This window comes from Balaenoptera acutorostrata, chromosome 3, assembly GCF_949987535.1.
Source record: "Balaenoptera acutorostrata chromosome 3, mBalAcu1.1, whole genome shotgun sequence".
Lineage (NCBI taxonomy): Eukaryota > Metazoa > Chordata > Mammalia > Artiodactyla > Balaenopteridae > Balaenoptera > Balaenoptera acutorostrata.
Window position 1 is genome coordinate 2,766,706 of NC_080066.1, and position 288,358 is coordinate 3,055,063.

A 288,358-nucleotide genomic window follows, 5' to 3' on the forward strand; every position below is an offset into this window, starting at 1 on the left:
CCCCAGGGATACAGAAGTGGAGCAGAAGAGACGTGCTGCTTTCTTGGCGCGAACTTTCTAGCAAGAGGAGAGAGATGAGAAGCAAGTAAATGACTTGACTAGGGCAGTGAAGTTCTTCCACCAAAGGCCTGAAGAAAATTTCCTCGATTCTTTGGGGGACTAGGGATTTACTATGTTTCTAGAATTCTTGAGAAAGTTTGCCTGTAGAACTTCTTTTGAGAGCTAGGGGTGGTATTGGGTCTGGTGAAGAGGTGGGAGCTGCAGCTACGGGTTGGACGGCGCTGGGGAGAAATCTGGAGGGAATCTAGTCCAAGGACGTGGTCACATGGAGGTGAGGACGCAGGCTGCAGTCAAGGTGGGAGTAGGAGGTGCTGCCACCACCAGCTTTGGTCCAAACGTCTCTAAAGAAGACGGAAGGAGAGAAGATGGGCACAGTGACACGGGAAAGGGGGAAGGGGAACGCAGAGAGGTGGGGAAGGGGGAGGGGCAGGTGGGGACCAACTTGGAGGGGCCTCGGGCTGTGGAATCAAGTCCTCCCGGAAGGATGGAGCTGGCTCCACCCTTCAGGCTCCGTCAGTGGGACCGAGCCTGACTCCCCCGCGGTGAGTTCCGAGGTGACGTGGGCTCTTTCCGTTTGCTCCCCGTCTAAGCTCTTCCCTTTGTCCCCGCCCTGTTATGGGGCAAGTTGCCACCTGAAAAGAGTCCAAAGGAGCATAAACCGTGCAGGGGTTGCCACGGTGCATGTTTCAGTGGCATATTATCCAACGGAATAAAGTAAAAGACCTACAGAGCCCAGGCAAAACGAGGCAGCACGTCGATTGCTCCAGTGCCCTGCCTTCTGAAAAGAACGCGGCAGCGTCCCTGGAACGATTTACCTCTTCGGTTGAGCACGTATTCGACGCGGCCGAGTCGGCGTCTGGCACCCCTGTGCCGCCCTGGTGGCTCGTGGGCTGGGGGCGCGCGTGCCGCCGGGGCTCTCCCTGCTCGGCAGGATGGCCCTCGCCAGCCACCTGCCCTGTTCACCTCTCAGGGGTTCAGGCGTGGCTTCGCTGGGCCGGGGCTGGTCCAGCCGCGGCGGCCCCAGCATCCTCGCGCGCGCAGCCCCCAGGCTGGAGCGCAGACGCCCGCCAGGCTTCCCGAGCTCCTCCGGGGGCGGACACAGAGCGCGGAGCGGGGCACAGGCAGGAAAGGGAAGGCGCAGGGAGGAGGACGTGGCCACGCGGGCGGTCCTCGGGCACCTCGGCCTCATCCTGTCGGAGTCCAGCTCGTCGGCCCCTGGGGCCGCCCCCGCGTGGCTGGCGTCCCCACCCATTCGGCTCCCCGAAGCAGGACCCTGGGAAGTGGCCTCCAGGCCGCCCCCGCCCCTCCCCGCACCCCGCCTGCCTGCGGCCCCCCGACCCACCGTCCGCCCTCCAGCCTGGGCCGCCCAGTCTGGAGCCGCAAAGGGCTGCGCGCGGACACTTCAGTTAGTTCATTGGTCTCCGCAGGAAGTCGGGTCCGGCGGCTCCGGGGCGGGGCGGGGCGCCTCTGAGGGCGGGAAGCCCACCTGTCTCGTCCGGGCTCAGCCCCCAGCACAGGTGCGCGCCTGGGCACGTTGGCCTTGATGGAAGAAGGGAGTGGCCCTACTTCCCTCCCTCGGTCCAGGCCCCCGAGTTCGCGGCCTCCCAGGGGCTCTCCCCGCCCTTGACTGTCCATCCTCAACACAGCCGAGGCTCCAGAAGATGAAAAGCCCAGAGACTCTGCGTCTGAAACCCCCGGGGGTGCCCACTGCCACCGAGACGAGGGTGCGCAGTCCGGCCCGCCGGCCCCAGCGCCCCCCGCCAGTGCCCCCCACACCTGCCGGCACCCACGGGTCAGCGTCACGTCCTCCCTGCGCGCCTTCCCTCCTCCAGGCTCCCGGTCTACGTCGCCTCCCCCAGGAAGCCCTCCTCTGCTGTCCCGCGGCACGCACCCGGTTCCTGAGAGCCCCCTGCGCCCCGCTTCCCTTTGCTCCCGGTGTGGGCGGCTGGCCCTCCACGGCATGATTCAGCTGCCAGCTGCGGGCAGAGCACGAGGGAGGGTGAGGCTGGAGGGGCAGACGGAGACCGCACGCTGCCCTTGAACTTGGGACCTCATTCCTCTGGGCCGGTCAGTGGCCTGGCCGCCCTTCAGAGGCAGCACCCAGCCCCACTGCAGCCCCGCCAGCACGAGGCTCCATGGTGACAGCTTCCGGCCCCGTGGAAGGGTGCTGGGAAAGGTTTCCAGAGCCGCGGGGGCCTTTGAAAACGCCCGAGAAATATTTCAGTCAGAGAGATAAAGGATCTGACTGATGAGCCTGGTTCAGGCTGGAGCCGGGCCCGGGGAGCAGAGGCGTCTCCGGCTCACGCCCTGCTCCCCGGTCCCCGCAGCCCAGCCTTGTCTCCAGGCAGAGGCTGTCAGTCCCACCCCGGGGGCCCCCGGAGAGCCAGAGATGCCGCAGCCGTGGCCACGCTTATAAAAAGAGATTCATGGAATCAGGGCCTCCTCCCCCCGCCCTCCGAACCCCACCCAGGGCCTTCCAGCTGGAGCCTCCCGCTTTCTCTCTGGTTGGGAGGGATGAAGCAACCCTCTCTGCAAGAGACGTGGACACACGAGGGGGCCTGGGCGACGTGCTTACCGGAACGGACGGCTGCCTCTGTGTGTCCGGCACGCCCTCCCTGGGGGAGCCTCTCTCCACAGAGCGGGTGTGCCTGTGTGCTCTGGGGGGCTCTCTACTCACTGCGCCCTGTCCCAGACCCAGAGCGGGCAGGTGACCGGGGCTTGAGGAGGGACAGCACACAGCCCAGACCCATGGCCAGGCCCCAGGGCCTGCCCGGACATTCTGCTGGCCGAGCGGGGAGGCTGATCGGTGCGGCCGTGAGCTCGCAGGCCCGGCCCATGCCAGCCCCACGTGCAGGCCTGTTTGGAGGATAAACCCAGCAAGCCGGAGGGGACCAGCGATGGAGCCTTGGTGACATCACCACTTGGGCATCTGGCGGCAGCTGCATGAACTTCCTGGCTGGGTTAACCAACCCTGCCCCCCACCTTCCCCGCTTCGAGTTGCATTTCTGTCGCTGGCGTCCTGTCTGGTGAAAAGGCTGACCATCAGGAAGCTCGCTGCAGAGGGACACCGTGGCTTCTGGCCACGGGCAAAGGATGCCAGTCCCTTACATGATGCCCCAGCAGGCAGTTTGGAAGAGGTGTGATGAGGAGTCACCCCTCCTTGCTTTGAGGAACTCATCGTCGGTGGCACCAATAAGTCACCCAAGGCAGCCTGAGGGGAAGAAAACCCAAGTCTCCAGAGTATTTGCCCCAGGGCTGGGCTTCCCCTTACTGCCCACAAGCCTCTGACTGAAGCGGAATCAGCCCATTCTTCGGAGGGGGAAGTGAAGGCGTGGGATGGAGAGTCACCCGCTGGTTCATGCTGCCAGTGAGGGGCAGAGCCAGCATCCAAACCCACGTCTGTCTGGCGCCTGGGCCCGCGGTTCTCTGACGGGCCATTCAGCTTCCCAAAGGCAGCGGGGCCCAGGGCAAGGGGAGATGGACCCTCTCTCTAGAGAGGCTGGGGAAGGCCTCCACAGAGGGTGGCCTCCGACCTCCGCATCATCATGCATCTCCCGGAACTGCAGGGTCACCCTCCGTGGAGACTGGGGCGCCAGGAGGGCCCTGCTCCCAGCCAGCGCTGGAACGTGCCGACGGACATTGCTACACAGGCAAGGTGCAAAGCGGCTTCTGGAACCATCCTTCCCTCAGCCCAGGAAGAAGGGAAGGCACAGGCTGGGGGCCCCAAGCCCTGGAGGAGGGGGTGGAGGCTGGGCTGCCAGATGGGGGGATGGGATGGGTGTCCCGAGCTGCTGTAACGCACCTCTGAGCCCCCGCACAGGTGAATTCAGGTGATCCCTAAAATGATGCAGGAGTGGAGCGAGGGGAGAGGGCTTGTTTGCAGCTTTGACAAATGGCTCTTGAGGGATATGGATCTTCCCACAATAAATTCCACACACACACACACTCGGATTCGTACCTCCGACGGCCATTGTCCTGGCCGACTGCAGCTCCAGTCTGGGTGCTCACATCTGCCGGGTGCCTTCAATGGGCTCTCAGCCATGTTTCTCGGGCACAGGCTGTGGAGCAGGAGCACTCAGCTGATTGGCTGCCTGCCCCCCAACCCCCCTCCCCCAGCCCCCCGGTTAGAAACGGCATTTTTTCCCCTGAGGAGCCACGAGCACCAGGGAGAAACTGGAACCCCAGGTAGAGCACAGGGACGCCCGCAGCATCCCCCAGCAGGGACAATGTGGGCTGCTCCCCTGGCGGACAGGTGCCACCCCGGGTGGGGAGCTGCAGCCCCAGGAAGGCGGCACGGGGCTTCACTGCCCGGTTTTTGGTCAGTCTCTCCTAAATGCCAACCAAAAATAAAAAATAAAGAAGCAAAAATCCACCGGCACCTATAGCCACTAAACATCACTCACCTTTAGAATGCAATTAAGAAAATTCTGGAGCTTTTCTCTTGGGGTCCATTTAAATACTGCAGTGATAGTTATCTGTGACGTCAGTAAAACATCTGGCCTGAGGTTCCATATGGGGAGCCTGAAAGAAGAGAAAAAGCCCATGCTGGAAAAGATGTTCAATCTGTGCTCATCATTTTCTAAGGGATACCCTCCCCTCGAAGGTCCTTCTTTGGTGGTATTTCTGAAACGACCCGGTGGGGTATTTCTACCAGCTCTCACCTTTGGTATTAATACCAGTACCAGCCATTCCTATCTGAAATGTCTGTTATAATTATGTAATTACATACCTCATTGATCCAATTGTTAAGCCCACAGACTGATTAAATATTAACAACCGCTTGGTTCTCGTGGCATCATTAGTTGGAACACAACCCCGTAATCTCAGGTAACATGCGATGGTAATTATCCTTCACATCCACACACAGCTGAAAACCCAGAGCAGTTAAGCCAGATAAGGTTGCCCGGTAAAATGCACTGCCTTTAAATCCTGTTTTATCTCCATCGTCTCCAGCAAGGCGCATTTCAGCCCAGCTCAGGGTTTTTCAGCAGCGGCTGGCTGGCGGCTGGCTGGGGAGGGAGGAGGGGCAGGTGTACCAAACAGATCGATCCCCATGGATCCAGCCCTCTCCAGCCATAAATCCGAATGGGCTTCAGAAGTTCTAATGGGATTTTTCCCTGAAGCACTAAGATGGAGATCTGGTTTAGCTCAAGCATCCCTCATTTCAGAAAACAGTGTTGAGTCCGGCAGAGCTCGCCTTGCTTATTCCCTGCGGGCCGAGGAGCTGCAGGAGACTGGGTCCTGGGACCTGGCCTGGACCAGCCCCTCGGGCTTTGAAGGGTCCTTCTGTGCTGGCCTCCTTCCAAACTGGCCTTTTCCTTCAGGCCTTCCTAACCCTTTCCGCTGCAGACCCTCAGCTTCTCCACCCCCTTTTCTTCCTCTTCCACACCCTCTGACCCCTTCCATCCAACTCTCCCCCGCCCATGGCGCCCCGCAGAGCCTCTGCCCCGTGGCTGGCAGGTCAGGAGCTGACTGGGGCGGGCTTAACAAGAGCCTCAGGTGTTGGGTCCACCTGGCTCTCCAGGCTGTGGGGTGGCCTGAGCCGCTTCCCGTTTGGAGATGCTGCAAGCATCCAGTCCGGGAACAAAATCTGCAAAAGCAAAGCCTCCGCACGTGCCTTGGGCAGCCCGGCTGGCCCTCGGGGCCTCTCCCGACTTCCTTTCCTGCATGCCCCAGCCGTGCCCTCCTGGTGGATGGGTAATGGTCTGTGTCCTGCCCCGGGCTGTTGGGTGCTACTGCAGTCTCTGTTCAGACCCCAGTGCGCGGCTGGTGGACACTCCGGAATGTTCCTACACCACAGCTCAGACATGCGGGAGGACAGCACGGCCTGTCCAGCTCCAGACCTGTCCAGGCTGGCTCTGCTCAGCGCGGGACGCCTGTGGCCACCTCCCTTCTGACCCCAGGGTGGTGGTGCTGGAGCCTACCTGGAAAGCGAGCTCCTTGAGAAGGGTCGTGACATCAAATGTAACAGCCCTCTAAACACAAAGGATGGGCTACCATGCTCCGCCTGGCTAATAATGAACCAGCACGAATGAGAAAGAATTAGCTAATTATTGCTCAAATCACATTTAAAAAACCACCACTCTTTGCTGAACTTTGGGGAAATGTATAGAAGGATTTGGGCTCATCTTAAAGATGTACTAACGCATGGGCAGCAGGAGAAAAAAGGGGCAGGTTAAGCAGAGTTGATACTGATGAAGCAACTCCACGGGGTGCAGGTGCTGGGTGTCAGAACTGGTGAGGGGCTCAGGGTCCCGCCGGCCTCATCACGATGGCCTGGCCCCCTGGTCCTCGCCTCTGACGCTGTGAACCTCATGTCCCATGGCTTTATAAATTAAGAGTGATAAAAGAGGTTGGCATCTATATCACATGCCAGAGACCTCCTGCTTTAGGTCAGAGAGGAAAATGCAAAAAACATCTTTTTTTTTTTTTCCGGCCGCCTGCAGCTGGTGGAATCTTATTTCCCCGACCAGGGATTGAACCTGCAACCTCGGCAGTGAAAGTGCGGAGTCCTAACCACTGGACTGCCAGAGAATTCCCCAATCTCCTTCTTAAAAACAACATTCTTTGCAGCAAATCTGAGGTTTGTATTTAATGCCCAGCAGGGCAGAGCTGTCTAAATCCTCCAAAGCAAACAGACTGGCAACCATCCTCCCAGGAAGAGAAGGTAGTTTCCTTTTGACAACTCATTTGCTTGATCTTAATTAGCCCGGAGGTTTTCATTGTTGGTGGTGGTTGTTTATTTAATACCAAAGTCAGAGGAAAAGTCATACGGAGCAACATTACCCAACATTCAACTCTCTGGAGGAGAAACTCAAGGCATGAACGTGGTTTCTGTACATCATCTGGGGAATCATTAAAACTAATTTTAAAAATAAGGAGACACGATCAATGGCTCCTGCTTGCTAATTTCCTATTTGACATCTTATCTAAGGATTTGCTCCTGTAATTAGTCAGCCCCAAGGCAAATTGGGTTGTAAGCCTTTCTCCTCTTCTGACGTTTCAATACAGAAGTTTCATTTTTCTGTTCTACGATGTCCCAGCTACCTACGTGTTTGTGCCCAGCAAAGTAGCAAACTCTTGTGCCAGCAGCCGGGCTCCTAACCAGGTCCAGCTGCCCCGATGTTTAGTCAGCGCTGCGCCCAGCACCAGGCACTGTGGCCCCTGCCCTTGTGGGTTTATCATTTTTCTTCCCTATTATGAGACTGTTCCCAGGGAATGCTTTCTCATGGCTGGCAGTAGGCATGCAGAGCCCTAGAAACCCGACAGGCCTGTTTGAGCCATGATTGAAAAAGTGGTTCGTCTTACGGCCGCAGTGGGGAAGATGCAAGAGTTTAATTGGGTCCGACTTCAGGATTCAGATCATAGTTTTCCCTGGAGGTGTGCACGGCAGGAAGCAACATTACCAAATCCAGGACCTTTCTAAACGCTGAAATTAATCAAGTTCCAGGATCATTTGTAATGGGAAAACCTACGAGAGCGTTTGAACGTTTAATTACAATATTCTGTAACTGTTAAATCAGCAGTGACATTACAGAATGCTCTTGGCGACCAGATTACACGATGTATTTCTGTGTGAGAAGGCAACGATGCAAAATGATGTCATCGCAGGCACCTTTCCTGCTCCTTCATCTTCCCCCAAAGGGACCAATTCAAACAGATCATTTGACTTGATTGTTTTTAATTACATTGTAAACATTTCAGAAAAAAATCGAGGATGAAGGTGAACACGAGTCAGTTGGTAATAAAAATGCAGGCTCCAATTCTTCTTGGATGACAGATGAAATGAGTTTAATACATTCTTGCTCTGTGGAAAATACGGAACATTTAAAACTGCAAACAACTGAATTCAATTAGCAGACCTCGTTCAAAACAGCTTGGAGAACCGGAGGACCGGGAACTCCTATTATCCACTCATTGCAGACGCAGGAAAGCATCACAGTTCATGGCTGATGGGAATTGGTGGGGAAACAATGTAAAATTGGCCCCTGTGTTTTTCCATCCAGCCTGAACTGGCAAGTAGATCCACTCAGAGCTTCAGCTGCTCATGTTTCAACCCCTCACCTTTCATAAGCCCTTAATTCATCAGAAGGATAGAAAAGTGGACAAAATACTTTCAGTGTTGAAAGATGGACTGCTAACTGCATTGCCTTCAAATGCAAGTAAATCCCAATGGTGAAGTTCAATTCCGAATTTCCCTCCACTAATAAATCACAATCGGCCATTGTCGGTGGGCTGTGCCCTGCTCCCCACCTCAGAAGAAACCGGTTCTGGGCTTACTTTTTGAGTTGGCGATGCTCCCTGCTTCGGAGAAGGGAACACATGTTTTATAGAAGAGTGGGCCTTGGCCGTGGTGTTCAAGGGTTGTGGTTTTTGTTGCTTAGCCAGGCCATCACTTTTACAGCCCCGGAAACACACAAACAGCGTGGTTCACACATTTAATTGCTTCGACCTGTCTGCAGCAGGAACCCTGTTGGTCACCTGTGCTGTGGACTGTCCTTCCTCCGTTTAATTAGTTGCTAATCAAGTTCCATGAAAGAAACAGCACCTTGAACTTGAGAAGCACAGCTTACTTAGGAAACCAGAATCTTCCGTGGGTTTCCTTGACCTCCACAGCAGGACGATTCCAATGAAGACATTCATCAGAGTCTCCACATGCCTGCTTTTCATTTACCAGAAGTGGCCCTCCGATGCCCCTAGAGCCAGGGCAGGTGATCCAGTGAGAGGACACCGCTCAAATGCCCACCTGGGCATCTATTCTGGAAACCACCCGTCCCCACTTCACTCTGGGAAGGTGCAGGTTGAATGCTTCCTTTGAAGTCTCATTCTTCAGCCCCCTCTCTCTTAATTAAATGTCCTGAAAACGTGCATTTTGCGTGTATGTTCTGTGCCTGTGGTACCTTGTCTCTTGCACTTTGTATATATCACTTGATAGCATCGTGTTCACAAAACCCAGCGAACTGTGCTTCTTGGGCTATAGAGGTAGGTTTGACAGTTGAGGATTTTAGCCTTCCTTGGGGAGGTGAGAACTTGCGGACAAAGAATGTTGCCTGCCCTTCCGGTAAACAGTGAATGCTGCCCACCGTCAAGCCATCAGCTACTGCAGCTGCCCCCTGGTGGGGGGACTCAGGAGGGAGAAAGCCAGATGCTGGCCCTGGGAAGATGCTACGAAAGGGATCATTTCAATGAGCCCAGACTCTTGCCTCTTCCCATACACAGAAGAGCACTAAAATCACTAACCTCAGATGTCTGTTCTTGTGATTAACAGTCATCTTTTGATGTTGGACTGCATTTTTTTTTTTTCCAGCAAAACCTCCTATATATCCTCCCTTACCTCTTTGGAACAGTCCCTCAGAGCGATCTCAGAGGCTGATCCCCAGGCTAGAGTCCTCAGTAAGACTCCTGAACTGGCAACTTTCAGGCTGTGCTTTTTTTTTTTCAGTCAACAAACTCACCCACGAAGACGGGACTCCACTCCACGCCCATTTGCGTGAATCACAAGCCGAGGCAGTAGAAGCGGGCTTTGGAACGGGATGGGAGCAGCTGCTGCCGGTCTCTCGGGGTGTCCGGGCCCCACTCCCCAGACTGGGGAGGGGCTGGGGAGGCGGGGTGAGGGCGAGCCCGCGAGGGGGCTGACACCGCTGTTGGCGACCCCCCAGGCCGCAGCTGCGGGTGCAGAGGGCCCAACCAGAAGTGCTGAAGGTGGGAGCAGAGCTCACAGGCCACTGGGGGGCTGAGGCTGGGTTGGCTCCCAGCGCCTTCCCCTAGGCTTGACCCAAGGGCGGGCAGACAGGGAGACTAAACAAAGAATAAGCGCTCACTGGGAGAAATCGAGGGCTGCCTCCCAGTTCGGGGTCCCGTAAAAAAGCGTGTCCCCGTTTGAGGAGGAGGAGGAAGCCTCCCGCGGCTGGCGTGGAAGCTCGGCGGCCTCCGTGGGAACGGTCCCACCGCGAGTGACCACGTGCGAGTGGCCACGTGGACCATGGGTGCACAGATGGAGAGGCGAGGCCAGCAGAGCAGAGTCGGGGGGCGGGGGGAGGCAGCCCCTCCCTGCAGGGGAGAGAGCAGGGCTGGGGGCGGGAGAGGCTCAGCTCCAAGGCGGGGGTCTCAGAGCCGGGGGTGGTCATTTCCACCCGTGTTCCCTGGACGGGACATGTTCAGGATGGCTTGGCTGTAAAACCACGGTTATATGATAAATATTGGTTTAAAAGGGGGAAATAATACAGCCGATGGGGTACAGGGGGTGATTTTCTACATGCTTCAGATTCCACAGACTTTTCAGTGGTTGTTGATCTTATTTTTATGGTCTTCTAAAAGAATTGTCCATTTAAGACATTTTCTCAAAGATGTTGTTGAATGTGACAAAATATTGGGATAAGCTTGCTGCTGGCTGTACAGGCACCCGTGTCAGGCTGCACTTAGTAGGAAACTGGCAGCTCTCAGCTAGATTGGCTGCAATTTGGACTGTAGGGCTGCCCGCTGTGAAAGGTTTATTTTTTATTTTTTTGGCCGTGCCACACGGCATGCAGGATCCTAGCTCCCCGACCAGGGATTGAACCCGCGCCCCCTGCAGTGGGAGCGCGGCGTCTTAACCACTGGACTGCCGGGGAAGGCCCAGGCGTGAAAGGTTTAATGCCAACCTCACAGCGCAGCGGAGCCAATTCACTCTACCTGAGACCTGATGTGGTCCGTGCAAATCACACCTCCAGCCACAAGGCGTAGAAAGAGAGCCATTAGCCTGTTTTCCTGAAATTTGTCAAACACGCTCACTTCAGAAGTAGCTCTTTCATCTTCCCCCTCCATCAGCTTCGCCACCAACTAAGACGCAGTGGTTTTTTCCCCGCTAAGTTAAAAGACTGTTAATGCCCAAGTATACTTAAGTCCGGCTGAAACTATTTTAAATTCCTTGTTATAGTAGAAGGCCTTTTGCTACTTCTGAATGGATTACTTGTGACACTGATGGCCCTGCAGCCCCAAACTCTCTGTTATCCTCAGCAGAGAGCAAACCTTGGGTCGAGACAGCATGATTTCCTGCTACTGTCTCAACTCTTGAGCAAATCTCTTAGTTTTGGAGCCCAGAGCTTTCCCTTCTGGGATTGTCAACCAGGAGGCCAATTGGTGTCCATTTTGGCAATGGATTTTGTGATGGGGAAATTTTCCCAGTTGTAAGTGGACTGAAGTCCCCAGTGAATCCCACCGGACCCAGAAAAGCACGAGTCCTTTGTGAAACTGGCATAAGATTGCCCTCTTCAATAATAAGGGCCCTCAGAGTTAACAAATATTACTGAGGTTATTATTTTCCGTACGAGATGATGAAGACGTTTGAAATAGTGTTTTCAGGGCACTGATGAAAATCAAAGCAAAATGAAAAGATCCGATCATTGCCAATTTCCTTCTCTCCTAGTGCCTTCTACGATCAATGAAAGAGTCAGAGCCTATGCTCCCATCTATGTGCAAACGGAAAAGTACAGCTGGGCACCAGCATCTCCCGGGTAACCCCACGTGACCGGAAGTACAGAGGATCGTCTCAGACCAGTGCTGCTCTGTGCTGGGCTGGCTTTCCAGGGGGCCCCAAGTGGGCTAGGGTGTGGGTCTCCACATGAGCTGGGCGCTCACGCGTGAGTGTTGATTTGGAAATCTCCCTGGAGGACCCGTGAGTAGTTCCATAAACACTTGTTTGGGCAACTTGGGACAGATTTAAGCTGCTATGAAAAGGGGAACCAGACCGATTTTATTTAAGCCAACACATTAAAATTGAGAAAGAGGGCCCTGCGAGGAATACACACAGGAGAATGTGATTAACTAGGTGTTAACTTTGAGTGGTTTGGGCCAAGTGACAGCTGCGTGACAAGCAGACTTTGTTTTCACGGCGGCACCGGGTATTGGACATGGGAGGGGGTGGGAGTTTGTTTGCATCAGTGAGAGACATGGTCTAATTTCAGCATCACTCCCTGGAGATGATGGAAGGATACAGATCATTTTGAAGTCTAAGTGGCTCTTTCTTCGGCCACGTTCTACCCTTGTGACCCAGTTATACCGCAGGCCTGGCAAAACGGCAGAACATTTGACAGGACAGTGAGGCCAGGAGGACGAGAAGGAGGGGGTCATACCCACATCCTCAGAAAACCTGGCCCGACGTGGGCTTCTTAGCACAGGCGAGGAGAGCGGGAGAGGGCGGAGGGGAGAGGAAGGCTGTTGGTTCCAGTAGGTTCCAATGCCGTCAGAATCTGCATCTTCTTCAGAGGACTAGATTTCTGCTGCACCATTTTATTTGAATTAGGATGAGAAATGAGAGACAATTTCAAACCCAGCCCAAACCCAGAGTCAGCAACTCTGGTCAAGTGAAACTTTGGAAGAGCTTTTCAGGGTGAGCCCGGGCCAGGTGGCAATGCCTCTGGGTTCCTAAGTGACAGCTTCACTCTTTTCCAAAGGGCACTCAGGAGCCCCCCAGGGCGTTACTGAGGCACCAAAAGGCCTTCTTAGCGGCCACAGGGCTTCAGAACTTCCCAGCATTAGTCATCCCTTTGGCTTGAGGCCACCCTTCAGAAGGCCTATAAAATGCAAATCTGGGGAGAGATGCAGGTGTTCCATCAGGCCCCTGATAGCAGGGACCGGAGGGCCTGGGTGACAGACAGCCCAGGAAGGCCACAAAGGGGCAGGGAGGGTGGCAAGTCTGACGCCTGTAGCAGTCTAGTTCAGACTGGGGCCTCACTGGTGGGTCAGACTGGGGCCTCACTGGTGGGTCATGAGATCAATTTAGTGCGAGGGAGCCAGAATTAAAGGAAGAAATTAGAACATTCAAGATGCAAAGTGCATGATTATGTAGGCTGTATTATTTTTACAAAATCAAACTTTTGTACCTGTGGGCCGTGGTGCGGTACCGTCAGGCAGCAGGTGCTCAAGCTCAAGGGGTCAGACGACTTTTCCTTCCTTCACAGTGTTGCCGAGGCCTTCCCGAACGATGGCAGCCCAGCTACTGCTTAATCCGGTGAAGAGATTTTGCAACCCAAAAACAATAAATAAAATGCAGCCAAACTTTCCAATAATGCAAAAGTAAGTGTCCCGCTTTGCCATCTCCTGGTACCCCTTTCCTGAAGCCCCCTTCCAGAAAATTCCTATGCATATTACAAGCACACATCGACCCCTTCTCGCCCACCCTTACTTCCTCCTTTTTCACATGACAGCACACCATACGTGTTCTGCATCTTGCTTCCTGCGCACAATACAGATTTCAGCACATGAGGTGCAACTTCCATCTTTTCTTCTGCAGCATAGTATTCCATCCCCTGGAGCACTGAAGCTTCTTTAAACTGGCTCTGACGGACATTTAAATTTGTGTTCAGTCTTATAAACAATGTTGCACTGAACATCCTCACATATGTGTCGACTGAAAAAAACCCACAACCTTGAAGTTGAGAATTACGTTTTATTTGGTGGACATACTAAGCACTTAGGCCCGGGAAAGAGGCTCTCAGATCGCTTGGACGGACTGTAAGGGAGAAGCGAGGATATATAGGAGTTTATGCAAAAAAAAAAAAAAAAAACCCAGATCGTCGGAACATCGAATGATGACTGTTAATTAAAGAAAACCAGACATCTCAAATTAATGAATTTAGCAATTTTCTGTGTATGGGAAGACGCAAGGGTCTGGGCTCACTGAAATGATTCCTTTGATATGCACCTTAGCTCTCTGGGGCCGGCATCCTGGGCTTCTCCATCCTGAATCCGCTCCGGGCGCACAGTCTGCGGCCGCTGCAGTGGCTGACAGCTTGATGGCTGCAACATCCTCTGTTTACTGACACGGCAAGCGACTTTCTTTGTCCACATCTGTCTGTGAACTCGTGCAGTAATATCTATAGGCCAGATTCCTGGAAGTGGAGTTCCTGGGTCAAAAAGTCTGTGCATTTTAAAAAGATTTGGATAGAAATTGTCAAATTTGGTTTGTTCCATGGAGGTGGTACCAAACTATTAATGCCATTTTGCTGCCTGGACCCTAGATCCAGGCTCCCCACTACCCTACAGCACCCCACTGGGCCTTTCCTTTTATCATCAAGAAGTTCCTTGTGCCGTGTCTTGACATGGCACTGCTGCCCTCCTGCCCCCCCTACCCACCCTTTACTTCAAGAAAGAATCAACGCCATTCAAAAGACTTAAGTCTTCTTGGATATTGCAACTTTCTTTAGTTGTAACCATTGTCAAAAAGGCTTGCTTCAATGAATGCCTTAGGAAAAATTTAACTGTGCTTTAATTTGGATGAGACTGGGAAAAGGCAGTGTATTAGCTTCATAAGAGCACACACTTAGCAATGACTTCCGGAAACAGCCAGAGCTTAGGGAGGGTCCTGCAGCTCGTATGTTTGAGCATCTGGATCTCCTCCGTGGCCAAATTTTTGTGGCAAGTTCTGCATGACAACTCAGGCAATAATCAGATTAAGTTCATTGCTGTTTCTGCAAATGCCCTTAGAACACCTGGTGGGCGGTCTCTTTGCAACACCTGACTGGAGATTAAATTCCTACTTAATGACAGAAGGTAAAATCTTTCATTTTTTTGAGTAGCACTTAGTGGCTGATTTATCAAAACATGATCTATCATGATGCTAATTGCTTGCAATTTTGTTTTTGGAACGTACTGAAAGAGGCAAGTACTGCCATCCTATTACAGGTGAATTCTTTATGGCTAAGCTAACCAAGGCGTGGTGGGCAATTTTGAACATGTGAGCAAGTTTCACTGAAAAAAAAAAATCCCAAACCTCTTTAGCTCCACATCAAAACCAGAACAAGTGTCACATTTGGTCTCCTTCAGTAGACCCCGGATTTTCTCCTAGGGTTAAGGCAACACGTTGAAACATTCTCACACTCCAAAGCGTGGAAGATGTGATGTACTACTTAGCTAACATCCTAAACACAAGTTTAAAATATGCTTGCAAAACCACGGTTATAGTTTTATTATGGGGATAACCATGACCATGACCAAATATGAGATACAATAAACATTTCACCTCCAAAAGGAGCATTCCTGGAGAGGTGAATATGGTTCAAATATGTACTGGATTGCACCCCAAGTCCAGATAAGCTGCCGACTGCCTGATGTTAGGGAAGTCCATATAAAGTTGAAGCTAAAAATCTGTTAAATCCCAGTTCATCCTTACCAGCGCCCTTTTTCTCAGAGCTCAGCACAAAGGGGAGATTCTACAAAATGTGTACCTAACAAAACACGTCAGCAGCTTGAATGGAGCAAACTGGTCCAGATCTGAGAATTCCAGTAAATAAATGAAGCTGAGCATTTATTGCCAACGATCATGTCACTGGGGCCACAGAAAACTGGAGCGGGGCAGCTGGGGGGGCGGGAGGGAGCGTGGAGCCAGGGAAGACAGTGGAATGCACGCAGGTTGGATTATTTATGGCGTGCTGATGAACAGACAACTTTCCATATGAGAGGAACGGTCAAGCTCGAGCAGGAAGAGGTCCAGAGAAAGAGAGAGAAACAAAAGAGGTCATGAATAAAAGCGACAGCTAATGAAACAATACAAATCTAAAATGCTGTAACTTTCAGAAATAATTTAGGGCCAAAAGAAAAAGAAAAAACAAAAACAAAAAAACCCCCTCATTTTTCTGGCTCTGGGACAACTTGCCAAGAAGCAAAAGACATGAAGTGAAATGGATGTGCTGCATTTAAGACCAAATTTGCCTCTGTGCCTTCCTAGCTCTAAGGTGGGGAGCTCCTGAAGCTGGATTTATTCATAGAAAGGGAAAGGGACAATTTTATTCGTTTTTTGCTCACGTATCTATTTTTTCAACAAATACTGTACACTGTTCCTTGTCAGGGGCTGGATCCTCTGGGGCTACGTGCTGAGCAGACACAGTCCCTGCCCTCAAGAGGCTTATGGTCCAGTGTGGGAAACAGACAAGCCCACTGTGAGGATTAGGACACTGGGGTGGGAGCTGTGACCAGGGCCAGCAGAGGCTGCGGAGGGCAGCCATGGGGAGGAATTCGTGGCCCAAAGTGGAACTTAGAACAGAAATCATCTAGTGAATTTTACCTCCTGTATTGATTAAATAGACACCAAACCTCCATGTGATCCCAATCCCAGTTTGATTATTTAAAAATTAAAATACACTTTTTATGCAAAGATGCAAATGTCTGTGGTTCTCCGTAGAGGTTTTATCCTTGAATTCTGGACGTGGGGCTGACCTGAGCTGTTTTAAATTACCCTTCTACGGCATTACATACCTCTTCTTGCAAGTCTGCCCAAAGGTATAATAAATAACTGCCACCAGTTACTCCGTGGCCCGCGTGTGCCCGACGCTCTATTTGTGTGGCATCGACTGTTCACAACAGATGCCTTGAGGGGGGTGCGGTCACGGCTCCCATCTTACCGGTGGGAGAATGGAGCCTCGAAAGGTAACTCACGGGCAGTAAGCCTCACAGCACCTCCTTGTACACGTCACTGCCTGTGGGTCACCTACGTAGGCTGGGAGTGTGCCAGGACCACGTCTGCACCCACGGAAGGCTTGTCAATCAAGACCCCCCCGGGGAATCAACTTGAGCTGGTCCCGAAGTTCTTTAGCTGAACGATCCCCTTTTATGCTCCCTCCCCCGTCGGAGTCCCTCTTCGCAGCATTCCCACTGAAGAAGCGCAGTTGTTGAGGACCAGAAACTCCCCGACCTAGGTGGCACCGGGCTGCTCCTGGCGAAACGCAGGGAGCGTCCTGAGGAGAAGGGGACCCAGGCAGAGCGCTTCGTGAAGAGCCAACTGCATCTCCCCAGCTTTGCTCTTGGCCCATCCTAACCCTCTATTTCTTTCCAGAGGCTACCTGAGCCCTCGCTGTCTTGCTCTCACTGCAAGAATATGGGATTAAACACGGGCCACAGGGGAGAGTCCTCACAACCTTGGGGACTTTGGACTCTCCTTTACGTGCGGGGTGGATGCACTCTGCCCCCCGCACCTTTGTCTCCAACCAGACCCGCTCCTCTGCCCGAGGCTTTCTTGGCCAGTATTTCGGAAATACTGCTTAGCATCTGAAGACAGAGGGGTCTAAGAACCACTTCAGAGTTTAAGTCAAATTTCATGGTTTGAACTCAAGTAGTATTCGTGGTAGATCTCATTTGTTGGTGTCTTCGAGACCACTCTTCCAAAAACAAACTAGATGCTGCACTGAATGGTAAAGCTGTCCCGTGACTAGCCGAGTTCTAAAAATATTCACACAGTGGAGGTCTGATAGTATCTCTCTGAGATTGGGTGCAGCGTGATCGATTGATGAACCACAGCAGAATCTTTCCGAGATTTCTATCCCTACCTTCTTATTCTCAAATTTATAAAACTATTTGCAAAAAAGCCAAGGGTTGAGTTTTCCCTTTTTTGCGCTATTTGAACCCAAACTGTGCTTATGAACACTTGGTTTTAAAACGAGACATTCAAAAAGATGATTTAAGGCCCGCTAGCTCATCAGTTAGAATTTAGGTCTTCCTCCGTTTAGGTAACTTCCTTTAGCACAGAAAAATGTTATGACGGTGCCCGGGCCCAGCTTCAGGGAACAGGGCTGGCCACGTGCGCGGCGCTTTCAACCGAAGCCCAGGATTCAAGTGTTCAGACTCCCCCATTCCGAGAAAACGATTTTGCAGCCAGGATGGCCAGAAACTTCAAATGGCAACATTTCTGATTCGAGGTAATTTCCCAAGAATTTAACAGGCAATCATTTACTCCTGACTTTCAAAGAGGACCCGGGCTTGAAAGGCACAGTTGCATCTAAAATTGATCAGCCAGTGACAGCCCTCTGAAGTTACTGGGGAAGAGGAAAGGCCGCTGAGACACCTGACATCTGGGCTGAACTACCCAGTTCACTCTCCAGGTTGTAAATTTTCTGGTTCAAAAGACTTTTTGAAAATAACTTTTTAACAAAAAAGTGGTTTTTCTATTAGCTGAAGTACTAAGAAATGGTTGATTACTTTGACAGGGAGCAGTACAGGTATAAGACTTAGCATCTAAGCTTCAACAGAACATACATTTAAGAAAATGAATTAAAAAAAATCAAAGTCCTGAAAACACGGACTTTCAATTATGACAGACGAGAACCTTATTTAACACGCTGCTCTATGGCATATTCAAATAAACTAGAGAACCTGATACAGATCAACAATATGCCAGGGTTGAGCCTGAAATGATTTTGTCACCTGGACATTTATCACATTTGTCGACCTACTTAAACAGAAAACATGTGAACAAAAGGACACATACACGCACACAGACAGGAAATAACTCAAACACACGTGTTTTTACTAAAAACTGTACTTGAAGAATAGCCTATAATACTCTACATTTCAATCTGCAAATTTATCTTTTTATTGAATCTGAAATAAAGTCTCAGATACTAACAGGACATAGAATTTTAAAATAAAACTGCATTATGTTAGAAAAATATGCATCAAGGGCATATGTACATATATATTTCATAAAAGAATAAAAGTATGTACAGAAATCACTTCTGCTCACTAATGCTGACCCTAACTTGCTTGATTTCTGTCGTAAAGCACCTCCACAGAACAGAGGAAGCGGAGAGAGCGCCTCCCCTTCCCCCTCGGCTCGCCGTCTCATTTTCCGGTCTCTCTCACTTTCCGCTTTCGCCGGAACGCTGGACGGCGCCCTGGCTGGAGAGCGCGCCGAGAAGCGTCCAGAGAGTCGGCGGGTCCTCGCACTTGTGCTGCTCTTCCCAGTGCAGGAGCAGTTCTTCCCTCCTCCCCAGCGTCTGTGCACAAAGGACGCAGTTAAAGCCAGGCCGGGGCGGGGAGAGGGCAGCGTCGGGGCCGGGGCCCTCGGGGACCTGGGGGTGTCCTCCGGGCTCACTGGATCCTGGCTGGGCGCCTTCATGTTTCGCAAGTATCTCCACATCATTCTGATGACGGAGGTAGAGCTGCTTTTTCAATCTGGGGACTGCACAGAGTTCCCCGTCCAAGGGACGGTGCTTAAGCTGCTTTCTTCTCTCAGGATGTTTCCAGAAAGGAGCAGCCTGTGGAACCAGTTCTCCCTGAGCGCCCCTGCTTCCCAGGGAGGGTGAGATCTCCTCTTGCAACTGGCCCTGGATCTCCTCTCCATGAACGTAAAGCAGGTGGAACTTGATTTCAGCAAAAGACTGGGCAGTGATCTGGCAGCGGCCACATCTGATCTGGAATTTGACCTCGTCAGCCTGGTTCAGTAGGAGGTCTTCTTCCAGGCTGGACTTGGTCTCCCTGGAAAGGGGGGAAAGAGTCTGTATCAGCTCTCATGGAAGAACACAACCGTAACTTCTCCTTACAGTTCCTGGCCTTCCGGGATCTAAGACACACGCACCGAGGAGGGGCCGAAGGAGGGGCAAGCAGAGAGCGCGTGGGGGGGGGCAGAGGCCACGGTGAAGGCCAAGGTCAGTCCTGCCTGGGGCCTCACGCTTCCCACGCCGGCAGGGTCCACTTCGGAAAGAGGCTCCCCCGGGAGCCACCTGTTCTTTGGCTACCATGGCAACAGGTGTGCGCACCAGGAGAGCGGGAGGTCCCAAACGAAGCGCGGCAGGAGCCCGCTGGGTCCAGCTGAGGCGACTGTCCCCCCCGCCCCCCCCCCAGGGCCCTCCCTTTCCCTGAGCACGCAGTGCAGTCTGGACAACTTCGCTAAAACTCAGCATGGGCTCCGTTCAACAATTAAGAAGTGAGGTTTCTTTGGGGAGGCTGCTACGTACCTTTATCGGAAAAGGGTCAGAAATGCCTAAAGAGATGCAGAGAAACCCCAGAAAAGCCGGGAGGAAACAGGACAGGCGTAACTTAGTTTTAATGAATATGACAGACCAAGCTGAAATTGAACAGAAAGGATTTAGAACCATTAGGACAGCTGGGAATGGTGAGGGGCCGAGGATCTAAAGTGCTGGAAAATGTTTAACTTTCACGGCGCTGACAAGTATTCACTTCAATGCAACCTCCCCCCCATCACCTAGAGCAAGGTGGACAGACCGAGGGCGCTTCCCTGGCTTACTCACAACTCTCAGGCCTGCCTGGCAGGCTTTCAAATGACTCAGCTGGTTCGTTTACGGTGCTGGGAAGCAGCGCTGCACAGACAAGGACACAGGAGACTGTTAACCCGGCCTGACGGGGAAGCAGGGCAAGCGCTGAGCGTCAGGCCTGCAGCTGGGGGCGGGTCCGTGCAGCAGAGCTGCGCTGAGTCCCCGCCGCCTGTCACGCCGTATTCTGGGCCCAATGGTGCTCTTTGGGTATACATCCTGTGGCCAAGAGTTTGGAGAGTACTTGTCCAAAGCACCAGAACTACAGACACTAAGTTACTTTCATATTTCAGATGCAAAATTCATCTCTTGCCCAACTGTCCCCAGCATCCCTCAAAGGGACCTCTGTGTCCTGGCTCGTAGAAGGCGGAGTCATCAAAAATCACTAACGATCAGAGACCAGAGAGGAATGCGGCCACTCTTCACAGAACGGGGAAGAGGTGGCAGCTACCTTGTGAGATCTTGACCTGGGGAGGCTCTTCCAAACCCACCTTGCTGCATGTGGAGCCTGGCCCTGACCTCAAATCCGAAGCACCCCCCACTCACCTGTCCACCGGTCCCTCCATCCCTCGGGCAGTCTGCTTCCTGGTCCTCAGCAGGTCCCCCGGCTGCGGCTGCGGCTGCGGCTCGGTGCTGACGGCCACCCCGTGCGCCTCTTTCAGGTGGCCGAAGTAGACTCTGACGTGGCCGAACACCTTCGCGCAGAATTCGCAGCACACGAGCCTCCTGGGCCGGGAGTCGCCGTGATGCAGCCGCACGTGTGCGCTCAGGCTGCCCAGCCGCATGTAGGCTTTGCGGCAGAGGCGGCAGCTGTAGGGCCGGCTGTCGGCGTGCGTGCTGGCGTGCTCGCGGAGGTGCTGCTTGGGCTGCAAGGTGTGCTCGCACACGTGGCATCCGTGCCAAGGCTTCTTGAGGCCGGAGAACCCATTTCTGAAGGCCGAGCTGGGCTTCGGGGAGGGGCCTTCGCCCGGCCTGCCGCCCGGATGCTTGGGGGCGAGGGAGTGATTGAACGACGCGTGCCCCCGGCTGCCGGGCGCGGGGGGCTGTAACGTGGCCGCGGGCGAGGCCAGGGGAGCCAGGGCCGGGAGGACCAGGACAGGTTTGGGCATGATGCTACGGTACTTTTTCACAGCCCCAGGTTTTTGGTCCTTGGATTCTTGGGGATCGGCTTTGGCTCTTTCTTTGCCATCTTTACACTTATTAATGACACATTTCCTCCTTTTACCCTGAAATGTCAGAAGTTCATCCGGGACTTTCCGTTTTCTTCCTCTTCTCTTGGCTGCCCCGCCGTTCGGTTTTGTTTTGTGGTTGAGGTCGGCTTTGGTGGCCGGACAGTAGGCCCTGTCGCAGGGGCTCTGCCTCGACGCCTGTGGGGCAGGTCCCCTGTCGGCCACCTGGGGGGCCGAACAGAAGCCTTCCGGGACGGAGGAGGTCTTATCACCGGCTGCCCCGAGCCCAGGGAGAGAAACATCCGCAAGGTTCACAGCTGCTCCGCCTTTGTAAACTTGCGATGCCCTCGTTCTTGAGTAGGGCAGGATGGGCACCTTACCTCCGGGGATGGAAGAGACCACCTGAAGCGCGTTTCCAGTAACGCCTGGCGACAAATGGCTCGCGGCTCTGGCAAGGTCGACCTGTTCTCTAAGTTCTCCCCTGGAAACAGCAGGCTTCCTGGAGGGCTTCTTGCCTGCAACGCCTGCTCTCCCTGAACTCTTCGGGAGGCCCCGCTCGGCAGAGGGCTCCTCCGGTGTGGACAGCGCTGGGGCGGCGGGAGGGTCCCGACCTCCGTGGTCGCTGGTCCCTGGAGGCCCAGGGTCTCCATGGCCACCCCCATTGGTCAGCGAGGCCTGGGCCTGGCCGGGTGCCAGCGCCGGCTTGGGTGGGCTGGGCTTGTGCGGGGCCTCGGGATGCTCAGGCAGGGCAGGGGCCGCTTGGGTTTGGGCGGGAGCTTGGCTACAGCCCCTGTCGGAGGAGCTGAACCCCGGTTTCTTTCTGGCTCCTTTGCTATGTCCTGGGCGTTGGTACCGGGGGATGGGCACCTTCAGGTTCTTGGGCAGAGGCAGTCTGGGTTTCTGGAGTGGCTGAGCCGAGGCGACGTGTGGCAGAGCGACGAGAGAGAAGGTCCCTTCCTGGCCGGCCACCTGCATCAGCGCATAATTCTGGGGGGGCATCCCCAGGGCCTTCGAGCCGAGGGACGGGCCTGGATGCGCGTGGTCAGAGAGGGAGGGCGCCGGGCCCGGGAGCATTCTGGGCGCCAGGACTTGGGGCGCAAGTTTTGGAGCGATGGTTCTAAACTGACTCTTACCCTGCAGACCCTTCCCACCCTGAATCGTTCCAGGAGGGCTGTTTGATTCACCTGCAAGGACAATGCAGTATAAAAGGTCACGCTGGTGTCACATAAGCATCTTACCATTCCCTCTGCCTGGAAGCATCCCTAGAGCCAGCCCTGCCCTTGGGGGCAAACCCCGTGTTCCTCAAGACCCAGCCTGAAGGTCAGCTCCTGCCCACCTTCCCAGGGACCGATGACTGTCCTCCATGGTTCCACGGCCCCAGTGATAACATTCACCACATTCCACGGTAATTTATCTGTTTATGCATCTCTACGACTAAACACAGAGCTTCCTGAGAGCTGGGGCTGCCCCCTCCTTGTATTCCACAAGTCCTTCCTCTCCACTGGCCTAATTCCGCCAGGGCGACCCCACCCCTCCCCCGAGCTCCCGGGCTGCACGCCCTCTGGCATGTTCTGCCGTGTACTCTATTTCTTTCATATAAATGTCTTGCATTCCCTATTAAGCTCTGTGAGCATGAAGCCCGTATTGGATCTGCCTTGCTATTTCCCACTGTATCTTTGGTACGAAACAAATGTTTCTTGTATCAAACTTCTTTTTCACTCAATTTCAGGATACACAGTTTGACCCACTGGCAGCACAATTGGTTCTGCACAGTGGATGAATTCCAGCCTGAATACTGGCTTGGTGGCTGTTTTCCCGTGTGACTTGTGGATTTCTTCTCACACCTTCCAAACTGTTTGTGTGCTTTTGCAATTACATCACCAGTATTAAAAAAGCTGACGTGACACCTTACAAACATGTTGGAAGGAAAACAAAAAGATACACAGTGATAAGATACAGAGACAACATAAAAAATACATGAATCACACAAAAAGCCCCTTCCAGGGCACCAAGAGGAACAATTTTAAGTGACAGACTAACACTTCATATTCCTGAGATTTATTAGGCTGACAGAAGAGCAGTGATTACTGCTCTGAGGAACAATTAAGGAAACATTTCGATGCTTCTAAGGGCTGATTCATTGATTTTTATCCCCTGAGGCCTCAAGCTCCGTACGGCCTGGCTGCAGAAGAGCTTCCCATTTCTAAGTACCTCATATTAGTCAAGCTTCACTTCAACTCGTGTTTACCAGGTACCTACACTGTTCTAGACATTGGATATGGCAGACCCATGATTCCTCTTCTGAAACCACTGTGGCCAGATGTATTTTGGAATTTACCCTTTCAAATTTTAGAAAAGTAGTAAGATGCTCACACCAGATGTTACATAACACCCAGCAGAGTCTGCAGAATACCCCTAGTTAAACCTAGTACCACTTCTGTAGTAAAACATGAGTATTCACAAGGGGGAAAAAAAATGAAGAGTTTTGAAGTATCCTATTTCAGTTCAGGCTTTGCCTCTGAATGAGTTTTGGTACCCAACATTTGATAACATTTGCTGTTTTCAGAGCCTGTTAGATTTTGGAGTCATAGGAAGAGGACTGAAGAACTATTTCTTTAGGGGCCACCAAGGATATAAAGATGAATGGATACAATTTCTGCCTTAGGTAGCTGGCAATCTGGTAAAGCAGACAAATAAACATTAAAAAAAAAATCAACCTTGATTTTCATGTCTACAGTTAGTGAACTGGCAATTTTAGCAGAAAATTGATTTTTTTCAGCAAAAATGACACTCTGCAAGTAAAATAGCACAGTAGGAATAAGGTTGAAATATATACTGACTGACCAACTTATTTTGGTAGCTTACATTAGAGGAAGAAGGAAAAAGACTCATGTTACAGTCTGGGGAAATCAGACAAGGATAATTATGTAATCTGTTGTTTTCCTTTTTGGCTTTGCTACCATGAAGTTCATGGGTAAACTGACTGGTCGGTCACCTCACAACAGTCACCCAAGTTGATATGCTACATTTGCTTCATCTTCCTGCATAATTTAATTCATTTTTTACTTCTATTTTCACAGCCTTCAAATTTAAACATCTTTCATGTTAAGCCTCATCTCATCTTTTTGGAAGAAGTACTGACGTAAGTTGTAAATATTGATAAATATACTAAATCAGAACTGGTAAAAGTTTGCAGAGAGCTTAAAATTATTGAAAGCTTTTGGTTGCCTAGGGACAAGGCTTATTAAATAATTCCACTAACAATCACAATGGTCTTTGCATCTACACAACCTATCAGGGGTGAGGGAGGGAAAAAAGAAGAAACTGGGTGATTTCTGTCTAGGCCATACTCCTAAGTGATCGAGCACACAATATTTATAGCGAGAAGAGCTGGAAGAAAGGCTATGCTGGCCTTAATTAGTCGCAAGTCCTCTTGAAATAGTATGTGACAAAAATGCATCGCAGCACAAGACACGTCACTTGTCTGCTCAAGTCTGTGCAGTCGGCTCGCAGGGGCCTCCAGGGCCTGGTGCCCTCGGCTCCTGGGAGCGCTCTGACCCGCACTGCCTCCAGGCACGCCCCCCGCCCCCCACCCCCACCCCGTGGCTGGTCCTCGCCTGCGCTCTCACCGCCCTGACTGCTTCCCTAGGTGACCCCGGTACTTGCTGCAGCATTCCCTTCAAGTTTTGTTCAAACGGCCCCTTCGTGATGAACTCTTCCCCGAGCGCCTCAGTAACCTGTACCCCATTCTGAGCTCCCTGCCCCCCCTTCCTGTTTTAATTTTCTCCCGCACACATGCTCATGGACTTCATTATGGTCCGCAGCCCCCCGCAACTGGAGTGAATTCCTCGAGGGAGGGGAGTTTATCTGCCTCTTCAGGGCCTGGAACAGGGTTAGGCATCAGCTCAGAAATCTGATAATTATTTGCTGAATTTGTAAGTGGTATTTGTGATAAAGTGACCAGTGGCTGAAAGCAAAAAAAAAAAAAAAAGATCATAACTTAAAAGCAAACTTGAACAATGCCAAATTACTTTTGGAAATTTGCCCACTGCCAGCATGAGGAAATGGGTTTGCACCATGATTTAAAAACAAACAAACAAATGAAAAACCAAACCAAACAACAACAAAACCTTTTAAGATAAAGGGGAGAGGTGAGGCCAATGGACGAGCCACCTGAGAAACTAACAAGAGAGACAGTAAGCAATGCTGTTGGGATGCGAACCCCACAAACAGTGACAGAAACGAGCAAGCTCTGGAGAAGACATCGCTTTAAAGAAAACAGACATGCGAGGAGGGAAAAAGAAGGGGATTAGAGTGAAGAGAGGAGGAACAGCTAGAAACAGAAAACCAACCCTCCGAGGCAGAGAATGGCAAGGTCAGCACGAAGGGGAGCAGAAATAACACAGAATAGAAGATGCAGCTGAAGCAACAGCCGGTTGTCAAGGCCACGTCAAAGTCCCTGAAGACCTCAGCTGGGAAGGGGCTTCCTAGGTTTTATGACCAAGTGTAAGAAAGCAACCTTCTGACAGTTAAGGTTTCCAGCAATGAAACCAACTATCTTTATTGAGCCATTGCAAAGGGGAGGGAGGGAGCTGATTATGACACGTGTAAAGTGGATGTGCTTCAGCGGATCTTCAAGAGTTCCTCCACCACAGTGGAAATGAAATCGCACAGGAAGAGCAATGGCAGGCAGAAGAAAAGGAGGCCGGCCGTGGTCCAGCAGCGCAGGAAGCTCTTTAGGGTAACCAGCTGTCCCGGCAACAGAGGACGCTGATCGGTGAGCAGCCTGGCGGCCTGAGACCACAGAGCCCTGGCGAGAGGTACGGGGCCTGCCACACAGAATCACCCTCCTCAAGTTCCCTGCGATTCAGAGAAGTGGGTGCTGGCGTAGAAAAGTGTATCAACTGGCTTCATGATCACTAATCACAAGCTAATCGCGAGAAATCTGGGGGGTGAAAAGATGAGGCCTTGCACAGTGAACTAACTTACTCATGCCTGCCCGGATCTGTTGGGAATTACATACAAGGGTGGGGTCTTCACGAAGGTGGTGCTGAGTCCCACCTCCCAGAATCATTAATGGTGCAGTGATAGGGAATGAAACGACGCATCAGAAGAAAAGCAAGGCAGGAGAAAGATGGCGAGGCCACAAAAACAGAAGGAAAAAAACCCCTAGGAATTACTAAGACGTCCAGCAACAGGGTACTAATACAATACTCATCCAACCACACAATGGAATACCATGCCGCAGTGGAAAAGAAGAATGAGTTAGACTGATACGGAATACTCTCCAAGATGTGAGGTTTACCGTATGCTATCACTTGGATTTAAAAAAAAAGCAGTGAGAAACACACACAAATCTATTCCTGTATATACACAGAATATCTCTCAAAGGAAACCAAAGAAACTGGTCTTAGTGTGGCCTTCGGGGTGGAGCCACTGGGGGAAGTACAGGTCGGGATGAGATGAATGCGTATCTCCCACTGAATGCTCTCTGGGCCTGGCACACAAGAGGTACTTACAAATATTTTCTGAACGAATAAAAGGAAAATGAAAGTTTCCCTTTTGGATCCGTTTTGCAAAGGGGTATCCGTGAGGATATTTGTGATGGGTAAGTTGTGCGTCCGTACGTAAATGACTGTGTCCAGATGACACCTTGAGAGCCTCTCGGGTTTTTACTTTCCTTGCCTACTTAATGATAAGAATTGCTAATGATAAGGGAAGTAATCGAATCGTCTGACAGGCAGTGCATCACTACCCACCAAGGTTCAGCCCTGGGAAGCATGAGAGCTCATTACCTCCGAAGGACAACCGAAGTCCTGAGAACTGTTCCTCCCAACATTTGGCTCTTTAAAATGGAACAAGGCACTTTGCAATAAAGGTCAGTTATGCTATAATAACTACAGGGTTTTTCTTTTTTTTTCTTTTTAAAGAGGTTTGAACAATAGGAGTGTTTAGAGAAACTGCAAATGCCGTTAAGTTTTTTAAAACACTGCGATGTCTGATCGTGGGAAGTGTTTCTTGGCCATGTAGCTTCAACAGTGGTTTATTCCACGACACATTTACAAGGCCTCTCCCAGATGGTGTGATCTAAACCACGTCACCTACTAAATCACAGATTTCATAGAACTGTGCACTAAATGGTAAGTCGAAATTTCCACTGACATTCATCATTTCTGGAAATCCTGCGGAATTACCCATAACACAGTTAGAGAGACCCACAGGACTCTCAGGCACTAAACATGGACTTTTATTAACTGAAAACATAAAAGGCTCACTCAGTAAAATTAATTTTTGCACAGTTCTACAATGCAAATACTTAGTATTAGGATTTTAAATGTGGACTGTTTTTAACATGTTAAGCATATTAAACAATTATTTTGAAGAGTGACATTTACAGTTGGTGAGAATTTGATCTAACTGTGGATTAAAGGAAAACAAGGAGGTAATGAGTCCTTATTATGGTCTAGAATCTGTGCTGGTCTCTTAATTGAATCCTTATGCAAACTCTGCAAATAAACATTATTGTCCCCTTTTACAGATGAGGCAAAAAGAGGCTTGAGGAAGTTAATTACATGCCAAAATCCACACAACCCAGGTCCGTCCCGTTCCAATGTGAAGCAATGACCTCCCTTCCTCTCCTTCATCCTCCCCTCAAAAGGGGGAAAATTCTTTACAAAATTGCCCTAATTAGCTCCAAAATATAATATTATCTCTGAATTTTAAGGAGAAGAAAAAAGAAAGTTTGAAATAGCAATGGCTTGTCATATCTCCAAACTTCAATTACCATTAAATGATTCTTTCCAACAGCCCACTTATTAGAGGAGTGATGAAAAGGTAATAGTCACCTGAAGGTAAAAGCGGATATTCAAAGCTGAGTTTCCCACTTCCCATGCACAGGGTTCTGACAAATCCAGAAAGGCGGCCAGGTATCTGCCTGGAGAAAGCACCGTGTGCGTCCTCCTCCATCTCCTCCAGAGCACGGGGCTGGTGCGTGTCGGCTGCCCTGACGGGCAGCGGAGGGAAGCCGAGGGCCCAGTGGAACCACGCGCCCTCATCTGAGCCAGCCCCATCAGACTGCTCCACAACGTGGCCCCGCACACAGTGTTAAGAGACAGGAACACGGGGCAGGCGACTGTCCAAGAGCTGCAAGCAGCTCACTTCCTGATTTCCACCGGCAGAACCGAGGCCCGCGGTGCTGCTTCTGAACAAAGTTCTTCCCACCCGACCCTTGGCTGGTTCGGGCACGGTTCCCCCTCATTCCATCTGTGGGGACCCGAGGGCCCGCGGCTAAGCCGGAGCGGAGAGCAGGTGGAGAGAGAGGGCCCCTGCTCTTGACGCAGCCCCTGGCTCCAGGCTCAGAGCGAAAGTGTTGCCAAGTCTTGGCCACAAAAGAGCCAAAACTTTTAGGGCTTGTTTAGGTTTTAATTTTATTAAACTGAAAAACCCGATCTTCAGTTTCATTGGTTGGCATCCCTGTTCTCCCTCCCACTTGGCTTTCCAATAATAAGTTCCAGTTGGGGTTCAAACTGTTTCCCAGGATGGTCTCTGGTTAAAACAAGCATGGTAAAACCCCGGAGAAATCTGAGATGAAAGAAGTGCCTCAGAACACAAGGGAGCTCAACTTAATTTTGCTGAAAAACCTACAAACACGTGGAGCCGTCGCCCACCCGTTCCCCCGCGTGTCCCGGCTCCGCGGCGCCGTCTACAGGGCGGTACTGAGCGCTGGCGGGAGAGGTGGCACTGCAGGGCGTGCTGGCAACGCAGGCACATGGGTGCTTTGTTTCCAAGGACTCGGGATGCCAAGCATCACTCTAGTCCACACGTCTACAGCGCTCAGCCCACCTGGAGTCATTCTACTAGGAGCCCAAGTTCAGGAAATCTGACACTGTACAAAGGAAGCAAGCATATTCCCAATTTATGTGTCAGGTACTGTGCAAAATACTTCGCATGCATTATCTCCTTTAATCCCCACAATGCGCCGAGTTAGGAATTACTGTTACGTGCATTTTACAGACAAAGATTTTGCAGCCAGTGGGTAACAGGCTGGAACTCAAGCCTTGGCCCACGTGACTCCAAAGGCTCTCTTCCCAGCTCTACCTGCTGCCTGGAAGCTATTACGCGTGGTGACAGTCACCATCACAGTCTCTAGTGATAAGATCATGGGTTTGGGGGTTCAGACAGATGTGGGTTCAACTCCTGTCTCTGTCCCGTGGTTTGGGAGAGTTACTCTCTCAGTCTGAATGTTCCCATTTATGAAATGGGCATAATAGTGTCTGGTCACTGTCAGGATTAAATGAAGAAAGTACCCATTAAACGTGCCAGGGTAGTGCTTACCACATGTCAGATTCTCAGCAGTTTCCTACCTTCTCTTGCCAAGAAGTATGAAGCTCCTGACATTTATTTTTGGTGGGAGGAAAAAACGCACAAATCTTGACCGTGAATCATATGGCAGCAGCCCTGAACCCTTAAACGGGTATTTCTTTTTTGAGAGGTAAATCAAGGAAAGCGGGAAGAAATAACTATTACTTGTGAATGATGCACCCCATAAACCTGTAAAGCACTTCTCTCTGGCCTCTCTCTGGCAGCTCACCTATTACATCTGATCCAGCCTATCAGGCTCTCTTTTCCCTGCCCCGCCCCCCAATTTTTGCATCCAGTTGACAAAGTGCTAATCAGATGAACAGTTCTAGTGAATAGGAGTGAACATATGTGCATTGTAAAGAGCTGTTTTCTGGGGACACCCTCCTCTGCTCTTGTTTATATTGAGTACTGATGCTAACTGCTGTTGTTCTCCAGCTTAGCAGGGGACAAAACTCCCTTAGTGGCCCTTCAGGGGATGGGGGTAAGCCCAGGTCTCAGGGGTCCTGGGAGGGACGGGGTCTAGAGTGGGACTAGCGACTCTGGCCACATCTCAGGAGGACGGTGAGAGCAGTGGCCACGGGGTTTCTCAATTCGGAAGAGAAAATACGGGGACTCTCAGAGGGTGGGGCAGGGCAACCAGAACTTTGACAGCACTTGTAGATTTCAGTATGCTGCCCGGGGGTGGGGGGGTGGTGTGGGGAATCATTAAGAAGTAAGTTTAAGATAGCTTGTTTATAGAAAGAAAAGTCTGGCATCCAAAGAGGGTCTGTAGCCCATAAAATTGAACAAATTAGATACGTGAATATGTCATGAAGCACGGGGAAACAAGCATTCTTTACGAACAAATTTAAAAGCTGGTTACCTAAAACATTAATGGCAATAAAAGAAAAAAAAATTACACAATGTGGTTTTTGTTAAATTCAAGTAGCTAATTATTCTTTTTGGGTCATATAATTAATGTCCCAAATGAAAATTTAAAAAGCACTACATTTAAAATACATTTTAATAATGCTCAATTTCAGTGAATTTCTCCTTCACTTTAATTAAGCCCCCTGTATCAGTCCTCATTTCTGGGAGGAACTATTTTTAATTTCAAGTGCTTCTGATGAAAAACAGTTGAAAACTATGAAATATTCTTATTTTTAATGCATTGAGAAAGATGAAGTTACTTATCTTTTTGGCAAAAAAAAAAAAAAAAAAAAAAAAAAAAACCCAAAAAAACCCTGTAATATGAGCAAGACTTTATTCACTATTACAAAGCAGTCAACTTGGTATCTTTACCCAAATCTAAGAATGACTGAGTAGCACCAGAATTTAACTAAGAGCTAATGATCTATGAGGAACGCAAAGCAAGACAGAGGGATGCTTTATTAAGCCCATCCTCTTGTTATTCTTTTTGCTGTTAATATTGCTAGGATTGTGAATGTTCAGTTGAGTCACACAACTGAAACTGAGAAGGCCTTGCTAACTGAACCGCATCAAGGTGAAAGCAGCAAATCACTTCGTTTGACGCTCTAACTCCCATATAAAAAATACCTGTGCATGCTGTCTTTCCAGGAGATTCTGACTTCTTCTGAGTCAGCTGTTTCTCAACAGGACTGGTGAGCAGGGAAACACCTCCTGCAAAAGGGCTTTAGTGAGCTACATAAACGTCTCAGGGCAAGAAATCTTCCACCACCGAGTTAAAAATGGACCCCTTCTGTTTACACCTTATATTTCAGTATCAGTTGGAACAGTTACATATCTGGGATGACAGTTGGTGAAGAAAACCTTTTCCTTAGTGGGATGAACAGAAAGACAAGGTTTCAACATCAGAACATGCAGTCAGTTGGAACAACTAAACTAGGACAGTGCAGAAAGTTCTTGCTTTTGGTCAAAATACCATGATTATGAAACTAAAGTGGTAAAGATCACAATGTTTCAACAGCAGGATAGTTAAAAGCAAGGGACTGGAATCACAAAGGTACTCTTATTTTTATACCATAATTTCAAAAGTAGATTTGCTGTATATATATATATAGAACAGACATTTTTAAAGAATGTGCAAACTGCATTTTAAAAAATGAAATAACGGTTCCACTGCTTTATGGTAGAGTTTTACAGATGTTTTATCTTCACTTCTGATTTATCTTCAACTCACACTGATTTAGGACATTTTTTTTTTTTTTGCTGCAAGTCTTTCTATACCTCAGCTTTTATGTCAAATAGTTCATGATTTGTAAGTACAAATGTACAGCACCACGTATTTCTTTGTTATGTGGATAATTATTCCCTAAAACTCCTGCTTGCTAAATCTTTACTGTTCCTCATTTCTTCAATCAAGGTACATCTTACCTTAACACAGAGAGACCATCTATGATACTGACACTTGGAAGAAAACAAAGAGAAAGAAAAGGAAGCACCAGGCACTGCTGGCACCGAGGTCCTGGGTTTATGGTAGTTATTCCCATGGAGCTGACCAGTCTGGCCCTCCGTGAGCTAACCCTCATATACTGTACAGATTCTGAGGTACAAAACCACGAAGGCCTCGGAGTGTGAAAGCTGTGGGACCAATCTGGACTCCTTTCCTTTTGAATTCTGCCCGGCTTCTCCTCCATCAATATCTTGATTGTTCTTTGGATGACAACTACAGACCTGGCTGAAGGAAACATTTACTCTCGTCCGCAGGTTAGGAACGTGTAAGAGTTAACTCCCCATTTTCTCTGGGGGGATGGAGTGATGACACAGTCCACCTGAGTTCTCTTTTCCCCGAGGCGCTGCACGTTCATAGGTGTGTGTGCTTAGGTAAATACTCCTGGTCCTGGAGTTGGCTTCCTGCCTGATCATCCCTGGATACTCCCAGCATGCTGTGTGTCTTTCCACAGTGCTTACCCCGCCTGGTTCCCCTACTTCCCCCGTGCTTTCCACTCCCACTGCCTGCTGCCTGGTGCTGGAGAAATCCAACCACTGTGAACACAGGACAACATCATAAATGTCAGGTTTCCAGTCTGAGACTGCAGACTGATTCCACAGCCAGTTTCTTGTCCTAGCAGACTCCCTTCAGTCCCTCCCTGGGACCAGCCCAGGTTACGCCCACTGCTCGTCTGAGGCCCCGCCCCTCTGCCCCACCCTACCCTTCCCCCATGGCTCTTGCTCTTGTCAGTGATTTTTGGCACTGACCTTGCAATGAACTGAGTATTTGTGCCTTCCCTCCCCACCCCCAAATTCACATATTGAAATGATAACCTCCAGTGTAATGGTATTAGGAGTTAATTAGGTCACGAGGGTGGAGCCCTCATGAGTGGGATTGGTGCCCTTATAAGAGGGACCCCAGAGACTTCTCTTCCTCTCTCTCTGCTACAGGAGGGTACACTGAGAAGATGGCAGCCTGCCACCCAGAAGAGGGCTCTCACCAGAACCTGACCACGCTGGCACCTGATCTTGGGCTTTCAGCCTCTAGAACTTGAGACATAAATTTCTATTGTTTGGAAGCCACTCGGTCCATGGTACTTTGTTATAGCAGCTTCAAGTGACTGACACCTCGTGCAGAAGAGAGAGGTCACTGCCCCTGCTTCCTACTTCTAAACTCTCCTCTTTAATTATACAACACAAATATGGTTACTTTTTCCTGGGGTGGGGGTCAGGAGGGCGAGGCCCTATTGCTCTAAATATACACCATATGCCCCGAGTCCTGAAACACTAAAGGTGAGAAGATGTGTATCTCAGAATCAGGAAATGGGGTTTCCCAATGCTGTGCTGCACCCACTCTTGTCTCCAGGCCCCTCTGCTGCCTCCAGGCTCCTACACCATCAGCGAGCCCCGGCATTCAGGTGGCCTTCCCGACCATCCCACCTGAATGCAGTGCTCCGCCCAAGGCGCTCAACTCTTTTCTTTAATTGTCCTTCACAGCACTTATGTTTATAATGAGATTATATCACCTGTCTCCTCCCACTAGAATGTAAGCTCCAAGAAAGCAGGGGCTGGCTTTGTTCACTGCCAGGACCTCAGTCCCTAGTCCCTGTCTGGTACGTGGCCATCACACAATATGTTATTCACTAAATGAGTGACCTGATAGCTCTCAGCTGTATTGTCTTGCTTCTGTGCTTTTGCTGGACAAGAAACTATACGAACAAAACCAACAACCATAAGTAATCCTTGGGCTTTCTCTCCTCTTCAAGCTACTGCCCTATCTCCTTTCTTTTCTTTGTGAGAAAATTTACCATAGGTAGAGTATATGCTCCCCGTTTCTAATTATTAACTCTATCCTTCCTCACCCTAAACCCTTAAACCCCCTTGTGAAGGACTGAAATGTCCCTCCGTCAAGAGTCAGATTCGGTGCTTAAGCTCTGGTCTCACTTCATCGTCCACCCGCTCTCGAGAGTAACGTCTCTGGGCCGCAGATGCAGGACCTGAATGTTCCTGGCGAGGTCACAAGCTGGTAGGTGAGAGAGGGGTTTGAACCCACTCTGGCCCCAAAGCTGCTCTCCTTCCGTTCCAACACACTGAACTTAAGGAAGGGGTTTGGCGATGACTCTGTTTATATTGTCGGTCTCCTCCAGCAGCTGTGAGTGCCACACCATCCATCTCTATGCTGGGAAAATAAAGATCCTTTTGACTAACCTTTTCCAATCAGAGTGTGACCATCAGGAGAGAGAGCGTGCGCTTCCTTTTTCTAACAGGAGTCTACAGCATGGGTTACTGGAGGCTTACAGGAAATTTAAGATTTTAAGGAAATTAACACAGAGGGAGTCCCTTCACAATGCCCTAGTGCTTAAAAGCCAGTCTTCTTCCATGGTGGCCTTCTTCTTCTTCTTCTTTTTTTAAATTTTTATTGAAATACAGTTTATTTACAATGTTATGTTAGTTTCAGGTGTACAGCAAAGTGATTCAGTTATATGTATACATGTATATCTATTCTCTTTTAGATTCTTTTCCATTATAGGTTATTACAAGATATTGAGTAGAGTTCCCTGTGCTATACAGTAGGTCCTTGTTGGTTATCTGTTTTATATATAGTAGTGTGTGTATTTTAATCCCAAACTCCATGGTGGCCTTTTACAGAGCTTCTGATGAACAAACCCTCCAGGCTTATGTCAAAATGTAACTTTTTTAAAGCATCAATTACACAATCAATTTAATAACACTTTTAGGTACCGACTTAAAGAGGTTTTTTATGATGAGCAAAAATGACAGGACAAAAATCATTACTAAGGTCTTTTATAATTTCAGTTATAATATAAATTTCCCAGATTTTTTTCAAATCCTATTGCACTTGCTTCCAAAACTGAGGTCAATGAAGAACATTAGGACTGAATGAAAAAGTCTGAAAATGCTGAAAGAATTTCTAAATTCCTCATGTGGTAAGTCCCGCCCCTTTAGTCAACTGGACAGAGCATCTGAGAAATTTCCTTTTTTGGGTGGTGAGGGGGAAGCTCCTCGGGGGAAACAAGACGAGCTGCATTCCATGCAAGAAGGAGAACAGAGGCCTGGCTTTGGTCCTTTCACTTACTGCTGGAGTGAGCCTGCGCGAGTTCATCGTCTTTCCTGGCCTTAATTTTCTCTTTTTACCAAGGGAGGATTAGACTAGAACATGGTTTCTCAAAGTATGGTCTGCCAACCTGGGGAGGGTCCCCGCACTCTCTTTTCATACTTGTAATAAGATGTCACTTGCCTTTTCTACCCTGTTGGCCTCTGCACCTGTTGCATTGATGGAGCAAAGGAGGTAACTGGGTAAAAGTGAACTCAGGCAGTGACAGCAAACTGTCCAAGCAGCCCTATCCTTTGCCACCATACTCCCTCAGTAGAACAAAAAAGCAGGATGAACTTTCAGTTTTCTTAAACCTTGATCCTTACAGGCCTTTTAAAAATTCTGTACGATGACACAGTTCATCCCCCCCAGAGCACTTCCGCTGCTCACTGAGGCATGACGGTGGCCACGAGGAACAGTGCTCACGTGATGGTCTGAAGCTGAACTAGCTGCTCTTCATGGAATAACCATCTCGACTTGAAAGAACATCTGATAGACATATGTTGAGAGAACATATTCAGACCTGGGTACCTCGCGGACATTTTCTCAGAACTGAATGAACGAAGCTTGTCATTACAAGAAAAACCATGTGGCAGTATCCATGGCCAATGATAAAAATCATTCTTTCGAGCAGCATTAGAATTTTGGAAAACTTGAATCCATCACCAGGAGACTGAAGCTTCCCTATACTTAGTGATTTTTCAGGTGAGACTGCGGGTTATTTTAACAAATATGATTTTTAAAATATTGTATAAAATGACATATATAGAAGATCTGCATAACTCAGTGAACTGTTTTCTAATACACATTGCACGATGGACCAAAATGTAACAGAATACAAGAAGTACACTGACATGGTTTCAAATTTCACATTACAACTAAACTTTAAGCTGTTACCTGACTCCTTTAAACTCAGGTATAGTTATCTGACACATTTTGGTGTAGTAGCAAAGAAAATTATCCACAATTATCTGAAAAGGCTATTAAAATACTCCCTCCCTTTCCAGTTACTGTAAAGCTGGATTTTCTTCAAATACTTCAACATAAACAATATATCACAACATACTGAATGCAGGACCAGATAGGAGACTCCTACCATTTTCAGTGAAGCCAGACTTTATAAAGATTTGCAAAAAACATAAATCAATGCTAGTCTTCTCACTAATATTTTTGCTTTGGAAAATATAGCCAATTACACAAAATATGTTATTTATGTTAAGCTGTAGTGAGATTACTGTTATTTTGAAATGAATTCACAAATACATAGCTTTTCAGTTTATAATCTCAAATATGGTAAATCCCATTTGACACTATTGACATAAACAAATATTCTTTGAGTCCTCAATAGTTTTTAAGAGTGTAAAGGCGCCTGAAACTAAAATGTTTGAGAACTGCTGACTATATGAAATCTAGTTCAAGTTCTTTCAAGATTCTGATTTTTTTTGTTGTATATGTGAATGAGAATAGAAAATAAAATCTGGAAATGTCTTGCTTTTAGTTGGTAAGTTTTTGTTTCCTTCACGCTTTTCCCTTGTGAGAATATAATATGGCAGATTCATGAGACAGAGTTGTGAAAATAAAGTGTTTAAAGGTAATTTATCCTAATAAAAATATAAATTATAATTAAATATCACTAGTTGGAAATGTTAGAATACAGCTTAAATAAAAAAATTTTTTGACAAAAATATTATAAATATTAATGCTTTGAAATTTATTTTACTCAATTTATATTCATGGAACATCTTATATTTAAACTAATGACATTTGTAATTTTTCTCCAATTTTAAGAAATATCATCACAAGATTCTCTTAGTAGTATTATAATCTTTGAAAAAAACAGAGCACTGTTTTTCTTTCAGAACTTTTAGCAAAATGCATTCAAAATCATTTAAAGTTACTTTATCAAAACCAAAATAATAAGTTGCTATTTCTAATATAAGTTGGATGTCGGAATTTCTGTAAATGTTTTTAGGGTTTTGGTGCCAATTAATTTAAAGACAAGAACAACATGTTCATTCAAAGCATGACTAGACTTACAAATTTCTATTCCTATTAGTAGTAGACTTTTACAAACATAAAATGCCTAGCCTATACTTCTGGTTTGCATAACATCTAAATACCGCTGTCGAAATTCTTTCCTTTATCCCCACTCAGCTTATCACACCAACTATCTGCATAAATAAAGATGTAAGCACCTGCTATATGGCAAATGGTCTCGGGGGCAGATGTTCCCCATCCTTGTGTTCATGTCGCTGGGGCCGCATACATTATCTGAACAGATGTATACAATCTGAAAATGTTGGGTCCCACGGTGAGATGTCTCCAACTGCTTCCTATCAAAGTACATAAATGCTGTTTGCACCTGCATTTATGTTAATGATAGAAAGGCAGCAGGGGTTCTGACAAAGTGAGATGTGATGCTATGAAATACATTTACATGGTTAATTGGAATTTCTGAGAGACTCTGCTGCCGAGTGGCTACAGTGACACTGATACAGGCCAGAGGAGATGATCTGGTGGGTAGCCTGCTTTTTAAGCAGTGGAAATTGGCTATTTCAAACGACAGAGATACTCATAAACCGAATTTACTAAAAAGAATATTCCAGACTCTAGTATTTTATCTCAAATAGGAGAATAACTCCCAATATGAGGTCTACCTGATAAGGTTTAGGCCACCCAAGTCATTTCCATTTTATTCTACAAGGAAATTTCTATAGGTATGTGTGTGTTTTCCATTTGTACTTCTGTCGACAGCATAACATACTAATACAGCAGTATTTTGCAGAGGTTATTACACTGGAAAGTTCCAATTTCCAACATTAAGGAGTTAACCAAAACCAGCTTGAAAATGTCAATTTGTACTTGGTCTGCAATATAAAATGGTACCAAAAGGCCAAGAACAGCACTTACACCAATAGTTAAGATCAAAATGTTTCCATATGAATGTCACATATTTAGAAACATAATATTTTGGTAAAACATAGGGAATGCCACCCCCCCCCCTTTAATGAGGTCACAAAGCCACCTTAACCACTAAGTGCAAAGCATCAAAGTACAGTGCTTCTCCTTGCTACTGTGTATTAAATGTGAGCCCTGAAGAGCCAGAGTTCACAGCAAGAGTTGTCTTTGTAGCTTTACTGAGCTAAGAACTTGTGGTCACTTTCAAATAATATACTTATTACTTGATTAACTTGACACTGATCATATCAACTTTACACAAAGTTATTACATCTGCCTTCCAAAAGAACTTTTATTCTGTAACTGACTCTGAGATTTATATTGTGCTCTAAGAGTTTACAAAGTCATTCATACATGGTTGAGCCTCACTTGCAGATTCTATATTTGTGCATTCACCTGCTTGCTAAAGTTTATTTGCAACCCCCAAATCCATACTGGTGGCACTGTCGTGGTCATGTGTAGACATGCACAGGCAAAAAGTGTGCGTCACGTTCCTAGCAGTAGTTGATGCTCTGCCTTGTTTCTGCTTCCATACTGTAAACAAGTGTCCTTTTTGCAGTCTATTTAGCACCACATTAAACATTTTTTTTTCCATTTTGTTAGTGATTTCACTGTTTAAAACAGCCCTCGAGCATAGTGCTGATATGCTGTGCAGTGTTCCTAAGCATTAGAAGAGTCTGATGTACCTCATGGAAAAAAATACGTGTGTTCAATAAGCTTTGTTCAGGCATGAGTTATAATGCTGCGTCTGTGAGGCCAATTCATGTCAAGGAATCGACGAGATACATTCAGTGAGGTGTCTTTAAACGGAAACGCACATAAAGCCAGGGTTTGTGTTCACAGCTGATGAAAATGACCAGAGGCGCACAGGAAACCTAACCCTGCATTTCCCGTAGGAGCCACGGTGCAGTATTAGCTAATTCAGTGTTTGTGGTGACTTTACAGAATGCGATGGCTGCAAATGACGAGAACCAACAGTACCTTATCTCATTGGACTGTGTCAGGCCAAAATTAACATCCCCATTTGAAAGATGAAAGGACTGAGGCTCACAGATTTAGCCAAGATCACAGAGCCTAGAAAGAAGGGCAGAAGAATAACCAGAGCTCAGCTGTCCAGCTCTTAGCTTGGTGTTCTTTCCCCAGACTGAGAGGGGAGCGGAGGACAAAAGACAGGAAAGGAGCTTAGGAAACATCTCCAATACCATGTTCGAAGGGTGAAACTTTAGTTAGATAACAAGACAATAAGCCATTCTTAGGCTGAATCCTCATAAAAGGTCAACTCCTGCTTGGATAGACAGCCCAGTTTTATTCATTGAAACTGAGCTATAAGAGAGTAGAGCTTAGTTTGGTTTTCCTTTTTCCCCCTTTGCTCCTTGCTCATTGCCCCTCCAAAGGCAATAAATATTTGTTAAGTGAACACATAGACTTGACAACTTCAGCTTGGTGTTTCATAAAAAACAAAGATTAAAATCTTTTCATAGCATCTGAGCAATATGATTTTTTAAAAAAATGTTTGAGAGTTTAAAGCACTTTTAACAAAATTTAATATGTATTTGAGAAACCACTACATGCCAGGATGCTTTGAAGCCCGCCAAAGACAGAAAATTCATTAAGAAGTTTACATAAAGAACCCAACTGATACTAAGAGTCTAAAATAAGTAAGATCATTTTCCTAAACTTAAAAAAAAGAACATTATTTTATTTATTTATTTATTTATTTATTTATTTATTTATTTATTTATTTATGGCTGTGTTGGGTCTTCATTTCTGCGCGAGGGCTTTCTCTAGTTGCGGCAAGTGGGGGCCACTCTTCATCGCGGTGTGTGGGCCTCTCACTATCACAGCCTCTCTTGTTGCGGAGCACAGGCTCCAGACGCACAGGCTCAGTAGTTGTGGCTCACGGGCCTAGTTGCTCCGCGGCATGTGGGATCTTCCCAGACCAGGGCTCGAAGCCATGTCCCCTGCATTGGCAGGTGGATTCTCAACCACTGCGCCACCAGGGAAGCCCCAATTAGAACATTATTAACTACCTAGCCCAAGTGTTCCTTTAGTTCAAAAATTCTGTATTCACTAATACCGAAAATGTTTATTTCTGCAAGACGTTAAGTACAGCTTTTTACGTCTATAAGACATAAGAATATATTTTTAGGCTGTGCCATGATTATTTTTAAAGTATTTCACTGAATCAGAAAATCTAGGTTTTTTTTTGTTTTTTGTTTTTCCACAGCTCCAAATCTGAATTCACATGAAAGACAGTAATGGCTATTGGCTTCACAGTTAAATAATGCACAGGTTTTGAAAATTAGTAGGCATGGTACAGAGCGTGTTTAGCTAACTGCAGTGTTTCTGAAGGGGGTCATTAAGACCCACTACTTCTTACCCAAAAGAAGTAAGATGCCTCAAAGCATCTGCCATTTTCTCAGCGCCATTTATTCTTACTCTCACTGAATAAAAATAGCACTCACAATTTGATAACTATGTTTTAACTATACAAATGTTATGACAGAGCCGAGAAAAGTGTTAGAAGACCTCTAAGACCTTTCTACTCACAGCAGACTTGCCTAGGAAATGGCAAAACTGAATTGCGAAGCTGGCGAGTATCTAAGGGTTTTGAATGGCTCCAGCAAAACAGACCCTCCCTGGACCTAAGACTCTTTTCTGACCAATGAACAGTGGGACTTGTATTAATTAACTGTGTGGGGACTTGACACTCACCCTGCCCTCTCCAAGGTGCTCACTTCAATCCTTAACTGGCACAACTACAGTCAACTTCTTCCTGGCACATAACAAACGTAAACTGTCCCTCTAACAGAACCATTTGGCAAGGCTGCTCACTTGTGTGTTTCCTCATCTGGCAAGTAAATCAATGCTTTTGCATTTTCAATCACTGTGGTGGTTTTCTTTCCTTCAACAAATTTAAAGTGGAAGTTATGACTGTAGTTGGCCTTATCATGTTGTTTTCATGCCTTTTTTTTTTTTTCCAAAACATGGTTTATCACTTGCTACAATTTGCTGTTTTTCAACACAAAATACATGTCCTTAAATTTTTATTAGCTTATCATTTGAAAATACCAAACAAAAAAAGAAAGTATGGGAAAACCATAAATCCTATCTCCAAATCCTGAATGCACGAGAAGATAGAAAATTGTAACAAAATAAGTCTGATGAACTTCTGGAGATTCTATAAGTAATACTTTTACACAGAAAGGGATAATAACGACCCTATTATAATGGAAAGCTTTTAATATAGTACAAATTATCTGAGTGATGTTACAATGTTAACTTCTTTATCCAAAATTAGGAAACATTTAAATAGAAGGCACTGGAATTTCTAATTAGTTTCCTCTAGTTCTTTCCTAGCTTTAATCCACATCCTGTGACCCCTAAACCCCACCTGACTGACTTCTACACTTGTGCTCACATCCTGAGCAAACGCTACCTCCTGTCGTGTTTCCTGACCGGCCTCAAACTTCTGGCTCAACCAACTGTTCTCCAAGTACGTCACACTCAGGTCTAATACAGCATTTGTCATGCTCTATTCTGGTTAATTACACACATGTCTGCTGTTCTACTAGGATTTTGTGTTTTGTAAGAGCGCAGGCTTCTGTCTGATTTATCTCTGGATCCCTCATAGCATCTGGCATAGCTCCTGGTAAGTACTGTCTTGGTGATCATTAAATCTGCTTGCACCGTATGAAATTTTGTTAGAAGATAGTGTCATACATGATGCCATGGATTTTTTTAAGCTCCACAACTCTGCTGTGATGTCCTACCTGAATTTCATACATTAACATGTATAATGTGCATGTGTGCGCCTGTGTGTGCGCGCGTGTCCTTACAAGTCTGAAATCTGAAAGTACTGTAATTTATAGACAGCCATCAATAGTTCATTACATAAATCACTCAGCATTTAATTAATGAATGACATGTGATCAGCAAACTTCTCATGTCCCATTAGTGATTATATTTGATGAAAGAAATGAAAACAAAATCATAATTTAAAAATCTGGCATTTTTCTTTGTTAAAAAATATTAATAGTAATCCAGGACACACAGAAAGCATTTGATAAATGAGTAAATTAATGAATAACTGGGCAATTCTTAGGCCTCATAATTTTCCTTACCAATATAATTTCCCATGATACAAATTCTAATTTCTGCTTACTTTGGATTGAAATAGCTTTAAGCATTCATAGATTTAATTAAGCACAATGTTTCATCAGAGAAAAAAAAGGGGGATGATCTAAAAATAGATTAGAGATCTTCTTTATAAATTTACAGTATGACACAGGGGACAAACAGTCTTGGATTTTGATGGATCTAGGTTCAAATCTTAGCTCAGTCACTGAACTGGTTGGTGACCTTGGTAAGAAAAAATCTTATCTCCCTGAATCACAGAAATAAAGATTATATTGAACATCGTGAGCATTAAATAAAACAACGGATGTCAAGTTGTAGGTAGAGTGACTATTACACTGAGGCCCTCGATTAACTGAGATCTTTTAGTTATTGTATCTCTTTCTCTGTCAGATTCTGGGTTTGGGGCTCACACACCTTTGGTCCCAGGAAAGACTGATGCATAATCTGCGAGAGCTGCTGAATCCTCCTCGCTAGGCCTGAGGGCATCTTATACTTTGGTCAAGTCAATGGGGGTAATAACTAAGCTTACACAGCAGCTCAGAGAGGTAGACACAAAACCAAAACAAAGTAAACCTTGAGGAGAGCAAAGTAGGCAAGAGGTGTGAGTGGAGACAAGCTTTACTTCCCTGTGTCAGCCAGAAACCCAGCAGCTCGTTGCTCAGTTACTCACCCTGACTCATAACCTGCTAGAGCTGGGAAAGAACGGCAAGGACTCCTGGCTTCGCTAGTAAGAAACCCAGGCTTAGGGGCAAACTAACCCGCGTGGCGGCCCACAGCCGGTGGGAGCTATGCCCGGGACAGGACCCAGCTTTCCTGACGCTCAGTCCAACACTCTCTCTTCTAAGCGGCCACACCTCTCCTCGCCTGCTCGGAGGAAGGAGGTCATGCCAGCTCGGACGCTGAGCTGCCAAACCCCTGATCAGCTACAAGCGCAGAAATCTTCCAAGGGACACAGACCGAAACGCTCACGGGCATGCACACTTCTAATTTCCAGCGAGGGCCTGCTCTCCCCACCCCCCGTCACCCCCGTCCGCTCTCTTGCCCTAGTGTCTGAGGCTAGGACGTGTGCGATTCTCAAGGGCTCTTACTCTCCCTCTGGCCACGGGCCTGGATGAGAAGCCAGCCGGGGCTCTGCTCTGCGTTCACTTCCCATGAGGGCCCCTGGATCACGCGTGGCCTTTGAAGGCTGCGAGCCATCCCCAGCAGGAGGCAGCCGTGCCCATCTCCCAGCATGGGCCTCCGCAGGCGGACAGGGCCCACAAGTTAAGAAGCACCCCTGAGAGCAAGAGCCGCTGTCACCTCGTAAGGGCCTGCTCCGCGGGGAGCAGTGTGCAGAGTGATTTACATGTATTACCTCCTTTAATCCCCACATCACCTAGAGCGTAGGGCTTACTTTCTTCATTTTACAGATTTATAGATGCGAACGTTAAGGTCAAGTGATGTACCCAAGGTTATGCACTTCAGGGGCAGAAATGACTTTCAGACAGACTCCACGCTCTTCACAGTTACGCCACCACCTTTCATTTTGGCAGAGCGAACAAAGAGTGTTTTCTCCAGTTCAGGGGTCTTTAAAGCAAATGCCCTCCTTTCACTAACAGTTACACCTTCCACTAAGGAAGCCCAGTTTTGAATCATTTAAAGGCATTATTTTTCTCACACACATATCAAACCTTCTGCAGGGAAGAGAATCAGTAGAGGCTGGGGAAAGACTTGAATTCCTCTTAAAGGTCAGACTTTGCCGTTTATACTGAGGAAAATTTAGCTATTCTTTATTCAGAAATGACTCTATCTCCACCTGTAAACTGCTTTCCTGAAAGGTCCAGGAGCTCTTGCTAAAAAAGAAAACCATGATTTTCTTTTTAAAAATTCATATGGAGGGAAAACGGTTTCTTTTATGTTTCTTTTTGTTAAACGGGTATGTGGGAAGAAATAGGTCAAAAATGTATAAGCGAACATCTTCCCTCTCTCTACATGTGTGTTGTGTGTGCATACGTGTGCATGAATATATATACTGTATACATCCTTCTCACTAGAACACGTGTCATTCTGCTTCATTAAAGCCAATACTCTGTCACTTCATTTGACATCTGTTAGCGCCAGCTAAATTGCCAGCTGAGGTGCTGGGGTCTGTGAGTTTTATGTGGAATGAGATGGCCTGCTCTCAGTAAAGGGGACGTTGTCTGATAAACCAGGAATCCATAGACACTCATTCAAACTCTTTACGACACACACCATTACCGGTTTCCCTGGCATGGCTTATCTTACCTTGATCTTTTGGTGGTACTGAGAAAGCACTCTGCATTATGATGTCTTTGACTTGAATAACAATTTGCCTAAAAATAACCAAGCACAAATAATAATTAGAAAATAACTGAGATGCCATGTTAACACATACGAAAAATATAAATTACAAGCTTTTTATTTATAACTATATGAGTAATAAGGAATGGAGTGAACTATTGGGAAACTGAAGTTTTTATTTTCCTTCTAGTTTTTATACAGACAGGATTTTACTGAATGCACTGGTGTGGGCTTGGAGAGGGAGCAATGACACACTGAGAGGGCCCTGTATCTGCCTCTCTGCCCTCGTAGGGTCAGGGAAATGTGCAAGCAGGCAGTTAAGGTTCCCTAAAAATGCCCTGCCTGATAATTATGTTTTATAGATTCTGCCTAAGAAATAACTAAAATGTTTAACAATATAAGTAAAGGCAGTATAACTGCAATATAATCATTTGATGAAACATAATTCAGTCATTAAAATGCAATTTTGAAGATTACGTAGCAACATGGAAAATGGTGATGATATAATGTACTGGATGCACGCACCAAATGACATACACACGAGGACAACAACTATACAAAAAACGAAGGCACAGAAAAATGCAGGACAGGAAATATGTTAATATGTACATTAGCCTTGTTCTCGGTGATATAATTACAGGTGTTTTCCCTTCCATTTTAGCTACTTTCCAAATTGTCTAGAATACGGGGTTCCATATTAATACACTATTTGAATGTATAAGACAATTAAAGTCCTTGAAAAAATATAGGTGAATATTTTTGTAAGCCTTCAAACACGGAAGTGTTTCTAAGCACGATGCCAAAGACAGAAGCCATTAAGGTAAAGACTGATGAATTTTTCCATTGAAAATTTTAAATGTTTTTAAAATAGAAAACTAGGTACAATAAAAGGGCATGACTTCTGCTTCCAGCCAAGACTGAAAAACAGAACCAGGTTTGCCCTCCTTCCTGAAACAACCAAGACACAGACAAAATACACGAAACAATATTTCGAAACACTGGACCTTAGGTCACAAAGACTGATCTTTGAGAAACAGGAAACAAATGAGGTGAACCCTATCATCCACAGTGCAGGAAGGGAGAAAGCTGGTGGAAATTCCCAGAGTAATGAAGAAAAGAGCTGGAGAGAGAGAGAGAGCAATGAATAGGGTTCCCACCAAGTATTCACAGGAATACTGTCTGTTCTTACAAGTCAGACTGAAAAAACTCCTAATTCACAGAACGCTGGGTAGAGTACAAAGAATAATCTTGCTTTAATAAAGGGGAAGAATTGGTCCTACACCAAACATTTCTTTGGTTTCACAAAACAAATCTTAAAGCAAGACCTAAAAGGATCAAACTGTTTCCAAGTGTCTTACCTGTGTATTTAGAACAAAGCTCAAGAATATTTATAGAAAGGCAAAAATATCCATCACCCAAGAAAGTAAAAGTCAGAATGTCTGACATCTAATAAAGAAGTATCAAGCAATACAAAGAGGCAGGAAAATATGAGCCATCGTGTAGAAAATAATAAAAGCTGACACAGTTGAACTGTGTTGAACACAGCTGAACGTCTTGAACTGACACAGATGTTAGGATTAGCAGACAAGATCATTAAATGCATAACTGTATTTCATATGTTCAAAAAGTTTAGACAGGAAAGATATAAAAAAGGACCCAAATAAAATTTCCAGAGATGTAAACTACAATATATAAGGTAAAAAAATACACTGGATAGGATTATCAGCATATTAGGCATGTCAGAAGAAAATACTAGTGAACTTGAAGGCATAGTAATAGAGACTATCCAAAATGAAACTCAGGAAGAAGAGAGTAAAAAAAAAAAAAAAGAATAGATCATCAGTGGGCTCTAGGACAACTTTAAGCAGTCTAGTATATCAGTAACTGGAGAAGAGAGAGATGGAAAGACAGAAAAATTATTTTAAGAAATAGTGGCAGAAACTTCCAAATTTGAGTAAAGCTATGAACAGATCCAAAAAGCTCAAAAAACCTAAAGCATAAGAAACATGAAAACTACACCAAAGCATATCATGACCAAATGGCTCAAAACTAGTGAAAAAAGGAAAGATTTAAAGTGAGGCAATGCAAGTAAGAAGACAGTAGAGCAGCATCTTTAAAGTACTTGAAGAAAAAAAGATCTGTAATCTAGAATTCTATGTTCACAGAAAGTATCTTTCAAAAATAAGGAGAAATAAAGGCATTTTTGTATACACAAAAGCCAAAGGAATTCATCACAAGCCCACCTGCACTACAGGAATGTTAAATGATGCCCTTTGAGTAGAAGGAACATGATAACAGATTAAAATATGGATCTATATACAGAAAGGAAGATTTCAGTACTAGAAATCAGAACTACATGATAAGCATGTAAGGCTTTTTTCTTAATAAAATCTCTTTAAAATATAATGGTGTAAATAAAAATAATTAACACTGCATTGTGGGGTTTATAACATATGTAAAAATAAAATGTATGAGAATTTCAGGACAAATGTAGAGAGGGGAGAAATGTAAGTATACTATTGTAAGGTTCTTTAGACTACAGGTGAAGTGGTATAGTATCACTGGAAGCTAGATTATAAGTTAAACATATATATTATACACCCCAAAGCAACAACTAAAATCACGAAACAAAGAATTTTATCTAATACACCAACAACAAAAAGATGGAATCATAAATATACTCAGTTTTCAAGGGAAAACAGGAAAAGAGAACAAAGAATAGGTAGAACAAATGGAAAACAAAAAGCAAGATGATAGATTAAAACCTAAACATAACAATAATCATATTAAACATAAATGATCTAAATATCCCAATTAAAAGATAGATTGGATAAAAAAGCAAGACCCAACTACATGCTGCCTATAAGAAAGGCACTTTAAATATAAAGACACAAACAGGTTACAAGTAAAAGAATGGAAAAAGATATATCATGTTAGCACTAGTCAGAAGAAAGGTGGTGTGGCTATATTAGTATCAGAAAAAGTAGATTATAGAGCAAAGAATATTACCAGGCATAAAGAAGGACATTTCATAATTATAAAAGGACAACTCATCAAAAGGCTATAAAAATCCTAAATGTTTATGTCCCTAATAACTGAGCTTCAAAATACATAAAGCAAGAACTGATAGAACTGCAAGGAGAAATAGAGAATAGTTAATAACCAATAATCGATAAAAGAAGCAGACAGAAAATCATTAAGGACTCTGGAGATTTGAATGACACTATAAACCAATTTTACCTAATTGACATTTATAGAACATTCCACCCAATACAACAGAATACACATTGTTTTCAAGTGCACACGAAATATTTATTAAGGCACCATATTCTGGGTCATAAAAACAAGGCTCAATACACTTAAGAGGATTCAAGTCATAATGTATGTTCTCTGAGCACAATGGAATAAAAATGGAAGCCAAAGTAACAGAAATGTATCTGGAAAATCTCCAAATATTTGTTAACTAAATCACACACCTATAAATAACCTATGGATCAAAGAAGATTAGAGTGTGTTTTGAACTGAATGAAATGCAAACATAACATACCAAAATTTGTATGATTCCATTAAAGCAGTACACAGGGGGTAATTTAGAGCACTAAGCATCTATATTAGAAAAGAAGGTAGGTCTCAAGTCTCAGTTTGTGCCTTAAAAACTAAAAAAAAAAGTACAATTAACCCAAAGTTAGTAGAAGAAAGGAAATAAGAGATCAGAGAAAAAATAAGTGAAATGGACAACAGAAAAATGGATAAAATCAATTAGATCAAAAGCAGATTCTTTGAGAATATATAAAATTGATAAACTTTTAGCTCAACTGATCAGGAGAAAGAAGACACAAATGACCAATATCAGGAATGAGAGAGGTGTCATCACTACAGACTACCACTATTAAAAACACATAAGAGCTTCCCTGGTGGCGCAGTGGTTGAGAATCTGCCTGCCAATGCAGGGGACACGGGTTCGAGCCCTGGTCTGGGAGGATCCCACATGCCACGGAGCAACTAGGCCCGTGAGCCACAACTACTGAGCCTGTGCATCTGGAGCCTGTGCTCCGCAACAAGAGAGGCCACAATAGTGAGAGGCCCATGCACCGCGATGAACAGTGGCCCCGCTTGCCGCAACTGAAGAAAGCCCTCGCACAGAAACGAAGACCCAACACAGCCATAAATAAATAAATAAATAAATAATTATTAAAAAAAAAAAAAAAGACATAAGGGTCCATTACAAACAACATTTTGACAATAAATTTGGTAATTTAAATAAAATGAACAGTTACCCTGAAAGACACAAACTACCAAAGCTCACTCAAAAAGTGAGCCCTATGTTTTCAAAGAAATTGAATCTTTAGTTAAAAATCTTCCCTCAAGGAACTCTAGGCCCAAATGGTTTCTTTGGTGAATTCTACTGAATATTTAAGGAAGAAATAATACCAATTAATTAATACCAATTATACACAAAAATAATATTTAAGGAAGAAATAATATCAATTATACACAAATTCTTCCAGAAAACTGAAAAGGAGGGAATTCTACGTATCTAATTCTATGAGGCCAGCATTATCCAGAAACCAAAATCACTCAAAAAGCCACTAGAAGGAAAGAAATCTCTGGACAATATCCCTCATTAACACAAATGCAAAAATTATAAACAAGATGTTAGTAAATCAAATCCAACAATATGAACACACCCTGACCATGTAGGGTAATCCCAGGAATGTACACTTATTTAATATTCAAAATCAATGTAATTCACCATATTAACAAAGTAAAAAAAGAAAAACTATGTGATCATCTCAATAGATGTAGAAAATGCATGTGACAAAATCCAACATTCATTCCTTTAAAAAAAATCTTTTAGAAAAGTAAGAATAGAAGGAAACTTCCCCAACTTGGTAAAGGACATCTATGAAAAAACCTACGGCTAACATCATGCCAATAGAGAAGAAGTGAATGCTTTCCCTCTAAGTTTACAATTAAGAGAAGGATATCTACTCTCACCACGTCTATTCAATATTGTATTGGAAGCGCTAGCCAATGCAGTAAAGCAGAAAATGAATAAAATGCATCTTCACTGGAAAACAAGACATAAACTGTATTTGCAGGTGGCATGATTATCTACGTAGAAAATTCAATGGAATCTATAAAAATAACTAAGTGAGTTTAACAAGGTTAAAGAATACAAGATCAATATATAAAAATCAATTACATTTCATACACTAGTAACAATCAGAAATGAAACAATAAATCAGAAATTAAAATTTAAAATGCTATTTGCAACAACATCAAAAATATGAAATAAGGGTAAATCTGAAAAAAAGATGTGAAACACTGAAAACTACAAAACAATGATGAGAGAAATTTTTAAAGACGTAAATAAATGGAGAGATATACCATGTTCACAGGTCAGAAGACTCAATATTGTTAAAATGGTAATTCTCTGCAAATAGTTATAGATTCAATGGAATCTTAATCAAAATCCCAATAGACATTTTGTGGAAATTAACCAACTTATTCTTAAATTCACATGGAAATGCAAAGAACCCAGAATAGCCAAAATCATTTTTAAAAATAAGACAAACAGATAATACTATTTTAATTTCAAGACTTATTATTAGAGAGTCCAGAAATAAACCCACACATATGTGGCCAACTGATTTTTCATGAAGGTACAGAGGGAAATCAGTAGAGAAAAGATAGTCACTTCAACAAATGGTGCTTGGACTATTGGATATCCATACACAAACAACAACAAAACTTTGAGATATACCTCATACCACATACAAATCCAAAAGGCAACATACACCTGAATGTAAAACCTAAAACTACAAAACTTCTAAAACACTATGGCTTTTCATCATGTAAATACATCTTAGATAGGACATCTAAAGCATAATCCACAAAATAATAAGTTGGACTCCAAAATTAAAAACTTCTGCTCTTTAAAAAACTATTAAGCGAAGGAAAAGACAAGCTGCAGAGTGAAAGAAAATAATTGCAAATAATAAATATGTAAAGACATTATATCCAGAATAAAGTACTCTCAAAACTCAATAAGAAAACAAACATGCAATTTAAAAAAACAGGCAAAAGATCTGAAGAGATACTTCACCAAAAAAGATATGGCTTGCAAACAAGAACATAAAAAGATGCTCAACATCATCAGTTATTACAGAAATGTTAAGTTAAAACCACAAATGTAAATGAAAGTCACACACTTATTAGAATGGCTAAAAAAAAAAAAAAAAAAAAAAACCCACTATACCAAGCGTTGGCAAGGATGTAGAGGAAGTGGAAGTCTTTTACACTGCTGGTGGTAATGTGAAATGGTACAATTACTTTGAAAAATAGTTTGGCGTTTTCTTCATAAGTTAAAGATACACCTATCATATGATCCAGGCAATTCCTTCCCACTTATCCGAGAAAAGAAAGCATATGTACAAAGAATGTTCACAGCAGCTGTATTGATAGTAGCCCCAAACCAGAAACAACCCAAATGTTCATCAGCGGGTGAGCAGTTAAACAAACTGTGGTATATCCATTCAACATAACACTCCTCGGCAATGTAAAGGAGTAAATTATTGATCCACACTACAATATGAATGAATCTGCGAAAACATCGTGCTGTACGAAAGAAGCCAGATGAAGAAAGGGTACATATTTCATGACTTCATTTTTATAAATGTTTAGAAAATGCAAATTGTAGGAACGAAAAGCTGATTAATAGTTGCCTGAGCACAGGAAGACAGAGAGTTGGGAGGAAGGGCCTACAGCTGGGCACGACGAACATATATCCACCTATTAGCGTGAAGAATACATTCACTACTTTGATTGTGGTGACAGCTTCATGGGTGTTACATACATATAGCAAAACATACCGCATCGCACTTTAAATACGTGTAATTTATTGTATGCCAATTACACTTTAATACAGCTGTCAAAAATTAAGGCAAATATTGGGAAAAAATGGAAATTTACAATTATAGTGACCCACTTACTCATTTAACAAACAGTCTTTGAGGTGCAACTATGCAAGGATATGGTAGAAATGGTTCTTGCACTCTCAGGTCTGTTATAAACAAATTAATAAGAATGAGAAAGCACTCCATAAAACCAGCAGACTTATATAAGTCAAACTAGTAAATCATTAGAATGTCCAGCCTTACTAATAACCAAAGAAACGTAAATTTCAAAAAAAAAAAAAAAAAAAAATTAAATTTCTTTCCCTAAAAAATGGCAAAAATAAAAACAGACAAAGCAATGCATGCTTGGAAAAAGTCTACAGAGAGGTGCATGCAAAGCGTTTGGGGGGTATTTTTGCAGTATGCACCCTGAGGCTTAAAGTTCTGCATTCCTTTTAATCTAGAGCTTCCTTCCACTTCAGAAAATCATGATAATGTGCAAAGCTATATACTACCCTCTTCACTATCATCATCCTCATTATCTTTTTAAAATTCTTCAGGGTACCATTTAAGATATACACCAAGTCAATTAGGACATATTTTTATAATGAAACTATTATAAACACTGTTTCTTAAAATAATTAAAAATTTGAAAAATGTTTACCACACATTTTTATATGAGAGGAGTTGGTTACAGAGTGGTACAGTTCAATTTTTTCCCCCCATATACACATAGGAGAAACTACCAAATGTAAAAAGTGGCTATCTCTGAGTGAGGAATTAAATTGTTATTTAACTTTCCTTTTTATGCTTATGGACATATTGCTATGTTTCCCCAATGAACAAGTACTATCTCTGCGATAGAAAAAAAAGCAAAACAAAAATCAAGTTTTTATTTTAATTGTTTTGGAATGTTATATTAGATAAGGATTGCCAGTAAAATAATCTCAACTGTACACCCCCAATATCTTGGTATTTAAAGTAGAAAATTCACTCAAATGGAGTCTATCTTCTGCCACGTAAAGCATGATTGTATTTAATTCCACTGTAATTACGAAAAACAAAAAAAAGTGCAATAAATACACCTAATGCTTATGAAAGAAAACACCTGAATAATCACAATATCTCACCTTCTGATTGGGCTGGAAATAAAAGGCCATTAAATAAATGTTCTACAGGAAAGATGCATTAAAAAGTCATGTAAGATGTATCAGTAGTTTTCAAATATCACACAAGCAAAGTCAAGGGGCATCTTGACTCAAGGTACTATGAAACAGTACTAGCAGCCACTGTGTCCTTCACAGTCTAGAGAATCTCTGATGATTATAACCTGGCTTTTCCTACTTAAATGCTGAAAAGTACATTAAGTAGAAAAACCTATTGGAAAGGAACAAAAATTAAAGAACACAATGAGTGAATACTATCGATTATAGCAAGACTCAATATGCTTTGTAAATCACTCACATGGTTACTTTTAATTTTAGTTTATATGTCACATTTAAACAGAGTTGATTAAAAATGAAAATTAGGTGAATTGCTTACTTGAGAAGTGACAACTTGATGGTGCTGGAAATGGAAATCTTCCATTTATTCCTGGTTGAGGAAACTTAAGGTACACCTTGCCTTGTCTTTGCTATGCTGCCTTGACAAGTTTCCTAAAAACACATCTAGAGAAAGAATCTGACAGAATAAATGAAAATTGTTTGCTCTATGCTCAATAAGCTTCTTACCATTAACCCAGAGTGTGAGTATGTGTGTAAGTGCACGCTCTTGTGTGTGTACATGGGCACCATCCAGAGAGCTACAATGTGGATGTTACTCTAGATTATTAAGGGAACTTAATATTAACTGATTAGTATTAGGGAATTATTCCTAGGGAACTATTTCCTAAAGAATAAACACTGTCATTCAGATAAGCGCCATCATATAATGAAATTGGTCAGAAGAACGTGAAACATGAAAACATTTAAAAAGGTAATAAAGTCTTTGGGTGTGTAACTATGGGTCATTTGTAACAGGTTCTTCTTTATATATGAAGATAACGCTACTAACCTATCTTCTCCCAGGCCTTCCTTCAGTTTTGATTCTATGGTGATCTCGTGGCTCTGGACTTTAAAGCATTGCACAGGGACTGTCCCACAGATTTTAGGTTTGAGGCTAGAGCCAGAGTTGGTGAATCTACAGAAGACACCTTCCCCTCCACTGTATTCCACACTATAGCTCTTCACCAGGTAATCAGCACTGTCCTCATCTTTACGGTCAAGAAACTGAGGCTCAAAGAAATTAAGTAACCTGCTCAAGGTCACTTGGATGAGCCAGAACCAATTCTCCAAGTGTGTCTGGTCCCTAAATTCATATACATGCTCCTGCGCCACTGCATTCAGTCTCCCTTCCCCTCCATCTTTCCTCCATTTTTCTGTCTCATGAACACCTGTACAAGTGTGTACCAAGTCAATGGAAATATAGAGAGAAGGTTTGTTGCTGGAAACTAGAATTAAAGGAAAATCAGTGAAACAAAGAATGGGAATGAAGTAACAGGGAAAGTGATTTAGAGAAGCTGGGAAAGGAGTGAACCTGCGAAATGAGAGAATTCAGGGGAAAGCCATAGTCATCTTGAAATATTTGAAGGGAAGTTACATGGAGGAAGGATTCGAGGGACACTAGGTAACTCCAGTGGGCAGTACTCAGACCAGGAAGGGAGACAAGTTACAAGGAAGCAAACCTCAACCGGATGTGAGGAAGCAGTTTCCCATGACTAACGACATTCAACTCTGGAGCCTACTCCATAACATGCTATTTGAAATACTGAACTCTGTCACCGAAAACGCTGAAGGAGAAGCTGACTGAAGCCTTTTTTGTCCAGCCCTCATATAAGTGACATCATATAAGTGAAAAAGCCACCTTTCTTTTACTGTAATAAGGAAATAGTCATAAGACAGAGGGGGAAAGAAAGGAACTGCCTGAATGAACTTGTACCTATGAAGTATTCAATGCTGCTCTTGTTCTTTTATAAACCTGGGTATTGTCTGAAAATGTTTAATGCACTTGAGGATGAATTCTCCTACCTTGTTTAATTTCATGCGCCCATTATATTTCACTATTTTTTAAAAAAAACTTTTCAAATCAGCTTTATTGAGGTATAATTTACATACAGCAAACACACACACACACACACAGACGTATATATACCTATGTAGTAATTACATTCTTTTCTTTCTACATTTGATGATGTTTTGACATACCAGGGGCCTGGCTGGCTGGACAGAGTACCCCTTCCAGGGCTAGATCATCCTAGAGATAGCCAACCACCTCCGGAGAGCACACCTTTCAACGCAAAGTCCAAACCCCCAACCACTTCCTTTATGGAACTCTTACACAGCAAGCCAGTATTTCTCCTGGCTTCAATCACCCCAGGGCCAGGCACTGAACAGCTAGGACTACCTTAGAGCCTGGAACCGCTGACATCATTCAAACTAGCCAATCCTAAACTGTTTTGCCCTGCTTCGCCTTTCCCAGGGAGACCACAATAAAGGCTCTAGGCCATGCTTTCCCATCCCTCCTTTCCTGGAACTTCCAACCCTGGGAACTTCCCCATGTGGCCCTGAATGCCTGGCACACCCCCTTTCTTGGGAACTGTAAGTAATAAATTCTTCTTTCAAAGGCAGCTGTCTCTGTGTCTGTAACCCTACCATACCCGATTAAAACAAATCCCAGATACATTACAAGAAAATACAGAACATTAACGTCAAAAAGTTCCCTCGTTACCTCAGAGCCCCCCTGTGTTTTTTTTTTAATTTTATTTATTTATTTATTTATGGCTGCGTTGGATCCCCGTTTCTGTGCGAGGGCTTTCTCTAGTTGTGGCAAGCGGGGGCCACTCTTCATCGCGGTGCGCGGGCCTCTCACTATCGCGGCCTCTCTTGTTGCGGAGCACAGCCTCTAGATGCGCAGGCTCAGTAATTGTGACTCACGGGCCCATTTGCTCCGCGGCATGTGGGATCTTCCCGGACCAGGGCTCGAACCCGTGTCCCCTGCGTTGGCAGGCAGATTCTCAACCACTGCACCACCAGGGAAGCCCCCCCCACCGTGTTCTTTTATGATCCATCCCCACCCCCTTTCCCTGGCCCCAGGCAATCACTGATGCTTACTGTCACCGTAAATTAGTTTTGCCTGTTCTAGAATTCCGTATCATTTCATATAAATCAAGCAGTATACATTCTTTTACTGTACGTATCAGTAAATCATTTCTTTTTATTGCTGAATGGTATTCCATCCTATGACTCTAGTGCAATTTGCTCATCCGTTCACCCACGGTTGGGCATTTGAGTTGTTGCCAGTTTTTGGCTCTCATGAATAAAATTGCTATAAATATTTGTGTCCAAGTCTTTGTGTAGATAAACATGTTCATATCTCTTGGGTGAAACTGCCTAGCGTGAAACTGCCAAGTGGTTTAACTTTATAGGCAACTGCCTGTTTTTAAAGTAGTTGTACTATATTTCACTGATTTAAAAAAATAACTTTTTTAAGCATGGATGGAATTCAAGTTTCTCGAGATCTTTATATAAATGAGAGGATCCCAATACCTTAAAGCTCAATTTTCCGAAAATAATGTAATCTTACGGTACCCAGATTCTGACTAATAGCAGTAGCAGTCATTTGCTCAGTTGTAATAAATGCTTATTCCCATCTCAATCTGTCCTATTTAAGAAACAAATAATAAAATTCTGAAATTGGCACAAAAGGATTAGAAAAGGTGAAAGATAATCTACAGAATGAGTTTTGATCCACTTAGAAAATTCTTAACTGCCTATATTAATATTTGCATTAATATAATGTATTTGACAATCTTCTTCCTCTCCTGAGTGCTTGAACACTGCTAATGAGTTCAATAAAAAAGTGCCTCTCTGGGCTTCCCTGGTGGCACAGTGGTCGAGAATCCGCCTGCCAATGCAGGGGACATGGGTTCGAGCCCTGGTCCAGGAAGATCCTACATGCCACGAAGCAACTAAGCCCGTGTGCCACAACTACTGAGCCTGCACTCTAGAGCCCACAAGCCACAACTACTGAGCCCACGTGCCAGAACTACTGAGGCCCGCACGCCACAACTACTGAAGCCCGCGCGCCTAGAGCCCGTGCTCTGCAACGAGAAGCCACCGCAGTTGAGTAGCCCCTGCTCGCCGCAACTAGAGAAAGCCCACGCGCAGCAATGAAGACCCAACACAGCCAAAAATAAATAAGTTTTTTAAAAAAAGGGCCTCTTTAAATTCAGATATTTCTGAATGTCAGCCACTGACACAGTAAAATGCTTTACAGAGTTGTCCTGGGGGACTAGTTTGTTCAAGTCCCTCCAAGGAAACTTCTTTTCTACTGAGCGTTGGGGAAAGTCTGGGTTGTCCCACTTCCCCTAATTTTAGACCTATTGCTAAGGTGGTCTCACCAGATATTCACTGCTGTTTCCCAAACCAAAACCCGAAAAGACTAGACTGACTCTTCATTTTCAGGACCGTAGTCCAGCCCCACCTCAACTGTGCAATGTGTTAAGTGTTAAGAAGTTGTGGAAGGATCAGTGAACCAAGTGGGGAGATGTATGTTTTTAATTGAAACTTCTGTGTGAGCTTGAACAAGTCATTCAATCTTTTTGTCTTTTAGTTTCCCTGAATTAGAAAGGGAGAGATAATACTATTTAACCCATCTGGCTGAAGAAAGGATTAAACTTAGAAGACAATGTGTTGAAAATACTTTGTAAAAAAAAAAAACTATTCAAAAAACAGGGTATTATATATGGTAGTAAAGTTCTGCAGGATTCTTCCAAAAGGAAAAAAAAAAAAAGGTTACTGTTGAGTTGGCAAAAAAGTTCATTTGGTTTTTTCCAAGGAAAAAAAGGAATATACTAGAATATACTTAGAAATAGAAACAACGTCATTTTCAACTGTAAGATCTAATCATTTACCCTCATAAAATGCAAGCACATATAGATATTTGTGTTCTTTCACATGTGTTCCACATATGACTGAACTAGGCAGGGTATAGTGTTTAGGAGGGCATTCTTCTAACTTAATAAAAATCTACCCAGGAAAATATATTCTAGCCTTAGACCCTAGTTTTTTTTTTTCCCTCCACAGATTTTCTGTAAGACTACTTCAACTTCTAAGGCTCTAACCACAGCTCTAAATTTGTATTTCTGGTTCCCAGGTTCCAGGGTGAAATATTCTTTGCTTACTACACAGCTCCGCTTGGCTACCTGCAAACTAAATGCAGCTCTTGCCTCCTAAAATTAAAAAAATTTTTTTTCAGATTTATTGAGGTATAATTAATTGACAAATAAAATTGTATACACCGAATGTGTACAATGTGATGACGTGACATATGCATATTTTGTAAAATGATCACCACAGTCAGGTTAATTAACATATCTGTCACCTCACATAGTTACTTTTTTTTTTTTCCCCCCCTGTGGTAAGAACACTTAAATTGTGGCGAGAACACTTAAGGTCTACTTTCTTGGCAGATTTTAAGAACACAACATAGTATTACTAACTATAATCACCATGCTGTACATTAGACCCCCAGAGCTTATTCATCTATCTTCCCCAGAAACAAGCACTTTGAATTCTTAGAGCTGACTCTTCTTATATTTATACCTCCATTCTGTCAATAACATGCTTATAATCTGACTTCTTGATTGTTCAGTGTTAGGCAGTACCTCCTGGTGACCCACTGTGAAGGTTGAAGATTTATCTCTATTCCTATCTCTCAATCAACAAAAATCTTGCTTAATAATTTTTCTGAGCACAGAAATCCAGGTTGAAATTTCCACTGTCTTCTGGTTTCTAGTGTTGCTGTTAAGAAATCCAAAGCCATCTGTGATCCTTCGTATGCAATCTGTTTTTATTTTTTTCCTCTATGGAAACAAGGTTTAGAAATTTCACAATGAAGTCTCTCAGCCTATTTTCAACCATTTGCCAAGTGTTTGGTGGGCCTTTTCAATCTGGAAACTCTAGGTCCTGGGACATTTTCTTCAATTATTTTTCTAAGATTTCCTAATTTATTTTTCTCTGTTCTTTTCCCCTTGAACTCTTCTTATTCCGATGTTTACCCTCCCTGGACTGTCAACACTTTTTTTCCCCTTTTCACATGTTTCACCTCTTTTTTTTTAAAGTTCTTTTTTTTTTTTTTTTTGATGTGGACCATTTTTTTTTAAAGTCTTTACTGAATTTGTTACAATATTGCTTCTGTTTCATGTTTTGGTTTTTTGGCTGCCAGGCCTGTGGGATCTTCACTCCCCAACCAGGGACTGAACCTGCACCCCCTGCTCTGGAAGGCGAAGTCTTCACCACTGGACGGCCAGGGAAGTCCCGTGTTTCACCTCTTTTGATTTTGCTCTTTCTGGAAAAATTCCTTTACTTTATCTTTGAGTTCCACTATCACCTTTACCCAGTAGTCCAGTAGTGAAGGGTCTTTTTCATGCAAATCTAAGCATTAAAATGTTTTCCTCGTGCGTGCTTCAAGTCCATCAGTGGCCCCCTGTTGCCCACGGATGAAGCCCGACCTCCTCAGCCCAGCACACGGGGCCTTTAGCGCACTGGCCTGTGTGGCTATCACCACTCCATTTGTTAGCAGCTGCATCTCAAAAGGCCGCTCTCATTTGCCTCCACAGTTCTTCATGAACAGCCTTCTCGCCCCTGCCCTGCTAGACAATTCCTACTCAACTCCTCTGCAACGTCTACAATTTCTTGGCCCATTCAAGAAATTTCTACTGATCTGTCCATTACCTTTCCACACACTTTGACTGGCTCTCTTAGGACGCAGCATCTGCTTAAATCTGTCCCATTTTTCCCCTTAAATTTGTGAGTTTCCTGATGGCAGGGACAATGCCATATTTATCTTTATACTTCCAGAACCTAGAAGTGCCTGGTTTATAATAAGGTTTAATAAACGCTTATTGAATGAATAAATGTCAATAATCCTGTAAAAATAAGAGTGCTAGAAATTATTTAACAATACTTGCACGGTTCCATCTAGTACTTTTCATACCATTTAAATCTTTTATTTTCAATAGATGAGTTTCTAAAATTCTGAGTCATTTTTTAAATGAATAGTGATTTTTGAAATCTGAAGCAATATCTTATTAATTCTGCCATTACTATACTTTTCTATAACTTAAAGTGACAGATAAGTGACTAAGTTAATTTTTTCAGTAATAAATTTCCTTTGATCTCTGCAGATTGCCTGGGTGTGTTTTTAGAAGGACTGAACCACTCCTAAAATGACTGAAAAATTATCCTACGTAAATGTAAAAAATGTCCTCGTTTCTTCAGTTTCTCTAGTAGCAGGTGTGGGACTTTTCAGATATATCAACATTGTTTTAAGTGTCATTAACTATCAATAACAAGTCGTAGGAAACAATGATTCCCAAAATTATCTATATATGAAGTAATTTGGCAATGCTGCTTTCCTGTTAAAAGGCCTGAGTGCATTTTAGTTAAGTCTAAAAAGACCCAAAATTTAGGTAAGTTTTAACAAACGGGCATTCTTCCATCCCTTACTTATTCAAATGTAAAAGATAAAGATGTAAGAAAAACATTTGGTTCTTTCTATATCAAACAGAGCATCTTTGGAATTTCCAGCCTGGCTTCTCAATGCTAAAAGGATGGATCCTTCTGGGCTGTGAGGTTACCATCATCAGGAAGACGAAAGCATTTCAAAAGAGAATTGCACCATTTGGTAAGAAATGACACTCAGTAAAATAAATACTATCAAATACAGAGGCTGTCACTTACACGTCCACGATATAGAGACACGCTGTGAAATCGGTCAGCATTTTGTTTCCCTCGAGCAGTCTGGTGGCAGTGTTTCTAACCGTTTGGATTTAATTCATTATTTCGAAATGATCGTTTCCCCCACTCTTGTCTACCTTCAGTGACAAAATCATCTCCAAACTAAGCAGGTTTACAGGAAATTGATATACTTTGCAGATCATTTTGGATCCCTCACATCCGTTTTCGGCTGCTGAGCACCAGGGAGTTTTGGTCGCCTCACCTCAGACCACTTGGTGTCCTTTCAACAACTATTTCTACCGCCTGCCTGTCTTTGGGAATTCCACCCTCCCACAGCACTGCCAGGGCGCCCACTCCTCTCAGCTCTGCTCCCATCTCTAGCTCTTTTCTTCTCTACCATTTCTGCCCTGAATTAAAATCCCATCAATTAACTTTACAATGACTGTTCAATTAAAAACAAACAAACAAACAAAAACCCCCTGCTCTGCTCTGTTTCCTGCTAACTTCATCTATGCGCCATAGTTTTTCATGTTCCTGTGAGTGTGTGAACTGCTTCACAAATGATTCTGGTGACCTGTCTTCCTCTTCTAAAGTAAACTTTCACCTTTTCCCTGGAACACCCCAGTCACACGTCTACCTTTGCAGCATCACCTAAACTGTTCTTTTATTTGCCGCCACTGATGGCGTTGGTCTGTCGCTCAGGTTACCATACGATGCTTATCTCCGACATGGAAAAAGCGAAGGAAAAATGAACAAGCCTGACTCTCGACCTACACCCCCCCCCAGCTCCCCTCTTTAGAGGCAGCGACTCTTAGCACCTTTGTGGAAATCCTTTCAGCAACAGTCTGTGTGTACACAAGCTAACGTGTAGAAGTGTGCTCTATCACCCGTTCTCCCCTCCCCGAATTAGAGCAGATTATACCTGCTGCTCTGTTTTCGCTTAATGTCTTTTCAGGAGCCCTCCACATCAGCACTTACGGGTCCTCTTCATTCTCTGCAAAGGCTGCACAGTATCTCGTTGCGCAGAACCACAGTTTATTAACCAGCCACCTACCGACTGACAGTGAGGCTGTGCCCAGCCTTCTGCCTTACCCACGAAGCTGCAGCCTGCATCCTTCTATTCACAGCCTAGCTGGCACGTGCAAGTCCATCCGAAGGGTGAAGTCAGGGTAAGAAATTTCTGGGTCAATTTAAAGTTTTTAACGGACACTGCCGTACTGTCATTCAAGGAAGCTGTACTGACTTACCCAACGACGTATGAGACTCCTTCCCAAACACTATTTGCCGAATTTGCCACAGAATTAGCTCAATCAACTAATCCAACAGCTTCAGAGAGTCCAGCTTGCCTAGATATTTTTTCTCAACTCTAGTTGAATAGACAAACCTTGCTCTCTGTTGAAATACACAAACCCTGACAATAAAATGAAAACAAGTTTCACCTCTCAAGGGTCTGGAAGAGTGATTGTTTATGGGAAGTCCCTGATGGACTAGAAAAGGGAAAAACAGTCAGTGCTGCTGCCCGAGTCGCCCAAAGGAAGTGGGTATGCGGGTCAGGCAGTGCGGCCTGCGAGTTGGTGTCAGCGCATTTTTGCTATGAAAATGGAAAGACAAAGTGATTTCCTAATTGAAGCAGACAAGCCAGATAAAGTTATAGGAGGAAAAAAATCCTACGTATCTGAAACACTGTCCTTTTAAAAATGTTTTTCTTTTCAAGACATCGCAGAATGTAACAGGTGTAGTTTAAGAGATAACTTTATAGTGTATAAAGGTGCTCCTCTGTCTAATACGAAATGGGGTCCTGACTGAGGTGCTACCAGCTGAGGGTCAGGTGAACCCAATTAACCCAGTTTTTCCTTGTCCGTACTAAGTGGTTTATTTTAGATGCACACTACTCCCCCAATCCTTTAGGGTACGACAGGGAAAAACCATAAACAGGCTCTAAAGGTCGTGACATTAATTTTCCTGTCATTCTCATGCTTTAAATAGGCATCAAAAAACTAAAAAATCTTGTCCTCTGGGAAGGAAGGCAAATCTGAAACTAATTATGGTAGTTATTATTGTAATACTATTAAATTAAACGCTGTGACCCCGGCTAAATTTATTTTGGTACCTTTTGTTAATGAATAAAACTTCTCAAATATGATTACTGCATCCTCTCATACTGCAAAATGATTCACCAGAGGACTACTAGAACTCAGTAACCACTCAGTAACCTGAATTCTCATTCACCTAAAGCTTAACTGAAAAGTTTAATAAGCACACATGGAATTTTATTGCAGAAAATTCTGTATCTGTTACAAAGTTTTATTTAAGGAGTAAAATCCTCACATGGGTAGAAGACTGAGCTAAGAGTCTTATCTGTCATGGGCAGTTTCCACTTGTCTTCTGTTGTCTATTTTGTCAACTTAAGCCTTGCTCAAAAAGATTCCTATTTATTTATACCTAAAAGAAAATAAAGGCGGGGGGTGGGGTGGGGTAGATGACTCAGTAGCTTCTTTTTTCTGCTTAAGTTTCCAAGACTCAAACTGCTTTCTTTAGGTGTTTGCAGGACACGATGGTCCAGAGGCAACGTTGAAGCTTAAGGATTTCCCGGTAGCTGCCTGACCAACACCTGGGCACCAGGTAGAAGACGAAGCCACCTGACCTGGTACTTAGGAAGTATTTGCTGTGTGTGTCCACTAGTGACCTGAAATCCGAAATGATATCCACAGAGACTCCGTTGGGCTCATTTTAATCCTACAGAGGCTGGAAGAGAGAGGAGGGCTGAAGACACTGAATGATGAGTTTGGGTGGGTGGGAAGGAAAATCCGGCAAGAAGAAGGGCGGGCAACATCCGCGTGGGATAACGAGCAGGGGAAAGATGAATGAGCAGCAATCACAAAAGAAAGAAAAAGCAAGTGGGAGGAAAACAGGAACAATGGCAGCATGATTTTAGAAGGAGAAATGGCCTGTGATAAAAAAAAAAAGCACTTCAATTCCAGTTTCCTTAAATATCTTAGAAGATACAGAAAACCAGTTAAGAACCAGCTCTTCCTCTCTCTGCTGCAGCCAGAAAGGCACCTACAGACTCTGTGCATTGTTGGTGGTCTAAGTAGTCAATAACCATTGGCTGGTTGTTAAACGGTCTTGTTGCTGATCAACTGCAACGGTTTATTAAAATTTAAGGTGAGCCAAGTGAAGTTAAGTATTTTAAGAGCATCTTCTACTGCTCTAAATTTGAAAGTCAGTCTTCAAATAAAACTTTCAAATTATCTCTATTTGCTTGGAAGTGTTAACGGACCATGAGGCTTCACCGCATAGGAAAGACGAGAAAAAGAAGAATGCGGAAGGAAACAGAGGGACATTTTGTCTTGCAAGCCGTTCTACAATGGTTCATCGTGCGTACACAGGGATTCCAATTAAAGGATATGATTACCAGTGCTTCCTGATCCTTTGTTTTCATGTGCTTTACCGTGGCCCCCAAATCTATTTCTTTACACTTTATAGATCCACATCTCAAACTGCCGTTTGGGCTTCACATACATTGTCACATTAAGCTGATGAAGCAATTTTTTAAGCTAGTGCATGATGGTGCAGCCCAGCAGCCAAGAGTTCACTCTGAAGCCGTGTCCAACTATGTCTGTGCAACGGTTTTATGATTATTTAAATATTTCCTTACATTTCACTCTTATTCTTTTAGAAAAATCAGTGGAGCTCAAAAGATTAAAGGTAAATGTGATTAATATGACACCAAAAGCATAGGTAACAAAAGTAAAAATAGACAAACTGTACCATATCAAAATTAAAAGTTTCTGTGCATCAAAGAAAACATTCAACAGAGTGAAAGAGCAGCCTATGGCAAGGGAGAAAGTATTTGCAATCATTTGTCTAAATAAGGGGTTAATATCCAGAATATATAAAGAACTCTACCACTCAACAACAGCAGCAAACCAAATAACCCAATTAAAAAGTGGGTGAAGGAGCTGAATAGACATTTGTCCAAAGGAGATACATACAAACGGTCACAAAGCATATGAGAAGATGTTCAATATTACGTATCATTAGAGAAATGCAAATCAAAACCATCATTAGATATCACCCCACATCCATTAGGATGGCTACTACCAAAAAAAAAAAAGGAAAATTTCAAGTGTCAGCAAAGTTATGGAGAAATTGGAACCTTCCTGTAACTGTTGGTGGGAACGAAAAATGGTACAGTTGCTATAGAAAACAGTATGGCGGTTCCTTAAAAAATTAAAACTAGAAATTACCGTACGATTCAGCAATTTCACTTCTGGGTATACATCCAAAAGAAAAGAAAGCAAGATATCGAAGAGATATATGCACACCTATGTTCATAGCAGCACTATTCACAGTCGCCCAGAAGTAATCCAAGTTATCTATCAATGGATGAATGGATAAACAAAATGTAGTATATGCATACAATGGAATACTGTTCAGCCTTAAAAAGGAAGGAAATTCTGACACCTGCTACAACATGATGAACCTGAGGACATGCTAAGTGAAATAAGTCAGACAAGAAAAGACAAAAACTCTGTGATTCTACTTATATGAGGCACCTAGAGTAGTCAAATTCATAGAAACCAAAAGTAGAATGGTGATTGCCAGGGGCTGTGGGGAGGGAAAATGGGGATTTGTTGTTTAATGGGTATAGGGCTGCAGTTTTGCAAGATGAAAAAGTTCTAGAGATTGGTTGTACAACTATGTGAATATACTTAACACTACTGAACTGTACACTTAAAGATGGGAAAGATGATAAATTTTGTTATGCTTTTTTTTTTACAGTTTTAAAAAAGTAAATGTGATTATACTAGTGATAAGAAGCATAGGTCTTATGACCTACATAAATTTAGGCAAAAAAGGCAATCATTTAGGATATTTTAAGTGGGCAAATCTTTAACCTATATTGGAAGCACAGTGGACTTTAGCCAGGTATATATGTCTTCAATTGTGAAGAAAAATAATAAAATTAAAGAATATTTACAAAGATACAATATTTATACTACACATATATCTATGTGAAAAAAAATGATGTATTAAGGAATTGTATAATGTTTTACTAGTTCTCTGGTGATAGAATCTTCTTATACGGCATTACACACTTAACTTCTGTGTATGTTTTTTTTTTCTTTTCTTTTTTTTTTCTGAATTTTTATTGGAGTCTAGTTGCTTTACAATGTTGTGTTAGCGTCTACTGTACAGCAAAATGAATCAGCCGTACATATACATATATCCCTTCCCTTTTGGATTTCCCTCCCATTTAGGACACCCCAGTGCATTCGGTAGAGTTCCCTGTGCTCTACAGGATGTTCCCATCAGTTGTCTATTTTATACGTAGTATCAACAGTGTATATGTGTCAATCCCAGTCTCCCAATTCATCCCACCCGCCCTTTCCCCCCTTGGTATCCATACATTTGCTCTCTACCTCTGTGTTTCTATTTCTGCTTGGAAAATAAGGTCATCTATACCATTTTTCTGAATTCCACATATATGCATTAATTTATGATATTTGTTTTTCTCTTGCTTACTTCACTCTGTATGACACTCTCTAGGTCCATCCACATCTGTACAAATGACCCAATTTCGTTCCTTTTTATGGTTGAGTAGTATTCCATTGTATATATGTACCACTCTTTATCCATTCATCTGTTGATGGACATTTAGGTTGCTTCCATGTCCTGGCTATTGTAAATAGTGCTGCTATGACCATTGGGGTACTATACATAGAAAATCCTAAAGATGCCACCAGAAAACTACTAGAGCTAATCAATGAATTTAGTAAAGCTGCAGGATACAAAATTAATACATAGAAATCTCTTGCATTCCTATACACTAACAACAAAAAATCAGAAGGAAATTAAGGTAACAATCCCATTTACCATTGCAACAAAAAGAATACAATACCTAGGAATAAACCTACCTAAGGAGGCAAAAGACCTGTATACAGAAAACTATGACACTGATGAAAGAAATCAAAGATGACACGAACAGATGGAGAGATATATCATGTTCTTGGATTGGAAGAATCAATATTATGAAAATGACTATACTACCCAAAGCAATCTACAGAGTCAACGCAATCCCTATCAAACTACCAATGGCCATTTTTCACAGATCTGTGTATATTTTGAGGAACGTATTTTACACAGAAGTAAATACTGCCTATAAACAGGAAGTCCCAGCCTAGGGCTCCTCAGGCCATATGCATGTCAACACAGCCACTCTGAAGACTGGATCTAGTTTACTTCTTTTTATTTCTCCAAAACATGTATCACCCCATGTTCTCTGGTGAGTTTATGAGACAGGCAGGGGTTTCTAGACCATCTCTGTTCATGACGTACTTTAGTATCAGCAGTTGACAAAAGACCCAGTGTTACAGGGCAAGTGCTTCCCTAACTACCATCTTCTCAGGTCCAGGTTGGCTCAGGCAGAGGTGAGTGCCCCCCGCTTCAATCCACTGCCCGCTCCCCCAGCCACGCCCCTCCCCTCCCCAGGCTCTGGCACTACCCAAATTAAGCTGCGGGTATGAAGTGAACCCAAGTGGTTCCAGATTAGAATAACCGTAGGCATCTCAGAGACTAGCCATAAGTCCCTCAATTAGCTTTGAGATGAAAGCAGCAAGGCCGCCCAAGACCTGGGTCTGTGTTCACAACGTTGACAGAGAGACAGCAGACGTGGGTGGGCGAGGGCAGGTGGGAGGAGGTGCTCTGGGGCATGTAGGCCTTGTGGGCCTTCTGCTGGGAACATTCAGTTACATTTCAAGGATCTAAAATATTGGCAAAGATTGTACACCTACAGATTATAGCCTCTAAACAATCACATGGCATGAAATCCAAAACTGAAATACAACTAGTGGGAAATCTTTTCTCATTTTGGTATGCAATCTTAAACGCTGACATTACAAGATCAATTGGTTGCTGCTGGAAATTCACTAAGCATTCAGTTTCCCTATAAATGACTGGGCAGGGGGTTAATTTTAGTCTCACCAAGGAAAGGCATATAAAAATAAAGGAACGATTTCAAAGGATAAGAAACTGCCAAGGATGGCTGCCCCTGGAGAGAACTGGGGTGCACAGTTGGGCGGGAGGCTGACTTCCACTGCATACTCTTCTGTAAACAAACCTTCTGAATATTTTACCTTATGGATGGACTACTTAAAATAACATTATCAGTGATAAGAACAACAAGAATGAAGTAGATCTGGAGAGGCAGGTGGTCCTCAGTAAACACTGGCAGGAAAAGACATCCAGGAAACACTCTTAAGTGAAGCAAACTGTGGAACAGTGAGTATACTCTGATGCTATCTGTCTTAAAAAAGAAAAAAAAAAAAAGTTGTATTTCCAAGAGAAACATCAAATTGTCAACAGTGGTTACCTCTGGGACTTGGGTTGGTGAAAATTCCCTTTTTTCTTTGTACATTTTTTGGTGTGTGTGTGTGTGTGTGTGTGTGTGTTTATATATACACCCATACACATAAACACAGTGTATGTGTGTATAAAATATATAACCATCTATTTTTATATTATAAACAAAAACTGTTCCAAAAGAGAGAAAAAAAAAACTAGCTAGAATCCACTTTTAAAACATTCCTGTTCAAGAAGGATAAATGGATATTTTGATTTTCAAGTGATAATTAACAAACTAAATGGTAGTCTTTTTTCACTTTGTATTTTCCTCATCCCAAATTTACTGTGATCATTATTACACTTGGTAATTTTCTGCCAAAACCAAATGCACGAGGTTCATCACTCAACCATCTAATGTCTACCAATAAATAGCAATTAGGAAATTGTGCGTAGATCAATAAGAGGGCCATTAGATGTAATTTCTTAAAATTCTTATTTCAATACTTTTGCTAAACTCAAAATAATTTCAGCTTAGTAACAGGCATTTAGCCGAGAACAGATTTTCAAATACAGAAAACTAAAAACTAAAAAAATCCAAAGGAACAATATTCTCTGACTTCCCCTGATGAGTTTAGGTTTTCTTAGTTTATGAATCCAGTACACAATTTGATTCTTCTTTCCCAACACTGATGATACTTATGTTAATTTAACATCTATCATCCTGACAAACTCAAAACTCTCCAAGGGCAGGGCCCAGCTCTGTCTTGTTCCCATTAGCCCTGGGGCCTTGCAGGGGAGAAGTCTTTCAAAAGCATTTGATGAATATACTTTGAAAGATGTAAACCTAAACAAAAGGAGTTGCAAGATTTACAGATATTCAAGAGCAAAACAGATCCTAAATAAAGATTATGTAACCAACCAAAACAAAAAAGATCCACATCATAGTTAAAAATAGCATAAGGAGAGAAGAAAAGGTTATTTGCCTAAATGATCTGTGGGACAAAATCAAAGCATATGTTCTCTAGGCTCAATTGCCAAAAGCCTCCGCAGTTTTGGCTGTCTTAGAAATACTAGGCTCTGAGTCACAAAGCCAAAGCCTTGAGAAAACTAACTACAAATAACTCCTGAAATGGGATTATAACACTGTACTCTTAAGGTATGTTATCACTGTAAAGTTCATCTTATTAGCAGACTGTTTCAGAATTCTTTCTATTTCAAGAATCTTTAAAAAAGAATTATGGGATGGCAAATATCCTTAAACACACACGCGCGCGCGTGCACACACACACACACACACACACACAATTGAACTTTTGTTCTGACAGTTCTTGAAAGGAATCCAAACCTTAATACTCTTTACTGAAGAAGTATGTTTTTTGGCATGTCTGCACTTACGCAATCTACTACAGTTGAATTAAGCCTACTCGTGAACTTGTATGTCAGGTTCAACAGAATTTTAACCAAGGTGGAAAATTACACTTTTTCTAAATCAAAACAAAACAAAAGTGTTCTGGCCACAAGGATAACTAAAGTCATTTGCTTTCTTACGCAAGCTTACATCTTTTGTCAAAGCAGGACAGTTCATTCATTCAGTCAATATAACTAATAGAACACATTTTGTGTAAAGGGCCATTTAGTATATATTTTCAGTTTTATGGGCCCTGTGGTCTCTGTACAGCTACTCCTTTCTGCTGGTGTAGCATGAAAGCAGCCAGAGACAATATACATGAATAAACATGGCTATGTACCAATAAACTTTTTTTAATTTATGGACATAGACACTTGAATTTTATGAAATTTTCATGTGTCACAAAATATTATCTTCTTTGGATGTTCCCCCAATGGTTTAGAAATGTAAAAACATTCTTAGCTTGCAAGCTGTATAAAAACAGGCCCAATTTGGCCTGTGAGCCATAGTTTGCTAACTCCTGACCTAAACCAACTCTCCAGGAAACCTGGTTTACACCACTTACTAGCCGTGTAACCTTGTCCTTGTTCCACCAAAAAAGCCCAAACAACAAACAAAATCAACAAAAACGACCACCATAACTGAGCTATAACATCTTGGTTTTCAGGTGAGAGTTAATATTTTATCTTTATTTATTTATTTAATTTATATTTTATTTACTATTTTATTTATTTTATATTTTATCAGTATAACAGCGGCAGCAACTAACATTTATTTTGAGCTTACTATCTTCCAAACAGTGTTCTAGGCATTTTAAATGTGTGCTAATTTATTTAATCCTCACCACAGCCTTGGGCTGGGTGTTTTATGATCACCCTTTCACATATAAGGAATTAGGCACAGAGAGGTTATGTACCTTATCTAAGCTCTCACAGCTAGGAAGATGGTGGAACTGAGGTCTGAAGACAGGTACTAGGTTCTGCTTTTAACCACAACTGCCTCTAACCTCCAAATTTCCCTGTTCTTTTCTTTCTTTTTTTTATTTTTAAAATTTTATTTATTTAATTTTTTGCTGTGTTGGGTCTTCGTTGCTGCACACAGGCTCTCTCTAGTTGCGGTGAGCGGGGGCTACTCTTCGTCGTGGTGCGCGGGCTTCTCACTGCGGTGGCTTCTCTTGTTGGGGAGCAAGGGCTCTAGGCGCGTGGGCTTCAGTAGTCGTGGCACACGGGCTCAGCAGTTGTGGCGCACAGACTCCAGAGCACAGGCTCAATAGTTGTGATGCACGGGCTTAGTCGCTCCGCGGCATGTGGGATCTTCCCGGACCAGGGCTCGAACCCGTGTCCCCTGCATTGGCAGGCGGATTCTCAACCACTGCGCCACCAAGGAAGCCCTCCCTGTTCTTTTCTTAAAGTCCCCATTTCTTTTTTTTTTTTTTTAACATCTTTATTGGTGTATAATTGCTTTACAATGGTGTGTTAGTTTCTGCTTTATAACAAATTGAGTCAGTTATACATATACATATATCCCCATATCTCTTCCCTCTTGCATCTCCCTCCCTCCCACCCTCCCTATCCCACCCCTCTAGGTGGTCACAAAGCACCGAGCTGATCGCCCTGTGCTATGCGGTTGCTTCCCACTAGCTATCTATTTTACATTTGGTAGTGTGTATATGTCCGTGCCACTCTCTCACTTCGTCTCAGCTTACCCTTCCCCCTCCCCGTATCCTCAAGTCCATTCTCTAGTAGGTCTGCATTTAAAGTCCCCATTTCAAAGGACAATTCTCAGAAATTAAAATGTACAATAGAATAAGCATGTACAGTTAATGCTTACCAGTAAAGAGCTAATCCTTAGATTGAGCCTATATTGCTAGTTACAAAAAAGGAAACTTGATTCAAATGGATGCAAGCTTCAGTGTTCTCGTGCAAAAATTATGAACAACAGTCTGACTCCCTCCTGTGTGTGTTGGCCCATGAGAACAAACATCAGTGAAAATGCCCCAGAAGAGTGCTGCAAAAGGCAGGTCACTAAGACTTTCTCTAAATGACTCTTCATTCTCCTAATTTAAATGTGCCTCCTGCTTTGCTGTCCACAGTGGCATTCATAGATTTACAAGGTTTGTCTATTACTGGTAGATTAGCAATAAACACTGCAAGCAGAGACGCCTTCCTTGTAACAGTTACGGTAAAACTTAACTTAAATCACAACCTACTGGCACGATCTGTTTTCCTCGTCAGGTCTTTACCCATCTGTTGGCTCTGTATGTTGATGTTCCAAATGCAAGTGGATACCCAAATAACTAACTCTTTAAAGGTCATTTGAAAAAAATTTTAGGGTACAGATTAAAGTTTATTTCCGTGTAGTCTTAAATTGCCAAAGTGGCTTTTAGAAATTATAATAAACTGTTATTGCTCCATACAACTGCAGAATAAAAACATCTCTGAAGAACTTGACATTTTAAGACTTTGGCTGGCCAAGGAAATAAGAATTGCTAAAACTGGATTCATTTCAGTTATTCCTCATTGGAAGGTAGTTACTTGCCAGAAAATTATTTCAGAGTCTATTTTCAATACTTACATCAAAATGAGGAAATTTAAATGACAGATGACCTCTACAGCATTGGGGACCATCAGCAAGGCCAAGTACATTATAAGACCCTGAAGATGCAGGCTAGGCCAAAAGAGACTCCAAGACCAAAAGAGGCTCCAAGACCGAAATTCATCTGGCAAATACTAAAAAATGTATCTAGTTTTCTCAAAAATTTTTCTAACTTTCCCCAAATATTTGCTATCAGCAAATTGCATAGTTCTACATAATGTGTGACTGCCTTGGTAAGAAAGAGCTAGTTCTCAAAAGAAAAAAAAAAAAAAAACCATTCATGTAACTTGAAGTTGTCCATACAAAGTGGGACTGAGGAAAATCTTTGGCTCAGAAATGACCCTCTGACCCACTCACTTTCAAAAGCCAGCGTCCAGGAGCCATGCCTTACACGCCCTCCCTCACTTCCCATCTCTAGGCCTTCACCAGATCGTGTCAATTTTATCTCTTAAAAAGCCCTCAGGGCTTCCCTGGTGGCGCAGTGGTTGAGAATCTGCCTGCCAATGCAGGGGACACGGGTTCGAGCCCTGGTCTGGGAGGATCCCACATGCCGCGGAGCGGCTGGGCCCGTGAGCCACAATTACTGAGCCTGCGCGTCTGGAGCCTGTGCTCCGCAACAAGAGAGGCCGCGATGGTGAGAGGTCCGTGCACCGCGATGAAGAGCGGCCCCCATTTGCCGCAACTAGAGAAAGCCCTTGCACAGAAACGAAGACCCAACGCAGCCATAAATAAATAAATAAATAAAATTAAAAAAAAAAAAAAAAAAAGCCCTCAGATACGTCCATTTCTTCTCAGCTCCACTGCCAATTACCTGGCGCCAGGTGCTCTACCATCCCCTGAGAGACCACTGAATACCCTTCTACCTGCTTCCACTCCTGCTCCTGCAACCCACACGGCCACAGTGATGCTCTCGTAGCACAGAGCGTGCCGTGCCGTCCAGAAGGAAAGCCGCTACGAGCCATAACGCGCCCACGAGGCTCCGCACAGTCCGGCCTTGGTCCGCTTCTGCGTCTCCTCCTGCACTCCTCACCCCCACTCTCTGTGTCCAGCCACACTGGCCTTCCTCCAACCCCCAGAACATACCGTGGCTCTGTCGCCCCCAGACTGCCTACATGCTGGTCCCCCTCCCTGTGACGCCTCTTTTCTTCGCGATAACCTGAATCCATCCTTCAGATCTCAAGGCAGTATCACCTCCTTAGGAGAACCGTCTTTTGACCTCGTCTGGCTGAGATACCCCTGTTAATAATGAACAGGTTCTCTTTTTCCCTCAGACCACTGACCACAATTGTAATTATACTTAGATCATGTCTAGTACCCCGGACCAGGGGTACTACCCCCAACAGACAAGCAGCTCTAGAAGGCAGGGTTCACAACCCTTGGTGTTCATATGGTACCAAAGCATCTGGGGCACAATAACAGAACACCCAGGAGGGGCTCAGTTAAGATTTATTTATTTATATTTGTGATACAATTCACATACCATAAAATTCACCCTTTTAAAGTGTACATTTCAGTGGTTTTTGGTATATTCACAAAGTTGTACAACTCTCACCACCATCTAATACCAAAATATCCCATCACTCTACCTCACTGCCTGTCCCCGGAAATCACTGATTTACTTTCTATCTCTATGGATTTCCTTAGTCTGGAAATTTCATATAAATAAAATCATTTAACATGTGGCCTTTAAAAAAAAGAAGCAGGCATTTATAGTTATAAACTTCCCTCTAATTTCTTTAGTTGCATCCTGTAAATTTTGGCATGTTGTATTTTAAGTTACTTTAAAGTATCAAGGTATTTTCTAATTTCTCTTGTGATTTCTTCTTTAATCCACTGGCTATTTAGGAGTACGCTGTTTAATTTGCACAGAATTGTGAATTTCCCAAATTCCCTTCTGCCACTTATTTCTAATTGCACTCTACTGTGGTCAGAGAACATAATTTGTATGTTTTCGACCCTTTTCACGTTTATGGAGGCTTGTTTCATGGCCTCACGGGTAGTCTATCAAGGAGATGGAACCACGTGCACTGGAAAGAGCGTGCACTCTGCCTGTGTTGGGCGGAGCGCTCTACACACGGCGCTTAGGCCTAGTTGGTCGACCTTTCTAAGTGCTCACCACTCCACTTAGCATCACCCTAACGGTAAGAGGTGCACACAGTGAAGTCTTCGCTTCGCATGTGCCCTTAAACACATTTATTTTGAAGAACTCTAAGGAGAGCAAAGTACGAAATAAGTGTAGCTGTTCTACCTTTCCTGATGAATATCATCTATCTCATGGCCATGGTGTCAAAAAAATGATTTCAAAAACCCTGCAAATCAAAAAAATTAGTACAAGTGCAGTGAAATGTGAAACGCTATTTTAAACAACTAATACTGAAATTTAGTTTGCCCAAGCACTTTCTGAAAGAAAGGTCATATTTTGCCTGATACAGCAAACATAGATTCCACAATATAGAGACTGCGTTTATGAAAGAGACTCTGGAAGTAGCATCCATTGCAGACTTTTCAAGAGTAGGCCTTATGAGGCAAATATGGAGATTACGATACATCCGTGTGCAAAAACTTTCTAATAAAATCTTTGTATTATTCTTGTATAAGGTTTGCAGTTATTTCTCTCACAATGTGTAGAAGATAAAATTTGCTGATTTTCTTCAACATACTTAGGAAACATAATTGGATTTTCAAACTTGAGAAGAAAATGCAAAACAATATCACTTGTATAGCATGAAGGTCACATCTACATTTACTGAAAAAAAAAGACACAGTATTTAGGATCTTAAGTAAAATCCATAAAAATATTTACCTTATTCTACTGTATAATATAAAACCTTACCACTTTAGTAAAGTACTAAGATTTCTCAATGTACATGTATGTGAATATGACCTAAATAATGACTACTGAATTATATGAAGTTACAAATCCAAAGACATGGTTAAGTTTTGGTTCTGGTTATCACATAATCAACACTCAGTAACTCACACATAATATCCATGAGCTGCTTCTAAATCACTGACATCTTTACTTGGGCAACAGGAAAATTCGACTCCAAAAATACATCACAAGTTTCTAACTGACTAAACTGCAGAGTTCCTGGTTCTGGGCTGAGATTTTATATTTCAAAAAAAGCAGAACTCAAAGTCCAAACCTAACACCTGAAATGATAAATCTCAGAAAATTACCTTTTACTCTAATTTGCTTTTCCTCGTCCTAGTCTTACTCACTCTTCTTCATTTTCACCCTGAACACCTACCTTTATATCCTATGTCCTCTTACTGAAAGTAATAAAAGCATTTTACTTCTTAATACTGTGTGGTGAATCATTTTCAGACTTATAAGTTTCAAGGTAGTGTTAGTAATAGAAGGGTGCTTTCCATCCCCAAGTAATGACATTAACTATATGACCTAACCGCGTGTGAGAAAGTTAAGTATCGTAAAGGCATGTTAGAAGGAGCTGTGGCTTATGCAGTCACGGTAACCACCATGAAACACTGGCCTGAATCTAAAAATACATTTGTCATGCTGGTACATCATGCCTTCTTCCAATTTTGATAACCACACCAGAATATATCCACACAACTATGGTACACATAGACGGCAGCGATAATAACAGGGATACAAAGAGATTTCTGAAACTGTCTTCATGACCAAAATGAAGGTAATAGCAGGTACATTTATTCTTATTCACAGTGTGCCTGGCTAGATCTTCTTTCACATTGGTTCCTGCGGCTCCCAAGCTCAACTGAGCACTTCTGGAGAAGAGAGGTCCTGGAGGTCTCTGCATCCTACCCATGCCTGGATGCAGAAAGACTTAAGAGCACAGTGACCACATGTGAAAGTGGGGAAGAAGATTCAGCTGAGGCTATTCCTTCTTCATACCCTCTTTTCTCTTAGCTGTCATGAACCAGAAGCCCCTGGTTTTTTCCTGCTGCCTTTCCGGCCATCCTTGGCCATTAAGTCTTGGAGCTCCTCAAGGTAAACATCGGGTCTCACTTTATAGTCTCTCCCTAGGAGATCTCATCCACATCTACAGCTTTATTTATCACATTAAGAGACACAGGCACAAGGGTAAGGAGAGTTACTTGTATAATAATAGGCTGTATGAAAAGAGCTAGTTGGGTAATCATAGGCTATATGAAAGAAAAAAAAAAACTCAACAGTAAATCTGCTGCAATCAAAACAAGGACCTGTCTTGCATGGTATCAGCTACTGTCTTTTCTCCAATCTTGCCAATTTTTATTCGAATGAGTTATTGTTAGAAAATAGCATTCTTTTTTTTTTCTACTGGAAATGTGTTTTCAATGTACAGCTGGCAAATCATCTGCTCTTAGTACGTTAAGACGCAGACAAGTCCAATCGAAATGACAGAAAGGATACTAAAAACTTACCTGGAATTTTAATTGATAGGTTAATAGTAACATATCTTAAACCACTTTTAAACTGATATTTTAATTACCTCATATTTTACGTGTGTGTACATGTGAAGACTAAATATCAAAATAGATTTTGATGGAATGCCACTCAATGATGAAAAGGAACAAACTACTGATACACACAACAATACGGATGAATCTGAAGGGAATAGCGCTAAATGAAAAAGTCAACACTAAAGATTATATACGCTAAGATTCCATTTATATAACATTATTGAAATGACAAAATTATAGAAACAGAGGACAGATTAGTGGTTGCCAGGGGTTAGAGCTGGCAAGTGGGGGAGGTAGGTGAGTACAGTTATAAAATGGCAACTTGAGAAATCCTTGTGATGGAACTGCTCTGTATCTTGACTACAGTAGACACAAGAAGCTATACATGTGATAACAAGTGCACAGGAACTAAATATATACATCCACAAATGAGTTCAAGTAAAACTAGGAAAATCTGAATAGGATCTGCATTGTATCAATGTTAATATCCTGGAAGTTACATTTGGGGGAAACTATGTAAAGGGTACATGGGTTATTTCTTCTAACTGCATGTGAACTTACAATTATCCCCAATCTACAATTTAATAACAACAAAAAAAATAGCTTTAAGGTGCTTACAGCACACTCGCAAAGATAGTTTAGATTATCCATCCCCGACTACAGAATTCTAATTTTTTAAAGTAGTTTTCCTCCAGTTCATCCACATTCCATGCTGTTGATGTCAGCCCATGAAGAAAGGCAGATTTAGGTCGACAAAAGGAGAAATGTCTTGAGGTTATAAAGAACACAATAAAAACGTATTAATATTTTAAAAAGTAGATCTTGAAATGCACTTGAAAGTTTGAGATCATAATGACATAAATAAGCATTTATGACCTAAGAAAAACTGCCTCCTTTGGTACTTTGAAGTATTATAAAAAATCACACGGAATTAAATTACAAAGCTAACACACTTGTTTACGCAGCTGGTCTTTTTTAAAATTGAGGAACTTTAAACCTACAATTCTAATAGGCTTATTGGTGACACCCCAATCCTTTGAAAAATAAATGAAATATCATAAATCATCTGACAGTTCTTAAGCTGAGATTTTTATCATCACTCAGACACTTTAACAATAAAAAGCAATATGAAAGGACAGGATCTTGTTTATGTGACCTATAAAGTTTAAGACAGAAAATAAATCATACTATTAAATGTCATTTAGAGCTCTAACTTCAATACTTAGGATTGAATTGGCATAATATTCTTGGTAATTCCTATGAGGATTCATACAAGTAGGGTAGCTTTCCTTACAAAATATTTCAGAACTCTGGCATTTCCTGTGATAAATGAAGCAATAAAGCTTTGGAATTGCAATTGGGTATATTTAAGTACTTCATATAGGCAACCGGACTGCCATCTTGCTGGATATCTAGTACTATGAATTTATTATTTGGCATCCAAAGGAATGTTTGAATACTTATAAAAAGTAAAGGATTGGGGTAAGCCCTTTTCATTTTAAGCTACGAATTTAGGACCACATTATAGCTACAGAGTTCAATCTTTATTTTCTGGCGAGTTCATTTGATGAAAATTATTCACAAATTTTGCAGGAAATGTTGAAATGAAAAATCCATAAATACCTTGAAACTGCTTAAGATTCAGCAGAAGAGCAGTAAGATCGAAGTGTTAGCCACAGCATCCTGAGAATTTTTATCATAGTGAAGTTTCAAGAAGATAAATGATGGGAGACATTCTCCATGACCCGGCTGTAAGGTAAATTTAATGACTAGTCAATGATCAGTCCAAGTGACATTGCAATTCTTAAAAGTGTGCCTTCAGACGTCCCCTGCACTAGCACTAGGGGACTGAGGTCAAAGCTGGGCCTATGTTAGACTGTAATCATCTTCCATTTCAGTCGTTTTTCAAATTCATTTTAGGATACAGCTACGGAAACCTTAGTCTCCAAATAAAGGCTTAACCAATGTCACATCCCTGTCAGGCTGTGTACAGGCATTTAATAAACATTTGAATAAATGACTGAATTAATGATATCAGAAAGCCAACTTCTTATATCTTGCATATCATATTGTTGCTAATAAAGAATTCTTAAAGATTAATTTTAAAATGCACATTTTCTTTCATGAAATTATTATTAAATATTGAATATATACCAAACAATATTTTCACATATGTGTAAGTTATAATGAAAAATAATAACATGAACACCTGTCTTCCTACTGCCGAGATTAGGGAATAGAACATTACCAGTCACTCGAAAGTCATCTTTGTGGTCTTTCCCATTCCAATTCCACTCCTTCTTGCCATGCCTTCTCCCCAAACACCTTGAATTTTTTCCCTCACTTTCCTTTATAGTGTTAAGCATATGTATCCCTAATCAAATCAAGAATCAAATCTTAAATTCTGGAAGATCTGGGATGGAATTATATTGGTTGGAATCATACTGGAAGCATTCTTATACATTCCTAGGGTTCACCTGTGGTGGTATGTTTCAACACGGCACAATTATGCCTTCTCTTATTGATGCCTATCTGAGTTCTTTCTGGTTTTCTGGAACATTGTCATATGCGTTTCTCCATGTATGTTTGCAAGAGCTTCTATCTCTCGGAGTGGAACTGCTGGGTTGGTATATGCACAAGTTGTTAGATAATGACAAAGTTTTTCAAGGTCGATCCAATTGACACCACTACTAGTGAGGGTCAGAGGGGTCAGGGTGCCCCACTGCATTGCCAGTCTGCTGGATATAAAATAGTACCTCCTTGAGATATGTTTTTAAGTTTTTTTCTGTCTTTTGGAGTAAAATTTACATACAATGACACGCACAAATCTTAAGTGGACCATCCATGGGTTCTTACAAATGCACATACCTTGTAACCCACACCGTTAACACACCTCAAAAAAAGTGCCTTCATGATCCTTCCCAGTCATTCGTTGCTCCGTCCCCTAGAGGCGACCACGCTTCGGATTCTTTTCTCCCACAGACAAATTCTGCTTGTTCTAAAACTTCACAGAAATGGAGAAACGCTATGTGTTCTTTTGGATGAGGCTCCTCTCGGTTAGTACGACGAGATTCAGCCATGTTGTTGCTGGGATCAGTGCTGTTTCTTTCTCTCAGAGTAGTACTCTATCTTATGAATACACCAGTCTGTTTATCCATTCTCTTACTGAGACACCTGGGCTGCTTCTAGTTTTTGGCTATTATGAATGAAATCACATATCCATATGCTATGTACTTCTTGTGAACATCTTATTTTGTGGACTTATATTTTCATTTTTCTTGGGTAGATACCTAGGAGTAGAATTGCTGGGTCACCAGGTAAGTACATGTTTAGCTTTATAAGGAAACTTCCAAATCTTTTTCCTAAGAGGTTGTACCATTTAACCCTCCCACACAATATGTAAGAGTTCCAGTTGCTCTACATCCTTATTAACATTTGGTGTTACCAACCTATTTAATTTTAGCCATTCTGGTGGGTATCTCACTATCGTTTTAACTTGCATTTCCCTAGTGACTAATGATGCTGAACACAGGCTTACTGGCCATTCAAATACCTTCTGTTGTGGAGTGTTGTTATAAAGTGTCTTTTCAAATCATTTGTCCCCTATCCCCACTTTTTCATTTCTGATTATCTGTGTTTTTGTTATGGAGTTGTATAAATTCATTATCTATGTAGCCCTTTGACAAATACAGGTTTTGTGAGTATTTTTTCCCAGTCTGTGGCTCATCTTTTTGTTTTCTTAACGGTGTCTTTTGATGACCACAGTTTGGTTTTTTTTAATTCTGATAAAATCTAAGTTATATATATTTTTCTTATGGTTATTGCTTTCTACATTTAAATCTTTGCCTACCTCCAAATCATGAAGATATTCTCTGATTTTTTTTCTAAAAGCCTTATGGTTCTAGCTTTTACATTTAAGTAATATGATCCATCTCAAATTATTCTTTGTGCATGGTGCAAGGTAGGAATTGAGATTTCTTTTTTTCCATATGGATATGCAGTTATTCCAGCACCACTTACTGAAAACCTTTCCTTTCCCCACTTGGTCGCTTTAGGTCTTTGTTGGAAATCCAACGACCATATAACTGTGGGTCTCTTCTGGCCTCTCTATTCGGTTGCATCAATCTGCTTATTGATCTTTATGGCAGCACTACACTATCTTGGTTACTGTAGCTTTATGGTTAGGTTATGAAGTCAACTCCTCCAGCTATGATTTTGAGATTGTTTTGGATAGTCTCAGTCTTTTACATTTCCATATAACTTTTAGAATCAGCTTGCCAATTAAAAAAAAAAAAAGCCTGTGGGATTATGATAGGGATTAAGTTGAATCTATACGTCAATTCGGGGAGAACTGTCATCTAATTGAGTCTTCCAATGCATGAACGTGCCATCCTTCTTCATTTATTCAAGTCTGCTTTAATTTTTCTCAGTAACGTTTTATTATTTCCAACGTAGAAATTTTTGCATGACTTTTGTTAATTTTATTCTTAGATGTTGTACTTTTATTAAAAATGGGAAATAGGCATATTATTGATAATCTCAATGCAAAATAGGGCTGCTCCATCCTACACACTCTTTTTGGAAATACTAAATACATCAAAATTCTGAGCAATTTTGTTTAATAAACAAACGAATAAACATAGTATGTTCTGAATAGTAAGCAAGACAAAAATTTCTAAAAAATGGGACAAGGACTCCACAACTTGACAGTAAAATAAAGGAATGGATATAATCCAAGAGCATACATGCTGGAAATGGGATCAGGAAGTTTCTTTAATCCACTCACTTTAAGTACATTCTGTGATGGGGCAAGAAGGGGGTTAAATATACGACCACTTCTATCTGGAGCTGCACTGATCTTTTAAGGATGGGACTCTTGGTACCTCACTGTTCCAAAACCAACTCTTTTTTGACTTCTGGCCCACATAATCATAACCAAAGGTTTCAAGAAGAGTAGAGCAAGAAGTACTTAGCTTTGACTTCTGAGCAGATATAACACAAGCCCTTTGTCCTCTGCTAAAGACAGGCCTGTATCCCAAGGCTCGTAGGTTTCCCATGTGGCCTCCTTTCTACTGCAACCTGTTTCACTCCTTTCACCTCACTGTTGTCCTCTTCCTCATTCTCTGCTTCTTCCTGTTATCACTAATTTCATTTTCCATCTTCACTGTCTGATTTTTCAGACGTCTGTATTTACCAGGATCTGGGAGTGAATGGATCAAATCCTTCCTCACACATCACATCCAGCCCTAAAAGGCACCATCCCTCCCTTCATCTTTGGCCTCTGCTTGCCTCTTGCTGGCTTCTCTTTTGGTTTCACTTTTTAGAAGTCTTTTCTCCATATGCTTTGCCTTAACTTTCTTCCCATACTCTTCTTGATCAAATGTGCCCTCTTCCTGAAGCCTATCTTTTGCTTTATCAAGGTTGATACTACCATGATCCTCTTCCTTAGTATCCTTCACAATGGATTTCTACATTGGCGGCCACTGGTGAACCAACTTCCCTTCATCAATAGTGTTATTATCTTATTCACTTAAAGTGTTTCATTACTTTTTTTGTTTCTGCAATTTCCTTGATTTTTTGTGCCTCATCAGTACTAGGAGCAGACTGAGTCTGAGGCCCTTTTGGTTTGACCATCTTCACTTCCATGTTTCCCCTCATCTGCCTCCCTTCCTGTTCCTCCTCTTCTTTATTAATACCATTGGCCAGCTTGTACTCTTCCTCTCCTGCTTCTAGCTTTTTTCTACCTTACTTAATGATGGACATTTTCTCACTGAAATAAGCTCTAAATTCTTCCACTTAATCATTGGTGAGGGATACAGCCTTAAGCTCACTAACAATTCTTTGGTCAGCTGTTTCTACACTTTCTGAAGGAATCTTATCCAAGGATTTGCTTATAGTAAGACCAAGAAATATAGCCTATTTGGGTAAATGTAACTTGTTCAAATCAAATACTCTTTCATCCTTCATCAGGTATACTTACATATGTAAGAAACAAAATACCTTTGACCTCTTTCTTTTCATTGTTGATCTTGGGCTAAAGATGACTTCAGTTTTTGTTTTTGTTTTCTAGATGTCCATACATTTTTCTGGAGTGATTTTTATTTCTTTCATAAGCACTTTCTACTCAGGAAGTTGCTGTACTATCCTTTTTTTCTTCTGAGGGAAGCAAAATTAATAAAGCAGGTGTATATGCTCTGTGAATATGAGTTGGTATCCTCTGGGCAATCAAACTGAAGAACTCAATTCGTGGCCTGAATATCCAACACCCTGGCTATAGTATCAGTAGCAAAGAGCACAGTTCACTCTCTTGCAGATAAACTTATTACAGACTTGCACTTTTGTCATCTGCTGTTGTCAACCACAGAAGTCAAGAATAGAAATACCAGAGTATAGGCAGTAGGAGACTTGGTTTAGGGACCAAACCTCTCGACAACTGGAAAAAAATATAATACTTCTCAAAAAGGAATATAGGATACTTATTTCTTACTTCAGCTCACAACCTATGTAGTTTTGTTCCAAAGGGACAGGGATGTTATATTTTACTTTTCTCACCAACTCAAACATATTCAGAGATTTTCAAGCTCAAGCACACAAGGTACAAGGTCTTTTACAGATCTGACTTGTTTTGCCTAGAAGAAAGCAAAGTCAATGTTTTTTTTTTTTTTTTTAAAGATTTTATTATTGATTGATTGACTGATTGCTATGTTGGGTCTTTGTTTCTCTGCTAGGGCTTTCTCTAGTTGCGGCAAGCGGGGGCCACTCTTCATCGCGGTGCGCGGGCCTCTCACTATCGTGGCCTCTCTTGTTGCAGAGCACAGGCTCCAGACGCGCAGGCTCAGTAGTTGTGGCTCACGGGCCTAGTTGCTCCGCAGCATGTGGGATCTTCCCAGGCCAGGGCTCGAACCCGTGTCCCCTGCATTAGCAGGCAGATTCTCAACCACTGCGCCACCAGGGAAGCCCAAAGTCAATGTCTTTTAGAAAGATTTTTTTCTTTTTTCTTTTTGATAACAGCATTCATAGTGTCAGCAAAGGTCCATGCCCAAGATTCTATTCTACTTCATCATGAACTAACCTTTGGAGACTGGTATCATGAACACTTATTGTTTCATCCTTGTGTTCAACAGTCAAACCTGTATGCAAACAAGTATAATATATTTATGTGGTTGATCGTCTCAAACACCTTGTCTCAGGTCTTTCCATCAATGATGAGATTGCTGAAAAGCCATGATTCTTTCCTAATTCTCAGAAAAGGCCTCAGAAATAGATAAGTTCTCTCATAGAAAGTATTATCAGGACCCAGAGTCTGTCTGTCAAAGTCTATTAAGAACGATAAAAAGCTTCCAGTACTGGGATAAGGAAAATCAAAGTCTTGCCAGATCTTGTTCTGGCAGCTCCAAGTACATCTTTACCCTGCAAAGCCAGGATTAAAAAAAATCTGTTCTCTATTATTGCCTCCATAAAGGCCCAAAGGAATCATTTTTGAAAATTCTTTAAGTTCAAAACTATTTGCTGGTTGACTTATACTTGAAAGATTGTTTAAACAGATATAAAAATCTCTAAGTTACCTATTCTTTTCTTCAAAATCTTTTAAGTATATTCCATTTTCTTGCATTGACTGAAATCTGAGGCCAACATAATTTCCCCCCTTATAAAAAAAACTCAACCTATTTGCCTGGTTCCCCAAAGGAATCGTTCTTTACCTCTGAGGTCCAGCACTTTTACTAGGCACAGACACACAGTATGTCCCTTTAATATGCAGATTCTAGTTGTCTTTTATTTCAGAAAAGCTTAATCTCTAAATATCGGATTTACTTCATTAGTTTGGGTGTCTTGTTGTATCTACAATTATATATATGATGGACCTGTTCTGCCTGTCTTCTGTATCAGCGGTCTACAAATTGAGGTACATTTAGAGCTATATGAAGACTAAGAGATACGTCGGCACAGATCGTTTAAAGGCAATCAAACTCCAGATCCTCACCCTCCATCCTTCCTATGACTGATCTCTTCCGGAATGTACTCGAAGCTAAGGTACCATGCCAGCCTCTTCTCATTCCCTCTTCCCCTCCTTCACAATCACTCTTTTCCCACTTTACAAAAGAAATGCATACCACTCACAAATCCTGGCTAGTGCATTGCCTTGGAATATAAAAACCCTCCAGGAAGCCAAACCTGTAAATCCTCCTTTAATCAAAGCACTACAATAAGGATTTGTTCACTCCCCATCATACATATAACTTACGTATTTTATTAAGAAATGGAGTATGTGGGCCCATGTTAGTAAATTACAAAATCAGATACATAGTAGAATGAAGCAGTAATGAGAGTGTTTTTACTTAAGGACCTTACCTTCCAAAACCCTTATTATTGTAAAAGATACAACCCAACTCTGGGAGACTTTAGGGAGTGCAAAGCAAAGAAATCTTGAAGGCAGCAGCATCACGGTATCCAGGCAACACGTGGCAAGGCTCTGTGCCTTATCTATTTGTCTGTGTTAGAATTAGAATTCAGCTGTGTGATGGTTGTCATGGAAACGTACATTAACATATTTATTTGAGCTGAAAAATCAAGTCGGATTTTTACTGACAGAAGGAAGTCTGACTTGGAAGATAAGTTTAAAGTTGATGACTAAGCTTTGTCAATTAGATTAAATGGCAACCATTTTCCCTAAATTGAGTGATGTACATTATAGCTGCAAGGTTTTGATAAAAATACGTTTCCAACGTATGTTAAGACAAAATATTCCTCTAAAAACTCATTGTATGTTGGTAAGTATATATTAAAATTAATAATGTTTCTAAATAACACTTTCTAAGCATATTGGGTTAAACAAGGTGCCTCTAAGTAAAAGAGTAATAAATATAACAGTTATTTGATAAATCTTAGTTAAGCCTTTTTAATAAACTTTCCCAAACTGAGAAAGTGATAATAAATCCCTTTCAAAGTCAGATGGTTTCCAATTCTTTGCTTTCCACAAATGATTGAGTAATTGAGTTGTTGGTAGATAGATCATTAAACTAATTTATAGATCGCTTTTTGATTTCTGGCACATAACTCAGAAGGATGAGAAAAGTTAATAACTGATGCAGTTCTGGCATACTGTAAACACTGATATTTTAAACCCAAAGGCGTTACATCATCTTTCAAATGTCTGTCAGATTTGGCTCCCTTCTCACATCTCTAATCCCTATGACCTCACTCTTTTTCTGTATCATCTCTTTTCCCTTCCACGCCTTCCAATTTTGCTTTCACTCCTTTGGTAGTTCTGTTTTTTTCCTTCAACTGTTTTTTCCTGGGTTCTGCTTCTAATTTTATAATTAAACCTAATTATAATTACTAATTTATAACTGATAATTTCACCATTTCCCATTTTGCGTGTGATATGACATAGGAATCCAACAGTATGCTCTTTCATATGAGCAATCTCTTGCCCCAACTTGATACATTGAAAAACCTACCCGTCCTTTCCCCCAGTGGTTTACAATACCAGTTTTGTTATAAATCTAGGTTCCATATATAGATGGATCTGTTTCTGAATTCTCTATTCTTTCCCTTGGCCGATTTGTATATCTTTATACCATACACTGGCTTAATTATTATAATTTTACATTAAGTCACAATATAGGTAGGAAAGACACTTTGTCTTCACTTTGTCTTTGTAATTCTTGGACCACTCCTCTACCATGTTAAGTTCAAAATTATAATGTTAAGCATCACCAAAATAACAACGATAAAGATGAATAATAATACTACTAGTAGTAGTAATGTTAAAAACCCCCAAATTTGTTAGGAATTTGATTCTAGGTGCATTGAGAGAATTAATACCTTTGCAACATTAAGTTTTCCAATCCATTAATACTGTGTTTCTCTCCATTTAATTGGACTGTAGCTAATGTCTTTTGATAAAAGTTTATAACTTTCTCAATAAAGGCTGTAGACATTATTTGTTAGATTTATTCAAATGCTTCTTACATTGTGCCTCTACTGTAAATTGTATATTTTTTAAATTGCATTTTCTACAGTAACTCCACTGTGGAGAAACCTGGCGACACCAAGTGATGAAGGTTAACATCGCCAGTGATGTCATGTTGATTGGATGTGACATAATCATGCGAAAACATCAGACAAACCCAAATTGAGGTCCATTCCACAAAGGATCTGACCATTACTCTTCAAAGCGTCAGGTCCCAGAAAGAAAAGAACAAGAAATTGCTGCAAATTGGAGCAGACTAAAGAGATAACAGCTACCTGGGTTTGACCCTGAAACAGAAAAAGGACAGCAGTAGAAAAACTGGGAAAATCTGAATAAAGCCACAGTTCAGTTAATATTATTGTATCAATGTTAATTTCTTAGTTTGAGAAGATATACCATGGCTATGTAGGATGTTAATTATTTCAAAATAAAATGTTTTTTAAAAATTACATCCTCTGTTTTGTTTCTGTTTTTGCTGGTCCATAGAAATGCAATTGGCTTTTCCACACAGACTTTGTATCCAAAAACCTTGCTCAACTCTCTAGTTAATGCTAAGAATTTAGCTGCAGAGTTCTGGAAAATTTCTACATAGACATTTATATCATTTGCCAATAGTCACAGTTTTTTTCTTCCTTTCCATTCCTACACTTTTTTATTTTTATTTTTTTTAGGTTTTTCTCCCCTATTTTACTCTGCCGGCTAGGATCTCTGGTACAATATTGATTAGAAATGGTGATATCATGGATCCTTATCTTTTAAGAGTTAAATTATATCTGCTAATAGCCAGAGATAATTTTAATTTCATCAGAATAATCTAAGGAAACTAAATTGCTTTTGCCTTGAACATTTCTATCACAGAGATAGCAATACCCTTTTAAAAAATTTTCCAATGCTAAAATGTTTATTTGAAAAGCATAAAAGAATACACAACACAGAGAAAAAGGAGTAACGTGAAGACAAAAAAGAAAAGCAATATGGTATTATGTTATTAAAAGAAAATAAAAGCTGTGACATTAACCTTGTAGACAACTAACATCTTCCAAACTTTGCTTTCCCGCCTCATGGTGTGGAGCTGTCACTGAGAAGTAGTGTCAAGCCAGAGTCCACATTTCCAAACCCTCCTCCCTTGCACCAGATGTGGTCTTGTGCATAGCCATCCCCAAAAGAATGGGGCTGAGTGTCAGCTCTCAGGTTGAGGCTTTCCAGAAGCGGGTGAGGTAGCTTCCTGCTCCTTCCCCAGCTACTGGAGGACTCAAAGGCCCAGGTTAACGAAAGTTACCGATTGATGGAAGACGCCTTCAGTGTACTGCTCATTAATTAGGTTGAAGCTGTTACGTTTTTTGTGGTCCACTTACTATAGCACTTAGCTTTCCCCAACTAACATAAAAAATGGTATCTTTAAGTGGGGTGCAGACCAAACAAAAAAAATCTAAAATATATGACAACTGCTTAGCAGCCCGGCAGCAGGAAAGGGAGAGACCGAGTAAAGGATAGAAGGACAGTCACGTCACACAGTCACAAAACTTTTAATACAAGTACTGCTTGTGAAAAGGGATCCATGGTGATAGAAGCCGAAAAGTGGCTGTCTCCAGGGAGCTAACCGGAAAGCGGCCTCCCTCTGGAGCAATGCAGATGCTCTACATCTTAGTCTTGGTGGCGGCCTACATGGTGAGTACGACTGTCAAGCTCACTGAACCGAAAGCTGTGTGTTTGCTCTATGTAAATTATACCTCAATGCTTGAAAACGAATGAGATAGCTTCAGAGCTATCTAGCTCTAACTAAGTGTTAACTAAGTGTCTAACTAAGCCTATAGGGAAAAAGAGATGGAAAACAATATCAGAATAACATTATTACTTGCCGCATTTATTGAGAATTTACAAGAAAGAAATCTGCACAGGCAAGAACTGACAGGTTTGAGAGCAGAACTGAAAGGGAGTAGAGAATCCAAAAATCTGGAGGCTCCCAGGGTTAGAAAATCTGACCGCTTCCGGATTTTACACAGTGAGAGGAGACTGAAAAAGGCTTTGAGCAAAAATGGCCTGTTAGGTTTTCTAAGGTGAACAGAGGGAAGTCAGCCTTGCTGCCGATCAGGCTGAGTAGGTGAACTTCCCAGGAAGCCTATTTCAAATGGCCATCCAAGGGCCCCCATAAATTGAGAGAGGGAGGAATAGGAGAAAGGAAGCAAAGGAATAAATTAGGCGTGGGACTTCCTGGCATGCTTTTTTGGCTACAGCGACCATACACAATTTACTGTCCAACCCGGGACAGTTTTGAGAGTGAAAGAGGGCATTATCACTTCACCTGCACGAGGGATATAAACTGAGACTGTCCCTGACAGATGGGACACGTAGTCCCTCCGTCTGGCATATGGAGTCAACTACAAGGAGGTAGAGCAGAAGCCAGCTAAGTTTCTGAGGGAATAACAATGCCAGCCCCCCAACCCCCAAGCCTTGCCTCTAAGCCTCCAGCTGACTCCTAAAACAATGCTCCAACCACCAAAACTGCATGATCATAAAGTAGGAAACAAAGGCTACACAGCCTCCAAGGCGGGAATATTCCCCCAATGTCCGTATAAGTGTGACCTTGGAGGAAGATGGGCAAAGAAGAACCTTCCAGAAGACATTCAGGTCCTAGGGAATAATGAACAATGGAGCTCCTTCTAGAGAGCAGGGCCAGAGTCTAAGCAAGGGACAGCTTCTACCCCAGGCAACAGTTCTTCCAAATGCTTCTTGCCATTCCATTTTTTTGGGTCACTGTCAGTATTCCTAATTCTAAATGTTCCCTCAGCTTCAGAAAATTAAACACAAACTTGTAAGTTGCAACCTGGGCCTAATGCAATAAAGTATGGACACTGCACGTAACGTGATGGTGGTGAGAATAAACCCAAAGAGTCTTTTACAAAGATCACTCACTGAACTGCCTGACAGGAGGCCATGTTTCTCCTCCAACCCTCGCTGTTAACTGTATGACCCTGGATAAATCATGATTTCTCCGGACTTCAGTTCCTTCATTTGTAAAATGAATAAGAGGATGCCTTCCAGTTCTAATTCAAAATTCTCGACCTTGCTGAGCCAAAAGAACTACAAAAATCCTCCACAAAATGTCATTACCTGGAGAATCCATAAGTGACTGGGTCTGGTTTTACAGCAAAAGCAACTCAGCACAATTCTAAAAAGTTATATTGGCAAGAAGAATCCTGGCACTTTTTCATTTCTTGACTTTTCTATGTTATTTTGTTCTCATTACAGTACATTAAGGAATAAAATATAACCATTTTTAAGTGGAAAAAGACACTTGCCTTCCATTTCATTAGGCTTTCGAAACTAGTCCAAAAAGAGGAGGGAGCTGCACTGTACTTAAAATTTCAATTCTTTTGTAATGTTCACAACCTAAAATTTTGAATGTTTTAGAAACCAAAATGCTATTTGGAGAAGATTTTTAATCCAAAAATACCATAATAATACATTTTATTAGTTATATAGTCAAAAATAATATTCATCAAATCCTAAAAATATTATTTTTTCAAATAATTAAAATTTGAAAAAAGTGTTTGCTAAATTTCAACTTTTGATGCCTCTAATTTCTGGAAGAAATTAGCACTCAGGACTCTGTCTTCTACACTGATAAAAGATAAGACAAAAACTAATATTCTACACTGATACTTTGTTACTCATAATTAATATAGTTTTATACATGTATAAAAATAAGAGCCAAACATATTTGAAAAGTAGGACCCAAACTTTGTCACTTCAAATCACAATATGTTGTTGGGAATTCCCTGGCGGTCCAGTGGTTAGGACTCAGAGCTTTCACTGACAGCCAGGTTCGGTCCCTGGTCGGGGAACTAAGATCCCACAAGCCATGTGGCATGGCCAAAAAAAAAAAAAAAAAAAAAAAAAGATATCACAGTATGTTGGGACAAAAAAAAAAAAATGACAACTATTTTGCAGGTCCTGCTACCACATACCCTAGTATCATCAGTGAGTTTCTAAATCAGTCATATTTATTATCACTGACTATAAAACTATGGACCAGATGTTGGGCTATCACACAAAACCAAGAAATATCAACTCCACAGTACCTTGAAAAAAGATCACTCAATTACCTGTTGAGTGAATTAGTGAATCAAAAAATACATAAAATATTTATGTATTTATGGTGCAAAAAAGCACCATAAAATATCCTAAATCTCTGAAACACAAATTTGCAGGTGTACCTCAGATTATATAAAAAATTTAAATAAGTTTAAATAATGGAAAATTTGTAAGTGGAATATTTTATATGTGCTAAGGAAACTAGAGATATTTGACAGTAACTAACTCTCAGGTAAAAGAAGAAATGCTTTTTAATGACAAAAATTATCCCTTAAGAGAATATTTCACAATTTATGTTTCTATATCAGTACTGATGTTGAGAAGTCCCTTGTTTGTTCTTATCCAAAACACTTTGTATATGACAATTTTTCTTCTCTGGAAACTTTACCATTTATCTTTTCTTTCTGTTCTAGGAAAGTGCCTTGTATTATTTCTTCGATAATTCTCTCCAAATTTTCTCTTGTATTAGTGAGTGACAGAATCTTCTGGACTGTGTCTCTAATTATTTCTTCTTCAAATTTATTTTTCAATCCCTCTAAGGAATTGATTTCAGCCATCACATTTCTAATTTTTGTGAGTTACTTCTTGTTCTTTAATTTTCCTCTCCTTTAATTCCCCTTCTTAAAAAGGATTCTGCTATGCAAAATTTTCTCACATTTTCAGAGATAGTAATTATAGTTTGTTTCTTAAGTTCCCTGCTGTTTTGTCTCCTCAGAGTTCTTTATTTCTGTTTGCTTTAGCTCTGCTTTCATATGGGAGGCATTCCCAAATATCTGTTGATCCTAGGCTGACTCTCCCTATTTAAGTGTAAATTATTAGTAAAGCAAGACGGCAGCTCTGCCTGTGGGCTGAGCTTGTTGAAGGTCAGTTTCACTGAATAGCAAGTGGGCTTTCCCTGTGGGGCACCCCTATAGGAAGTTCCCCTGGGACCGGTCAGGGTCTCTGCAGAATCCTCCAGCACCTGACTGGGGACTTAGAAGTTTGGCTCCTGACGCTCTAAGAGCAGGGTGGATGTTTACTTAACCCCGCCCTCTACTGCTTCCGTGTCCCTGAGCCTCGATTCTCTGAAGTTTCAACATCTCCAGAGAATAAATCTTCCACTGCCTGGGCTGTTGGGAAGGTAGTTATCTGGCTGGGGTGAGACAAGGGTCCGAGTGTCCAACTGGCCCTTTCATAGACTTTCAACTGGTGGTCTGTTTCTAACCCGATGCTTTAGCTCCTCCTCCAGCCTAACCTGAGACCTCCTAAGGTTCTACAAGGCAAAACCGCTTCCTGTCATGTCACTCTCCCCTGTGGGAGCTTAGGTGTTCACTGTCCTCGGCTAAGTCACAGGGTCATATAACTTCTGTGTTCATATTTGTGGATTAGAGTTACTAATGTCACCTACGTTTTATCACAGATAGAGCTGGAATTTTTTTTTTCTTAGTTCCTTTGTTTTGGATGGATTTTGTAATAGGAGAAGGCAGAAAGTTCTCTATTTGCCACCTTAAGATCAGAACTTACAGTCTCTACCTGATTTCACACACCATTTGTAACGCTTTGAGGCCACTACAGCTCTGGTCTGCTGAGCACACACTCCCACCGCCCTTCTCTGAATTCCTTGGGAGAAAGCCTCTCTCGCTCCTCGAGACCCCAGGGGGGCTTCCGGTCCCTGGGCCACACCTCTTCACTGCAGCACGGGGAACTCATGCCCTCCGCTGGGCCTCAGGGATGACTCATCACACACGGGGTCAAGGAGGGTTGATTCGCTTCTTCTCTAAGGCAGGCAGCAAGGTGTTTAGCCCCACAAGTTCTCTTTCTGTTGGGACTGCTCAGCTGGGAAGATGACAGTCTCAAGCTGCTGCCGGTCATCTCACTGATCACATGCTGTCTGGAGAATGACGAATAAAGAAACCAGCAGAGCTGAAAAAGAGTCCAGATGAGATCATCCGAGTTCCTGGCTGCAGCCATGCCTGACGCCAGATGTACCTCTGGAAACCATAGTTATATAAACAATTAAGTTCCTTTGATTTTCATAAGCTGGCTTGAACTGGCTTTCTTGCATTTGCAACTGAAGGAGTCCTGATGAATTCATCATTTAATTGAAATGTTCCAAATTACTAATAATTGAATGATACAACACCACTTCTTTGCCAAAAGTTAAACAGCCTAACTTCTTTTATTAAAATAAAATCACAAATAGTAAATATCATACCCATATGCCCCTTTCACCATTTAGGTAAGATACTTTGATTTTATCTGAATATTCTCATGTTTTCAGGACAGTACTACCTTGGAGAATGAGCCACATACACATTCTGTAGTACTGCATACCCAATAGCCCTAACCTGTAGAACAATTTTCTTCCAGGGACTTCCAAAAGTCTTGTCATTTCTTTAAACCTTCTCTACTGGAGTTCTCAGTTTTTAATGAAACTCAAGTTGTACGGCTGTCTTACATAAATGCTATGTGGAAAAATGAAATAATATATCTCAAAATATTTGGTCCCTTTGGAAGAAAAGCAGGGTTTAAATGTAAAGAATTATTCGGCCTCAATCTCTGACCCAGAGACTGGAAACCAGGATAATTTCAACGCAAGGGTTTATGGGAAGGAGGCAGACAGTAATAACATGCTTCCAAGGAGGCAGGCGGGGATACTTGGAAGTCACGTGTTCCTTGGATGTACCCCCTGGACTAACCTCCCCAGCGTTATCTCCAGGCCACTGTGCTCACCAGCCCAACAGTCAACATCTAAGCCTCCAGGTCTGAAGTTCCTACCTGGCTCTTCATCACTTTCAAGCGCATCCAGAGGCTGGGCAGGTAATCCAACACAGTGAGGAGGCTAAACATTTTTAATGTATTACGGTTATTTTATCTGCAGGAAAAAGTAAATCTTATTAACATTCCAGCCTCTCTCACTCTCTTTTTTATTGGTTTAAGTTTTTTTTTTTTTCCACGCAGCATTTCTATCTACTATTTCTACTTTGTCCATGGCTTGTTTCATAATGCTATCTTAAATAACAGCTTTGGGCACGGAAACTCCTTGCATGCACAGAACGTGTGTATACGAGTAAGCGTGAGTAACGATGAAGATAAGAATGGCTCCGTTTACTGAGACTCAGCATGTGCCGTACACTGTTGCAAGCACTTTCCATGTATTACCTCACTCTGTCTCCACTTCAGCCCTGTGAGGCGGGTACCATCATCCTCATTTGACAGATGAGGGCGTGGAGTCACTGAGAGGGGTAAGCGGCTGGTCCAATATTACAGAGCAAACAAGTTGTAAGTACGAATCCAGGCACCCTGTTCCAGGGATCTCTGCCCTGAAACTATTACTCTGCACTCCACCAAGAAATATGCCATCAGTTATGGGTTGAACTGTGCCCCTGCGAAATGTTACATTTAAGTCCTAAGTCCGGGTACCTGTGAATGTAACCTTATTTGGAAATAGGGTCTTTGTAGACGTAACTCAGTTAAAATGAGGTTGTCCTGGATTAGGGTAGGCCCTAATACAATATGACTGCTGTCCTCATAAGAAGAAAATCTGGACACAGGGAAGACAGCCAAGAGAAGATGGGGGCAGAGGCTGGAGTGATGCTGCCACAAACCAAGGAGCACGTGGGGCTACCAGAAGCTAGAGGAGGAAACACGGATCCTCCCCTGAGGCCTCTGAGGGAGCAGGAGCCTGCCAACACCTTGAGTTCAGATTTCTAGCCTCCAGAACAATGAGAGAACAAACTTCGGTTGTTTGATGCCACCCAGTTTATGGTACATTGTTACAATAGCCCTAGGAGAATAACACAGTCTTTCACTTATACTGAAATATGCTATCCTATCAACCTGTTATTTCCAATTTTAACACAAATGGCAGTATAAGCAACATTTAACTTTCCTCTTCATTCTATTTAAAGGAAATCAACAGCCAGGGGTGGGGCTGTGAGAACTGGAAAGCATAGGCTCCCATCTCACTGAGGCAACTTCCCGTCAGCTCTAATGGACGACGGCCACCTGCAAAGGTAGGACTAAAGCTGCCACATCTGACAGTTTTCAAGAGAACCCAGAAATCTGGATTCTCACATTAAATTAATTAACAGCAAACTCAATTAGGAACTAGTTAGAATAATACTAGTTAATAACGAATTCATGTTTAAAACGAACATTGTGCAAGCCAAACATGGTCCACAATTACGGACAGCCTCTGCTTTGTATGTTTACTTTGCTTCCTGTGTCTCCTTTCCCTTCCTGAAGGCATCCATCCACCAGATGTAGGAAGCAGGCGCAGTGCTGGTACTAGAAGTCAGGTGGGAGTCAGCACCTCAGGACTAGGGACCCCTCCTGGGATGTCCGGCCGATGCGGAAGAGCCCTACACACTTCTGGGTCCAAGACTGAACAGGTGCAGTCTTCCGGATCCATATCTGAATACTACTCCAATACTATTCTTCCATGGTCTCGGCTAGTCTTCCTAAGGCATGTGCCTTTTAGGAGAGACTTAGGGCTTTAAAGGGGTCAAGGTTTGGGGTAAACCTAGGACATGACCTTGGTACTTCTCAGGCTCATGGCCACTTCATTCGTAACCTTGTCCTTGTAACTTAACGAGTTCCCTACATTTCTTATCTCTTCTCTGCATACGTGAAAGAAGTTTAAGTGGATGACAATAGCTCAGAGCTCTCTTTCAGTATTCACCATCCTGTAACCTATGAACGTTGCCCAGAAACCTGGGAACACTTTTGAATAGCAGTTTTGTGAAAGTACTTTTACAAAATGTGACTTTATTACTCAGGCTTATTAAAAACTTCAAAAATATAAAGAATTATCCTGAGAATGTTAACAGTAACTTTAGTCCGATAAGTCAATGACTATTGAGCAGCCTTAGAATTTTCTGAGTCCTCACTGGCTACGAACATTTCAGTATCTACCAGAGTTCAGACCTGTTGGATATGGTATAGAAACTAATGATTGCTTCTGGTAAGTGAAACGAGGTACCTGGTATGTAGCCAGGACTCTCTCTGCTGCACTGAGATGTTTAATTCAGTGACGCAGTTTGGCAAACCATGGTGGTGGGGACTTACAAAACTGACAAATATTATTTGGGAAGTTTGTAGAGCAATGTTAAGAAGTGAAATACCACAAAATCTATCCAAATCATCTCATTTAATGCTTTGTGGGTTTTTGCTTGTTTTTTGCTTAAATTAAAAATCTCTCAATCTTTCAAGGATTTTTATACCTGTAAAATCATACTGAAATTCACTAGCTTATTATTCTCACAACCAACCCAAATGGTCAGTAAAGCAGGTTTTATTCCCATAGGATAGATGAGGAAACTGAAGCTGAGAGCATTAAATATTTTAAATTAAAATTTCATTATTCTCCAAAGAAGATATACAGATTGCCAACAAACACATGAAAGAATGCTCAACATCATTAATCATTAGAGAAATGCAAATCAAAACTATAATGAGATATCACCTCACACCGGTCAGAATGGCCATCATCAAAAAATCTAGAAACAATAAATGCTGGAGAGGGTGTGGAGAAAAGGGAGCCCTCTTGCACTGTTGGTGGGAATGTAAAGTGATACAGCCACTATGGAGAACAGTATGGAGGTTCCTTAAAAAACTAAAAATAGAACTACCATACGACCCAGCAATCCCACTACTGGGCATATACCCTGAGAAAACCATAATTCAAAAAGAGTCATGTACCACAATGTTCATTGCAGCTCTTTTACAATGGCCAGGACATGGAAGCAACCTAAATGCCCATCGACAGATGAATGGATAAAGAAGATGTGGTACATATATACAATGGAATATTACTCAGCCATAAAAAGAAACGAAATTGAGTTATCTGTAGTGAGATGGATGGACCTAGAGTCTGTCATACATAGTGAAGTAAGTAAGAAAGAGAAAAACAAATACCGTATGCTAACACATATATATGGAATCTAAGGGAAAAAAAAAATGGTCATGAAGAACCTAGGGGCAAGACGGGAGTAAAGATGCAGACCTACTAGAGAATGGACTTGAGGATACGAGGAGGAGGAAGGGTAAGCTGTGACAAAGTGAGAGAGTGGCATGGACATATATACACTACCAAATGTAAAATAGATAGCTAGTGGGAAGCAGCCACGTAGCACAGGGAGATCAGCTCGGTGCTTTGTGACCGCCTAGAGGGGTGGGATAGGGAGGGTAGGAGGGAGGGAGGCGCAAGAGGGAAGAGATATGGGGATATATGTATATGTATAGCTGATCCACTTTGTTACAAAGCAGAAACTAACACATCATTGTAAAGCAATTATACTCCAATAAAGATGTTAAAAAAATTCATTAAAATGGTCACGGTTATTAGTGAGGGAGGTAAAGCTTACACCCAACCCACCCCACCACCAATTCCAAGTTCACTGATGTTTCCCAACAAATAAAAGTCACGCAGACCTGTAGCATCAGGCTGCTTAAACAGTTAGATAGTCAGACCTGGGATCAAAACCCAGTTCTATCGCTGATTAGACTTTTGACATCAGATACTTTTTTTAAACCTCTCTAAATCCCAAGTTCCTCCGTTGTAAAATGGAGTTAAGATCATAAAAGACATGTAAAGGACATGGCACGGAGTGGGTGCTCAACAAATTTTAGTTCTCCGCGCTTCCCTTTCTCCTACAGGCTCCCTGAGATCTGAGCAGACCATCCATTGTCTGGTTAAACATTTGGATAGTTAGTGAAAGCCTAAGTTGTTATAAAAAAGCTAAGTCAAGAGATCTGGAGATATTGATAACACAAGAGTAAATTAACTGCCACAGGCAAAGAAGACCAGAGCAGAAACTGCTGTCACAGTATGTACTGTTAAAAAATAGCCAAAAGAGTGGTTCTTTTTAAAAAATCCATGATGTTGAATCCTTTTTCAAAGTGGACAGGTCACATCAAAACATCACACCTTGAATTTATTCTCTGCCATCTAATAAACATGGCCCATTGTTGCCAAACATAAATTATTTAAAATACGTCAAAGAGATGGGAAACGTGTCCGACTAAGGCGTGGTTTGAGCCTTCTGAGTGTGGATACGCTGGCAGCCTTCACGTCCCACATTGGCCAGGAGTGTGAGCCCCCAGGGTCAGCCGGCGTGTCAGTGGCAAAGGAGAAGTGAAATTCTGACTGCTTTAATCTCCTCTCTGCTGCCCCCGGGTGAGGATGGGGTGGGGTGTGGTGCACTGACATCAGCAGGGGGTGGGCCCGGAGGGGAGGGGAGGGGCTGCAGACGTGGCCAGGAGAGAAGCAGAAACTCAGAGGAAGGACAGCTGCTGTTGGCAGGAAGCAGGCGTGGGTCTGCTACCAGAGAAGTGAAGCGCTTATCAAATCTGCTGCTAAAAATATTAAAGCGCATAGCAGAATTTAGACTATTTCTTCAAATTTCAACTAGATGCTAGAGAATTACGTGCCAGTAAGTATCGTACATGTGACTCCAGCTGTTGGCACAATCCTGCCCAGTAAGAACTGAGGTGGTCTTACTGCACATGCGGGTGCTTAGTATACGCTTTACGGGTACGCTACGGGTCGCATTCCTCATACACACAACTTCACTTATGATTATGAGTTAGACGTGGACATGAGTAGACAATGGTCTCCTTCCACTAAATGCAAACTGGCGGAAATTACTGTTTAAGTTGCCAGGTTGTAAGAGAAAAGAGATCAAACTAATGGTGAAGTCATATAATCGGTTTATAAAAGAGATCACGCCTGACATCACTGACTCCCATACATCCAAGCACACGTACACATGTGACCTTCTCTGCTTTCCCACCACCACTGCTCAAACTCAAGCTGGTTCTTATTTCTCTGCCATGCACATGCAATTGACGAATCCTTTATCTTGGCAAACGCCCACTGCTCATATGTCACCCGTCTCAGAAGCCCCTGAGGGCTTCCCACTGCTTGAGGGACAGAGGCCTGACTCCTACGTGCGGCCCCTCCTTCTCATTCAGTGGTTCTCAACCACTGGGGGAGCTTTAAAAGATAAACAGGCTTATGTCTCATGCCCCAGAAATTCTATTTATTAGTTCTGGGGTAAGATCCAGGGACTTGTATTTTTGAAAAGATCTACGGATGAACTCTTATTCACTGCCAGGGTGGAACCGCTAGTGCCATCTTCCCACCTATTATTTCACTGACATAAACTAACCTTCTGTTCCAGCCAGTAATGCTGTTTCGTTTGTTTGTTTGTAACTCTGGTCCTCTGTTCATTCTGTTAATCCAACCTGGAATATCATTTCCTCCCCTAGCTCTTTATTTAGACCTTCACCATTGCTCTAAGACTAAATGAAATCCCACCACTATCTTTATAACCATGGTGAATCATGCCATTCTGATCATCCTAAGAACATTTGTTACCTTCCTGAAGTACTTTATGGCAATTAACAACACATTGTTTGCACTGTGAATGTTTCTTTCATACTCTACTCCCTGATTCAGGCTCCTGGAGGGGAAGGCACACTTTTCATATTATCTTTGGTTCCCGTTCCCCAGTCCCCAGCATCTCGGACAGTACTAAACATAAAATAGACACTCACTCCTGTGCTCCAAGCTCATAAGATGACTGAACATATTAAATTCTCTAAATTTTATGGAGTGCTTTTCTTACAGCCTGACAACAGAAACCGTCAGCCTCCAGGGCTGTTTACATACACGGGTGCTTTTCATGGCAAAGCATCACTACGCCCACGTAGGAATGATAATCACTTGTCCACAAAACCGATGTCATGTCAAATATAGAGCTGATGCCTAGAAATGTGTTTTTCCTATAGAGAGAAGTATTCTCCATGTTTGTATATTTAATTCCCATAAGTCCATAGGACAACTGAAAGTGAGGAGTAGTAAAACAGCTCCTAATCTGTCAATACCTGACTTAACCCACCCATGTGATAGGACAGCTGAAGCCCTATTTACCATCCTAATCTACTGTGGGGAGGATGAGAAGAGCAAGTGTCCCCTTGCCCTCAGTTCAGAAGACATGAGAGTATCAGTGACCTATAGGTAAATGTCCCTTATGCAAATACTGAAAACCAAAAAGCTACTGGTATGAGGGTATCCAATATGGCGGGGGGGGGCATGCCAGAGCCCCAGCTCAGACCCTCCTACTGCTCAGGCTGCCCAGAAAGTTACTGTTCTGCTTCTAGGGAATGAGAGATGTGTTTCCATATCCATAGTTAGAGGTTCTCTACAAAACAATGTGATACACGGAGGCTGCCCTGGTACTTCTGGGTTAACTAGTCCTGGGAGGGCTGGCTGAGAAACCTAACCACTATTTATAACATTGTTTTTGTGGAAAAATGCTTTCTGCATTCCAAACAACAGAATTAGACATGAACTTTGGGACTACAGTTTATTTCTGAGGCTGGGAACTGACTGTATCTTGTTAATTACACCACGGTCAGTGTTTTCCTAGGATAAGATGGCAGTGTGGAGGTCTACCAGGAGAGCACAACGAGAGAGAACAGTTGCCATGAATACGGACCATATGTGTCTGTAAGGATGAAAGACGGAGGGAATGATGGGAGAAAAGTCCAGGCACATTCTCAATTTGTTATACAAATATTTACCAAGCACTACCAAAGGTTATTGCCGAATGCTGTGTAAGACAAAAATAAGTTAGACAAGAGGTTTGATTTTCTGGCCCTCACAACCTCGGATGGGAGATAAGACAGACATCAACACACACACTAAAGCTGCAGGGTAAAACGTGCTGAAACAGTGGTAAAAACAAAATCCTGGGTGAAGCCAGCAGAGAGGGGAAGAGCTCGTGCTTCTAGCTGGAGTGATCAGGGAAAGCTTCGTGGAGGGGTCCACACCTGAGCTGAGCCTTGAGGGGCCAGCTTGCGCCAAGATTTCAACCGGCAGAGAAACCAGAAAGGGAGGAGCAAAGGACGTCACAGAGAAACACCAAGAAAACAGTCCAAGTCGAGACGCAGAGGCAGGGACAAGAATGAGAAGTCAGAGAACAGGAGGGAGCTCAGCTGGCTAAGGCGGGGGTATTTTAGGAGCTTGGGAGAGGGCTTTGAATGCCAGGCAAAGGCGTGGATTCTATCCAGCAGTGAGTGGGGAGCCAGTAAAGGGTTTTAAAATTATTGGAGTGCTTCTACGTGCAGATCTGTCTGGCAACAAAAACAGGACAGAAGACAGCATGAAGACAGAAGACCATTAGGAGATAATTATAATAGTTGGGATTGGTTAAGATGACTTTTCAAAGCTACAGTTTTTGAATAAATAGTTAACCATTTAAGGTTCCAGTTACTAAGTATCACCCTTTAATGATCAAGAACTATTTAAAAAAGCCATTCAAAGACTTAAGAAACTGAAAAACAAAACATTTGTTACAATGGAAAACCGTTTTAGAACCATTAAGTTTGGCACACAGCTGGGACTTGTTGCCTAGACTTGATACAAAAGAAAGGATGATTTTGAAGTGCTATTCTCAGTTTTAAAATAATGCCTTGATTTTAAACATTATATTTTTAATAAGCACATGAAATTTAGTAAGTAATCATCTTTCCACTATTTTCCAAGACCAGTGATTCAATATACAAGGGGACTCTAAGATATTCTGAGCAATTCGAGGGTTGAGAAAGCCTCGAAGGTGGTGAACTTAATTCTTTACATTTTAAAATCAGTGTTAAGCTGATGCTGAGGGATGTGAGCAGACTCACACGAGGTGACTTGACGTAGCAAATGTCTCCTAAACGTCACACTTTCAGTGTTGGTTGAGACAAGACATTCATCTTTATCTGAAAACAAATGTAACGGAAGTAATAAAATTGTAAGAATTGATAGGTAGCTTACAGAAGCCAATTAGATGATTAAACATCAAGAAAGAGTTATATTTAGTTCTATAAAACTGACATGACTTATATTATGTATAATTTAAGAACCTAAGATAAAAATCTCAAGCTATGCTCAAAGACTTCTGAAATAGGAAGTGTAACATATTCCCTTCCTATATTTTTTATGTCAATCTCCTAAAACTTCTGTAAAATATATTATTAGATATTTAAGCCTGATTTACACTGAATCATTTAAAATTTAGCTATCAAGCCCTACTCAGTACTAGAGAGCAGGGAGAGATGAAGTTGAATAAGAGAGAGTTCCCATCCTCAGGAAACCCACAAACCACCAGAGACAGACAGACAAACTTGAAAAACTCCACATCAAGGCAAATACTATAAATGCTACAAGTGGTACAAAGTGCTTCGGATTTGGGGGAGGGTTACTTACTACAGGGAAAACGTGCAGAGGCTCTGTGTTATGGGCTAAACTGTGTCTTCTAACCCCCCCAAAATCATGTGTTGAAGCCCTAATCCCCCAGTACATCAGGATGTGACTGTATTTGGAGATAAGGCCCTTTAAGATATGATTAAATTAAAATAAGGCCTTTAGGGTGGGCCCTAATCCAATCTGACTGGTGCCCCTATAGGAAGAGGAAGTTAGGACACAAGGAGACACACCAGGGGAAAGACCACGTGAGGACAAGGCAAGAAGGCTGAAACCTGCAAGCTAAGGAGAGAATCCTCAGAGGAAATCAAGCCTGCGACAACTTGATCTCAGATGACTAGCTTCCAAGACTGAGCAAACAAATTTCTGTTGTTGAAGTCACCCAGTCTGTAGTATTTTCCTACATAGTCCCAGCAAAGTAACATGCTCTGTAAAGGTGACATTTAAATACAGTTTGAAAAGAGATAGGACTTTGAACAATCGGATAAAGGTAAGGTTTAGAAACAAATAACGTTCCAAGAAGAAACAACAATTATTTTGTTTTAGGCACAGAGGCCACAATACAGAGTATGAGCTCAGAAAAGTCAGTATACTTCTATAATAAAAGCATAGTCTGGGGGTGAGGAAGAGAAAAGGGGGGAGGGTAGGGAGTGAGGGAGGAAAAGCAGGAGGGAGGGAGGGAGCAGGAGACCCACAGACCAATAGACAGACAAGGACTGGAAAAGGGGTTGAATACTACATTGAGTATATGCAGTTTTATTTTATACATAAAAAGAGCCACCAAGGGTTTTTGGTAGAAAACTCATTTGAATTTGTATTCTAGAAAGATGGCTCTGGCTTTAGAGTTACTATGAGAAGATTCGAAAGATGAGACCTGTTTTGTTACTGTAATAGTCAAGAGGAAACCAGGGCAACTGCAATGGAATTAAAAAGTCAAAAATACACTGAAGACGACGTGCTTGAAAATGAGAACGAGAATAACCACGCCATCAGTTATGCAAGACTGAGGGCTGGAACAGTTACGAGCATCCAGTCGGACAGTCACAAACGCAGTGTCCTCGGCCTCCACAGACCTGCCTTTTTCATCACAACTTTGCGTGTGTGCACTGATCATTACTTTAAGAAATCAACCAATCCAAAGACCCAGCTCACTTCTGACCTCTTATCCTAGAACTTGAAAGCCCAACCTATAATCAACCTATAAAAATCCTAAATTCATTTCCTAAAGCAGGCAGTCCTTCAGAATCATCTGTGTGGTCTCTCTTGTTACAGCAAGTCAATGAGACAGCTTGCTTATATTCTAAAAGGTTTATTTATGTGAGAGGGGAGCTTTCCCCAAAGTGTGAGGTCCATCAGTGAAGTCAAGGAAGAAGAGCCAAAGGAGGGAGCACGCTGTCCTGTCTGTTCTGGGCAGAAGGAGGACCGAGAATAACCTAAGAGCCACTGGTGAGCTCAGAAGGAAATTTCAGGACGGCAGGAAGAGAGAACAAAAACTTCCAGTAATTGGGGGAATTAAAGAAAATGGAGAAATGGAATTAACTACTCCAAGAGGCCTGGCATAGTTTGAAAGGAAAGCTGAATCTTTAACAAGACTTGTTGTTGTTGTTTTCATTTTTAATGCCAGTAAAAGGAAGAGAGGTTAATAACGGAGCAAAGTCAAGAGAAGGTGGGAAAAGAAGTCTGGTGAGAGTTCGCCATGTTAAGAGGAGCAACTGTTCTTTCTTTATGGTTAGAAATGGAAGAAAGGATGGGTGATGGATATAGATAAAAATTATTGTGTATAAGGGCGTACAGTGGAGGGAGTTAAGATCAATGGCAAGGCCATCTACTGTGATAGAGAGGGGGGAGGGAAAGAGAGGTAGAGAGACAGTATATAACTGAAGAAATATCTAAATTTGAGGCTTTGAAGGGAAAAAACTAGCCAGAGAAGAGGAGAAAGGAAAATAGAGGGACTTTCAGTATTTGAGATCTTGAAGTGATTCTGGTTGACAGAACTGATCAAGCTAAAGAATATAACTTGTTATAGTATATAGTTAAAAAATAGCACTGCCTACGAAAGCCAGGTTTAAATTTCTGCAGAGGAGAGGGAAGAATTCTGGGGGTAAGATCAAAATTATAAAAACTTATTCAAAATAGAGCAGGGGGTCCAGATGACATGAGGACCCAGAAGTAGGTCGGCAGTGGAACTGGGGGTTCCATCTGAACAGGGTAGGTCTGACTTCTTAGAGAAAGGGGATAATAAGAGTAGGGCTCCACCCACGTTGATAGGTGAAAAAACACCATTCTGTCTCTCTCTCTCTCTCTCTCTCTGCCTTATCTGTTTGGTGAGAGAGGCTGAAAGACTGACCACACATGTCACCAGTCTCTCACCCTCTCTTAGAACTTGCTTGCCCAAACCTGCATACATTGCCCTCTCATCCACACGGCAGACTCAAAAGGGCAAGTTAGGTCAGTCCAGTGCGAAGGGGTAGGATGACTAGAGTCAGATCTAAGGATGCTCTTTTACCCAGTTTCCCCACAAATAAGGTTGACATTTTTATGCCAACCTGAGTCATGTCTGCTTCTCAAAGGTTCGGAAGCTGGCAGAAGGAAAATGTGATATAATTAATTGGACCCCTCAAACTCCAAAAAAAGGGATGAAAAGTAAATAAACAGAAATCAATCTGAAGGAAACTATATGGAACGGGAGTTGGGTCTAAACCTTGTCAGCCACAGTGAAGTTTTACATTAGAGACCTAAAACTGAGACCTAGTTCAGGTGAAGAATATTACTAGAGATGGGAAGATTTCAAAGTATGGATTCAATGCCTTTTTTGTTTTTGGCTGCATTGGGTCTTCGTTGCTGCGCGCAGGCTTTCTCTAGTTGTGGCGAGCAGGGGCTACTCTTCGTTGCGGTGCGTGGGCTTCTCATTGCAGTGGCTTCTCTTGTTATGGAGCACGGGCTCTAGGCGCGCGGGCTTCAGTAGTTGTGGCACGCGGGCTCAGTAGTTGTGGCACGTGGGCTCTAGGGCGCGTGGGCTCAGTAGTTGTGGCTCGCAGGCTCTAGAGCGCAGGCTCCGTAGCTGTGGCACACAGGCTTAGTTCTTCCGCGGCATGTGGGATCTTCCCGGACCAGGGATAGAACCTGTGTCCCCTGCATTGGCAGGTGGATTCTTAACCACTGTGCCACCAGGGAAGTCCCAGATTCAATGCCTTTAAAAGGTATAATACTATTTACAATTTTTACTTTTTTGTGTGTCAGTTTGGTAACGAATTTGTCCATTTCATACAAGTTGTCAAATGTACTGACATAAAGTTGTTCATAGTATTTTCTTATCCTTTAATATTTCTGGGATCTCTAGTAATGTTTCCTTTTTACACCATATTGTTAATTTGAGCTGTTTTTTTTAAGTAGGGGTTTATCAATTTTATTAATATTTTCAAAGAAATGCCTTTGACTTTGCTAATTTTCTTTGTCTTTTTTTCTGTTAGTTATTTCCAGTTTATTTGAATTTAGTTTGCACTTCTTTTTCTAGCTTTTTGAGATGGAAGATTAGATGGCTGGCTTTTAATGTTACCTTTTAAACAAATGCATTTAAAGCTGTACAATTCTCCCCAGGCACTACTTTGTGTCTCACGTTTTGATACTGATTCTGTTCAATATATTTTCTGATTGTGGTTGTGAGTACTTCTTTGACCTACGGATTATTTAAAAGCGTGCTGCTTATTTTCCATGCAAATTGAGAAATTTTTTATCTTTCTGTTATATATTTCTAGTTTAATTCCATCATGGAACATATACTGTATGATATCAATCCTTTGAAATCTGTTATGATTGGCTTTTTGGCTTACCACATGTTCTATTTTGGTAAAAGTTCCATGCATGCTTGAAAAGAATGTGCATTCTGCAATTGTTGGAAATAATGTTCTATAAATAGCAAATAATGTTCTATAAATAGGTCAAGTTAATCACATTGTTTAAATATTCTATCACCTTACTGATTGTTAAAAATCTGCTTGTTGGACATATATTAAGTTAACCTTAAATAACAAAATCATATCTGCATTCTAATATACATTAGGTGCAGACAAATACTGTTTGATTCTGCTTATACGAGGCACCTACAATAGCCAAATTCATAGAGTCAGAAAGTACATTGGTAGATGCCAGGAGCCCGGGGGTTGGGGAAAGGGAATAGGGAGTTGGTGTTTAATGGGGACAGAGTTTCAGTTTAGGAAGGTGAAAAATTCGGGAGATGGATGATGGTGAGAGCTGCACAACAATGTGAATGCACTTAGTGCCACTGAACTGTACGGTTAAATATGGTTTAAATAGTATACTTTACATTATGTGACTTTTGCCACAAAAAAAAATTTTTTTTTAAATCTGCTTGTTATATTAGTGGTTGAAAGAAGGTTGTTAAATTCTCCGACTATGACTTACCTACTTCTCCTTTTTGTTCTGTCAATTTTAGCTTTATATATTTTGAAGTTATGTTGTTAGGAACATATAAATTTAGAACTGTTCTGTCTTCCTACTGAATTGATCCTTTATCATTATAAAATGCCCCCCTTTATCTCTCATAATTCTTCTTGGCATAAAGTCTGCTTTGTCTGATATTAATATACAAGAGTTTTTTTAGTCAGTATTTGTATAGTGTACCTTTTCTTTTTTTCCCCATACCCTTTTATGTGATATATAACTTATGCAAACTATATATTTTTTCTTTTTAAAAAATCTATTCCAAAAATATCTGTTTTTTAATTGGAGGAATAAGCCTATTTACACATAATTTAATTATATTTAAGGATACCTTTCTGTTATAAATTTTCTATTCATTCCATCTGCTCTTTTTTCTTCACTTATTCCTCTTTTTTTGATTAATCAATTTTTTATTATTCCATTTTACCTTTGGAGAAGTTTTTGTTTAAACATTTTTGTAATATTTTTAGCAATTATCTTACAGATTATAAATACTTCCTTGATTTACAGCTGACTTTTACCACTTCCTGAGCAAGACAAAAATATCAGTTTAACTCCATTTACACCTACTGGCCCTTCCACTGTTTCCAAATATTTTATTTCTACGTATGTTTAAAGCCCCACAAAACATTATTATTGTTGCTTTCAATGGTCTGAATTCAATCTTTTATATTTACTCATATATTTATGCTTCCCTATGCTCTTCATTTTTCCCTGAGCTTTTATAGTTCACTTGGGATTACTTGTTTTCAGACTGAATAACTTTCTTTAGTATTACTGTACCTGGGTCTACTTGTGAGAAAGTGTCACACCTTTTGTCTAAAAACATCTTTATTTTGCCTTCAATTAAAAAAAAATATTTTTGCTGGGTATAGAGTTTCAGGTTGGCCATATTTTTCCTTTCTGCACTTAAAATTTAAGGATGTCATTGCTTTATGATCTGATTTTAATAATATCTATAGGACAATCAGCCACCAATCTTACTGTTGTTCCATTGAAGGTAGTGTGGTTAATTTCCTTCAGCTGTTTTAAGATTTTTCTCTTTATAGCTGGTTTTCACAAGTCTCACTAAGTTGCACTTAGGTGTGGTTTTCTTCATATTAATCTTGCTTGGGGTTCACTAAGTTTCTTGTGCTTCTTGAACTTGTGGATTGCTATCTTTCATCAGTTTGGAAAACCTTTGGTCATTATCTTTTCAAATATTGCTTTTGCTCATTCTCTCCTCCTGGAACGCCAATCACATGTACGTTAGATGAAGTGACTCAATCCCCTATGTCTCTTAACCTGTTTTGTTCTTTCCATTCCTTTTTCTTTCTGGGCTTGTACTTTTTTCCACTGAACTATCCGTTAGTTCACTAGTTCTAGTTATTTTTGTTGTGCCTAGTTTGCTCTTAAACTCAAATCTTAATTTCAGATACCGTATTTCTCAGCTCTAGAATATCAATTTGATTATTTTTTGACAGATCCCAACTTTCTGTTGATACTGTTCATCTTTCCATCCACTTTGCTAGCCTCTTCCTTTATTTCCTTTAACACATTTACAACAACTATAAAATCTTTGTTTGGTAACTCCTAAGTCTATATCATTGGTGGATCTGCTTCTCTTGTACCTTCTTCTTTGAACTTTTTTTTTTTTTTTTTTTTACTTTTCACATGTCACATAACTTTTTAGTTTATTATCAATACTGTCAATGTTAACAGCCATAAAACTGTGGTTGATATTAACTTCTCCCAGTGAGGGCCCATTCTTTCCTCTATTAGACAGGTAGGGTAAGAAGCTGCTCCCTTCAATCTAATCAGCTTACTTCTGGTGTAAAACATCTCAAAGGTGAAATCAGTTGTGTGTTTATTGCAGCTGCACCCTACTCCATCACATGGAGACTGTCTCCTAAGCACTGCAGGACTGCAGAAGACTTCACTGCATATTTCCAGCTCAACTTCCCAACCTCCCATCCCGCCCCCAGGCTCAGCAAACAACCTATGGGGAAAACGAGCTGTGTGTCTGAGGCCTCCCTAGGTTCCAGTTCACCATGCCAGACTATGTGACCATCAAAATTCCCATGGTTCCTCTTTCCCCTCATAGTTTCACTTCCATAGCAAGCTTGATCCTTAGCCAGTGTCCATTCTGAGCAAACACGCTCGGGAAGGATGACTGCTAGCAATCTCATCTCCTACATGCTCCTCCATTTCTGCTATTTCAGTTCATTCATCACTCTTTGTTTTCATAGCTCTCTGAGGTCTTCAAAAATATGACTGTGCTTAAGAGTGACACAAACATTTTGAAACTTCTCCCACTGAGAAGTGGGTATATATGTCTCTCCCCAACCTTGAATTTGGGTAACCTCTTTGACTTATTTGACCAATAAAATATGGTGGATATGACAAGACACCAGTTTCTGGGCCTAGAGCCTAAGACACTGACAACTTTAACCTCTTATATCTAGGAATATATACATGGAAGGCACTGAACTGACACTAAAGAGGGCCAACTAACCTGATCTGGTAAAAAACAATAATAAAACAACTTTGCTTTCATCAATTTTCTCTATTATTTGTCTGTTTTATAATATTTTATTTTATTGATTTCTACTTCTTGTTTTCTACCTTCCACTTACTTTGGGTTCATTTTGCTTTGATTTTTCCAGCTCCTTAAGGTGAAAGCTTAGATAATTGGTTTTAGACTTTTCTTCTTTTCTAATGTTTGTATTTTAAAGCTATACATTTTCCTCTGAGCACTGTTTTAGCTGCCTAAATATTGATATAATGTGTTTTCATTTTTCATTCAGTTAAAAAATATTTTCTAATTTTTCTTGTGATTTCTTGGAACCATGGTTTATTTTAAAGTGTATTGTTTAATTTCTAAATATTTGGGGGAGGAATTCTAGATATTCTATTGTTATTTATTTTTAGTTCAATTTAGAAATAGTAAAAGAACATATCCTGTATAGTTTTAATCTTTTAAAATCTATTGAGACTTGTTATATGATCTACCTTGATGAAAATTCCATGTGTACTTGAAAAGAATGTGTGTTCCTCTGTTATTGAGTGCAATATTCTATAAATGTCAATTAAGTCCACTGGTTAACAGTGTTGTTCCAGATTCTAGTTTTTATTAATAGTCTGCCTACTTATAAATCAAATGCTGAGAGAGAAGTGTTTGAGATTAACTACAACTGTAGTTTTGCCTATTTATCCTTTCTGTTCTGTCAATTTTTGCTTCAAGTATTTTGAATCTCTGTTATTGGGCTCATAGACATTTAGGATTGTCATGTCTTTTTGATAAATTGATTCTCTTGTCATTATGAAATATCTCTCAATATCACTAGTAATATTCCCTGTTCAGAAGCCTATTTTGTTGTATATTAATACAGCCAGTCCAGTTTTCTTAATGATTAGTGTTTGCATGGCATATCTTTTTCAATCCATTTACTTATAACCTGTGTGTTCATATATGAAGAGGATTTCTTGTGGACAGTATGTAGTTAGTAGGTCTTGTTTTTTTATCTAGCCTGATGAGCTCCACCTTCAGAGCATTTAGACCATTTATACTCAATATAACTATTTATATGACTGAATTCAAAGTAACCATCTTGCTATTTTCTATTTGCCCGAATTTATCCTTTGTTTCCTTTTCCCATTTTTTCTTGCCTTATCTGGAACTGAATATTTTTTAGTATTTCATTTTATCTCCGCTGTTGGCTTATTAGATGTACCTGTTTCTTTTGTAGTTTTAGTGGTTGCTCTGGTGCTTAAACTATAGCGCTTTAACTTACCACAATCTAACTTCTAATAATATTACACCACTTCACATATAAGTAAGAATTTTACAACAGAAGATACCTATTTCCTCCTTCCTCTCTTTTGTGCTATTGTCACCATAGTCTAATTACAGTGAGACTGTCATGCTGAAAAAGCTAGGTGTAGGCACTCTGGTTGACAGCCCCAGCCAAGAATAGCTTTTGAATGATCCTTGTCAAAGTATCAGAAATGTGAGTAAAACTGTCTTGGACTCTTCAAACCAGCCCATCCTTCAACTGAATGCCACCAACTAACCTCAGCTGATGCTACATGGAGAAGAATAACCACCGTCTGAGCCTGCCCTTTTCACTGACCTACAGTTTGTGAAGTACAACAAAATGGTTGTTGTTCTAAGATTACAAGTTTTTAGGTAATTTGTTACAGAGTTAGATAACCATAACAGATACTGGTACATGGAAGTGGGACTCTGTAATCAAAATCTTAAAATAGTGACATTGGCTTTGGGACCAGGTGGTGAGCAGAAACAGGAAGGGCCTCAAGAATACTGTTAATGAAAGCTTAAAGGACATTAGCGAAAATGTTAACAGATGGAGAAATGACAAGCCCTCTTACACAGTGGTGGAAAAATTGCAACACTATTCCTTGCATAAAATAGAAAAGAGAAAATGTGCCCAATAAAGTGGCAGACTTGGGTAAGGAGATTGCCAGGCAGAAGGCTGAAAGTGATAGTCTCTTTTAGCCAAGTATGATATGGAACGCAAAGAGAAAGATGAGTTACAAAAGAACTCTTCCATTTTCAAGCAGAATTTAGAGCTAACAAAAGAATCGTTTCATTTTCAAGCAAAATTTAGAGGAGCCAGGACTTGCTCTTTTCAAACATAAAACATTTTCTCATCCCCATTCTCCCCAGACAGAAAAGTAAGAAATAGCTTCAAAGTAAAGATCAAGTCTAGGGCTCTGCCAGTAAAGCATGGTTTCAGGATAAAAATTTCTAGAGTGTGACTGTAAAATACTGTGCTGAGACTGCAAAATGATTTAAAGTTGTATCTAGTTCAGTTCTAAGAATCTTAAGAGTATGCATCTTAGACTCTCTTTTCTAGATAAAAGGCCTCTAGGAATCTTGAGGGTGTGCCTTTTGGACTCTTCCAAACAGAAAAGCTTCTAAGAATCTTATGGGTATCGTCTTCTAATGCCTTGACACAAAATCTGAAGTAGAAAAAAGCATATCTCAAAACAAATGTGGGTGTGACTTCTGTCTAACGGAGTGGATTATAATTTGATACACAGGAATCTCACAAAGTTTTCAAAAGAATTATGTCAGATTGGACTGAAAGGAGCAGAGAGAGAACAAACTGAAAAGATGCTTCTGGACTCTCAAATTTCTACAAGCAGGAAGCAAGGCTGGAAAGACTACCCAGTTGGTAAACATGAACCATTTCTTATAGAAAAAGCTGGGTGACTCAGAATTGCTAGAGTGAAGCCAGGAGCCATGGACAATCATTTCAAGGGGGTGGAAATGACCTAATAAAGAAAGGACAACATCAGAATTTCAAAATTACTATGAACCAGTGAAAGCTACGTACCTCTTGTTTCCTGGATTTTGAGTGGAAATGTTTACTTCAGATATTCTATGCCTGCTTCTCCATTATATGTTGAATAAATAACTTGTCTCTTGAGAGGAACTACACCAGAGGAGCTTCCTGCACATCTGGACCTGACTTAAATGACAAGGTCCTGGATCTGAAGCTTGAGGGTAAAGCCACAGTGGGATGAGAATTCTGGAATTCTTGGAAGGGGTTGAGTATATTCTGAACATAGGAGGAATGCAAGATCATTTGTGGCCAGAGGGTGAACTGTGGTAGATTAAAGATGATCACAAGTTCTCTGACACCGCTTCCATTGAGAGGCCACGCCTATGTCCCATCTCACGGAAACTGGGAGGGCTCTGGCACTGCTTTGACCAACACAATATGGCAGAGGTGATGTGGGGCCAGTTTCCAGTTTTGGGCCTTCCCTTAAAGCACCTTCCCCTTCCTATCTCTTGGAAAATTCTCTCTAGGAGTCCCAAGCCACAATAGTAGAAGTCTGACTACCCTGAGGCTATGCTAGAAAGATCACGTGAACACAGTCCTCTACCTTTTTCCAGGTACCATATATGTGAGTAAGATATCCTGGATCCTCCAGAGCAGCCAATCCATCTACAAATGAATACCATCCAGTGATAGCAGTCAGTGCAACATGGAATAGAAAAATCAACCAGCTGAGACTGCCTGAACTCCCAACCCACAGAATCATGAGCTATACAGCACAACTGCTGTTTTAAACCACTCAGTGTTGGCGTAATTTATTATGTAATAACAGATCACTGAAACAGTGATTTTTGTAATTTACTTAGGTCATTTCAGGGGCCACGATGTCCTGCCTCTAACCTCTACAACCGAACTGGAAGCAGAAGCCTAAGCCTAGGTCTTATTCAGAAGTAATCTGCAAAGTTCGTTATAAGGTAAAATGATTTCTTAGAGATAAAAAGGCCAACATTCTCAGAGATACTATAAAACAATTCTCCAAACATAATAAACTTCAACTAAGCTACTGCAATTAAAACTAACAATTTTCTTCTTACTAAGTAAGCTACTGTTCACATATAATCAAGCCAAAAGATGCATGCGCAGGTTGTCCTGTAGTTCATTTAACAAATGCTTATTTAGACACTTTCTCGTGATTAAAACAAGACTAGAATTACAAATACAAAATTAAGACCATTTGCAGTAGTCTCAAGCAGTGATTTTAAAAAAGAACATAAAGAAATACTGGTGTATTAAGATAAATTATTAAGTACAGACCAGGTAATAGCTGTTACTAAGGTGATAACATATACGTATATATATATACACACACACACGTGTGTATGTGTGTGCGCGTGTGTACACTCATATCTTTTTATAAATGGAGTGCCCAGTGCCAGTGTGTTTACTGCAGCATCATAACAGCTAAAAACTGGAAACGATTTAAATATATATTTAAATATAGGAAAATAGCTAAGAAGGGAATAGAGAAATGAAAGGAGACCTTACTTTTTTATTCTACGTATTCTATACTTGACATACGAATTAAATAGTTAAAAATGTTTTACAACAAGCATGCATCACTTGTGAAAATTCACAATGAAAAGCACACCATTCCAAGCTAATGTCTATGGCCATATTCTACTGTCTTTAGAGACAGAATGAGCCCTTGGTCTAAGCAGTCTAAGCACTGGAGAACAGCCAAAATTATTTCTCAGGGAGAACCATAACCCATCAGCACGTATTTCTTCAGGCCACATCTACTCATAGGTGGTAGACAGTCTATTTAAATACTTTTCCTCCTCAGGTTCCCCAGCTTTCCTAAGAGGATGCCAATCCTACTCCCCACCTCGCTGGCTATTAAAGCAAATGGCCCCATATCTAACCTGTAACTGAGAACAACTGCATTCTAGGTACTTGCCAGGGAGTGAGATGTTAAACTTCCTGTTACTCAGTTTTCACCGAAAGCTCCTGCGGGACTGCCATCTGTCTATCAGTCCAGCCATTCTTTACTCTCTAACCGCGTGTCTGGATTAAGAGGGACCACCCAAGAGCAGCAGCGTTCTTGGCTCTGTCCCCTTACGCTCACCTCCCCATTCACGAAGCAGAGCTGGCATGTTCTGTGAACTGCCCTTGATGTGCAGCCACTAGACTGCCTGGAAGGGAGGTTTAAGAGACAGGTGTGGAGAAGAGCGCTGGCAGTTACTGACTCCAAGGACGCCGCTGAGGACAGAGCTGAGTGCGCTGCACCGTGACTGAAAGGATATGCTTCTCTTTGAAGTACGATTATTAGGTGTCTCCTAAAATGCTGGTGAAATTTGACTTTGTAAACACTGGAAAACACAGCTCACCTTAGGAGAGGTCTCTTTAAAGAGCTCGGAGCAAAATCTGTGAATCACCTCAAGCAAATAAAGGAGCTTTTATGAGATGCATTGTGTGTCCTACCCTTAGCCCATCTGTCCCATTTTTGTCACCCCTCTTTTTTTTTTTTTTCAATAGATTGAGATACAATTTACATACCATGAAATTCATCTGCTGTAAGTGTACAGTTCATTGACGTTTTAGTCAATTTACAGAAGTGTGCAATAATCACTAAAACCCAATTTTAGAACAGTTCCAATACCCTCCCAAACTCCCTTGGGTCCATATACAGTCAATTCCCATGCCCACTCCCAAACCTCCTCTGATTTGCATAGCTATGTAGACATTTCCTACAAATGGAATCATACAATTTTTAGTCTTTTGAATTTGGCTTCTTTCACTTAGTGTAATATTTTTGAGGTTCATCCATGTGTCAGCACATATCAGTATTTTCCCTTTTTTCAACTGCCAAATGGTAGTCCAATGTTTGGACATACCACATTTTGTTTATCCATTTAAAAGCTGAGGGACATTTGGATTGTTTCTCATTTGTGTCTATTATGAATAAAGCTACTATGAACAATGGCATACAAGTCTGTGTGGATATACGTTTTCATTTCTCTTGGGTAGATTCTGAGAAGTGGAACTGCTGGGTTATTATGGTGTAATGGTTAATTCTCTGTGTCAACTTGGCTGGGCACAGTGCCCAGATATTTGGTTAAACTTTATTCTGGGAGAGTGTTTTTGGATGAGATTTACATTTAAATTGATGGCCTCTGAGTAAAGCAGACTGTCCTCCATAATGTGGGTGGGCCTCATCCAATTAGTTGAAGACCTGAAAAGGACAAAAGGCCAACTTCTCTGCACAAGAGGCAACTCCCCAGAAGATGGCCTTCAGACTTCATCAGCAACGTCGACTCTCCCTGGTTTTCCAGCAGATTGGCTTTGGACTCAAACTGCAACCCTTTCCTGAGTTCCCGGCCTGCAAGCCTCCCCTATCAGCTTTTGGACTCACCAAGCCTCCACAATCCTGTGAGCCAATTCCTTAAAATAACTCTCGTCCCACATACAAACACATCCTATGTGCTCTGTTTCTCTGGAGAACCTGACTAATGCATATGGTAAGTTGGTTTAATTTTTAAAGAACTGGCCAAACTGTTTACCAAGGTGGGTGTACCATTCTACATTCCCACCAACAATGTATGGGAGTTCCTGCTTCTCCATATCCTAGACATTAGATATCGTCTGTCTTTTTGACTTATGGGCATCCTGCTGGGTACAAAGTAGTTATCTCACTGTGTTTTAAATGTGCATTTTCCTACTAACTAATGATGCTGAGCACATTTCCATGTGCTTATTAGTCATTTATGTCTTGTTTGATGAAATCTCTATTCAGTTCTTTTTCTCATTTTAAAATGGAGTTGTTTGTCTTATTATTGAACTGTTAAAAGTTCTTTATATGTTCTAGACACAGTCCTTTATCAGACATGATTTGAAAATATTTTCTCTGTGGCTTGTCTTTTCAGTTACTTAACAGTGTCTTCTGAAGCACAAAAGCTTGTAATTTAATAAAGTCAAATTTATCAATTTCTTCTTTTATGTCACATGCTTTTGGTGTTATATCTAACAACTCTTTGCCTAATCCAGGGCCATGAAATTTCTTCTGTGCTTTCTTTTACACGTTTAAGAGTTTCAGCTCTTACATTTAGGTCCATAATTAACTTTGAGTTAATTTTTGTGTATGGTTGATTTTTATGAGGAAGTTCATTTTTTTTGCATAAGGATACCCAATTTCCACAGAACCATTTGTTTAAAAGAGAACCTTTTCCCTATTGAATAGTCTTAGCAGCTTTGTCAAAAGTCAATGGACCAAAAATGTAAGGTTTATTTCTGGACTCTTGATTCCACTCTACTGACTCGTATGTCCATCCTGATGCCAAGGCCATAGTGTCTGGGTTACTGTCACTTTATAGTGAGTTTTAAAATTGGGAAGTAACAAAGTCCTCCAACTTTGTTATTTTATTCATTTATTTTAAATTTTATTTTACATTATATGCACTAATGAATACCATCTTAAATTCTGAGAAAAGACAGATGTATTTATTTACGTTACACAAAAATAAAATAAATGATATTTTAAAGGTATTTTTAAAAGAACATATTCCACTTAAGATTTGAAAGTGACAATCACTAATGTATTCCCCTAGGAATAAATATGAAACTAAGCCTCCTCACTCCCTACACCCACATCAACAGACATTTACTGAATGCTTACGAGATGGTTCAAAGTTAGGTGCTGAAGATACAGAGATAAGTAAGACACAGTTCCCCATTTCGCACGTAAATAGAGAATGATGGTGCAGTATATTAATAGCAACAACAGAAATATGTACAAGATACAGTGGAGGCAAGGGCAAGGGATATTAACTTTAATCAGATTTGCCATCATGTAATAAGTTTGTTTCTGAAAACATGGTTTAAATTTTTTGACTTTTTTCAAAGTGAGTTTAAAAACACCACAGAGGCTAGTGTATACAAAAGCTTGGAGTAAGCAATCCTTGCATAAAATAGAGGTTCTCTCAACTAGTGAGAGCTTCTAATTTGTCCTTTGTCTTTAAGGTTAAAAAAGGAATTTACACTAATGGAAAAATACAAACAAAACAGAAGTATTTATAGTAGAAAGTGAAAGTCTCGTTTTACCTCCAATCCACCCTACTCTTCCCACCAGAGGTAACTTCTGTTACGCTTGGTCAACTGATCGTTCAAAGCTATAGAAGATGCAGAGAGTAGGAACTCTTGAAATAAATCATCAGACAAATCTCATACCTTGCTTTAGACAGAAGCCTCAGCCTCTTTCCCACTAACCATGACATCAGAATAGCTAGCAAGACTTAAAAATTATTATTTTTCCTTCTATATCCCATCCTATGCCCTAGAAAAGGTGAAGATTAAGAAGAAAATGGACCTAAGCAGTAGACCTGAATAATATATATGTGTGTGTGTGTGTGTAAAGTTTATAGTGACAACTACTGAAATTTGTTCTACAAGAGATTTTAATAGGTGTTCTTAAAAAAGAAAGGAAGAAAAGAAGGAAGCCGGAGGAAGGAAGGAAGGAAGGCAGGCAGGCAGGCAGGCAGGCAGTGGGCATTACCAAAGTCAAATATATTTTGGGAAATACTAGGTTAAATAAAATATCAATATTCACTGAAATGCTCTCACCTTACATAAAATTAGCTGACCACCGAACTCTTTAATCGTAGATCACTTAGTGATATCTTGAAAGCCGAGATCGTCACAAAAATATGGGAAATAAGCACTGGCTATAGTTTCCCCTTCATTATCACACTTCAATTCATATAGCTGAACAAATGGGGATATTCAGAAATGCAGAGGGCCACATAAATTTGCTACTGGCCAAAAGACTAAAAAAAAAAGTCAGCAGACCATCTTAAGATTCTATCCTTACTGTGTTAGAAAAACTGGTTTCATTTCTTTGCTGTATAATTCTTCCTTTGGCTGTTTTATACAATAAAAGAATGAAACTAGAGACAGAAGTTTGGCTCTAAAATTAAACGCACTAAAGTGTTTGTTTTTAATAATAAGTAATAATAAGGAAATACAGTCCAAGGATCCCAATAAAAATTCTATCCATTTTTAAATTTGCTTTACAAAACCAAAACAAATTGGATTAAAGGAGTTTGGGATATCAATGTAATAATTGCTGTACTGTATAAGAACTTTTAAGGGGTTAATAAAAAACTGCTGTAAAGTTATATTTATCTATAGTGACTACCACCACCAATATCTATGCAAAAAATAATTGTCAATTTGGATCTATCTCCTGATATGTTAGACTTCAAATCAAGATGTAACTCAACAGTGAGAGCTGTTAAACTTGCCACTGAGATTGGATGGGGCCTCTATTACCAACGTGTAGTCATGAATGATAATTTTTCAATGTATCTTATTCCTGCCTTTCTGCTGAAATGTTAAATGGGTGAGAAATTTGGGAGGACTCCCTACTGAAGTGGGTCCTTATGGTAACTTAAAGAGCTGCTGCATGGCCTTGGTGGAAGCTGTTTTGAAATTCCACTTCAGTAAAAAAATAAGGAATAAATAAGTCACCGATGGAGAAAGGTCTCCACCATATACTTAAGTTTCCTGTTGCTGTTTCTTCACCACTGTTGGGAACACGAAGTGTGATAATGATCACCCATATTTATAAATGTCAAAGAGCCTCACTCCTTCTTATCTGAGCCCCAACTATTAGTTTAATGCCTGACTCAAGCTTCCTTGATGAAATCTCTCACTGCTCTCTAACTCAAGTGAAATGACTTCTCCACTAAGCCACCTGATTCTCGTTCAGGCCTCTCACATAGCCCATAATCATTTTTATGGACCTTAAGTTGCTGTTTAACTGACCAGTGTACAGATCCTGTTTGCTGAGAAGTCTGGACTCCAGGTGGTAGGACCAAAGTCGCACACATCTTTGGAGAACGCACAGTACCAGGCACGATGCTGTGTATGTCAGCATTCTCTAAGTATCTGTATTTGTCCACTAATTAACATTACCATTGAGTGCTTTATGATGGCCCTAGGAATAATGATATGGGAGAAAATATAACCATCTTCCCATCATGAGAATAATAAATGGGCTTACTGGTCTCAGGAAATGTTAACAGACTATCTATAATTTAAGTAATTTATGACTAAATGTCCTTTTTCTCTATGACCAAGTAGTAAGACGAGAGAGGGTTACATTGTTAGACACATGCTTAATAACGCACAGACGGAACACTTCAGAATCTACAAACGTAATCTGCTTCATTCATTCAAACAACCCTCTACCGAAAGCCACCTGTGTGACAGGCTGTCTCAGGCACTGGGGAACTAAAAGGGAATGAGAAATAGCAACAGGCACGCTGACCCCCTAAGGCAGATTCAAACAGAATCAATCTAAAAATTCCTCCATCCACCTTCATGGAAGACCATATTACACACGGCAGGGTGCATAAAAAGTATTTTATCTCACTGCTTTAAGCCATGTAAATAGCTTTCGCCAGCAAACTTAAGTTATTCTAGAAACTCCTTCAGAGAGACATTGTTTCGATTCTATCCATCCCCAAACCCTTAGGTTCCCAAGTTGATGGGTGGGTACATGGCAATGTGCTCTAAACAACACGAGCAAACTTACCCAGGGCTGTGTCTAAAGGGCAGCTCATTACCTGGATGAGGCCAGTGCTGGAATAGGTACTCCGTGTCCCCACCAATTCATCAGCAGCCACTGACACATACGGATGCTTCACAGGAGCGTAACATTTTCTCCCAAAACTTAAGGGGAAAAGGCAAAAATAGAAAACCTTTTGCCAACCACAAAAATGTATATTTAAAAAGTTGTGGAATAAAAATGAGCTGCTATATACTTTAAAAACCAGAGAAAAAGTACAAAATAAGTATCTCCCTATGCTCAGCTACAACCTCCTGAACTGAATTGAAGCAGAAATGTTGCCGTTTCAGCTAAGCAGCTTTACATCTGAGGCAACTTAAAACACACTACCAATCACGTAAGCTAAAAGTAAGGCAGTGGCATCAAAATGTACCCTTTTCTAATCAGAACCCATTTTTCAAGTGTGCTTTTCGAAGGAAGAACGTAAGTCTTCACTAGATCAACGGGCTTTCATTTACCTCGAAATTCTCTAAACCAGCAATCGGCAGATTTTTAAATCTACACAATTAATTTGACAACAAATTTGACTGTTGGCTGCTAAATGTGAATTTTAAAACTAATATGTTAGTGCTCTGTTCTTGTTTCAAATCAAAGGGATTTCTTCTGGGATTGAAAAGTAATGAGCATGTAGCCTATCTCACGGACGAAGGAGTGATTTCTAATCTTTAAAAACAGGAGGTCCGCCTACATGATCACCTGGGACAAACTTGGCTAGTGCAACCCGGCGAGAAGGTTATAGGAGCCTGGGAATGTTTAACATCAAGAAAGGAATTACAGCTCAGTAAGATCAGAGGGAATTACACAGGAAATGTGAACAGTAACCCTTTCATATCTCCGTACCTGCTCCTACCGCCTGTGATAAATGGGGTCCTGCTGCCACCCAGCAATGCGAATACGCAAGCCAACAGCAGAAGGGGACTGGGAAAAAGCCATTTTATACACACACACACACAGCATAAACTCATACTGACATGATAAAATCATGCTGCTCCAGAAAAAAGCCTGTAGCCTTTCTGATTGCCACGTAGGCACTCTATCACTGCCTTATCCAACAAGAGGCCTAAGTAAAAATCCCAAGGAAACGTGGAGAATCAGGCGGGGGTGGCGAGGATGGAAGAGTTGGCAGACTCTTCATAAGTAGGGAAACGTGGCTTCTCTGAAGCTGACCAAACAAACAGGTCTCCGCCCTGGCTTATGTTTAAACATCTTGTTCCCTGTCAGTCTGTAGGGAAAACATTCTTTCCACAATAAATAATATGCAAACGAATCAGAAATTTTTACTCCATCCGTTATCTACTCTATGTAGTTTTTTCAGTATTGTAAGCCAGAAGCTTAGAGAATTCAACTGACTGTAAACTATTCTTTTTTTAAAGAGTTGCTTAGGGATAGTCAAGGCAAGTTAAAATATTTCTAGTTGCTAGTTAAGGAGAAGCAAGTGTGACTGTGCAGATCCTGGACTCCTTTAGAGGCCCGCTGGTTCCCATCTCAAGAAAACAAGCTACTCTCGCCACAGCTGCCTCTGGGAAAGGCGGACATGCTCAGTTACTATAAATAGGTGAGCGTGAGATTCATTAAAAAAACAACAAACAAACAAACAACCCCGTGGTGCTCGGATGGTAAGGGCATGGTGGGGTAGTGAAATAAAATGAAGAAGAAAGTGATATCTCCAGTGGGCTAAGTCTAAAATATGGAATAGAATTTTATAGGTCACTCTGAAACAAGATTTCACTTTTTCCCTTGGTATAACCAGGATAGAGATGGTTTGCCATAGACAGTAGGTCAAGAAATAAATGAAAGTGAATACAGAGATGACAAAGCAAACCACCAATGAAAGTTAAAAGGGTTAGCATTTTAGAAGTATCCAGAAGAGGTGTTAGCTTTTTAGAACTATCCAGAAGAGGGGTTAGTTTTTTAGAACTATCCAGAAGAAGGAATAACAAAACCAAAGATTTTTTTTGTTTTGTTTTGCTCTGTTTTCAGCATGTACCCCCTCCAAAGCACACATAGCTTCCCCAGGAAACAACCTGTACCAGTAGTGATTCTGTACAGTGAGTGCCACGTCACCCAAACAGCAACTGAGATTTCAACTGCAGACTTCTGACTGGGCTTCCAAGCAACGATCAGTTCCCCATCACCGCGTGGACCACACGGAAACTCAAGGGCGCTATCTCCTCATCTGGAAATGAGAGCTTACTTGGAAGGCCTCTTAATCACTTTAACCCATGTCTCCTTCTGATAAGCATAAAAACTTCATACCTTCTTTGAATGTTATTTGAGATTTCAGAATAATTTAAGTATTATAACCAAGAAGAAGCCAGAACACAAGATAATTTCTGATGTTTTTTTTCAAACCAGGTCCCACAGCAACAGAATTTAGTAACAAACACTTTCCTAAACAGACAGATATTAATTAATACTTGTTTACTTTTCTCTTGAAGACAAAAAGGCCAAATACATCTACAAACACTATGTACTGGTGACAATGAAATGATATTTATTGGGACCTTTGGCATATCTCTGCTTCTTGAGTTACTGTAGATGATCTTTTCAGTTCTTACATTAGGCCTGAAGAAATGCTGGCTGTACTTCAATATTTGTTCAGTGATTCAGCAGTAGGGCCCCTTTTGCTATTCTGAAGATCACAGAGCTCTGTTACAGTACTCCCTTCCATGTAATAAAGGACAGAGGAAAGCAGGTTAATTTCTCAGGACAGAGGCAATAGTAAAAGAGGCAAACTGCAGACGACCTTGACAACAGTTCCGATGATGAAAATAGTAAGAGTATCACCCAATATTTGCACATTCATACAGTGCTTCACACTGTACAAGGCACTTTACGTTAATTCCACCCCACAATTTTATTAAGTGGGTATTATTATCATTTGATTGAAACAGCATAAAGTGGCTTTTACAAGGTTCCCCAGCTAGTTGAGCAGCAGAGCTGAGATCTAAACTCTTCTGACAGCTGTCCCAGACATTAAAGCTTTCTACTTTGTCAGGAAATTTTGAAAATGTCTTCATCCAAACTCTAAAATCAGAGTACACATAATAAGCAGAATTTTTTTTCTCTCAACCCACCCAACATCACTCCTTTTCTACCAATTCCCATAAAAACAATCAGAGTTCCTATGACAGTAGCCTTTACTTCCTCAGACCGGAATGGCCAAGAGCACAGTGAAAAGCATCTTTCAAAAACAAACCTGCTCACACTTAGGATTTGTATCGTGTAACTGTCCCCCAAATAAGGACATCATCACAGGCATGGACTCTGAAAATCATTAACTACTGAGGAAATGTCTGGGGTTGTCTGTGCTTCATTTAGAATGAGTCATACATGACACATACTACCTGTTCACGCCTAAAAGGTGAGCACATTCCCAGCCTTCTGGCTCAGCAGAGACACACTCCCAGGGCGGGGTGGAGAGGCCAACGGCACAGGAACAACAAATCTAACAGAACTAAGAGTTAACATTCTTAGCAATTAAAAAAATCATTCCAAATGTTTTATTTTTGAAGCCTTATTAAAGAATGATGGAACTACTAGCATTAGTAATTTAATGTAAATGTGAGACATAATGAAGGTGGAATTTTACTCATGTAAAGTCAATGATTTTTGTTCACCTCTGAAGCTTATTATGAAGATTATGAGACAAAATTATATGAAAGATGCTAAACATCTTGCCTAGCACATAATAACTACTCAGTAAATATCAGCTGCAGTCAGTAACATTACTGAACTATTAAAAACAAAAGATATAGTGCAAGGTCATATTTAAGTGAACCAGCATAACAATACATTCTATGGGGTCTTTCTGTTTTTGTTTTTTGGCCACACTGTGGCATGTGGGATCTTAGTCCCCAACCAGGGATCGAACCCGCGTCCCCTGCACTGGAAATGCGGAGTCTGAACCGCTGGACTGCCAGGGAAGTCCCTCTGTGGGTTATTTTTTAACATCTAAACAAAACATAAATACCTGTTCTAGGCATACAAATATATGCATGTAAGTATTCAGAACAAGGTTTGGAAGAATAAAGGGCAAAATGATGACCCAGGGACCGTGATGGTCAAAGGGAACTTTAATCCCTTTAAATCCCTTTGATTTGTAAGGCTTTTTTAAAAAAAACAGAAGAAGGGTATTTATGTATTCCTTCTATAAATAAAATTTTTAGTAAAGCAAAGTAGAAAATAGATTTACACAAAGTATTATCTTTATAAGTTTCTTCGATTGCATAGTTGATTTCAGTATTACATGAAAAAGTTTATTTTATTTGTAGATAGAGTCAAAAAGAGGTCTAAAGCTCCTTTTCTTTATTTAGTAATACCATTCAAGCTTTATGTCACAGACTGCCTTCAATAATCTTCCTCATCTTCCTGACCGTTACACTGAAAATACCTGCTTGTGCAAAAAGAAAAAAAAAAGAACCTTCCTTACAATTTTATTAAGTTTTAAAACCACTCAATGTATTTAATCAAGGTGCAAGGAGGCTTTCAATGTCCAGGAAGCCATAAATCGAAACAGTTTTACATTGAAAGATCACCTTCTCCCCTTGAATTCTGTGTGTGTTTACATTTCATAAACCACATACAGAAAGTCAAGTTGCCAATTCTTTTTAAGGCCAAAGGGGTTGCCTATTTAAAACCATCACAACAATTTGCAATGTCTTGAGGGTGGCTCTAATTAAAAACCTCTCCTCCTAGGCCCTTCCTAACTTCTAATTCTTGTCTGTACCATTTTGATGCTGGTTTTAAAATTCTAACTTTCCTTCCCGTTCACAACCATAACTTTGACTTTTTCACCCCATTCTTCTTCCTTCAGATCACCTGGATGTGAGCCTATAAACTGTGGGCAAACCAGGTCACAAAAGCTCTTATGAACTCCCTCAAAGCAGCAAATAGCAGGCCTCCTGTGGTTCACGCACCAAGGGAAGCCACAGGCCCAACAGGCCTGGACCCCTGCAATTTACAAATCCAGCTTATAAATTAAAGACCTCCGGTACTGTAAAAAGGGACAGACATTTCAACAGATGAGAGGTAGAGAAAGCAGCCTCTTACTTGACCAGGAGGACATTAGGTTGAATAGAAATCTCCACCTCAAGGAGCTGTGGAGTCAGTGTTTGCGGGAAGCAGTACGATCTCTTTTAGATATATTTATAATTCAAGAAAGCCCTTCTCTGTAAATAAATGGGTAATACTATTTGATCAAAAGTTATTTTCCTATAATTTCAAATAAAATTTCTAGATATAAAGTGTAGCTAGTATAGGGCAATTTCAACAACAACAACAACAATGTACAGCTTTATTTCTAGCAAATGAAAAGCACATGTATCAACAATTGTTTTCTCCCAGACGCTCAGCTATGGGCTCATTAATGTTAAGCTGCTATATCTGCAAACCTCAGAACAATGGCTCCTCCTGTAGCTGGCTTCCTTGATTCTAGAAGCCTCAACCTAGCACCGTGGTGATCCACCGCAGGCTAGCTGTTACCCACCTGCTCTGGGCCTCAGTTTCTGGTCTCATATTAACACTACCTGATAGGACTGTTGCAAGGATTACATAAGTTGTTATGTGTAAAGTACTAGACTGTGCCTGACGCTGAGTCAAGCACTGTACGATTCTTGGCTATTTTTATTATCCTTAACGTCAGAAAGGTGTAGCTCTGGGGACAGAATGTTAATAAGCACAGCTTACGGCAACCGCTGCAGGAATCGGTGCCTTGAGACTGCTTAGTTCTTGGCGCAAGTTCAAAGTCACCTGCGTATTCTCTCCTGTGCATTCTAATTACTGATGTCTTCCTATATGCCTCCGTGTACCTGGTGCTCGGCATGCCTGGTGACGCATCTCACTCTGGACTCTAAATATCTTGAGAACAGGGACTCTATCTACCTCGCCTTGTAGACTCAACACCTAGTGCAGTGTCTTGCATAGAGTAGCTGCTCTATAAAAACCTAATTGAGGGGCTTCCCTGGTGGCGCAGTGGTTGAGAATCTGCCTGCTAATGCAGGGGACACGGGTTCGAGCCCTGGTCTGGGAAGATCCCACATGCCGCGGAGCAACTAGGCCCGTGAGCCACAACTACTGAGCCTGCGCTCCGCAACAAGAGAGGCTGCGATAGTGAGAGGCCCGCGCACCGCGATGAAGAGTGGCCCCTGCTTGCCGCAACTAGAGAAAGCCCATGCACAGAAACAAAGGCCCAACACAGCCAAAAAAAAAAAAAAAAACAACAAAACCCAAGTTATAAAAAAAAAAAAACAAAAAACAAATGAAACATAGTAAGTATTAGCCATCTATCTGTCTGCCTCACTCAAGCTCAGTTCCTGAGAACAGAGGTTACTGAATGTTGGTTTCTGCATCCCTAGAAGGGCCTACCTCACTCTGGCAGTTAATAAAAGCCTAGCACCTACTTTTTTTATCCATGTTTTGAATTTATTTTGCATTTTATTTTGACTTATTCACAGCAACTTTTTATTGACTGAAACAAAATGCATTTCTGAAATGAAACAATTCTCTTTTTTCTTTTCCCCTAGAAGCTCTTGATAAAGCAGGAAATAAAACTTTTCAATGACTTTGTAGTCCTCAAAGTGATGACTACAGAGAAAAGAAGCAATGATCTGTTTTCCACGCTGCTCTGGATGGAGCCTTTGTCGGGAATCATCCTCCAGAACCTGACAGAACAAAGCCCCTCTTCAGAAAGAGTCGTCCTCTGACCGCTGTACAGATTCCACTCAGTCAGCACTGTGCCCTCGCTCTTCCACAACTGTGACAGGTTCATGATCTGAAAACGCTCTCTGCCCACCCTGCTTGTGACCATGCCCAGCTCAGCTTAGGACAAAAAGCCCGTTTGGGCGGCCTCCTACTGCTGACCTCATGAAACACAAACTCAGTGCAAGCAGCCTTTGGACCGCTCAGGACCTCATCAATGAAAGACCTTCAGCATGACCTTCAGTCTGATGCCTGGCTGAAGGTCGCACAGTGGGCCTACCTCCCAGGACCCTCAATCTCAAAACATGCACACATCCCAGGGAAAAAGGCAAGAACCTTCTGGGAGTCTAGATAAATATCTTAGTTTTCTCAGGGGAAAAAATGGTGATTTCACATTCCTCTGAGTCATTCTTTTACTAGATTACTTCCAGGTGTTATGGTGGGACAGTCCACCACAACGGGTGTCACTTGCTAATGTCAGGTCGGAGCACAAATACATGAGTCACATATGATCCTTCCAATTCTCCTTACTCAAGGTGGTAAGAGAAGTGATTTATTTATCTTGACTTTCCAAGATGAAGTGAAGCTAACTTCTTTGCTTAAACAAAATAAATAAAAGTGCTGTCAGATGGAAACTCCCTTGCTACCCCTGGTGCCCTGGTCAGGCGCGGAGTTTTAAAGTGAGAAAGCATCTTGGACAGTCACCATTCTCACTGCACAGACCCCGCCTGAGGCCCAGAAGAGCTGAGACGTTTGCCATGGTCACAAAGGAAAACAGAGGACCAAAGCAAGACTAACGGTCCTCCTGCATTCTCCTCAGCCCGTTTGCTTTCCACACGCCACACGGAAAGGAGTCTCTGGCCAAGAACTTCACCCTGACCCGCAATTCTCAGCTTCCCCTCACTCCCTGCATTTTGGTAGTCCAGCTACATAATTAACTGCTAAAAAAATATGAGAAATAAAGACAAGCCTTCCAGTTCAAAGTGACTTAGCTACATTACTGTTTTCTTAAAGATATTACCCCTTGCAACTGCTACAGGCTTCTTTCCTCCACACTGTTTCCAAGACAAGGCTGCGGGTCCTCTAAGAGCCGCTTCCATAAATAGTCCTCAAGTATATTCTGAAAAAAATGGGAAAGCCCTGTACACAAGCACCCTTATTATAGTGAGGGAATGGAGATGACGCCCACTTGAGAAGGGCACACGACTAGAAGCATCCAAGGTAGGGATAATACTCTACCAGGGACTCAAAGCAAAAGGACAGCCTCTGACACTGAGCAAACATTAAGGAGAATGTAAATGCCATGCCCTGTGCCACCTGATACCATAATTGACAGGGACATCTCAGAAAACAAGCTTACTCGTAAGTAACTGGTAATGTTTCCCTACCCATCACCATAAAATACATTAATTCAATAATCCCAAACATATCCTGAATCTTATACTTTGCCATTGCAAACGCCAGATACAAAATCTGATACATTAACTTCAATTTGACTATTTCTTCTTTTTTCCCAGTCTAATGAGAAGGGAAAGGGCCTGAATGTGGGCAATAATAAAAAGTGTCTTTTTAAGATATAATACAGAAATAGGTCAAGAAAATAATGAGAAGTAATGTAATATGGCACAATAGCATATTTTTAATGACTTTCTTTTTTTTTTTTTTTTTTTTTTTTTTTTTTTTTTTTTTGGTATTTATAGCTACTTTATTTATTTATTTCTTTTTATTTTTGGCTGTGTTGGGTCTTCGGTTCGTGCGAGGGCCCTCTCCGGTTACGGCAAGTGGGGGACACTCTTCATCGCGGTGCAGGGACCGCTCTTCATCGCGGTGCGCGGGCCTCTCACTATCGCGGCCCCTCCCGTTGCGGGGCACAGGCTCCAGACGCGCAGGCTCAGCAGTTGTGGCTCACGGGCCCAGCGGCTCCGCGGCATGTGGGATCCTCCCAGACCAGGGCCCGAACCCGTGTCCCCTGCATTAGCAGGCAGACTCCCAACCACTGCGCCACCAGGGAAGCCCCTAATGACTTTCTTAAGGTTCACTTTGATATACACTTGGAAAACATGGCAACTTATTTAAAGTTGTGACCATCTTAGGGTTTTCATAATTTCTATAGCTATAAAAATTAATGAAAATATTTTACAAATTATTTTAAATTACAATTTAATAATATTCTGAGATAAAAATCTTAGATATCAATGAAAACTGAGAAGCAGATAAGTAAAACTTTATTAAATTTCTCATTTCCTACTGAGGGAAAACAAAAGATACCATCTCATTCTTGACTTAATTATAGGTATTACATAGATTTAAGGTTTCAAAAAAACTTAAAAATAATCAGCAGCAGATTTCAAAGCAGGCAAAATTCAAAACCAAATTAAACAAAGATAAACTTTAAATCAAATAGCAAAAAGCCCAAAACACAATGGAAAATAAAAGACTTGTATAAAAGAAACAAGATCAATGAAATAAAACCAATTAAAGATCAATTTTGACAATAAATATAAATGACTTAAAATACCTGTTAAAAGACAAAGGTTCCTCCCATTAGGTTAAAAAATCCAACTATGAAATCCAACTATGCTCCACTTATAGAAAACATATCTAAAAGAAATGACAAAGAAAGGATAACTATAATAAGAAGTACACAGATACATAGGGAAATATAAACTAAAGTAGCAATATTAATGTCAGCTAAAACACAAAGCACAAGGCATAAATTAGGAAAAAAGTGATATTATCCTGATAAAAGGTATAATCCTCAATTGAGATAGTGACAGTTAATAATACATGAACACACAAAGCAAAACAAAAAAAGAGAGAAATATAAAGAAAAATTAATGGAAGAAATCACTGATTTACATATTTAAACCTTTGAGATCAGATAAAAAATAATTATAGAAAAGTTAAACAACATAATAAATAAATACTTTAGTATCTTACAAAGAAGGCAAATTCTTTAAAAAGGTCTGTGGAACTTTACCAAAACTGATCATAAATTAGTCCACGAAGAGATTTAAAAATTAGAAAAGCAGAATGTTCTGTATCAATTTATTACTAATTAGTACCTAAATTTTAAAAGTAACTTGTAAATTGGAGAAACACTCTTCTAAATAACTACTGGATCAAAGAGAACTCCTGGCATGAAATCATATGCTATTTTAGAAATTATTTTAATTTAGAATACATATCAGGGACTTCCCTGGTGGCGCAGTGGTTAAGAATCCGCCTGCCAGTGCAGGGGACATGGGTTCAATCCCTGGACTGGGAAGGTTCCCCATGCCACTGAGCAACTAAGCCTGTGTGCCACAACTACTGAGCCTGCGCTCTAGAGCCCGTGAGCCACAACTACTGAGCCTATGCGCCGCAACTTCTGAAGCCTGTGCACTCTAGGGCCCACATGCCACAACTACTGAGCCCACATGCTGCAACTACTGAAGCCTGCACTCCTAGAGCCCGTGCTCTGCAACAAGAGAAGCCACCACAATGAGAAGCCCATGCACCACAACGAAGAGTAGCCCCTGCTCGCTGCAACCAGAGAAAGCCTGCGCGCGGCAACAAAGACCCAATGCAGCCTAAATAAATAAATAAATAGATGAGAATACACACCAAAATATACTGGCTATGGCCAAACAGTACACAGAGAAAAACTTAAAAGTCTTAAATGCTTTCCATTTTGTATTAGGGTATAAACTTTCTACCATAACCAAAGGACTCAAAAATATAGTAGCCACAGTTAGAGATTTTTCTTTTTCACGTCACAATGCGGGGTGCAGGGGGAGGTGTGCGTCACAAGATCATTCAGGGACCCAAGCTAACTCTATCAGCTTCCACATGGCTTCCATCTCCGGACCTAAGGTGGCTGCTATACCTGATGTAACACCCCCGGCAGCAGAAAGAGAAAAGAGAAAGTCTAGGGCAGGTAGCTTGTCCTTAATGAGGTAACCTTACACACATCACCAGTCACCTCCCATTAGTCCAAAGCCACACCCTGCTGCAAGAGAAGCAGAGAAATGTAGTTTCTAGATGGGCAGCCATGTGTGCGCTCAGGTAAAATCTAGGAGTTCTAGTCCTAACAGGAAAAATAGATTGTAAGAGACACTGGAGCATCTTCTACATATTCTTCCTGGTTAAAAAAATGAAAAGAACAATAAAACAAAATCAAGAGGGGATTATATGTAATTACCTCATTTTAGCTGGATTCTTCTTAGTGCCAAAGACACTACCAAATATCAATTAAAGAAATTAGAAAGGTACATCAATGAATTTTAAGGATGCTAGGGTCCCATTCCAATACATCAAATCATAGGCTAACTACACTGAGAATCCATCTACTCTCTTTCCTTGTTTAAGGATATTTAATTCATGTATTTTTATTTATATTGTGTATACTGATTTATCTAAATGGAATTTTCGGGTCAACTCAGTTTCAGCCTTACCCAGAGAGATCTTCTAACATTAGACAGAAGTTAATGTTTTGTTAGTAAAATAACTTTCAAATTTTTGGAATTTTTTTCAAAACAACATTATTGAGGTAAAATGTGTACATGTCAATGAATTTTACAAACATATACATATATCCATATAATCACCACCATAGTCGAGATATAGAACACACTGATGAAACCAAAAGTTTCCCCTGAGCCCCATCCTGGTTAATCAAACTGTAGAGATATAGAACACATTGATCAAACCAAAAGGTTCCCTTGAGCCCCATCCAGGTCAATCACACTCCATCCTCAGCTGCAGACAACATGTCTGTTTATTGTCACTATAGATTAAATCTGTTTATTTTGGGTTTTTTTAGCAGCATTTCTGGTATAATAATTGTGGGCAGTAAATGGAATCATAGTTTGTATTCTTTTGTGTCTGGCTTATTGAACTCAGCATAATGTTTTGGAGATTCATTCATGTTGTTATATGTTTCAGTACTTTGTTCCCTTTAAGTGCTGAGTAGTATATTATTACATGGATATGCCACGATGTGTTCATCCGTTCACTAGTTGATGGACATTTAAGTTGCTTCCAGCTTGAGGCTATTATGAATAAAGCTGCTATGGACATTCATGTACAAGTATGTGTGTAAATATATGTTATCATTTCTCTTAGGTAAATATTTAGTAGTAAAATTGTTGTATGTTATGGTAAATGTTTAACTTTATAACACACTGCCAAACAGTTTAAATGATTTTATCGTTTTACTTTCCTACCAGCAATATATGAAAGTTCCATTCTAACACTTGTTCTTTTAATTTTTAATTTTAGCTATTCTGATGAATATACAATGGTATCTCATTATTTTGGTTTGCATTTTTCTGATGTCTATGATGTTGAACACCTTTTCCTGTGCTGCATTCATTATTTTCTTGTGCCTAGATTTTTAACTGGGTTGTCTTTTTAATGAGCTGTAAGAGTTCTTTATATATTCTGGCTACAAGTCATTTGTCAGGTATATGTATTGTGAATATGTTCTCTCTGTTTAAAGATCACCTTTTCATTTTCTTAACGATGTCTTTGAAGAATAGAAGTTTTAAATTTTGATGGAGTCCCATTTGTCAATTTTTCTTTTATGGTTCATGCTTTTTGGGCCCCAAGAAATCTTTGCCTATCCCAAGTTCACGAATATTTTCTCCTGTAATTTTTTCTTGAAGTTTTATAGTTTTAGTCTTTTATATTTAGATCCATGATTCTTTTCAAGTTATTTTTATATCTAGAAGTAAGAGTTGAGGTTAATGTTTTTACATTTAATATCCACGTGTTTGGGCTTCCCTGGTAGCACAGTGGTTGAGAATCTGCCTGCCAATGCAGGGGACACGAGTTCGAGCCCTGGTCTGGGAAGATCCCACATGCCGTGGAGCAACTGGGCCCGTGAGCCACAATTACTGAGCCTGCGTGTCTGGAGCCTGTGCTCCGCAACAGGAGAGGCCGCGATAGTGAGAGGCCCATGCACCGCGATGAAGAGTGGTCCCCACTTGCCGCACTAGAGAAAGCCCTCGCACAGAAACGAAGACCCAACACAGCCATAAATAAATTAATTAATTAAAAAAAAATCCACGTGTTCTAGTACCATTTGTTAAAAAGACTATCCTTTCCCCATTGAATTAACTTGGCACGACTGTCAGAAATCAACTGACCATATATGTGTGGGTCTATTTCTGGATTCTCTATTCTATTCCATTGATATAGATGTTTACCTTAGGCCAACACTACCTTGATCACCGCAGCTTTAAAGAAGGAGCTTTAAAAAGTAGAGAAAGTCTTGAAATTAGGTACTAAAAACCTTCCAATATTGTTCTTGTAAATATTTTTTAGTTTTTATAGGTCCTTTGTATTTTGATATAAATTTTAAATTTCAATTTCTAATTTTTCATTGCTAGTATATATACATACAACTGATTTTGTGTATCTACTTTGCGTCCTGCAAGCTTGCTAAATTCAATGACAAATTCTAGTGGCTTTTTAGAGATTGCTTAGCATTTTCTCTATACATGATCACGTTGTCTGCAAATAAAGACCTTTTATTTCTACCTTGCCAATGTGTATGTCATTTGTTTCTTTTTATTGCCTGTTACACTGGCTGGGGCCTCCATTACAGTATTAGATACACATATGGAGGAGATGGGCATACTTGCCTTGTGTCCTGTCTTAGCAGGAAAGCACTCCATCTTTTGACATTAAATAAGACTTCAGCTAGAAGTTACATGTAGATGTCTTTTGTCAGGTTAAGAAAATCCTCTTCTGTTTCTAGTTTCCTGACAGATTTTATCACAAATGACTGTTGAATGTACTCCAATGCTTTCTCCTGTAACTAGTGACAGGATCATATAGCTTTTTTCTGTTAAAGTGATGAACTTATGCTAGTGAATTTTCCAATGTTAAACCAACCTTGCATCCCTAGAATAAACTCATTTTTTATATCCTGCTGGATTTGACTTACTAATGGTTTGTTAACAAAATGTTTCACCTATGTTCATGCAGGACATTTGTTTATAGTTTTCTTTTCTTGTAATGTCTTCACCTAGTTTTGATGTTAGCATAATGCTAGTGTCCTAAAATGAGTTGGGAAGAGTTTCCTTTTCTTCTATTTTCTGAATTATTTCTCCTTCAAACGTTTGATATAATTCATCAGTTAAAACATGTATGGGCCTGGAGTTCTTTTGGTTTTGGTTTGGTTTGTTTGTGTGGGAAGGTTTTTAACCAGGAATATAACTTCTTTAATAGATATGGTGCTACTCTAATTTTATCCTTCTTCCGAAGTCAATTTCATTACATAATTTGTGCCTTCCACGGAATGTATCCATTTCATCAAAGTCGTCAAACTTATGTCCAAAAGATGCTTGTAATATTCTTTCTATATGCTTTTAATTTCTGTAGAATCTGTAGTGATGTCCCCTCTTTCAATTCTGACATTATACTTAGTAACATGTTTCCTCTTTATTTTTCTTGATTAGGATAGCTAGAGGTTTAATCGTTTTTTCAACGAGCCTGCTTTTGGTTTCCTTGTTTATCTGTTTTCTATTTCATCAATTTCTGTTCTTTTACTATTTCCTTCCTTCTACTTACTTTCGTTTAAATTTGATCTTTTTCTACCTTCTTAAGGTGGACACTTAAGATCATTTAAAGATTTGCCTAAGCACTGCTTCACATATATCCCAGAAATTTTGATGTGTTTTTATTGTGATTCACTTCAAAACATCTTTTAATCACCCCTCCTTTTTTTTTGACCAATGTGCTAGTTAGAAGTATGTGGTGTAATTACAAATGTTGAGGATTTTCCAGATATCTTTCTGATATTGATTTCTAGCTTAATTATATTGTGGTCATAGGATACACTATGCATAGTTTCCATCATTTTAAACTTAATGAGACTTGTTTTATATATTAGAAGATGGGGGGGCTATGTTGGTGGATATTCCATGTGCACTTGAAAAGAATGCATATTCTGCTACTGGTGAGTGGAATGTTCTATAAATGTCAGTGAAGTCAAGTTGCTTTACAGTGTTGTTAAGCGCATCTATATCCTCCCTGATCATGTTTCAACTTTTTCCATCAATTACTGATATGGGTATTAAAATCTCCAAATACAATTGAAGATTTGTCAGTTTCTTTTTTTTTCAGTGCTATCAGTTTCTGCTTTGTGTATTTTTACAATGTAGTATTGTTTTCATTTAAATTTAAGGTTATTATTTCTTCTTGACAAACTGACCCATTTATCATTATTATGAAGTGTCCCTCTTTAACCTTCTTAATATCACTTGTTATGAAGCCCACTTTGATATTACTATAGCCACTCCAGTTTTCTCATACTTTGTGCTTACATTGGATACATTTTATACCCTTTTGTTTCTAACCTATTTTGAAAGTTATCTTGGTTTTTTATCCAATTTGACAATCTTTGCCTTCTGATTAGAGTAGATCATGTACGTTTAATGTGATTACTGATATGGTTGAATGTTGTTCTACCATATTGTTACAAGTTTTCTATTTGTCCCATCTAGTTTTGGTCCTTCTCCCCTTTTTTCCTGTCTTATTTTGGATTAGTTTTTAGGATTTCACTTCATATCCACCATTGGTTTCTTATTAGTTAAAACTCTTTTTTAGCTATTTTAGTGAATACTCTCTTTAGCTTAAGACAACCTACCTTCAAAAAATATTTTATCACTTCATGTATAAGACCCTTATGATATGCTTCCTTTCCCCATCCCATTCTTTGAGCCATTGATGTCATACATTTTACTTTTACATATGTTATAAATCTCACTAGATAAACATTGTCATTATTTTTTATTTAAAGAGACATTTATGTTTTAAAGAAACTGAAACAGGGAGAAACAATTTTGTTTATCAACATATGAACCACTTCTAGCATTCTTTACCCCTTTGTATAGTCCAATTTCCACCTGGTATCATTTTCCTTTTGCCTAATAAACTTCCTTTAATATTTCTTGTAATGTATGTCTGCTGGTCATGAGTTGTCTCAGTTTTTGTCTAAAAAGTTCTTATTTGGCCCTTATTTTTTTTCTCCTTTATTTTGTATTTTTACTGGCTGTAAAATCCTAGGTTGACAATCTTTCTAGCACTTGAAAATTGCTATTAAATTGCATTCTGGTTTGCGCAGTTTCTGATGACAAGTCTGCTGCCATTCTTGACTTTATTCCTTTGTATGTAATATCTTTTTATTCCCTCTGCCTGCTTTTAACATTTCTCTCTTTATCACTAATTTTCAGCAATTTTCTTGATGTACCGTGTGTGTGTGTGTGTGTGTGTGTGTGTTGTTTATCTTGCTTGGGCTCTGTTGAATTTCTTGGATCAATGGGTTTATATTTTCTTCAAATTTGGGGAAATTTCAGCCATTAATTTTTTTCTCTTTCACCCTCCCTCTAAAATCTGAGACTACAATTACACTTATGCCCATGGTTATCATACTATAGGAAACCAAGTTGCTTTTCATCTTTTTCAACCTTTTTTCTCTATGCTTTTGGTTAAATTCTCACTATGCTTTCAAGTTCACTGACCTTTTCTCCTGAAAGATCTAATCTGCACTTAATTCCATCTAGTAAAATTTTCATTTCAGTTACTATATTTTTTTATCTCTGGCTGTTCCAATATTTTCTTTTTTCTATCTTCTATTTCATTCCTCATTATGTGTATGTACATGAGCCATATTTACAACAGCTGTTTTAAAGTACCTATCTGCTAGTTCTATCATCTCTGTCATTTCAGGGTCTATTTCTATTGGCTCCTGGTTATGGGGTTTTTCTCCTGCTCCTTTCTTTATCTAGTGATGTTTGACTGGGTGCAATTCACTGTGAATTTTAAGTGGCTGAATGCTGGATTTCTTGTATTTGTTTAAAGAGTATTGAATTTCTAGTATTGAATTTGAGGCTTAGTTTTAAGCTCTTTTATGGCTTCTATAGAGGAACCTTTACTCTAGGGCTCAATCTTACAGTGACCTGGTAATTTTTCATTTCTCATGAGATGTCCTTCCAGCTTTTGGGGGTTTCATCCTGTGCACGCATGGTTTGGTGTTCAGCAGATCCTCAGGAGCCCCCCTATGTAGATTTCAGAAATTCTTTCTCTGTCCAACACCCACCTCTCTAGGAAGGTGAGATTTCAAATGAATCAGGCTTTTCTATCCTGTCTCCTTGCTACTTCCTTCCCTGCTCCATAGTAAGAGTCAGGTACTTCACTTTTAAATTTAGTTACTGAACTTTAAACGCTGAAAGGAGAACTGATCTCCCTCTAAGAAACCTATTGAGCATACCTTCCTAGAAGAGGGGGAGGCAAGATAAATGGTATTTATTTAGATTCTTTTTTCTTTAGGAATTGAATACAAAAAAATATACAAAAATTGAATAGAAAAAAGTATTTATTTCATTACCCTTATTCTTAAAAATACTTGTGCTTCATTATTTGTGTTGGTAGATACCTAAGTAAAGGCTGAAAATGAAGCCTCTCTAAACCATTAAATAGCTTATACATTTATGGAGAAAAAAAAAAAGAGTAGATGTTTTAGGGGAGGTTGAAGAGAAGTAAGTCGGTGGTAGGAAGCAAATGTTTCCTCCAAGGCTAGGCTGTCATGAACTAAGTTGGAGTATATAGTTATCTGACAGTTGTAATAACATTAATAATCATAAACTATATCTAGAAAATTATGCAGGCTCACTACTGAAAACTGGAGGTGGCCAAATATATAAAGATGAAAATATATGCCATCTATAAATCTATCACTTAGAAGATAACAACTGTTAACATTTGGCATGTGTCCTCACAGCGTTTTGCTAAGCATATACATACATACATATATACACATTGGGTGGGCCAAAAGGTTCATTCGTTTTTTTCCGTAAGATAGCTCTGGTAGTACTCAGTTGTCTTTAACTTCATTGGAAATAATTTTGTTAGACTGTATGTGACAGCTGTCATACCAGAGTGCATTTAAAAAAAGACTCATCAAAATTGGTGAATTTTTGTGTAGCCATTTTAATATCGAAGATGGAAGGGAAAAAAAGCAACATTTTCAGCATATTATGCTTTATTATTTCAAGAAAGGTAAAAACGCAACTAAAACGCACAAAAAGATTTGTGCAGTGTATGGAAAAGGTCCTGTGACTGATCAAACGTGTCAAAAGTGGTTTGCGAAGTTTCGTGCTGGAGATTTCTCATTAGACAATGCTCCATGGTCGGGGAGACCAGTTGAAGTTGATAGCGATCAAATCGAGACATTAACTGAGAACAATCAACGTTATACCCCACGGGAGATAGCCAACTTACTCTAAATATCCAAATCAAGCTTTGAAAATAACTTTCACCAGCCTGGTTATGTGAATCGCTTTGAGGTTTGGGTCTCACATAAGCAAAAAAACCCTTCTTGACCATATTTCTGCATGCAATTCTCTACGTTTTAAAACATAATGAAAACGTTCCATTTTATTTTATTTTATTTTATTTTATTTTATTTATTTATTTATGGCTGTGTTGGGTCTTCGTTTCTGTGCAAGGGCTTTCTCTAGTTGTGGCAAGCGGGGGCCACTATTCATTGCGATGCACGGGCCTCTCACTATCGCGGCCTCTCTTGTTGCAGAGCACAGGCTCCAGACGCGCAGGATCAGTAATTGTGGCTCATGGGCCTAGTTGCTCCGCGGCATGTGGGATCTTCCCAGACCAGGGCTCGAACCCGCATCCCCTGCATTAGCAGGCAGATTCTCAACCACTGCACCACCAGGGAAGCCCCGAAAACGTTCCATTTTTAAAACAAATTGTGACGGGCAATGACAAGCAGATACTGTACAACAATGTGGAACAGAAGAGATCGTGGGGCAAGTGAAATGAACCACTATCAACCACACCAAAGGCCAGTCTTCACCCAGAGAATGTGATATTGTCTATATGGTGGGATTGGAAGGGAGTCCTCTATTATGAGCTCCTTCTAGAAAACCAAACGATTAATTCCAACAAGTACCGCTCCCAATTAGACCAAATGAAAGTGGCACTCGACGAAAAGCGTCCAGAATTAGTCAACAGAAAACACATAATCTTCCATCAGGATAACACAAGACCACATGTGTTTTTGATGACCAGGCAAAAACTGTTAAATCTTGGCTGGGAAGTTCTGATTCATCCACCGTATCACCAGACATTGAACCTTCAGATTTCCATTTATTTCGGTCTTTACAAAATTCTCTTAATGGAAAAAATTTCAATTCTCTGGAAGACTGTAAAAGGCACGTGGAACAGTTCTTTGCTCAAAAAGATAGAAAGTTTTGGGAAGATGGAATTATGAAGTTGCCTGAAAAATGGCAGAACGTAGCAGAACAAAAGGGTGAATACGTTGTTCAATAAAGTTCTTGGTGAAAATGAAGAACGTGTCTTTTATTTTTACTTAAAAAACTGAAGGCACTTTTTGGCCCACCCAATATATACCTCACAGGATTGCTGTGAGGACTAAATCAGCTAAAATATATAAAGCAGAACACAGTAAGCTATGTATGTGTTTACTATCGTTATTAAGAGGAAAAACGAGTGAATAAAGAGGCTCTGAGTCAACCTAACATACCATTTTAAGACCTGAACTTTCCAACATCATCTGTATGTAGCTCAAATACCTCTTTCATTTGACAGAGAGAAGTGTACTACATTTGAGAACTGCTTTTCCCTTTATTGATTATTTCATTACTGGCTTTCAATGAGTGCAGATACATTAGTCTTCTGCCAAGGCCAGGTGCAAAACTTAGTCTAACTGCCTCAGTGCCAGAGACTGAGAACCATGACACGTGTGCCATGATCACGTCACCTTCACCATCGAGAAGGTACCACTGGCCATCTCTCCTCCTAGCAGGATCCCTGGCTCAATTCAAAACAGGAATAACACAGGACATAATCCAAATGGTATGTTTTAGGTCAGCGCAGCAGTTTTGTGTGAGGTCAAAATGGTAATCAAGAAGAAGGAGTCAAATATTTGAAGAGATTATAGTTGAAAATGTCCGTAATATGGAAAAGGAAATAGTCAATCAAGTCCAGGAAGCGCAGAGAGTCCCATATAGGATAAATCCAAGGAGAAACATGCCGAGACACATATTAATCAAACTAACAAAAATTAAATACAAAGAAAAAATATTTAAAGCAGCAAGGGAAAAGCAACAAATAACACACAAGGGAATCTCCATAAGGTTAACAGCTGATTTCTCAGCAGAAACTCTGCAAGCCAGAAGGGAGTGGCAGGACGTATTTAAAGTGATGAAAGAGAAAAACCTACAACCAAGATTACTCTACCCAGCAAGGATCTCATTCAGATTTGATGGAGAAATTAAAACCATTACAGACAAGCAAAAGCTAAGAGAAGTCAGCACCACCAAACCAGCTTTACAACAAATGCTAAAGGAACTTCTCTAGGCAGGAAACACAAGAGAAGGAAAAGACCTACAATAACAAACCCCAAACAATTAAGAAAACGGTAATAGGAACACACATATCGATAACTACCTTAAATGTAAATGGATTAAATGTTTCAACCAAAAGACATAGTCTAGCTGAATGGATACAAAACCAAGACCCATATATATGCTGTCTACAAGAGACCCACTTCAGACCTAGGGACACATACAGACTGAAAGTGCGGGGATGGAAAAAGATATTCCATGCAAATGGAAACCAAAAGAAAGCTGGAGTAGCAATTCTCATATCAGACAAAATAGACTTTAAAATAAAGACTATTGCAAGAGACAAAGAAGGACACTACATAATGATCAAAGGATCAATCCAAGAAGAAGATATAACAATTGTAAATATTTATGCACCCAACATAGGAGCACCTCAATACTTAAGGCAAATGCTAACAGCCATAAAAGGGGAAATCGACAGTAACACAGTCATAGTAGGGGACTTTAACACCCCACTTTCACCAATGGACAGATCATCCAAAATGAAAATAAATAAGGAAACACAAGCTTTAAATGATACATTAAACAAGATGGACTTAATTGATATTTATAGGACATTCCATCCAAAAACAACAGAATACACTTTCTTCTCAAGTGCTCATGGAACATTCTCCAGGATAGATCATATCCTGGGTCACAAATCAAGCATTGGTAAATTTAAGAAAATTGAAATCGTATCAAGTACCTTTTCTGACCACAACGCTATGAGACTAGATATTAATTACAGGAAAATATCTGTAAAAAAAATGTAAAAAATACAAACACATGGAGGCAAAACAATAACTACTTAATAACAAAGAGATCACTGAAGAAATCAAAGAAGAAGTCAAAAAATACCTAGAAACAATGACAATGAAAACATGATGACCCAAAACTTATGGCATGCAGCAAAAGCAGTTCTAAGAGGGAAGTTTATAGCAATACAATCCTACCTCAAGAAACAAGAAACGTCTCAAATAAACAACCTAACCTTACACCTAAATAATTAGAGAAAGAAGAACAAAAAAATGCCAAAGTTAGCAGAAGAAAAGAAATCATAAAGATCAGATCAGAAATGAATGAAAAAGAAATGAAGGAAACAACAGCAAAGATAAATAAAACTAAAAGCTAGTTCTTTGAGAAGATAAACAAAATTGATAAACCATTAGCCAGATTCATCAAGAAAAAAGGGAGAAGACTCAAATCAATAGAATTAGAAATGAAAAAGGAGAAGCAACAACTGACACTGCAGAAATACAAAGGATCTACAAACAATAAATGCTGGAGATGGTGTGGAGAAAAGGGAACCCTCTTGCACTGTTGGTGGGAATGTTAATTGATAAAGTCACTATGGAGAACAGTATGGACGTTCCTTAAAAAACTAAAAATAGAACTACCATACGACCCAGCAATCCCACTACTGGGCATATACCCTGAGAAAACCATAATTCAAAAAGAGTCATGTACCACAATATTCATTGCAGCTCTATTTACAATAGCCAGGACATGGAAGCAACCTAAGTGTCCGTCGACAGATGAATGGATAAAGAAGATGTGGCACATATATATAATGGAATATTACTCAGCCATAAAAATGAAATGAAATTGAGTTATTTGTAGTGAGGTGGATGGACCTAGAGTCTGTCCTACAGAGTGAAGTAAGTCAGAAAGAGAAAAACAAATACTGTATGCTAACATATATATGGAATCTAAAAAAAAAAAAAAAGGTTCTGAAGAACCTAGGGGCAGGACAGGAATCAAGACACAGATGTAGAGAATGGACTTGAGGACACGGGGAGGGGGAAGGGTAAGCTGGGACAAAGTGAGACAGTGGCACGGACACATATACACTACCAAATGTAAAACAGATAGCTAGTGGGAAGCAGCCGCATAGCACAGGGAGATCAGCTCGGTGCTCTGTGACCACCTAGAGGGTGGGATAGGGAGCGTGGGAGGGAGACACAAGAGGGAGGGGATATGGGGATATATGTATATGCATATAGTTGATTCACTTTTTGATACAGCAGAAACTAACACACCATTGTAGAGCAATTATACTCCAATAAAGATGTTTTAAAAAAAAAATAATATCCGTTAAAAACAAAACAAAAAGAGAAGGAGTCAAATCTAAAAGACAGAGGTAGCTCTAATGGGAAAGAGGGGAGCAAAGTCAGAAGCCTGGAGAAGACAGAGAAACCAGAGAGATTCTAGGTGAAAACATGGTACAGAGTTCAGGCCTTCCTTAGAGGCAGAACGGTGTCTTCAGTAGAACGCTGATTTCACGTGGTGCGCCAGCATGCACGGGGGCGGGCCGGACCCTGGCGCTACAGGCAGGTGTGTCAGGCTGCGGGCGATCTCTAAATGTGTCATCCTATTATTTAGGCGCCAGTTACCAGAGCAATCAAATATAAAGTACTTCAGTATCACAGAGTCCCTGAAAATCATTCCTTCCTATATCACTAATTCCAAGTTGCACAGTTCAGTGGTTATAAGAAACTGGAATTTGCATTAATAGACTTTCTGGGGTCTAACTAAAAGCGCTTATAACTTAAAGTTCTCTGTTATTTAAATCCTATTTTTGTCTTTCCAAGAGAAGAGAAGGGAACGGCTGGATCACCCTCAATGACACAGTGAAGCACAGTCACTCCTTCTCAAAGAGCTTCTGGCATAAGAGTAGGATGAACTTTCCATTTCTAGGAAACTCTGACCAAAGGCCATTTCCAAATATCCTGCTCTTCACTTCTGAGACTCAGTACACTTTTGTTTAATAACTAAAATCTATTACAGAATTTGTGTATGTGTGTATTATTTATTTCAGACCTAATATCAATCTAAATAAATTTTAAATTAAAAAATGAAAGAAAGAAAAATGCCTCCAAGGAAATGCCTTACATGAGGACTTGGCCCACCTGAGTACCTTGATAGGAGCTCTTCTTTCACGTCAAATACTGGGAACTTCACCTAGAAGTTCACCTTTATAATTTATGGGTGAAAGCTTCCCAATACAAAGACAGGAGGAGTCGTTTGAAAAAAGAAGATTCTGAAAACTGATATAATCTCAGAGTTGGGGAGACCAACTCTGGGGAGAAAAACCACTCTCCCCTCCCCCACCCTAGCACATCTTCCTCTGCAACATCCCAGGAGGCTGATCAGCCTCAAGTTGACACCGTCAGTGACAAAGAACCCACTGTCCTCTGCAGCAGCCCGGTCTATTTATATGCAGATGTCATTGTTACCAACTTATTCCTTCTACTGCTTATTGAATGTTCTCTCTCCTCAGAAACCTCTCTCTCTGTAACTTCTCCCCATCGATTCTAGCAATGTCTTTCTGCAGCTCTACATCTCCAGTCCCTCTTACGCTTGAGAGCAATTCAAATTACAGAAACCTGGAACAAGGAAACTGCAAAACTTCTAGTGTGACCTCTGACCTCTCCCACTACATGTGCTACAGAGCCTTAGAAATGCACTTTTCTCTCTACATCTACCGCCACTGGCACCAGGCTGAAAGCTGAAACGGTCAGGATGAGGGTTCAGGGTAGCGGGTAGGAGGCATTTAGCCAATTCCGAATGGACTCGGAGAATTTAAGGGACAGCAAGAAAGCAACTGTGGCTATAGAGCCACATGAGCACGCAGAGAACGGCAGGAGAAAAGGCAGCAGGGAGAACACGCAGGGCCTGCTAGAACGGGGTGAGAAGTTCATCCTGAGTGTAATGGGTAGACACTGCAGGGTTCTGAACAGGGGAAGGACAGGAACTGTTTAACATTAAAACGCAAACAAACGAAACAAAACAAAACAAAACCCACTTTCGCTGCTCTAAGGAAGGCCAGTGAGGAGACTATTACTATCATCTAGGTAACTTACAATGGTGACTATAAGTTACACTATATAATTATACTAGAGTAGCAGTGGGGGCAATGGCAGCAAAGGGATATATTTTGAAAGGAAGACGTCTAAGCCCCCCGATAGACTGGATGTGGGTTAAGAAGCAAAGAGAAAAGTCAAAGACGACCTCTAGGTTTTGGCCCGAGCAACTGAGTGGGCCACTGAGTGAGCTGGAGGAGGATGCAGGGGCTTGTCTGGGGAAGAGAGTCCAGGCGTCCCGCTGCACATACGCTAATTTTGAAATGCTTATTGGGCTTCTGAATAGAGACGTTGGATAGGCAGACGGATAGGAGCCTGGAGCTCATGGGAGAGATCAAGGCAAAGAAATAAACTGGGGGGACACATGGTATTTAAAGTGAGGGATGCATGAGATCACATAGAGAATAAGCAGCGAAGGCAACCGAGGACTGAGCCCTGAAGGACATCAACCGTCAGAGACCATGAAGAAGAGGAGACCAAGAAGGAGAGTTTGTAATCCTGCGTGCATTTTATGCTTTCAAGTATAAGAAGGACTAGAGATTTAGAGCCACCAAAAGACATGGCTAGAAGTGACGGGGAAAAGCTACAGAGAGGGCGGTTTCTGCCCATTGTAACAAGCACTATGGTGTGTAAGTTGGCAACATTCTCATTCTTCCTCAAAAAGCAACTGGGAGTATTTTATATCTACAAACTACAAAATCCACAGCCAGCCATCACAATCTTCTTCAAAGACCACCTTTCAAAGTCACGTGCAACTCTCCTTCTGCCTCCTGGCCGGCTGACTGAGTCTGGAGAGCTCCATTTCACATGCCAGCTGCTCAATTACCCCATCCCTGGCCTCTGGCATGGGTCCTGGCTTCTGAATCCAAGTTCTCGCCCCCACTGACAACGTTCAGTTGCCCAGCGCTGACCAGGAGGCACACTGAGATCCTGTTCCCCAGAGCTGATCAATGAAGCACACAATGAGTGACAGTTCGGCAATGCATCAGGCGACAGAGAACAACGGACATGCTGGGGAACCAGAGGATGAGCCAGGGCAAGGCTGGAACGGGGAGCAGGAGACTCCACTCCAGGCCCGTCACCCCGGGGGGAATCTGCTCTAGGTCACCCAGTGTGATCAGACATCCTTTTACCCAGAAGAGCTGCTGCAATCTGAAGTTTACCGTGTGTCTGCAGACTCAGGATTCCCTGGAAGCTGGTAATATTAGGAACTAAACTGTAGGTACTGCACACCGCGGCCATCGGCTCTTTCTGCCCCACACCTTCAGCGCTGCCCTGGAGACATCTGTTACCCTCCAGCCTCATCTATGATGGGAGTTCCAAACTAGCTCATAGGTGTTTGTGAAGATTAAATGAGATCACTGTAAACAAAGTGCCTGGTACATAGAAAGCGCTCAGTGCCTATTAGCTACCCCCATTTATACTTTAGGTGACCATAAAGTGACAGCCAGCCAGCTGAGTGGTAAAGCAAGTCTCCAGAAACAACACTTGCAAGGCTCTTCGAGCACAGAAGAATAATAAAAAGCTTTTTTGCTTGATTTTATGTGTGGATTATAATTTGATCAATGGAATTTCAACTTGTCCTGAAAAAATGCTCCTCCCTTTTTCTAAACTTTCCTACCAAGGTTGGCACAATTATGCTACATCACTAAGAAGTAAAGATATCAATCTCATGCCAATAGAATTTACAACACCAATTCTGAACAAATATCAAGCAAAACAGAACTCTCCAAGCCTAACAATTAGCCTGCAAAAGTCATTCAGGCCTGGGTCTGCTGTTTTAAATGTCTATATCCTTTAAGTAGCATATACTTCTATTCCCCTTTATGAAATTTAAGTTTATCTAAAATCACTAAAGTTGGCAACAGCAGCAGGAGACCATTTATAAGGCCAGCAGGGCTATTTTACTTTTATTAATGACAAGTTATGTAATAGTTCAGCAAACTACAGAGCTCCCTTCTTATAGTCTTTTAATATTTATAGAAATTTAAAAGAGTTATACTGCCAGAGTTCATTTTGGAAACTGAGAATTTCAATTATCTGACAGCAATCAATTATTTCAGCTCAACTACAGAAATGGTTCTTTAACGATAGGTCAGCTGAGTCCAGCACCTGACCTAGAAGCTCAAGTAGGTGTGACTGAACAAAACCACCCTAAAAGGGTCTCAACTCCAAACCACTGAGTCACATCACTGGCCTTTTTGCCTCTAACAGTACATCAAAGAAAAGAAAAGAAAAAGAAAAAAAGCGGTACACTGGGAACCATGGAAGGGGCCTGCTTATGTTAACAGAAAGAGCTGTACTAAAGCACCAAAGAACACACAAGCACCTTAAAGGAATCAAAGAGCAAGTCTGTAACCGAGCTCAAGGAGATGTTCATGGACGCCAGGCCAATGTCAAGAAAATGAAATCCCACGCCTCCCACGAACTGAAAACTGAAACCTATCGTCACATATTTCCCTGCATCTCTAACGCACGGAATCTGGGTTTTTCTAAAGGTAATTAATTATTTTGATTTTTCAAACAATTACACAGAAAAGCTACTTCTAAACTACAATTTTCAAATAAATCTCGATTTTTTTTGGCTTTAAAGAAAAATTTTTATTTTGGAATAATTTTAGATTTACAGAAGAGTTGCAAAGATATTACCGAGTTCCTGTATTCCTTTCACCAAATTCCACCTAAAGTTAACATCTTACACTACCATGGTACATTTGTCAATACTGAGAAACTGACATTGGTACATTTACTATTAACTAAGCTATAGACTTTATTTGGATTGCACCTGTTTTTTCACTGATGTCTTTTTTCAGTTCTAAGATACAATCCAGGACACCACTTTGCATTTAACGATTTTTTTAGGGCTTTAAGTTTTGAAATATGCCTAACTTGTTTCTCTTATTGACAATGTTCTCTGTATAATTATTATACAAAATAAACCTAAGACTCCCTGGAAAATATGATTTATTGGATACCAGAGAATGTTACATTACATTCATGTAAACATGGTATTTCTACTATTTTTACTGAGGAGAAAAAGAGGTAAATCACTGAAGTAAGATATACTCCATTGCCTACTTTGCCAGGAACCTATGAGATCAAATCATTTAATGTTTCAGAAATATCTCTTCAAAAAATGCTTGTCACTTACCTATCTCCCAAGGCTCCAGTAAAGAGTCATAAGATGTATGGTAAATCCTTTTAATCCTGTAATAGAATATAAAGTATTATCATAATCCTATTCAGATAATCCATTTTTATCAAATATATGTTAACAACTGTATTCCTTTCATTCCCAAAGTTTTAAAATTATTGTATGATATTTTTATTAAGATAACAAAAGAACTAATTTAAGGAAGAACAATACCATAAATTTATTCCATGTCTTTAGTTTAAAAATGAAGGCATGCAAAATTTAATACAAGTTTTAAGATAAACAGAAAATGTTCTAGAAAAAAAGAAGTGCCACAATGAATAAAACTGACTAATAAGAATGTTTCACATTCTTTTCCATGTGCATAATGCTGTGGAAATTACTAAATAGTCACAAACAAGTGAATCACATTGAGGGCACAGCCTTTGCGAGGGGAAAACAGCAATCAGGAATTCGGGGTTAGGAGATTTTTGAAAAGACACGTGTCTGGTAAAGCGACCATGTGTGTCAGTTTGACTGAGACAGTCTCAACTTAGGCCCACTGTCACAGTGTCCCCCCCCCCCCCAATTTATTATTTGTCCTGGATTCTCCACTTTCTAGCGATTTTTTTTAACGAGAGTGTTATAATAAGCCAGAACATTTACTTCCAGGCTCTGCCCTGATCTTGTTGAGTGCTGTGAGATACACGCGCAGTGAATCCAATTGTCAATTTAACCTGTGGTTAAATGTGAAAGACCTCTCTCTGGATGGGCTATAACTGACACCTCGTTCTCAAGGTCAGCACCCAAACCATGGGCAGAAAAAGGAAGCACACTTGGACAGGAGAGGCTGAGGGACAGCTAAATCCTGCAGTCTTGGGTGGAGGTGGAAAAAATATTCAATGCTGCTGCCCCAACTATGATTAGCTCGAAGATACCAATTTAAGAAAAGCAGATGAAGAAGATGTTTTATATATTATTCTATAAAGCATGACTTTTCATTTGGATCAAATGACTAGTCTTTAATCTTGCTCAGTTCTGATTACAAAGTATCTTGTTTACATAGTCAAAATTAAGTGACAGCTGTTATTTTGTTGGCTCTATTAGAAGAAATTTACACTTAAGTGATGCCAGCTTTCTATCAGTGTCAAGAGATACATTAAATAGAAATCAGTTAATTCCAATAATGGGCTGATTGTTTTCATCCAATTCATGGAATCAAAGTAAATCTTTTGGAAGTTCCTTCTGTACTATGTGATATGCCTGACATTGCTGTAGCTGCTATTTAAACTCAGTTAGGAAGTTCAACAACAAAGATGCAGTTATAGTCAGTTTTCATTAACCGCAGCAACGAAGTTCTACAAGGTCACCATGAACACTGAATTAGCAAATACCAAACAAAGTCCTGCTCTTAAAGGAGAAACAGAGTTGGGTTCCTGGGAGCCTCCGGCTACAACTTCTTCGACTGGTCAAACATAACCTCGCGTTACGTGTCCTTCTGTATAAAGACACTATATTTAATATATATTACGGATTCGTTAACATTGAACTCCCAGTCCATCGCACCAACTCATGCCTGAATAAAGCTTACTTAACACACGTATTTTCCCTGTAAAATACAACACGCCACGACCTTCCTGCACTCAGGAACAATATACAATGCACTATGCCTGGGAGTCACTGTAAACAGTGAAATCACCAACAAGAAGCACAAAAATACAAAGAAAAAAAAAAGTGGCACCACAAAAAGGATACTTGTTTAGACTTTGAAAGCTGAAAGAAGAAAGCCTTGCTTTACCTCAGCTGGGAACAAGTGTGTTGAGCAATCCAAATTTTCTGTTCCTCGGCAAATGGCCCTGAAAGACTACAAAAGGACCAAGAATACTGATTTGGGGGTTACAAATAAATTTTTGTGAGTAGGGAGAATTCGCAAAATGGAATCTATAAATAATGAGGATAGACTATATTTGATTTTACAGAGATAACACAAATACAAACTTTGGTCAAGCACAGAACCATAGAGTAAAAAACAATGGTCTTACTAATTTTAAAAAGTACGGAACAAAAATAAACTTGGACATGGTTGTGATTCACATATAATTCACAACTGTACCACGTGAATGGCAAAATATGACCAAAGTAGAAGCAAACACATCCCACAATTACATCCACCAAAGATGTGACAGTCTAGCAATCACAACTGACAAATATTTAAACACACACACACACAAAGAAACTGTCACTCGTGACAAAGATAATGTCGAATAAAAAAAACACTCCAACATGGCAGTACCTGTTTTCCCTTGTTGCTACATATCTTAGAAATCTTTGAGGCTTTTAAGACTCACTTAGTAAAATCATCAATAGCACTGAAATTTTTTCAGCTGAGCACTCTAAATCTTGGCTTCATTTTGTTCAGTCAGTTGGAAATCTTTAACTCAGATTTAATTTATACAGAGAACCAGTTTTTTTACTTAGATAAGTTTATACTTTGTACCAGGATGAAATGGACTTCCAAATGCTTACAATCTAGCAGCATCTAAATTTGGTAAAATGGGGGACTTCCCTGGCGGTCCAGTGGTTAAGACTCCGTGCTTCCACTGCAGGGGGCGCAGGTTCGATCCCTGGTCAGGCAACTAAGATCCCGCATGCCGTGCAGTGCGGCCAAAAATAAATGAATAAAAATTTTAAAAATTAAAAAAAAATAAATTTGGTAAAATGTTCAGAAGACTTCTAAATAAATACAACTTATCTGACAAGCTTTCTCTTGTAAAAATGTCATTGAATAAAGGTACTCTAAATAGAGTAAAAAGACAGTACCTATGAAAATATATGGGCTGGAACATTTTCCTGTTAAACTACTAAAAAAATCCAAATTTAGAATGACCTCAATTTAGTAGAATTTGCTTTGAACTTACCAGGTACCTTAGTATCTACACAGATACTATATTCTCAAATATAAAGATTATGATTTACAACAATTAGTAACTACTGAAAAGAATCAAGTTTCAAGTTTAGTAATCATAAAATGAAACTTTGAAGACTACAATTTTATGAAACAATTAAAAACAATACAACCGTGTTTCAAAACTACATTCCCTTCAGAAACATACAGAGACCCAGTACTACAGACAAATTATAACTAAGAAACTAAATAATGTATATGGGCTTCTACTGAGAATTCTATTTATGGTCTTTTTAAAGTTGAAAAAAATCAGTATGAAATAATTTTGTTGTGATGTTTGTTGTGATATTTTGGGTTTTTAAAAAATATTAACATGGAAATATGTTAACATGTTTCAGAAATAAACTTATTTTTAAAATACAATAAAAATAAATCTGTTAGTCAACAAATAAAATTATACAATTTTATTATTTTTCAGTAATTCTTATTCTCAAAAGAATCTCAGTTTGGGCAATAAATTAAATGGTTAACCTAACCTTGGTGGTTAATTTTATGTGTCAACTTGGCTAGACTATGGTGCCCAGCTGTCTGGTCTAACACTAGTCTATGTGTCTCTGTGACGGTCCCTGTGGATGTGATTAACATTTACAATCAGTTGACTTTAAAGCAGATTACTCTCCATAATGTGGTGGGCTTCAAGCAATCAGTTGAACGCCTTACGAGCAAAGACTGAACTTTCCCAAGAAAGAAGCAATTCTGCCTCAAGACTGCAACACAGAAACCTGCCTGAGTTTCCAGTCTGCTGAGCTGCCCTGCAAATTTTGGACTCAAGACTACATCATCAACGTTTACCTAAAATTTCTGCCTGCTGGCCTACTCTACAAATTTCACACTTGCCAGCTCCCACAATCAGGTGAGCCAGTTCCTTAACATAAAAACTAACTCTCCCTATCTATCTATCTAGCTAGTATATCCTATTCTTCTATCTATCTATCCATCCATCTATCTGTAGTGCATCCACAAAAGCTGTGATAGCATACATAGATATATCTCCTGCTAGTTGTATTTCTCTGCACAACCTGACTAATACACTAGGTAAGAGAGATTAGGAAGTATCAAGCATCTCCACCCAATGGAAGCTGCTCCCTGATAAGAGCAGAAAATGAAACAGTTTTATTTTAGGAAGCATGCAATTACATCATTAACAGTACCTTTAAAGAAGAATAAAAACCCAGATTTTGGGGCCATGCCTTCCTATACCAGAATGACACCATGTAACCCAACAACCCAGCTTTTAGAGAACAAGGTTGTGTCTCTTCCTCCTTTCTAGCAGGGAGTCTGAGAAAGAGAAGGTGCTCTAAAATGCTGCTAAGCAAACATTTCATTTTGCTAAACAAACAATGTCTCAGAAGACACTGCCAGTCCTAAATGCTGTAAAGTGAGAGTATAAGCAAAAGTATGCTTTTTAATGTTTTCAGTAGTATTACTGTTGTCATTCTGAGACTATTGCATGTGTAATATGGGATAAAAATAAATGAATAATTATGGGATTTTCTAATTCTATAATCACTTATGTCTTTGAAAAACCAGGATTCTTGGCACAGAGAAAAGGAGATATAGAAGGAAGATTCAAATACACTGTAGTCTAGAGTTTTAATTGGAAGCATCAATATGACCTTGTGAGGTATTTTATTTTATCTTAAATATGTGCATATATTTCTTAGCTCTGATTACAGAAAAAGCCTACAAACAAAGGCCAATCCAGCATCATTCAGCATCCCTTAGAGACCAGAGCTTCTTAGAGAAATGGCTAATTCTAGGACTCAGGAGCCAATCTCAAAAGGCTCCCACTGGCCAAAGATGGAATAATTTGAGCTTCATTAATGATAATAACTGAAATGGATTAAAACCCATCAAATGTTTAATTCTAAGAGTTCATAATTTTTTTAATAATTGGTCATCTTCAAGAGATGATAGAGAACCAATTAATCATCTTAAAAACCATTAAATCAAAGAAAAAGCTCAAGAATTTATCCTGCCTTTCCTTTATGAACTGTATGACTGGGTAATACCTAAACTCTTTCAACTATGATAGCACTCTTCAAACCACATGCACGTCTAATGGTAAAGAGTAAAATTCTAACTGGCTAGGAGGGTATAAGCACAGCCTTTAACCAATGAGTGGCTTATCTGACCAAGGGGTAACCCTTGCGTAGTGAAGATAAAAGAAAAAACAAGAAAATAAATTTGAGTAGAGACATCCAATGTTCACCACTGGGGGAAATAGCTTTCACACAGTCAGTTCATCCAAGTCACTAAAAATATATATAAATAACCAAGCAAACAGTATTAACCCCCATTCCCAAGGTGATCACTACACAGAGTTGCTACATGTTATTTAAAATGCCTGGTTTTCAACAAATATTGCAAAATGTGCAAAGAAGAAGCAAACCCATTTTCAGGAAAAAAAGGCAGGCAATACAAACTGATTCTAAAGGGGCCCAGATGTTAGACTTAACAGATACAGACTTCAAATCAGCTATTACAAATAAGTTCACAGAACTAAAGGAAACCATGTATAAGGAATTAGAGAGAAGTATGATGACAATGTTTCAGCAAATAGAGAATATAAATAAAGATAAGGAAATTACAGAAAAAAAGCAGCAAATAGAAATTTTGGAATTGTACCATAACTGAAAAAGTACAATAACTGAAGTGGAAAATTCACTATAGGAGCCCAACAGTAGACATGAACTGGAAGAAGAAAGAACCAGAGTGCTTGAAGATAAATTGATAGAGATTATACACAATTTGAAGAATGGGGAGAAAAAAAGAATGAGGAAGCATGAACAGAGCACCACAGAAAAAGAGAAAGGCACAGAACAAAGATTTAGATAATGGCTGAAATCTTCCCAAATTTGATGAAAAACATTAGTAATCTACACATCTAAGAAGTTCAACAAACTCCAAACCAGATAAATATAAAGAGATCCACACCCAGAAAAAATATAATCAAAATGTTGAGAAACAAAGAAAAAAATCTTGAAATCAGCAAGAGAAAAATGACTCATCACATACAAGGAACCCCAATAAGACTGACAGCTGACTTCTCATCAGAAGCAGAGGAAACTAGGAGGTAGTAGGACTGAATATTCAAAATGCTGAAGATAAAAAACTGTGAATTAATAATCTTACGTCCAGCAAAACTATCTTTCAACCACGAAGGTGGAACCAAGACATTCCCAGAAAAACAAAAACTGAGAGAATTTGTTGCTAGGAGATCTGCTTTATAAGAAATACTGAAAAGAGTTCTTCAGGTTGAAAGCAAATGACACCAAACAGTAGTTTGAATGCACACAAGAAACAGACTGCCAGTAATTATGTACACAATTACAAAAGAGACTACAATTGCGTATTTCTCCCCCTTCTCTTAACTGAATTAAAGAGCAATTCAATGAAACAGTATGCATACAAGTGTATTGTTGGGCTAATAACAACATTTAAAATTTTATATATTTGATGACAGTAACACAGAGGAAGCAGATGAGAGCAAACCTGCCTTGTGCTGGAGTAGGGAAATAACACCAGATGGTAACTCAGACCCACAGAATATATGAGGTGGATGAAAAGTAGAAAAGTTAATATAACTAACTCCATAAATATGCACCTGCTCTCCTTTCTTCTCTCAGCTTCTTTAAAAGACTTACATAAAGGAAAAACTATAATAATATATTGTTGGGTGTCTACAATATATAGATGTAATATGGATAACAGTAGTAGCAAAAAAATGGAGAGAGAAATAGAGCTATACAGGAGAGGAGTTTCTTAATTTTCCTGAAAGTAGGTAAAAATCAGAAGTAGATTCTCTTAAGCTAAGAGCTATATTGTAAGCCCTAGAGCAAACACTAAGAAACTAATTCAAAATGTATAATTTAAAAATTATTAAAGGAGTTAAGATACCACACTGGAAGAGATTCACTTATTTCAAAAGAGGGCAGTAAAAAAAAAAGAACAAAAGAAGGCATAAGACCTATGGAAAACAAAAAGCAAAATGGCAGGTGTAAATCCAACCATATCAATAATATTAAATGTGAATAGACTAAACAATGCAATCAAAAGGCAGAGATTATCAGATTGTATTTTTAAAAACCCAACTATATACTATATACTGTCTACAGGAGACAGTAGGTTCAACGATACAAATAGGTTGAAAGTAAAAGGATAGAAAGTGACACACTATGAAACAGCAACTATAAGAAAACTAGCCAAAATAGGCGGTAAAGCTACAACAACAGAGGAAGAAGAATTGAAAGAATAAATAAACAATTCAAAAATGATAATAGGAGACTTCTTATCCCCTTTCAATACTAGATGGAACAACCAGGAAGAAAAACAACAGGGAAATAGAAGATTGGAATAAAAGTGTAAGCCAACTAGACCTGCCAGACATCTATACAACACTCCACCCAACAACACAAGGCCGTCTTCTCAAGTGCACATGAAACATTCTCTAAAAGAGACCATATTCTAGGCCACAAACAACCCTCAAGAATTTAAAGTGATTAAAATCATGTGACTAAAATCCATTCCACAATTGAATGCAATCAGAAATCAGTAACAGAAGGAAATTTTGGAAATTCACAAATACATGGAAATAAAACAATACACTGGTAAGTAGCCAATGAAACAAAGAAGAAATCATAAAGGAAATCAGAAAATACCTTGAGATGAATGAAAACTAAAATACAACATACCAAAACCTATGGGATGTAGCTAAAGAAAGCAGTGCTTAGAGGAAAATTTATAGCTGTAAATGCCTATATTATAAAAGAAGAAAGATCTCAAATCAATAACCTAAACTTCCATCTTAAGAACCAAGAAAGGGACTTCCCTGGTGGCGCAATGGTTAAGAATCCACCTGCCAATGCAGGGGACACGGGTTCGATCCCTGGTCTGGGAAGATCCCACATGCCACGGAGCAACTAAGCCCATGCACCACAACTACTGAGCCTGCACTCTAGAGCCCGTGAGCCACAACTACTGAGCGCATGTGCCACAACTACTGAAGCCCGCGTGCCTAGAGCCCATGCTCTGCAACAAGAGAAGCCACCACAATGAGAAGCCCGCGCACCGCAACGAAGAGCAGCCCCTACTCGCCACAACTAAGGAAAGCCCACACGCAGCAACAAAGACCCAACACAGCCCAAAATAAATAAATATAAATAAATTAAAAAAAAAAAAAAAAAAAAGAACCAAGAAAAAAGAGCAATCTAAAACCTAAGCAAGCAGCAAGAAAGACAATAAAGATTAAAATGCAAACAAATGAAATAAAGAATAGAAAAACACGAAAGACAATCAATGAAAACAAAAATTGTTTCTTTGAAAAGATCCCCAAAATTGACAACCCTTTAGTTATAGTGACCAAGGAGAAAATGAGGGAACACAAAAATTACAAATGAATAAAACAATACTGCTATTGATTATACAGAAATAAAAAGTATTATAAAGGAATACTATGAACAACTGTACAACAACAAAGTGGATAACTTGGAGGAAAAGAACAAATTCCTAGAAAAACACAAACTACTAAAACTGAAGAAAAAACGGAATCTCTAAAAAGGCTTATAGCAAGAGATTGAATTGGTGATTAAAAACACTTCCAAACAGATATAAGTGCAGACTCAAAGGACTTCACTGGTAAATTCTACCAAACATTTAAATGAGAATTAATACCAATCTCTGACAAACTCTTCCCAAAAAAAGAAAAAAAAAAAAAGGAGATAATACTTCTATGGGGCCAGGGGCCAGTAATACTCTGATACCAAAGCTAGACAAAGACATCATGAGATATCTACAGACCAATATTCTTTATAGCTATTGATGCAAAAATCTTCCACAAAATATTAGCAAACCAAATTAATAAAATAAAAAATAAAAGCCACATGATCATATCAATTGAGAAAAGGCATTTTCCAAAATCCAACACTGTCTTGTCATAAAACTCATTTAACAAACCAGGAATAGAAAGGAACTTCCTAAACCAGACAAAGGGCATCCACAAAAAAAAAAAATCATAGCTAATATTATACTTAATAGTGAAAGACTGAATGGATCACTCCTAAACTTAGGAACAAGAAAACAATGTTCTATTTCTTACAATTTCTACTCAACATTTCACTGCAGGTGTAACTAACCATTGTAATTAGGTAAGAAAAAAAAAACAAGCAAACAAAATCAGCATCCAGAAAGGAATAAGTATAACTATCTCTAGTCATAGATGATATGAATTTGTAGCAAATCCTAAGGAACCAACTAAAAAAAAAAACTATTAAACACAAATAACCAGGTTCAACAAGGTTGCAGGATATAAGATTAACATACAAATTCAATCTATTTCTATACAACAGCAATGACCAACCCAAACATAAAAGAATGAAATTAAGAAAAGAGCTGCATTTACAATCACATCAAAAAGAATAAAATACTCAGGAATATATTCAATATTTAACAAAAATAGTACAGGACTCACTCACTGGAAACTACAAAACGTTGGAAAAAATTAAAGACAAAACATGCTACATTCATGGGTTGTTAAGACTTAATATTGTTAGGATATCAGTACTCCCCTTATTGGTCTACATATTCAGCACAATTACTATTATGATCCAAGCTGCCTTTTCTGCAGAAATTAAAAAACATCCTAGAACTCATTTGGATATGCAAGGAACCCAGAATAGCCAAACAATCTTTAAAAACGAGAACAAAGTTGGAAGATTCACATATCCCAATTTCAAAACTTACTATATAGTTGCAGTGATCAACACATTATGGTACTGACATAAAGACAAACATGTAAAACAATGGAAGTCAATTAAGAGTTCAGAAATAAACTCTTACATTCATAATCAATTTTGACAGAGTGCCATCCAAAACAATTTAATTGACAAAGTACAGTCTTTTCAACAAATGGTGCAGGGACAACTGAATGTCCAAATGCAAAAAAAATAAAGTTGGACCTTTTCTTACATAAAAATTAACTAAAAATGGATCAGAGACTTCAATGTAAGTGCTAAAACTATAAAACTCTTAGAAGAAAACAGAGGAGTAAATCTTTATGGTCTTGGATTAGGCAATGGTTTGTTAAATATGATACCAAAAGTACAAGTGACAAAAGATAAAATAGATAAATTGGGATCCATCTAAATTAAAATATTTTGTACTGCAAATGATACTATAAAGAAAGTAGGGGAAAAAAACACAGAATGGGAGTAAATAATTGTAAATCATGTACCTGAAAAGGGACTGGTATCAGTTATAAAGAACTCTTGTTAAGTCTTTAATAAAAAGGTAAACAATTATATAATGAAAATTATCATTATTTTATAACTATAATTTAAAATTTTTAAATGAGCAAAGGATTTGAATAGATGTTTCTCCAAAGACCATTTACAAATGGCTAATAAACACATTAAGAAGATGCTCAACGTCATTTGCCACTGGGGAAATGCAGATGAAAACCATAATACAGGGACTTCCCTGGTGGCGCAGTGGTTAAGAATCCGCCTGCCAATGCAGGGGACACAGGTTCAAGCCCTGGTCTGGGAAGATCCCACATGCCATGCAGCAACTAAGCCCATGCGCCACAACAACTGAGCCTGCGCTCAAGAGCCCGCGTGCTACAACTACTGAGCCCTAACGCCTAGAGCCCATGCTCCGCAACAAGAGAAGCCACCGCAATGAGAAGCCCGCGCACCACACAGAAGAGTAGCCCCCACTCGCGGCAACTAGAGAAAGCCCGCGCACAGCAACGAAGACCCAACACAGCCAAAAATAAATAAATAATTTTTTTAAAAAAATTAAAATTAAAAAAAAAACCATAATACATTTACAGTCAATTAGATACTCAATGAGATACTACTTTATACCCTTTAAGATGGATATAATGGAACACTCTATGACATACATCACAGCAAGATTCTTTTTGACCCAGCTCCCAGAGAAATGGAAATAAGAACACAAATAAACAAATGGGACCTAATGAAACTGAAAAGCTTTTGCACAGCAAAGGAAACCATAAACAAGACCAAAAGACAACCCTCAGAATGGGAGAAAATATTTGCAAATGAAGCAACTGACAAAGGATTAATCTCCAAGATTTACAAGCAGCTCATGCAGCTCAATAACAAAAAAACGAACAACCCAATCCAAAAATGGGCAGAAGATCTAAATAGACATTTCTCCAAAGAAGATATACAGATGGCCTACAGACACATGAAAGAATGCTCAACATCATTAATCATTAGAGAAATGCAAATCAAAACTACAATGAGATATCATCTCACACCGGTCAGAATGGCCATCATCAAAAAATCTAGAAACAATAAATGCTGGAGAGGGTGTGGAGGAAAGGGAACACTCTTGCACTGTTGGTGGGAATGTAAATTGATACAGCCACTATGGAGAACAGTATGGAGGTTCCTTAAAAAACTACAAATAGAACTACCATACGACCCAGCAATCCCACTACTGGGCATATACCCTGAGAAAACCATAGGTCAAAAAGAGTCATGTACCAAAATGTTCATTGCAGCTCTATTTACAATAGCCAGGACATGGAAGCAACCTAAATGTCCATCGACAGATGAATGGATAAAGAAGATGTGGCACATGTATACAATGGAATATTACTCAGCCATAAAAAGAAATGAAATGGAGGTATTTGTAATGAGGTGGATGGAGTTAGAGTCTGTCATACAGAGTGAAGTAAGTCAGAAAGAGAAAAACAAATACAGTATGCTAACACATATATATGGAATCTAAGGGAAAAAAAAAAAAAAAAAAAGGCCATGAAGAACCTAGTGGCAAGACGGGAATAAAGACACAGACCTACTAGAGAATGGACTTGAGGATATGGGGAGGGGGTGGGGTGAGATGTGACAGGGTAAGAGAGTGTCATGGACATATATACACTACCAAATGTAAAATAGATAGCTAGTGGGAAGCAGCCGCATAGCACAGGGAGATCAGCTCGGTGCTTTGTGACCACCTAGAGGGGTGGGATGGGGAGGGTGGGAGGGAGGGAGATGCAGGAGGGAAGAGAAATGGGAACATATTGTATATGTATAACAGATTCACTTTGTTATAAAGCAGATGCTAACACACTATTGTAAGGCAATTATACTTCAATAAAGATGTTTGGAAAAAAAAAAAAAAAGATGGATATAATGAAAAAGAGGTAACAAATATTGATGAAGATGTGGAGAAACTGGAACCCTCTACATTGCTGTTGGTTATGCAAAATGGTGTAGCCTCTGTTTTTCTAACAGTTCAGCAGTTCCTCAAAAGGTTAAACCATAGAGTACCACTTGACCCGGCAATTCCCACTACTAAGTATATACTCAAGGGAAATGAAAGCATACATCCACACAAAAACTTGTATGTAAATGCTCATAGCAGCATTATTCATAACAGCCAATAAGTGCAAACAATCCAAACGTCCAGCAGCTGATCAATGGATAAACAAAATGTGGCATATCCATACAATGGGATAATCTTCAGCAACAATAAGGAATAAAATACTAATATATGCTATGCCATGGATGAACCTCAAAAGTGTTACACTAAGTGAAAGAGGTCAGACACAAAAGACCACATGTTGTGTGACTTGATTTACATGAAAAATCAGAATAAGCAAGCTACAGAGACAGAGAACAGATTAATGGTTGCCAGGGCTGGGGTGACTGGGAGGATGGGGGTGAGGAATGACTGCTAAGGGGTACACGTTTTTCTCTGGTGTGACAAAAATGTTCTAAAACCTAGATTGTGGTGATGGTTGTACAATTCTGAGAAGACACTAAAACCACTGAATTGTATACTTTAAATGGATTCATTTTACAGCATGGAAATTGTATCTGAATAAAAATGTTTTTACTTTGGTTAAAACCAAACTATAGTGTTGAAGGAAACAAACTGGATCCATAAATTATAAAAAGAAAAATGCGAGTGATTACTACGAAGATTTGGGATGATGCTTACTTCTGAGAGAAGAGAGGGCTGGGACTGACACAGGACACAAGGAAGAATTTCAAGGGTGACTCATGAAGTTCTAATTCTTGACCTGGGTGCTACTGGCATTGTAATAACTCATTAAATCATATATCTGATTTGGGTGATTTTCATACCTTTGTTTTATTTTATAATAAAAACACTTTTTAAGGGACATTTTTGGATTTTTTTAAAAACAGGAATTTGAGGTTATATGCTAATCATCTGACTAAATTATTGTCAATATAATAATGAAATATCCTATATTTGCACTGTCCCATACAGTTACTGAGCACTTGAAATGTGGCCAGCACGACTGAGGAACTGAATTTTTAATTGATTTTAATTCTAACGAATTTAAGTTCAAATTTAAATAACCACACGCGGCTGGTGGTTATCACATGGACAATGCAGGCTTGGAACATACAACTACTATAAAATTTTTGGCAGATATGTATTTTTCAAGAACAATGGATGAATAAGCTAACCTTTAAAATTTTTAAAAATGTACATATCGCAAAGATGGCAGCTTTGCGACAACCGTAATTTGTTTTTAAGTTTCCATAAACTTCTTGAAGAACAACCAAATAAACAAATATGTCTATATCTATATATAGATATAAATATAGATATAGACATAGGTATATATGGCATACGTTATATATGGTATAATGTTGGAATCGGATGTTCTTGTCTTACTGGACAGAGTTCTTAATATGACAGGGAGCTCTTAACCGCAGTCATATCTCCAAATTTCATCCAAATTATCAAGGAAATGAAAATGGCCACCTAGTCTGAACACCACTGAAGTGATTTCTACAATACATCACCAACTCCCATCCCTGCCCTGTCACAGACTCCAAGAAACACCACTTCCTCCAGAATCTTAAACAAATCCAACTAGATGTAAAGCCTACAGTGTTTTTGTCACCCTCCAATTTGTTCCCCAGAGTGGGTCCTCAGTTCTCCAGATTGGGTTTTATGACGAGTTTCTATCACTAAAAATGGTCCTTAACATTCAATCACTCAACAAACAATGACTAATTATGTTAGGAACTATATTAAGAAACAGATGAAAAGTACAGTCTTTGTCCTGAAAGAAATTATAGTCCAGAGGAGGATAAGCACCAAATAAACCTCCAGAATTGAGCAGTGTGTTGAAGAGCTAAATGAGTACAATTTACATACCTCCACGGCTGTACAGAAAAGGAGCATCTAACTCCCAGGGACAGAAAAGGGACCAGGGAAGCAGGGTGATAGTAGAGGCATCCCTGAGCTAAGTCCTGGGAGATAAGCAGTGAAGGGAGACAGAGAAGTGTTTCAGGCAAAGAGAAAACATGCAAAGGCTCAAAAGCGCAAGAGAACTCAGAATCATGGCAAGTTCGGGTACTAACGCCCAGGACAAGTGGAGAAGTGAGAGAAGCTAGCACTAGCCAGACAGGCAGAGACCCAGGTCTGAAGCACTCTGCTTGCATGCGAGGGAGTCTGGATTTTATCTGGAAGGTGTAGGAGGCCAAAGAATTTTGAGCTCAGGAATAATGTGATTAGACCTGCATTAAAAAAAAAAAAATCACTCTGCAACAGTATGAAGTATAAATAAGAGAAAGTCTGAGATTGGAGACAGGACAAGCACTTTTAAAGAGCATTACAGCAATATGGGTGAAAAGACACAGCTCAAACTAAAGCAGAGACAGTAAGGATGGAGATGAAATGATGCACTGGAGGGATATTTAGAGCATGGAACATAAATCGACCATACATGGGGGTAACAAAGAATAAAGAATCACGGTGAGCTCCAGGTTTCTTACGTGAGAAAAAGGACACTGCCATTCATCAATTAAAAAAAAAAAAAAAAAAAAAAGAGGAACAAGTGCAGGTTTGAGAGTAATTTTGAGTTCTGAAACTCAGAAAGGTGGTAGTAAAATTAATAATATCAAATGTCCCCAGAGAGGTTATTAAGTAAGCTCAGCTCTACAAGCCCTAGCTCAGACTTACTGATTTAGAAGCTCTGGGGATGGAACCCAGGGGTCTGTATTTTAATCACCCTCCAAATGATTCTGATGTACACGCTAAACCTGGAGAAGCACTGGTCTTGCAAAACACTAGCGGTAATAGTGGCAAAGGCCCAGGCAATTGGGTGGGCACGGATGATGACAGAAGCGGAGGTTTACGATTAGGAGCAGCAGAATCCAGGTTACAGGCGATTTACGGAATAAACTGGAGGAAAAGAAATGCAGACAGCACGCATAGACCCTTCTTTCAATAAGCCTGAAGAGAAAGAGGAGACAGACTAAAAATAAAGATGAGCAAAAATGATGAACAGAATAAAGTCCTCCAAGTGCAAAAAGGATTCAGAGCCCAGGCAGAGGAGCTGGCCTTGGAAGGGATGGTGGACACAAGTGGCTGGCCTCACCAGTCCACTCTCCGTCCTAGATACCAGAATCCTAATTTTGTTCTTCTCTGGGAGGAGGGCTGGAGGGCCATGAATCTTGAGTAGCCAAAGCCAGTCACTGGACTTCTATATCCCTTGCCACTGACTGGTTTAGAAATGGGATATATCATGTAAATTTGGGTAGTGAAGCCTTCTTGGAGGTTTCTTTTTCTCTCTGAAAAAAGACATAAGAAACATGCTATGGCTTGAATATTTGCGTCCCCCAAAAACCCTATGTCAAAGCCCTAATGCCCAATGTGATGGTATCTGGAGGTGAGGTCTTTGGAGGCTATTAGGGTTAGATTAGGTAAGGAGCACGGAGCCCCAGAATGGGATTAGTGTCCTTATAAAATAGGAGACTAGAGCTCTCTCTCTCCGCCGTGCGAGGAAACAGGAAAAAGACAGTTGTCTGCAAGCTCATGAAGAATCAAATCTTCAGGCACCTTGATCTTGGTCTTCCCAGACTCCAGAACTGTGAGAAATAAAATGTCCGTTGCTGAAGCCACCCAGTATATAGCATTTTGTTATAGCAGCCCGAACCAAGACAAGAGACACCTCTTCTTACAGTCTTGGGTGCTTTGATATGAGGATGTCAATCTTGGAGCTAAAGCTGCCTGCCGTCTTGAGACCAGGAAGGGACAAGCTTGAGGACAAAAGCTAACTCATCATGATAGCAGAACAGAAAGACAGAAAGATCCCAAGAGCCTAATGACAGCAGTTAGCTGCTACATGAACCAACTATAAAACCATCTTTCTTCCAGAGTTCTAGTTATATGAGATCATTAAATTTACTTACTATTTAAGTTGTTCACAGTTGAGTCTTCAGTTATTTGTCAGCTGAAAGCATTCTAACTAATACAGAAAGAAAGATTTTCAGGAGATGGGTGTGGATGAAATTAACTTGGCCTACTGGAGACCTGGGAATTTGAAGGAGTTTCAGCCTGAAGTTCCACTTATTAAACAAAATGAAGCTCATGTAGTTCTATTTTATAAAGGGACTGACCTTAACAGTTCTTTTCCGCTTAAAAAAAAACCCTAGTATTTCTAATGATAACAATAGCTAGTAATGAAGATAATGATGATGATAATTATGACGGTGCTAAGTAAGCTAAGCTCAAGGTTATTAAAGTATTTTTGAAAGGTAGGTATTTTATCCATGTACTGTTTACCTTCAGCATTCCATTTGACTTCAATAGTGAAACCACACCAATCTCTCTTACTTTCTGCTTACAATTTTCATGTCAGTTTCATTTTCCATACTTTCATAGTACACAACACTACACCACAATATAGTTTATGGAGTAATCCTTAACTTTAAAGAACAAACACTCTGAAAACAAAACAACTTGTAAAAAGATTTCTATTTTTATTTCCACATATTTTCTAAATCTGTCCCTCCATCTGTGGAATGATTCCTCTGACTCCTATCCGAGGGTGGAAAATCAACACTGCAGCCACACAGATAAACACCGAGAAAGCATGATTGGAGCACAAATAACAAAAAGCACTAGAGTTGTATGCCTATTTCCAAGCAGTCCCCAAATGGTGAAAAAAAAAATTTTTGGAAGTTAAATTGTAAGTTTTTGAAGCCCAAAACATTTTCCTACAGAAACAATGTTACTATGAGTCATTCCATTACTAGGCCAGTCCATAAAAGCCTTATGAAACCATATGCATAGGACTATTGTTTGAACTACCCCCAGGCAGAATAATCCTTTTTCCTTTGGAAGATACATCGTTTTCTCCCTCCACCCTCCACCAGGTCCCAGGGGAAAGGGCCTCATCATGGACTCTGTTCCCTTCTCCAGCCTCATCCCTCACAACTCTCCCTCCCCACACTCTGTGGTCCAGCCATACCACCCTCCTTCAACCTGCAGGGCCTTCTCCCCTCCAAGTCGTCGCTGTCATGCCCTTCCCGTCCTCTTCGTGGTCACCTCCGCTCGGACTTGCAGTCTCGGTTTAAATGCTGCTTCCACGGGAAAGCTGTCCCTTGTCCCCATACTGAGTCGTGTGGCCGAGCCACACTTCCCCACCACAGTCTGCATCACACTGCATGGTACCCACTTTGCCAATCTCCCCCATAATCTCTGCCGTGTCGGGGATACATTTTATGTTATCTTAAGCCCAGAGATCAGAAAAGTGGCTGGCATTTGAAGATGTTTAATACATATTTGTTTGTATGAATGAATTTTCATAAGAGAAGGTACTCCAATGCTTTTAAAACTGGATCTATGGAATACTTAACATGATCTATGGTCATTACCAAGGACTCAAGGGGTTTTCCAAAGGAGACTTCTCCACTTCTGAACTTATACCTACAGCTTGTTCATATGCAGGAGGCTCGCCTATCCAATTTCCTCCACACTGTTGGTTTATAAAGTAACTTAAATGGAACATTAAAATTCTCGCAAGCAGGAATAAGCATATTTTCTAATAATACCTTTATCTCTTTCTTGCAGGTAATGTCATTCATTCTCATGGCTTTTACTTCCTATAACTGAGGAAGTGCTGATTCCCAAATTTGCATCTCTAGGCCTGATTTTCTCTTGAGTTGAAGATCCAAGTGTCCAGCTGTCTATAATTTTCAACCTGAATGTCCCACAAGGACTTCACTCCATCTCCCAGGCCCGCCCCACCCTGTCTTTTCTCCTGTGTTCCCCATTTGATACAGACATCATCATCTAGGCACGGGAGCCTGAAACTCAAGTTCTCTCACCCTCGCTACTTAAAGACTGGTCCATGGACCGGCAGTGCTGTTCATCTCCTGGAAACCCAGAGTCGCTGGCCCTACCCCAGACCCGCTGCATCAGGAGCTACCTTGACACAAAATCCCCAGGCGATGCATGTGCACACTAAAAGTTAAGAAGCATCGACCCACAACTCCTCGTTCTCCCCACCCCTACACATCAGCTCTGTCGCTAAGTCTACACAGGAAACTGTCCCACACGCGCTCCTTCCATCCACTGCTGTCATCACTGCCTTGATGTGAGCCACCAGCTCTTGTTGAGGACACTGCAGCGGCCGCTCAGTCCATCTCACTCCTCTAACCATTGGCTCTCAGCCAGAATTTCAGAAGAGACATTCAGTTGCACAGCCGTGAATTTTGAGAGAGACCATGTGGTTGAACAGCTTCTGTGAGCCAGGCTCTGAGGCACAATCGCCCACCCCTAACTTCAGGAACCCCCCAGACAGGTGGCAGGTGTTGACTGATACACCCAAGACCACAGTACGGTGCTGAGTCAACTCGGAGCGCGGCGCCGCCGCAGCGCTGGGCTGGGTGGGATGCCCCGGTCCGAGCCGGCTGCTGCTCGAGGGAAGACAGAGCCCAGGAGGAAGAGGCGAAGGACGCAACATGGACCAGGCAGAAGAGTCGTATGTCATGTTGAGACGAAGGCAGTGGCTGGGGGTAGCTACCGCGCAAGAAACAGAAAACAGAAAATGGCCCCACTCCCTTAAAACCTCGCTGGAACTGGGAATTATCTTAATTTCCAGTGCTTCTGAGAGAATAGAAGGGGTAACCCAAGGCTGATTTAAAATGCACTTCTTTGATTACCCGTTTTTATTACTAATTGTACTCCTCACTACCTGCTAAAATTCTCTGTCCACCTATGTCCTAAATCTTGACAGTTTTTTCCTCATTAAGTTTGAGAGAACTCCTCCGGTATTACAGATATTAACCCTCAGTCACACTTGATATGAGCTTTTCCCCCAGTCCATTATATTATTTTTCCATTGTGAACAGGTCTTCAATTTTATATATTCAAACTGATGATCTTTTCTTTGGTGAGTTTTTCATTGCTCCAAATTCTGAGTTATCAAACTTTCACAAATCTGATGAGTAGTACACTCTATTTTCTACTACTTTGTCTAAAAAGTGATTGTAAAAATACCTCGCTCTGGATACCAGCTAGACCTGATAAAGACATGATGTGCATAAACATTCACACATAGCCATTAACCTTCCTCTTCCAATCCTACTCCCACCCCTTTGCTAAGATACAGCCAGGGAATTTGCTTTCATCCCAACTCCTCGCTTATTTTATTCAAATTCCCTCACACTACAAGGCTGGGAAGGCAGCAGCTGGAACAGGTGTCCTGCGCACTATCTTTAGAGATGGCCCTGAGACACCCACACCCTCTATAGAAGAGTTAAGAATGAATATTTTAAGGTACATATTGGGGACAGAAAACATTTAAGGGATGCTAAATTTAAAGTACTGGTGGCAATAGTCACTGCTATACTTTCTAAGCCCCTAAAACTAGAAATCAAATATCTAGGAATTCTTTAAGGGTCTGCCATGCCATAGCCCTTTGACTTCATGTTATGGAAGACAATTTTCAAATTGAAAAAAGGGCTTAAGGAGCCTTCTACGCTGCTGGTGGGAATGTAAACTGGTTCTCCATGATGGAGAACAGTACGGAGGTTCCTTAAAAAACTAAAAATAGAGCTACCAAACGATCCTGCAATCCCACTCCTGGGCAAATATCTGGAGAAAACTATAATTCAAAAAGATGCATGCACCCCAATGTTCATTGTAGAACTATTGACAATAGCCAAGACATGGAAGCAACCTAAATGTCCATCGACAGATGAATGGATAAAGAAGATGTGGTACATATATACAATGGAATACTACTCTGCCATAAAAAAGAAGAAATAATGCCATTTGCAGCAACATGGATGGACCTAGAGATTGTCATACTGAGTGAAGTAAGTCAGACAAAGACAAATATCATATATTGCTTATATGTGGAATCTAAAAAAAAAAGATACAAATGAACTTATTTACAAAACAGAAACGGACCCTCAGACATAGAAAACAAACGTACAGTTACCGGGGGCAGGGGGGAGAAGGGGTAAATCAGGAGTTTGGGATTAACATACATACACTACTCTGTATAAAACAGATAACCAACCAACAAGGTCCTACTGTATAGCACAGGGAACTCTACTCAATATTTTGTAATAACCTATAAAGGAAAAGAATCTGAAAAAGAATAGCTATATAGAGACTTCCCTGGCAGCCCAGTGGTTAAGACCTCACCTTCCAGTGCAGGGGGTGCAGGTTCGATCCCTGGTCAGGGAGCTAAGATCCCACATGCCCCACGGCCAAAAAACCAGAACAGAAGCAATACTGTAACAAACTCAGTAAAGACTTTAAAAAGAGTCCATATCAAAAAAAATCTTAAAAAAAAGGATATATATATATATGTATACATAGGTATATATAGATAGATATATATATAACTGAGTCACTGTGCTATACACCTGAAACTAACACAACACTGTAAATCAACTATACTCCAATTTTTTAAAAAAGGGAAAAATTCATGAAAATAAATTACCAAATTTAAATAAATAAATAAATAAATAAAAAGGGCTTCATCTGTGGTGGTTTGCAGCTGAACATGACTGACCCCCATGGGAATGCGGAACTCAGAGGGCAGGGGCGCGGTCTAGATGTCACGATGCGGGAGCACACACACGCTGCCATCAGTGAGGGACCAGGGATCCTCAGCGTTCCACAACGTGCAGGGCCACCCTGTAGGACAACAACCTTCCCACCCCAAATGCCAACTGCCACCCCACTTCAGCTGAGAGCCTTACAGCCCAAACGACCTGCTCGCAAGGTCTGGTGCAGACACGTCTCCTGACTTCCACTGGTTCTACCCGCCCTGGCACAGGTACTTGTTTTAGAGTGGGAGGGCCAGCCCAGGAGAAGACTGCGAGGTGGGCCTGGCTGCACTGGATGCCCTGCTTACCCCCCCCCACCCACACCGTGGGGTCTCTCATTTCACCACCCAACCTGCCGTGCATTCGTTCAAGCAACATCCCCACAAGGTCCTGGCTTTGGCTACTCTCTTCTCTCTCTGATCCACCAAATCCTGCTTCCTTAGATCTTAGAAAATACTTGATAAACAAATCACACTAAGATGTTCATCTCATGATGACACCATGCATTCCTCTTCTCAGGGATACCTGTATTTAAGGCGTAAACCAAAGATACCATTCCTTACCATCTCCTCTACAGCCACCCTGGTGCGAGCTCCTCCCACCTTTTCCCCTGGATCACCGCAGTATTCTTAACTAGTCTTCCTGCTTCAACCCTCCAACTTACAGTCTGTTCTCAACAAAGACCTGACCTAAATGAGAGCCTATCATTTCTTAGCCCCAAACTCTCTGACAGCTCCCTAGTTCACTCAGAATAAAAGCCGAAGTACCTCCAGTGCCCTGCAAGGTCACGCATGATCTGAAATGAGGAAAGCTGGAGGGCAGTAAATCGGGAGAAAGAACAAGAGTCCACTTTGGTTCTGTTAAATTTGTTACGAGACAGTCAGATGGAGCTGCCGAAAGGCGTTATCCTTAGACCCTCAGAAGGGAGCTTCAGGCTTGGTAAGTGGGTCTCCACTGGGGGTGATTTTGCCCCCCAGGAGATACTCGGCAATGAGTGGTGACACTTCCGGTTGTCACACCGGGGACAGAGGGGGTTCTACTGGCATCTAGTGGGTAGAGGCCAGGGATGCTGCTGAACATCCTGCAAGGCACAAGACAGCCCTGCAACAAACTGTCATCCAGCCCCAAATGTCACTAGTGCCGAGGCTGAGAGAGCGTGGGCGAGAGACCTGAACACGGGAGACTTACTCAAATAGGTCATATTTAAAATCAAAAGGGCGAGGGGAGAAAAAGAGGACTAAACCTTGAGGAGCTCCTCACTGAGAAGTCAGGCAGAAGTGGAGGAACCAACACAGAAGACTGAAAAGGACCAGCCAGAATGGGAAAAGGAGAGCCAGGAAAGGGTGGTGTGACAAAGGCCAAGAGCAGAGGGTTCCCGAAAGGAAGCAATGGGCAACTGTGGTCAACTGCGTGGAGGACTGCTGAGACGCCAGGTAACACGGGAGGGGCGAGAGGTCTGAAAGCCCGGAGGCGGGATGCTGTGGGGAGTGAGATAAAAGGCACCTGGGGGGCTACTGGCAATTCTGAGGCTGCAGAGTGTACGCACCATTGACGTGAACCCAACACGCAGGTAGCTGGGCTCACCCAGTCCTGAGTGTTCGCCAGGCAGGAGATCAAAGGGGTGCACAGGGATGGGGGCAATCTGCAGGAGAGTAACTGGAACTGGGGCAGAAGCCTGGCTAAGGAAGGAACTGATGACCACAGGGAACTCATGAATAGAGAGAAATGGGGCGGGGGGTAATGAACTGAAAGTCTCAAGGAGTCATAAACACTTTCCCACATCAATAAATATAATTCTCTACCATGCTTTTAATTGCTTCATAGTAATATAGCCTATTTCTTGATATTATTAAAGTAAATGTGATTTTACTTTAAGAAGAAATAGCTATTTACCACCTGAATACTGCCAACCATCCTACTTACTCTTCCAGACAAGAATCAAATGGCATTTGTGGAAAAGATCGCATCACTGTGAAAGATATGCTAAATAACAGACCTGGGTTAAACTATGAGCTCTTTCATTTACTAACGTTGCGACCCTGAACAACTTAGCTAACGTCTCTGGACCTCAATCTCTCTAATTAACAGATTGTAGGAGGCAAAATAATGACACCTCCCCCAAGGATATCCACGTCCTAATCCCTGAAATCTGTGAATATGGTAGGTTACATGACAAGCGGGGATTAAGATTGCAAGTGCCAATCAACTGACCTTAAAATGAGAGTATCCTGGATTACTGAGATGCGTCCTTAACGGGAGAAGAGGGATGAAGAAGAGTCAGAACCAGAGAAATAGCATCCAAAAGACTCAATCTGCCACTGCTGACATTGGAAGGAGGCCACGAGCAAAGGAAGTGTGGGCAGCCTATAGAAGACAAACAGACAAGAAAACGCATCTCTACTGAAGCTTTCAGAAAGGAATGCAGCCCTATCAGCTCTCAGTAAGACCCATTTTGGGCTTCTGACCTCCAGAACTGTAAGATAATAAATTTGTGCTATTTCAAGGCATGAAGTTTTTGTTAATTTGTAACAGCAGCAACAGGAAACTCATACACAGGTAAAACAAATCATCCATAGACTGCTGTGCAGATTAGCCAAGATAACACACATAAAGTACCTAACAGAATGCCAAGTACATAGGAAGCATTTAAACAGCTGCTATTGATACTGTCAGTGCTAATACTATTAGTAGCACTAAAACCAATAGTGATCAACCCAAAGAACACTGGCTCAGTTCTAGAGTTGACTCAACTCTGTGACCTAAGATATCATATTTAACCTCTGCAGGACTCCGTTTTCTCACTTACAAAACAATGTGAGGGAGCCTCAAATAGATGCCTTCTAAAGTTTCTTCCAGCTCTAAAATTTTATGATTCTAAAATCTAACTCCTTAATGTCACATTCTACTTATTGCTAATTAACTGATTCAGAAAATCCTATTAAATAAAAATAGTAAGCCAAGCAGTTTTCATTTTATGTTTCAACATTTTCCGTATTTTATACTGCTGAGTTACAGCCTTATAAAGTTGAGTCATGGCATAAAATCACAGGCCTGCAAGCAAGGAAAAATATCTAAGTCATCCTGCTACTATTTAAAAGCCTCACAGTCAAACAATAATATTACTAGGATCTTCTCAAATAGCTCAAAGTATATCCCTACATATTACCTCATATATTCTTTTTTTAACAGCTTTACTGAGATATAACTCACCTACTATACAATTCACCCTTTTAAAGTACACTAGTCATTGATTTTAGTATATTCACAGAGTTGTGCAACCATCACCGCAAGCCATTTTAGACTGTTTGCATCATCCTGAGAAGAAGCTCCCTGCCCATCAGGAGTCACTCCCCATGCCCCCGCCTCCAATGCCCCCAGCCTACTCATCTACTTCTGTCCCTATGGAATGGCCCATTCTGGACATTTCATATAAATGGAATCATACAATATATTAAAACGTTTTGAGATTCATCCATGTTGCAGCATATGTCAGCACTTCGTTCCTTTTTTCTTGCTGAATAATATTCCATTGTGTGGACATACTACATTTTGTTTATCTATTCATCACTTGATGGACATCTGGGCTGTGTCTACTTTTTAACTATTAGGAATAATGCTGCGATAAACATTCACGTACAAGTGTTTGTGTGAATGTATGTTTTAATTTCTTTGGGGTATATACCTAAGAATGGAATTGCTGGGTAACCCATGGTAACTTGATGTTTTTAACCTTTTAAAGAACTGCCAAGCTGTTTTCCAAAGTGGCTGTCCCCTTATACATTCCCAGCAGCAATGTATAAAGGTTCCAACTTCTCCAAATCCTGACTAACACTTGTCATTACCTATCTCTGATTAGAGCCAAGTAGTGGCTATGGGTGCTGCCTTCTGTGGTTGTGATTTGCACACCCCTATGACGAACGCTGTTGAGCATCGTGTCATGTGCTTACTAGCCATTTGTAAGTCTTCTTTGGAGAAATGTCTATTCAGATCCTTTGCCCAGTTTTTAATTGGGTCATTTGTCCTTTTTACTACTGAGTTGTAAGAGTTCTGTATAAATTCTGGATACAAGTACATTATCAGATAAATAATTTTTATGTATTTTCTCCCACTCTGTGTATCTCATCTCATCTTAGTGCAGCTACTTGCACTAAATAAACAGATGCTGTGTTGCTACCCCCATCTTACAGATAGAATTGGCATGTCATTAAACAGACTTGACAACTGGCTGACTCAAAAGTAAGTTTACAGCTGTGCTCCTGGTTTTATTCACTTAAAGATGAATGAATATTGATATTCATTCATTGTTATGAATATACACTGTTATCAATGTATGTTGATAACACTGCGGCGGAATGTCCACGAAGTCTCCCCCAGTTCAACCCTGATGCTATCTTGTATCTATAACCAGACAATGTTATTTCCAAGTTATATCAAAGATGGTTCCTTCATTCACTGGCAAAAATAGTTATGAAGTGTTATGTAGCAGGCACTGTTTGACTCCTAGCTCAGGGATGCATTCCTGAACATGACCAAATCCTTACCCTCATTAGTCTGATAACTTGGCAGTATTATGCAAAGTCCCTAGCCCTAAAAAAATTTCTTAATAGCAAACAATCCAAAGAAAGAAATTTTTCATCTTAATGCTTAAAGATCCACCCTCAACTCAGAAGAAACACTACAGATTTTAATGTAAGCGATATCCTGTTTTTCAAAAAAATCCAAAGTGCCAAACTTATTTTGTGGCCTAGGACGACCTTGTTTTTGAGTATTGGCCTTAATAGGCCATCCCTTGCTTCTTATAAATCCTTTTTATAATGCAGCAGTGCTTAGTTTAATGACATTTGTCAAAATGAAACTTGACTAGAAGAGGAAAATACTCTCAGTTTTACCTGTAATCAGAAAAACCTGAAGGTCCCACCTCTCTATCCTGGCCAGTTCCTACTCCATGCTGAGCAAAAAAAAGTTATACTAGCTCCATTAAACATAAAAACAAAAATACAGAACAAAAATCCACTATCTTACAAAGGCAGTTCTAACCTTGTCTATCAAAGCATTCCTCGTACAAAGCAGAGGGACCACATAATCCTCAGAAGACTGAAGGCCCAGCCCTAAGTGGCCCAGGCAAACTTTAAATTTCTTAGACTGCTGTTTTTTCTCTTAAAGAGTTCCCACCAATGTTATATTCCAAACTATAATACATCTATGTTCTTTCGTTATAAAAAAAAACATTTACCATTCTTAATGAGGGTCAATATACGAATGTGTTGAGAAGGAAAAGATAGAACTCACAGCTTATCAGTAACTCAACGCTCATCCATCTTTACCGTGCAAATTTAGTAAATTAAGTTAACAGCCAGCAAGTAAAGCTAACGCTGGGGAAGACATGCCTGCCTCCTAGTTTTGAGTGCCCTCAGCACGCCACTTTGTAACTGGAGGTTCCCACACTCCCTTCGGCTAGAGGTGCCTAAGGATTAACAAGGCACAGCTCAGCTGGGGGAGCGTGACCCGAGGCGACCCCAGGCACGGCCGGCTGCAAGCAGCAGCCTCCGGGTTCAAGGCAGGCCTTTTCCACACTGTGACCTGGGAGGCATCTCGGGGTTGCTCCGCGGGGATCAGAGAAGAGCTGTAAGTGGGCAGAGCACTGCACTTCACCTGTCTTACGTACTGGGCCTCCACGGACATTTTCTGAAGACTGTAATCAGGCTGCAACGAAAAGGTCTGAAAACCTTAAGTCTAGAGGAAGTCTTGGCCAGGCAGACAACAATGTGCATCAGATCTGAAAGACGAGGTGAGGAAGAAAGGGGAGAATGAATAATGAAGCCGGTGGGGAGCAGAGTCAAAAACAGGAAAGGGTGTGGAATAAGGCAGGGGTCAGGGTCAGGCCTTTATCCACTGAAAAGAATGCCTATTGTGGAGTGGGTGCGTCTGCTTAAAGCAGCAGCCTGGGCTCCTTCACCCAGCAGCACTCAACTGCTCACACCTTCAACTCCAAAGTGCCGCTTGCGGGCCCCAGTCTCGCCTTCTCCTTGCTCCCCAGGTCCCCGGCCTCCGCTGCCCATCAGCTCCCCGCAGAGTAGCCAACGGTGAACCATCAGAAAGTGAACCGGCGATCCTCTGATTGGTGGGTGTCTTTCCCACGACACCTGACCCAAACCCTAATTCCTCAGGGCAGCCTGGACACACCACGCCTCTCTCCTCTCACTCGTGCGCCGCGCCCTGGCCAGGGCTCTGCCCGGGCTGCGTCCAGACCCACGTGCGCTGCTGTGTCCCGATGACGCTCGAGTCTGCTCCGAGGTCGCCTCTTCCTGTTCACGCTACCACTCTCTGACCCTTGACCCTTCTTCATTTCTCTCTTTAACATTTTCTCACTGTCTGAAATTATCCCTGTTTGCCGTCTGCCTCCCCCTAGGAGGAAGCTCTACCAGGGCGGGGACTTTGTTTTGCTCACTGTTTTGGTCTTGGGAGCCAGACCACTGAGAACAGTGCCTGGAAGACAGATGCTCGCCGTTTATGGAATGAGTGAATGAGCAAGTCCCGGTGATCTGAAGCGCTTTAGCCTCCAGCTTTCCCCCAACCCCCTCTCTCTTCGTACCTGGCCCCTCAGCCCGGCGCCCAGCTTTACCTCCCGTCCGCTGTGCCCTAGGACCTGACCGCCCAGGTCTGCAGTCACACCTCTGCCTGAACGCTCAGCTTTCTCGCTGGCCTGTCCTTCCCCTCAACCAGCCTGAGGATCGACTTCTTCACTCGCACACCGCAGCCACCCAGAGGTCACTGCTATGAAAAGCCCCAGCTGTGCCGACGGGGGACTCTGCAAACACACGGTCCCCCACCAGGAGCCCATCCATCTTTTTTAGGTCTCTCGATCCAGTCCCTCTCTCACAGCCGACAGAAACAATTCCAGGCTTCCATCACTTTCTTCACGCTTCCTCCCCTCCCCTCCACTCAGTAAGTGACATCACCTCCACAGGAACAAGAGAGGTCATGAGGTCAGACTCCCTCAGTTTCCTCCGTCCCTCCGATCACCGACCACACGCCCGCTCTCGCCTCCTTCCTGGCAGCGTGGAGGGCGGATGTCCTTCTTCCTGCCCGAAGCTAACCCCAGCCAGAGCTCTGGAAGGCACGCGAGCCAGCCCACCTCCTCAGGGATCTACCCTGTCACTGGTCCACCCGCCCCCTCCCCATCTTCACCTTCCCCTTCTCATCAGGCTTCTGCCCCACTGCACGCAGAGGCTCAAATCTCTCCCATCACAAAACAAATGAACAAACAAAACTAATATACTGCTCCAGACGTTAGGTCTCTCTCTTGCCTTTGTCCTCTTTTCCCTTTTCTCTTCGCAGCCAAGTGTCTTGTAAGACAGCGTGAACTCACTATTTTTACGGCTCCTCTTCCCCACTCCCAACTCACTGCTCGACCCCCTGAGATCTGGATTTTGCCTGCAAACACAAAACTGCTCTCTCCAAAATACATGTGACTTCTGAGCTGAAAATCCACTAAGAATTTATTAAACCTGTCAATTTAACATCGACATCTTGTCTTGTCTCCTGGCTTCAGTGACATTATTAGAGTGCTTGTCTCCTGGCTTCAGTGACATTATTCTTTCTTGGTGCTTGACTTTTTTGGACCCTTCTTGGCAGTCCGCTTTGCTATCTACCGTGTGATCTGAGAAAAGCCTCTCTGTGTGGTGTAGCAGTTACAAGCCCGGGCTTGGGCTTAGTCGGCTTGGGCTGCTGTAACCAAGTACCATGACTCGGTGGCCTCAAGAGCGTAACTTCACTTCCTCACCGTTCTGGAGGCTGGCAGCCCAGCACGGTTGGGTCCTGGTGAGAGCGCTCTTCCTGGGATCCAGAAGGCCTGCTTCTCACCGCGTTCTCGTGTGGCAGAGAAAGCTCTCTGGTGTCTCTTCCCCTTCTCATGGGGACACCAGTTCTGTAGGATCGGGATCCACCCGCAACAATCGCATTTAACCTTAATCGCCTCCTTAAAAGCCCGATCTCCAGCACAGTGACAAGGCGGGTTAAGGCTTTGACGTGAATCTGGGGGGACACAATTCAGTCCATAGCAGCCAACAATAACTGCACTTTAATTAAAGCATGGTAAAGCTGAATGCTATGCAACAATAACTGTACAAGTACAAGAACTCTAAAGCAACAGAGAAAACGGGTATCACATGAAAATATCAGGCTACAAAATTTTATATCAACATGTAAAACATACACATATGAAATAAAAAGGAATATATCATAACCATCGTCAGAGTGAGGTTCCAGTAAAAGAGCTTATTTCTAAACTCTTGGCTAAGCAGTTTGAAAAATAAATTTCCATAGAAGGACTATATAAATGAAAAACTTCAACTGAACAAAAAAATCACTAAGAACCATTTCAAATCTAACTTTCCCTGTTTGTTTCCTGCTAACCTCATTGCCATCTGTATTAACTAGGATATAGGCCAATCTGCTGTGACAAAACCAAGAATATAGTGGCTCAAATGAAGAGGAGTTTGCTTCTCTCCCATGTAACAGTTCAGGGGCAGACAGGTGGTCCCGGGAAGGTCCAGGGACCGAGGTTCCTTCTGTCTTGTCCCACCACCCCCTGTGGACACTGCCCTGGTCTGCAGGACAGAAGCTGGCTCACGACACCTTGCTCTTGTGGGTGGGGGAAAAGAAGAGGACTAACAGCAGATTTGAATACCAATGTGGTTTAGAAGTTACACACATCATTTCCACTCCCACCCACCGGCCAAAACTTAGACACGTGGCCTCATCTGCCTACAAGGGGCCTAAGAAACACAATTTCTCTGTAGGCCGAGCTAAATATCAGAGGTGAGAGGGTATCCTTCTCCCGACTCTGGAAGAGTCTTCTCCTTCCTGAAGGGATACCCATCCAATCACTGGACTCCACTCAGAGTCTACGATCTCCGGGCAACGCACAATCTCTGCAACAGATGCCGACATGGCTCCACCCCAGCCCAGTGACCTACGAACTAACAGACCAGGAACCTTTCGCTCTCCACCACCACCACAGCACCCAAAATACAACGGAACGAAAATAAGACGAATGCAGTGAAGTCTCCCATTCTGAAAAGGAAAGAATGGCAAGTACACATTCTTACCAACGACGAGATACGGCTGGACAAGAAAGGAGAAGAATCCCCCCTCCACCAGGGAAGCCAGATCCTTGGTTAAACTGAGTCCTGTTCTCTGGGGGGAAGAGGAGGGATCTCCTTTGTCAGTTTGTCTGCTGGAGCCTGGCTTTGCCTCTGGAAAATTCTTTTTTTTTTTTTTTTTTTTATTCCCATCGTCCTTTCTAGCCATATGTGAAGTGGATGTGGAAAACTATGCGCTCCAAAGACGTGGCAAAGAGCCGGTGCCAATTTGGGGGTCAAGGGTTGCTTTAGGTGTCAATGTCAAACGCACCACAGGCTTTTACAAGCCAAACTTGTGGCATCTTTGCCAATGTAATCCTCTCAAACATTCAACAGGTCTGTTTGCCTTCAGTCAGTACCACATGAAAGCAACCACAACTAAAGACAGTCCCGTCATAGATACCAAGCGTGTCTTTTCTCCTCCTTCACTTGCTGGCTTCTGTGGCAGATCCATCTTTCCCTCAATTCAAGGTGAGCTACCTTGAGGTCATCTGACTCATGACAGGAGGATTAAACCACCACACCCCAGTGATGTCAGGGCAGGCCACGTGACTTGAGTCGGTTCTTCCCCTCTGACTGATTTCAGGCTCAACCATTTAATTTGCTTTGGCCAATAAAATATGAACAAAAGTAACACATGCCACGTCCAAGCACCTGATTCTGCCACATCCTTTTCCTTCTGCCACAGAATAGGCAGAAGGAAATAGGCTTCTCCAAAAAGCCTATTCCTTTGGCTTAGGGGAACAGACGATGTGGAACAGAGCCACGGACATGTCATGAGTAAGAAATAAACCTTTGTTGTTGTAGGGAGCTGAGACTTTGTATTTTTAAGTGCAGCTTTACCTGGCCATGGGGAAATTTTGATGGAATTTAACAAGTAATAACAAGTCCCTCAAAATTAAGGACTTGTTATTCAACAAAGGACGTTCTAGACAAAGTTAACAGACAGGCAAAAGACTGGGAGTATGTATTCGCAACATCTAAAAAAAAACCAAGGGATTTCATATCCACTGTATGCCAAGAACTCTTGAAAAATAACAATAAAAAGACAGGAAGTGCAACTGAAAATTGGATAAGAGACAAGCAGACAATTCACCGAAAATAAAATCAAAGTGGTCAGATAAAATACAGGATGCCCCATTAAGTCTGAATTAAAAACAAATAATGAAAAAAATTCAGTATAAGCATGGCCCAACTACTACATAGTATACACTTATACTAAAAAATTATTTGTTGTTTATTTGAAATTCAAATTTTATAGTGTCCTGTACTTTTACTTTCTAAATCTGGCAAGCGTAGGTGAAATCCATGTGGCTAACAAGTGAATGAAGAGAAGCTGAGCCTCACTAGTAATCAAAGAAAAGCAAATTAAACCTACGTGATGCCATTGTATATCCATTATATTAGCAAAGTCCAGAAAACAAGGCTTTTATCGAAGTGCATATAACCCTGTTTTTTTCCATTTTATTACAAAAGATCACCTAGCCTAAAATTCTTTTTTCATCATACCACTAGGCAATAAAAGCCCGACTATTCACTGCATGTGCACAGAGAAAAACCACACTTCAAATCATAATTTCATACAGTAGGTAGTAAAGGAATAATCCCAGTAACCATGGTCAGGCATCATAGACTTTTTCCTAGAAAACTTAAGTACCTATTTAGAATAAATTTGTAAAAATGAAATGTTGAGGATTGAATATGCTTGAGTATCATTTCGTAATCAACAGCTCTTTCATAAGGAACATCATAACATTAATTTTGCTACTAGATGAAGATTAACCTCTTAAGGTTAACTCTCATAGCAGGTCAGAAACTTGGACTGTAAAGAAAAACAAGAATCAGGCTTCACGTTTTCAAAGAGCTTTCATGTAAAAATGCTTTATCTAAATCACAGCTATAGCTTTAGCACTGGATGATATCCATCTGGAAGGCAGAGGTAAGACACAAAAGCTGTAGGTTAAGGAAGGGAATAGGGGGACTTCCCTGGTGGCGCAGTGGTTAAGAATCCTCCTGCCAACTCAGGGGACACGGGTTCAAGCGCTGGTCCAGGAAGATCCCACATGCCGTGGAGCAACGAAGCCCGCGCGCCACAACTACTGAGCCCGCGTGCCTAGAGCCCACGCACCGCAACAAAGGGCAGCCCCCGCTCCGCTCGCCACAACTAGAGAAAGCCCACGCACAGCAACGAAGACCCAACGCAGCCAAACAATAAATAAATTAAAAAAATAAATTTATTTTTTTTAAAAAAGGAAGGGAATAGGAGAAGCCTATAAAAACAACGTATACAGCACCCATTCTTTTTTAAATATTATGAGCTTATTTCGTGTAAATACAGCATGTATGCTATTTTAAATAAAATTTCGATACAAAACACAAAGTACACCAACAACTCATTTTGCCTTCTTGAACTTCTAGGATAAATAATGCCCTCTGAGTTGATTTTAACATCTCCAGAGGAAAACTTTTTTTTTTTTTTTTTTTTTTTTTTTTTTTTAAATATATTTATTTGGCTGCGCCGGGTCTCAGTTGCGGTATGTGGGATCTTTTTTTTTTTTTTTTTTTTTTTTTAAAGATTTATTTTTTTATTGATTAATTGATTGATTGATTGATTGCTATGTTGGGTCTTCGTTTCTGTGCTAGGGCCTTCTCTAGTTGTGGCAAGCGGGGGCCACTCCTCATCACGGTGCGCGGGCCTCTCACCATCGCGGCCCCTCCTGTTGCGGAGCACAGCTCCAGACGCGCAGGCTCAGCAATTGTGGCTCACGGGCCCAGCCGCTCTGCGGCATGTGGGATCTTCCCAGACCAGGGCTCGAACCCGCATCCCCTGCATTAGCAGGCAGACTCCCAACCACTGCGCCACCAGGGAAGCCCGAGGAAAACATTTTTAAAACTAAACTCTTACTGTGAGAGATCAATTTAGAAAAAGACCAACATTTTGGCACAGTTCCGAGAAATAGTCATAAATAGCTCTTTATTTCATTCCGAAGCATAAAAATATTTCAAAATAAATATTAAACCAAAATACTTTATATGAATGGTACTCTGATATAATAGTTGTGGTAAAACGATTTACAGATACTAACGTGACTCAGCCTCCTTTATATAAAAGACATGCAATATAATCGTGAACCCTTCTAAAATGTTGGTAAGGATAATTGCTAGTTTGCTTTCAAAAGGTGATCACTTCTGGAGGTACCTCTAACAACAGCAAACACAGCAAGCTTTTAGATCTATAATTCAGCCTCCATCAGGACGAATTGTGGCAGGCATCTGACACAACACATCCCCACAAGAGAGAAAGGTAAACATAAAAGTCACACAGCTTTCACCGTAATGTCTAAGGCATTAAAGTATTTCTATAAATCACATATTACCTTTTTAACTACATATAAAAATAATCCTTGAAACAGCCTGGGTCCCAAATATCATAGAATCCTGAGGCTACTAGGTAGGAAACAAATGATATTCACTGCACTCTTTTTTTTTTTTTCTTTTAAGTTTCAGAAGAAAAGCAAAATCAGAAGTATTATATTAGCACCACAGCTAACAAAGGTTTGACATAAACGTGGAAAATTTAAAGTACCTATTCTTCAACTTCAAGAAAGGAAAAGATTATTCCTTGGCTCTTGTCCCAAGCTGGGAACAAGTAAACACAGAACCGGTTTTAAATAAGCCCCAATCAATCAATCCTTAAACTCTACTCAATAGGTCCACTTAAGTACACAGCTGAGAAAGTAAGCCAATCAGGAACTGCCCCCCCTTCAGTACCCTCACTCCTCAAAGCTGGCCAGTCCCTAAACTCCAAGTTTAAAGTCAACCAATCCTTAAATTGTCTCACTTTTGAAAAAAAAAAAATCCTAAAACTCCATGCTTCCTCAAAATCCTACCTAAGTACATCTCTGCCTGTTTTGAGGACTATATTCTGCAAGCATAATTCTCCCTTGCTCAGCAAGTATGAAATTCAGCTTTGATTTAGCTACACTTGAGTGGTGGTCTCTTCCTTCAGTAATACAATAAATATTATGGTTACTTGGTTATTAGCATTTTTCTTCATGAAGGTAAGAAAAATATTTCTGTTATAATAATTCAATTTTATGGAAAGTTGAGAGTCTTTGCCTTTTAAGTCTAAGTATAATCCTTCTAGCCCAATACACAACTGCACTAACAAAGGGGTCCCTTTCCTTCTCCTCTCAATCCCAGACCCACACCTCACACTATTAATGGTCCAAACCCAGCCGATGGATGTATCATATGAAACACTAAAATTTCCAATTACTGAAACTTGTATCAAAAATTGAGTATCATCAAATAGTCTTCAAAGAATATGATAACTGGGCAAATATTTAAGTAGATACTCTTTCTGATCTAATAGAAATGACAGTGTGGCTTGGTTTTTTAAGATCTGAAAACCTAAATTCTAAATCCTATCTTTGAAACTGGTTTACTTGGGTAAACTGATCATCTCTTCTTAAATTTTTCAGTCTAGAAAATAAAGTGACCATCACCAGCTCCTACCACCTCACAAAAATGATGTATGTACTCATTTAGAGTAAGATGAACTCTAAATGTTTCAGAAAGGCAAATAAAACCCAACCATTATGTTATTTTGTTTGTTGCTAAAGTCAAGTCAGTTTGAGGTTTAGGTCAGCACGGAGAAAAAGTAAGAAAAACTGTCTCAATTTGACATAAAAGATGGCTGAAGAGAGTAATATAGGTTCTAATTAGAAAATTAGAATGAATGGGAGTCCTATCCCAAATATAAATCCCTCTATCAGACTGGAAAAGTGAATCATGCGAGAGGGTTGCCTGACCCAAGTACACTCAGATACGGCTGAGGGCCATGTTTTGGACGCCTTTTGGACTTAGTGGTCTCAAAAAATAAATTCTAAATGGCAAGTAGTGCTACCTTATAGTTTATCAAAGCTCCATGAACTTTCCACTCAAGTCCAGTCAGAGTAGGATTACAAACAATGAATTACCAATTGATTCAAGTTAACATGAACATTTGACTAGGCGTTAAAGGAAACCAGAATGTCACCGCAAGATCTGCCATTTTGGCATATTGGTTATTTTGAATTAAAGGCACTTAAATAGCGGGTGAAAGAAAGACACTCTGAGTCTCCTTTGTCCCTCCTGAAAGCAAGAGATAAAACTCCCACGTGAAAGGTACTTTCCCTGTACAAGGAGGAAGACATTCTTATCAGCAGAGGCGGGGAACTGGGGGCTGAGAAATCTGTACAAACAAACCTTATTTCAGTAACCCTTATCTTGCTGTTGCCTCCTCACCACTCACCACCCCTGGCCCACACCCCTTTGTCTTGTCAACTCTTCACAAAGTTATCGTTTGTCTAAAATGTGCAAAAGCTTCCTGCTCTGGTCACTTCTTCAGGTCTCCATTCTCTTGTGAAGGCTCCCATGCATATGTAAAAGTTTAATAAAATGTGCATGTTTTTCTCCTGTTAATCTGTTTTATGTCAGATTAATTCTCAGGCCCAGCTAGAGACCCAAAGAGGGTAGACGAGAACGTTCCCTCACCTACAGTGCCAAGAGGCCTGCTTAGTCAGGTTAGGCATAGATTAGGTGAATTTATCCAGAAACTGTCGAATTCATTTCTAGAGAAGAATCCATGGAGAGGCAGCATAGCTCAGGGGAAACAGTCAAAACTACATTATGAGCTTGGTGACCTTGAATAAGTTACTTAATATCTCTGAACCTGTTTCCTCGTCTATAAAATAGGGATTATTTCACAGGACTGTCAGAAAGATTAAAAGAGATAATGACAACTAGTAACTTTAACAGTGTCCTAAGCATCCGGACCTCTGAGTCCTAGATTTACTTTTGTCACTAACTTGCTATAATACACATGACAAGTCATTTGATCTAAGTCTGTTTCCTCATCTGTCAAACAGTGGGGTAATGCATACCCTACACATTTCATGGGGTATTTATGACAATCACATATGAAGATTAATGTGAAAAGGATTTTTCAAATATACAGAAACCCATGTAACTGGGAGATAATTAATTCCACACCTACAAAAATGAAGAGGATTCATACTAACAAACTTGTTACAACCCAGGATTATATAATACCCCAATTAAATTAACTTTACTAAGAAAAAAATTTCACGCCTAAGAACATACCCAACACAGTAGACACGTTGGCAACCACTAGGCCATTAGCTACAAGAATTCTTTTCCACGCAATAAACGCACCAAATTGGCTCAGCTCTCCAATGAACTAAAAGCAGTTCAACACAATCTTTTGTTCGAGCCGGGTGTCTGCCACTTAAAACTACCCCTTCAATGTCTAAAGCATCAGGGAAAAAAAGGAAAAGAAGAAAGCTATACATTGCAGGGTTTCTCAACAGCAGCAGTGTTGACACTTGAACCAGATCGTGTTTCAACGTCGGGGTTGCTCTGTGCACTGTAGGGTATTTAGGCGCATCCTTGGCCGCCACCAGCTGGATGCGCGGAGCAGCACCCCTCCCACGCAGCTGTGACACCCAAAGATGTCTCCAGGCATTGCCAGATGTCCCCAGGGTGAGTTGGGGAGGGGACAAGATCCTCCCCAGTTGAGATCCACTGAGCTACAGCCATAGTACCACCTTCCAGTCGTATTTATCTCACATCTCTCTCTCTCTCCCTATAGACTGGTGGCTAACAATGCAGTCTGAAAAACTAACAGTTTTGCAATATAAGAACTCAAGAAAAGAATGCTGTCTGGAGGACAGTAACATCGTAAAAAGAACTACAGGTACGGTAGGGAGTTACGGTTCAATTATCTCTTCCATCAACATGCTGTTTTTGCTTCATCCTAAGAATTCTTTTCTTGGGAGCTCTTTTGGGGTGACAATTTGGTTAACCTGTCACTAAAGCTTAGTCTCCACCCAGACTTACTAATTCTTATTCGTTAGTGTTTACGTGAAAAAAAAAAAAAAAAAATCAAGCCTCGACGTTCTAATTTCTAAGCAACCAAATATGAAATTAATCAAAATTAAGTGTTACATATCTATTTAAATTATTAAAATTAAACATATTCAAACATTTAAAATATTAAGTAAAAGTACACAAATTAGTATTCAGCTATTACTGTAAATATATAATATATATGTTGAAGGTAATGTGCAAAAATAAAAGAAACCATACGAAGTAGAATTTTAAGAATTACATTTAATGCCTACTACATTCCATCACTGGGCTAGGCACATGGTTTTCTACAAGAAACAATTTCCATAATATCAGTACTTACATTGGCACTCTTAACATGGTAGTTTTTAAATTTGCCTAGGTAAATATAAATTTTAAACGCAATTTGGATAAGTTATCTAGGATGCTATATTTCACCTGGTCAGTGTTAGAAAGAGTGGCTTCTGTTGTCTTCAAATAGGATGGCTGACCATCACTCCCTCTCTGCTGGGAGCTACCTGACACAATTAAATAATTGTCAACCTGCTCTCCCAGAGCCTGAACTTAAAAAGTGACAAAGCCTGAGCCATCAATACGCCACTTAAGATGCAATTCTACTTTATACCATATCTAATGTTCTTAAGGAAGCTAACTGCAATTGTGGTTAAAAAAATAATGATAATCACTTCAACTCCATTAAATTTAGGGACGCTACAATAGCAGATTTAAGATTTTGTGAACTGCAAAATGAGACAGCACATCTCCACTTTTATACTTGTGGAGGGTTCCTGTTTTAGAGTTCTGGTGGACTTGGTTATTCAGATCAACTGTCCCACCTAAAGCTACAAAAACTAAACAAAATATAATTGTATCTGTTGTAGGGCAAAAGCTCTGAAAGTAATCATGAAATCTACAATGGTATAAATTTATCAATATATAATCTGTAATGGTTCAGGTGTGAAATACTCACATTAGGAAGTAATAAAATTGTGATAAATGTATGGAGGTTATAGTATGCCCTGAAAGAGATCCACAGAAATAACATACCTATTTTTGTGTGTATGGTTCAAGTTCCTGTGTTTCCACATTGTTCCACATAATTCCACTCATGACAAATATCACCAGATCCTCCTTCTCTGGCAAGAAATATAGCTCAGTGTTAAAGGGATGATCAGCAGAGAAACTCAAACTCATTCCGATGTGTGGAACTTTGGCCTGATTCACTTAACCGGGCGGAAACCTGCCTAAACACTTCACACAACCCCTCCATCGCCCTCTATTATGCAAGCTGCAACATTTTAAGGCAACTCCCTTATTTCACCAGTGGGCCCTGTCAACACTGATGTAACACAACTGGAAAAACTCATCACTCCACCATGATATTCAAATATCAAACTGTATTCCACTTGGGAAAAATTATACGGTTGCCAAATAAAACTAATGTAAATATAGTAAACGAGGCAAGGCTCTGAGTCATTCTTTTCTTGAAAAGGACTCTTGGGGAACCTCAAATCCATCCCGCGACCGCTCAGGCCTTCTTTTGCTCCTCTGACCCCTCCCCGCCCCACCCTCAAGCGTGCGGGGCAGAGCAGGGGCGGCAAGGAGGCCAGGATGAACTCATCAGCGTGCGTTTCGTCCACTCTATAGTTTTTATCCCCACGGCTCCTTCCTCACTCCCTACTCCTCCAGAAAGAGAGCTATGTTTTATTCCTCTCTGAACCCCCCAAACCTCAGCCAGCGTCCTGCATGTAAATTCATCCCTAACATCTACTGCATGGCAAGCACCAGATTCGGGACTAGAGACAGAGAAGCAGAAGAGATACGGACCTCACCCTCTGAACCTCACGGAGGGGGAATATTGGACGCCGGCTGCCTGAACGCAATCAAGTAATGAAAGGCCAGTGAGCACAGCGCCAACCGCCTGGGTTCCTCTCTCCCCTCGCCAATCAAGGCTTAATGAGGAACCAAAGACGGCTTTCTCTTAAGAAATACAAACGTGTGTCTTCAGCTCTGACCATTCCCCTGAGTTCCACATCCATACATCCAAGGGCCCACTCAACACGTCGACTTGCAGGGCGTTACAGGGATAAACTGCATGGGCTTGGAAGGCAGACGGCGTGGGGTTTGAAGCCCAGCTCCATCACTGCCCAGCTGGGTGCCAGCAGGCGGGTCACTGTGAACCTCTCTGTGCCTCTGTCTTCTCCCGCGTAAAGGGGGGGGCTCTGACGGCTCCTGGCACACACAGCTGTGATATAAGGATTAAATGGATTAACATGCGTAAACACGCCTAAAACCCCATCGAGCACACGCTTCACGCTTACACGGTGCTTACTGTTATTCCTAGCGCCGGTACTGCTGTTCCTATATCTGTCGGGCATCTAAAACTTGTCCAAAACAGAATGCACGGTTTTCTTCCCAAACCCCTTTCTCTCGTCTCGGGAAACACACCACTATCCATCCAGCTGTTCCAGCCTAAAACCTGAGAAGTCATCACTTCTTCCTTTCCCCACCCTCCAACGAGCAAGTCCGCACCAGCACTTCTGGCTTCAGAAGCTTTCCACGACTTTGACCCCATACCATCACCTCGCCAATACCTCCCTAGTGGAGGTGCCCACCGCCTCTCCCCAGGGTGCAGCAAGACTCGCCCACCTCCCCACTCTCAGTACTCCCCGCTCCACGACCCTCCGGCTAACTCTCCGTCCAAGAGCACCAAAGTCAGACGCTCTTCCCGTGATGCAAACCTCCCCGGGGTTTTCCGTCACACTTGGAGGAGCATCTTCACTGCCCCACGCCGACAAGGGCCCTCCGACGCCACCGGCCACCACCTTCCCCCTCCTCGCTCTGCTCTGAACACTGTCTCCCTGCCACGCCCTGGCCACCCCAGCCTCGCTTCCCCTCAACGCACTGCGCCGGGGTCACTCCCGCCGCAAGGCAGTAGCGGTACTGCCCTTCGAAGTCCGGACTCCGAAGTCGCGCTGCCCAAACTCAGATGCTGTCCCTGTCACGTTTCAGCTGCGCCACCCTGAGCAAATTCTTAACCCCTCCGTGTGTCAGGGTCCCCATCGATAAAAATGGAGATGGTAATACAGACCTGAGAAGGCCGTACAAACTTCACTGAGCGTTGAGACGAGGGCCTCACACGCAGTAAGCTCCAGGCAAGGTTTACTGCTACGATTATTCCTGCCTGGCAGGCTCTTAGCTCAGGCCCTTCCTCTCACGTCAGTCCATTCAACTACCGCCCCCTTTGAGAGGTGTCCCCAGACAGACCCCCTGAAACGACCTGCCTGCTCTCCCACTCTTGTCCTTGTCTTCCGTTGCTTCACCACCGTCTGAAATGACATCACGTACTTGCTCTGTGCTGCCCGAGGCCCCGCCGGAACGTGAGCTGCACGAGGTTGGAGACGTCGTCTCATTTGCTGCTCTAGTTCCGCTTCCGACTCAGGCCCTGACTCTGAAAGCACAACGCACCTCTTCCCCAGGTTAGAGAACCGTTGTGAATTTCTTAATCACGACACCGTACTGGGCCAGCCTCTCGTTTTCACCTTCATGACCACATCTGATTCTCGGCAGAGCAACGGTACGCATACCATCACCTCCCATTTTAGGGAGAAGGCGCAAGTTCCAAGTTTGGGTGACACATCTTTGGACGCAAAAGCTAGTAACGAGCAGAACAAAGGTTCGAACCCCTACGTTCCGAGTCTAAGGCCCTTCACACTAGGATGGAAGAGTACTAGGCCCTGGAGCTGATCTCTCAGCCTCCTGAATAAATGCGCCGGGGGTGCCCTGTCCTCTGCCCTTCGAAGTTCCTGACAAGCACTTGCCCTGAATCTGAGAACGAGATCGGCACCGCACTAACGCGTGGGCGGCGCACCAAGCCCGGGCGGGCAGGCAGCTACGACGGCGGGGCGTTCCAAAGGGACACGGCAGCACCCCGCGACTCCTCCGGGGCGCTCAGAGTTCTCTCTGCAAACCCGCACGGCGGGGCCTCATAACCGCCCAGAGCGCTGCGGTGACGCTTCCAGCGACTTCTTGGCCCCCGTCCACCATGTTCAGATCGGCCCTCGGGCTCGAGGGCGGTCTAGGATCAGAGTGGGCGGAGGAAGGCGGGAGGCAGACCCGCGGCAAGGACCCCGGCCCACGAGACCTCTGTCAGAGGGCTGCGGGTCCCCACGTTCGCAGAGTAGCCCACTGCCTTTGTACGCTTTCTCCTGGCGCGGTCACATGCTAGTGTCACCTCGCGTGCTCTCACGACGCGCCCGGCCCTGGGGCTGCCTCGGAGAGAGGCCGGAGGCCGCTTCGCCTCCAGTGTACGCGGAAAGGACACTGAGGCAGCAAGTGGTCATCCCTGCAAGCGGCTCCGCCTCAGCCACCTGGTCGCTCGCGGGACCCCAGAGGAAGCCCGGGGCGGGGGGTCTCCGCAGGAACCCTGCACCTGCACCCCTGACTCAGTATGTGCAGAGGGGAACCCAGTCCCCCCATCGGGGAAGGAAGAAAGAAAGGGGCCTCTCCCACCGGACTCCCCCTTCCCCGGCCTCAATCACGGCCCCAGGGGAGACGCTGCGGTGCTGCCGGGGCGCGGCCTCGCCTGCTCGCACGCCCGTCCCTCCCGCCGCGGAGGGCGCGCTCCCGGCCCGGGCGGGCACCTGTCCCGTCACCACGTTCAGCGGCTCCCCGGACCGCCCCAAGAGCAGAACCCACGGCCACCACCGACTCCGGGGGTGCGAGCAGCCGGGAGAGCCCCGCAGGCCCGGGGAACGGCAGGAATCCTCAGAAACTTACAGTTTTCCTACCGCGTGCGCGTCACGGCGAGGTGACGTCACGGGACCAAGCGCCCGGGAAGGTCAGGCTGCGGGTCGCCGCCGCCCGGGGCCCCGCCCCCAGCGCGCCGGCGGGAGACACGCCCTACCTCAGCGGCCCCGCCCCGCCGCGGAGCCCTGGGCGCGGGCGCAGGCGCAGACAGCCCGCGTGGCTGCAAAGACCCCGGGAACATAGCAAGTGGGCTCTCGCCCGGGGGCTGGAACAGGACGCCAGGGTTGTGAGGTAGATTTTCCACACACATTGCCTTCCCTCCCTCACGTGTTCCTTAAAAGTCCTCCACGTGAGGAAACAGCCATTTGCTCTTCACCAGGTGCCACGGGCCCTTCGGCCGGGAGGGGTCACCGCTCCCACCGGCCCTTGCTCCTGCCCCGGCCCCTCAAGACTCCGCCCCAACTGGATAGGCCCTGACTCGGCCCCGCCCACTCCGGTTATGCCCCGCCCCAGGCTCCGCCCCAACCGGACTTGCTCCGGCTCGGCCCCGCCCCCTGGGCCCCGCCCTTCCGGCTCCCGCTCGAGGCTAGGCGAGCGCTCGGCGACCCCACCCTGTCCCGGCGGCTCCTCTAGCTTTTTACTTGAGTTTTTAGCCTCTCCCCTTCCTACTGGGTTTCCCACTTTGGCTCAGTGAGGCGACTTGCAGACTAGAGTTCTCCTCTATTAAGCTTAGCAGGCGATGATCTGTACAAACAAACAAGGATGTTCGCTTCTTCGCTCTTGTAAACTTTCCGCCACCTCCTCCTCCTCGCGTGACGACACCTTCCTGCGCCCATCCCACGGGTCTCTGCCCCTTTTTAGGCTCTTTCCTGTGTTCTTACAAATGACGAGTGCTGGATCGAAGATGGCTCAGTGGAAGCAAAAAGGAAGGCTCGAAGAGCCGACAGCAATATACTAAACATTTATTTCTAACTTGTAGGATTCTTATATTATTACTCTTATAGGCAGAAAAAAAAACTTCATGCTTAAAAGTGGCTCAGACAAATATGCCTTGGGGAAAAATAAAGAATGGGAAAAACAGGCCTTGGAAATAGACGCTAAGGCGGAAGTACTGAAGAGAGAAAGGATCACTTTTAAAAACTTACTTGGAATCAGGACAAATAGCTAGATGAAGCAGGGAATTTTGCGCGGCAGCTCCAGTGTAAATAAAACCTGAAACAATTGTTTGTTTACACTCTCATTGAAAATACTGTAGTATTTTTATAGGAAAGAGTGATGCGGGGGAATGTTAGCCTTTAACGCCTGATATCTGGGCTGGTTAAAAATAAACGTATTATTCAGGAAAAATCCACGTAATTAAAGTTTAGAGAAGTTTCTGATTTGGATATTATTCGTACATTTTATCTTAATATATCATAAGGTTTTAACGATCATTATCAAATGATGTAAGAAATTTTTAAAGTTTGTAGATAATTTTAACAAAAATAAGTTTTTTGTTCTGTGGATCAGAGTTATAGAAAAATTAGCAATTTTTAAAAGTTCTGCATGTTGAACAAATGACAATATATTTTCCTTGCAAAACAACAATTTTTTTTTTTTTAAACTTATTTATTTATTTATGGCTGTGTTGGGTCTTCGTTTCTGTGCGAGGGCTTTCTCTAGTTGTGGCAAGCGGGGGCCACTCTTCATCGCGGTGCGCGGGCCTCTCACTGTCGCGGCCTCTCTTGTTTCGGAGCACAGGCTCCAGACGCGCAGGCTCAGTAATTGTGGCTCACGGGCCTAGTCGCTCCACGGCATGTGGGATCTTCCCAGACCAGGGCTCGAACCCGTGTCCCCCGCATTGGCAGGCAGACTCTCAACCACTGCACCACCAGGGAAGCCCAAAACAACAATTTTAAGAAACTTTTAAATTGGTAATTTCATTATTTACATGCTTATAAAATCCCCAAAATTGGAATTCATTTTTAAGGAGATTCTAGATACTCCTATGGGAGCGTCCCACACATCGTATATGTCATCTGTCCTTGTATGGAATGGAAATGGTTAAGACGTATACACCAAATGCATTAAAAGTTCTTCAATACAAAATACTTTTGCCTCTGTAAGATGGTATGACAGAAGACATTCCTTTCTTCTCATCTTATTATTTAGCAATTTTTTTCTCTTGATACCCCAAGATTTTCAAACAAAACAAAACAAGAACCAAAACCTCCTGTCTTGCTAGATGCAGGAAAGAAGGAATGTGGCCAACAGAAGATTGACAGGCAGAAAGCGTACCCAAACAAGGAGAGGAACCTCAGGGAATATCAAGTAGAAATTTGGGGGAAATACATGATCAGATACTGTCAAGTTTCTGTAACAGACTGGAATCTCATCTAGATAAGTAGCCAGGAGCTGGGGTCAAACGTATGTTGATATTAGAGGAACTGTTAGGGGAACTGCTTTCTTTAAGGAAAAAACAAAAACAAAACAAAACCCTGGACATTCAAGGGTTAGCCCTGGAAGGACTAAGGACCTTCCTTCACGCTGGCCCTTGGGGTTTCAGTCTCCCCTGGTGGTTGTTTCACTTTGGTATCTGCTGCCCCTAGCAAGCTGGGTTCCAGGGCCCTCTACTTCATAACTCTTCCTTTTGTCCTATTGGCAAACTGCGAAAAGCTGAACCTTAACACTAGGGGAAAATAAAAGGTTGAAATATAATGGCTAATATTTGTCGAGTGTTTATATGCACCAGACACTGCATTAATTCATTTAATCCTTGCAACTGGATGAGAAAAGTGCTGTTATTATCTCCCATTTACACACGGGGCAAGCAGAGTGCAGGAGACCAAGTGTCACACGTCTCACAGCCTCTGAGTAACAGAGTCAAGATACTCTAGAATCTGCAGCCATAACCACTGATCTGTATTGAGTTTCAAGTAACAAGGCAAGAAACAGGGACTTGGAAAGTGCAAGATCTGTAAATTCTAGCTCCTAAAGACTGACCACAGTGTAGGGGTATCTTCTTCACTATTTCCTGGCCTGTCTCCGCATGGATACTTCTATTTCAATTTTTGAGGTGCTCATCATGACCTACTAAATTGATTTTGTGACCCATTAATGGATTACCACCCTGAAAAACACTAATCAGAATCCAAACTATCAAGTATCAAATTGCATCCCATGCAATAAGGGTAATTTTTCCCAAAACACAAGCTTCAGTAAACTACTGTTTCAGTAATGTGTGTGTTTTCTGAGTTGCTATGTTAATGTATTTCTTACCATGGATCTCAATTCAAAAAGTTTCAAAAACACTATTATAACCACCACTTGCCTGACTTCTATGCATATTTCATCATTTAGAATCAAGATCAAGACAAACCAAATCCCATTCCAACCCCCTTGCATCCCTCCCAGCTCCAGGATCTGGTCGAGGTAATCAACACAATAACCAGGTCACTTCTACATCCAGAAGGGCTCTTGTCTCCAGGACAAAAACCAAGACTGTAATAATGACAACATGATAAACATCCACAAAACAAGAGTTACACCCAAAAAAAGAGAGGTTGTCATGAGAAAGGAGCAGAGATGGGTAGCTTGGTGGAAGGAAGACTGGGGACAGAGATTGGGGGGCTGCAGAGGGATGTACGTTCATAAGCCCACAATCTTACAGCTGCTGTGACACGGTTTGCAAAGTTCTATTTCATATCTCATTTTATCACCTCTCTTCTCCCATCCCTTTACTTAGCTAATTCTCCCCATCCTTGTGGTCTCTCCTTTGCAGAAGCTTCCTCCGAGAAGCTTTCCCTAAACTGCCTTTGCTCTGGGCCTTGGAAATGATTTTCACCTCCTCCTCTGCTGGACTGTATGCTCTGTGAGAGTAGGGGTAATATTGGTCTTGTTCAACCTCAAAGGTTTACTGGTACCTGAGGACCCTACCCTGAGCAGGTGCTCACTAAAGATGTGTGGAGGAATGAATGGATGGATACATGACCTCAAATCCACACACTGGCTGGTTTCTTAAGATACTAGTTGCTTTCTAAAAAGGGGGCACTGTGTTAATAGAAATAATACCGAGAAGAAAAATCCTTTAGGAGGAAAAACTGAAGGATGGTGCAGCATAATATCGCAAAACCCTGAACAGGGTCAGCTTGCCTGGATACTTCTGTGGCCAGTTATTTGGAGAAATCCAGTAACTCCTCCAAGCTTCAGAGGGGATTAGGATCACTGAATGTTGTTCAGAGTGAATGTCCTAATAGGGTGTTAGCCCTCAGGGAACTTTGGGAAATCAGGGCAGGCCACCTGCACCCTTATTTGCATGAAGTCCCTGGAAAGAAATTGACAGGCACTAGGGAACAGCAGTGAATCCTTTCAGACAAAGGATGTTGGACAAAGGCTTCTCCCAACGGCAAGAGTGGGGTGGGGAATGAGGAGGGAAAAGGAAAGCAAGTCACTAGTGGTGTGGCTCTGAGAGGCCAAGTCCATGACTGAGTAAAGGGCCAGGGGCGTGCTTTTGAGTGAAAAGCTGGAAGAACCAAGCTACCTTGTGGGTGTGTTGGGATTCGAGGGCAGGGGAAGAAGACGCAGGAGAAAGAAGAAGGTGTCAGAAAGATCCAGAATTCCTCAAGGAAGAAACCTCACCTACCACAGCACCGCAGTCAAGCAGAATGTTCCAGAAACAGGCTTGAAGTCTTTGTGTATTCTGTTCTTCCTCCGCGGGATCTATTTTCTCCCTTATCTCTTGGAAAAGACCTAGTCTTTCTTCAAGTCCTATCATTAACTGCCTCTGCTAAAAATAGCCAACTTTTTTGAGCACTTAGATCTAAATCATTGATCAGCACTCTATGTGAAATCTTTATTTAATCTTCACAATAACTCTTCAGAGTAGCTACTATTTTTACGTCTTTTACAGATGAGAGAAAAAGTGATAAGTGACTTGCCCTACGTCACGTAGCTTAAAGTTGTCTGACTCCCAATTTCAGCCTTAAATACTTCCCTGGAGCTCACTGCTTTGCCCAGGTGGTCAAACCATCTCTTCTCTCTGCTCCTTAATGAAACTTCTATAGCACATGACATTTAAATGTCTCTCAAATCAGAATGCATCTTAAAATGGAAAGGATAACATAATTTAATTAATTTTTCTTAGTTTTACAAAAAAATAATGATATATCTCATCATTGATAGCATCTTTGATTTAATAGCACACAGTATATTGCTTTATAAATGTTTATACGTCTTTCTCCCCACTAAGCTATGAATTCTTTGAAGACGGAGATTGATTCACTCAACTTTGTGTCCTTAGCACCTAACACAGTTCCTGGAATGTAAAAGGCATTGAGCAAATTTCTTGAATTCAGTTGAGGAGGGTATGTCATCTCCCTGACAGGTGACAGGTGGGTGCAACCTAGGAGGCAAAAGTCATCCCTGTCATCACCCAAACTCTTGATTATCCTCAAAGCCCTGTTGTTCTGGGAAAACAAAGTCACAACTTCTCTGAGTTTTATCCCAGTTAAGTTCTGTTTGGCTCTAAAGGTATGTGATGGTTCCCCTTGGTAATTAATTTGGCGTGTCTCTTCTCTACTTGACAAAGCGTCCTTTATTGTTTACCCTTTATGTTGGGTTCAGGCAGTTTGTAATCAATTAAAGCAATATAATGAGGCCAAATTAAAGTTAAATTTTAAAATCTGATTTTGCAAGGTCAGATCCAGTTGCACCTGGACTTTAAGCTAGAGATGGTGCTCAGCTCATGGAGGTGTACGATTTGGTCCACGTTGTGTTTTTAAATTCTTGAATTGAATATCAGAAGATAACATTTAAAAAGCAAGTATTTTGGCTTCTTCCAAAAAATCAGAGGCTCTGATGATGTTAGCCCCCCTCTTCACCCAGGGCATTCATCGTTGGAGTGAAGCTGCCCAGTTCAGAGACACAGATGTTCCCAGTTTTCCCATAACCCCAACTGGGGGCTATTTAACCTACCCACGTGACACTTGAGTTTATGATGGATCTTGAAACTGAAGGGCTGGATCATTTAAGACTCTCGCTTAAGAAGGATCATAAAACCTGCAAAATAAACATCTTTGCTCAGAAATCCACTAATGCTCTAAGTGAATTAATGATTTTCAATAGTTACATTTTGCCCTATAGATAGATTTTTCACTGTTTTTATGTCTGTCTTCTAGAGAATAAACTTTTTGTGCATTAGAGATTTTTCCAATAAGATATTGCTTTTTGGTATTTAAACGAAAAAGAAAAATACTTAAGAAACCTTGAAGTGCAAAATAGAAGGTTGGATGCACAGTATGGCCGGGCCTATGTGCGTGTTGTGCAGATTGCATTCACAGAACACACAGGCTTACCCAGCAGAGAGTCACAGAAGTTTCTCTCCTTCCCTTGGCCTCTGTGCTCAGGTAACAACGTGGGAGAAGGAAAGTTAATTATCTTGTTAAATATCACGTTCCCGTTTTGTTCTATACCACAAATGGTAGACTCAGTCACCTTTAAATTATACTTTAAAGTGAGCTCTGAGGCTGTATAGAATGTGGGTATTTAATAAGTCTGTTATTTGGGGGAGATTCTCTTGTCTAGTTATACTTTAGGTACTGCTGTTGACGTTAGTCAAGATAAGGTTTGGATGCAAGTGACAGAAAACCCCCGAGATAACAGGCTTAAACAAATTTGAAGCTTATTTCTCGATGTGTAAAAATGTCTGGATATACGTGGTCCAGGACAAGTTCACCTACAGTGGTGCCAGGGATTCAGGCTCTTTCCATCTTGTTGCTCAGTCAATGCTTGATCTATATTCTCAAAGTCACCTCTCCAACCAAGATGGCAGCCGAACTCCAAGAACCCCCCAGTTTACAGGAAGAAGATCCAGAATATTCTGTAGCTTGTACTCCTTAAACCCCACTTTTCTCAAGAAGCTTTTCTCAGCTAATTAAGAGACTAGACTGGTAACGTCTCAGTTCACTTTAAACTTCCTTATAAAAAACTTCATTCATTTAAATACTTTAAAATGTGTTCATGATGGCCATCATCAAAAAATCTACAAACAATAAATGCTGAAGAGGGTGTGGAGAAAAGGGAGCCCTCTTGCACTGTTGGTGGGAATGTAAAGTGATACAGCCACTATGGAGAACAGTATGGAGATTCCTTAAAAAGCTAAAAATAGAACTACCATATGACCCAGCAATCCCACTACTGGACATATACCCTAAGAAAACCATAATTCAAAAAGAGTCATGTACCACAATATTCATTGCAACACTAAATAGTGTTGCCAGGACATGGAAGCAACCTAAGTGTCCATCGACAGATGAATGGATAAAGAAGATGTGGCACATTTATACAATGGAATATTACTAAGCCATTAAAAGAAACGAAATTGAGTTATTTGTAGTGAGGTGGATGGACCTAGAGTCTGTCATACAGAGTGAAGTAAGTCAGAAAGAGAAAAACAAATACTGTATGCTAATGCATATATATGGAATCTAAAAAAAATGGTTCTGAAGAACCTAGGGGCAGGACAGGATTAAAGATGCAGATGTAGAGAATGGACTTGAGGACACGGGGAGGGGGAAGGGTAAGCTGGGATCAAGTGAGAGAGTGGCATGGACATATATACACTACCAAAGGTAAAATAGCTAGCTAGTGGGAAGCAGCCGCATAGCACAGGGAGATCAGCTCGGTGCTTTGTGACCACCTAGAGGGGTGGGATAGGGAGGGTGGGAGGGAGACACAAGAGGGAGGGGATATGGGGATGTATGTATACATATAGCTGGTTCACTTTGTTACACAGCAGAAACTAACACAACATTGTAAAGCAATTATACTCCAATAAAGATGTTAAAAAAATAAATAAAATAAAATGCATTCAAGTTATGTACATTCTCAACCTTTCTGTTCTCATCATTGATCCAGAATAGTGGTTCTCCATCCTGACTACACAGTGAGAGCTGTGTAAACTGTAAAATGTAAAGCAATACTCACGTGATGCTGCTGGTCCAAGGATCCATACTTGGAGAACAGTTGCAAAGGTGAAAGAGGGACTGACAGTTGGCAGGCGGGAGGGGAGGGGAGGGGGAGGGGATCCACACCAGTTGTAGGTGCCGTCAGTGGCTCACCTGTACACAGGGCCCCAAGGAGTAAGTGTGCTCAGGGAAGCTAGACGTTAGGATTCTGGACAGATAGTCCTGGGGTCAAACTTGATCCAGAGGCATGAGGCTTTTTATCTGTGAATGGACTACACAGACCCACGGGCAGGGATGACCAGGAGTGGCAGCCACGGGCACTGAGAGGCTCTTCCTCCATTGTTTTGCAGTTTGTGTACAACCCAAGGGAGGGAATAGGAACCAGGAAAGTAGATACATAGATAGATACATACATAGATAAACAGATAGATATAGATAGATAGTTGATAGATAGATACATAGATACATAGATAGACAGATAGATGATTGATAGATAGATATATAGATACAAAAGATACATAGATAGATAGATAGATGATAGATAGATGATTGATAGATGATTGATAGATACATAGATAGATGATAGATGATAGATAGACATAGAGAGATAGAGAGATAGATAATAGATGATTGATAGATGATTGATAGATACATAGATAGATGATAGATGATAGACATAGAGAGATAGATAGAGAGATAGATAATAGATGATTGATAGATACATAAATAGATACATAGATAGATGATAGATACTTGGTGATACATGATAGATAGATGATTGATAGATAGATACATAGATGATAGATAATAGATGATTGATAGATACATAAATAGATACATACATAGATAGATAGATGATAGATACATAGATGATAGAGAGATAGATGATAGATAGATAGATAGAAGCATTTTCTGCCTCTCTAGGGTGGAAGCTAAGTCACACTGGATTTAATTCAGAAAAATTAAACAAATGTGATAGTCTTGTGACTTGAGTATCATGGCACTAAGTTATGGATGTGACAAAAGCTGATATATGTACAGGAAAATACCTTATATTTGAATAATTCTTTATTGTCATATACAAGTTCTCATGCTCTACTTACGATCTGATTGTAACTACAAAACGACCCTTTAGATTGGGTACAAAGCAGAGACAGAGTAATGCCAGCAGGAATTTAGGAAGATACCTAAAAAGCCCCAGACATAGTGACACCCTCACACAGAGAAATGTTTGTGTTTTCTGACTCTTACAGTTGAGAAAAATATTTTCTTATCTAGACATCTGCCTTGTTATCACTATCTTCTTATTTATAAAAGCAAAAATTGTTTTTTTCACTTTAAAATTTTCATTCCTGCCATATCGATCCAATTAAGTGAGCACATTACATTTTTACTTATACACACACACACACACACACAAATCCAGGAAAAGAGATGCCCACTTTATACTAAGTTGCTTTGAATTTTTCTTTAATATATTACTTTTAAGCCTCTTTTCAAATTTAAAATATTATATTATTCTTGTCAAGTAAAGTCAACCAGTTTCTTAATATGGACTTGGTGATCAATTCACTAGTAGCTAAAGCATTAAAACTACAGTTAGCTCATTCCTAGATGTCCCTCTCTTTAATAGCTACTTTATTTATTTATTTATTTATTTATAGCTGTGTTGGGTCTTCGTTTCTGTGCGAGGGCTTTCTCTAGTTGCGGCGAGCGGGGGCCCCTCTTCATCGCGGTGCGCGGGCCTCTCACTGTCGCGGCCCCTCCCGTTGCGGGGCACAGGCTCCAGACGCGCAGGCTCAGCAGTTGTGATTCACGGGCCCAGTTGCTCCGCGGCATGTGGGATCTTCCCAGACCAGGGCTCGAACCCGCGTTCCCTGCATTAGCAGGCAGATTCTCAACCACTGCGCCACCAGGGAAGCCCTGTCCCTCTCTTTAAATAAATTTGGGCCGTTTATTTAAAAGCACAGAGCCTGTTACATGGTCAGTCCTCATTTAATGAATGAATACTGATGGTTATACAAAAGAACTTTTCTAAGAAATAAGAACTGAAGAAAATGGCTCGTGGCCATTTAAGTGTGGCTCATTTATTTTTATGCTTATTTTTTAGAGGTTACATACTCAGAATAAAATTGAGAAATAATAAGTGTACAACTCAATGAGTTTTAACCTATATACATATAGCCATATGCCCACCACACAATTATGATGTATATTATAGAATATCTCTATCACCCAGAAGGTTCCCTTGTACCACATTGTGGTCAGTCCCCCCGTCCCCTCCCCAGCTTGGCCCCTGGTACCAGTGGTTCCTTTGCCTTTATAGAAATAGATTCATGTAAATAGAATAACATATTCTTTTGTGTCTGGCATTTTTATTTAACACAATGTCTTTGAGATTCATCCATATTGTTGTAACAGTGGTTCAAACATTTTGTATTCCTCCACAGTATACATTTTCATGGATAGATCACAATTTATTTGTCTGTTCACCTGTTGACAGACATTTGAGTTGTTTCCAGTTCCTGTTCATTACCGATTAGACAGCTATAAACTTTGGAGCACAACTCTTACGTTTTCATTTATCTTGGATAAATACCTTGTAATGGGGCTGGATTTCATGGTGAGTATATCCTAAACTTTATAAGAAACTGCCAAATTGATTTGCAAAGTGGCTGTACAATTTTACATTCTCATCATTAATGTACAAGTGTTCTGGTTCCTTTCCATTCTCATCCCCAAATGGCATTGTCCAAATTTCAGCCCTTCTATTGTTTATGTTCTAGTGTTTGATTTAAGGAAGCTTGGACTCACCCAAGGTCACAGAGATTTTTCTCTTTTGATTTCTTCTGGAAGTTTTATAGTTTTAGCTTTCGCATGTAGAACTATGATCCATTTTGAGTGAAATTTTTGTATAGGGTGAGGCAAGAGGTGAAGTTCTTCTTTTTCCATGTAGACACCCAACTGTTCCAGCACTGTTTGTGCAAAGACTATCTTTCCCCTACTGAGTTACCGTGGTATCTTTGGCATCATCACAACATCATCTTTTTCACGAAGTCCAATCTGATCTCCTTCTAGCCAATCTTTCTCACTGATGACTATTCTTCCCCTACAGTCAGGGTTGGGCTAAAAAAATAACAACAACAACAACAAAAGTCAGGAGTTTGGGATTAACATATATACACTACTATATATAAAACAGATAACCAACAAGGACCTACTGTATTGCACAGGGAATTCTACTCATTATCTTGTAATAACATATAATGGAAAAGAATCTTTAAAAGTTTTATTATATATATTATATATCTGAATATATAATATATGTGTGTATATATATATATATGTATATCTGAATCACTTTGTTGTACAACTGAAACTAACACAACATCTTATATCAACTATATTTCAATAAAACTAAAAAAAAAAAAAAAAAACCCATAAAACTTCTGTAGTGGGTTCCGTGACCCATCACTCAGCTCCCTCTTTAGGATGGAGTCTCTCACTCCAGCTGCAGGATGTGTGGTTTGGGGATGGCTTCCAGCTGTGTCCCTCACCAGGAATTGCTCTCACCTATGGGAATCAGTCTGGCCCAAGCCTCATCTCCTCCCTGGGGATAGCTCCCATCCAATGACTTCTCAGGGCAAGTAAGAAGGTCTGGCCACCTGGTGGGACAACTCAAGATGGGGCAACTCTGAACGGCCGTTTCAGCTCCCAATCCCACCATGGGATCAGCTGCAGCCTCTGATGCATCTGCATGGCCACCCATATCCCCTCTTCCCATCCCTCCTTCCCTTCACTCTCTTACAGGTACTGTTCCCAGAATTATTCCTCATCTGAATGCTGCATGCAAATCTCAGGGTTTCAGTGACTATATCTTAGGGAGATCTACTTTTGATCATCTTAAAGCTGATTATGTTATTTCTCTGCTTAAAATCCTTTGCCTACAGACTAAAGTATTCACTCCTGAATTTGGCCTACAAAGGCTTTCATAGGCTGGCTCCAATCCCTCTCTCTGTCCTTGGCTTCCTCTGTCGCCATTGACTCTGTCCTTCAGATAACATATATCTGTATCCCCAAACTCCCCAGACCCACTTCTTTTTTATGTGGTCTTCTCTCTGCCAGGGATAAATTTCCCACCTTCTGCTTATCCTTCTGTTCTGCCTTGGATGGAATGTCAGCTCCTCTGGGAAGTCTTCTCATTGTGTCACCACAGTACCATGCAACCCTTGATCTGAGAATTTACCATCTAACCTTGAAACTTATTTGTTTACCTATCTGACCCTCCTACTAAATTGTGAGTTCCTCTAGGCAAAGACTGAATTCTGGTTCCATGTGCCATCTTCAGTGGGTTATAGATTTTCAATACATTTTTGGTGAATGGATGAATAATAAATACAAAGATAAGCCGGGCACTATAAAAAAAAGTACTACACATTTGGAAATTTTTGCTGTACTTCGTTCCTGATATCTTATACCTAGAATATCATGTATCTTCTTTAGCAGAGTCTATAATTTGTTTAAAATCTTTTCTGCATCCTGGACTACCATGTTGACCAGTAAAACAAATCTAGGCAAACACTTCAAGGTGAAATGAAATCCAAACCTCAGATCTGTACAGTTAGTTATGTCTGTAAACCAGAACTGGGGGAGGAATGGGAGTGAAAATGCCAATAATGTCGACAGAGAGAGAGAGAAAGTGCTGATTAAAGACTGGATTGGCTGGTGAGAGACTGGAAATTTTCTTCGCATTCCCAAGAGGTTTATTTTTTATCTTTCTTTTTCACATGGTAAAGCGGCAAATTAAATTGCAAAGTTAATTCTCATCACTAAGGAAGGGATTCCAAATGTATTAATTAAGGATTGCTGAGCATTTAAATTTTATTCATGAGAATGAAAACTTTTAAATAATTAAACAATTATTTGTTCTCTTTTACAGATTTATGTTATTATAAAATACTACAATTTAACATCGAGTGTTTAGGCTCTAGGTTCCAGAGACGTGGATGACTATTTTAAAATTAGAGCTGTGTTTTTTGATATATTTGATTTTATGAATTATGATACTGGAGTTCCCTTGAGAGATGTTCTCTTTTCTTCCAAGATGAAGTCCTTAACAGGATGAGATCTTATCTTGCAGGAAACCATGAATTCACTGTGGAGAAGAGTGATTTGGATTTTGCTCTGGTAGAACATAAGGTACATTTTGAATGCTTTACTGTCTCTTTCAGTGATTTATCTTATGCATGAAAATAATCTTTAGCCTCGTTCAAAACAGATGAATCTATCTTTATAGAAATTGAACAGTCGTTCTGCAAGAAAACCTAAGAAAAACAAAATGATTTCTTTTTGGTAAGGTAAACAGTATTGTATCTTTGACTGAAAATCCCAGTATTTAAAGCTTATGTCAAAATTCTTATTTTAAACAGTGAGGCAGTCATTGGAAAAGTTGAAATTATTGTCTTCTTTACAAGGAAATGTTGAGATTATAAATTCTACATTGTGAAAGTGGAATCTGAAAATAAAATTCTAAACAATTGAAAACTAAAGAATATGTTTCTTTTCCCAAATTTGCCTCACCTTTTAAAGTTGAGTTTGGATCCCTCTGCTACTTCCAGTAAATAAGCTACTCTAACTCCCAGATAATATTAAAAATATAACTGCCTAGAAAGGAAACGACTTTGGAAGTTAGGGAGCTTCAAGCAAAACTAAATTATAGTGCTTCATCAAATGACACCAATAATCAGAGGGGTTATTTAATGAAATCATGGGGTTTTTGTCAACAAAATGAAAGCTTTAGCTTTTTACATATGGACAGAGAAAACATGTATAGCCCCACATTGTCCTGTCGTCACCTTGACGGACAGAGATCGTTATTAACAAGAGTGTAATACAGGCATCCAGAGAGTCTGGAATTCTGTCTCTGTTAAGATTTAAATCCTGCCAGTGGCTAGCAGCTGTTTTAAATTTAAGAGGACAGGAGTGAGTTAGCGACATTTTGTAAGAAATAAATGAGCCCTCAGTGCACACCAATTGCTGGTAAATTCAGAAAATGATAAACATTCTTCCTTGAGCAAGAAAGTTAGATCGGAAACACACCTGCAAAGATATATTTTCAAAACAGCAAAGATGTTGCTGTGCAACTGAAATATTCTATTTTCACCTTTTCCCCCAATTTTTCCTTCAGGATGGTCTCCTGACTTCAGTTGCTCTCATAAAATCTGAGAATTTTTGATGAAAATAAAACAAAACTCAGAACTTCACAGCTCAAAAGTGTGCCTTTCAGTTTTAAAACCTAAGTCAATTTCCATTAACATTTGCTCAACATAATTTTCTTATTTTGGTCTATGTTTTTTTTTTTCTGTGAAAATAGTATCAACATTTTAAAAAGAATGAAATAAACAAAAAAAAACATTAAAAAGCAATCAAAAACTGTACAGAAAACTGAACAGTTCTTAAGCCACCCAATAAAAGGGGTGCTAACACCAGAAAAAAATAGATAGTATGTCTTATGCTTTATCCTATGACTGGCATTCCAGAGAGTTGGTGAAAAACTTTGAACAAACCTCTTCTTTCAGTCAGTTGTGTGAAGTTTTAAACTACCAACTTTCTAGTGTTTCTAAATATCATGTAATTGATGTGAATGAGAAAATTTGTATTTCTTAATAAACCTAATTTATAGAAAAACAAATTCCCCCAGGTTGCCATTTTAATTTCCTGAAATAGATCCGCGTGTCTGTCACTTAACACGCTATAAACTACGTGCATTTCTTATTTCCTTGTCTTTAAATCATAATTCAGGAAAACCTATGAAAAGAGGAATCTATGTTCAGAGGTAAAGTGAAAACTGAGATAAAAATATAGGATAGTAATGGAGACTATACTTAATATAATTAAACTGCAGTTCTATGCCATAATTTGCTTCTAAAATTAGATGATCATCAAAATAGCTCTTTATATTTGTAGTTTTCGAAACTGTGTGGCATTTTTGCCACCATCAGGTAGATGATACACACACACACACACACACACACACACACACACACACAGAAACCACATAGGCTGAGATAAGTGAATTGAACTGATAAAATGAATTTTAGTTCACTTTAATAAAGTTAGACTTTATTAAAAAGGCTACATAATGAATTAAAATAGAGTATTTTTTCAAATAAATCCAGCCCAAGCTTTATAAAACTACTGTGTTTCAGTAAAAAGGATATATGTGTGTGTGTGTATATATATATATATATATATATATATATATATATATATACACACACATATATCTGTCATTCCTACTCATGAAAATTAGAGTTATAAACTTTAGGGTATTAGGGAAGGTGAAAAAATAAATAATAGTAAAATAATTTCTATTACCATGGTTTATATTACTGCTTCCAAACATGACGAAAGGCTGTGAGAAAAAGATCCTTTGTAATCGTGATCATAAATGGCCAGTCATTACCCCCCAAACTACATAAAATCAGAACCTAGAATTAAAACAACAATAGCAGAAACAAATAAGGAAAAAATCCTCAGGGTACCAATTCAGCGCTCTGCTCCTCTCCTTATGATAGGTTTTTTTTTTTTCCTATTGCTTTGAGATTGCAAAAAAAAGTTTGTCCCACAGTGTTATTTCTATATAAAATGTGGGTCTGCATGTGGGTCCTTATGTTGCACAATCCTTGGTGGTAGAAGGTAACATCTTTACTTACCCGTCTGCCAGTATTTTCCTGTGCACACAGAAGGTCCTTAAAATACAATTGAAAAAAACATACAAATAAATAATAACACATCTTGTCCTTAATCTCAGTGACATAGCAACAGCTGCTTTGAAGGGAAGGAGTCAAGCAAAACTAAACCACAGAAAACAGTTACCAAAACTTTAGCTAATGCCTTGAAGGGGCCGCACGATAACCTTTGATGTCTAGTTCAAGTCTTAAATCTGTGGGAGCAATGGCTTAGTAGCCCTGAAGCCCTAAACCATGGAAATCCAATTTTGACTTAAATAAAAAACATTTTGTTGAAAATGGTTTCATACATTAAGAATCCCTGATGCATATCTTTTACTAATTTGTCTTTAATCTTCTGGAAAAAGGAATAATTTTGATATAATCTACATCACAAAACATAATGCGTAACTCAAAAATATACAAAAGTAATTATTGCTATTAACAAAATGTTGGAGAATTTTAAAACTCTATGAAGAGACATTTAAGGAGACAGGATAAGCAACAATTCTTAAAATATTAGAGTTCTGAAATGCATACATATGCCCAGAAAAGTCTAGTTTAATATTAAATGTATCCATTTTTATGTATTTTGATTACTTACAGATATTTTTAAATGTGTGAAATCAGAATTTATATTACAGAATAAATGCTAATTTTCATAAAGTAGACTTACTTTAGATCTATTAAGTGTGTTTAATCATTCAACAAACATCAATCACACACTCTTGCATGATACTGATATACTGACTGCATAGTAAGACATTGATTTTCAAGGATCTTTCAGTTCGATAGAGGTGATAAGTTAGTAAGAACAAGTAATAACAATACAAGAGATAAAACTCTAAATATTGTTCAATTTCAGTTATAAATATAAGTTCTAAATAAACATTTGGCAATGTAATTATGAGCCATGACCAAGTAGGTTTGCTAAGTGAATTTATATATATAAAATGCCTGGAACATATGTAGTAAGTGCTACAAATGTGTTAACTATTAGCTATTTATTCCAGAAATATAAGGATGATTCAACATTATGAAAAATGTCTAGTTTCTTTCATTAACAAGAAAGAAAAAATGCATTTGTCAATATATACAAGAAATACACTTGATAAACTTCAATAACAATCAACCAAAAACCAAAACCCAGCAGCTATAGTGCTAAAAGGCAAATGGATAAAGCATCATTATTAAAATCAGAAAATAGTTAGGGATAGCTACTTTATCAATCAGGGGTCAGTCAAGAGGCAGACACCACACCAGTTATTTTAGCTGAGAGAATTTAATATAAAGAATTATTACCTAGGTGTCAACTTCACAAGGTAGCTTAAAAACAAAAAAAGAACTTGGGATCACAGAGGTAGCAATTGCAGAAAGCAGCTACCACTATATGAATGGAGTGGGATCAAGAAGAGAAGTTGGAGTTATTAAAAGTTAGAAGCTTAGAGAAAGGCCTGGTGGAAATGAAACGCAGATGTCATGTATCTGTGAGTTGGGGGTGCAATGAGGTGGTTCCTACACATGTTAGAAAACTGTTCATGGGATTGTCCTGCTGCTATGGGAAGGAACTGCTCTGTCAAGATGAAGCAGCATTGGTAGGATGACGCTCATAGAACAAGGAGCAAATAAGAAGTGACCAGAAAACATACAGTAAGGAACAATCCCTGCTTCCTTCTCCTTCCTGGGAGCTCTCTGCCAGTGAACTCTTTATCAGCACAGTTTAACAGGGAGACAACTTGCAAAGCAAAAACACGGTTGGCTGAATTCCAGCCCCAGCATCACAAGCAAAGCATCAAAGGTTAGGTTTGGAATGAAGAGTGGCATGTTTGCTATCACCATTATTATTCAAAAATTGGAAACTTAGGCTAATGCTGAAGGTAAGAAAACAAAATAATAACAATCAACATAAATACTGGGGGAGGGCAGAGAGAATTCACTTTATTTGCAGAAGATGTTGTTATACTTAGATAACTCAAGAAACTATACTAAATTTTTTTTTAAATAAGAGACTAAGGTATGGTGGCAAGATGTAAGATAAATATACAAATATCAATGGATTTTTCTCTGTACTTGTTGCATCAGTTAACTTTGTTCTGTAGCAAAACAACCCTGATACAATAGCAAACATTTATTTCTCACTGACATTCCATGAGGCCCGAGGGTTGGTGGTGGGAGATACTCTTCCATGAGCCTCTTGTGTCCCTATGTGTCCTGCTGGGTATGCTAAGCCTTTAAAACCCTGATCATTTTTTTACCCAGCCTTTCCTCAGGGTTGAGTTTGCAGTGAGCAACCTTGAGGGAGAAGGTAACATCTACCTCTGGGGCAAAGAGCAGGCTTGCTTACTGCTTGCTATGACATGATGGGATTTCAAGTTCACTGTCCCTCTCCTGTGATGCAACCGACTTTGTGTTCAGGCATGTATCCGGGCCCCACCATGGGAATGAAGACTTGGGGAACCAACACAAACGTGCTGACACTCACTCTGGCTGCTGTCTTTTGTCTCTGGTCCAGGAGTTGTGTCTTCTGTCAGCATCCATGCAATGGGCAAATGAATGTCTTAACTTGAAAGTAAAGTAAAATATGACACCCTTCACAGATCTTGATGGTTGGCAGCTACACTGCTCCAAGCTACGGGTTGGCTGCAGGTCTGCTTCATGAGCATTCTTGTTCCAGGATCTAGGCTGAAGAAGTAGGCCCAACCTGGCCATGTTCATGCCAGAGAGCAGGAGCTCAAGAGGACAAGTATTATCACACACTTGAATTTCAAGCTTCGGTTTGCTGTGTTTATGTCATATATTCATTGGCCAAAGCAAGTCACATGGCCAACACAAATGGGGATAGGATGGATGTATGTTTTATCTCTAAGAAGGTACTGCAAATGATACCCAACAAGCATACCTCTCTTACCATGGAGGAAGTAGATAATGACCAATAATACAATCTACCATACTAGTGATAACCACTTAAACATAAATGGAAAATACAAGCTTTTTCATGACAGTAAGAAAATCTAAAAAAAAAAAAATTTAACAAAAGCTACATGAAAACCTTTTTTTCCTCTTGAAAGTTGTAAAATAAAACCTCAATAACGGAGTTCCCTGGTGGCCTAGTGGTTAGGATTCTGGGCTTTCACTGCCATGGCCCAGCTTCAATCCCTGGTCAGAGAACTGAGATCCCACAAGCCATGTAGCCAAAAAACAAACAAACAAAACAAACAAAAAACACCCTAAAAACACCTCAATAAATGAAAACTTATGTTATTAGATGGAAATACAGTATGATTAAAAAAATTCCTTCCCCATTTTAATAAATTTTAATGCAAAGTGAATCAGAATCTTAAGTTTTTGGTGTTCTTTAAAATGAAAATGAGTAATTTGTCTGTATGGTCCAGGGAGATTCCCCCATGAGAAGCTGGTAAGTGATAAAGCAAGTTGCAGAAAAATGTGCAATATAACGCTATTTTTATATGGTAAAAACACTATGTATTTTTGTGTTAATATAAATATGTATTTGCAGGAGCATGAAGAAGAGGATGGGTACGTAACTTGATTTACCTCAGAAAGATGAATTGGTAAGAGAAGGGGAATCACTCTTTTTGCTTTTTATATCTCTGTATTGTTTGACAACGGAGTTAGCCCAACAGCAAATAAAGTCAGAGAATCATAAAACTATTTTAAATCTTGTCTAAGTCTCCATTAAACAGTGGCTTGTTTTAGGCCGACATGGGTAAACACACAAAACGAGCAAGTATTTTGCTTCCTGGGCTCAGGTATGAGGGGAAACTAGGGGGTCGTCTTCTGCCATCAGCATCACTTTATTCTTCAAAACCAGCTTGGCACTCTTGGAAACACTCCTCATTAAAAAAGAATGATTTTTTCTATAAGGCAACTGAAGATGCCAGCCAAAACACAAATCTGATGAGGTTCACTTGTATATCAAGGTTGGAAGCAGGTTATCACAGACAACAAGCATTCAACTTTTTTGTGCCTAAGTACACTGATCAAAGGAACCATGTCGTCCCCACCATGGGTATCATGGCATTTATTTACTTTTCTAATTTAATTTTTATTTTATATTGGAGTATAGTTGATTTACAATGTTGTGTTAGTTTCAGGTGTGCAGCAAAGTGATTCAGTTATACATATACATATATTCATTCTTCTTCAGATTCTTTTCCCATGTAAGTTATTACAGAATATTGAGTAGAGTTCCCTGTGCTATACAGTAGGTCCTTGTTGATTATCTATTTCATATATAGTAGTGGGTATATGTTAATCCCAAACTCCTCATTTATCATGGCATTTAAATTGGATTCACACAAACCTTATTTTTATACGGGTAGATCTTATTACTAGAGTGCAATTCTCTGTGGTATATAATATTAAACAATATTAGAACATATTAAGAAAAACTGTAATGGCTGTAAAGATTTTGTATAAAGCATCCCTTTTAATCACTGGAAGACCAAACTTCACAACGTTGGAGAAATTCTCAGGGAACAATGCATTCTGAGTGCTCCCAAAAGTTTCTTTGAGAGGATATTTCAAAGCTATTCCAGAATTTTTTTCTCGAATTCTATAGTCGGGCATTAGAAAGTCTTACCTGCTGATGCCACATTTTTAAGTTTTGCAAAAGATCAAATCCTGGCTTTTTCCTCCCCTTAGTCTGATGCATCTTATGATTGTCCTCAAGAACATTGTGTTACACCATATCTTTAATGCGTGACTTGTGGTTAAAGATGGTGTGGAAGTAAAGAAGCTGTTTCTCAAGCCTTTGGGGCTACAACCAAACCAATAATATCTTTGACGCCCTTTCAAAATTCTTCTGAACAAATGAGCTTAAAAAAATTGATTGGAATGTGCAGGGATGATGTTCCAGTAACATTGGATTCACAGTGAAGAATTCAGCAGGGAAAAAAAATCAGATTTCTTCACTGGTGAGCATCTAAAACCCTGCCCAGCAGTCTATGAGAACTACTCATGTCGTTATCAAGGTAGTCAACCCCATGAAAAGTGCTAGAGTACACACCTTTCTCTGTGAATATTTGAATGTTCACGACAAAGTTCTTATGTTCCATCCTGAAGTTTATTAGCCATCAAAAGAGAAGATATTTGGCTAAAGAATGCAGGGGTCCTTATCTTTAGAACATCAAGGAAACTACCATTTCAAACTTTCAAAATGAATAACTTTCATGGGGGTTTGCCATATTTGGCAGATATATTTGGAACTTTGTATGTGGAACCTGAAATTTTAAGCACTAAACGTCAATGTTAATGTTTGTTAAGTATGCTTCAGGCAGTGATAACTAAAATCCAGCTATAGAGAGAACACATTATCGGTACAAAATAATCCCTTCTCTTTCTTCTTTTTTTTTAAAAATAAATTTATTTATTTATTTTTATTTGTTTATTTTTGGCTGTGTTGGGTCTTCGTTGCTGTGCATGGGCTTTCTCTAGTTGCGGCGAGCGGGGCCTACTCTTCGTTGCAGTGTGCGGGCTTCTCATTGCAGTGGCTTCTCTTGTTGCAGAGCATGGGTTCTAGGCACGCGGGCTCAGCAGTTGTGGCTCACGGGCTCAGTAGTTGTGACTCCCGGGCTCTAGAGCGCAGGTTCAGTAGTTGTGGCTCACGGGCTTAGTTGCTCCGCAGCATGTGGGATCTTCCCAGACCAGGGCTCGAACGCATGTTCCCCTGCGTTGGCAGGCGGATTCTTAACCACTGTGCCACCAGTGAAGCCCTTCTCTTTCTGACTTAATCCTTGAAAGTAATTTCAGGGGGAAAAAAAAAGGTAAAATAACATCTAGTCTGCCTGCAAGATAAATTCAGGTAATATTTTCCTGATATTATGGCAGAAAACTCCATTTGGAAGGTTGGGAGGAAATTTTTCCTCACTTACATTTCATATTTGCCAAACAATCCCCAGGAGAAGATTTGGGGAATCAAATTTGATTGTGTTGTAACTTCCAAAAATAATGTGGAAAAATTTGGGATAAAACAAGTTTTTATTTTACCCCAAATAAGTGAGTTGTCCTTGTACACCCCTATCCAATTTTCATGACTGTATCTGTGAAACTTTTCTCTTTAATTTTTCTATTTGTGCTTGTGAAAACAAAGCAGCATGATAGACTTGGTGTTAAAAATGGCCTGTATTGTGTTCCTGCTTCCAAAATCCCTTCCAAACTCTTGCTTCCAAAGAAAGCTTGAGAGTGGGCTCCGCAGTCACATAAAATCACAGAACTAAGATGAAAAATGTAGGTCTCTTAAGTTAAAAATTAAGTCTTTCTTCTAAAATACAATCACCTCTATGTATTTTAACTGTGATCTTTAATCAATTCTACCATTTAAAATGGAGTCAAAGGAAACCATGGATTTGAACAAAGAGTAGGTTAAAATGATTCTTGCCTCATTTTTTGCTGCTTCAGGAAATGTACCCTTATCTGTAACAATATAGAGCTGATTGCAATTCCCTTTATGCTTCTGTGCCTTCTCAGATTATGATTTCCTAAAATTCACTTTTCCTCAATTTATTAGCTAAGCAATTAATTCCTTGTCCTTCAAATCTCTGATCAAGGAAGTCCCTTGCTCTGGAGAGCCTGGTCCAGATGGAGGGCCCTTTCCTCACTTCTCCACAACACTCTGTGGAACTTTTATCCTGACACTTTCCACACACTGTGCACCCCATGCTGCCCAGGACCATAGTGTGTTTGATTTTATACGTGCAGCCCCTCGCTGAGTGCCTATTGCATGCTAGTCTCTCAACAGACATTTTGGTTGTCCAATATGTGTAGATAAATACATGCAGATATACATGTCAGAGAGAGTAGCTAGAGAAGAGTCAATGATTAACTAGGTAGTGGGGATAGTGGGCAGTCAGGAAAACCTTTACAGAAGAGGTGACAGCAAATAGGATTCTACAACTGAATAGGCTGTGCCGCATAGAGGCGTGAGTTGAAGGAAGCATGAGAGGAGAGACTCTTAGACAGGGAAAGGGTTAGTATAGGAAGGAAGGGAGGGGGGAAGGGAGGAAAGGAAAAAGGAAAGATGGAAGGAAGGATTGATACATGGATGGATGGAAGGAAGGATGGATGGATGGAAGGATAGATGAGGGAGGATGGATATTAAGCAAAGAGGCAAAGAAGTATGAGGAGGTCTAAGGCAATGGGGAAGGGTGGGGACCGTGTTAACCTGGAGGGTACACGCTTCATTCAAGAGGGGAGCCATTACCAGGCTTTTGTAGATTCTACTCAAGCAGGAATTTGGAGCCTAATATTAGCATATCTTTTTCTTTAAGAGAAGCTAGAAATCAGATATGAAATCTCCCAATTTTTAGATCTTGGTAAGAAACTGAAAGTCTTAACACAGGCTAGAAACACGCATCCTTGGGCTCAGTTTGTCAACAACTTGTTTTGTGCCCGTAACAAGAAGCACGTAGACCGCAGTGAGCAAGTCGTCTTTCACCCCAGGTCAGTGGCCAGGTGGTGGTATGAGAATTACATAGAAACACCCATGTTGTCTCTGTGGCATTCCCTAGCGAACCACGTGTCCTCATCGTGAAGGTCCCCGTCGCTGGGAGAGCACTGCTGGGTGTGTGGGTGACCCTGAGGAATTCCACACTCCTGAGTGGGATGGAAAGGTCAGGAAAAACCACTCCAGATGGATTCATTTCATGCTACAAATTCACGACCAAAAGAAAAGGTGAAGGGGGAACCACAAAAGGCCCACGGACAGAAATTTGGGGGGAACACCTACATTCAGGGCACTTGAGGAGAAGAAAGGGAAGAAGGTCGTGAGGAAAACAGGGGGTTTGCCAGGAGGGCTGAGGGAGGAAAGCCAACGAGGTCGCTTATCACAGGGAAGCTCAGGTTATTTAGTGCCCTTGTTTTTATTAATAAAATGACATGAAAAGTCATTTTAACGACCATTAAATGATTTCTTCAGCCTTCTTTTGCGTGCAGGTTCAAGAGTTAACACTCCCTGACAAACAATGCAGCTTAAGAAAGGAGGTGGGAGGCCGTTGCACATCTGCTTTGCTTTAACCTTTCTCCACAGGAAAAACAGTCCTGACGACTTGGACCGGTTTTTAAACTTGGAATTGTCTTACATGGAGCTGAAAAGCCCTCACACGCAACGAGATTAATCTCGTGGCGTTGAAACCTTTGGAAACCTGGCATGGAATTTTCTTCTCAGACTGGAAATGCACCTAAGAAAGGGCTACAATGAGTAAACAGATATGGGGAAATGTGTAACCTCGTTAGCAATCCAGGAGACACAGATAAAAGCCACAACGATAAACTTCGGAGCCTGGAATGATGCTGGTTCCGAGACCTGGCTGCGGTGTTAGTACCTCTGCTCTGAAACGTTGTTGGAGGTTAGTACAATCGGGACAATTTCTCCAAAAAATAATCCAGCAATGCATTTCAAGAGCCACAAAATATTCTGGTTCTGTAGTTTTGGGAGTTGAATTTGGAATCTCTACAATTAGAAAAAAAACTACAGGTATAAATGTTTTTGTGTCACCTTTATTTACATGATATTCAGTGTGCTTTATTTACATGATTATTCATTAGTTCAGGAGATTTTCTGAGGTTGATATCCCTAGAAGCAGAGCCTGAGACGGGGATTGTTTTGCAGTGATTCAGTGAGAGCGTTTGCAGGTAAAACCTGCAAGGGAGCGAGGGGTCCAGGATGGGACTGAGGAAGAAGCCAGGTGAACATGTGGATTCAGCTTGAAGTCCAACCTCAACCTGAGCCCACGAGGAGATCTGGAGCGTGAACAGTCCCATTGGTTGTCCCACCTTGAACAAGGGGCTGCCCTTTTGCACCGTGCGAGTCGTTGGCTGAGTGTAATGACCTGGGGGGAGGGTGGGATCGTCCCTGCCTTTCCAGGTGAGGCAGCTCCTATCAACTCTGGAGAAGGGTTCAGCTCATAGCACCTGGAGGATGGATACCCCAGCCTGGGGATGGGGGTCTGGACACTGGCAAGCACATCTCTCCTCTCCAGGTTGGAGATTATCATTGGTGTGTAGAACCCAGCTCAGCTCATCAAGTCTAGTATTCCTTGAGGGCAGATCTCCTGGACCCCACTCAGGTTTCGTCACCGAACCCTATTTTGTTTTCTGCTGGGAACAACATACCCCTTTATCTGCAAGTGGTTTTTCCACTGGGAGCTCCTAAACTGTTTCTCCAAAACCCCACCCCCTTCCCTCCGCCCCATCTTCTACCCCTGTTCCAGCCATAGGTGAGTAGCTGAAGAAACTGACAAAAACAGGAAGGAGACGTTGGTAGATGTGAGGCAGAAGTGTGGCTCTCCCAGGTTCAAAAGTTGGGGACTATGTCTGTTTTTCTTGTTGGTGCCAACCCGATGTATCACAGTAACAGAACGCATGAGTCAGAAGGTTGTCCGGTCCCCTTGGCGAGCGTCTGTCCTGTTCTGGTTCAGCCTTTGGAGTGTGCTCCCTTATAAAACCCTCTGAGTGATACCAGGTGTGGCGAATCCGGCTGGTCTTTTGTATACAGTCTTCTCAGCTTTAGTTTCCACTGCCAATCTTTTTGTTTATCTTCCACGGAATTTTAAAGAGAAATTGGGAGGATTCTCAAAGCTATCAGGAATGGCCAGTCTTCTGCCAAGTTAATTCAGAAGAGTTTTTAAAAGGAAAAAAAAAAGTGTTTGCACATTTGAGAACTTTTTTGAGAATGCCTTCGAAGTGATGTCTTTTTGCTAAAGACTTCCTGTTTAAACCAGATAGTCTTATTTCTACATACACTTGAGAAATAAATGATAAATATGCAAATTCAAAAGGAATAAATGAAAAGCACTGAGGTTTTTCCACATGAAGTCTTAAAAATATTCAAAAGACAAGGGGATCTAATGGAGGAATAGGAGCCAAAGATTACAGAGAAGCAGAAAAATTCAGGAAGAACTGAAGTGGTCAAGGGCTTAAGTTTTTAGTTCAAATCCCTGTTCTACTCCTGAACATCTACAACTTTGGATAAGGTTATCTTTCCAAGTTTCTTCAACTGTATAATGGGAATGACGTTTCTTTCCTCTCTGGGCCAGCATGGGGATATTTGCCCTGCAGGCTCTGGAGTCAGAATGCCTGGTTTTCAGTTTTGGCTTCACCACGCCCCAGCTGTTTGACCTTAGGCTCAATAACCATTTTCAGTTTCCTTTCCTGAAAAAATGAGTATAATGAGAGTACTTATCTTCTAGGGGATGATTGGAGAATTAAATGAATTAAAACCACTGAAATGCTTGGAAGAATACTTGGCACGTAACAAGCCTTAAAACGACATTGGCTGCTTCAATATCCTGTGACAAACCATAATGGGAAAGAATAGGAAAAAGAATATATATGTATAACTGAATCACTCTGCTGTACAGCAGAAATTAATGCAACATTGTAAATCAACTATACGCCAATAAAATAAATTAAGAAAACAACATTGGTTGCAATGTGTTGATATTATTATGATTTTTAAATTAACTAATGTATATAAAGAAAATGATAAGTGGTCAATAAATGTTAAAACAAGGATTTGATCTGTATGTATTTCATAGCAAGGGGTATATTATATATGAACACCAACTAAATGTTTCTGATTTGATGTCATCATCACTAAGGACAAATAACTCACACATCACATGACAAGGTAACTGAGGCCTTCTGTGAGAAATACTGACAGATCTAAGTTCATATTATTAATATGGTGTATCTTCTTTCTTCATTTCTTTTTCCAAGAATATAAAATATCCCTTATCTTAGCATGATGGATCATACTGACAAAACCGAAAACGAACCAGTCACTAAGAACCAGTCACTAAGAAACAGGCTTTAATAAAATTAGCCCTCCTCTCCAAGAGTGACAAGGAAAGAAAGAAGGAGACCAAGAGAGAGAAAGAGAAAGTCAGAGACAGAGAGGGAGAGAAACTATGAGAGTGAATGAATAGGACACAAAAATAAAATGGTTTCATAAAGATATCAACATGTAACTTAGAAACTGAAGGCTACAAGGTGTCTATACCCGATCTTAGAAACTAGTCAACACTGAATCCGGGCTACCTTGAACGAAAGGGCATTAGAACAGTATCTCATTTCCAGGCAAATGAACCTCTACGTTATCTTTTTGGTAACTTCAAGACTTAAAGTAAGGACTTGCAATCCATTTACAGAGATCACGGAGACACATCGAAATTAAGTGTTGAAATGTGTCTTCCAGGTAGAGATAAGACAGGTGTTTCGGCTCTAAGGTGATGTGTTTCCTTACAAAGCTTTGCGATCTGCAAAATGATTTACTGAAGGAACTGAGTTTATGAAGACATAAGATGACAGCAGGCCATTCTAAACTATGCAACCTTGTAACCAGAGCAGTATCAAAACAAAAATTGGTTCCTGGAATAATAACCTCCGGAGCCCAGTTAGGCAGCTCTCAGGGAGTCTAGAAAACGCCACAGGAAACAAGTGAGTGGTATCCCTGGCGACGTTCACATCAGAACAGAGCTGGCAGGGCTGCGGCAGCACAGATCGCGGAGGCTGTGGGCTGCTGTGAAGGTGGGCGACCCACGACTTGCTACTCCCCCAAGGCGAGGGCCACAGAGGCTGCGCCTCGCCTCGCTTCTAGGGCAGGGTCTCCCAGAGGCCCACGATGTCTATTTCCTTAAAGGTACAGGTTATAGGTTCCTAGTGCTCGGGTGGTAATCAGGCTGTTTAATTCTTCCTTCTCTGAGGAAGGTTATCATTCTATTGCTGTGGTAACAGTGCCCCTTGCCCAGGAAGAGATCATGAACCCATGCCGTTTCCGGGCCCTGCTAACCTCCTTTCCTAGTGATCAACTGCATGGGAGTTAACTTGCACTGTGGGTCATCTAACGTGATCAAGATGGTATTAAATTGGATACGTTTTTAGAAAAATTACAAAGCAACTTGCTAAGAAACAGGTTGCTTCTGGCTATGGGAAAGAGAGCTACAGTTTGAATTAAAGTGCTGGGGATCTTGGGGGGAAACTGAGACATAAGCACAGTGAGTGAGGTAGATGAAGGCCAAATCATCATAATACGGCTTAATGCTTAGACGATGTCTAATCCTGTCAGCCCTCAGTATCTGTGGGTTCCCCATACACAGAATCAACCAACCACAGATCAAAATTATTCAGAAAAAGAAATTCCAGAAGGTTCCAAAAAGCAAACCTGGAATTTGCTGTGTCAGTAACTATTGACAGAGCACTTACATGGTGATTTAAAATGTACAGGAGGATGTGCGTAGGTTATAGGCAAATACTACCTCATTTTATATAACGGACTTGAGCATCCATGGATTTTGGTATTGGCGGGGCTCGTGAAACCAATCCCCCAGGGATGATGAGGGATGCCTGTACGAAGGGATCTTTCTGGGGATCTTTGGGAGTCCTAAAATCCATCATTAGCATTTTCCCAATTTCCTTCTCTCCTGGGGAGGTTGGGACTGGGGGGAGCATGAAATGAGTAAATAACAAACTGAAATAGGAAGGAGTGTTGAAGAGAGAGACAGGGAGGACCAGCCCCCTCAATGTGAACATCAAGGGAGGGGCCTCTGAAGAGCCAGGAGCGTTCGGACCATCATCCCGGCCTTGGCTCCGGTTACAAGCCGAGGAGTCTGAGGAACAAAGCGGCTTGGGAGCCTTTGCACTGAACATCTGTGGGTCTCCGTCAGCTCTTTTTACCCTCGGTCTGTTTCCAGCTGTTTCCAACTTCAAAAGGATGAACGGATTGTGGTGGACTTCAGGAGTTGGAAAGCAGGAGGGTATTTATGGCTGATCCCAAGGCTTAGAAGTCAGAGAAGGATGAAAACCTTGACCCCAAGAAACAGGTGGGTGCAGTGGAAATCAAAGCAATGGGACAAACCCAAGAATTCTTGGAAAAAAAAAGAATCAGTTGACCTCAGGCAAAGAAGCAGCCCAGAGGACTGCCGTCTGGAGGCCGAGCGCCTACAGAGAACCCATCCCCACCTCTAGGGGCAGCCCCTTCCCTCAGAACCGCTCACTGCGTCCTGGGAGTGAGGGGGACCCTGTTTCCATTGTCCAGGATGTGTGGGGCGCCTGAGGAGCCCCTAGAGTCTTTGCTCTGGGAAAACAGACTCTGGAATCCCACGTTAGAACCGGCAGGCATTCTTCCAAAGGAAATTTTAGGGTGTATAAGCACAAATAATGTAACAGTAGAAACTTGCTGGGTACCACTTTTAGCTCAAGACAGTGAGTGATGAGGCCGAAGGGAAAGATAAAGGATGTAACAGGAAAGACAGGAACTCTTGTTTATGGGAGGGGATTCTTGAGCCACCAGGCATGATGTTTGGCTCTGCGGCCAGCGTGGTGCTCAGGAAGCTTGTGTTCACTAAGCTTGGAGCCTGGAGGAAGGAAGAACCAGCCAAGGTCTAGCACGGGAGATGGGCCTTCAGGTAACGGGAGCCGGCGCAGGGGTGGGCTTTGGGTCGGTATCTCCCCGGGTGAATCTCCTCTGACCACAAGCATTGGGCTCACCTGGTGTGCTAGTTGACAAGGCAGAGCCCCAGCCTGTTCCCCAGACCTACTAAGCCAGCCCCCCTGGCGGCGAGGCCCAGGAATCAGCATAGTAACAGCCACTCCAAAACTTTCACATTCTTCTGCATGTTAATAACGGAGAAGCCCTGGTTTAGGTTTTGTTCTCCAGAAATCTGGGTGCCTGGATGAGAAATGGGAACAACTCTCCAATTATTTCCCAGAACTCTGAAGACTGAACATCCACGAACAGGCCATGCATGCATAGGGTTATAACTGAATAGATCTCATTCCAGTTACAACGCCCCAAACGCACACAATCGCTATTGTGCTGCTTGGTGATTAGGCGTCATTGTGAATGTTTCCCTAAATGATTGCGATTCATGTGGTTTTAAAACATTTCAAGCCAGCATTTCTGCCATCAGCAGGGGAGAGAGGCAGGAGCTGGAGGGTGCTGTAAGGAGAATATCAACTCTTACGAGCGTAGGATCCAGGTTGGGCGTGCCGTTCCTGCAGCTGGGACGCCCACGACAGGAGAGGTCATCGCTTCCTTTCCTGTATGGAAGGTGCAGCCAGCCCCCAGTCTCGGCTTCCTGTGCCGTGTGGGTGTTCTCTGAAGCCCTAGCTCCCTGGGCCCTTCTCAGAAGCCCAGCACACTGACCACTGAACTTCCCAGGGCCTGCTGGTCTCTTCCCTGGACTACCCGGGCTGGGAAGGAGAGTTGGGTCAGCCATCGTGAGCAGCACAGCGTGAAGATAGATGCGGAAGATTCACGTCCCAGGACAGAAGAGCCACAGGCTGTCCAGTCCAGGCCTCTCATCTTGCTGGAGAGGATTAGAGTGACTCACCTGAGGGCACAGGACTCATTCAGGGCAGCTCTGCACCTTGACTTTGGGTCCTAAGTCCTAACGCAGTGCTCCTCCTTTTCCATCTGCCCCTGAGCTGGTTTGGCTCTGGCTGGGCAGAGGGCGAGCACCTGACTCACAAGAACTGTATGCCAGGCACAGCTGGGCCTGTGAAAAGCTTCCTGCTCTTTCTCACGTCACCAGATGGCTCCTCTTAGGCACCACTCCATTTTATTGGCATATTAAAATCACAGCTCAGAATCGGCGTTGGTGGCAGGATCTTAAGCCCTTGGGAAAGCAGCATGGCAGATCTCTTACTTTCCGTTGACGGATTATTGAACATCATTTTTTGGACTCCTATTTGTTATTTTCTAGCAAATGTTCTTAGTGCGGCCAAGGGGACCAAAAATAAATTCCAGCATTACTTGTGGTAACTTTGAGAAGCTGAGGTCATGCAGCTTGGAAATACAGTGAGGTCCTGGGGACAGACGTGGCTACACTCAGCCTGGTTACATTTCTCTGTGCTGAGGTCATCAGCAGGGCTGGGGACTTCCTAAGAGACGAGACAAAGTCCCTGCCCAGAAGGACTGTTCCCAGAGAAGTTTATGTGTTGCACAGAAGCGTCCTCAAGTCTATCAGAACTTTCCACGTAAGAATAGCCATGCCCCATAACAGTCTAAAGTTTGGGGAAAAAATAATCAAAGCCCTTCTTATTTCTCCACCTAGTTACCAAATAGCATTGAAAACCAAGCAAGGCTTGTGTTTTAAAAAGGCACTTCTGTTCTTCTTCACAAGTGATCTTCTTTTCAGCCTAAGTGGATGTGAAGATGTCAACCTGGCAGGTGATGCAGGTCCTTTACAAGAGTTTATCCTCAGACCGAAAAAGCTCCCAGAGGCATCACACAAGTGTGCTTACCTTCCGGCAAGTGATGCTGTATTGTTCTACAGGGAGAAAAACCTTTCAAGCGCCTGTGGTTTTTAGCCAAGGACGAGCAATTTGGCAAGTTTACCAGGACAGGCTGCTAGATAATTCTTCTGAAAGAGTGGTGGAAATCTTTGACTCTGCAGGTCTTGTCCAAGAAATCCCCAAGGGTCCCACATCACTATGAACTCCCCATTTTTCTTTTTGGAACAAGTAAATGATTCTGTCAAGAATAGATCCCGTGGTTGCAAGGAGGAGAGAACAAATTTTTTAGTAGAAATTCAGTCATCACTTCACTTCTCTGCAAGAACGAACGGGGGAAAGGTGTTAGTGGCATATAACCAACTATAATAGCTTCAGCTATGTGAACCTCTTTATATATCTTGGAATTTTTGAAGCTGAGGTTGTCTGTGCCAAGATACACTTGGGCAATACAACCTGAGAAAACAAAGTTTTAAATAAAGCACTCTGACATCTTTTTCTAATGACACATGCAATTTTGTAATAGACTGAGCTTACGTCTTTCCTTCCAGCTCAGGAGAAGGCAACATCATCTGAGTCTGGCCCCAAATCAGGAAGAAAGCTGGGCTTGGCTTCACCCCTGGGTTCTCTGTGGCAGCTGGTCCAAGAGGCAGACGGAGAAACCATACATCACCCCCTTAAGCTGAGAGTTTTGGGGAATCTGTTCCCGTTCCCTTGGTTTCTAAATATAAATATGTGCCAAGATTTGGGCTGGGAATGGGCAATGCTCTTAGGTCATTCTGGACCCCAAGGAAGGTAGGATGAGTTCTCCTTCATCTGGAGAAGTTACCTGGGAAACTCCAAGTCATCTTTCTGTAGGCTGATCACAGTAAGAGCTCCATTTTCTCCACGAGAGCCAAACTCAAAGTTAATATGATTTTCTACCAGTTTCAACATTCTAATTAAATACCTGGCTTTATTTTTTTGGAAGAAAGAAAGCAGAACCTTCATTTGAGTCATAGAAGTAACCGTATCTTTGGCTTGTATTAAAGGCTGGTTGGTCTCCCAAGCTCTGTTTGAAATTCACAACATGGGAATTTTCATAAAAGCAATTGAAGTTACAGTGTCTCCATGAACTCCCAGGGTGTACTTCTATTAACAAAAGATGTTTTGCTTTACTCACACCTGCTCGGTTCTCCATGGGGGCTCAAGCGATACACATTCCAATCGAGCAGCGTCAATAAAATCAAATAAAAATTAAGTTCCAGGGGATGGAATGGAGATACACAATATTACCACACAAAGTCCATTTGAAAAGGAGCTGAAATATTGGAACTGGTTTTCTAAGCAGAAAATGGTTACAGAAAAATAGATTTTTCAACTGTAAATCATATAGTTTTGACTTGGTGGAATTCTCTTTCTGCAATTCTAACACGTTTTCCTTCTGTTTCTCCCTCTGTGGGTGGGGGATGAGGGAAGGGAAGAGAAGGGAACAAGGATGGAGAACATTTGAAAGAGGTAGAAGAGGGATTTCCCTGGTGGCACAGGGGTTAAGAATCCACCTGCCAACACAGGGGACACGGGTTTGATCCCTGGTCTGGGAAGATCCCACATGCCCGTATGCCACAACTACTGAGCCTGTGCTCTAGAGCCCGCGAGCCACAACTACTGAGCCCGTGAACTGCAACTACCGAAGCCCGTGCACCTAGAGCCCAGGCTCCTCAACAAGAGAAGCCACCGCAATGAGAAGCCCGCGCACCACAACGAAGAGTAGCCCCTGCTTGTCGCAACTAGAGAAAGCCCGCGCACAGCAACGAAGACCCAACGCAGCCAAAAATAAATAAATTAATTAAAGAAAAAGAAAAAGAAAGAAAGAGGTAGGAGAAAAGAGCTAGCGAAATAGGAATTTCTTTTTTCTCTTTGAATGTTACTGGAAAGAATTACAGAGCTGTCACAAAGTCTGCCTAAATGAATGTGTTTATACTCATTAGATTATGGTCTTAAGAAAAGAAAACTTGTGTTTCCTTACTCAAAGTCCATGAAATCCCACTTGTCTTAAGAGGCCTTCTCTCTGCTAGGAAACAAGGTAAGAACTTAATTCCCCTAACTGCCAACACGTTCATTTTCAAACACAGTATTAACATGGCTAAGGTTTGTTCTGAGAATCACAGAACATCCGCAGAGTTTGGCATTAATAATGCCCCTTCCACACACACACACACAGTCACGCGGAGCACATAGAATTCTAGGTGAAAGGCAAGGTCCCTGCCTTTAAAGAGCTTTCTCCTTTTGGGGAGCAGGAATGTGACAGATATGTGCGTGATGGGAACAGTGTTTTTGTGAGAGGGAAGAGTTCCTTGTTATTCACAATTTTCTGGCTGTTTTTGAAGGAAGGGGGGATCCCGAAGGGACCGTTTAGGGGGAGTTGATGGGTGTGAGGATGCAGGGCTGGGGAAAGAGCTGTAGCTCTGCCTGGGAAGGGGACATATTGGAGTGGGGGAGGGTGCGGGGAGATCCCGGAAGCAGGAGATGCTGGCCCAGAGCTGTGAAGGGCAAGTAAGGAGAGCAAGGTGAGGCCGCCTGTGGCTGAAGAGAAGCTCTGGAAGGGGACCAGAGATGTACGATGGGGACTTTTCTTGATTTTTTAAAATTGAAGTATAGTTTATTTGTATCATTTTTTTTAAAGATTCCACATATAAGTGATATTATATGATATCTGTCTTTGTCTGACTTACTTCACTCAGTATGATAATCTCTAGGTCCATCCATGTTGTTGCAACGGCATTATTTCATTCTTTTTTATGGCTGAGACACATTCAGACTGAAAGTGAGGGGATGGAAAAAGTTATTCCATGCAAATGGAAATCAAAAGAAAGCTGGAGTAGCAATACTCATATCAGACAAAATAGACTTTAAAATAAAGACTGTTACAAGAGACAAAGAAGGACACTACGTAACGATCAGGGGACCAATCCAAGAAGAAGATATAACAATTGTAAATGTATATGCACAGAACATACGAGCACCTCAATATAAGGCAAATGTTACTGATTTTTCATTCATTCATTCATTCATTCATTCATTCAAACGTCTGTCCTAAGCACTGCTGTGCACCAGGCTCTGTTAGATGCTGGAGACAAGGCAGACACCGGCCCTCAAGAACCTTCCGTGAAGGGTCTCACTGCCTTGTGGAGGGCATTTTCTCCTGAAGAGGGTAGGGAAGGACTCTGAGACGTTGTCAAGGCTGGCACCGGGTCGGGGCACGGAGGTGCCAGGGAGCACGGCCATGCCTGCCCTCCTCACATTTCAGAGGGGTGTCTGCAAAGGATAAACCCAGCGTACTGGCTCTGACTTGTTGTAATTGACTTGATGACCAAGAGTTGAAAGCATCGAAGTGTAGGAAGACCATGCACATCTGTCAGGAATGTGGAGGGAGGGGAAAGTTTGCTTTCGACAGGGTTAGTGACTTCTCAACGTGTTAAGGTGACTTTACCTAATTAGCTTGTTCTTTCACCTTGGTCTGGAACAGTCTTGGGAGTTTAATCCTCCAGAGCAGCTGTTCTCACAGAGGTGTCCCCAATAAATTGGAATGAGTTTGGAGGGGCACTGTAATTTCTTACTAAAATTACCGAAAGTGGGCAAATGAAGCCACCAGAATGTTTAAAGTGAATATAATAAAAACTTGGATACTTAAAAACAGCACCCCCCCCAAAAAAAAACTCAGTCTTCTCTACTGCTGTAACATGTGACAGTTTAATGTGTGTGTTTGCATGCATAACCCAATGAGTGTTCCCAGCTTGGTAGCTATAATTCCACTCCTTTCTGTCCCTTTCAAGAACGAAATGCAAGTGAATACGAGAGAGATTATTGTAGGTATGATTTTCCTTAAGGCTACTTCTGGGCTCAGTGGAAAGAGTGTGTGATTGATTGATAATGTCCGTCTTGGATACAGGAAGGGGGTGTGGCAGTGCATTGCCAGGTATTTGCCTTTTTGAGTTAGATCATTTCTATGAGTTCCATGGTGTTGCAGCTCTTTAGTTTGCTTTGTGTTCTAGTCACCTATATTGTAGTCATCTGGAAAACTCTATCTTACACAGTTTTGATGAACTCATCTCACCTAGCCCAGCCACATCCTGCACCAAAGGGGCTCAGTAGATGTTGTTAGAATTCAGCTGACTTTATATACCATTTGGCTGAGTGCTTCTAACCTGGGTGCTCTCTTAAAATTATGGAATGATTTTACAAAGGCAATGCCCATGGCAACCCCTGTGCATATAACACTCAATATAAACAAGGTACACAAAATATTTTTCTCAGTAACTGTCCTAATACAAAAGAATACATTTTGATCAATAGTAAAGCTGTATTCAACCAGAAATTTGGGGGAATTGATTTTTTTTCAGAGCCAGTGCTTTTAGGAACCCATCAAGCACACATGGCCACTTTCCTGACTTGGTAAACACGGTCCAAAGGGCCCAATGGAAGCTGTGCAAGCATCTCATAGCCCTCACACTAAAGATTATTTGGATGGGGGAGATTGGGTCAAAATTGTATGAACTCAGGTGGCCACCAAAAGTTGCTCTTAAATAAATAAATAGATACATAAATACACAAATACATAAATAACCAACCAATCTGGGCTCTCCGAGAATTTTGCTGATAGCGACCTCTTTATGAAAAGACCAGGTAAAGAAAAATAAATTCAATAATTAAGCATTCTGGTAAGCCAGGAGCAGATAATTCTAGGTTTTTCTATATCTAGTTGCCCAAACATGGATAAGAAGTTAGAACCCTGAACTACTGAACATCTGATGTAACATTTAGTCTTTCATGGTTTGCAGGTCCCATGCCTGGATTAATTGATTTAAAAATCTCACTTCCTGGTATTTACGGTTCCTTAAAGCTTCATTCTTGCAGCATTTGGAAACAAACAGTAACCACCTTGAAGAAGGCAGCTCCACTTGTTCTATAAACTTACCCCCAGCTTGAAGAATCGTATAAAGCAAGCAAATAAATAAAAATAACTACTACTGCAAGATGTTTGAAGGAAATTCGTCTTTTGAGAGGTAGCCTAATGTCAAGGTTGAGAGTATGGAATCTGGAGCCCAATTACCTAGGTTCAAATCCAGCTCCGACATTTACAAGCTGTGACCTTGGGCATATCTTTAGCCTCTGTGCTTCCCTTTCCTCACCTGTAAATGAGGATAATCTCAGAAAATACTGCATATTCTGGTATGTGGACAGTATGCCTGGAAAGTCACTATAAGGCATGGCTGGGGCACTGCATCACCTGATGTGAAGTCATTAAAATCATCTTTAAGTTGTCCTTTTCTAATCAACCAATTAAAAGTTCTCCCTGAATACTGGATTGACTGCTGTGCATGCAAAGATCTACCATGTGTTACTGTTCTTTAATTATAGATGAATGGCATCATTGCTAATTATCAGAGAAATGCAAATCAAAACTACAGTGAGGTACCACCTCACACTGGCCAGAATGGCCATCATGAAAAAATCTACAAACAATAAATGCTGGAGAGAGTGTGGAGAAAAGGGAACCCACTTGCACTGTTGGTGGGAATGTAAAGTGGTGCAGCCACTATGGAGAACAGTATGGAGTATCCTCAAAAAACTAAAAATAGAGCTACATATGACCCAGCAATCCTACTCCTGGCCATATATCTGGACAAAACTATAATTCGAAAAGATACATGCACCCCAATATTCATAGCAGCACTATTCACAATAGCCATGTGAAGACATGGAAGCAACCTAAGTGTCCATCAACAGATGAATGGATAAAGAAGATGTGGTATATATATATATATATATATATATATATATATATATATATATATATAAAAATATATATATATAATGGAATACTACTCAGCCATAAAAAAGAATGAAATAATACCATTTGCATGGATGGACCTAGAGATTATCATACTAAGCAGAGTAAGTCAGAGAAAGACAAATACCATATGATATCACTTATATGTGGAATCTAAAATATGACACAAATGGACTTATCTATGAAACAGAAACAGACTCACAGACATAGAGAACAGACTTGTGGTTGCCAAGGGGGAGGGGTGGGGGAGGGATGGAGTAGGAATTTGGGATTAGCAGAGGCAAACTATTATATAGAGAATGGATAAACAACAAGGTCCTACTGTAGAGCACAGGGAATTATATTCAATATCCTGTGATAAACCATAATGGAAAAGAATACGAAAAAAGAATGTATATATGTGTATAACTGAATCACTTCTCTGTACAGCAGAAATTAACACATTGTAAATCAACTATACGTCAAAAATTTTTTAAAAATTATAGATGAGTGAGGTCTGGTGCTCACCACATCCACACCTAGAGGGTCAATTCTCATATACACATGGCCTTTCCAGGTACACGATCCACAATTATGTTTCATTGATGACCAAATTCTAAAGTCTGAATGTCAGCCAGTTCTTTAAAGTGGCTCCAAAATTCTTTCATACAAAGGTGATGTGGGTCTAGTGTCCATTCCCACAAGCAGAGTGGACCTGGACGGCAGGCACTCTGGCTTGAGAACTGGCACCGAGGAGAGGCTGGACCCCGGGCCAGAGCAGCCATGAAGCACTGTGACAAAGGGACCAGTGAACAGTGCAGCTAAGGAAGGAAGCCAGAGGTCAGCCTGACGGCAGCAGTATCAGACCACAGGTCAGAGGAGCAGGAAACAGGTCTAGGGCTGTGACCTGGACAATCAGGGCCAGGTGGGGAAGGGAAGTGGCCAGCAAGATGGACCGAGGCAAATATTTCAGGATGCAGCCTGGGAGCACAGAGAGGATGCCGGGCGCCTTTTGGATCAGAGCCAACAGTATGAGGTGGGGATGGGCCTTCCAGTTTAAAGGCTTTTGCAAATGTCTTTGCTTAAGGTATTCTGAGGTGCAGTATTTATACTATTTAATAATCTGGGTTGGGAGGGAATTCTCATTTCTTCAGAAACTTCACACAGACCTTTTGAAGTTTGAGATTGAAGTAAACAGGCTCAGAACTTAATCCCCAACCCCTTCCCTGCTCCAGGCTTCCATACATCAATGCAGGATGCCTCTGGGGGCAAAACTCCCTTAAAATGAAATTACACGAACAACAGTGGTGGGCATCACGTAGCTGAATGACCAAAGTTCGCTACGTTCACAAGGGTGCTGTCGTACAAGGCGGAAGTTGCACATGCTCACCTCCTGCCCATCCAGGATCTTTATTCTCGTCTTCACCCCTCGATCCGCTCTGTGGTCAGCAGCGACCTGCTTTCTAAACCACTCACCTTATGAATAGTAGCAGCAACAGCTATGCCCACGTATTGAGTCGTAGGTTGCGCGAACTCCTTTACTTGTAATAGATGATAGGATCCTTGCAACAATCCCAAGCGTAAATGGTATCATTATCCCCATTTTAGGGATGAGGAAACTGAGGCTCATAAAGGTGAAGCAACTTGCACAAGGTCACCGGCAATGGGCAGATCTGGAATTAAATCCAAGTCTGTTTGACGCCAAAGCCCAGGCTTCTGACCACTCTGCTGAGGTTCTAATGAGAATGGGTTACAGCTGCTGATGGATTAATTACACCCAGGGAATGTAAGTTTTAGGCCCTGCTCTCAGGATTTATATTTCAATACAGATGTAATTTATATTTTTAATTTATAAAACATATACATGTAAAATATTTATATTTAATATATTTTATATTCATATGTTTTATCTTCAGTTGTAGAACAAAAGTTTAGGTCCCAAATTATTTTTTTAATTTATTTTTTCATTGAAAGTACAGTTGATGTACAACACTGTGTTAATTGCTGTTGTACAGCAAAGTGACTCAGTTATACATACATATATTCTTTTTCATATTGTTTCCATTATGCTTTATTTCAGGATACTGAACATAGTTCCCTGTGCTATACAGCAGGACCTTGTTGTTGATCCATTCTCTATATGATAGTTTGCCTCTGCTAATCCCACACTCCCAGTCTGTCCCTCCCCCATCCCCCCATCCCCCTTGGCAACCACAAGTCTGTTCTCTACGTCTGTGAGTCTGTTTCTGTTTTGGGTCCCAAATTAAAAGGATGGGAGGCAGGAGGGAGAGGGCTGGGTGACAGAGGGGGTGAGGCTGCCTAAGGCCAGGGGTGCTGCAGGGGGGTTGCTTATCCTTTTAGGGCCACCGGAGTGAGTGCTCTGAAAAGGTTGGGAGGCTCTGATCCACTTCTTCCAGAGTCTGGGAGGAGAAGCAGCTCAGGGCTGCCCAGGCCCCTGCCAAACCCGTTTTCAGAGCCTGCACGTATTTGGCCAACGTTCTTATCCACGTGCCCTGTGGCCTGGAGCACCGCCGTCCTCACCACCCCCGAAACCTCAGGCAGACTCGTGCCCCATGCTTTTCCTCCTGCTCTCCATCCGCTGTCCTCCCTCTGAACCTTCCCCTTCCTCATCTCGCCCACGCGATGCTGCTGAGAATAAAAACGGCAAACACATTGTATTTACTATCCAAACACGCTACACATCTTAACTCGTTCGATTATATTTCCTGAGCACTCTAGAATTTTTTTCTAAACAATCCTCTTTGCTCTCCTCCCAAAGGATGTTCTTAAGTTCCTTATATCTTTTCTTACTTCTGATCACCATGTTTTTGACAACCTAGCGTGTCACTAGAACGTGTCCTTTCTGTCAACAGAGGTGCAGAGTTGGGGTCCCTCCTAAATCTGCGTCACCCCTGCTTTGCCCCTCTGCCCTCCCACCCACCTCCAAGAGCCCTGCTCTAGGGCATTTGCCGCTCTTTCCAGGCCTCTGAGGTGCTTGCCTGTGAATTTACTTCTATTTTCTTCCACGACCCTTCTTTCCTATATCGACCACATATTTGCAGAATTGTGACCGTCCCTCAGAATTGGCTTTAAACGTTGCTTCTCCTACTTATTTATCTTTAAGGCATAAAGTCATCAGCTCTGAAACCCGATGCCGGCCACAAACTCGGCCTCCTCTCCCTTCTCCCTGGCTCAGCTGTGGACCAGCATGTAAATTGGGAAGGACCATAAAATAGCGAGTGACAGCTGCACACCCCACACGCTGTCACTCCTCTCACGCTGAGGAAGGTCTGTGGCCGGTCTTCTCTGCTTCCTTCCATCCCCTTCGAGAAAAAAGAAAAGCACTCGGCAGACTTCCATCGACCTTGCCGGGCCCGAGGACAAAACAAAGAAAATCTCTTTACAACACACCGTTAAGTCACCGTGAAATCTGGGCCCTCATTCTCGTGGTTTTGATAAATACGAGGTGCGCTGAAATTAGAGATCATAAATTTGGGAACCGAGAAGAGATTGCCTGGATTTAATAGAACAAGCTGCTACAAGAAATCTGTCTTCTTAAAGTTAATTAAAGGAAGTAGAAATAGTCATGTGTTAGCAGAATCTAGCCCTCCAAGGAATAGTTTGTGAATATAAATGTACAAATGCATGTACAATTTGTAGGTATTATGTGTATGGATATACAGTATGTCTGCATTTATATACAACAGCTTCTGGTTCAGAAGACCTAAATAGACATTTCTCCAAAGAAGATATACAGATGGTCAACAGGCACGTGAAAAGATGCTCGACATCACTAACTTTTAGAGAAATCCAAATCAAAACCGCAATGAGGTACCACCTCACACTGGTCAGAATGACCATCATTACAAAGTCTACAAATAACAAATGCTGGAGAGGGTGTGGAGAAAAAGCAACCCTCCTACATTGTTGGTGGAAATGTAAACTGGTACAGCGACTATGGAGAACACTATGGAGATTCCTCAAAAAAGTAAAAATAGAGTTGCCATATGATCCAGCAATCCCACTCCTAGGCATAAATCTGGACAAAACTCTAATTCAAAAAGTTACATGCACCCCAATATTCATAGCAGCACTATTCACAATAGCCAAGACATGGAAACAACCTAAATGTCCATCAACAGATGAATGGATAAAGAAGATGTGATACATATATACAAGGGAGTATTACTCATCCATAAAAAAGAATGAAATAATGCCATTTGCAGCCACATGGATGGACTTAGATATTATCGTACTAAGTGAAGTAAGTCAGAAAGAGAAAGGCAAATACCATAGACTATCACTTATATGTGGAATCTAACATATGACACAAATGAACTTATCTATGAAAGAGAAATAGACTCATAGACATAGAGAACAGACTTGTGGTTGCCAAGGGGGAGGGGGGTGGGGGAGGGATGGAGTGGGAGTTTGGGATTAGCAGATGCAAACGATTATATAGAGAGAATGGATAAACAACAAGGTCCTATTGTATAGCACAGGGAACTATACTCAGTGTCCTGTGATAAACCATAATGGAAATGCATATGGAAAAGAACGTACATGGGACTTCCCTGGTGGCGCAGTGGTTAAGACTCCATACTCCCAATGCAGGCGTCCTGGGTTCGATCCCTGGTCAGGGAACAAGATCCCATGTGCATGCCACAACTAAGAGTTCACATGCCACAACTAAGGAGCCCACGTGCCACAACTAAGGAGCCCACCTGCCACAACTAAGGAACCCGCGAGCCACAACTAAGACCCAGCACAACCAAATAAATAAATAAATATATTTTTTTAAAAGAGGAGAAGAATGAACATATATGTATAACTGGATCACTTTGCTGTACAGCAGAAATTAACACAACATTGTAAGTCAACTATGTTTCAATTAAAACAAAACCAAAAAAAAAAAAAACCAAAAAAAACAACAACAAAAAATGCAGGCAGCGTAGTAACACCCCAAGCAAAGCTTAAGGCATGGCTTGGTTGTTAAGCCGTTGGCCCCCGTCTTGGAACCCCCACTGCTTTGTGCTGCTGGAGCTGGGACTCAGCACACTCAGTTTCTGCTCCGCTGGATGCCTCCCGATTCGACTCCACCCACAGGGGGCACAGAGGGAGATCGGAGGCAGGGGTGGGGAGAAGGAGCAGGCCCCTTCCTGCGCGCTTCCTGGCTTGCCAGTTATGCACCGGGGCCCCTCCCTCTGGACCTGGACGCTGGCAGTTGCGTCCATCAGCAGCTGGTCCCAGTCTCTGGCCCTTTCCCCACACCCAGCAGCAGTCCCAGCAGCCCTCCCCTCAGAGCTTTCAGCCCTGGCCCTGCTGCTGTCCCCTCCAGGAGGTCCCAGTTCTGCAGCCCCTCCCCCAAGCCTCTAGGTCTGATGACACCCACTTCTTCCCTTTGTTCCTCCAGCCCCTGGGGACGGAAGCTGCTTCCTGCACTTATTATTCCTCTCTTATTTCAGGGTCTGCCTTATGCATTTGGAGTTCTCCAATACCTGTTTAACCAATTTCTTATATTAACTTCTCTCTGCTAGATAGTGTTGTTTCTAGTTTCCTGACTAGTTCAGAAAATTAGGAAATCAAATTATATGTATACAGAAACAACCGCATGAAGCTCTGTAAAAGCAGATGGGGAACAGGGGAAAGTAGCAGAAGGAAATTTACCGAAATCCTAGTAAGTGGCTGTATTAGAGAGTTAGCCTTACGGCGATTTTTTTTTTCTCCCTTCATTCCTACTTTTGAGACTTCTTTTGGTAATGTGGGCACATGACTTTCATAGTAAAAATATGCATCTTTATATATTTTAAAAGAGAGGATTTGATGCCCGATAAAAGACTATGTAGCCTGAAGAGAGATGGGTCTATAAAACCAGGTGAATTATAATCTGGGTAATGAAAAGTGATTGCCAATGTGATCACAATTCCACCGCGGGTATCTTTTGAAAAAGAGAAGTGGTGTCACAGCTCTCCAAGGGGGGAAAATGGTACAGTTCAGAGATTAACAAAATGAGAAGATTGATATGAGTCTCCAACAAATTCTACAACAGCCTATTGCATAGATGAGAACGCCGGGAGAAAGCTTGGGTTTACAGACACCACATTATGCCAGATTCACCTCATTTCCTTCTTTGTTGGGTTATTATATGGGTTGATCATGTATTCACTTATTTATTCATTCGCTCATTCATCCAACAGACATTAATTACATAAACGTTCCACGAACTATGCTCCAGGAACTGTCTTGGCAATGAAGACAGAAATACAAGCTTCCCGTAGGAGAGAAAGGTACATGACATTCAGATGCTGTCAACATATGTCCTAGAAAATAAATTGTTCCACTTTAAGCTTTTTATTTTACCTAATAATATGCAAAAGAGATATCTGTATTTTATACCTGGGCCTCACACATCAGTGCCCCCTGGCCCCTACTTCTGGTGGGGGATGGATTTCGGGGCCTGGGCAGGATGAGGGAGAGGGTTTGGGGTAAGGCCGGACTGGCATGGGTGGGGTGAGGGACGGTTCAGGGGTGGGGGGTGTTAGGCGCCATTTGGCCGCCAAAACACATAAAACCAGGCAACATATGTTTTACACACTTGCCCATCACAGCAGGGCCATCAATCATTCTCAATAAGATGTCTGCTCACTCTCTTGATTTCACACGAAAACTGAATGGTCCACGTATCAAATTCTCTGATTTCCCCTTAAAGCTGCAGTGGTCAAATGCATTTACTTCCTAGTAATAAACAGATTTAGCTGATTAGTAATGGAAGCCATTCCATTCTCGATATGGACACTCCTGCTTTTTTTGGTATTCTTTCTGATCTGATTGTCCTTATTAAGTACACATAGGACATCAGAGGGAGGGAATGACTTGTCCACAGTAGGATCTTCTAGTCTCGAGTCTAAACTTAAATACATTTCTAACTGTCCTTTTGGTACTCCCTGCTGTGTACACATGTCTTGGTTAAAATTCTAAAACTCCATTATGATGAGGGTTGGGAAGACAAGACTAAAACATTTTAGGGGTTAACCCAGATATAGATGTTCATATATCTTTATTCTTTTATCCCTCTGATGATAAAGAGAGTGTACCCATACAAATTACAAGCCGATGGGAATGAATCAAGTAGAAAGTGAAAGTTTCCCACGATTAGCAATGGGGGGTGTTGGAGAAGAAATAAGAGAGGGGGTTTGATTGACCATGATCCTTGGTAATTAACAGTGATTTTACTTTCAGGCTACAGTAATAGGGATGAATCAAAATGCTCTGCTTCAGGGCAGGCAAGGCCCCCAAGCAAATCTTTGTAATAAAATGTGGTAAAGACTCCAGTGGAACAATAGCCAAGACATGGAAGCAACCTAGATGTCCATCAGCAGATAGAATGGATAAAGAAGATGTGGTAGATACATACCATGGAAGACTACTCAGCCATAAAAAAGAAGGAAATAATCCCATTTGCAGCAACATGGATGCAACTAGAGATTATCTTATTAAGTGAAGTAAGCCAGACAGGGAAAGACAAAAATCATATGATATCGCTTATATGTGGAATCTAAAATATGACACAAAGGAACTTTTCTACGAAACAAAAACAGACTCATAGGCATAGAGATCATACTTGTGGTTGCCAAAGGGGAGGGAAGGGCTGGGAGTTTGAGGCTAGCAGATGCAAACTATTATATATAGAATGGATAAACAACAAGGTCCTACTGTAGAGCACAGGGAACTATATTCCATGTCCTGTGATAAACCATAATGGAAAAGAATATGAAAAAGAATATATATACATGTGTATAAATGAATCACTTTGCTGTACAGCAGAAATTAACACAACATTGTAAATCAACTATACTTCAATTAAAAAAAACCCAAAAGACTCTCATGGAAGATCAAGAAGAAAACAGTGAGCATCAGGGCAGAGGTGAAGAGGAATGTTTTGGGGATGTGAGGCTAAAGGTTGGTGTTAACTCATAGCTCCAGGCTACCACCCTTAGCCTTAAACAACAACCAATTTATTTATACTCCACCATATTTCAAAACTATAAAGTGATCTATTAAAATGTATATAATATTAGAAGAGAAAATGAAAATAAGTTGTGAGCAAGGGGCAAGAGAATTAGGGTAAGAAAAATAAGATTAACCCATGAGTAAGTTTTGGTCCAAAATCAATATTTGTTGAAATAATACACAAAAACCATTTGTAGGCATTCCTATACATTTGCCAAAGATGGACCACAATTTGGTTCCAAGCTTTCAGGTACGCAAACAAAAAAAGAGAACTCTGATCACATTGTCAATCACTTAATTATTGTACTTAATTAATTACTTAAATATACCAATGAATTAGCCATGTAAAACACAACTCTTCATGGTACTGAGTGAGAAAGAATTTTTTCCCGTGGATCTTCATAAAGAAGGCACCGAGTAATGCATGATGTGTCCCAGTGGCCTTTAAAGGTTCAAAAGGCTTACTTCACTCTGTATGACAGGCTCTAGGTCTATCCACCTCGCTGTAAATAACTCAATTTTGTTTCTTTTTATGGCTGAGTAATATTCCATTGTATATATGTGCCACATCTTCTTTATCCATTCATCTGTCGATGGACACTTAGGTTGCTTCCATGTCCTGGCTATTGTAAATAGAGCTGCAGTGAACATTGTGGTACATGTCTCTTTCTGAATTATGGTTCTCTCAATGAGTTTTGTGAAGATGTTTCTTATATCAACTGTCAAGGAGATGAAGTCAAAATACCATCACCCAATTCAGGAAGATAAACTTTATGGGAAAATAAAAATTATGTGGTTTTAGTATATAACTTATCCTGGGGAAAATTATAGAGCAGTAGTTTTTAACCTCTTCTGAGTTGTGGACGACTTTGGAAAATGTTCTATTCATTTATTTTTTTAGAACAAATATGTGTAGAGACTCTGCCGTGTTCCCGGCAATGGCAGCCATGGAAAAGTACTGCTTGGATCGTCTGGCGTGCGAGGACCCAGCTGCTCCTCTTCCAGACTCACCACCACATTCGCACCAAGGCCACTGTCCCCCAAGCTGCTCCAGATCCAATGACAGAGCACAGTAGAGAGGACCAGATAGAAAGAGTCCCTGCCCTATGGGAGATGACTCTACCGTGTAAGCCATGCTAAGAATTTGGAATCTTATCCTTCAAAATGTTTTTATGTTTCATTTTGTTTTTAGATGCCCACAGCCTTAAAATAGGAGACTTTAAGCAAAGGAGTGTCACCATCAGGGTGACGGAGTTTGTCTGAGTCAAAAGGCTTGACAATTGATAAAGTTGAACAGGTGGCGGGAACAGAGCCAGCCTCGGGGCCCCATCTGTCTGAAGGCAGGGGATCTTCCCTGAGTGTTACGTTTAGTCTAAGCTTTTGAATCACCCACACTGTAGGGGACAAATGTTGCTGAAACAGAGTCAGAAAACAGAGGTGGGAGGGGAGGAGTTCCTCCCTTTTGTTTTTCTGGAATCCGTCAAGTTTGGGTGCAGCTGATCTGGATTTGTGAAGGTAGAGCAAGAAGGCTTCCAGACAGCCAGCAGGACGAAGCAGCCGCGGTGTCCCTCCTGTTCATTCCTCGGGCAGCTCAGCCTCACAACCCCTGTCCTCGGTCTTCGGACATTCTGCTCCCTCGCCCCGGCAGTTCATCCTCCTTCCGGTCTGGCTAACTGGGCTGATCTTTAAGTCCCAACAGTAATGTCCTTTACCCCAAGAACCCACTTCCTAGGCTGGGTCAGGGGCACAAAATGTCCCCTATCACTGTTCACTCAGCTCACTTTATTTTTTATTCATTTTATTTTTCTTTTCCATGATGGTTTATCACAGGATGTTGAATATAGTTCCCTGTGCTCTACAGTAGGACCTTGTTGTTGATCCATTCTATGTACACTAGTTTGCATCTGCTAACCCCAAACTCCCAATCCATTCCTCCCTCATCCCCCTTCCCCTTGGCAACCACCAGTCTGTTCTCTGTCTGTGAGTCTGTTTCATAGATAAGTTCATTTGTATCATATTTTAGATTCCACATATAAATGATATCATATGGTATTTGTCTTTCTCTTTCTGACTTACTTCATTTACTATGATCATCTCTAGGTCCATCCGTGTTGCTACAAATGGCATTATTTCATTCTTTTTTTATGGCTGAATAGTATTCCATTGTATATATGTACCACATCTTCTGTATCAATTCATCTGTTGATGGACTTTTAGGTTATTTCCATGTCTTGACTATTGTCAATAGTGCTGCTATGAACATGGGGTGCATGTATGTTTTTGAATTATAGTTTTGTCTGGATGTATGCTCAGGCGTGGGATTATTTAGCTCACTTTAGAAAGCTTGCTTGAAGGGTCACCATCTATGGTTGGACAGGTCACACCTTACCGTGGGGGGCCGTTTATACCATAGTCTATGGGAATAATGTCCCCTGAAGTTGGCCAGGGCACACCCTGTGCAGCTGTACATCTTCACCCTGATTGCTTATTTTGTATGCCTTCCCCCATTAGCTTGACAACTCCAGAAAGTCCCAGACCACATCTCTTAGCACTATTGCTGGTAACTATTAAGCTAACAGATCTATCCTTGTTAATGCAGATAATGGTGAAATGGAATCTCCCCACTTGGATTTATTATACCTAAATTTTTCCTACGCAATGTGTTTGTAATCAGATTTAAATTAGTAAGATCCTCAGTGACATCTTTGCATTTTTGTTTCATAGGCTGTGGCATTAACGCGACCAGATTTCCCACCCCTTCTATTTCCTAACAACCTTCATCAAACTGCTCCCTGGAAGGGTGGGCCTCACAGTTGCAGGGATGCATGTGAGCTGAGACGAGTTTTAAGGGCTCAGCAATCTGCTGACCGAGGATGAAAGGAGGGAGTTGAGGACCAGTCAGAAGAAGTTCCACCCCCAATGTCGGCGTCCATCTCCGTGACCCCCTGCCCTCCCCACCTGCAGGGAGGCTAGCAAACGGAGTTCTGTCATCGGGCGCATTGCTGGTAAGAAGGGAGGGTGGATCTGAAGAGGCACCAGCAGTCCTGACACAGACTCGAAAGGAAGACTCTGCTCAGATGCCGGACTGAAAGCAAATGACCACTTTCTACTCACCCAGCTTGGAATATCTCCATATAAGACGAAGGCTGTTTGCCAGGGGGACCTTCTGTGCTGGCCTCTGGGGTTGAATAAAGGCCAAGTATTCCCCACATCTATTCTGCCAGAGGTTCTGCATACAGTTCGGAGAAATTTTCCTTTTTGGTGAATACAACCATCTCTGAAAACATGACCACGAAGGCATTCAGTCCCCAGAGACCCCCAAAGACCAATGATATATGGAAACAGAAAAGGCAATGTAAGAATTCAGAAAAATCATGTCCTGCTTCCTCCTGTAACTCAAGCAAACTACTTTCATAATTTAAAACAAAACAAAAAACAAACAAACCCCACAAAACCCTGTATGAAGAATGTTTTCAGTGAAAAGGAGAACGTGAGTCAAGAGACCTCAGGTTGGGGTCTCGTTGGTTTGGAGAACGTGGCAAGATGATCGAAGGTCCCGTTTAAATGGCGGTTGGAAATATGGAACTATGATTTGGGGATAGGGGTCCCAGAAAATGGATTTGATGGCTCATAGAGAAGAGGGGGAAGAGTAGTATAGAAAGAAATGACAAAGTCCCAGAGGCTTCTGTTCACCTGCCAGGCTGTCTAAAACAACCAGCACCAACCCCTTCCAAGTCAACCCATGTCTTCAAGGACCAATCAGTAGATAATACAAAGTGCCCATCCATTTGAAAAGAGGGATAATCTGCAACTAAGAAACACACAATGAAGGTGATCTAAAATGATAACTCTTTGGTAGAAAACATGCTTAAAGATGTGTGTCTAAATATGTCAGTATTTACCATGTAATTGAGGAGTGCTTTCTTCCCTCTGAAATTAAATTTTGCGATTTAAGACAACTCACTCTGATGAAAGGACCATTTATTCACTAAGGAATTTATTTCTGTGCAACATTAATCATCTTAAGCTCAGGGTTTCTCCAGAGGGATAACCACCACTTTGTTACAGGAAAGAAACAACATTACTAGACTAGCATCCTCACTAACACTGTAAGGTGGAATTTAGAAATATGATGGGCTTTATGATTTCCCTGTGGGCACCATTATCACCCATGGGCACCATTATCACCAGTGGCAAAGATGGCAACAGCTTTGGGTGCAACGAAAATGACATTAATGAAAATGACCAGGCTGACGTGTTCTTGAGTGCTGATGGAATTCAAGGAAAAAGCCTTATTTGTGAGCAGCTTAAATAGTTGGAAGATCCTGACTGACATTGACTGCCTTAACGATGATGGACTTAATTCCAGAATTTCACATAACAGTGTAGCATGTTGAGAAAAGTGAATAATCCTTACTCTTTTAGACACCCAGATATGCATTAAGCATTTTAAATAATGCTCTTAAATCTAAAACTATTTGAGACTATCGATTGAGGCTCGGCTCTGGCAAAAACTGTGCCATCAAAAGAATTCTTTACATATCTCAACAGTCTCTGTTCCCAGGGAAATAGGCATTCATTACGTGTTTCAGTATTTTTCCCTTTCTTCCCCCAGCAGAGATGGCAAACATGGTACCAGGATCTCGCTTCTTCCCCGGCAGGCGTCACTAGTCAGTCTCGGCATACTTGCTTGCTAAGCCCAGACCAGCTTTCCAGAGATAACACCTCAGTGATAGGCCACTGGGTCGGTGCTTGGGTGAAACATAGCTGCCCTCCCTGTTCCCCAAGATAGCTCTACAGACCTGGTTTAAAAAGGTAGCTACGTTCCATATATTCAGCTCTATATGAAATTCCTTTTTATGACTGTCAAAAGTGTTTCTCAATAGGTTATAGGGAAACCAGATGTGATTATACATAATTAAAACACCACCAATCTTTTAAACTCACACATGTAGAAGATAAAATATGATAAAATGAATGGTCCACCAACTCATGTATAGAAACCTGAGTGATACTTTTTATAAATATATTTTTGTATAGTGGAGTAAACCCGTAAGCACGGTTAAGTTTTATTGATCTGTGAAATATTAGTATCTGAGAGGAGATCGATTCATCATACTTTTTTAAATTCAAGCATAGTTGACTTACAATATTATATTATTTTCATGTGTACAGCATAGCAATACGGTATTTTTACAGATTGTACTCCATTAAAAGTTATTACAAGATAATGGCTATAATTCCCTGTGCTGTACAATATATCCCTGTTGCTTATCTATCACACTTTAACACTGCACTTTTTGCCATGGCAGTAGCTATCATAACATCACACAAAAATAGTTGTCTTCAAAAAATAATCTTATCTTATTAAGGGTTTTTTTTATGTTACCATAAACTGCAAAGTAACTTGATTATTAGGTAAATTGTATCAGCAAAAGCTTAGCTCCTAGTGTCATGCTTTGTAACATCTTTATCCTCAAGTCCATTCCCAGAAAAGCCCTCCCCAGACGAGGGTAACTTCTGGCTCTAAACGTCAACAGCCTCAAACACTGCGATCATTATTTCTTTCCATTGGAAGAGTTGAACCATAAGCCCAAGGCTACTAAAAGCTTACACAGGTGGCAGGGAAATAACCCCAACAGGACGGGAAGACTTCTTAGCTTCTTTTCCAGCCTTAACCTGGGGACCATCTCCTTCTCGGGATGTGGAAGAAGCTGGCAGGCAAGCGGCCACCAAGAGGCCTCCCGGGGGGCAGGTGTGGGGCAGGCTACCTACTGTCTCTCCTGTGTCACTGTCATTAATCGTAGGTTTTAGTTTATTAAAAACATACATTTTTGAAGATCCCACTTATAAGTGATATCATATGGAATCTAAAAAAAAAGATACAAATGAACTTACTTACAGAACAGAATAGACCCACAGACATAGAAAACAAACATGATTGCCAAAGGGGAAAGGCGGGGAGCGGGGGGATAAATTAGCAGGTTGACATTAACGTATACACACTACCATATATAAAATAGATAACCAACACGCACCTACTGTATAGCACAGGGAACTATACTCAATATTTCGCAATAACCTATAAGGGAAAAGAATCTGATAAAGAATATACCTTTATTTAAATTTTTTTATTGAAGTATAGTTGATTTACAATGTTGTATTAATTTCTGCTGTACAGCAAAGTGACTCAGTTATACACATATATGCATTCTTGAAAAAGAATATATATTCTTTTTATACATATATGTATATATGTATAACTGAATCATCGAAACTAACACAGGAAACTAACATCTGAAATTAACATAACATTGTAAATCAACTATACTTTAATTTTTCAAAAAACTGGAAAAAATAAAATGAAATTTTCATTATGTACTGAAAAAACAACAACAAAACCCCGAACATTTTTTAAACATAGAGAAGTCATGCACAAGCTTTAGCCCAGGACTGGACAGGACCCAGTGGGTTCTATTTTTAAAAGTTCCACTAGCGATCCTGACGCTCAGCCAGGGTTGGGAACCACACACCAGGTGATCCAGAGCCGCTGTATTAAACCTACACTCCATTCAGACCCCAGATCTCTTTTCTTCCAAGCACACGTCTGGGTGCAATGGGCAGCGATGTTGTAACGTTCCACCGGCAGTGACTTTGCTTGGCCCTGGCCTCTCCTTCTTTTCCTTACCTTCCCAGGAGAAGCTACCTTCCCGGCATCAATTCTGCTCCCACCCTACCTCCTCTTTCTCTAATTAATTGTTATGATGACTTGGAATATCAATTCAGGAGCCACCTGAAGTAAATGTCGGCTCCATCTCTCAGCAGCTAACATCTAACACAATCACCACGAGTGGTATAATGGCTAATGAAACACAGAATGAAATTTATTATACAAAAAGCTATAAGCGTGCATTTCAAGTAAGTGCCTGGGATGACATTCTGCTGAATTCCAATTTTAAACTCAGCGTTGAAATTATGTGTTTCTTTTTTTTTTTTCTTTTTTTTTGGTTCCAGGTAACAACTTCATTATCAAGACGTGACTATGTTGATTCGTACTAATCCTTTTCTCTTGGGTGAAAATATTTTATTATCTTAAATGGTTTCTCTCCAACTCACCCCATCACTGGCATGCATCATTTTAGCAGGGTTCATTGTAATCAGCTCAATGCTAGATAGAGAAAGATTTTTGTGGCTTTGTAAATCCTTTTTTGTTTTTTTTTTCCTGAGCTCATTTCTAGTTAAATTAATCTTTCTGTATGTTTGCTGTTAAAATCTTCTCTGGTGGGTACAGGTAAGACCATCAAACTGCTGACATCTAGAACGCTCCCCTTCTCATTTCCCCTAAGTTTTTCAGCACATTCGTATAGTAATACTTCCCAGCTGGTAATGGACCCCGCTTCTGGAAGAGGAAAAAGCAAGAAACCCAGCCTAGCTCCCCAGCTGCATGTTATTATGTGATTTCCAATTCACAGGAAATGAACAATCATTTAGTCTTGACAGGTACATCCAGAAACTCACTGTCTTCCTTTTCAACCTGAAAAAAAAAAAAAAATCAGGGCCTGCAGAAGTTAAGCATTGAGGTATGCTTCCTATTTTTTTTTTTTTTTGCCAATGTTATGAGGCTATCTTGTGAAAGCTTTTGAAAACACTCTGGGAAAATGCTGCCAATAGGCTTAGAAACCGAGGAGGAAAAAAATAATCATCCGAAAAAATACTTTGTGTCCATGAAGATATGTAAGTGAGTGGTCCCTCGTGAGCTGGGCAAGTCTAGAAATATGTGATGGTAATTGGGGCATTAACCCAAATGGCCTCGTTAGTAGAGTCTTAGACTGAACAGGAAAGCAAAGTCATCAGCAGCGGACGCAGCCCCAGATCAGCCCCAGGATCAACAAAAAGCAATTACAAATATGCCAGGGAGAGGTTTTCTCTCCTTTATCCTGATGGGTTGCTCCCTCGATTGAAAACATTTCTATTTTCTGAATGTAGTTTTCCAAAGTAGGAATAAAGCAACACAAAGTAACACTCCCCCTTCACCTTGCAGCTTTTCAGAGCCCTACCGGGGACCGGCCTTACTCTCTGCACTGTCCCGATGGCTGGGTGGATGCGGGCCCCCATTGTACAGATGACAAAGGGGGACCCGGGGGGCTTCGCAGGCTGCCTGTCTCCTTGCTGGGGGCGCCTGGCCAGCAGCTGTCCCTGTTGGCTCCTCAGCCAAGGCTGTTTAGTCTATTTAGCTGAGGATTTGAAAACGTTGACTTCGGCTTAACTCGCTTTGCCCCCTATTATGGGCCATTTGTGTGTGTCAGTCTTTATCTCTGGACCTGAGTCAAACTTCACTCCTTTCTCCCACCTCCTGTTTCAGAAGAAAAAAAAAAAAACAAACCCCAAAGCCTAAATGTGGAACACATGTGCTTCTCAGCTGGGCTGTGGGGCGGGACTGGGGAAACGGGAACCGTCACCGGCCCTCTGTCCCCGGGTCTCGGGCTGCCCTCACACCTGGGTCCCCCTGGCACTGCTACTGGCCCCAGCCTGAGCCCGAATCACTCAACATCCACCTTCTGGGGCCTGCCTTTTCTCCAACTTTCATCTTTTTGGGCTTCTCTGCGTGTTTGGAGGTTGGCCTTACTGGCCTGTGAAAAATCCGATGTGTCTCGATGTAGGGTAGCTTTGGAAGTGAGTCGCAGGAGGATGGTAGGCACCTTTGACATAAAGATCCGGAATCTTCTGCCACCTCTCCGACTGGACCGCCATGCGCAGCGGTGACTCACGGTGAGGTCATGCATTCCCAGGCGAGGTGTATAGTAACTGGGAGGCTGAGCTATTTGCAGGTGCCTTCCAAACGGAGCGTCCTCGTTCTAACTCACCTCCACGCTGCCCTGGCATCTTTTGAAGCCGAGCTTTGTGGGGTGAACAGGAAGACTACAACATTTTTATTATCGTTGGCTTCCTTTGCTGAATTAGCGTTTATATTTTCCCAGTAGAAATCCCCAAATTGAAAATAGAGAGGTGTCAGCTAGCACCACTTTAGTTAAGGTTGTGTCAACATTTCCTATAAACCTTGTTTTTCTAGGGTTTATAACTAGACCATAAAAATGTGCTCAGCTCTGAAACTTGGCTTAGAAAGGAAACCTGGGAGTGAATTTGGCAGAATTTGAAGAGGGGGAAAAATAAGTCCAACTGTTTTTAACATGTGCCTGTCCTAAAACGGAAATGATTGGAAGGTGCATATTCTCTTTGTGTGATTCAAACGGAGTTTCAGATTTAAAAAAAAAAAAAAACTCCTGGAGAGATTATTCCATTAATATGGGCTAATTGCACTTGTCAGTCTTTAGAGGAGATGTTAGTGGCTGAGGTATGGAACTCAACCCACTGACTTCACATCTGCGGGTACCAGTTTTGGCAAAGCCGTTAGCTGCACATCATAACGTGATCTGGCAAATCATCCTCACACCTTTTAGTGCAGGAAACCACCAACGTTTCGAAGGAAGGAATCCTTCCTGATAAGAGGTTAATGGGCCGTTTCAAAATGCATGCTGGCTCAGAATAGCGTCCCTTTACTCATCTTTACTTAATCTGCCGTTCACATTTATTGGATGACCCCAGAAAGCAGCTCCCGTAATGTCTGTAGGAGGGAAACATCCGATCCTTCTGAAAGTCTACCTTTTCCTGTGGGCGGGGTTAGTCTTCTGCGTCGCCAGCAGATCCCTTTGGCTGTGCTGGCAGGTCACTGGTACTTTGGAGGCAATCAGTCGACGTGCTGCCATGTGCCTGTGATGCCCTGGCCTGCATCCGTCTGTCTGTCTGTCTCTGGCCTTGGACTCTGGGAAGATGGCAGCCACCAGGGGCTGGAGCATCATGGAGGAAAGGAAGAAAGTGCTGGACTCAATACCAGGAGAACCGAGTTCCAGCATCCTCTCTGGCCCTTCCCGATACTCGGCTAAGCTACAGGCTTATGGAGAGGGTCCACTTAAATCACATAAGGCACTTTTAAAACTGTAAAGCATCCTCCAGACGGAAGCAGGTAGCGCCTGCCTCAGCATCAGTATCCGCGGGTGCCCGCTGGGCGCTGTCAGGAGCGTAAGGACGCGCCCCCCGTCTGCGGATGCGAGGAAGGGCCTGGGCTTCCCAGCACAACAAGCCACCTCCGCACGACCCAACCTGCTTGCTTTCTTCTGATTGCATCTTCTGCTTCCACCCCTCCCCCCCATTACTGAACACGGACCACCGTTGTGAAAGGAGAATGATCCAGGGGCTCGGCTGTTCATGGACATCGGCCCTGTCTGGCCCCGGCTGCCACTTTGATGTCACCTGCTCTGCCACCCTCACCCCACCCCCGCCTGCAACGTGACCTCAGGGCCTTTTGCGAGCTGCAGGCATACCGTTTTCTGGTACCTTCAGGTTTTCTCTGAGACTGTCCCCGACTGTCCCGCACTGCACCCTTGGGCTCCCTTCCTCAAGGAGAAGGAGGCCGCACACCTTGGGCGCCAGTGATCTACGTTTGCCGAGGGGAGTTTTCCCCAGGGAGATCTGTGAAAGGCTGTGAGCGTGGTCAGTCCTCGGCAGGGCCCTGAGCCCAGTTTAATGCTGGGCTGCCGGCATCTTGAAATTCTGAATACATTCTTAACAAGAGGCCAGCCCGTATTTTTATTTTGGACTGATCCCTACGAGTTATGTGTAACAACAGGTTCTGGTCGTGCTCTCTTCCCAGCTGGCCCTGACGACGGGGAACAATCTGCTGAGCACTCCAGCCCCCCGTGACGAGGGCTGTGATGTCTGCAGTCTCCTCTCCTGAGCAGTGGAGGGGTTAAGAGAGAGTCTGCTGGCCCCACCCTGGGCCGGTATTTGCCTCGCGTCCTGAAGCCCTCTCCCACCCCCGCGCCTGCAGCCTCGGGTCCTTGTGAAACGATAGCCAGACCCTCTGTGTAGCATTTCTGGCCCTTCCTCCAGAAGCCTGGAGGCTGAGGTGGCCCCTTGTAGCGTCCAGCAGAGTCCCCTTCCAACATGAGGGGGGCACTGGGCACCGAGGGGCAGCCGCGTCGGGAACCGAGGACCATCCCTCTGCAGGCAGCCTGCTGGAGGCCGTCCGTTTACCCAGCCAAGGCTAACTGAATGGCAACCGTGTGGCAGACATGACATGGGCCCCGGGGACACCTCCACGGGCCAGCAGAGATGCCCCTGCCCCAGGGAGTTCACGTTCCAGAGGGGAGAAGACAGACACCAGCCATCATAAATGGGTGACCCCGTGGGTTGGAAAATGAATGATGCCGTGGAAACACAGAGCACAGGTAAGGGATGGGGAGGGCTGCATCAGGAGTCGTGAGTTTCAGGGGGGAGGAGCATTCTAGGCAGAGGCTACAGCTAGAGCAAAAGCCCCTCAAAAGGAGAGAGAGGGCTGACGAGGAGGCCACGTGGCTGGAACGGATGAGCGGAGGGGAGGGGTAGGAGACGGGGCCAGAACAGGGCAGGGGGGCGGGCTTGTCACACCAGCTGGAGCAGTGGGATGCCAGGACCCACTTCAAAGGATGCCCCCGGCTGCTGTGTGAGAACAGACTGCAGAAGAGCAAGCACAGGGAGGGGAAAGACCAGCGAGAGACCTGCCCAATAATCCAGAGGGAAAATGTGCGCTCCCAGGGAATTGTTTTTAGTTTGAAGAAGATGCGACGCGTTTCTTTAGTGTCCGTCTGCTAAAATCCACTTGGATTCTGATGTGTGCTCTGAAGCACCAAGTCGTGCTAGTCTGTGTCCCAAAACGTATAGCAAGAAAGAAGCTGTCAGTGATCGTGGACGTGGTCTGAACCAGCCGGCAGGGGAGGATGGACAGTGCTCCCTGGGAGAGAGCCTCCCCTTTACCTGGGTGACCACAGCCAGAACCCTGCCCGGGGATGAACGGTGGGGCCACCACCTTCAAGCCAAGCTCGGCTGTGAGAGGTTTAGACAGTGACACGCAGAGGGCAGACGGAGTCACTTCCCCGTCTCACACTCAGGCCCTCGGAGCCCTTCTGCCCGGGCTGGGGCCCCAGCAGTCGCCCCATCTCTTCCCACTTCTTTCTCAGAGCCTCCTGGTGTGAAGGCTTCAGCAGCGTTTGCAGCTAAATCCATCCAACCAAGGCCCGGGAGGGTATCCCCTTAGCTAAAGAGTCTTTTAAAAAAGAGCTAGCGGGCTTCCCTGGTGGCGCAGTGGTTGAGAGTCTGCCTGCCAATGCAGGGGACACGGGTTCGAGCCCTGGTCTGGGAGGATCCCACATGCCGCGGAGCGGCTGGGCCCGTGAGCCACAATTGCTGAGCCTGCGCGTCTGGAGCCTGTGCTCCGCAACGAGAGAGGCCGCGACGGTGAGAGGCCTGCGCACCGCGATGAGGAGTGGCCCCTGCTCGCCGCAACTAGAGAAAGCCCTCGCACAGGAGCGAAGACCCAACACAGCCATAAATAAATAAATAAATAATAAAACATTAAAAAAAAAAAAAAAAAAAAGAGCTAGCTTTAGACCTGGGAGTCCTTTAAATCCACAGTTGGGGGAGGGTTCTTACCTCGGGCCTCCTTAAGGCCCCTCCAGGCCCGGGACGCGTTCTGCAGACCCTCTCTCCTAGCAGCTGCATCTGCACTATTTGACTCACCCATAAGCTTGTTTCAAACAAGCCCCTGTAGATAATAACTCAAGTCAGTAAGTCACCTTTGCAGAGACAGTAACGCACGGCTCCCTCCGAGGTCAGGAAGCCTCCTCAGCAAGAAAGGCAAGCGGGTGGTGCCCATAAGCGGGAAGAACAGCTCTGGGCTCCATGCCCGGCCCATCGGCACACCTGGCCTGCAGGTGCAGGTAAGCAGGGAGGGAGGTGATGTAAAAAGGCCTGCCTCTCTCCCTTTTGCTCAACCCCATCATCTTTTTTCTTTCCAATACATTTTCAGATCTGTTAATGAAAATGAAACCTTTCACGCCAATCCCAGATTGCACCTGGAATCAAATAAGAAAATTGCAAAAGTGCTTTGTAAACACGAAAGCACTCTCCGAAATGAAGGCAGCGTCATTATCTGGGAAAACGGTCTCCAGCATTCTCCTTTTGCGTTTGGAAATAGCGTGTTGAATACCTTCCAAACAATTAAATCCCATCAAGCTGTTCAAATTGTGTTCTAATAATCTGCCCCGGCTCTCACTGCATCTCTCTCCGGGGGGCTACTGGGGTGCAAGACTGCCTACTTTTTCTGCTGTGCTGGGATGCTGGGTGATGGACCAAAAGTCAGAGCACCCGCTGAGCTCTGTACCTGGGAAGTCACCTGTCCTCTCGGAGGTTCCATTTCTTTATCTGTAGAATCTCCTACCAACTCCACGGGGTTTTGGTACAATCGCGTGCAATAACGCTCACGAAAATCCCCTCTAAACTGAACAGTACGACGCCAGTCGGCACTTCAAAGGCGGATTCATCAACCAGTGGAACCATAACGCTCTGCTCATCAGCATTTGTCTCCTAATAATTCCAAGATCCAAGTGCAGGTTAAGGATAGGTTTCAGGGACCTCCCTGCCTTCTGTTCCTTTTGGTTTGTTTGTTTAGAAAAACAAGAAAGCCAGGTGGCTGGATCCTGTCATCATTAAGGTCTTTGAGTTACTTAAGTGAGAAACACCACATCACCGGTCACTGCGGTCATTTGCAATAACGAACAGGAATTAATGAATTCCATGTACGAGCAGCAGGTGAGAGAAAGGAGAAGAAAACTCCATCAGGACTTCCCTGGTGGCACAGTGGTTAAGAATCCGCCTGCCAATGCAGGGGACATGGGTTCGAGCCCTGGTCCGGGAAGATCCCACATGCCGCGGAGCGACTAGGCCCGTGAGCCACAACTACTGAGCCTGCGCTCTAGAGCCCGTGCTCCACAACAAGAGAAGCCACCACAATGAGAAGCCCGTGCACCGCAACGAAGAGTAGCCCCCGCTCGCCGCAACTAGAGAAAGCCTGCGCGCAGCAACGAAGACCCAATGCAGCCAAAAATAAATAAGTAAAATATAAATAAATTAATAAAAAAAGAAAAGAAATGAAAACTCCATCATTAAAAGCTGAATAAACAGTGTGACAAAAGGACAGCTACGTGAGGTGGGATGGGGTCCTGTTATATGATATCGGCTGGACGGCTAACTTCGTGTGTTTAGAAACATTGTAGAGAGTAGTTGATGGTTATGCAAACAGCGGTCATGAGATGCTTTCAGGGGCTGGGCGTTTGGAGGGCCCACGCACTGTAGGATCTTGGGGCAGCTCTTCTTTGTCGGTGATCCGTTTATGGGCAAGCCCCTCAGCACGGCATCCCTGAGTCCCCAGTTACTCGGAGTTACTCGGGTAGGTTCCGGCCACCTTGCTGGCTGAGGAGGCCACACAGTAAAAATCCTGCCCCATAAGGGAGTCACGTCTTGTGACTGGGTCAGAAGGCCCTCACTCTCTCAGAATACCACGGGAAGAACAGAGAGGCCTATTGTGGGACCCGCTGGCCATGGAGCCCGCAGCCCTGGGGCCCGCGCTGACTCCAGCGTCTGCTGTAAACGCTCCCTTCATGGCCGCGGGCCCCTGATTCCTCGCCTGTGAAGATGCACTCTGCGGTGGACCGGGGTAAGTCTGACTCAGGACACCACACGGCCGATGTGTACAGAGAGCTTTGCTGCACCAGGCCCTGGGCTAATCGCCTTTACATGGGCCGCTGTATTTAGTTTTCAATAACTCTATGAGTGCGGTGCTAATCTAGAACCTGCATTTAGAATCATGATGGAAAAGAATATAAAAAAGAATGTATATACGTATAATTGTATCACTTTGCTGTACATCAGAAATTAACACAACATTGTAAATCAACTCTACTCAATTAAAAAAAAGAACCTGCATTTAGGACAGTCTAAACAGTCCCTACTTGACATTCTACAACCCTAATCCACCAGAATCCTGTTCCCTGATTAATAATATATGTCCTTTTGGTTCAGAATGCCAAAATATTCTTGGAAATGTCTGTATCTTCCTCAGTGACCACAACAGATTTCCTCTGCACATGCAGTTTAGGGGGGACCCCTCTCTCAGCTGTGGGGTATTACGTACTGACTCTGGCAACGAATGGAGGCCCACTTCGCTAATAAGTAGCTGGTTACAAGGTCAGTGCTTTACAGGTGTTATACGTTGACCCTTCAAACAACTCTGTGACATAGACTATTCTCTTCAATTTCCAGATGAGGAGTCCAGGGCACAGAAAGGTTAAGTGATGGCCCAAAGTCACACAGCCAATTCAGGGCAGGACTGGGTCTCAGTCCTCTCCGCTTCCCTAGAAGGCGCTCGCCAGCGAGGGCATTGCTATTCCCTGCATCCCACCCATCCTCCAAATGGTCCAGGCCTCTGGCTCCACTCCTACCAAAAGACCTCGGAAAACGTGTCGTGCGCACACGTGAAGAGTGCAGGCCAGGCCCAGAATGCACTGGCTCTGGTTGATGGGGAAGAGGGAGGAGGGAGCTGAAACAGGCCATCTGCTTGCTTGTGATTCGTTTTGTTTGCTTTGTTTTGTGTTATTGTGGTAAGAATATTCAATATGAGACCTACCCTCTTAACAAGTTTTTAACTGTGCAAAACAGTCTTGTTGACTACAGACACCGTTTCCTTGTGACTTTTTACATAGGAGCAAAAACTGAATTGAAACATTTAATTCTCATCATCCTTTGCCAGAAGCAGCCTGTTTAGGGAAGGTTTCTTTGGGATTTTATTTTGGATTATAGTAAGGACTATCTTGACCACAGATTTGGTGTTGAGATATCATTTTGTAGGAAGGTCTGTTCAGATAGCCAGAGTCAAGATTTTAGCATCTGGTAGGAAACTGGACCCTCAGCTTCCCCCTACTAAATTGACATCCTTTGTGCCACCCTTTTAAGAGTCTCTGAGGGTACCTTCCAGTAGCCTAATAAAATCTTCGCTGTGATAATGTGCTACATACTTATGAAATTAGGGTGATCTGATTAAGAGACATTTGGCTTTGTCTAGGGAGTTAGATGGCACAAGTAGTTTCAGATCACAAAGGTCCTCATTTTCTTCCAGGATGAGTTCAGACTGCTGATTCACTTTGGAACCAGTACACGTTGACCAAGGAAAGGAGCAGAGGGCATCTTAACATCACCTGGTGGCCGGGTCCCTCTCCAGTCGACGGGAATCCTGAGGACAGAGATGACGCCACACCATTACGGCGCTAATGGTGTTATTTTCTTGGGCCATTAGCGTGCGTGACCCAAATCACTGCCAAATGCTCATCGCCCCAGCTCTCTGGGGGTCTCCTGCATGATGGGCCTGTGAAAATTCACCTCCAGCTTCCAAATCAAGTTGTTCCAGGACCCCTGGGGTAAGTGTGTTTCCTCTAATGCTGTCCTGTATGTCAAGAGGTTCTCAGAAAAAGAATGGATACCTAGGAACAGAAGCAAAGAGTGGGGTCGCTTTCTGGAAAGACCCTGCTTGGCTATGCAAAAATCGTACTCAGGGTGTGACCAAGCCAGGGCCGGGGGCCGGGCCAAAGCCGAGGTGGTCCCAGGCCTGGGAGAGGCAGGCAGCAGAGGGTGGCTATTTGAGGGCCGAACCAGGAGGGGTCAGTGGGGTCTGGGTGGAGGGGTCAGGCCGGCAGTAGGTCAGGGACTGACGCTTGGCCCAGGGACTCCACAGAGAGAGGCTGTCAGTGAACTTGAGTTCATACTCTCGTGGGGCACCCCGCTCAGGGGAAGGTCCTCACAAGATCTCTCCCAGGCCTGGTGACTGTCCCCCCAACAATCCCGCGGGGTCAGGTCCTTGCACTGAGCAGTACGGCTTTTAGGAAACCATCTGTGAAGCACTGAAGGCCCCGGAGAGGCTCTCCTCTGCCGGAGGGAGGACCACAGGCCTGGTAAGGAGCCCAGAGGAAGCGGGATGACGCCCTCATCCTTTCCAGAGAGGAGCTGATCTCAGGACAGGACGACCGTGGGTGGACAGGCGATGCCAGGTGTGTCAGGCCAGACAGAAAGACGCCCCCTTTCCCCGAGCTTTGCTCACCGGGAGCTCCCCAGACCTTCGGGCTCAGGCCCCCCTCCCTCCTGAAGCAATTCTGACCGGTTCAGCAGGATCCCTAGCCCTGGGGTGGTAGGGAGGAAGCTACTGGATGGGTCTGGAGTTGGTCCTCCTGTCATAGCCCAGCTGCCCTGGGCTTCCGTGGACTTACTCACATCAGATTTCCACGCCTCTGACTTTCTGCAGGGTGTTCGGAGAGATTCCCTCAGGTCTGCCTTCTGCCTCAGCCAGATAGAAACTCTTGTGTTACCGGTCCGTGGAGCTTTTCACTGTAATGATTATGATTCTCATTTTTATCATTTCTATTTGGTTCTTTTTCAAACCTTTGTTGTTGTTATTCATTTCTTCTTTCTTAATGGTTTCAACATCTTATATTTTTAAAATGCTCACTTTATAGTCTCTCCCAGATTGTTCAGTCGTCTTCAGGTTTTGTTTCTCCCATGGTGGTTCAGGTGTGTGTGTGTGTGTGTGTGTGTGTGTGTGTGTGTGTGATCTTCTTGTACAGCTCATCCTCAGTGGAGCGCATCGTCCTCTGGGAGGCTGTGTACCATGGGCTGTGATGTCCGTGTCCTGGTTCTGTGCAGGTATCCCCTGGGCACCCAGCATTCTCCAGTCTGGACAATTTTTTCCTCAGCCAGAGATTCCCAATCCATGTGTGTCATGTAAATTCAGATTCCATCCCTGAATATGAAGTGCAAGATCGGCTGTTAATTTTATTCACAGTAGACATTTTTTCCTAAGCGGAGCTCTGAACAGGGCACAACGCTTTCTTAATATCTGTCTGGGCCATTGGATGGAGTTTTCCGGACCCCTTCTCATAAACCAGTAGCCCTTCAAGAGTCCTGGCTTTCAGCTGAAACCTCTCTTCCTTCTACTTTTGAGTAGACTCAGGGCCACGTTTCTTATCCATGCACGGGAATTAAATTCTAGCCATGCGGCTTCAGCTCCAGTGGACCATTCTGATTTGAATTCACTTTGCCTCTGGCATAGGAGAGTTTCCATTTCTTTTTAAAAAAATTCAACTTGCATTAAACAACAGTTTTTTAAAAATTCTATTCCATCCAGGATCTCACTGTACCTGCGCCTGAAGGAGTGGATGAGTCAACACACCCCACCATGTTGCCAGAAGTCGAGCCCACGTACCAGCCTCGGGGGGTTGAATTTTGCCTTCCGCGTGTCAGTCACTGGTGGAGGTCTTGCTCTGAGCGAGCTGCTAACCTGTCTACGGCACCGCCGTCCGCTAACTTTGAGCATCACCGCTCCTGGGACCTCTGATGCTGAATTCACCCCACTGATTATATCGTGCATCCACATGTGTCGACCGAATCGTGACAACTTTTCCCTTCCCCTCTGGAACACTTTTGGTGGCCAGCTAACTTCCCTCCGGAGAGCCAGCCACTGAGGGCACATGTGAAGAAAGGAACTTGGTTGATTAGAGCTTCTTTATTCTTTCTTCAGGCAGGCTGGCTGGACAAGAATCTTTCACCATCTAGAATCCTGTAACTTGGTGGGGGGGGGGGGGTGTCACAAATCCCTTTGGGGACCTGAAGAAAACAGTGCCTCCTGTCCTGAGAAAAAAATGTACATGCACAGAAACTAGTGCATGAATTTCAGAGCTTCATTAACCCCCTGAATTCCACGTTAAGAACTTCTGCTTTGGAGGCTGATTGTTCTTTGGTGAATGGGAACCTCGAGTTTTCTAGCCTTATTCAAATCAACTCTAGTGAAAAACCTTCTTAAAATGAGACCCTATGACATAGTAACAGTCTTTCAGTTTTTCACTCCTTTGATGCCATCTTTTTTTAATTAATTAATTTATTTATTTATTTATTTTTATTTTCAGCTGCGTTGGGTCTTCGTTGCTGCACGCGGGCTTTCTTTAGTTGCGTTGAGCTGGGGCTACTCTTCATTGCGGTGTGCAGGCTTCTTATTGTGGCAGCTTCTCTTGTTGCGGAGCACAGGCTCTAGGCACGCGGGCTTCAGTAATTGTGGCACATGGGCTCAGTAGTTGTGGCTTGCGGGCTCTAGAGCACAGGCTCAGTAGTTGTGGCTCGTGGGCTCTAGAGTGCAGGCTCAGTAGTTGTGGCGCACGGGCTTAGTTGCTCCGCAGCATGTGGGATCTTCCCGGACCAGGGCTTGAACCCGTGTCCCCTGCCTTGGCAGGTGGATTCTTAACCACTTTGCCACCAGGGAAGCCCTTGATGCCATCTTGAAACATAACAGTGGCACACGAGAGTAGTGTCAATAATTAGTGACAATCTCCCATAAAAATCTCTCCTTCAAAGTACTTTTTATTAAATAATTGATGTTACCAGAGCATCATTTCCTCAAATACCACTTTCTGATTCAAACCTATGCCATCTACAGGGCAGAAGCAGCTTCATGAAATAACACAGACTGATACAGCATGGTAGAAATAAAGCTGGATTCTAGATCAATGTCTAGATTTGGGATCTGGCTTTGCTTTGAACCATCTAGTGACTTTGGGAAATTCCCAGTCTTCCCGGGTTTCTTTTTCCTTATCTGTAAAGTGAGGAATTTGGACTAGATCAGAGGTTAACAAACTAAAACCCACCAGCAAATTCTGCCTATTGCCTGTTTTTATAAATAAAGTTTTGCTGGAACACAGCCATGCTCATTTGTTTCTGTATTATCTGGGGCCGCTTTCCTGCCACAAGGGAAGAGCTGAGTACTTGTGACAGAGACCAAACGGCCCGCAAAGGTGGAAACAGTTACTCTCTGTCCCTTTACAGGAAAGTTTGCCGGCCCCTGACTAAATGGTCCCCTCCCCCTTTCCACCTCTTGCTGATCCTCAGAGGCAGAGAATGCAACCCAGGCACGTTCAAAGGCACAGGCGGGGCAGAAGCAAAAGATGGACGAGTCAAGACGCATCACATTGTTTTGCTGACGCAGCTTCCTCAGTCACTGTTGCGTACGGAGGTCTAATACATAGTCAAGTGGAACTACTTAAAACAATCAGACTTCATGAGGGCTCTAAATGGTTTCATCATCCAGACATTGGTGATTCAGAAAGACCTTCTTCCAGCCTATCCGAATCAGTGAGCATTTAAAAACTTACTCTGATAATATTCATTAATAAACACAATTAGGCTTAGGAATAAGGGACAGGATAGCGTATACAATCCCTTTTGCCCGACGCAAATCCTGTTTTGAAATGAGCTAGAGCATAGAACAACCCCTTCTGATGAAGCCCTTCTGATGCGGATGACAAGGGCGGGGTTCCCCTGACCGTGAACTTTCTGGGTGGAATATTCAGGAGACTAATAATATATTTTGATGATCCGTGTGTCCAAACTGTGCTTTCCAAACATCGTGAAGCTGAGAAGTGGCCGTGCCATAGGGCACGGCTGCCGTGGCCCAGAGGCTAGGCTTTCCCACCAAGTCAGACGTCCAACTATCTCATTAGCTTGGGACGCATCTATTTTTTTTTTTAAGATCTTTGTTGGAGTATAATTGCTTTACAATGGTGTGTTAGTTTCTGCTGCATAACAAAGTGAATCAGCTATATGCACATACATATATCCCCATATCCCCTCCCTCTTGCATCTCCCTCCCACCCTCCCTATCCCACCCCTCTAGGTGGTCACAAAGCACCAAGCTGATCTCCCTGTGCTATGCGGCTGCTTCCCACTAGCTATCTATTTTACATTTGGTAGTGTATACATGTCCATGCCACTCTCTCACTTTGTCCCAGCTTACCCTTCCCCATTCCTGTGTCCTCAAGTCCATTCTCTACATCTGTGTCTTTATTCCTGTCCTGCCCCTAGGTTCATCAGAACCAATTTTTTTTTTTAGATTCCATATATATGCGTTAGCGTACGGTATTTGTTTTTCTCTTTCTGACTTACTTCACTCTGTAGGACAGTCTCTAGGTCCATCCACCTCACTACAAATAACTCAATTTCGTTTCTTTTTATGGCTGAGTGATATTCCATTGTATATATGTGCCACATCTTCTTTATCCATTCATCTGTCAATGGACACTTAGGTTGCTTCCATGTCCTGGCTTTTTTAAATTGACTCTCCTGTTCCTTTTCTCTTCATTCATCTGAGGAGGGATTATTTGAATTAAGCAGCAAGAAGCGTTTTTCTGAAATTAACGTATTTGAAAGCACTAAACTGAAAAATGAGACAGGGACCAGTCCCACAGATGCTTAAAATTCCAGGTCCAAAGGAGCAGAAAAATTTCCTATCATTGATACAATTTTACCTTATGCTTTCAATCTACCTGAACCATCAGACTGCTATTTCCCTTTCTCTTCCAACAGCATCTTTGCATACAGCCACTTTTGTGTCTTGGTGCAGTGGAAATAGCATATTACGTGGGCCTTTTCTTAACTGACCCTGAGAAGTGATTTCCAAACAGCTTTGAGTTCAACATTGCTAATTATTAGAGAAATGCAAATCCAAACTACAATGAGGTGCCACCTCACACTAGTCAGAATGGCCATCGTTAACAAGTCTACAGGGCTTCCCTGGTGGCTCAGTGGTTGAGAATCTGCCTGCCAATGCAGGGGACACAGGTTCGAGCCCTGGTCTGGGAAGATCCCACATGCCGCGGAGCAACTAGGCCCGCGAGCCACAACTACTGAGCCTGCGCGTCTGGAGCCTGTGCTCCGCAACAAGAGAGGCCGCGATAGTGAGAGGCCCGCGCACCACGAAGAAGAGTGGCCCCCGCTCGCCACAACTAGAGAAAGCCCTCGCACAGAAACGAAGACCCAACACAGCCATAAATAAATAAATAAATAAATAAATTTATTTTAAAAAAAAAGTCTACAAATAACAAATGTTGGAGAGGGTGTGGAGAAAAGGGAACCCTCCTACACTGTTGGTGGGAATGTAAGTTGGTGCAGCCACTATGGGGAACAGTACGGAGGTTCCTCAGAAAATGAAAAATAGAGTTGCCATATGATCCAGCAATCCCACTCCTGGGCATAAATCAGGACAAACCTATAATTCAAAAAGATACATGTACCCCAATATTCATAACAGCACTATTTACAATAGCCAAGACATGGAAACAACCTAAATGTCCAACAACAGATGAATGAATAAAGAATATGTGATACATGTAAAGAAGATGTGATACACCATTGGAACACTACTCAACCATAACAAAAGAATGAAATAATGCCATTTTCAGCAAAATGGATGCAACTAGAGATTATAATACTAAGTGAAGTAGGTCAGAAAGAGAAAGACAAATACCATATGATATCACTTATACGTGTAATCTAAACTGTGACACAAATGAACCTATCTGTGAAACAGAAACAGAATCACAGACATAGAGAACAGACTGGTGGTTGCCAAAGGAGAGGGGGTTGGGGGAGGGATGGAGTGGGAGTTTGGGATGAGTAGATGCAAACTAGTATATATAGGATGGATAAACAAAAAGGTCCTACTGTATAGCACAGGGAACTATATTCAATATCCTGTGATAAACCATAATGGAAAAGAATATAAAAAAGAATGTATGTATGTATAACTGAATCACTTTGCTGTACGCAGTAATTAAGACAACATTATAAATCAACTATACTTCAATTAAAAAAAAAAACAGCTTTGAAAAATCTCTCTCATCCGCCATTTTGTTCTCTTGGTGGCAACTGGAATAAATTGCCCCAAATGATAGGACACAGGTGATGTCAAAGGACATAGTGTTTGAATCCCCCTCCACTTCCTCAAAATCATCGGGGATTTGGACCCCAACCCAGCTGGTGTGGTCCCTCGGGGTCATGGCTAGAGCTGGGAGCATAAACTCAAGATCCCAGAGCTGCCCAAACTGGAGGGTGAGTAAGACAGAAGCCAAGTTACTCCCCAGGAGCGTGAAGAGACTGCTGTGCACCTTGGATATGAGGTTAACGGGGCACAAACTCCCAATGATGGCCATCTGCAGAGTCCATGGTGAGCCTCACAACTGCTGCCCTGGCCCAGGAATTTACATTCTGCTCCCTCGTAGCTACCACAAGAAATCTGACCTCATCACATACATTTTTCATTTTTGGTGTTCTTTTTCTGGAAGATTCCAAGCATCATTTCATGCGCCTCACACAGCTTCCCTCTGCCTTCCTCCTTCCGCTCTGCTTTAACTCCTTTCCCCAGGCTTACGCTCTCTGTCTTCCAGAAGGACTCCTGCCCCTGACAGTCTCTTAACTGACCTTTCTCACGGGTTGTGACACCATCTTTCGCTCCCCTCCCCCCAGCCCACCTCACCGCTCATTCCGGCTGAAAAACAATTCTCTATCATGCTTGCCATGCGGAAGCAAGACCAGCTGGGGAATTGTCTAGAAGGAGAGCTGCTGCTGCTCACAGCTTTTTGGGGTGGGGCAAGTAGCTGGGACGGGGATCACAGATGGCGACTGGGGTGGTCACGAGACTTCAGGACAGCTCAGCCTGCTCAGAACTTATTAACTTCTAGAGTCAACACAGACGGAGACAAAAGAAGAACAGAGCTGGTGTTATCCGCATCACAACCCGTCACTTTGCTACCCTTGAATTTCTCTCTTTTTCCTAGTAAAGAAATGCATGCATTGCCTTGTCTGGCCCAGGAACCCTGGTCTTGCTTATAGCCCTGCTCTGAAGTTCTTCGTTCCAGGGTCTACCTCTGTTCAAATCTTGGTTCTATATTTTGCTTTACTGTTTATGTTTTCTTATTCAACTTCCTGGTCTAAACTCCGTGAAGTTCAACTCCAGCCAATTACAGTTGTAATACTTTCTAAATTAAGTGCTGGCAATTCCCAAAGTACAAACACCAAATTTATGAATGTCCCTTACACCAAAAGGGCTGCCCCTTCTTGCTTGTGGGTGGCGTTATCAGAACCGCTGGAGAGAATTCCTGTTCTCTGTGAGGTTCTGGCAGCGGGAGGAGAGATCCTCTCGTCCAGCTTTTTGAGTTGGAATAATTTCCCATAGAAATCATTGCACATGGTGGTCTAGCTCCCAGACCAGCCCACAAAAATGGCCTGCTTAATCCATAACGCAGCTGGAAAAGAGTGAAAAAAAAACACAGCTGATAAAAGATGCTTTTGCTAATGTGTACTTGTTCATTTCCATTAGGGTGACATTTACACAGCCACATTTATGGGAAAATGTTTGCGTTCCAAAGACTGATTTACAAACAAACTCTTGGAAGAAAAAAATCTCATCTAAATTTAGAACTTCCTAGATTAGCTCTAGTTTTCAGCACGTATTTTTCCTTTCGTTTGCACAAGTCATCTGGGTACGGGTTTACTGAGGCCGTCTCTGCAGGCAAACCAAAGCCATGAGGGGTCACCTGTCTGGAGTCAGACACCCAGGTGTCCAGGGGCCAAGGAAAAAGGAGTCTCTGTAATCAAGAAAGGAGTTTGGTTTCAACTTGGACTGGATTTTTCTGGATTAGTTTAAAATACTGTCATCACTCTGCCTGTGTAGAACTCACGTCAGATAGATTTTGCTAAGTAAATTCTGCCTTTATACCTTCTCAATTATCTGATTTGTTGTGAATATGAGTTTTCCTTTAAAAAAAAAAAGCTAAATAGTACAAAACACAACTTCCTAATTGGCCTATCAGAGAGTAGTTCTTCGTAGTCAGGTGGAATTAATGTACACTGGTTGGATTTGCCCAGAACACTTTGCTCCTGCAGTCAGTGAGCATATGAGAATGTGGGCTTGGGACCTTTCTTCTGGTGGGTTCACCTGAAGGACGGAGCTGTTTCTTGAGTCCAGTTAACCGTAACTTGAAAGGTTTCCTAGTGAATGTTGCTGTCAGGACACAGCCGGGCTCCTGGGCCAGGTGGTCTGAGGGTCCTTGCTTTGTACACCAACTCGCTAAACAGTCAAGGTGTGCCTGCCACTGACACTGTAGCTCTTTTGTTCAGGGGGCTTGTAAGTGGCACTTTATTTAAGCCACAATGACTGGTAGAGAGGGCATTTCCTGATACTTAATGACCAGCTGGAGGAACTGTGGGCCTGAGGCAATGCATATAATATGTTATTAAACTCTGAAATTTAAGAATGTAAAGAAAAAATAATTACCTTCTTATGCATGTTACCATGGATACTAAGAATTGTTTATAGTTTTAGTCTTTTCCTAGAGGTTAAACTCTAGTTGGGCAACCAATAGGGAAGAAGAACTTCAGGCTTAATTTCCACTCACTTTATAACGTCTGACATTACCTAGTTAGTGTACGTCTCTTCAAGAAGGCGCACATCACCCCTGAAATAGGATATGTAACGAGTGATATGGATTGCCATAATAAGTATTCATATTTTATTGAACAGTTTGGCAATCAGTATATAAAATCAGCTAACCTTGTAGAGAATCACGTTCTGTTTCCCCAGAGTGGCAGTAACTTTCATACCATTCTTCTTCCTCCCAAGAATGAACCATTTTTCAGTCTTCAGACTGCATGCACATATTTTATGCATTAGTTCCAGAATCACTTTTTCAGTCGGATCTATTATTATAGTGCATAACTCAGAGATTAACATCTAAGCATGAAGGAGAAAATAGGCAGAGAAGCACCTGATACTCTATCATTTACACGGCAGCTATTTGTTCTATACTTTTTTGAATCTTGGAACACTTTCTCTTTTCTAAGTCTTAGGGAAAGATAGGACGGAATTAAATCAGTTTCACAACACTGCAGAAGTGCTGGCCCAAATTAATACCACTAACTCCTAGTCTATTCTAGGGATAAAGGAACTCAGGAAAATTTAGAGACTGAGTTTTATCTACAACTCCAAACCTTCTCCCACAAATATTTTCCCCACAGTTCTTAGCACGATTTATCTGCTTTTATTTTTCTTTTTTCTATCATAATCAAATATTTATCAAACATTTAATCTGGGAATATCATTCATTCATTCATTCATTCATTCATTTATCTTATTTATTTATCATGAGCCAGATCACAAAAGCCTGCAAATGAAAAAGCCAAGTTCCCCTTTGGAGAAGTCTGTCTGCTAAGGAGTCAGGCATGTAACGTAAATTACAGTTGACCCTAAAGCAACACAGGTTTGAACTGTGCAGGTTCATTTACCTGCGGATTTTTTTCAATGAATATTAGAGTACTGGAGATTCAGGACAGTTTCTCAGAAGAGGTGACATTTACTTTAGATGTGAACTGTAAAGCCCTATACATAATTATAAAGTTGTTATTATTAGTTTCCTTAACTATTCTTCTATAGGAATACAAAGATGGATAAATTCTTAAAGAGACTATAAGTCAGTTGGGAGTCAAATATAAAAATTTGATAGTGGTTACAAAGCCCATTTTAATACACTTCCCCTCCAGACTTTCCCCCAAATATTTGTATCTATAAGCAGTGCTAAATTTACATACACAACTATCTCTTGATGGGAGGGAGGGTGGGAGTCTCCGGAAAAGGACGTGTTCATTTCCGCATTGAAATGCAATGCACAAGCTCTACATTTCCTGTCTTTATAAAAATACCTGAGGAGAATCCTGACACCTTTCTCTGAACGATTTTTATCTGTAGACATCCAGCTCACACTCAGTGCAGGTGTGATTTATCCGGGTCCCGAGAATCAGACTGTACAAGCCAGAAGCATAAGCTCTGCGCAGGAGGGAAATAAAGGAATCAGAGGAGAGTTCATTAGGGAAGGCTGTCCCCTTGGGTTTGAACAAAACCTTTGGGGATGTAACGAACATAAATTCACAGCGAAAGGCTCGCATGGACGCAAGTGGCCAGACAGTATCCAGGCAGTCCTTGGGGGTCACAGAAAGCAGATCAGCTTCCCTGGCACAGAAGGGCTGGCTGGCTGGAAGTAAGGAGAACTTAGATTAAAAAGATAAGTGCAGGGGGACTTCGCTGGTGGCCCAAGGGTTAAGAATCCACCTGCCAATGCAGGGGACATGGGTTCGATCCCGGGAAGATCGCACATGCCACGGAGCAACTAAGCCCGTGCGCCACAACTACTGAAACCTGAGCACCTAGAGCCCGTGCTCCGCAACAAGAGAAGCCACCGCAATGAGAAGCCCACGAAGAGTAGCCCCCGCTCACCGCAACTAGAGAAAGCCCGCGCGCAGCAACGAAGACCCAACGCAGCCAAAAATAAATTAAAGAAAGAAAGAAATTTATTTAAAAAAAAAAAGATAAGTGCAGGAAGGGGAACAGATGTCAAATGGCCCCTGTCGCTAGCTTGAGGAGTGTGGATGGACTGATCAATTCCTACTGTCCTCGGGACTCTGGGTCACTTTCCCTGATCTCCACCCCTAGCCTCATAGCACTTAAAAATGCTGTACTGAAGTGATCTGTTTAAACATTAGTCTCTCCACTTTCCCCGCGTCCCCAGCTCTGATCTCTTGCCATCCACGCGGTGACTCCGCCCTATAGTGTGCTCAGAGCCCAGCCCGGAGCCTGCCAGGGTTGCTGCTTGAACCTGAAGCAGACTTCATTTACTCAGCCAAGAGCAGCTGAGGGTCACCTGTGCCAGCACTGTTCTAGCAGCCAAGGAAACAGTGGTTTCCCTGATCGTCTGGAACATACAGGCCGCAGGGAACCATTCTAGACACGTACGCACAGCAAACCTGGAGAAAGTAAGGAAGACTGTTTTGGATCTGAGTCAAGTCAGAGACTTCAGCTGGGGGCTGCTGCCTTATTCCACCTGTGACTATGTGAGGAGCTAAATCTGGCTTGACGAAAGGGCATAGATGGTCCATCCAATGGCCAATCAGAGCTGGAAATGACAAAGGTGCCAATACTGGAAAAGCCTCCTATCATTTTCAACAGCGGCCTTTTCAATGGAAAAGTCCAAGGGAAAGGACAAACACAAGTACAACTGCAAATATGCTGGCATCCAAATGTACACTGATGAGGCCACCAGGAGGGCTGGGTTCAATCTTCCCATAGCCCATCTCCCTGGGAGACGGCCTAACCTCGCTGAAAAAGCACAGGGCCCAGGGGAAGCGAGCTCTGACTCAGGCTCTGACAGCGCCTGGGCTAATCACTCCCCTGACCTGCTCTGTTTTCCGGGCCTCTCCTGCCCGGTCCACCCGCCGCTCCCAGCCTCTGCCGCCCCCGTGACGGCGGGAGTGCAGCACACACGGCAACCCTCAAAGCTGGGGAGCGTGAGGGGGTCGTTCTTACAGTCTTCGTAACCAGAGACGTTTAGAGCTGATAGGATCGTGCAAACCATGAAGAGCAGAGCTGCGGATGGAGGAAGGTGGGGAGGGAAGATGGGAGGTGGGGCTCGCCGGGACCACATATAAGGTCAGCACCCCTCGATGAATTAGCCCTCATGCCCCTTCCAGTAAAAGATCTGAGAAGTTTGATATCAAGTGGAAAAGCCAGTTCGCTTGCCTCGGAAGGATCATATGAAAAGGGGAGAAGTTCTCAGTTCTTTACTCAAGTCCAAAGAAGAGGTGAGGACTTCCCTGGTGGCACAGTGGTTAAGAATCCGCCTGCCAATGCAGGGGACACGGGTTCGATCCCTGGTCCGGGAAGATCCCACATGCCGCGGAGCAACTAAGCCCGTGCGCCACAACTACTGAGCCTGCGCTCTAGAGCCCGCGAGCCACAACTACGGAAGCCCGCACGCCTAGAGCCCGTGCTCTGCAACAAGAGAAGCCCCTGCTCGCCACAACTAGAGAAAGCCCGCGTGCTGGCTTTCTAATGGGTCTTTCTAACAAAGACCCAACGCAGACCAAAAATTAATTAATTAATTAATTTAAGGAAAAAAAAAAAAAAAAAAAGAAAGAAGAACTGACCCCAGCTTCTTCCACGGCATCCTTGTCGGAACCGGCCCGTGAACATGGCCATTCAGGCTCATCACGTGTATCAGCAGTGATCGTGTGTGCATTTTCTTCATACCGGTCCCCTCTGTGATGCTGAGGCCGTACAGAAGAACAGGCAGTGCAGTGTGGAATTAGTATAATCAGTGCTGAGTTGTACGAACTTGTCGGAGAAGGTTTCTAGACTACTTCCTCAGATCAATTACTTTCGGTCATGAAAGAACTCAGAGGAACCACCTTGTTCTTTTCCCAAAGGATCCCGAGATGGGATGAGACATTTCTTGCGGATGAGACGAGAGCTGAACTTGAAGGGCCGAGGAAGAAAAACGTGCCTTGCTGATTTGTCCAGGCACTCAGACCTGAGCGGACACGTGTGCAAACAGATGGCAGGTTGGGACACCGATTCTACCTTTCTGATCAACCCTGAGTCCCCCAAAACCTCCACAGAGTTCATAGAGCTGCTATTGGGTGAATACGGAGTCATAACTCAAGAAAATATTCAGAGAGGTTTATAAAAATTAATGTTTTTAAGTTTCCGCAGTTGCCCACTGAATGCGAACCTTGGCATATATCTGAATTATTACACATCTGCCTTATCGGTATGGTTCAGTTTCAAGAACTGATTGAACAAGCCATACATACAAAGGAGGCACAGAACCTTAGGATTCCAGACATGAATATATGAATTCACAAAGGTCCTAAAATTTCTGACCACGTATCAAAACTCTAGGGAATGTTTGCATCTACTTAGCTCTGTGAAAATGCATTCTCTTTTATGAAATGGCTAAAATCCAAACTGAGAATTGCAAGCAGAGTTGGAAATCTGGCATCTGAAGTGAGGTGTATCCAGACTGCAAGTATTCAGGAACTCTCAAAAAGAGTCCCCTTTGCTCCCTATATGTATATTTTAATCAAAATCAATTGACAGCTAAAAAAAAAAAAATCAATTGACAACTAGCAAGATGCCCACAATTACAGTTTGGTATTAATAAGACGGAGTACTTTTCATAACCCAAGTTTTGTCGTTCATTGACCTCACCAGCCTATAAATACAAATTATCTCATCTGGTCACGACCCAAGTTTCACGGGCTGTTGTAGGTCATGTTCCCAGGGAAGTAGTTGATTAAGGGCTGCTCTCAGGATCAATACTTGTGAAGGGAAAGGGGGAAGCAGGATTAGACAAAGGGAGAAGTGGAGATGCGATACAGTCATCAGCCAACCCATGTGGAGCTCTGGACCTGGGGCAGCCTTTTAGCGTTGTCCCAAATTAGGGCAAGAGGGCCTTTCAAAGCAGGTTGTCACTAGAAGGAGGTGTGATCTTCAGATCACCAGGCAGATTCCTTTAGCTGCGGCAAACCCCAGAGGCTAACAACTGAGGGCCGTCATCTGACAGCGCTCCCAGCAGCTGGGGGACGAAAGGAAAGCATTTATCCATTAGTGCTTATGCTCTATCAGTCAAAGGTTTGCCCCCAAAACTTACTCCCCAGAACTTCTGGCTTAGTCAACGCATGGGCCCCATGTGGCTCAGAGAAGCTCCACGGCAGACACTGGAAGCTTCCGCAGAGATGTGAGGTGTGGGCAAGAGGCAGGGCCCTGTCAGGTGGCCCCCATAGGAAGCTGCTCAGAGCCTGCATCAGTGGCTGTAATAAAGGGCAAGAGATGCCCAAAGGCACTGAGGTGGTAGCCAAGAGGTACTCCAGGTCTAAAACTGGATGCTGCTTTAAGAGCATCTTCTTAGTAGAAAGACAAGTACCATATTTTTTATGTGGAATCTAAAATCTGACACACATGAACCTGTCTACGAAGCAGAAACAGACTCAAGGACATAGAGAACAGACATGTGGTTGCCAAGGGGGAGGGGGGTGGGGGAGGGATGGAGTGGGAGTGTGGGATTAGCAGATGCAAACTAGTATATATAGGATGGATCAACAACAAGGTCCTACTGTACAGCACAGGGAACTATATTCAATATCCTGTGATAAACCATAACAGAAAAGAATATGAAAAAGAATATGTGTGTGTGTGTATAACTGAGTCACTTTGCTGTACAGCAGAAATTAACACAACACTGTTAATCAGCTAGACTTCAATAACATTTTTTTAAAAAGAACATCTTAGAGAAAATCTTTTGATCTTTAGCAATCCCTAAGTAGTGACCCCCCCCCCCCGCCCCCCTGCCAGTAAGAGTTATGTGATGTGAGGATATTTGAGCCACGCACCATTCTGGGTATTGAGATTCTATGTATGTATAGAGCCAACATTTGAAAAGTATGTCCTTTGTTTCCTGTCTCAAAGTGTGACGCTTCATGAATGCATCGGAGATTATATCTGAAAACAGATTTACGCCAAACATCTTGTCTAGCAAACTCCGCACAAGTTAATGTCCTTTGCAGAAAATAAACAGTTGAAGGAGTGAAACTGTTCATATTACGCATGTGGGTAAGAAGCCATTTCTACACTCATTTTCAGAGTACCTCTGAATTTCCAGAAGCAGCTTTCTTTTAGGCTGGCTGGTTTAAGTGCAATTTTAAAACAATGTGAATTTTCCCACTGTCCTCTTACCTACAACCCTTGAAAATGTTTCTTCTCTGAGAATCCAGTCCTGAATTTTTTCATGGTCAAATTAAGCTGCAACAAACAAGGCAAGATCCTATTTACTTTTCGTTGTAAGTAGGTCTCTGCTGTTTAAAATAGTGTGGTCTTCTGGATCACAACCCTGACGCCAAGGAACTTAGCACTCGGCTACTAATCGGTCCTGGAAAATGGACTGAGGGCAAAAATTTTGAATCTTGATATACAGCTGCTCTGCCCCTCTCTTTGAGAATAACGGGTAATGGAATCACAACTAAATTTACTTAGAGGGAGAGCTCAGCAAACGCTGGTAAAAAATTGGCATTCTACTCTATAGCACAGGGAACCATATTAGTATTTTGCAACAACCTATAAGGGAAAAGAATCTGAAAAGGAATATATGTACATATATATATATATATATATATATATATATATATATATATATATATATAACTGAATCACTTTGCTGTACACCTGAAACTAACATAACCTTGTAAATCAACTATACGTCAATTAAAAAATTAAAAATCTCAAAAAAATTTAAAAATTAAAATAAAAAAAAAAGAATTAGAATCCTTCTGGCTGGAAGAGCAGTGATGAAGGGGCAGAAGGCATCACTTGAGTTCCAAAGGCAATGGTGGAGAAAATCTCATCTCTCAGACCACAGCCCTCTGTGACCTGTTCGACTGACACTTGACTTAAGTAGTTACGTTAACCTACTGGAGGTTGGCTATTCAAAGTTTAATTGATCAGCTACTAGCATTTAAGTCAAATGTATGCTTATCGTGAGAATTCTTAATATAGTTGACTCCTGAACTACCCAGGTGGTTAGGGGCCCCGACCTTCCATGAAAATCCGAGTGTAATTTATAGTCGACCCTCTGTATCTGAGGTTCCTCTGTATCCGCAACTCAGCATCCGCGGGTCAAACGACCCGCTGATCGTGCAGTACTGTACTTATTGGGAAAAAGAATCTGCATATAAGTGGACCCTCACAGTTCAAACTCATGTCGTTCAAGGGACAACTATACATACAAGAGTTTTAAAACTTATAACAGCACATAAATTCGATACTATTATCTCTCATCGCAAAGCGCCTGAGGCACAGAGAGGCTAAGGAAGGCCTCCCAAGTCACACAGCTAAGCAGTGGTAGAGCTGGAGTTTAAGTCAGGCAGCACCAGCCACTGAGGCCTGCCTCTTTACTCCACATCCTCGATTCTCCCCTTATCGTCAAAAAACAAGGGAGGGATTTGTCCCAGGATGTGACAAAGAGGCCAAGATGAGGGAGCCAACCTTGATGGGGGCAAATTAATCCTGTCTGGCTCTCCCATGGCCGGTCCTTCCACCCCCGGGGCCCAGGAGGAGATGGGGGAACCGGGGCAGCGAAGTTACCATTTCGCTCCGTCCACACCCCCAGCTGCAAAGTGTTACTTAGATGCTCCTGGTTGGGACACAGTGCAGCAGGCCAGTCAAGGCTCTAAGCTCCTTGCAGTTCAGAAACCTGTTTGTCCCGCCTCAAGCCCTCTCCTCAGACTCACGTCATGATAGCACCCCGGCCTCACGATGGTCCTGCAGAAAACAGTTCTGAAATCACCGAGCTGCCGAAGACCACGAAAATAATACATTCTCCACCACGGCTGCTCTGTTCCAGGTGGTTCCCCCCGGAGGTACCAGCGTGGAACAGTCACCGCCTGCCCTCACACCCAAAACAGAAACTCTAGCAACGAGTTGCTCGTTAACGTAAGGAAAGCCTGATTATTCATCAGCCCAACAATTACTTAGGGAACACTGGTCTGGGTATGGAGAATCTGTCCACGAACAGAAAGGCCGGTTTCTGCCTCCAGAGCTTACAGTTGAATAGGGGTGATGAATGTTGCCCAACTGGACTGGTCAGGAGTATTTAAAAAAAAAAAAAAGTGCCAGGTGCTACAGGATCACTTAATAGGAAGACCTTCTCTTATGGAGGTACCAGGGAAGTCACATTTCACCCGAGGCCTAGAGAATGAACAGGAGATAAACCGACCTGGGGGGGAATCCATGCAGAGGGACCCACGTCAGCAACAGGCCTTCTCCTGGTAAGCTCCCACCCCGGCTTCCCGCCTCTGCGTAGACCCCTTCCCTCCCTAGAAGCTGGCTTTAGGGACCCCCCCCCCATTTCCTGTCAATAGCACTCATCACCCAGAGTCCTGGTTAGCTGTTTACTTTTGCACAGCATTCCTGGCAGACGGGCCACACCTTGAGGCCTGCGTGTCCTGTTTCTTTATTTCCCTCGTTCACAGGGACACTCCATAAAATGTCTGTGGAAGGAGGAAAAGCAGGGGAGAAGGAAAGAGGGCGCAAAGCGATGAAATACACCTCCCTGCAGCCCCAAGTTCATTCTCCACAATGCCCTGGTTTCAGTCAAATGGAAAACGACTGCAGTTGGACCCAGTGGTCACAAGGACCAGACCCCAAGCCCTTCGCACGTTAGCCTAGCGTCCAAACATTTGTGTGAGGCGGGGAGACGAGGATGAGTAAGACGCAGCGTCTGTGTTCAGGGACATTATGATCTAGGGGTGGAAACTCAACAGAAACGCAATCCTCTCATCCTTCCATCGTTCCGCCAAAATACGGCGCAGAGAAGGCAGGACGGGTTTGGGTGCCAGCCGTCCAGGCAGGATTCCGGCCTTGCCCGCTGACAGCTGGCGTTACAACTGCCGCCGGGGCCCTGCACGAGGAATCCCTGATGCATGCCTCTCTCTGCTCGCTACGAACTTTCCCGCGCCTTCGCCGGTTCTTCCCAGCCGCGGTGGGCAAGCCCCGAACCCTTCCGTCCGCGGGGCTGCCCGTCCCCTCCTCCTCGCAGGGCGGGATCCGGGTCCGCCCCGTCTGCAGACCCGGGACGCCTCCGCGCGCCCACTCGCCCGGCCGCCCCTCCCCCGCACGCCGTCACCTGGGTCACGTGGGCGACCCCCCTCCCCCGCCCCGCCGGACTCAGCCGCTCGGCCCCAGATCCGGGGGGGCGGGCGGCGCGTCTGCTGGGCCCCTCGGGGGTCCCCGACCCCCCCCTCCGCGGAGCCCGGGTCGGCGGGGGGGGGCCCTCTGGTGAAATCGGAACCGGGGCTCCGAATGAAGGGGAGCAGATGTCCCTGTGTTGCTGGGAGGCCCGGGTGGCCTGCTGTTCAGACGGCGGTCGTCGGGGCGCTGACCTTCCGGGGCCGCCGTCAGTCTCCGTGCAGATGGCCCGCCCGCCGCCCTGCCCGCTCCTCCGCGCGGGGACCGCGGCAGCCGGCGGGTCGGCGGCCAGAGGGAGCCGTCTGCGTCGGGGCGGGGGGGCCGGCGGGGGCGCCGGGCGGGAGGGCAGGGCCGGCCCCGCGCACAAAGGAGCCCCGGCGGCGGCCCCTCGGAGGACAATGCAGCCCCGGGGCGCGGGGGGCTGCGCCGCGCTCCAGCTGCCTCTTCACAGCGAGGCCTGCAAACGTGCCCACTTGATTCTAAATCCTCTTAGGCGCTTGCCGTGTGAACCGGGAAGGGGGTGGCCCTCCGAGCCTTTGCAGCCCCAGGCCTGGAGCCCAGGCGCTCTGCGAGCGGTCTGCAGCGCGCATGCAAATAGAGCCGGCGTTTTGGAGACGCGGGCAGAGTCTGCAGGCTAACCAGCAAACGCCCCGATCTGGCCCTTCAGTGCCATGCGGGGTCCTGAAACATGTGAAGGGTGTTTCCCCTGGAAGGACTTCCTGCTAAGTGTTCAGAAAAGCCAGCTGAGCTGCGCTAAGTCATTAGTCACCCAGGTATTTACACTGTTTTTCCTATTTCCTTTCTCTCTTGGCCTCTGTGGTCAGTGGTACAAAATTCCTAGGAACTCCCACCTAAACACCAGCTTCCTGTTTATGCTCTCAGTGGCTTTAATGTTAAGCTGTTGAAAGCAGTTGACCAAGTCTCTATGAAACGACCAGCAAAGGTTTGCAGGTGAACAGAGGAAAAAAAAGGAGGGGGAACCCTAAACCCAAATGGGTAGGTCAAAGGTTCGGGTTCATTTTTAATCACGTATGTCAGAATCACAGGGGGAAAAGGTAAAAGTGAAGTGTAATTTGATGCCTAAGATCGTGGCTCAGTTTCATTTGGCCCCTGTGTCTACAGGAACCTGTAAAATATGATCCGCTAAACTATGAACGTTTTCTTTTCTAGCAGTTAAAGGCCTTTTTTTCTAATGTGGCGTGACATTCTTTTGTTATAGAAGGCTAAAGTTCGCGCGTCAGCACGATCTGTGTGCCCCTGTGTGCGTGCCTTACACCTCCCGGGGCTGTTCTTCCCTAAGTTCCTGCAGCAAAATGTTGCCTTCATGTAGCTACCTGAATTGCAGCCTCCCTGACCTGGAAAGAACCTTAAAGGGCAGCCCTTTTCTGATGCAGAATTCCCTGTAGGACTCCCACGAAGTGAAGGATAGGATCCCTCTGGAATTCCCTACATCAGAAGATAGCATGTTTCCTTGACAATCTGATTTTTTTTTTTTTTTAAGGTTTTCGATCCATAAAACGAGAATCTGTCTCCACTTACGGAGCCTGGCAGAATTAATCTAATTTCTCTTCCACATGATATTACCCTTCAGGTATTTGGAGGCAACTCCCACGTCCCCTCAGAGTTTTCTCCCAGTTAAATACCTGCAGATCCTTCACCAGTTTCTGCCGTGGGTTTGAGTCTCCTGCACCGTCCGAGTATCTGGAGATGCTCCAGTGCATCTGAATCCCTTTGAAACTGAAGATGGTGTTTCAATCATGCGGAAACTCAGCCTAGAAGGCAGCACGGGAGGAATATGGCTTAAACCCAACAGGGAAAAGCAAACCACGGCCAAGTTATTCAGACAAAAATAAATTTTGATTTTCCATTTTAGTCTTTTTCTACTCTGTGGCAATCATGCCCGACTCAGTTTTGAAGCCCAGGAAAGAAGGAAAAAGCTGTATTGCTAGCTAGCAGCGAGCCTTTCATGTTCTTGCATTCTATCCTCACAAAACCCCTCTGAGCGGGTACTATTGTTATTCCTCTTCTACAGGCTCCAAGGTCAAAGAATCCACCCAAGGTCACACGGCTAATAGGTAGCAGAGTGAGGTCTCTAACCTGTGACTTGCGCTTTCCATTTCCTGAAGCTGCTTGCCCTGGAGCCCACAGTGAAAACGGAGGTCTTGGATTGGATTTGTTTTTCAGCATGTTCTATGACATGCAGCTTTAATTCAAGGCCAGTTCGTATACATCCTATTTATACAGCTACAAAATCTTTTGAAATGCAAGTTAAGAACTTTAGGGGGGAAAGTTCTTTCTGGAAGCAAATGAAACAGAAATTCCAAGTGAAAGCCAGAAGTCATGCCAAACATGGTTTTATTCCAATGGCATTACTTAACGGTGAAGTGTTATATTACCCTTGAATTTCCTGCCTGGGCTCAGGATAGGCCAGGCCCTTGATGCTATTTCGATTGTCCATGTATCACAGCAACGCCATCGCCCCTAACTCACGCCGGCCCTCCAACATGTCAGTTACTCAAGAAAAAGGGTAGAGTGTTTCCCATGCACGCACTATAATTTTTTTCGTGTTGCTCAGCCTGCCAGAACAAACGTAAAACCACAGAAAGAAGATTTAGATCAGCCTCTTCATTGCCTGGCTGTTATTTTACAGTTTTAGGAGGGGTTGGACATCAAACACTTGAAACTGTCATCCACACGTTCCTTCTCGGAATAAAGCAGCATTGGCTTGGACCCCTGCTAAATTATTTTCTGCCCCCAAATGTTGGAAACTTTTGCCCTCCAGGAAAATACTCTACAGAAGACACACTGAATTAAGGGAGTTAGTTCTGAGAAAGTCTCTTGCGGTCTATAATAAACTGGCACATGTTGACATCTGGCCAGATGGATTCTCCGCCTTAGCAGGGATGTTGCTTGGATGTTTAGTTTTTCTGATTTGTTGGCTATTATAAATAGTGCTTGAGAGAATTTTTTCTTACTGCCCTATCTAAAGCACCCACCCCCCAAAATCACTGTCACATAAATCTGTTTGTTTTCTTCAAAGTATTTATGGCAACTTAATGCTCTATTCCTTACACGTTTGCTCATGGTCTACCTTCATCTTGATCACGACTTGTGCATAAATCAGGTAACCTGGTCTATCTTGTTTATTACCTAGCATACAGTAGGTCCTCAGGAAATGTTTTTTGAATGAATACATCTTTCGTGGATGTATATGTTGCTCTTACACAATTTTCTCCTTAAGATTAATTCTTTGAGTCATCAAATTCCTAGAGACAGAAAGTAGGGCACAGTTGCCAGGGGCTGGGGGGCAGGAGGAATGGGGAGTTCGTGTTTAACGGGTGCAGAGTTTCAACTGAGGAAGAGAAAAAAGTTCTGCAGATGGATGGTGGTGATGGTGGTACAACAATGTGAATACACTTAATGCCACTGAACGGTACATTTTTAAATGGTTAAAATGGTAAATTTTATAGTACCTGTCTTTTACCACAAGAAAAATAAATGAATTCTTTGAATTGAAATTCTTGGGCTAAGGGTAAGTGTGTATATTTTAAATTTGGGTATATGTTACTAAACTTTCCTCCAGATGTTATGTCAATTTACATGCCAACTACCAGTTCATGAGAATAAGCATTTCCCAGCACGCTGGCAACATTCTTTTCTCAGTCTCTTTATTCTTTGTATTTGGTAGGTAAACACACACACACACAACAGTATAGTTATTTGTGTCACTATACTTATTATTAAGAGTTGAGTATATTTTTATATGTTCGGTATTTCTTCTTTGGTAAGAAGCTTATGTGTTTCCTTTCCCATTTTTATTGGGCTATTTGTTTGCTTTTATTGATTTGTAGAAGATCTGTGATCAGTAAAGATATTAACTTAGTCTGTTATATAGTTTGCAAATATTTTTCCCAGTTTATTATTTCTCTTTAAATGTTATTTGTAATTTTCTGCTGTATGAAATTTAAAATTATGTGCTGTATCAATATAATGTTGGGATGAAAAAGTCCCTTCCTCATTCCAAGATTATAAAAACAGTCATCTATGCTTTTATCCAGTACATTTGTGGCTTTGTATTTTTATATTTGATGCATCTATATGTTGATGGTAGGCAGTAAGGTAAAGATCCAACTGAATTTTCTTTTAACAGATAAGTTATTCTGTCATCGTTTATTATAAAGTCCATATTTTCTCTCAGTAATTTGAAATGACATCTTTTTGTTGTAATAAATAGCCATATTCTGAGGCCCATTTCATTGCTCTTATCTATCCCAGCACCTAGACGTGCTGTTTTATGTACAGCGAGTTACCAGTATATTTAGATGGTGCTTATTGCCGTAAATCTTATACTAGTGACTAACCTTTAAGAACTGATCCATTATTGGAAAGATTTTAAATTACGTATAATTGTAAATTGGAAAGGTATAGCCAGACAGAGAATTTCCTCTACTGGGAGTCAGCAAGGAAGATGCTTACAAGGACCAGTGGTACGAAGGAGAGGGCTTGGCTGGGATGCTGGGCACAGTGTCAGGTCTGCCCTTATATCCAAATCACATTCCCCAGCGAGATTAACTCAGTTACCACGTGGTGGACAGAAAGCTGGTGGGCTTTGCCCTCTTGGCACTGAGTTCTCTCTCTGCTACTTACTAGCTTTGTGGTCTTGGATAAGTCACTAAAGCAATCTGCTTATCTCAAGGCAAAGAACAGCTCCCAACAGGATCGTTCTATAGGTTAAACTGTACATTTAAATGCGCTCTGCAGATAGCATCTAAATATTGATTAGCATCATTATCATCATTACTATTACTACGACCGCTGTAGGTGAAGATGGTCTCCCTCCCGTGTCTTGCTGCTTCTGCCCGTTCACCTGCATCCCGGCCCGGCCCCTTCCTGGGAGACACCCTTGTCCTCCAAGGAAGAGCCGCCAACGGAATGGCGAGGCTCAGAGGCCGCCATCGTTCGAGGGCGTGTTCCCAGGCAGTGGCCCCTCTGACACACCTCATCCAGGGCACCGCTGGCCGCATGTGCTCGTTCTCCCCCTAAGACAGTCTTAATTCACTAATCCTATCGTTTACATTTCCTGGCGGGGCAGGAGGTCTTTGTGTCTGTGTGGCCTTCGGTCCAGACCACAGGCTCCGATCCAGCTCAACCACTGAGTGCTGTGTTGGGGGCCCTGGGAGATAACAATGCCGTGTGTTTGGGTTGCCATTCTGCCGTTGTTCCTTGCGCACTATCGCAGGTGTTCCGCTGTGACACACAATCAAACCTCATGGGAGGGGGACTGACTGACAGAGACTTGGGACACTGCTAGTTCCCTAACGATAATACCATCCTGGATGTCAAACCCTCTCCTCTCTGACCTCTGAGCCCTGACAATTACCTGTCCCCAGCCTGGGTCAGTCACTCCCAGGAGGCGACTCTGTGGGGCACACAGAGTGATAGTTCAGTGGACGTCAGTTACCGTTACTGCTCCTACCACGGGCTCTGCAGGCAGGGAAGTGGGGTCCTGTGACACGGGGAGCTGCCGCACCCGGGTCTCCACCCCAACGTGCTCAGTCTCTGCTGATTCTTTGCCCTCCACTTGGCCTTGCCCTCCACCTCCAGCCCCTCTGGGCCCCCGGCCTGGCACCTGGCTCTCTCTCGACCTTCTACTCTCTGGATCCAGCCCACCCTTCGCCCCAGCCCCTGCCTTTCCTTCTCCAGTTTGCCAGGGCTCCTTACGTTCTGTCTCCGTTTCTCTGGGTGGTGTTTCACCAGGCATCTCGCCAGGGTGGCTAAAAGAAAACCTAATGAGTGTTCAAGGCATCGCACGCCCAAGCAGGACGTGAGAGATGCCAGCCAGCAGGGGGTTCTGTGAAGGACAGGCACACAGCGAACCGTGGGCACGGCCCACCCTGGAGCCTGCCCTTGTTAGAGGGAGGCTGGGTAGCAACTCTGGCATCTCCGTGCGTTCCTGCAATGCCTGTGCCACTTACTGGGAGTCAGAAGTGGGCAAGACAGACGTGATTCTCAGCCTCCTGGGAACTCAGTCCAACGGGGGAGACAGACAAACACCACGAAACACGTGAATAAACAACCCAGCGGGGCGAGCCCTGTCCAGGCACGGCCGGGTGCTGAGGTCAAGGGGAGGGGGCCCGGCCTGTAGGCCTACCCAGACCTGACGCCAGGGAAGCCCTCTCTGAATGCCTTAATTCCACTTTCAACATGAACTCTTTTCTCATCCCATACAGATTTGGAAAGACTTCCATCAGCTCCTCTTACATTCTGTGACTTGTCTAGTGACAAAAACAAAAACAAAAAACGATCACCAGGTGGTAAGTAGCGAAACCTGTAAAAGAGAGCATCCCTGGCCCCAGTCACACTTCCCTCTTTGTTTGCCCTTTGACACCTTTTACTTGATTGCATTGAGGCCTGGATTAATTTTTCCGGGCCCAAGGCCCATGCTAATTTACATGGCTATTCTATATAGGGGTCAGATCCAGGAAGACAGCAGGCCAGCCTGGATTCACAAACAGAGTCACATCCATCAAATAGCTATGAGCTCAATATACTCAGGGAGAAGAATGGAGGGTAATGAGAAATCCTACTGCGGCCTGAAAGCGTGACTCACCAGGGTTGCCCTGTGGTCAGGCTGATGGGTAAAGCACTCCATCATCCTTATGTTCTCCTTGTCAAACACTTGTGGGATTCCATTTTGGGCTTTAGACATGTAATTATGGTTCCCATTGTTTCCAAAGCCAGAATGAAACCTCCGATGATACGATTAATTGTGAGCTAAGTGGAGCGCCCTCTTTCATTGTATGCCCTCTTCTACGATGCTCGTACAAATCCTCGTTTCCTGCAGCGATGCTATACACTGCCGAACCACACTCGTCCCTAAAATCCACGTTAATGTTGTCATGTTTAGCTGTTGTTCCGAGTGGGGAACTGGTAGACTGACTTACAGCTGGGGCTAAGATCCCCTATGGGAAACTCCATTCTTTCGCTGTATTTGGCGAAATACAAATTTGTACAAATACAAATACAAATGATGTTGTTGACATCATCAACAATTCTTTTGGTCACTGGCAGTGTTTGTTCACTTATCCACATATTCATTCATTCGATCAATCAACAAAGACTATTTTAGGTCTGTTACGTGAGAGGAACTGTACTAAGTGCAAGGTGAAAAGGCATGGTCTCTGAACTAAAAATAGAGCTGCCATAGGATCCAGCAATCCCACTCCTGGGCATTTACCCAGACAAAACTCTAATTCGGAAAGATACGTGCACCCCTATGTTCATAGCAGCACTATTCACAATAGCCAAGACATGGAAACAACCCAAATGTCCATCGACAGACGAATGGATAAAGAAGAGGTGGTACATATATACAATGGAATATTACTCAGACATAAAAAAAGAATGAAATAGTGCCATTTGCAGCAACATGGATGGACCTAGAGATGATCATACTTAGTGAAGTAAGTCAGAGAAAGACAAATATCATATGATATCACTTATATGTGGAATCTAAAATATGACACAAATGAACTTATCTATGAAAGAGAAACAACCTCACAGACATAGAGAACACACCTGTGGTTGTCAAGGGGGAGGGAAGGTGGGAGAGGGAAGGAGTGGGAGTTCGGGATTAGCAGCTGCAAACTATTAAGTATAGGATAGATAAACAGCAAGGTCCTACTGTAGAGCACAGGCAACCATATTCAATATCCTGTGATAAAGCATAATGGAAAAGAATATGAAAAAGAATATATACATGTCTATAACTGAATCACTTTGCTGTACAGCAGAAATGAACACAACATTGTAAACCAACTATACTTCAATAAATTTTAAAAACCTCGGAAAGGCATGGTCTCTGGCCTCAAAACTGCCCAGCTGGGAAGGTGTCCACCTTGGGGCAGGTGTTGTATCCGAGTCACCTGGGCATCTTCTAAAGTCACATGTGCCTGCTCTTCTCACCCCAGACTCGTCCGAGATTCTGATTTGCCAGGTCCAGAGAGAGGCCCTGGCGTGTGGATTTTGAAAAAACAAGACTCCTACAATAGTTCTGATTACACCCTTGGGTGATGAACCACTGGTCTAGTGATCTTTCCAGAACTCTGTACAAATCAGCTCCTTTTCGTGGGGCAGTAGGGCCACAAGCCCCTCTTGGCCCAAGATGTCAGGAGCTGCCCTGGGCCAGGGGTAACACGGGCTCCCGAGGGCCTGTTCCCAGGCATGGGGTCGGGCCTGCGCTGGCCACCTGCTCTCATGCCGACTCTGGCTGGGGCATCTCTGCTGTAGTCTGTCCCTGGCCGGGGGCGCCCCTTTGTGCTGAGCTTGCCTGGTCCCCTGACCTCTTCCCTGGCTCCAAAAGCCCGCCTTCTGGGGTTGGCTCTGAGGTTACACCTCATGACTGTCTAAGCCCCCTTCTCAGTGCCGTGGGGACCCAGGGCACCTGGCTCTGTGGGCTGAGGAGCGTGGAGACGCCGAAGCGGTCAGAAAAGTGGCATTTAGGGAAGTGTCAAAGCTCAGAGGAGGAGGTGGGCAGATGGGCAGGGAGGCCCCGCCACCAAGGAAGCTAAACAGAGAGGGTGAACCGGGCTCTGACAGCAGCTTCCGAGTGCTGCGGGGTGGGAGTGGGAGGCAAGTTCTTTATCAAGTGCCCGCAGGTGGGGAGGGCGGGGCGGGGCGGGGCAGTTAAAGGCCTGGGCGGAAAGCAGGCCTGGGAAGGGACGCAGCCCCGCCGGGCCCTGCCTCTCGCTGCTGGCTCTGCGACCTGCTCTGCATCAGCTGCCCCCCGGCGCTCCCTGGCCCGGCCCGGGCACCGCCCTCCCGCTCTGCCCCGTGCAGCAGTCAGTGTGACCAAGCTCGGTCCGAACACCGCACGGTCACCGCTGGACTGTCACTTTTGAGTGAACGGCAACGGTTTGTCTCACGCAAGGCCCTTGCCAGCTCGTGAACTGTTTTGCTTTATTTTTCATTGCTAGCGTCGCGCCTGATTATTTTGGACATGCCATTCTGGCCTGAATACGGCTGAGACTGGGGACAAGTCAGAGATGGCGTATTCACTGTTTTACAGTGTAAGGCTGCGTATGTAAAGACTGGCCCAGCCAGCCAGGGTTTAGGGTCCGTAAGTCTCCTGAATGGATGAATGCAGTCAATCCAGAAAGTCTTACTTAAACTAAAATAAGCTGGAAAAGTAAAACCAGAATTAGCTGGTGCAGGTTTGCTAACTGTGGCGATTTGCTGGTTTTTGACCTTCAATCATCACGTCCTCTCGCAGCGCGTCATCCGTCGGTTCATTTGCTCGCCTTTCCCTACTGGGGGGGCGGAGGGTGTCACCGGCGGTGCCTCGGAAGCCGACCCCAAACCACGCCTCCTTCCGCATGGCCACACCCCCTCCCCTCATACATGGACCGCCGGGCACACGTGCAGATAAAGTGAACAGACGCGGGGTCCCTGTCCCTCAAGTCGCCCCGTCGGGTGAGGGCGACAGCCACAGAGCAACCGTTCCAAGGTGATGGAGCCTGTGGTGGCGTCTAACCGGGGGCTTGAGGACGCAGAGCCGAGAAGCAGGAGCTCGATCAGATCGGGGGAGGGCGGCCGGCGTAGCTCGGGGGGCCTGGGCGGAGGGCAGGCCGAAGCCTGACCCGTCGCTCCGTGAGTGGCTGTCCTGCGCGTCCCATTCCGGCCCCTCTGCCTCTTCGGCGTGACCACGGTCCACCCGCGGGCGCCCTCCAGGGCCTCAGCTCAGCAGGAAGAGAAAACTCGGCCCCTTGTTCTCGGGAGACAGGGAGGGGCCCGGTGGAGGGCGTTTATTTCTCTTCCTTTGCAGGTTGAAACAAACCACATCGAACTGCTGCCGGGATCCCCGTGCAGGTGTCCCGCAGACCTGGCGGCACACGGGCCTCCTCCCGGGTGCGGCCCCGACGGAAACACGTCCTGAGCTCTCACAGAGGCCCATGGCGCGAGGCTAAGAATAGGCGAGCAATGCAGCCCAGGCTCAGGGGTCCGTGTGCTGTGCAGGCCCCGGGAAAGGCAGCTGTAGCAAGCTCAGGCCAAGCCTCAGGGTCGTGAGAGACTTCCCAGCTTGGCTCCTGGAGCTGGGAAAGAGGGGGAGGAAGCGGCGCGGCAGGATGTGGTGCAGTGGCCGTGTGCGGTCTGCAGGGCCAGCGCTCCCAGCAAAAACCCTCCTACAGATGCTTTGAACAGTGCTAGCCAGTCTAAAAAAACAAAAGAGCGCGCGCGTGCGTGCACACACACACACACACACACACACACACACACAGCCCCTGAGCAGCTCTTTGCTTTAATCTCCTTCAGTGGAAACTGGGATTTGGGGCAGTTCTCATAGCTGGCAGTCTTCTGAGTGTGTATAGCCACCAGCAAGGCCGTGAAAAACACAACGTGCACCCTGATAAAGCCACACGTGTCCCAGGTTGACGGACGTGAGTGATGGCCAAAACCCGGAGCAACAACTTCTCGGTGCTGATCTGCAAAGGACCTGGCCAAGCCCGGTGTGTGATGGGGCAGGAGTCCCTTTTCTAACCCCTCCCCGCCAACGTCTCTCCCCTCCGCCCTTCCAGCCGTGGAGCCTGTCTGCTGATCGTTGGCATAGTTTCATTCAGGGGACATGGGTCCGAGGCACTGGAATGATAATAGGTTTCAGTCCTGATTCAGTGTGTTCCAGGGCAAAAGAGACACTTCCTCTTTGCTTCTGAACTCCTTCCTGAAGAGAAAAGCAAAAAGCCACCCCCAGGAAGGCGGAGCGGCACAGTCACCCCTGCGTCCCCAGGGAACCACTTCGGGGGGCTTCTGTTAGCAGGTGGGTGAGCTCTTTGCCAGCCAAGTGTATCAAACCTGAGAAGCTCTGAGCACATTGCTGGTGAGTCACACTGAGGGGGATGACTCAGTGTTTTAGAGTCTGATAAGGATCGTTACCGAAATACCTAAGGCAGCTACCATCAATATTTTGGAACGCAAACATTTCAACATGGAAAGGCTCTACCCTTTTACTTCTCATTTCTTTATTTTTTTGATTTACCTTAAGCAAGGCACTTCATTTTCTCCCCAGCTTTGTGGAGATGTAATTGACAAGGCTCTACTCTTTAAATCGTCCCTTAGAGGAAAAGATCTTCTTAAAGAGATTGTTCTCTTACTCTTTCCCGACCTGGAGGAGAGTCTTTCTTCCAAATACGTCCTCCTTGACGGCTGTAAGATAGCATTGACGGGAAAGGACGGGAGAGGGAATTAGTATTTCCTGAGCGACCGCTGGATTCCGGGTCGATGAATAGCCAGTGAAGCAGAATTCTAACGTGGGCAGGTCTCCTCCATCAGACTAGCTGAAGAAGCCTGGAGACGGGTAGCGTGTGTGAAGGCTGGAACCTGAGGTCACATGGTCCAGGTTCGTGGAGACATCGAGTTACCTGCTCCGCAGGTTGGCGTGGATTTCATGAGCTGACCCTCGAGCAATCAGCACGGTATGCAGCACAGAGGACGTGCTCGGGAAACGCGAGCTCCTTCTCCAGTTGTATCATTCCCAACCCATAGCTCTGAAACCACCTTATGTTCACTAAACACCGATTCACTTGGAAAGACAGACCTGGCATTAACCACAACTGCGGTACAAGAACGATGACTTGTGTTGATGCATATTTCGGGGGGAAAAGGCACAAAGTGACGAGCAAACAGTTTGCCTTTTGGTGGCCTAGAAACGTGTTACTAGTCTGTGCTCTCCAGCGCTTCTGCACCAGCAGAGAGTTAAAGCCTGCCAAGTAGGAAAAGACGGCACTCCCGGGGGGTCATTAACTCACTGCGTGGATCAAGCTCTCACTTGATCCTTCTCCCTTTCATTCCAAAGAGATTTTTTGCAGTTATTCCATTTAGTTCTAAAGACCTGAAGTGTTATGGGTTAAATTTGCTTATGGTGATGGATGGGCATTTGGAGAACCCAGGGCTTTGCTTCGAGGGCACTTTTATGAGCGCTGAATATCACCCAACAGGGAAAGAGCCCAGCACCCCCACCGAGAAGTGTGTGTTCCTCTCACGTTGCAGAGAGACCAGGTGACTTGTTTAAAAGTGCCCAACAGATGGGTGACAGGCAAAGTGGGCTGCCATCGGCCACACTCTCACACGGAGGGAAAATGAAGGCGAGGTCATCTGCTGCCCATCTGCCTTTAATTAGAAACAAAGGAAGTCAGGGCTTTTCATCCACTGGAGAAAAACACTGAAACTTGACTAGCTAAACACTGAAAATCCCTGTCATCAAAAGTCCATGGGATTGAGCTTCTGGAAGGCCAGCCCAGCGGTGAATGCTGGTGACGTGGCTGTCCAGCTGGAGTGGCTGCAGAGAGAGAGAGAGTCATGGGGTGGCGCGTACCAAGCAGCTGGTACAGGAGTGGGGGGCGGGCCCTGCCTTGCCGCCTGCCCTGGAGCCCTCAGGTCCAGTCATGGGCCCCTTTGCTCTGACCTCCTGAGGAGAGAATGGTACCAGATATTTTTCCCGTTGCAGATGCAAAACCAAAACCTTGAGTCCAAATGTTCTCAGTCCAGGGAAAACGTTCTGAGACCTCAGAAAACTCATTCCCCCGGAGACCATTTTCCTGACTTGTAATTGGGTCGGTGATCACCCGTTTTAGAAAGGTTTGGGGTGGTCCAGTTTCCTCTGGGAACCCTGGAGGTTTCATGGTTTCAGTTTCCGGAGTTTTCTGCTGGCCTCGGAGTTCCAGGGAAAACTGAACTTGCTGAGGAAGCGAGCGCCAGCTGTTTGGCCGCAGAGGTAGTTTCATGCTGAGGAAAAGAAAACCCAATTCGGATTCCTTCCCCTTTCTTGATACGAGGGAGCTGGCCTGAGCACAGCCTGTGTGCAGAGGGAGGCTTTGAAAGTTTCATCCCTGGTATACCTGCATAAGAAAGATCTGAAAATTTCAGAAAGACTGAAAATTTCAAAACATTGTGTAATGAGCTATACATTTTTTTTTATAAGTGTCATTAGATCTCCTGCCACCACTTTGGGGTGTCAGAACCGCTAAGCATCAAGCATCACTCTCCCTAAGGGCCCGAGTCGGTTGGGACTGGGGTGGTGTGAGTCTCTGATTTCCACACACTTTAACGCAGTCCTCTAATTTGAAGTATGCAAACTAGGTTTTCTCCCTTCGGAAAGATGATCCCATACAATTTGGTTGAGGAGCTATGCACATTTCACAGTGAGGGGATAGGGGCCATCCAAAAGGATGGAAATTGCTCAAATGAACAATTCGCATTTCCTCTCCTTCCCGGGGGGAAAATAAATGCAAAAACATCTGTTGTGAAAGTTAAAGTCTACTCTTCAACTCCTCCGACTTTCTCAGTCCTTGTTTTGTACAGCAGAACGCTAACAGAAGGCAAGGTGGCTTTTTTTTTTTTTTTTTTTTTTTAATGCACGCACAGAGAATCCGAGCTACAACAAATGGTCCAGGGCACCAGTGTGGAGACTGAGAATATCAAGTCAGGACAGTCAGCTTCCAGAACAAGTTGGTGGAGGGTCCCTGTGACAACAGAACTAGTTGAGGAGTGTCAGCAAGCATCCCTGGGCAGCCTGGGTGGTCCTCCAGCCCGAGGGGTCATTACTCTGCCCTCTGTAACAATAAATGTCAGAAAGCACAGCCCATCTCCCTAAATGAGCAGAAACCTTTCCCCACTTTTCCAGCCCCATCAAATATTTCTCCTTCCAAAGGCAGGACGGTCGTGTGTTTCTTGAAGCTAATCAAGTAGAGACAGCTTGAGGTGCAGGTGGAGAGTCACCGCTCTGAGGTCACTAGATTCAAGCCTTCACCACCTGTTCTGGGGGAGCCCAAGGAGCCCCCGTGGGCATCAGATGGGAATTTCCACCTCCCAGCTACAGAGCCATTGTGGGAAGATCCGGCAACACCAGGTCTGGAGCTCCGTATCCAATTAGGGCAGGTATTTCATCAAATGCCAAACACAAGTTGGTTGTCTTCTTTCCCTTCAGAGTTGCTTTGGCTAATTTCATTAGGGCCCTGAGCTTGGCATCAAGACCAATTAGAAGAGAATAACGATAAAGTCCCGGAGTGTGCAGGGCTAAATAGATAAAAAAGTTGTCGCTCATAGATCCCAGTGGAGCTTTCAGGCGGGAGCCACTTTCCAGCATCAAAGCCATTTGGAGCTTATCTATAAGATGTTTGACCTTTTAGCTGATATAGCTGCTTTGGCCTGATTTGCAAAATACCCGAAGTTTTTCAGCCATGACCTTGGCTTCCCTCTTCTTTTTATTTCTTCTTTTGTTTCTTGAACCAGACTACTATTCTCTGAGTGTAGTTTGGTCCCATTGGCCAAAGATGTTAGAAGCAAGGGCTGGGTTCAGATATGTCACTCAGTCCAGCCTCTCTGCCCCTCACGATGAAGGAATTCTGTGCAAAGACCTTATCATTGCTGATCTTGGCACATTCCGACAGCCCGCCTGTGTGGGCCCCAGACAAGCCCCCACTGTGGCCAGCTGGATGGATGTCACCGGGAACCCTCTCATCTCAGAGGGTCACTTCCTTTCTCAGGCTACAGCCACAAGAGCAGTGTCAACTGGGGCTGGGAAAGTAGGCCAAGCCAGAACTGGAGGAAAACCAGGCAGAGTGTGTTTGGAGGCATCTGTGACCCACAGAGATAGATACCTTCTCTCTGTTGAGAGTGACTTTGGGATTATCTCCATTTGCCTTCAATTACTAAAGGTCATGCGCTCTGGTCCAAACCATGTAATTCACCGAAATCTGCACAGATGAACTAGATTTTTGCATCCAAATTTCTTTGCTAAAAGAATCAGCGTATTTCTATCTTGTGATCTTGTGTCTCCAAATATTGCCAAGCGTGTGCGTGCAGGGTGTGGATACACTGGGGCCAAACCTGGGTTGCCATCTGTGTGCAGACATGTTCCTCATATGTCCTCCTCTGCCAGTTTGCTGCCTGAAACCTCAAACAGGAAACGAAATCTTTAATTCTACCATCTGAGCCAAGGACTCTGCCAAGAGGAAAAGATGCTTGTGGAAAATGTCCCACGAGATTTTCGATGATGTGCGGATTCTTGCCTGAGGTTAAGCTCTGAAGGAAGTTGGTGGCGGGGATGGGGAAGGGGTGGTCAAGAACAGGCGGTCCGCGGGTCCCGGGAAAAAGAAAAGTGTATCTGGAAGGGCATCAGAAGGGACACGCAGGGAAAGGAAGACAACTTCACCTACGCCACACCTTGCCTGGTCATCGGTGGGTTCTTCTCTTGGCATCAGCAGAGCAGGCCTGCTGGTGAGGGCCCTCAGTGGATGGGAAGCTACTTTTCTCCACACCAAGGTCAACAGCAAACAAAGCTGCCTTTGTGTCCGGTTCGCCCTGAACTTTGCTGACCACCCTGCCCCCAGCAGAGCCGGAGGAGCTGACTCGATCGTGAGACCCAGCGCCCATTCACCTGGTTATAGACACGGGGACGCAGCCATGGGCTTCCAAACCTTTGCTCCTGATGTGCCTTCAAGGGCAGGTACCCACAGGCCCATGGGTCTCCAAATTGGAAGAACTAATAGTAAAGCAGCATCTGCTCTAGATCCAATCTCCAGCCACCTGGCCCTTTCCATCAGGTCCTCCAAAAGGCCGAAATAACCTTTAACACGGTCCAGGAAGAGGATCTTATCAGAAAGAGGGCTGCAAGAAGACCAAACTAACTCCCCCCTCTTCCCTTCCCTGACTTAGCCAGGCAAGCTCCTCCACTAGTCTGTTCTCCTCCTTGATGGCCCTGGTGGGAAGGAAACATAAAGGACCCACATGTAACCTTTTCTCATAATCACTTCTTAACTCTTTTGCCAACAAGTACAGGCAGAGCCCATGGTGTGTAAGTACAATGGAAACTCGACTGTTGAAATGACTGGGGAGGTACTTGGTCTAGACCACCTGGGACCAAGTTGAAGAGACTGGATCCCAGCTGGTTGACTCTTCACCTTGAAAAAACTGCAAGAGTTGCCCAAAGGCCTGGAATCACCAGTTGTATTTTACAGTATTGTGCCTATTCTATTTACAGTAGCCTATTTATAATATTCTATTTACAGTTTATTTACACAGAAGCAACCTAAATGTCCATCGACAGATGAATGGATAAAGAAGAGGTGGTACATATATACAATGGAATATTACTCTGCCATCAAAAAGAATGAAATAATGCCATTTGCAGCAACATGGATGGACCTAGAGATGATCATACTAAGCAAAGTACTGATAAGTCAGAAAGAGAAAGAGAAATACCATATGATATCACTTATATGTGGAACCTAAAATATGACACAAATGAACTTATCTACAAAACAGAAACAGACTCACAGACATAGAGAACAGACCGGTGGTTGCCAAAGGGGAGGGGGGTGTGGGGGAGGGATGGAGTGGGAGGTTGGGGTTAGCAGATGCAAACTAGTGTATATAGGATGGATAAACAACAAGGTCCTACTGTACAGCATAGGGAACTATATTGAATATCCTGGGATAAACCATAATGGAAAAGAATATAAAAAAGAATGCATATATATATATGCATATATATATGCATATATATATATATATATAAAATCACTTTGCCGTACAGCAGAAATTAACACAACATTGTAAATCAACTATACTTCAATAAAATAAATTTTAAAAATAACATAAAATATTGTGCCTATGAATACAATGAACAGTATTTGGTTTCACTATCAACATTTGTTTCAGCATAATTAAAGCCATTTCATTCCTTGAAAAAATGTACACTCTTATCTTCATATTTAGGGTCTGAGTTCCAGAGTGCCCTTTAGTTCTTTACCATTTCATCTTTTTAAGAAATCGTACAACATATGGAAAGAAAATGGAAAGATTACTCACTTGACTGGAATCAGATTTGAAATCACTCTGAATATATTTCCTAACACTTCCTCATTGATTACCTCAGAAATAAATAACCCCAAGCGGTAGCATCATAAGATTTCTCTTATTACTCTGCTTCTAAAATAAATTCCCAAGAAAGTGCGCAAAGTATCAAAATAGCATTTTCAATATCTGCCAAGCTCACGCTCGCATCTCAGCAAGAAAGCATGGAACGAGTGAGTAAACTGCCTCTTTGTCAAACATAAATGTGGCAAATTCTAAGGCGGCTCCTTTTCAACTAAATTGTCTCAGCACGCAGAGCAGCGGGGAGAGGGCTCGCTATAGGACCCAGGCAAAAACCCAACCTTCAGATGATTTTTCCAGAAGGGTATTATATTACGTTCCTGGGAGAAATGACGAGATATTCGCGGTGAAACGGCACATTTTCTTTCAGAATCCCCTGCTCTCTTTAAATGCGTTCGAGTCTCCAGAATGTGTGCCTGACGGGCCACTGGGTCGCACACAGAGTCCCCGGGATGCTAGGAATTCTGTAACCTGACTGGCTGCTGCGATTTCCGCGAGGCCTGACCTCCTCTGGACTCACCCTGACCCCGCATACATGCTTTCCGAGAGACACAGCCTCGTCTAGTCTGGAGCGCCCTGTGATTGGAAAGCAACCGGGCCCACCCACCCGGCAGCCGCGGTCACTCGGCACGGCCTCCGCCCGCCTCGGGCGGGGCGGCAATGGCTCTGCCTTAGCTGTCCTCAGAGGCGTCCGGTGGCCCAGCGATCCAGGGCGTGGCTCACCCGGAGCCCAGGCTCGGCCAGACTCACGGAGCGCCAGGCGCTGTCTGCTCGGAGCCTTGGGGGTGACACGGGGGCCCGTGGCAGCCGTGTCCCACGTGGCCTTGGGCGGCAGGAAGGAGCCTCAGTCACCCGGCGCCAGGTGCCCAACCACTCCACCCAGAGTGCAGAGCCCATCCAGGGGCCTATCCAACCCCAAAGCCCCTCATCGCTCACAAGCTCCCCCTGCAGACCCCCTAAATCCCAGTCCCCCAGGCCCCGTTTCTAATCCAGCTCTCTCTCCATTTCTCTCTACACCCAAAAAGACCCCCTGCCCTACCAAACTGGCCTTCTAGCTCCTGTTTGCAACGCCCCAATCCCAGCCTCTGACCCCAGACACTCTAAAAGCCTCTCAGCAATTATTTCCACACTCAATTCCACATCCTCCAACTCAAGGATTACCCTATAACCCAATTTCTTTTCCAAATACACACCTTTGGTTGTGTTACAATGTCATTCTCCTGCTCACAGACTTCCAGTGGCTTCTCACGGCCTGGAATTTCCTTAGCTGCGTGCCCTGGCCTGCTGCCTGTTTGTGTAAATAAAGTTTTATTGGCACGCAGCCACACCCGTCATTTACATATTGTTTATAGCTGCGTCCATGCTCTGACGGCAGAGCTGAGTCATTGTGACGGAGATCACGTGGCTTGAAACGCCTAAAATACGATTTATCCCTTCATAGAGACAATTGGCTGACCCCTGCTCTGAAACGTGGTCCCAAATTTCCTTTGCAGTTTCATGTCTTTAGAGCCTGGGCGTTCCTGCCTTTAGGGCCTTGATTTCCACTAGTCCACTCTCTGCTGGGGGAAAGGTACCCTCCAGGTCCATCCCAGGTGGACCCACTCACAAACGCTTTCAATGCCATCTCACCCTGCGTTGCACCCATCACACACTGTTATGGCATTTTGCAAGTTCTGACTTTTATTGTAAATGTTAATGTGTGTTTCCCATCCCCACTGAGTCTGGAAGCTCCCAGAGGGCAGGAGCCAGGTCTCAACCATCTTAAGCTCTTAACCCAGCTCTCTGCAGTGTCATTCAATAGCTATTTGGAGGCTTACTTGACTCAAAAACTGGGAGTCTTTTCTTCCAGTGGCTTCCAGAATAAATCATCAACATTCTCCCAGATGCCCACGGGCATCCCAACACCACCCAATATAAGGGGGAGTAGAGTGAAAAGAGACAGTGGTCTTAACTGATTTTGCTTCAAATCTCTTACTTTTGCAAATTAAAAAACAACAACAACAAATTACCATATGGTAAGGGCCCTTCCCAGGGCTTTGGAAGGGGTCAGGGCAAGTGAGGGGCTCTGAAGCTCAGCTTTATCAGCTTCTTGGCAATTTACCTCTGTATAGAGGAGTCACTCAGGTGTGAAGGCTTTAATGCGATTGCCTAGAGAGAGCTGGGCCAAGAGGTACGTGCTCTGTGCTAATGAGGGCTCCAGACGCAGCTGGCACTCATCACGCAGGCATCCCCATGGCATAACAAGAGCCTTCTTCTACATTTTTTCTTTAATCTGGGTTTTTAAAATCTTGCAGGTTTGCTATGCAAAACAGTTTGGTAGTTTCTCAAAAAGCTAAGTGTAGAATTACTGTATGACCCAGCAATTCCGCTCCTAGGTATATGCCCAAAAGAATTGAAAGTAGGAACTGGAAAAGATACTTATACACCCACCTTCATAGCAGCATTACTCACAATAGCCAAAAGGTGGAAGCAACCCAATGTCCATCAACAAATGAATGGATAAGCAAAGTGTATGTATACGATGGAAAATTATGCAGCTGTAAAAAGGAATGATGTTCTGATGCATGATACAACATGGATAGACCTTGAAAATATTATGCTAAGTAACATAAGACACAAGAGGACACATATTTTGTGATTCCACTTACATGAAATATCTAGAACAGGAAAATTCTTAGAGACAGAAAATAGATCAGAGTTTACTAGGGGCTGGAGAAAGGGGGGAAGGGGAAATTATTACTTAATTGTTTTGAGAGGTTCTATTTGGGATGATGAGAAAGTTTGAGAAATATACAGTGATAATGGCTGTACAACAGTGTGAATGTAATGAATGCCACTGAATTGTACACTAAAGAATTGGTAAAATGGTAAATTTATGCTATGTATATTTTGCCACAATAAAAATACCAAAATAAGTGAGGTAATATCTGAGGATCAGAAATGAATTTGTTCAGATCAGGTTATTCATGCACAAAAAATATCTGGCAGAATCTTTTGCATGAAAATATTTATCTAAAATGATTGCCATCTCTGGAATAAGAACACTGTAGAGCTCATATAGAAAAAAATCTCACAGGTTAATTACCAAGCCAATGAAAATTGATATTAACCTGCTGTACATTCACCAACCGTCCCTACACTTGTCAACCATCCACCATGGATGCATTCAAGGGCAGTTAATACACAGGTTTCGAGAGATGGTGTGGCTTGTGTTTGCCAATGTTGTCTTCTAAAAAAGAAAAATTTACTCGGTGGCGATTTGCCTGGGCTAATTTCTTTCAGATCCTGAACTCCCTGAGGTCTGTTTAATATGCCTCCTTGGCTGTCTGTATAGATCCTGACAGTCAGCCGGAGGGGAGGGGCACCCGGGCAGCCTCACAGAGGTTCATCCAGAGCATAAAAGCATTGATAAGGGAGGGTCATTGAGTGAGCGGCAGACCACATGCCTCCTGGACATTGTGAGCCATCTCTCTAAATGTATTTGCTACCCCTGGCTCCCCAGCCCTGCCCCAGGTTCCAGTCACCCTCTCCGCCGCTTTCTCTGGGACACATTCCGAGCCTGCACTAAGTAGGTAAACAGCGCTTGATAGGACAACAAACTCTGAGATGGTTCAGCACAATCAGAGCTTTATTTTGCATTCCAGCACAATCTGAGACCGCTAGGCAGGTGGCCTCCTGTGAAGCTGATCAGGGATCTGAGCTCCTGCCATCGAGTGGACCCCCATCCCCTTCAGCTGGGGGTTTGTCTGCTGGATCCTATGCACGTGACCAGAAGCCCGGGGAGTGGGATTGTGAGATGGCCCAGGTGTGTTTCCTGGGCCAGGCCCAGAAGTGGTGCACGTCACTTCCACCTACATCCCATTGGCCAAGACTCGGTCACATGACCCCACCCAGCTGCCAAGGAGTCTGAGAAATAGGTTTGGGTGCGTTCACAACAGTGTTTTCTGCCACGGGGATTTTACAAGCCACACAATCAGTGCTCTTCCCACCCCCTGTCCCATTTTATCCTCACTCCACCAGGCAACAGGAATTGCCTTGCCTTCCAAGGGTAGGAAATGGGAGAAACCTTGAACTCAAGGCTCCAGCCTGGATAAAGACGTGACCAGGAGCTGCACTTCCACTTTCCTGGCCGGGGCAAGACTACTTTCTCTCGTGACCTGCTCTGAGCTCCAGGGCAGACTAGGCCAGCCTCTGCCCAGAGGGAGATCTGCTCGGAACATCTGGGCTCCAGATGCTGCTGGCTTCCTTAATGGCTCCGAGGGCAGGGGAAGGTATTGGTCTTAAGCCGTAAAGTCCTGCGAGCTCTGCTTTTTGTCTCTGAGAGCTCTTCTCTCCCCTTTGCACTCCTCGAGGGCTGAATTCAACGGAGCCAGCCTTCTCTGACAGCTGACAGGGAATTCTCCGAGGAGGACAGTTGGTTTTGGAACAATTCCTGCTGTCAGTCCTGTAAAGCCCAATCTTCCTGACCTACAGGGCATGATGATAATCCCACCTGGGTTTGCAGTTAGTCACTTGAGGGGCTTCACTGTTAAAAGTTTGTCAGAGGTTACGCTGGATGGCACAGAAAAGGATGCATTCACCGGGCTGATTCTCGCACTCTCTGCCCTCTTCCTCGTGACTTTGCTCACAGGCCCACGAACGTGTGTTGCCAAGGTGTGAAGACACAGTCGGCAGGAGATACCATTTGCCTCCTCTAAGTGTAGGTTTCCACCCATACAGCTGTCTTGGCATTTTATTTCCCATGAAAGCGGTCCTTGGGATGGGGTGTGCGTCCACTGCGTGACCTCTTAATTCATAGTAGGACTAACAACGTGGAGAGCTGAGCAGATTCATAAATGGTCATTCATAACGGGATGTGGGGGAAATGAAAGGGCACTGTGTGCAACTTTAACTTTCCAAGGTTGCGATCAAGAATGATCACACCTTCAA

At 42.6% G+C, this 288,358-nt stretch overlaps 1 protein-coding gene and 1 pseudogene across 23 annotated transcripts; both read right to left on the reverse strand.

Moving 5' to 3' along the window:
* Positions 1-18,332: 18,332 nt before the first annotated feature.
* ZNF438 (zinc finger protein 438) lies at positions 18,333-187,564 on the reverse strand. 23 transcript variants are annotated; one of them, XM_057542867.1, is made up of 11 exons: positions 187,421-187,466; positions 183,689-183,772; positions 168,798-168,950; positions 147,550-147,615; positions 145,770-145,825; positions 127,859-127,941; positions 77,588-77,713; positions 44,478-44,545; positions 31,145-31,228; positions 20,625-22,431; positions 18,333-19,284 (listed from the first exon to the last, which is right to left on the reverse strand). In XM_057542867.1, the coding sequence occupies exons 8-11, from the start codon at positions 44,512-44,514 to the stop codon at positions 18,666-18,668; spliced, it is 2,547 nt and encodes an 848-aa protein (XP_057398850.1). In that variant the 5' UTR covers positions 44,515-44,545; positions 77,588-77,713; positions 127,859-127,941; positions 145,770-145,825; positions 147,550-147,615; positions 168,798-168,950; positions 183,689-183,772; positions 187,421-187,466; the 3' UTR covers positions 18,333-18,665. The 23 variants fall into 23 exon arrangements, with proteins under 23 accessions (XP_057398850.1, XP_057398847.1, XP_057398861.1 ...); XM_057542864.1 differs by lacking the exon at positions 147,550-147,615; XM_057542878.1 differs by lacking the exon at positions 127,859-127,941.
* On the reverse strand, positions 80,934-175,538 carry LOC102998180 (probable ATP-dependent RNA helicase DDX10; annotated as a pseudogene).
* Positions 187,565-288,358: the final 100,794 nt, after the last annotated feature.

Coding starts and splice junctions, on each gene's coding strand:
- ZNF438 (XM_057542870.1), bottom strand. CDS start 44,514: ATGCAGAGTGCTTTCTCAGTACCACCAAAAGATCAAG. Junction 31,229..44,477: donor AGTACCACCAAAAGATCAAG/GTAAGATAAGCC, acceptor GCCCTTTTGCAG/GAGGTGTTTCCCTGCTCACC. Junction 19,285..20,624: donor ATGGAGGGACCGGTGGACAG/GTGAGTGGGGGG, acceptor CCCCCTTTCCAG/GGAGACCAAGTCCAGCCTGG.